General features: G+C 52.0%; 4 protein-coding genes and 1 long non-coding RNA gene across 11 annotated transcripts; 2 read left to right on the top strand and 3 right to left on the bottom strand.

The window, feature by feature from the left end:
- The first annotated feature begins 45932 nt into the window (after positions 1-45932).
- On the top strand, positions 45933-57315 carry CIBAR2 (CBY1 interacting BAR domain containing 2). The gene is given in 9 exon segments (XM_060083190.1): positions 45933-46055; positions 47953-48186; positions 50029-50097; positions 50176-50277; positions 50390-50395; positions 51213-51317; positions 54278-54391; positions 56435-56533; positions 57025-57315. Coding segments are annotated over 9 exon segments (1143 nt in total).
- Positions 57316-61522: 4207 nt separating this feature from the next.
- KIAA0513 (KIAA0513 ortholog) lies at positions 61523-121664 on the bottom strand. Of its 4 annotated transcripts, XM_060084259.1 has the most exons (13): positions 121562-121664; positions 118750-118863; positions 83431-83934; positions 81294-81393; positions 80216-80289; positions 77411-77481; positions 76041-76245; positions 75292-75332; positions 74769-74847; positions 73049-73126; positions 68931-69011; positions 68395-68489; positions 61523-62031 (listed from the first exon to the last, which is right to left on the bottom strand). In XM_060084259.1, exons 3-13 carry the CDS (start codon positions 83763-83765, stop codon positions 61976-61978), a joined length of 1215 nt encoding a protein of 404 aa, XP_059940242.1. In that variant the 5' UTR covers positions 83766-83934; positions 118750-118863; positions 121562-121664; the 3' UTR covers positions 61523-61975. The 4 variants fall into 4 exon arrangements, with proteins under 4 accessions (XP_059940242.1, XP_059940240.1, XP_059940241.1 ...); XM_060084257.1 differs by lacking the exon at positions 118750-118863; XM_060084258.1 differs by lacking the exons at positions 118750-118863; positions 121562-121664 and adding an exon at positions 121455-121533.
- Positions 121665-130195: 8531 nt separating this feature from the next.
- Positions 130196-157447, top strand: ZDHHC7 (zinc finger DHHC-type palmitoyltransferase 7). Of its 4 annotated transcripts, XM_060083052.1 has the most exons (9): positions 130196-130448; positions 142458-142543; positions 143867-143990; positions 145420-145741; positions 152217-152341; positions 153208-153304; positions 153742-153823; positions 154506-154636; positions 155481-157447. In XM_060083052.1, exons 4-9 carry the CDS (start codon positions 145427-145429, stop codon positions 155655-155657), a joined length of 927 nt encoding a protein of 308 aa, XP_059939035.1. In that variant the 5' UTR covers positions 130196-130448; positions 142458-142543; positions 143867-143990; positions 145420-145426; the 3' UTR covers positions 155658-157447. The 4 variants fall into 4 exon arrangements, with proteins under 4 accessions (XP_059939035.1, XP_059939034.1, XP_059939036.1 ...); XM_060083051.1 differs by lacking the exon at positions 143867-143990; XM_060083053.1 differs by lacking the exons at positions 130196-130448; positions 142458-142543 and adding an exon at positions 142578-142767.
- Positions 149743-182185, bottom strand: LOC132479530 (uncharacterized). The gene is made up of 4 exons (XR_009530561.1): positions 181716-182185; positions 176915-177012; positions 164500-164626; positions 149743-150021 (listed from the first exon to the last, which is right to left on the bottom strand). It is a non-coding gene; the product is annotated as an uncharacterized LOC132479530 (long non-coding RNA).
- Positions 182186-208235: 26050 nt separating this feature from the next.
- LOC132480503 (V-type proton ATPase subunit e 1-like) lies at positions 208236-208537 on the bottom strand. Its single transcript, XM_060084752.1, has one exon. It carries the CDS (start codon positions 208535-208537, stop codon positions 208292-208294), a length of 246 nt encoding a protein of 81 aa, XP_059940735.1. The 3' UTR covers positions 208236-208291.
- Positions 208538-220269: the final 11732 nt, after the last annotated feature.

The raw sequence follows: 220269 nt of genomic DNA, 5'->3' as shown, positions 1-220269 counted from the left end.
TGGCTTGTGGCTCTATATTATGTCTGTGAAGTTCTCCCGTTTTTGCACCTAGAGGCACCCGATTCTTTTCCATTGCTATATAGTATTCCACTGATTACTTTACCATAATTTATCCATCCATTCCACTGTTGATTGGCTTTGGGGTAGTTCCCATTTTAGGCTAACATGGACACTGTTTCTCTGAACACTTTCGTCCTTGTCTTTTGTTGAAAACACGTGAGGCGTTTCTGTTGGAGTTGCTGCTGTGGGGTAGGTATATGTTAGATGTCAATATATACCTAAGATATTCGAAACCACATTCATGGTGGCTTGTGGAATTCCCAGGGTTCCTCAGTTCCTGAGCCCGCCTCTGAGCTGCCCACCTATCAGCCTGACCCCGTGGGCCATCTTCCCGCAAGACACCCGCCCCCTGCCTGCCCCAGAAGCCCCCATGCAGCCCACACGGGCCGCAGAGGAAAAGGGCTTGGTGGCTGATATTTTCGCTGGGTTATGGGAGCACGCATGGTTTCTCCACTCTGGCTCTGAAACTGTGTTCCTTTCATAGGCCAGAAATACTTAGGCATGGCTCGCTCTAAAAGGGGAAACACATTTTAAAATTCCAATCTGCCCAGGTCTTAGAATGATTTAGAACATTCCAGCTGTCCAGAGGACAGCACTCACCAGGAACAGTGACTTACAGTCCCCCAGTTCCCACTTTGGGTCCCAACTCCACTCCCTCCTGGGTTCAAAGCGTATTTCTTGAGCTCCTGCCCATCCAGAGGGCTGGGTTAGACGCTGCGCAGGGTCCAAGCAGACAGGCAGCGGGCTGGCTCACTGGGAGGAACGTGGGTTTTAGAAGGAGGCGGTCCCAGACCCTCAGCTAGCCAGGCTCTGTTCTAAGTCCGTGTACATCCTCTCATTTAATCCTTCCAACGGCCCCATGAGATAGAGGCACAGGTAGTATTTCCACATTATAGATGAGGAGACTGGTGCTCAGAGAGGCTATGCTACTTGCCCAAGATCACACAGCTTCTAAGTGACAGAGGTGGAATTCAAACTGTTCAGCACCACGTTGCCTCTGGCTTTCAGCATCTGCATGGAAATCCCAGCCCTGACATTTATTCTCTGCATGGCCTTGGGCAAGCGGCTGAACTTCTGAGCCATGTTTCCTTAGTCCATATGAATGCGGAGAATAACTACCCCTGTCGCCCCTCGTGGCCTCAGGGAGATCAAAACACCCCTGAATGTAGAAGTGCTGAGAACTCAGCAGGTGATGCACGGGGGTCCATTTCTGCACCCCCTCCCCGTAGCTCCCCAAAATGGTTCCCGCCTCCAAGAAGTGTATATTTTTGGAGAGTTGAGGCTGTGGGCCCTGTCCAGCCCACCCCATTTATTTAACAGGTGGAGGGGACGTCCCTGGCAGTCCAGTGGTTAAGCCTCCGTGCTTCAACTGCAGGGGGCACGGGTTCGATCCCTGGTTGGGGAAATAAGATCCCAAATGCCACGTGGTGCAGCCAAAAAATTAAAATAAAAAAAAACCAGGTGGAGGATCCAAGGCCCAGGGTGTAATACATCGTCCGAGGTCACACACAGAGTTTCGAGGGGAACTCTCAGCCTATAACTCTTTCACCCTTTGGAAAATGGGGATTCATGGTTTTGAGACCAAGGTGCCCTCACCCCGTTGTTCAAGAACTGCTTGCTGGGACTTCCCTTGTGGCGCAATAGCTAAGAATCTGCCTGCCGACGCAGGGGATGCAGGTTCGAGTCCCGGTCGGGGAAGATGTCACATGCCACGGAGCAACTAAGCCCACACGCCACAACTACTGAGCCTGCACTCTAAAGCTTGCAGGCCACAACGACTGAGCCTGTAAGCCACAACTACTGAAGCCCACGCGCCTAGAGCCCGAGCTCCACAACAAGAGGAGCCACCGCCATGAGAAGCCTGTGCACCACAATGAAGAGTAGCCCCTGCTCGCCGCAACTAGAGAAAGCCCGCGCGCAGCAACGAAGACCCAATGCAGCCAAAAATAAATAAATAAATAAATAAAATTTATTTTTTTAAAAAAAATCCTTCTTGCTGACCCCATCTCTTCCTCGGGACCCCAAAGCTCAGCCCACGTGGTGAGCAGCTCCACCCTTCAGAGAGAACCAGAGCAAGTGTGATGCTCTGGGCGGCCTCCCAGGGCTCCAGGCTCACCTCCCCTCCCCGAGTTGGGTGGGGGCAGGCATGGAGGCCGGAAGTCAGGCCCGGGTGTCCCATTGCGACTCTGGCCGGGCACCCCGACTCGCCTTCCAGAAAGACTATCTCCCAGCAGGGCCACCCGGGACCCTGCTCGGTCATCAATATTTATCAGACCTGAAAACTGAGCCGCGAAAAACAGCCGAGAACAGGTGCCACGGTGGCGGGCACCCCAGCCCAGGCTGCAGGCGGCTGGGGGCGCTTAGAGGAGGTTGCGGGGGTGGACGAGGCCAGCTGAGCGCGGTGGGGGGGGCCTTCATCTGGGGAAAGAAGATCAAGGAAGTGGCCGCCTCATTAGAAGAAGCTGGAGCTTTCCTCCTGCTGTGGGTGTGCAGGGCCAGAGCCGGGTGAAGAGTGGGGGCACTGCCAGGCCTCCTGGGGTGGAAGCTGGGAGTTGAGGTGGGTTTGGCAGGGCTGCAATGGCCCCCTACCTGCTTCCCGTCTGGGGGCATCTCATATCTGCTCTCCACCCAAGAGCCACGCAGTGTGATCTGTTCAAAAGTGCAAATCTGGTCATGGTCTCCTTCTTGCCGTAAATCCTCAGGCTTCACAACTCTCAGGTGACAGATCGAGCTCCCTGTTTCTGGCCCTGCCCACATCTCCAGGAGACCCCAGGACCTCTGGGCCCCTTGTGCCCCCCTGGTGCCTTGGCCTTCCCAAGGGGCCCCATGCACTCTGCATCTCAGGGCCTTTGCACATGCCGTTTGGATTGATTGGAACTGGAGTCCCTCCCCTCTGTGGCTATTTAATTCCTGCCTGTGCCAGACATAAGCCATTCCTCACCCTTCTGCTCTGCAGGCCAATCCTGCAACCACATTCCTCAGGTCCCCCCAGCCTCTGCCTTCCCCTGGCTTCAGCCAACGGAGGCACTGAAGGGACACCCAAGTGTGAGAGGAGGGAGAAGCCGGGCTTTCGTCCTCTCTCTTCCTCTCCCACCTCCAGCTCTCTCCCCCTTTCCCCTTCTCCATCTCCCCCCCACCGCCCTTTCAGGCAGTGTCTCTAGAAATGGCTCTATTTGCTCTGTGGCTCCCCTGGCAGCCCCAGTAACTGTGTCCTCTCTGTCCATCCAGCCCGGGGTGGGGGGGACAACAGCTTCCTGCAGTTCCTAATCACCTCTATTTGCTCTTTCAACTATGTTACCACTTTTGTAACCAGGTCCCTTTATTTCATTCCCTCTCTGGAGCCACCTGACGCAGGAGCTCTTTCCTGGCTACCATGAGCTCATCCTGTGGTTCCTGCATGAGGATGCAGACCCCACAGGGCCCTCCCTGGCCCCCCAGGCCTGGCTCAGGAAATGCTGGGATATGCTGGGTGATTTCTTTTCCTTCTGGGCACTTATTGCTGTTCGCAATTATGAATTCATGAGTGTGGTTATTCGATTAACATCTGTCTCCTCCCAAATTTGCAAGTTCCATGAGGGTAAGGGCCAGACATCTGTTTCTGCTCCCCACTGTATGTCCAGCACCAGAACCTGGTCTCGTGCCCGGCACCTAGGCACATGCAGCAAACATTTGCTGAATGAATGAACGAACAAACGAACAAGGAGAGGTAGGAGGAACGCATTCAGTCAGAACCACTTATTCTAGATGAGTCTTTTTTCTGTCTTTCATAAGGTTGCTGGATAGACTGCTTGGAGAAACTCTTCATTCATTCTACTACGATTTACTGGGGACTCACTGGGTGCCTGGATGGATACGTGGATGGATGGATACATGGATACGTGGATGGATGGATACGTGGAGAGATGGACCGTAGGAGAGAGGAAGAAAGGATGGGTGGATAAGTACATGAGTGGGAGAGAAGAAGGATTTACTCCTGGAAAAAAAGGAAGGCCGGGAGGGAAGACAGGCAGGCTGAATTAAGACAAAAGACACAACCATCCTTCTGAGAAGCAGCAGAGGGGCGGGAAACGCAGCGCTCACACGGGAACCTTGTGCTGAGTCCCTGAAAGATGCAGGAAGGTCCGGCTCTGAGGAGGGAGCGGGCTGGGAAGGTAGTTTCTGAATGGAGCAGCAACTCCCTCGTGGTCACCAATAGTAATGGCTTTGGGTTGGAGAGCCCGCTTCCTGCCATGGTTTTGAGGCCAACAGGGCATGCCCGGTAGGGTAGCCCTTGGGCTGCCCTGGAGACACAGGGCTCCTGAGTTGGCAGCTCAGGCTGACATGCCCCTGGCAGCAGGGACAGAGGCCAAAATGAGCCCCCGAACACATGTCCAGTAGGAGTTGGACAGCATTTCTCTTCACTCCTGTCCCTGGGACCCAGACAAGCTCAAACTTGACGAGCCCCAGAATCGCCCTGAGCCCCTCGGGCAAGCTGCTGTCCACGGCACTCCAGGGATGTGGGTCCCGAGGCTGGTGGGAGGCCTGGAAATCTGCACTGTTTTAATGACCATCCAGGGATTCTGATGCAGGTGGTTCATGAACCACAGCTTGAAAAACACTGATATTGGTGCCATCTCAAATCGTATCAGGAAAGCACAGGGCGGGAGGCAGGGAGGCAGCGTGTGCTTGAACTTGGCCGCCAAGGATCCGGGTTCCATCCTGACCCGTCCCGGGGGACCCCCTGAGCCTCCGCATCTCCATCTGCCAACTGCACACAACACCAGTGCTTTCCCTCTCCCTGTTGACATAGCATTACGCACAACACACCCGCAGAGAGTGTTACATCCAGCAAATGTAAGCGCGGAACGCATCCACTCAGGAAAAATCGAGTCCACCTCCGCGCCGCAAAGGAATTCCAGAATTCAGAATTCTGTGCGTTTTAGAAACATAAAATGCTACCCAGGCCCAACGTTACCTTATACCTCAGTGGGGTCGGGGGCAGTCCCCTTAACCAAACCCACTGATATTTCTGTACCAAAATATATGAATCTTCATGCTAAGGGCGAGCAATGGAGGCTATAAATAGCCTCATGTCAGTTCAAGGCAGATTTCTGCAGCCAAATGAGTTACAGACAAACTTGGCTTTTCCAGCTTTTATGATTTCGGAACTGCGGATAAGGGATCGATCCCTGTACAAAGATGCGGCCATCCAGAATGATGCTATGAAAAAAAAATCACACACTGGCCACCTCAGTATGGGCTGAGAAGGAAATTCACGCCGTAGTGTGAGCGTAAAAGAAGAATTTTTAAAAATTATACAGGTGTTCATGGAAAAGAGACCAGAACAGTAGGTATGCCTGACACCTGGGGCCACAGATGGTGGGGTTTTTTGCTTTTTGCTTATGGGTACTTTCAAAAGTTTCTACCTTGAACCATGAATATATATTGCTTTGTGATTTTTTTTTTTTTAATAATAGGAATTTCGAAATCTTTCCAAAGATTTGGTGAAATGACCCCTTCGGGGGGCAGCAGTGGGCCAAGGGAGTTGGAGACTTAGGGGCAGCGTGACCATGGCTCGTCTCGGGGTCTTCTCGGAGGGTGGATAAGGCCCCTTGCCTGTCTGCTCAGGGCCTCCCCTCCCCCAGCCGGAGAACCGGGCTCTAAAGGGAACCAGCCTCAGTGGTTCCCCTCTCTGTGAGAGTCCCAGGCCCAGAGCCCCACCGTGGATGCCCCAGGGGCCCAGCACGGAGCAGGGAGGGTGAGTGAGAGGCAAAGGCAGGTGGAGGGAGGGAGGGGCATGGACGGCAGAGGGGCCGCTGGGCGGAGCCGCTGACTCAGAGCCACCCCTCAACAGGTGGCCTGCCATCTGCTCCGGCTCCCTGCCCAGGCCACGTGTCAGGCCCTCTTGAGTTTAACTTTGGCTGCGCACGCGGCCTGAGTTCATACAGCCAGAAAAAGAACTCGCGGAGAGCTGGCCAGGCCGAGGACAGAGCGTGGGTCACTTGTCGCCTGAGAGCAAGGCTAAAAATGACCAGGGACCTTGGAAAGTCCCTGTGCTCAGGCCCTGCCCTGCCTTTCTATTCACTGGGTTCCTGGAGTCTGGCCTAAAAGCTCTTTAGAGCGCCCATCCTTTGCTTGACAAATATCGAAATGCAGGCCTAGAGATGTGAAGGAGGTAGCCTGGGGTCACACAGGTTAACATCCATCAAGTCACTCATTGATTCCCTAACTGTTTATTGCACGGGCTCCCTCCCCGCCAGCTGCAGAGATAAGGCCTTGGGGAGTCTATAAACCCAGCAAGGAGATGCCAAAACTTAAAAACGCAAGAGCTTCCCAGCTCTGCAGCTGACCACCTGAGAGAATTCTTGAAGCTCCCTGAGCCTCAACTTCCTCATCTGTGAAATGGGAGTAATAATAACAGCGCCAAACTCTTAGAACTGAGGGTTGAATCCTTTTCTTCGACTTGAGCCTCACACACTTTTATTCTCACAATGACCTTGTGTGGTCAGTACTATCAGCCTTTTGCAGATGAAGGAAGGGACGTGTCAAGTCATCTGCCACCACGCCCAGGGCAGGCCCGGACTTGGGCCAGGTCACCCGGATCCCCAGCTGCACCCCCGCGCTGGTCCTCCTAGGCCCCCCTCCTTCCTCCTCCCTGAATCCGCCTCCACCCTGAAAGGGAACATGTTGAAACCTGCCCCCAGGGCGGGGCCCAGCTGTCACCCTCCCAGCAGCTGGGACCCTGGTGTGTGGTGACCAGTGCCAGCCTGCAGGCTGAGGCTGGGGAGACACAGCTTCTGACCCATCGGGGGCGGGGAAGGGGGCCCTGGGGCCAGACAGCAGCCGCCGTTACAGCGTGTTCTTCCCCGGGCTAGCCTCTGCTCCCTAACAGGCCCCTTCCTCGGGGTAGCCAGCCCTGCCTGATGCCTTTCCTCCCCTTAGAACCCCAGGGCACGCAGGCCAGGAGTGCTTGCATGGGGGGCAGGAGGCAGGTCCCTCCCCGCGGTGCTCAGGGCCCCAGAGTTGATCCTAAAGGCGTGAAGAAGAAAGCCAGCCAGCTGCAGGGGGCGGGCAGTGGGCGGTCCTGTCCCCGGAAAGGCCTGCCTGCCAGGCCCTGGCCTCCCTGGGCTGCAGGCCTCTTCCCGCCGGCCCAGAGGCGCCAGAGCCGGCCTGGGAAGGAGCCGCGCCAGGTCAGGGCGGGCCTGTCGCTTCCCTCAAGTCCCCGCCCTGAGAAGGGTTTTCTTCCCACTGGAGCCAGAAGCAGGAGAGGACACGGTGATTCCGACCATGCAGAGATGGAAACACCAGAGAGAAAAGACAGAGACAGAGAGACACAGAGAGAGGGAGAAACAGACTCAGAGACAGGTGGAGGGACAGAGAGTCAGAAAGAGACAGAGTCAGGGAGAGAGAGACAAAGTCAGAGACAGAAACAGAGAGGGAGAGACAGAGACACATAGACCGTCAGAGAAAGACAGAGAGAGAGCCACACACAGAGAGACAGAGACAGAAACAGGGAGAGACAGAGACACCGAGAGACAGAGACAGAGATATAACGACAGAGAGACACACACGCCAAGACAGACAGGTACAGAGACAGAGGGCGACAGAGACACAGAGAGCGACACACACACAGCACAAGACCTCATGTGTGGAGAATCACAAAATCAGAGGCAGAGAGAGAGACAGAGAACCGCCCCCGCCCCAGCCGGAGCAGGCCCCCTCCAGCCCGCCGCCTTCATCACCCCCGAATCAGCCGCTTCCTGGGGGAGCCGCTGGAGTGGAGTCTGGGGCCGTCCTTCAGCCTCAGAAGCCGACATCAGTGTCCTACACCCTGACCCAGACTCGCTCAGGGCCGCTGCGTCAGGCAATGAGGGCGCCTGAGCGGTGGACGCGCGCCGGGACCAGCCCCCTGCAGCCCACGCTTGACTGCCGGGTCTGCCCCCGACCCACCTCGAGACACGGGTCCAGCACGGCACCTCTCTGAGCCTCAGTTCCCTCACCTGCAGGGTACAGAGAGGGTGGCTGCAGAGTCTGAAGGAGACCTGGCCTCCGGCCCCAGGGAGGGGGTTATGAGCCCCGCGGCCCTGGGCTTGGGCCCCAAGCGGAGTTGTCTCAGACCTGGGCCCCGCCTCCGTTCAGGGGGAGTCAGGGCCACCCGGTGGGGAGGCCACAGACCTCAGTCAGCCTGCAGCCAGGCTTTCCAGCGGGTCTACCGTGTGCCATGCCCCGGCGGGCTCAAAGGTGCTGCAAACTCAGGGGCCATGCGAGTCAAGGGACCCAGGCTGTGTGGTCCAGAGAACAGGGGCCGGGGGACAGAGGTCGAGAAGAACAGTGGGCACGTGAGGCTGGGACACACAGCTTCTTTTCTCAAACTGCCTGGATGGAGGCACAATTCACATAGTGAAATGCATCCATTTAAGTAAGTGCGGCACATATATACACCTGACTGGCCACCACCCAGACCAAAATGACCAACATTTCCATCACCCCAAAAATCTTCCCTCCTGCCCCTCCCCAGGCTACCCTCCACCCCACCCCTTGAAAACAGCTGATGTGTTCTCTGTGGCAGTAGAGTTGCCTTTTCTAGAATGTTCTAGACTTTTCTAGAATTTCATAGGAACAGAGTCACACAGTGTGCCTGGCAGCTCTCAGCAGGTTTTTGAGGGCCTTCCAAGGAGTGTGCAGGGATCACTCCTCCCTTTCTGCTGATACGTGGTGCTCCATTGTACGAGGACACCAGCTTGTGTGTCCGTCCCCTGTTGATGGACATGTGGGTGGTTTCCAGTGTGGGGTTACTATGAGCAAGCTGCTGTGGATGTCCGTGCAGCTCCTGGTGTGCATGTGGGGTCTTCTTCCTCCTGGATACTGTCTTTGCTGGGTCATAGTCAGGTGCTGACCTTGAGCCAGTAACTGGTTTGGCCCCACTTCCCTTGTCTTTAAAATGGAGATTTTAAAAAGTGGAAATAACCCATATGTCCATCAAGAGATGACTGAATTAATCAAAAGGGGTCCATCCACACAGTGGAGGATTATTCAACCATAAAAAAAGTGAGTTGCTTCCCTGGTGGCGCTGTGGTTAGGAATCCGCCTGCCAGTGCAGGGGACACGGGTTCGAGCCCTGGTCTGGGAAGATACCACATGCCGCGGGGCAACTAAGCCCGTGCGCCACAACTACTGAGCCCATGTGCCACAACTACTGAGCCCGCACGCCTAGAGCCCGTGCTCCACAAGAGAAGCCACCGCAATGAGAAGTCCGCGCACCGCAACGAAGAGTAGCCCCCGCTCGTCGCAACTACAGAAAGCCCACGCACAGCAACAATGACCCAACGCAGCCAAAAATAAATTAAAATAAAATAAATTAATTTTTTAAAAAAAGGAATGAAGTCCTGGCACAGGCTACCACGTGGATGAAAACACCATGCAGAGGGAAAGAAGGCAGACACAAATGAAACCGAGCAGGACCCTGTGTGGCTCCGGGGCACAGAAGCCTTTCTGTGTCCCCCATTTCTTGTTTATAGGAAACAGACTCCAGCCTCCATGACTTTCTCTGAGTCCCAAAGGACAGATTCGAACAGTGGCTAGTCAGGGAAGGGAGGGGCTGCAGAGACAAGGGAGCAGCCGCCAAGAAACAAGAGTGCAGCCTTCGGGCAGGGTCCCGGTTCCCCCACAGGGATGCACATCACAGTATATTTGAACTCTTCTGCAGAACTAAAACCCCCCAACAAATGGAAGAGGTTAGCACTCTTCATTCCAGAGAAGGTCACACAGTTTGATAACTTCAAGAAGCTCATCAGGAAACCACCTGAGGCCCTGCACGCACCCTGATCCTTGTCAGCAACCCTGCCCTTGAACCACTGCTGTACAACTCCTCACCAAATCCCACCCCTGGTTCAGACACACAGTTTTCGAGGCATGAGCCCTGCTGTGTCCTGCTTTGCCTGGCAAAGCGATAAAGCTATTCTTTCGCACTTCACCCCAAACTCTGTCTCTGAGACTTGATTCGGCACTGGTGCACAGAGGCTGAATTTTTGGCCTCACAAAGGGCCACAAAATGTAGGATTACATTTATATGAGATGTCCTGGACAAGTAAATCCAGGGACACAAAGGAGATGAATGGTTGCTTAGGGCTGGGGAGGGGGAATCAGGAGTGGTAGCTAATGGGCAAGGATCTCCTTTTGGGGGTAATGAAAAGGTTCCCAAATTAGGTAGAGGCGAGGATTGCACAACCTTGTGAATGTACTAAATACCACTGAATTATACACTTTAACACAGTTAAATTGGTGAATTTTATGGGATGTGAATTTTGCCTCAATTTTTAAAAGCTGGGGATAATCTGATAATAATGGCGCATCTTTGTAAGATTTCTATGCAGGGTAATGAGATGATACACAGAAGCACTTAGCACAGGGCTGGAACACTGCCTGGCACAGAGTAGGTGCTCAGCACACATTCGTCAATCTCCCCAGTCCCTCAGGCAAAGCCCTGCCAGGAGAACATGATAATGAGCAGGTTCGCAGCTATTCTGTCTTTCACTTCATTATCTTCAAGAAATCTTCAAAACAATCCCCCAGATGGGAATCCTTTAACATTTATTATTATTATTAATCTCCCCATGTTTACAGAGAAGGAAGTCAAGAGAGGTTAAGGAACCCGCCCAGGGTCAACCACCAGCCTGGCCCAAGGTCAGCCACCAGCCGGGGCTGGCCGACATCCGAGCCCACGGGGCCAGGTGAGCACAGGGCATGGTCAGCCAGCCCCGCGCCCCAGGACGCATGTCATGGGGTCTGCATGCAGGGGCAGATGTGCCCTTGGCCATCTTTGCAGAGTGAGGGCTTCTCCCCGAGCCTCAGGCTGGATTTTAACAGATCTGAGGGGAAGGGAGGCCAGCTGTATCCCTGTGAGCCTGCCCTGAGAGCCTGGGCTCTATAGCTCAGCCTCGCTGACCCCTCCCCCTGGCCATCACACCACTCCCTGCCTGACTGTGGGACAGTATCTCCTAGAGGCACCCCCCTACCCTTCTCCCCACCCCACACCAGCCCATTGGCATGCTGCTCCACATCCAGCCTTCCAAAGCTCCACTTTGCTCACGTCACCCCCCTGCCCGCAAACCATCTGTGGCTCCCTAGTGCCCCAGAGAGGCAGTTTGGAAATTGGCAAAAAGGAAGGACTCTGTAGCCAGGGTATCTGGGTTCAAATCATGGCTCCACCACAGACAAATGGAGTGACATCACCAAGTCCTCCACCTTGCCGTGCCTCACTTTCTCCATCTGTAAAATGGAGCAGGGAGGGTGCCTCCTACACCAAGTCATGGGCAGAGTCCATGTGCTGACACCACATGGAGAGTGTTTGGAGCAGTGCCAGCTGGTCATTCTGAGTATTACAAACACTGGGGAGAGAAGCAGTCCATCTTCTTTGTCTGGCCGAGGCCGTGGTGTCCTGGGTCCACCCCGGCCAACATGCACAGCCCCCATCTCGCTGTTCCCATCCAGCCTCGAGAACAGCTGTCCCCATCACTACAATGTCACCTCCCGCCTTCTGCTCCGTGCTCTGCACACCGCAGTGGGGACCACCAAGTTGTGTCAATGGGACAGGAACAGTGGACGCCCACAGAGACCTTGCCACGGCCCCGGGCAGGGCCCCTCTGAAAGGCATACCATGCGTAGACCCATTTCATCATCATCACAACCCTACGAAGTCGGTACTGTTCTATTCCCACTTGACAGATGGGGAAACCAAGGCACAAAGAGGTCAAGGGTCCCCCAGCTGGCACAAGAAGAGGCTGGACTCAAACCCAGGCATCCCGGCTCTGGGGCCCGTGGTCCTAACCACCAGGCTACGCGGCCTCTCTGCAGCATCAACACAGGCCTGGCGCACAGTAGGTGCTCTGGCAACGCAAACGTCCCTCAAGTATGAGTCACGGCTTGTGCTGGTACACAGGTGCACGTGGCAGGGGTCGGGCCGGTGGCAACTCCGGGTGGCTGGTGAGTGTCCCTCGGGGGCCACCCTGCAGGGGCTCCAGGGGTCCCGAGCGGAAAGGCGGCACCCTCTCCGCTCACCAGCTCTCGCCGTAGCCACTGGCCTGCACTTAATCTCCTGCACATCATCTCCTGGTGGTTCGGGGCTTTGGTGGCCCTGGTGTGTGGCTCCCGCCAGGAGCACCAGCCCGTCCACACCCTGGGGCTGTCCCCGGTCAGTGACCTCTGGGTCACTGCCCAGGTCTGTCCATCCCCAGAGCAGGGCCAGGCCGGGTCACAGCCATCCCGGGCCATTCATCAGATGAAGGGACCTTGACAGTGAAAGGGCACTTCTGGCAGAGCAGGGCCTCAGCTGAGCTGCAGGCCTCTGCCCACCCCAAACCCATCCCTGGGCCGAGCCCAGCGGCCCGCACTTCTCCCCTCTGAGGTCCCCTCCCCTGCACGGGACCCCGGTCCCTGCACTGATTCCCCCGCCTCACTTGTTCATTCATTCTCCACACACCCATTAGGCACCTACTCTGTGCCACAATGAGGTACCCGGTGTCTTTGCTGTCATCAGAGTTCTTCTTGGGACATCCTTTACTTTCTCAGCTTATGAGATGGTCCTGGGATGGATTGTTTCAACCCAGGTGCGGCCTGGTAAGCACACACTCCCGTGGCACCGTCTCCCCGGGCTCAGTGCAGGACGCCCATGTGGTCAGCTGCCACTGCAAGTAAATCATCTCCTGTGTGCCAGGCACTGTATCACGCAATTTTTTTAAAAATCTCGTTAATAGCTTAATATGATTTTTTTAATTAATTAATTTATTTATTTATTTTGGCTGCGTTGGGTCTTCATTGCTGCGTGCAGGCTTTCTCTAGTTGCGGCGAGCGGGGCTACTCTTCGTTGCGGTGCGCGGTCTTCCGTAGTTGGGGCTCATGGGCTCTAGAGTGCAGGCTCAGTAGTTGTGGTGCACGGTTTCATTGCTCTGCGGCATGTGGGAACTTCCCGGACCAGGGCTTGAACCCGTGTCCCCTGCATTGGCAGGCGGATTCTTAACCACTGCACCACCAGGGAAGCCCTGTGTCACGCAATTTATAAATGCTTCTCACCCCACCCTTCACCTGCAGAGAGTGCAGCTCAGAGAGGTAGAGTGACCTGTCCCAGGTCACACAGCTTGGCTGGCAACTTGATTTTGGCCCAGGGAGACCCGTACCAGACTTCTGACTTGCAGAACACTAACCGAATAAATCTGTGATGTTTTAAGCCAACATGTTTGTGGTCATTTCTAGCAGCGGCCACAGGAAACTCCTACAGCACCCTGGACGTCCCCTATTGTTGTCAGGGTCCCAGCCACGTCTGTCCTCCTTTTCCCACCCCAACCCAGCCCACGCGGGCCTCGCCTGTCTCTGGGCTGCTGCACACTCACCTCTGCTTCTGCTCACTTTCTTTCCAGGCCTGCCATTGTGAGTCACTTATCACGCCTCTGCATCTCACCTAGCATCTAATTGGAATTTCCTCAAAGGCAGGAAACCTGATTTGGGCGTCTTTGTCTGTCCCATAGCACCCAGCGTGGTGTGGGCTCAGCCAGAGCACACGTGGCCTAACCATGTTTGCAGGTCCAGGGGTCTGCCCTCCCCCGCCTCGCTGCACTCCAGGCAGGCAGCCCAGTTCAGCCCGTCAGCTGAGCCTTTGCCCAAGCAGCTGCTGACTGCTTGTCGCCTCTCGATGCAAAGCTGTCTGTTCTCAGGGCTCAGCATGGTGTGAGAATGTCACCTCTTCCGAGAAGTACTCCCTGACTTCCTATCAGAGGTCTCCCATGTGGCATGCCTTGCAACTGGAAATCATTTCATTTATTGCTTAGCTTTTTTTTCTAGGACCTTCTTGAGGGCAGCACCGTGCCTACACTGAGGAGGGGGATGCACAGAGCCCTCACAGACAGTGAAAACAGACGTCCCTGCTTCCAGCCCAGGCCCTCCTGAAGAGCTGGGTGCCCTCCAGTGAGCCGCGACCCCTTCCTGAGTCTGGGTGTTTCACCTGTAATGGGACAATAACAGCACTGGCCTCCCGGGATGGCGATGGCCAAACAACACGCCCGGGGTGGGGGCCCAGCACAGGCTGGCACATAGTAAGTGCTCAGCTAATGTCAGCTCTCACTTCCCTCCACTGTCCCATGGTGACCCGTGACCCACAGGCCGGGGAGGTGGTTAACTTCCCTGGCAATGGAAATCACGGCCCACAGAAGCCCCGTCCTCCTCCCAGCCTGACCAAGGGCGAGGGGAGACCCACAGCTGTGCGGTGTCACCTCTGGGGAGTGGGACACTTTCTAGGTGAACCCACCTAACTCAGGATCACGCAGCCAGACTTCCAGCCGGCTCTGTTGGGTTTCCCCCATGGCATTCCACTGTGGTCTGTGGGAAGACAGCAGGGTTCAGAAGCTTTTTTTTTTTTTTTTTTTTTTGCGCGGTACGTGGGCCTCTCACTGTTGCGGCCTCTCCCGTTGCGGAGCACAGGCTCCGGACGCGCAGGCTCAGCGGCCATGGCTCACGGGCCCAGCCGCTCCGCGGCATGTGGGATCCTCCCGGACCGGGGCACGAACCCGTGTCCCCTGCATCGGCAGGTGGACTCTCAACCACTGCGCCACCAGGGAAGCCCTCAGAAGCATTTTGTAGGTGGACAGAAACATCTGCATCTGCGCTCAGCTCCACAGTCTCCCGGGAGCATTTCATGTCAGTTTCCCGGTCAGGCTGGGTGTGGATGGGCACAGCGGGGACAAGGTGTTCTAGGCAGAGGGACGGAGGGACCAAAGAGAGCTCCAAGGACGCATCCTCCAGCCACCCTGGGGCAGAAATCAGGTCCTTGACACCCAGCCCAGCCCAGGCCTCACCCCAACCCACAGGGCAGCTTCTCACGGGAACAGTCAGAGGCTGGATCCAGGCCGCAGGGACACACACTGGCCTCGGAAGTGTGGTGACAGGAAACGCAGTGTGGCCTCGGCTGGGTTTGGAGGCTGCGGTGGGCCCGGCTGTGCCGCAGGCACTGTGGCCTCGAGCCATAGATCTTGCCTCCCGGGAGGTGTCAGGTCACGGTGCAGGTGGGAGTCCCCTCACCCCAGCCCGGCAGGGCGGCAGGGTGTCCTCCCACCCCCACTGTCTTCCCTGGATCCCGACACCCATTTACTGAGCCCCTTCTGTGTGGTCAGCGCTGGGTGGACACCGTGGATGAATAAAATTCCGTTGTGGCCAGTGTGTGTCCCTGCCTCAGCCAAGAGCCGGTTGGAGGCCGCGAGTGACAAGATCTGGCCGTCTCGGGGGAGGGTGGGGGAGGGGAGTCAAGGGTGACCTTTCACATCTCACCCCTCCATGTCCCCAGTGCAGCGGGTCGTGTCCCCTGCCTGTGGGAGGTGGGCGTGGGGCTGAGGATGGGGACACAGCCCCCAATAAGGTACCTGACAACCCAGCGGTCATTTCTGCTGAATGCAAAGGGCAGGGGAGCCCATGACGGCCAGCTGGGGTCAGGAGCTGACAGCCCATTCCCACTGTGGCCACTGCAGAGGATGCCGGGAGGTGACCCACACCCAGAGCCAGGAGGCTGGTGGATGGGGCTCTGGAGGCCCCCTTGGCCCCATAAGCAGAGAGCAGCCACTTCCCGTAAGGCCCTCTCCCCAAAGCCCCATAGCAAACATCCCTCCTGGGTCTGACCCTGGCCAGGCAGCCCAGGGCTCTCTGGGGAGGGTTTTCACAAAGACTCATCCAGCCCCTGGGCCGCTACAGGAAGTCCTGGAGGCCAGCATTACAATGCATTGCTTCCGGCCACCGAGGGGACCCCGGGCACAGGAAAGAGGTGCCGGTAGCCCTGGTGCTTTCCCAAGGGACTGGGCCAGGTAGCCCCTGGGAATGCCATGGCCCTGGTTGGGGAGGGGTGGGGGATAGAAAGGCTGCCCTGGGTGAGGGTGACAGGCATTTAAGCCTGTGAGGGACAGTCCTCCTCACGCCCCCTTTCTCATGCTTCTCCTCTGCTCACACAACTTCTGTGGCTCCCCACCGCCTACAGGATCAAGGCTAGACACCGAAGCTCGGCATTCAAGGCTCCCTCAGGCCTCTCCACCAATGGGAGCTTCCTCCCCATCCAGGCTCTGCTCTGACTCCAAACGTCCCAGGCCTGAGTGAGGCCTTCGTCTGGGAGACCGTCATTCCTCACACTGTCTCAGCCCCAATGGTCAGCCCACTTTATTTAGTGCTAAGCGGGATCGATTCTGACGGCTCCTCCAGCTCTAACCTCCTGGGTCCTGGACGCTGCCCCAGACGCTGCCTCACCTGCCTCCAAGGAAGATGAGCACGGCGTGGTCAAGAGAGCCAGACCTGCCTGACCCTGGTCCTGCCTCTGCTGTCCTCTGGTGCCCCGTGGATGAGATGGGAACACCATCTCCCCAAGGGTGGCCCTGTGGCTGGTACCAAAGCTCAGTGCCTGGCGGGTCAGAAGGGATCAGTACATGTTAACCATTGTCACTGTGGTCGGCAGAACACTGGTTCCAAAGATGTCCACGCCCTCATCCCCAAAACCTGTGAATATGCGACCTTGACATAGAAAGGGACTTTGCAGATGTAATCAAAGTGGGATCTTGAGATGGGAGATGACCCTGGGTTCTCCACGGGCCCAATGTCATCACAAGGGTCCTCATAAGAGGGAGGTGGGGGGGTCAGAGTCAGAGAAGGAGATGTGACAACAGAAGCAGAGTCAGAGAGAGAGAGAGATTGTAAGATGACATTGCTGGCTGCCAAGACAGAGGAAGAGGCCATGAGCCAAGGAATGGGGGCGCCTCTAGGAAGTTGGAAAGGCAGAGAAAGCATCTCCTCTAGAGCCTCCAGAACGAACGCAGCCCTGCCCACACCTTCACACTCGGGCTCTGCCCTCCAGAGCTGCAACATTAATAAACCTGTGTTGGCTCAAGCCACTAACTTTGTGGGAATTTGTGACAGCAGCCATAGGAAACTAACACTGTCACATCCCCACTGAAGACCTCATGAGTCCTCAGGGCAATCCTGTGACGAGGCTCAAGCGGTGGGCTCCACATCCGGTGGTCTCTCTGGGCTGTCTGCGCCCCTCCCCCAGCTCCGGGTGGGGTGGGGGTGGGGGGCTCGCTTTGTTCCTGAACTTTTACTGATAAGGCTATTTGCATTTCATTTCATGCGGTCACATTTTGTGTTGTATGGACAACTTGCCACTTAGCCATATTCAACTTCCTCCCTGGCACGCCCCTGCGGTCAGCTAAGCTGGCAACTCCTTGAGGGAGGGATGTGCCCTCCCTGGATCCGTGAAAGTGCCATGGGGTGGGAGTGGGGCCCGACAAACGGGTGCTTCACCCGCCAAGTGGAGATGACTGTCTGCAGTCTCACGACTGTCCTTAGCCCACCTCCCTTTAAAATTACCTGGGAGTTTAAAAACAACTGTTTCCCAGGCTGCACCCTGAATGTATCAAATCAGAATTTCTGGGGAGTGGGGCCCTGGTAAGAGGACCTTTTAAGGTCCCCAAGAGCATCCTGTGTGCTGGCAGGGCTGAGAACCCCTGCCTCCTGGGGCTGGTGCAAGGCTTAAAAGAAGTAACATGAGCTCATCATGGCAGCTAATATTTATTGAGCATTTACTATACACAATGAAGTCCTTCATCTGCATTTGCTTATTTCATCCTCACAGCAACCCCAGGAGGTAGGTACAGTCATCACCCATATTGAACACCTGAGATGGATGATGCACAGAGAGGTCCAATAACTTGCTCGAGGTCCCACAGCTAGTAAGCAGTGGGGCCCGGGCTTCAACCCAGGCACTTCAGTCCACACCCTTAACCAGAGGTACCCCCGTGGGGTGTGGGGATAGGAGAAGGAAGGTTTTATCATTGATACTGTTTAGAATAAAAGGCCGCTCAAAAACTGACCAGCTTATCCTAAATGTCATGCGGAAATGCAAAATTCATCTGGAAAATTCCAGAACAATCTTGAAAAAGAACAAAGTCGGAGGACTGACACTTTCCTGATTTCAAAGCTTTCTACAAACCTATAGTTCTCAAGACTGCGGTTTTGGCATGAGGTCAGACACAGAGATCAATGGAAGAGAACAGGGAGTTCAGAAATAAACCCTCACATTTACTGTCCACTGATTTTCGACAGGAGTGCCAAGACCACTCAGTGGGGGAATACCGTCTTTTCAACAAATGGGGCTTGACGTCCACATGCAAAAGAATGCAGTTGGACCCTTACCTCACACCGTATACTTAAAATGAATCCAAGGCCTACATGTAAGAGCTAAAACTATAAAACTCTTAGAAGAAAACATAGGGGAAAATCTTCATAACCTTGGACTAGGTAATGGTTCTTAGAAACGACACCAAAAGGACAAGCAACAAAAACAACAGGGAAATCGGACTTCATCAAAATTAAAACCTTCTGCACTCCAAAGGAGACCATCCAGAAAGTGAAAAGACAACTCACAGAATGGAAGAAATTATGTGCAAATCACATACCTGATAAGGGATCTGTATCCAGAATGTATAAAGAACGCTTACAATTCAACAGTAAAAAGACACATAACCTAATTTTTAAATGGGCAAAGGATCTGAATAGACAGTTCTCCAAAGAAGATATACAAATGGCCAACAAGCACATGAAAACCTGCTCAACATCATTAGTCATTAGGGGAATGTAAACCAAAACCACAGAGAGATACCACCTCCCACCCCCTAGGATGGTTAGAATCAAAAAGAGAGAAAGAAGTGTTGGTAAGAATGTAGAGAAATTGGAGCCCGCATACATTGCTGATGGGGCAGCTGCTTTGGAAAACAGTTTGGCAGCTCCTCAAAATGTGAAACACAGAGTCACCATACCACCCGTCAATTCCACTCCCAGAGAGAATCGAAAACACCCATCCACACAAAATCTCAGCTACAAATGTTCAGAGCAGCATTATTCATAATAGCCCAAGGTGGAAACAACCCAAATGTCCATCAGTGGGTGAATGGATCAATATATATGGTCTATCCGTACACTGGAATATTATTCAGCCTTAAAAAAGAATGAAATACAACACAGATGAACCTTGACCACATGACAAAGAGTGAAAGAAGCCAGTCACAAAAGACCAGATAGCGCAGCATTCTATCTCCATGAAATGTCCGGAACAGGTAAATTGCTTGAGACAGAAAGAAGATCAGTGGTGGGGCTTCCCCGGTGACGCAGTGGTTAAGAATCCGCCTGCCAATGCAGGGGACACGGGTTCGAGCCCTGGTCCGGGAAGATCCCACATGCCGCGGAGCAGCTAAGCCCGTGCGCCACAACTACTGAGCCTGCACTCTAAGGGCTGTGAGCCACAACTACTGAGCCCATGCACCACAACTACTGAAGCCCGTGCGCCTAGAGCCCGTGCTCCACAACAAGAGAAGCCACCGCAATGAGAAGCCCGTGCACCGCAACGAAGAGTAGCCCCCGCTCGCCGCAACTAGAGAAAGCCCGCGTGCAGCAACGAAGACCCAGTGCAGCCAAAAATAAACTAAATAAAATAACTTTATTTAAAAACAAAAAGAAAGAAAGAAAATCAGTGGTAGCTTAGGGCTGGGGACTTGAGCAAATTGGGGGGTTTGTGGGAATGGAGTTTCTTTTGGGGTTGATAAAAGTGTTCTGGAATTAGGTAGCCGTGATGGTTGCAGAATCTATGAACATACTAAAAACCTTCGAATCGTACACTTTACAGGGGTCAGTTCGGTGGTATGTGGATTACAGCGATACGTCAGTGACGCGGTTACACGTTAAAAAGCAGGTGGACTTTTAGCTGCTTTGCCGTCAAGTTCTCTGCAGACCGCTCCCCCCACCGCCCCATCGTGTGCGCTGCTCCCACGGCCCCGCTCTCAGTCACTACATGCTGTCACCTGCGTGTGACGCCTGGCGCACAGTAGGTGCTCAGAGAGAAAGAACCGGCCTCCTCTCCCCCAGCTCCTCCCCGGGCAGCACTCATGGCCCTGCCGTCTGCCCCACTGATGCCTCTGACACACACCGTCATTCACACGTGTGTCCTTTCACTCCGGTGACCTGTGGGGCCACCCAGATCCGTCCAAGGGGACGCATCCCCACCACCGGCAGTGCTGTCAGCCACACCCAAGGTCAGGCCCTTCCCGGGTGGCCCGGCCTCAGTGACCCCACGACGCTGGTGCATAAAGGCTCGGCCACCTCAGCCCAGCTGGGGACAGCTCCAAGGGCCACCCCAGCTCTGCAGCTCCCAGCGGGGTGGGCCAAGCTGCCCTCCTCCCCCACGGTGCTGACCCAGGGCCTCCCCCCAAACTCTTGCACACTGGCTCCCTCCCAGTGTTGGCCTCATGCTACTGGGGTCTATGGGTGGACATCAGGGATGGTGCTCAACGTCCTGCAGGGCACAGGGCAGCCCCGCCAAAGACGACGAGCCAGCCCTAATGTCCGCCTTCCTGAGCCTGAGAACTTGAGAAGCCCAGACAGTGCAGGGGGGTTAAACTTTCACGTACATATATGTTTACATATATATATACGTTTACATATATATAGATTCTACTTCGCAATAGACTCCCAGGACTGTGGGAATCTCTCCAAGACAAACAACCCTGTTTCTTAAATAAATACACTGTAACGAAACAGAGAGGGAGGGGGAGAGACAGAGACAAAGAGATGGGGAGGAGGGAAAGGGAGACAGAGGCAGAGAGAAAGAAATGGAGGAGAAACCTATGTCTTAAATTAGGAGTTTGGGATTAAGTACACACACTACTATATATAAAATAGATAATCAACAAGGACTACTGTACAGCACAGGGAACGCCACTCAGTATTCTGTAATAACCTCTATGGGAGAAGAATCTGAAAAAGGATGGATATGTGTATGTGTATAACCGAATCACTGTGCTGGACACCTGAAACTAACACAACATTGAAAATCAACTGTACTCCAATATAAAATTAAAATATTTTTAAAAAGAGTCTATATATGGGCTTCTCTGGTGGCGCAGTGGTTGAGAGGACACGGGTTCGTGCCCAGGTCCGGGAAGATCCCACATAACGCGGAGCCGGCTGGGCCCGTAAGCCATGGCCTCTAAGCCTGCGCGTCCGGGGCCTGTGCTCCGCAACGGGAGAGGCCACAACAGTGAGAGGCCCGCGTACCGCAAAAAAAAAAAAAAAAAAAGTCTATATATTAACTCTTCATCGTGTGGACCTTATTTGGATCCTGATGCAAACCCACCCCGGGGTCAGGCAGTGGGTGGTGAGGGGACAGTGTTAAGAATGGAAATAGGGCCTCCCTGGTGGCGCAAGTGGTTGAGAGTCCGCCTGCCGATGCAGGGGATACGGGTTCGTGCCCCGGTCTGGGAGGATCCCATATGCCGCGGAGCGGCTGGGCCCGTGAGTCGTGGCCGCTGAGCCTGCGCGTCCGGAGCCTGTGCTCCGCAACGGGAGAGGCCACAACAGTGAGAGGCCCGCGTACCGCAAAAAAAAAAAAAAAAAAAGAATGGAAATAAACGGTGCACATCTTTGTCCACAAATGGAGAGTCTGAAAAGCGCTTGTTTTCCCCGGGAAAGGCCCACGAGGATGACAGGCCAACACTGAGTTAAATGGGCTCGTTAATGCTGACGTTATAGTTATGGGGAGACAGCGATGAGCCTCGTAAATCCTGGTGGGCCTAATTCCTGTCATCAGTGTTTCTCCTTCCATTCCATCCACTGCGCCAAACACGGCCTTTTATGACCAGGGGGCCAGCTACGTCACAAGCCAGCCTCAACTGCTGCTCCAAAAGCCCCCCACAGGGAAGCACTTAATTGCTTTAAATATTTTAGTTTTTTTGTTTTTCCACTAGGTTATTATGCAATAGGTTTAATGGTCAAACATATTTTACACTTTCCTCTTTTAATTAAAAAAGATCCTGTTCCTAGTACACCCCAAAACAGAACATGATGCCAACACCTGGATCTGGGGCAATGCTCCTTCCAGAGGTCAGAGATGGGGCCAGGTGAGTAGGTAGGCCAACCCCAGGCCACCATAAAGCACCAGACCCAGGAGGAAACACTTAGCCATCAGAACTCCGGGACCCATAAAATGGAAATATCCCCCAAAGCCTAATCTCACCTCTGTCGACTCATCTGTCCCACGGCCAGACAAGAGCAGGGCTGGGACTTGAACTTGGATCTCCCCAACTCCCGAGCCCACCGCGCCACGTGTACCACCTTCCCCCTGAGGCCTGCTGGAGCTCAGCTGCTGGGTGGCCGATTCTCATAGGAAGAAGCAGGAAGAAGCCACTGAGTTAGAACCGCCTCTTCTGGACTTGCCTCCCCTCCCCCAACACCAATGTCACCAGTAGCCACCCGGATGGCTCAAAACCACAAAACTGATGATGACACTGAGCCTTAAACTCTCCCGTGGCCCCAGGGCCCACAGAATAAAGTCTTCCGCCCTCCATGACCTCAGGCCGGTCACAGCCCAGCCCTGCCTGGTTCCCCAGCCTCACCTCCTCACCTGAGAACATTGACCTGCTGGAGTCCCCAAACCTGCAAGCTTCCTCTTATCTCTAGCCCTTTGCACAGGGTGCTCCCACTGCCTGGAACAGCGCTCTCCTGCTGCCCCAACCCCCTTTCTCCTAGCTGTTACTCATCCTTCCATTTTCAGCTGAAACGTCTCCTCCTCCAGGAAGCCCTCCTGATTGTTCCCAGATGGGTCTGGATGCCCATCATGAACAACTCCTGCAGCCCTCAGAGCTGCCTCTATATTTTATGTTTCTTACTCTGTTTTGTAAGTGATTGTTAAATTGGTCCCCTCACTAACTAGGCCCTTACAGGGTGGGGACCCTCTGACTTCCCCAGGTTTACCCTGTTGTTCTCCATCTCCAGGGCACCATCACCTCTGCTCAAATGATTACATTTGACTCCCCCCCACCCCCCGCTCTCTCCACTCTCTGCCTGTCCTCATGCTTTCTTCCACCTGGTAAGTGGTCTTCCCTTCCTAAAAGGTAAGCCAGATCACAATGCTCCCCTGCTTAAGCCCATGGAGTGACTTCCTTCCTGCTCTTAGAACAAAGCCCAAAGTCTTGGCCTCAGCTCACAGTGGCCCAGTTATCAGGCCCCGTCCCCCCAACATCCTCTTGTCCCTCTCCCCTTCCTTCTCCCTCTGTTCAAGCCCTGCCGGCTTCCATTCAGATCCTAGAAGCCACCAAGCTGTTCCTGCCCCAGGGCCTTTGCATGTGCTGTTCCCACTGCCTGGACCATTCCTCCCACTCCTCACAAGACTGGACCCTCTCTTCCTGCCCAGCCCAGGTTGAAGGAGCCGCCGCTCTGAAGCAGGTCAACCAGGGACCCATGGGTTTCGGTGCCTCTATAGGTCCACCTTCCTAATTGTAATTATTTGCGTTTACTTACTTGGCTTTGTCTTATTTCCAACATTTCACTAAAATGAAAGAGGCAGGGATATTCTGTCTTGCACACTCTAATAATGCAGATACCTGGCACATGCCTTGACACCCAGGAGGACTTGGTCAATATTCATGAAACGAATGAACAATAAAAGGGACACAGTGAACGTTCCTGGCCAAGCCTTGGAGCTGGTGAGAGCCTTAGCGACCCTTCAGGGCTTCTCTGAGCTTTGAGGAGACCAGGGACTAGCATCCTCTGGCCCCTGCCCCCCTAAGGCCACCCAGCCTCCCCCGGTGAAGTTTTTCATTTGGGAAGAGTTGACACTTTCAAACAAAATAAACATGTCATAATAAATTTTTAAAACGGCGTAATGTTGGTGGGGGTTTGAGAGGTGGCTGTTGGAGGGAGCCACAGACAGACACACGGACGGATGGATGGATAGATGGATGGACACAGGGCCAGGTAAGCAAGGGGCTGCCTGATGCCCAGCCAGCCAGGCTGGTGGGTTTGTGGCTGCAGCTGGAAGGGCTCCTTAGCACCTCGGTCTAGTTCACGGCTCTGCCGAGGTCTATGCAGCCCTTTCTATACCTGTGTTCACCTCAGAAGCAAGCGTCTGCAACCCACGGACACCAGGAAATCTCTGGGCCTGCGGCTGGAGGCTGAAGGGTCATTTCTCTCCTTTAAAGGCTGAAGGGGAAGGGGGCACAGCACATGATGGAGAGGGGCAGGCAAGGGCACAACCAGCTCCTCCTCTGACCCCGTTATCTTTAAGCAGAAAGACTAGGTTTGTCTAAACTAATGTTATTTGTTCAGGGCCTTGCTTCCTGCTGTTTCAAAGGCGGTTCTTAAAGATGTGCTCTTTGAGTGGGAAGATTCAAAAGTCATTTCAAGGGGAGGAGAGAGGAGGGAAAATGAAGGAGAAAAGAAAGAAAGAAAGAGAGGAAGGGAGGGAGGGAGGAAGAAAGAAAGGAAGGAAGGAAGGAAGGAAAGAAAAGAAAGAAAGAGAAAGAAAGAAAGGAAGGAAAGGAAGGAAGGAAGGAAGGAAAGAAAGAAAAAGAAAGAAAGAAAGGAAGGAAAGGAAGGAAGGAAGGAAGGAAAGAAAGAAAAAGAAAGAAAGAAAGAAAAAAGAAAGAAAGGAAGGAAGGAAAGAAAGGAAGGAAAGAAAGAAAGAAAAAGAAAGAAAGAAGGAAGGAAGGAAAGAAAGAAAGAAGGAAAGTTTAAGGAAGAAAAGCAAAGAGGGGAAAAAAAAAAAGAAAAAAATGCCGGGGGAGAATGAACACCTCAACCCCTAATCAGAGAAACCCCACCACCCAGTCCCGAAGCCGCCCCAGGGGCCCCTTTCTGGACTTGGCAGGCCAGGCTTGCTGGTGGGACCCCACCCTGGGCCCAGGCTGTCCCCTCCCTCCTGGACAAGGCTGGTTACACAACCTCTCTGTGGAATCGGCCCAGGAGGCCGGTCACATGCGGCAGCTTCGTGGGAGGGGCGGGGGAGGGAGGCGCTTCCCAGACCCAGGCTGTCGCCACCGCTCCCCACCCTGCCCCCATGAGCTTGGCCTGGGAGTCAGCTCTTCAGCCCACTGGCTCGGCTGGACTGATGCGAGAGTGTTCCCAGATGTGCGCTGAGGGTAATAAAAAGGCAAACGGTTCCTGTCAGCAGCAGGAAACTCCAGGAGGGCGACCCCCAGCAGCCAGCAGGGCAGATGTTTGCAACGTGTGCTCCGGCGGCAGGGAAGGGAGGCCTGAGGCACCGCGACAGCCGCACAGAGACTGCACAGGGGGTGTCACTGCACCCCTTCTCCTTGGACACGTGGCAGAAGGGGTTGGGGGTCTCCATGCATTCCCCTTGCTGGCCCCGCCTACTTAGCTCCATCCCACCCTGCTTCACCCCACCTTGGACTTCGCCTAAGTGTGGACATCTGGCATTTGGGCTTTCCCCACAGAACTGCACAACTGCGCCCCTGACTTGGGGGAGTGGCTTCTCCCGCCCCAACCCTGAGGTTCTGGGGGCAGGTGCCAATCACAGTATTTTGCTCTTGTCCCTCTGCAACAGGGGGGAACATGTGACCCAGTCCGGGCCAATCACAGTTTCCCATTCTCCTAGCCACTGTGATTGGTGCTAGGATGGGCATGTGACCTAACCAGGACCAATCAAAGCCCTTCGCTGAGACTTTTCTAGGAAGATGGCAGAGGTGGAGGTAAGTGTCATCCTGAGTGAGGACCTTGTGGGAGGTGGAGCTGGAAGGATGTTCAGGTAGCCTGAGCTGCTCCATGGACAAGGAAATGGGGCCCAGACTTGCAGGGAGAGGAGGTGAGCTGCATGACCCACTGACCTTGGGCCCTAGAGCACCAGGAAATCGGAGCGACTGGAAGGATCGGGGGTGCTGCAGCTGTGCAGGGCGGGGAGACCGTCCTGGATGGTACCCGGAGAGGTCTACTTTTGCCTTAAAATGCAGGCTGAGGCCAATTAAACCAAATGGGCCAGGTCAGGCCCTGGCCAAGTGGCTGAGGTGACTTTGGGCAGGGGAGGGGTTAAATCTGGGCAGGCCTGATTGGCCAGATTGGGACAGGAAGTGGGGCCAAACCGAGGGCAGGCCCTGGAGGAAATGGAGAATTCTTTCCCTCAGCCCTCAAACTGACCTTTTGGGATGGCCCAAGGCTTCTTCCTTTTTTTCCTAATGTGTATGAGCACTGAGGAGCCCGCTAATTTCATCTTGCTAGCTTATCTACTCCTCACAACCACCCACGAGGTAGGAACTGTTTTGCTCACTTTCCAGATGAAGAGACTGAGGGTCAGAGTGGCAGTATATCCACCCAGGAACGCAACTGTTAGCAAGTGTCAGCACTGAGGCTCTCCTGCCCACCCCGGGCCAGGGCTCTCTCCTCCGCAGCACAGTGGCTCCCACTGACAGGGCTTCCCTGGGGATCTGGGGGGGCAGACACGGTCCCCATGCCCTGGGGACCCCCACCGGTGGAGCCATGCCTTCTCTCTCATAACCCCCCCAACCCGGCCTTGTGGCTTGAGCGTGGTCCCTGCCTGCCTTCCCCTCTCTTCTCCTTCCAACCCCTCCCACTGTCCGCCCCCTCCTCGCTCTGACAGCCAGGCTCTGAGGAGACATCGGTCCTCCAGGTGAAGGTGGTAAAACACAAACACACACACACACACACGCGCGCACACACACACACCGGGGTCTATCCTGGAGAAACTTCAGAAGGAAGCAACACAACCGCTTCTGGTCTCCCCCATAAGAACACTGTTTGGGCAAAGTGCATCCAACTTCCTGGCCCATTCAGGGTGTTCTGTTGGATGTCACTGGAGCCAGGAACTGGTGGGGACGGGGCGAGGGGAATGTTCTCTCTGCTTCCAGCACAGTCCTGGGCATCTCCACCAGGGGTGAGAATCCCAGACGCAGCCTGGGTGCACGGGCTGAAGTCCTGGGGTGTGCAGGGCAGGTCGGCAGAAGGGTTAGACACTCCCAATTTGGAGGCAGACGTGCTTGGGCTCAAACCTTGACTGCCTCTGATAAACTCAGTGTGGCCTTGTCAAGTCCCTCAAGCTCTCAGAGCCTCAGTTTCCCCACCTGTGAGGTTGGGATAATGACCCCAGCCTATCCAAGGACCGCCGCGCGAGGCCTGAGGGAGCGAGTGTGGAGGGCATCCACACGGTCCCATGACACAGGTGAGCACCGCTGTCTCCAGACCCACCGTCAGCGAGCATGACACAGAGTCAGCTGCACACAGCCAGAGCCAGGGGGACAGCCCAGAAAGGCCGGGGCTGGTGGCAGGCAGAAACTGGAGCAGCAAGGCCAGCGGGGTGGGGGCCGGGAAGAGAAGGGGCGGCCACAGGAAAGCGTGGCCGGAACCCCCGGAGCCAGCAGCTGGAAGGAAGGAGTCGCCAGGTGGGCCCCACCCTCACCAGGCGGCGCTGGGCGGGCAGAAGGCCAGAGCACTTGGCAGGACCGGTCCAGCCTCCGGAGACCCCGGGATGTCCTTCGGGAATGAGGGCCAAGCATTGTCCCTGATTACAAGAGGCTCTGGCCGGCGGCTTTCACACGGCTCACTGTGTCCCGGGGCCTGTGGGAACTGGCTCTCTTCCCTCGGCTCAGTGGGGTTTCAGATTGTAGCCCCTCCATCTGCCACCACCCCTGAGCTCAGTGCCCTGTGGGACGCAGACAAGGGGGTGGGGAGAGGAGTGGACTTAGCTTTCATTCACACAATCATTCATTCAGGCTGCCTTAAGGAGCCCACTGCACGCCAGGCCCTGTGCTAGGACTCAGTGATAAAAGCTGGATCTAATCCTTACACCTCTCTTCCTTCCTTTCTGATTCATCAAGTGCTCTTTGTCATTCGCAGTTAGAAGCTGGGATGGGGCCAAATCGCAAGCCAGCTAAGCCAAGGGAGGAGCCTGGCAGTACCCAGGCTCTGGAAAGACAGCCCCAGGTTCAAATCTGCTCACTCATCAGGGCTGCTGTGTTCGGTTGTTTAGGTTGTGCACTGCACAAGGTGCCATATCCAAGGGGATGCTGTTCACACTGTGAACATCTTTATCATTTAAAAACATTTTTGAATTTTTATGACAGATTTATTGACGTGAGAGGTGGGCTATTTGTGCATCAATTATGCCCATTTTCTGTCAGATGGTGGGAAAGGGACCCGCTATGACAAAACTGGCCTAACACAATTGCCTTAATTATTCCTGATGGTTATGAAAAATTTGAATTCTTCATTAGTTTATGTTCAACAGTTTATAGAGAATGCCTTTACATGTGGCATCCTGTTGTTAAACAGAGAATAGTACAACTTAAGATCATCTACTGGGGAAGAGATGGTTCTTTCTAAGGAGCCGGGGTCAGCCCATCTGCCTCTCTGAGCCACAGTTTCCACATCTGTCTTATGGACCTAATGGCCCGTCCGTTGCGGGGATGTGTGCTGAGGATGCAGGGAAGCCTGCGGTACACAGTAGGTGCTCAGCCAGCGGTACCTGTGGTCATTCTCCCCCGACATGCAGTCCTCGTTTAAACTTTCTCTGCAAAGTGAAGGTACGTTGGTGCCTCAGTTTACACCCCCCTCCCCCAAGCAGCAGAGGCAGCTCTCCCCAGGACCACCGTTGGGGGAGAGTGCTGTGCCTTTACAGCGAGTCCTATTCCTGCCTGGGCTGAAATGCTTGCCCCTGAGTTTCTCCAAATTTGGTCCTGCCCAGACTCCCAAACCTGTTTCCTGTCCCCCGCCCCCGCCGCCGCCCCTCCGTGCTGGCCGCCAGAGGGGCCGCCACTGATGGGGGCCCTCCCCAGAGCCCCCAGAAGCCGCCCAAAGAGGAAATCCTCTTCCTCCCCTTACAGGCTGGAAACTACAGAATGTTTCTTTTGGAATTTTTTGGCTTTCACACTGCAGAATGTTCTAGCCTCATCAGCCACAGGTTCCCCTTCCCTGTTGGCCAGCAGTTCTTCGGCCAAAGATGTGCTTGGACCTTACCGCCCCTTTCCCCACCCCCTTCGCCTATGTTTGTTGCAAGCCAAACAAAATATGCCAAGGAGCCCAGAAGAACCGACCGGAAATGACCCAAACACGCCTACGGCTGATCCTTTCCAAAACTAGAGAGGCCGGGGTAGCAGGAACATGACAGCTGTGTCCCCCAACATGACACAGGGCGGGAGGACGGGGGAAATCTGAAGGGCCAGGTCGGATCCTGCCGTGGCCTTTGAAAAGAAAAATCCACCTCTGCATCCATTTAGCTCCCAGCCCTCCCCTCCTGGCAGCAGAATAATTAAATATTCATGCATTTTCTCCTTTCCCCTAAGAAAGGGATAAGTCAGATTTCTGCACACACACAGAAAAAGTGCCCCAAGGCGAGAAGCTGGAGCCAAATTTCAGTGGAAGACAAAGCCTCCACTTCAATTTACGAATGAAAACACCCTTCACCTTTGCTGCTGTGAATTTCCTAGATACACATGGTCAAGACAATCTGAGAATTATGAGGCTCCAGGACCAATTAGGGCTGTTTGTGTTGACGTAAAGTCTGGGGGAATTTTTTTTCTTCCCCTTGCAAGTATTTATGATACTGACAGATGCAACAGGAAGAAAAAAAAAATCCCCTAACAGGAATAAGGCTTCTGGGGCCATGTGGATGAGGATTCATGGTGAAGAACAGCCCCCGTTTTTTTTTATTTTTTAATTATTTTTTTGAATTTTATTTTTATTTTTATACAGCAGGTTCTTTTTAAAATAGATTTATTTATTTATTTATCTATCTATCTATCTATTTATTTATGGCTGCATTGGGTCTTCGTTGCTGCGTGCAGGCTTTCTCTAGTTGCAGCGAGCGGGGGCTACTCTTCATTGCAGTGCACAGGCTTCTCATTGCGGTGGCTTCTCTCATTGCAGGCCCCGGGCTCTAGGCGCGTGGGCTTCAGTAGTTGTGGCTCGTGGGCTCTAGAGCGCAGGCTCAGTAGTTGTGGCACACGGGCTTAGTTGCTCCGCGGCATGTGGGATCCTCCTGGACCAGGGCTCGAACCTGTGTCCCCTGCATTGGCAGGCGGATTCTTAACCACTGCACCACCAGGGAAGCCCCTAGCCCCTGATTTTGTTTAAGCCACCAGATCTGTGTGTGCTGCCACGTGACGATGGGGACAGAGCTGTCGCCACAGGTACCAACACCCTCCCAGGCACGCTGCACAGAGTAAGTGGTGTAAGCCGCACAACAAACCTAGGGCAAGGTGTTCATCCCATTTTGCAGGTGAGGAAACTGAGGGCCAGAGCAGCCAAGTCGTTTTCTCAAGGTGGCAAGGCCAGGGGTGGGGTGTGAACACAGGCTCTCTCAGTGGCAGAGATGACCCTGCTGTTTGGAATTCAGTCCATTTAGGCCCTACTGTGTGCAAAGCACACTGGGGCAAGAAGAGGTACAGGCGGGGAGCCTACTCCACAGGGGCTAATGGGAGGCAAAGGCCAGCAACCTTGGGACTCCGTCCTGAAACAAGCCTCTTCTGGGCAAGAGGAAAGTCGGGGAGAGGGGAGCAACTTAAGGGGTAAAGGCCCCCACATCAGACTCCATGTCTGACCCGGCCTCCCAGGGAATGCGGACCCCCTCTGCCTCTCGCAAAACTTCCTGGAGAGGGACTGGGCACTGGTGCACATTACTGCACCCAACCATCACTCACATGGGCCTTTATCCAGCACCTACTGTGCACAGAGGCACAGTGTGGTGGTGTGATCTGGTATCCTCCATGCTGGGCCTCGAGCCCTGGACAAGGAAGTGACTGAGCCCTCTGATCTCACTGTCCCATCTGGAAAATGGGCACAAGGAGAGAAGCCCCTGGCAGGGGGTTGTGAGGATTCCGTGAGCCAAGCCAGCACAGGATCCCCGTGGGTTGATGCAGCCAGAGGCCTGAGTTTAATCCTGCCTCTGCCATTCATTGTGTGATCGCAGGCCTGCAACTTACACTCTGCATCTCAGTCTCCTCCTCTGGAAAATGGGATGGTAATAATGACCCCATCGCGGTGCTGCCGTGAAGGTTAAATGTGTTTATAGTTTGTTAGACAGTACGTAGATGTTTTGTGCAGTTTTCTATATATGTGTTATGCTTGGTAATATAAAGATTGCACGTGATGGGGGAATAGGCATTGCACAGAAAATCCCTTAGCACAGTCTGGGCATATAGTAAATGATTAGGAAGTGTGAGCGCTATGTTATTATTATCCTAATTTTTATCCTGTAGGTCAGTGGGAACCATGGAGAGTCTCAGAGTTCGAGGGGCGGGGGTGGAAGCGGAGTCACACTTAGCAAAGTTCTGTTTTAAGCGTCTTAGAAGTAAAGATACAGGAGCCAGGACCACTAGCCCAGGTGGTGCCTTTGTGTGTGTGAGGAAGAGATGCTCCGCTGGGCCACAGAACCCCACGCCAGGGCACGCAGCTTGCTGGACGGAGCCAGGTCTTTGCGCAGAATGAACGACCTGCCCGACAGTCCCCGGCGGCCCCGGGTGAGAGGGAAGACTGGAACGGTTGGCGGAGGGGTGAGGGGGCCTCCACCTCTGAAACTCTTTGCCTCTCGGGCCACTCCCCCCATCTCCACAGCTCGGGCAGCCCACACAGCAGATGGAAAGGCTCCCCAGCTGGCATGTGTGTGGGTGGGTGGAAAGGGGGCGGAGCAGCCACTTCCTGTGCCCCAATCCCAGCTCGCTGGCTCCCTGACCACATTTTTCCACCTCGCTTCTCTCCTTTTAATGCGCTCCTACGTCTTAAGATCTAGATTGTTTTTTGTGAATGGAATGTAACTGTAGAGCTGGAGATGCAAGTCCCGGGAGGCCCTGCAGATGGAGAAGGTCCCCTCTCCATGCGAAAGGCTTCCTGGTGGCCCGGGCAGCCTGCGAGATGGACGGGGCCAGGTGGGGAAGGTCACCGTGCAGGCAAGGCCGCTAAACAGGAGAGGCCAGGACTCCCCCCCTCCCCCCACCACGTGGGGGCCCTACAGCTGTGTTTTCTGGGCTTTGTTCTGATCACACCCCAGGGTAGGACCACCCATGGAGACTCTGACCTCTGCCAGGATGGGGCACCCGGGGGCTGTGGCCTCTTGTACCAGGGGTCTGGTGACTTCCAGGGGCCCATCCTGCAGTCTCAGCCTAGCCCCCAGCACTGAGTAGGACACATTCATTCATTCATTCATTCATTTGTTCAAAAAAATATTAATTACATGCTTACTACGTGCCAAGGAATGCACCAGGCACTGGGTACTGCTATGAGTGGGACGGCTGGGCCCCTGCCCTCATGGACTGATGGGGAAACACAACCAGCATAGGATTGTGAAGCAGAGAGATAAAACAACTTGCATGAGAACAGAGCCAGCTAGGTTGGACCCAGGTCCTGTGACCCCTTGTGCGAGCGTCTAACCACTGCACTTCCTCCAGCGAAGGCCAGCTCTAGGCGTGGAGAGGCCTGGGGTGGTGGAGAACTCCGGCTCCTCCCAGTGGTCAGGCAGGGCCTGCTTTGCAGGAAGGCTCCTGCTGGAGCTGCATCCCTCCCAGCACAGCTGTGAAAGGAGCGGGAATTAGGGGGAATCATAAAATTTCCCAAGGCTCCTGCCTTCATAAACTGAGGGTAACAACTCTCACCCAAGGGTGAATGTGAAGATTAAACAAAGTTCATCGTAGAAAATGAGCTCAGTACGGTTTCTGGTATATCGCAAATGTTCAATGAATGCTGCTTGCACAGTGAACAACCTGCCCCACAGGACCTGGCAGTACCCACTCTGTTCCCTTTCATTAGAAGGCTATATGTACATTTAAGTGGAGAGGGTCCAACAAGGGCTGGCTCTGAAGGACAGAAGGGTCTGAATGGAATTTAGACCTCCGAAGTAAAGCAAAGAGGTGACTGGCTCAGACATCCCTGTGGCTTCTGACATGCCTGCATTTTCTGAGCCCTTACTGTGCTCAAAATGTGCTAGCACCTTCCCAGGACAGCCCAGGCCACAGAAATAACCCCTAGCAAGAAGATCATGAAGAACAGGCCACAGCTCTCTGGCTTGTGAAAGCCTGGAAAGTTTAAAAGGAATGAATATTTTATACACTTTCCAGGACTTGTGTGTGGAGAGATCCTTAAAAGATTGAAAGCGCCCATTTCCCGGCCCTTCTCTCTTTTTTTTTCTTTTTTTTTTTTGCGGTACGCGGGCCTCTCACTGATGTGGCCTCTCCCGTTGCGGAGCACAGGCTCCGGACGCGCAGGCTCAGGGGCCATGGCTCACGGACCCGGCCGCTCCGCAGCATGTGGGATCTTCCTGGACCGAGGCACGAACCCGTGTCCCCTGCATCAGCAGGCAGACTCTCAACCACTGCGCCACCAGGGAAGCCCTCTTTGCTTTTTTTAATGTTGAGCTATAATTCATATACTATAAAATTCACAATTTCAAAGTGTACAATTCAGCAGTCTTTTTAAAAACGTATTCACAAGGGCATATAACCATCAGCACTATGTAATTTCAGAACATTTTCACCACCCCGCAAAGAAACCCTATATCCTTTAGTGTCCACCCCCATTCTCCCTACCCCCCAGCTCTGGCAAACACTAATCTACTTTCTGTCTCTGTGAATTTTCCTATTCTTGACACTTCGTACAAGTGGAGTCACACAATACGTGGGTCTTCTGTAACTGGCTTTTTTCACATAGTAGGATGTTTTCAAGGTTCGTCCATGTCCCAGCCTGTGCTTCATTCCTTTTTATGGCTGAATAACATCCCAGTGCACGGACAGACCACATTTTGTTTATTCATTCATCCACTGGTGGATATTTGGGTCGTTTCCACTTTGAGGCTATTGTGAAGAGCGCTGCTGTGAACAGTTGTGGACACTTTTGTGTGTGTGGGCGTTTCCGTTTGTCTTGGGTAGATACCTAGGAGTGGAATGCCCGAGTCACGTGGTCACTCTATGTTGAACCTTTGGAGGGGCTGCCAGGCTGTCTTCCCAAGCAGCTGCACCGGTTTCCAGTCCCAGCAGCAGTGCATGCTGGTTCTGATTTCTCTGCACCCTCGCCAACACTTGTGACTGTCCGTCTTTCTGATTGTAGCCGTCCCAGTGGGGGTGATGTGGCTTCTCTCTGCTCTCACCTTGCTCGTCCACCAGATCTTCTGAACACAGACTTTACCACCCACGGAACTGCCAAGCTCTTGTTTAAATGGGGGCTCCCTCGGGACTTCCCTGGTGGTCCATTGGGTAAGACTCCGGGCTCCCAATGCAGGGGGCCCGGGTTCGATCCCTGATCAGGGAACTAGATCCCGTATACGTGCTGTAACTAAAGATCCCACGTGCTGCAACTAAGACCCGGCACAGACAAAAAAAAAAATGTTGGGCCCCTGTAAACATTTAAAAAATAAATAAATGGGGGCTCCCTCTGGACTGAGACTCCAGGAACTCAGGGTGCACACCTGTCCCGTCTACTGTGGTCCTCCAGGGCGCAGTCCAGAGCAGCTGCTCGATCACAATCTTGTTGAATGAATGGATGGCTTTATGACCATCCTAAGCAGCCACATGGGAACACAGATCCTGACCGCATACTGCGCTCTGAGTTCTAAAGACCTCTGATCATTCAGAAGCCCAAGGAACCAGACCCAAACTCGCATTCTGTGGAAATTTCCACATTCTCATCAAGTTCTCCTCCGATATCATGTCGTCACTGAAGGCCCCGCCGGGTTGGACGGCGTCCTCCGAGTGACTGTCCTGGGAGGGACCTGGTCTCGGGCCACACACACACACCCCCACCCCTCCGAGTCTGCAGTTCTGCTCCTGGACGGAGCCCATCCCCCATGCCTTGGCCTCCGCGGCGTCCATCCCGGCCAAACGCAGCGGATGTGCGATGCCGCCCTTGTAGGGGAGGAAGCACAGGAGCTCAGCACTTATTGTTTAGAGGAAAAAGTTCTGCAGAGCCCGAGGGAGACGCTGAATTGTGCCTGTGGAATCGGGGAGCCCGAGGGGAGGCCACCCTTCGGTGCCTTGGACAGAGGCGGCTCGGATGCCTTGGTGGAGCCGGAAGTCAGTAGAGTTGACCTTGGCCATCCTCCCACTTTCCTCGCTCACACTCCCCCCGTCCTCCCTGTCCTGAGCCCAGCCAGGTCCCTGCTTCAGGACCGGGGACAAAAGTGACCATCACTTCCGGGCACTCACCCCACGTGAAAGCCTGTCGAAGGGCTGTCTTACTGTCCCCATTTTACAGATGAGGAAAATGAGGCCCCAGGCAGGTCAGACCTGGGCCACAGTCTCAAGACTGGCAGGCGGAGGAGCTGGGATTTGAATCAAGCAGTTTGGCCACCGGGAGCTCAAAAAAGAGGAGCAAAATAGAGACCCTGAGCATTTAGAAGACGTCAGCGTGAGGGGGCAGCTGGCACCTCCTCTGAGGTCACGCGCGTGTGTGTGTGCGTTACAGTATTCGTTCCTTGAATAAAATGCTGTGATAGGGGAACCTCAGTTTTTTGGGCTTTTGAAAAGTGTTTGTCTGGGCCAAATAAAAAGGTGTCTTACCTGCATTTGTTCCCCCCAGATTATTATTTTTGAATTTTCCTGATTGGTGAAATTGGGATCCCTTGTGGAGGGGAGGCACAGGCTTTGGCGCCCGGCTGTGATCTCCTCGGGCACAGGACGCAAACCCTTCCGTGCCTCAGTTTCCTCGTTTGGAGGGCTGGCATAAAGGTGTCCCTGCCACACGTACCAGAGAACTGTATCCCTGGAAGCCACGAGCATCCTTTACCCCCTCTCTCACTGACAGAGGTGGCTCACCTATCTCCCAGGTGAGAATGCCCCTCCCCCTCGAGGCCTGGGGCCCGTGGACACTGGGACAGGCTGGACGGTAAGAAATTCAAGCTGCACACTATTCACAATAGCCAAGACATGGAAATAACCTAAATGTCCATCGACGGATGAATGGATAAAGAAGATGTGGTACACATATACAATGGAATATTACTCAGCCATAAAAAAGAGTGAAAGAATGCCATCTGCAGCAACATGGATGGACCTGGAGATTATCATACTGAGAGAAGTAAGTCAGACAGAGAAACACAAATACCATATGATATCACTTATCTGTGGAATCTCAAATATGGCACAAAAGAATTTCTCTACGAAACAGAAACAGACTCACAGACATAGAGAACAGACTTGTGGTTGCCAAGGGGGAGGGGGGTGGGGGAGGGAGGGAGTCGGAGTTTGGGGTTAGCGATGCAAACTACTATACATAGAATGGATAAACTATGAGGTCCTACTGTATAGCACATGGAACTATATATGATAGCCTGTGATAAACCTAATGGAAAAAAATATGAAAAAGAATGTAGATATATGTATAACTGAACCACTGTATCGTACAGTATAAATTAACACAACATTGTAAATCAACTACACTTCAACAAAATAAATTAAGAAAAAAAAAAGGGGGCTTCCCTGGTGGCGCAGTGGTTGAGAGTCCGCCTGCCGATGCAGGGGACACGGGTTCGTGCCCCGATCCTGGAAGATCCCACATGCCGCGGAGCGGCTGGGCCCGCGAGCCATGGCCGCGGAGCCTGCGCGTCCGGAGCCTGTGCTCCGCAACGGGAGAGGCCACAGCAGTGAGAGGCCCGCGTACAGAAAAAAAAAAGAAAAAAAAAAGAAATTCAAGTTGTAGATCAGAAAGCAGGAAAGGGTCACAATGCCTTGGCCACTCCCACCCTCTGCGAGTGTGTGACACGGACCCAATGGCAGCCCCCAGCTCTTAGACGTCATAGGTTTAGTAATTCTTCTTTTTCCCCAGTTTTGGGAACTGACAGAGGGTTGCCAACTCTTTGTATGGCCAAGAAAGGACAACTTCTAAAGTACCACTTACAACCACTGCCATTTTGCACCACGCAAGAGACACGTTAGCCCCGAAAGCAAAGGAAATCAACGATCTCGGAATTTTGTTTTAATGGGATCAGCCCCACTTTGTGAGTACACTTTTGCGTCTCCCATGTTCCTTCCTGTCTGTTTGCTTTGGACTGTGCAAATGCTTAAGCAGGGCTGCTGTGGCATGTGGTCAGCCTTTGGGGACCCCTGGGCTGGGCCCTGCTGCGGTGGCATCTACCCACAGCCGGTGGCTGTTGTGGAGACGTGGCTGAAAAAAGTCAGGGGCCACTTGGCACTGGTTTCCCACTGGCTGGGGGATGCCCTGATGACTCTATCGTACTGAGGAAGTGGGCCCCAGACTGATGGCCAAAGTCCCTGTAGAATATATAAAAGAGATAACCAACCAGGACCTACTGTAGAGCACAGGGAACACTACTCAGTATTCTGTAATGACCTATATGGGAAAAGAATCTGAAAAAGAAGAATATGTGTATATGTATAACTGAATCACTATGTTGTACACCTGAAACTAACATGCCATTGTAAATCAACTCTACCCCAATAAAATTAAAAACACACACACACACAAAACCCAAAAGTCCCCATAGAGAACTTTCCCCGTCTCAAGGGTGCCCTGAGCTCCCAGGAAGGCTGAGTTGCATGTTAGAAATTCCACTTCACCTGCTGGCTATTGGCTCCCTGGTCTGGCTTCGTTCCGCACTGAATGTCCACTCAGGAAATGCAGGCCTACGCTTCCCTGACGTGGCCTCAGTGCCTAGGAGATCGCTGGGCACAGAGTAGCCACTTAATAAATATTTGTTCAGTAACTGACTGAGTTCAAGTACACCTACTGTCATGGAATATTATATAGCCATTAAAACAAGGTCACAGACTAGCAAACATTAACAGTATTCGAATCTAGATGGTGGGGACACAAACTATGTTGTCCTATTTTTTTCCCACTGCTCTGTATATTTGAAATCTTTCTTAATAAAAAGCTGGAAAAAATAACAAAAATTATACCCATGCAGAGTTTATAAGAAACAACAGGGGCAGACCTGTGATATGTAGAAATTATGAACTCATATAAGTTATTTACTAAAGAGATTGTAAGGAAACGTACCCCAATGCAACTAAGGGATATTTCTGGATGTGGGTTATCAGCTTTTCCCTCCGTACTTTCTACCTGTGTTTCTGGATTTTCTAAAATTAGGGGGAAAAAAGCTTTGTAAAAAATATGAATAAGATGCATCTTAGGGTTTTCTTTTCCCATCGTCCTTCCCTTTCTCTCTTCTCCCGGGGAACTGCTAATTGCTCCTAAATTGTCTTCTCTTTGCCTAGGAGGGAACAAGGCTTTCCTGTTCTGGAAACGTTTGTGCTGCCAGGAGTCCAGCAGATGAGAAAGAATAGAGGAGAGAGGCCCCTTCACGTGGAGCTGGGGCCGGGCTCCCAGGAACCACGGGTTCCTGGGGCAGCGCTGAGCTGTGGGCTGAGGGTTTTTCAGAAAGCTATACCGGGTCAGAGTGCAGGGTGCCCTGGGATGTGGAACTGATCCCCAGGGCAACAGAGATGGGGGGACTCTTGATCCCATCCTCTCATTATACAGATAGGAACATGAGATCCAGAGAGGGGAAGTGACTGCCCAGGTCACATGGCACCCAGCAGCCAAGGTGGACTTGATCCTATGACTGCTGAGCCCTCCTCCCCAGATCCCTCTCCCCATCCTTTAGGGCACTCTCCCAGGAGTGCTTCTGGAGTTTTCTCTGTTCAGTGGACCCAGAGAGCAATCACTCCAACCCCTTCCCGACATTCTGCATCACTGGGTTTCAAAATCACCCCTGAGTTTTCCAAGGGAAACATATTTTGGTTTTGGTTCTTTTCTTCCACTCATTTGAAGAAATCTGAGAGCCCTTTCTAATTGTTTGGTCAAGACTGCAGACAGGCAGTGAGGCACGCCACAAACAAGATCTTGAGCCTGGGGAACCCAAGGCCACCGCTGGCCTGGAGAAAGATGGGACACCAGGCCTGTCCCTGGTGCTTGCTCAGCACATGAGCCCCGAGTTCTTGGAACACAGGGTGGGGTGTTTGCCAAGTTCCCCAGATCCCTGACGTTGGTGTCCTGTTGGGAAAGGCTGGGGCTTTGGTGGCTGTGAGTGCATACTGAGTCCATGCGAAGCTGGTAGCTATGGGCCCTGCCAGAAGTGGGGCCCTGCAGCCTAGACTACAGTTCCTAGCCTCCCTTGCAGCTAGGTGTGGCTGTGTGACTAAGTTCTAGCCAGCAGGACGTGAGTGCAAAGTGATGTACAACTTAAGTAAAGAAAGGGGCATGCTGTTCTTTGCCCCTCCCTTCTTTTTGCTTGCTAGATGGTAGATGTAATGACCAGAGTTCCAGCAGCCATTTTGGAGCATGGGGTGACTCTAGGAATAGGAAGAACAAGATAGGAGAAACTTGGGCCCTGACATCATAGAGCCCCCTGCAGTGAAAAATAAGTTTCCATCTTCTTTCTTTTTTTTTTTTGGCCATGCTGCACAGCTTATGGGATCTTAGTGCCCCGACCAAGGATTGAACCCAGGCCCTCGGCGGTGAAAGCACAGAGTCCTAACCACTAGACCACCAAGGGATTCCCAATTTCCATCTTCTTAAAGCCATGATTATTTGGGGTTTCCTTTGATTTGTGGACCCCCATGAGTCCTCTGGTCCCCCAGGGTTCACACTAGCTCTGTGTCCTCTGCAGCCAGCCCCAGAGAGCAGATGAATGGCCAGGCTTGGAATTAAAAAGGAGTTTCCTGGGGCGGCTGTAACCAAATGACCCCAGACAGAACACGTTTATTAGCTCACGTTTCAGAGCTCGGAGTCGGAGTAGGAGCAGAAGCTGGGGGGGTGAGGGGCAAGCAGGGCGAGACACCCCCAGCCGCACCCCGGACGCTGCCCGTCACGTGAACTTGGACGTTCTGCTTCGCTCTTCACTGCTCTTTTCCAATTTGAGGCCAGGAAGGGTCAGAGAACCTTCCCCATCGCCCCCTCCAGCCTTATCCCCCCCGGCTGGCCTGATGCCCCCAGCGCAGGCCCATCTAGGACAGAGCCATTTCCGGGCCTGGGACCATCCCAACGCTTTCACCGAGCGGGACCCACCGGGGGGCCCTACCCGACCCCTGTCTCCCTGGGGCCTCTCAGCATGTCCCCCAAGCCGGACTCAAGAGTCAGAAGAAACACCGGGCCCGGCAGGGCTGCAAAGCCACTGCTGACTCTGGCGTCTGCAGCAGCCCCAACTGAGTGCCCCTTGCTGAGTTCATGTACCTGCCTGCTGGCTCCATGAAGCCTGTGAAATGCCAGCTCGGTGTGATGTGGCTGCTAAAAAAAAAGCTAATTCAGGGACTTCCCTGGTGACGTAGTGATTAAGAATCCGGGTTCAAGCCCTGGTCCAGGAAGATCCCACACGCTGCGGAGCAACTAAGCCCGTGCGCCACAACTACTGAGCCCACGCGCCCTAGAGCCCGTGCTCCACAACAAAAGGAGCCACCGCAATGAGAAGCCCGCACACCACAACAAGAGTAGCCCCCGCTCGCCGCAACTAGAGAAAACCCACGTGCGGCAACAAAGACCCAATGAAGCCAGGAAAAAACAAAACAAAAACAAAGCTAATTCAATCTTGAGTGGCACTAAAAATGTTCGGGCTTGGATCTGGGAGGGCAGAGCTCCCGGAGCTCGGTGTGGTCAGACCCCACATGGGGATGGGGCCCCTCTGGGCAATGGCAGCCACCCCCATGCTGCCCAGGGCTACTGTGGCCTGACACCAAGGGTCCCTTCCTGGCACCATCTCATTTCCTCCCTGAGGTCACCCTGTGAGGGTGGAAGATGACTGTCCCCACTTCACAGATGAGGAAACTGAGGCTCAGGGGAGTCCTGGCCTGCCCTGAGGCCCAGCTAGGAGGAAGGAGCCTGGACTTGGCCCCTGGGCACAAGCTCCACGAGTCAGGGACCCTTCTGTCTGTGTAGAGAGGTGTCCCCAACAGCAGCCCAGGGCCAGGGGTGGAGGAGACACTTGGCAAACCCCTGGTGGGGGGGGGGGCGGAGGATGACTGAGCCAGATCCTGGGTTCACCAGCAGGTGAGGGGCAAGTGACGAGAGCGGGCAGTGACATCACATGGGGAACGGTGGAGGGAACAGAGCTGGCTATGGAAGACAGTCTCATAAAATGGGACAAGACCACCCACCTCTGAGTCCTCCTGCCCGGCGCCCAGCCCAACGGAGCGACGTTCCCCCAAAGCAACTGGCCCCCCATCCACGAAGACATCAGAATCGTGCCAGCTAAGGACAGCGGGTGACCCTGGACTGGACACTGGAGCAGGAGAAAATTATCTGCTTGCTTATGTACTGAAATGACATTACAGGGACAAGTGTGAAATCTGAATGAAGCCTGTAGATTAGATAAAGAGTGAAAGACTGTGTAACAGTGTGAACCGTCTGGTTTTGAGTTTGTCTGTGGCTGTGAGAGGCTCGTCCTGCTCTTAGGAAATGCACACTGGGTGTTTGGGTTAAAGGGGCATCGGGTCTGCAACTCGCTCTCAAGTGGTTCAGAAAAGAGGGAGGGGGGGAGGGAGGGGGAGAGGGAGAGGGGGAGAGAGAGAGAGAGAGAGAGAGAGAGAGAGAGAGAGAGAGAGGAGAATGATAAGGCAAACTCAGTAAAATGTTAACAGTTGGAGAAACTGGGTGAAGGAGTTCTTGTATTATTTCTGTAGGACAGAAATGATTTCTGTTACAAACAGAAAGTCAGCATCCTGAAAAGAAAAAGCCTGGGGGGGGTGCCCATTTTCAACTCAAGGAGACTAAACAGACTCAGCAGGAATTGCAACGCATCCCGAATCAGCGGAAAAACCAGCCACCAGTGACTTTAGTGGGACGGTTGGGGAAATGCGACCACAGAGACAGTACTGCATGCCGGCCCTGCATCCATGTTTTCTGGGTGTGATGGTCACATGAGGTCTCGCAGGAGAACACAACGAACTTGCTCTCGAGGTGCACGCTGGACTGGGGGCAAAGGGTCAGGATGTCTGCAATGGGCTCTCACGTGGTTCAGCAAAAATACATATAGGAAAGAAAGAGTGCAAGCCATGGGCACTAAACAGGGGTGCGGGTGGGGTGTGCACGGGGTTCGGGTGGGGTGTGCACGGGGTTCAGGCCACTTTTCTCTAAGACACAGACCTGCTTGCCCCTGCAGCCAAGGGTGGTGAAGGGGTCTGGGGTGGGGGAGGGAGGAGGGGAGGAGGAGGGAGGGGAGGGGGAGGGAGGGAGGGGAGGGGAGAGGGGAGGGAGGGGAGGGGGAGAGGGGAAGGAGGGGAGGGGGAGAGGGGAAGGAGGGGGAGGGAGGGGAGGGGAGCGGGGAAGGAGGGGGAGGGGGAGGGGAGAGGGGAAGGAGGGGGAGGGGAGGGAGGGAAGGGGGGAAGGAGGGGGAGGCTCTCTCCCCACCCAGCCCCTGCATCCTCCTCCCTCCCCCTACCCAGCCCCTGCACCCCCCTCTCGCCAGTCTCTTGGCTTTTCTCTCTCTGGCCACAAGATGTCTCCGTGTGGCCCTACTAGAAAGTGGTCTCCGTTCTTTAAAGTTCTTTAAGTTCATGAATGACCCACTGCCCTTTCTCTCCATCCGCTGCTCCTTCTCCCATCTTGCCTGGAGTCATGGGCTTCCTCTGGTGCGTTTCCTGGGGTCACCTCCCACTCTGCCCTCCACGTGGGAATTCCCCATTAGCGGGTCTCTGCTGCCCTCTGGTGGTCGTTGCCTATAACACCGAACTCATACTTCCGGAGCCCCAGAAACCTGAAACGGCTTTGCAGCCTCTCCTAGTCCTACAAGAGGTGGATGCTCCAGGGAAACAGAACCAACTGAATATATGAGGAGATTTAGTTTAAGGAACTGGCTCACGTGATGTGGGGCTGGCAAGTCTGAAATCCACAGGGCGGGCTGGAAACTCAGGCAGAAGCTGAAGCTCCTGGAAACCTCCCTTTTGCTCCTAGGATCTCCCAGTGGTGAAGGGATGACGCCCCGCGCCCCTCCCACCCCGCCACGTCACTGAGGGTCAGGTCCTTTACTTCAAGCCAACTGGCTGCAAGGCCGACCGCATCCCCCAGTGCCTTGCCAGCAACCCACGGGTTCGTGCTGGATGAAACGGTGGGCCCGGCGGAGATGACACAGAAGACTGACCATCGCAGTGCGCTCACTGAAAAGGCTGCATTTTAAAGTGAAATGTCACGTCTCCAGTTAGTGTTGTCCTGCTGATTCCCAACTCCAACTTTTTAAAAATCCCGCATCTGGTAAGAAAAAGCCTATTCTGGCTTCTGAGTGTATGAGTGAACGAGGGTGGGGCTTGGAGCAGGACGGCCCAGAGCTGCCCCGCAGGTATTATTATTGTTGCCGTTGTGACGAGAATGACCTGCATGAAACGTTAATGAAGTTGGAAAGAGACAGAGGGAAGGAGGGAGGGAGAGGAATCATACATAAGGGATGGAGCTGAAGCTTTTCACCAAATGTGCAGGAAGCGAGGGACGCCAGGCCAGGCGTAGCTCACAGCCACATCCCTCCGGTCTCCGCCCCTGCTGTCACGTGGCCCTCTTCCCTGTGTGTCTGCTTCCTCTTTTTACAAGACCCCCGTCGTTGGACCAGAGCCTGTCCTGCTCCAGGATGGCTCAGCTCAGCTAATGACATCTGCAAAGACCCTATTTCTAAATAAGGTCACATTCTGAGGTCCTGGGTGGACGTGCATTTGGGGGAACACTATTCAGTGCAGTGCAACCCCCAAGAGAGACGGAGCCAAGAGCGTGCAAGGGATCTGACCGGTGCCTGGATGGCCGCTCCACACAGAGCTGGGACACAGGAGCCCCTCCCGCGGCCTCATCCAGGAAAGACTTGCACAGCGACTGGCAGAGCCTCAGGGCACCGGTCAGGGCCACCGTGTGGGAAGTCAGGGGAGGTGACATGCCCCAGACAGGAAGAAGCTGAGTTATGTGTATGCATTGCTCAGGGCCCACGGGGAGCACTGAGCTTGTGCAAAGGGACCACGCAGAGATGTGGGGGGAGGGGGCAGGTAACCAGCACAGGACCAGCCACCCCAGAGCTGGCACCACTGTGGGCAGACAGGCCAGGAACTGCCCTGGGGGCTGCCCTGCCATCTCTCTACTGATGCACCAGGGACTTATTTCTCCTAACAACAAGGCAAGGAAAGAGGGCCACGGTCCTATTTTACCAGGGAGAAGACTGCCGCCCAGAGAGGTCAGGTGATTTGCCTAAGGTCACACAGCAGGGCTGGGGGCTGGGATTTTTTTTTTTTTTTTTTTTTTTTTTGCGGTATGCGGGCCTCTCACTGTTGTGGCCTCTCCCGTTGCGGAGCACAGGCTCCGGATGCGCAGGCTCAGCGGCCATGGCTCACGGGCCCAGCCGCTCCGCGGCATATGGGATCCTCCCGGACCGGGGCACGAACCCGCATCCCCTGCATCGGCAGGCGGACTCTCAACCACTGCGCCACCAGGGAGGCCCCCTTGGGGGCTGGGATTTGAACCTGTATTTCGCTGACTCTAAAGTCCTCGCTTTCACGGTGTGGAGAAAAGGGAACCCTCCGACACTGCTGGTGAGAATGTAAGTTGGTGCAGCCACTGTGAAGAACACTATGCAGGTTCCTGAAAACACTGAAAATAGACCTACCATAGGATCCAGCAATCCCACTCCTGGGCATATATCCGGAGAAAACTATAATTTGAAAAGATACATGCACCCCTATGTTCAGCGCAGCACTATTTACAATAGCCAAGACATGGAAGCAACCTAAATGTCCATCAACAGATGAATGGATAAAGAGGATGTGGTGTATATATACATATATACACACAGAATGGAATACTACTCAGCCATTTAAAAAAATGAAATAATGCCATTTGCAGCAACATGGATGGACCTAGAGATTATCATACTAAGTGAAGTAAGTCAAACAGAGAAAAAACAAATATCATATGATATTACTTATATGTGGAATCTGAAAACATGATACAAAGGAACTTATTTACAAAACAGAAACAGACCCACAGGCATAGAAGAGAAACTTACGGTTACCAAAGGGGAAAAGAGGGGAGGGATAAATAAGGAGTATGGGATTAACAGACACACTCCTATATATAAAAGAGATAACTAACAAGGACCCACTGTATAGCAAGGGAACTATATTCAATATCTTGTAATAAACTGTAATGGAAAAGAATCTGAAAAAGAGTGTCTGTGTGGTGTGTGTGTGTGTGTGTGTATATCACCATGCTGTACACCAGAGACTAACACAACGTTGTAAATTAGCTGTATTTCAATAAAAATAAATAATAAATAAAGTCCTCGCTTTCATATACACTTAAAAAAAAACGCTCTTCGTTATAAAGACCTTCAGACATATACAAAGTGAACAGACATGTGCAGCGGGTCCTCCACGGCAACAGTTACCAACATTCTGCTTTTCTACCTTCCCCTCTTCCCACCCGATCTCTTACTGTTGTGGTTGTTAGCTGCATATTTCTTTTCTTTAGGTAAAACGTAGATGCACTGAATTGCACACATCTTACAATTAGCAAAATGTACCGTACTTCAGTTAGCACAATTTTGTATGTGCTGTTCTATTTTCTTCTTTTTGTGTTATCTTTGTTTTCTTGCTTTTCTAGCAATGAGCAGATAGTGTTTATAATAAGGGGGAAAAGACCAGTAAAATGATGATTAACACGTTTAAGATGTCCCCGTGGGCTGGTGCCCTGTCTGTCCCCTCGATTCAGCGACGAGCAGCGATTCACTGTGCTTTTCCGCAAACCCCTCCTGAGTAGCCAAGTCTCCTAGGAGCCTGGGGAAGGCCGGGTGGCCTTCTCGGAGGAGGGGAGGAGGAGCCCCAGCAATACGACCCACGAGCACAGCTGGGCGCAGGGCCAGCAGCCCTAAGTCCGGTCCCCGCACCTCCTGGGGAACCCCAGCGCTGCCGGGTCCACAAGAACCTCCATCTTCACCGGGAGAGTGGGAGCCTCTCGGCGACCCCACCTGGGCCAGCGCAAGGCTGGTTGAGGCCTCCTAATCCGCTCGGGGAGGCTGGCCCGGGGAGAGGTTGCCTTAGTGACCAGCGGAGGCTCCTCCCAGGGTGACTGCGGGTGGCCACGTCGCCTGGTAACCAGGCGGCAGCACCCCTTGAGCCAGGACCATGCAGCTGCACCCAGCCCTGTGTGGCTTCTCCCAGGCCTGTGGGACCCCGGGGGCCCTGTCCTTACTCCCCAGGACCAGGACGGCTGCTGTCTCCAGCCACAGTGAACATCGTTCTCTCCAGGTGAGCAGCCCCACGCTGGCCTGGGCTGGGAGGGAGGGGGTGGCCGGGTTTTCGGGGCCAGACGCACCAAGACTGATGGGGCCGCCTGGACTGCTGGGGGGGGCGGCGCAGTGGTAAGGATGCTCTCCCGCCCACAGCACGCCCACCTGGAGGTCTAGAGACCATGGAGGCTTCCAGAATCTGGCCTCTGCTTCTCCAGCATTTTTGCCCACAGCCCTGGTACGGTAGCTAAATTCACAGGGGCCACCCCAACTTCCCTCACTCATCTCTACCTGGGAAACCCCTCTTCATACCTCAAAACCCCATCAGGCATCACCCCCTCTGTGGAATCGTCCCCGAGCCCACTGCCTGCAGCCTGAATCTACCACTGCCTTCTCAACTTGCCCCTTACCCAGTTGTTTCCACACCTGGCTCCTCTGGGGCCCACAAACTCCAGGGTGCCCCTGGACCACCTGATGGATTTCTTTAAAAATGCAGCCCCCTGGACCTCGCTCACAGGGAGTCTGGCAGAGAGTGGGCTGGGATGCTGCAGGCTTAACTTGTATCCCAGGCAATTCTGATTGAGGGGGTCCAAGGACCCCATGTGGAGGGACAGGGACTGTGGCCAGTTGTGTGACCTGGAACAAGATGCTTCACCTCTCTGGTCTCCGTTTACCTTGTTTGCAGGGTAACACACACGATGCGCACTGCAAACTGTAAAGGGCTGCACCAGTTAGGGTTTGTTAGGAGGACAAAGGGCCCTCCTCTCAGCTTCCAGCTTTAGAGGTGTGATTAGAGGGATGCACAGGTTGGGGGCTTTGGTCCTACAGAGAGGGGATGGAGCAGTGACCACCTGGGTGGGACGAGAGGCAAGGACAGGGTGCAGTGGTGCGAGAGGGAGGCGACTGTCTGAGGCTGTGCCCCCTTTACTGTCTCGGGAAGATGAAATCCAGCGGGTCCTTCACTCACCCTGTATTTTTTCATGGAGCACCTGCGATGGGCAGGCCCCAGGCTAGCAGCACATAAAGATGAGTCAGCAAAAAAAAGAGAAAAAGATGAGTCAGCAAGCTCCCCGCAAGCCCGACCCAGAAAGATGCAGAGGGTGACAGAAAGCAAGCACAACAGGAAGTGACACGTGCTGATAAATGGCACGCCAGGAGGACAAACTCAAGGTTCAGGGCTGGGGGAGGGACCCACGGGCGGAGCCTGGGGTCTTTAGGGCGGTGAGAGTTCTCTGCGACACTGTGATGGTGGAGGCAGGGTACTGAGCACTTGTCAAAATCCACGGAATGCAGGACACCAAGAGGGAGCCCTCATGTAAACGAGGGGCTTCAGTTAATAAGAATGTGTCACTATTGGTTCACCTTTTGTCACAAAGGTCAGGCAGTACAGGGGAGCTGTTGATTGTAGGGAAACCCTGCGGGCCGGGGAGGGGGTACGTAGGAACCCTGTGCACTACCCACTCAGTTTCTCTGTAAACCTAAAACTGGTCCCCCCACCCTGCAAAAAAGTTTATTAATAAAGATTTACGATGTAGAGAAGGGAGAGAATTTCAACAGCTCGGGGAAAAGGTAGAATCTGGGGATTTCAGCAGCTCGGCATGGTTGGAATACAGACCAACTCTGCTGGGAAGATAAAGCCCCTCTAAAGGGCCCCAGGGTGGGAAAGGCCAGGTTAGGAGCCAAGCCCATGTTTGCACTCCTGCCCGGCCACGGACCAGCCCTGTAGACCCTGCTGGTCTCCCGCATCTGCCTTGACAGCCTGACCCGGGGACTTCGGGCATTATCCTGGGGACCGGACGCCTGGCCTGGATTTGCCACCTAGGAGGAGGGTGGTGGGGGGGTGACCCCTGCTTCGCTGTCGTGGCCTGGCTGGGCGTCCCTGCCCAGAACGGCTCCTCAGGCCCCCACCTCCCCAGGGACAGCAGGTGCGGGTGACAGAGGACACAGTGACCAACACTGAGAAGTACTTCGGCCAGTTCTGCTCGCTGCTGGCCGCCTACACCCGCAAGACAGCCCGGCTGCGTGACAAGGCCGACCAACTGGTCAGGCAGCTCATCGACGTCGCCAACACGGAGAACCTGGAGATGCGGGCCGCCCTGAGGAACTTCGCCGAGGACCTGGTCAAAGTGCAGGATTACCGGCAGGCCGAGGTGAGCGAGTGGCCCCAGCGGGCCCATTTCCCGGGGGGATCTGAGAGTCAGAGCTGGCCGGCAGGGTCCACAGTCAGCGGACGCATCTCCTCCAAAGGCGTCCCCAGAGTGAGGATGCTCCCATCACTCCCTCCCCAGGGTCACACCTCAGTTTACAGGACTGAGAGCCTGGAGGCTTGTGGAGGGCAAGGAGGCTGCAGGGAGTTAGGGAAAGAATTAAAAATAAAAGTCCCCATGTGGCGTCTATACAACGGAATACTACTCAGTCATAAACAAGAAGGAAAGAATGCCATCTGCAGCAACATGGACGGACCTAGAGATTATCATACAAGTGAAGTAAGTCAGACAGAGAAAGACAAACACCATATGATATCGCTTCCATGTGGAATCTAACATATGACACAAATGAACTACGAAACAGAAACAGACTCACACACATAGAGAACAGACTTGTGGTTGCCAAGGGGGAGGGAGTATTGGAGAGGGAAGGGTTAGGAGTTTGGGATCGAAAAAACAATAAAATAAAAATAAAACAAAACTCCAGCCAGCCCAGAAAAATCCTCTCTGCGATGGTAGAAAAGAATGGAACAGCTTTTCTATTGAATAAGCGTTAAACCAGAAGGTAGACTGAATAAGTGATGGCAAAGACAGAGAAACCTCACTCCCCGAGAGGACAGGGAAGGGGACAGCACCCTTTGTCACACAGGACTTCCTAATTCCACCTGGCGATTGGGTGGCCACCTGGGCTGGCTAATCATCTTTATCCAAAGAAAACGAAAACCTCATCTCTCTCTGACAAGCAGGTAGGTACAGCTGGGAGCCAGGCACCAAGCAAACTCAGCCTGGAGACACTGTCCTCCCAAAGTTTACAGTTCAGAGATGACTGGGCTTCCCTGGTTGTAAAACCAGCCAGAGGCTTCTTTAGCTTTTAAAAGCTTTATATCCATCTCAAAGGGACAGAGAAAGGATTTACAACTGCATGTTTTCTCAAAGGAATACTGCACAGAAACGGAAGGGATAAGTCCCTTTCCCTTTCGGCACTTGGGAAAATAATTTCTTCTTTAGGTTTGCGTTTACAAGAGCCATAAGCCGTGATGGAGGAGGAGGAGGGGGCTGGGTGGGGACTCCGGCTCCCCTGACCCATCGGGCAAACCAGACTCTCAGGGGACCCCATCCTCCAGGCACCAGCCTCACCTGGGAACCTGTTAGAAAAATGCAGATTCTTGGGCTGCACCCTGGACCTGCTGAGTCAGAACCTCTGGGGTGCTGCCTGGGGATCAGGGTTTTAAGAAGCCCTTGGGGGACTCCTACACCTGTTCTACTGTGACACCCACAGAGTAAGCGCTTAACCCGCACTAGCTTTAACTGGGACCATTGTTACCAGTACTGATATTGTTTATCCTCGTGTCTAGTGTTAGGCTTGGCACACAGGCACTGACTCAGGGGCGTGAGGTGTCCCCCTCGCTGACCCTGCCATGTCCCTGGGGGCTGCACAGAGCAGTCAGCTCTGAATTCCCTGCTAGTCCGTGTTCCAGGTGGATCTGTCAGCATCCCTGGTGAGATCTAAGGCAGTCTGGAGAAATGAAAGAGCGCTGGGTCCCATCCAGTTGCTAAAAAACCGTGGGCGGGTACACTCCTTATACCCACTGTACAGGCCAGGAAACAGGGCTCAGCCAGATGAAATGTGTCGCCCGTGCTCGCAACCCCAAGGTGGGAGGAGGACCCACCGTGCAGCTCCGGACATGCAGATGGCGCTCTGTAAATGCAGGCCAGGGGCCGTGCAGCCCCCCAGCATCTCCCTGGCTCCACCCGCTCTGACTGTGTATGTCCGCGTGCCCCCAGGTCGAGAGGCTGGAGACCAAGGTGGTCAAGCCCCTGAAGCTCTACGGGGTGCAGATAAGGCAGACCCAGGTGAGCAAGGGCACGGCACTGCGGCGTGGGCCACGCAGGGTGCTGGGACTCCAGGCAACCACCCTCCTCCTTCCATAGGCTGAGATCAAGAAATTCAAACACGTCCGGAACAACGAGCTCAAACAACTGGAAAAGCTGGAGAAACTGAGGCAGAAGTCCCCTTCAGAGAGACAGACCATCGTATCCTTCCCGAGGCAGGGGCTGGGGGGCGGTGCAGCCGGGGCCGTACATCACCGTGCCCCCTCCATGGGGGCTGCTGGCTAACCTGAATCCCTAACAGCACCTGTTTCAGTCCCAGGTGAGCATCACAAGTCTGTCTGGGGACGGCAGGCTCGCACGCAGGTAACGAATGGTCTCACAAAACGGCGAGGTGAGCTTGACCTGGGTGGGTGTGTGCAGGGCCCTGGGCTTAGGACAGGAGAGTCAGAGGCTCTGGGAGAGCCAGCCATCGGCTGGGGCTCAGGAGACCTGGGTTCCATCCCATCAGCGATGCTACTCAGAGAGTCAGAGAGACACTCCCCTCCACAGCCTGCTTCCTTGTCAGGGTTGCTCACAGAAGGTGGGTACTTCTAGGTGGGGAAACTGAGAAAAGTGACTTGCCCAAGGTCACACAGAGAGCTAAGGGGCAACCCCCAACTCAGCTCTGCAGGCGTCTGGCTCTGAAATCCAGCTTCGTCACGTGCCAGGCGTGCTCTGGAGTCAGGCCATATAGATGCCGAACAAAGTAACCAATAAGTTAATTACCTAAAAGCGTTCCACATGCGGGAATTAATTATCAGCTAATGTGGAGTACCTGTCATAGCAGTAGTTCAGCTGAGCCCACTCTCATTCTTGCAACAATCCTGCAAAGCAGGCCTTACACCTGTCCCCTGTTTGCAGGCAAGCACACTGAGGCTCAGAGGGGTTCAGTGAGTTGCCTGAGGTCACACAGCTAACAAGAGGGTCTGTCCAAGCAGCAGCTGCCCCTTTCGCTGTGGTCCCACTCGGCCATTCCTTCCACAACCAAATTGGCAAGAGACTCCCACGACGCAGGACAGCTGGCCCAAGGGTGGGGCAAAGGGCCAGAGAATGATCCAGAATGGAGCCCCCATGACACTTTGTATCTCTGGGGCCAGGCGGAGACCAGCGTGCAGAGGGCCTTGGTGGATGCCAGCCGCACCTCCCACCAGCTGGAGGAGACGGTGGATGCCTTCCAGGAACAGAAGCTGAAGGACCTCCGGGTAGGGGTGGTCGGTCCCCGGTCGGAAGTACTCTGGGCTGCCCCGTGGGTGAGCTCGGGTGTGTGTGCACCTGTGTCTGTGTGAGTGCACGTGTGTTCCCTGTGACAGAGTGTGTGTGTGTGAGCTTGTGCCTGCTCGGCTCTCAGAGCCCTGACTCCCAGGACAGTTCATCCTGGCTTCCTCCGGGCCGCGGCGGGTAGAGGCCGGCTGCTCCCCGGGCAGCTGTCTTGCTCAGCTGTCCTGCCCGGAAGCCAGCAGTGGCAGCCGTGCGCTCTCAGCACCCGGCCAAGCTCCCCACCTGCCAGGAGAACTGGGCAGAGTCTGTCCCCCCAGCCCCTGCCTTTCCTCACAGGATCCACAGGACCCTCCTCTTTTCCTCCGCACAGCCCCAGGGGCACAAATCCTTCCTCTCTCCACCCTGACACACCCAGAGCCCCGGGGCCCAGAACCCCAGCTCTTACAACAGGCCTCAGGGAGGCGGGGTCTTTAAGGGCAAGACGGTCACAGAGATCCCTGCACCCACTCTTGCCCCCCTGCCACTTTAATCCATTTTCCAAACTGCAGCCCCAAGCATCTCACAAAAGGCAGCTCTGATTTGTCACTCCTGGGCTTAACACCCTCCTGTGCTTCCCTCATTCCAAGGAGAAAGGCTGAAATCCTCCCCAAGGCTTCAAAGCCCCAGCCCCGCCCTGCAGCCTTCTCTGGGACACACCACTCCAAGCTCAGTGCACCAAGGTCTTTTATACCTCAGGGCCTTTGCACAGGCTGTGTCCTCTACCAGGAGGGCTCTGCCTTTACTCTGCATCGAGTTCACACCGGCTGTCCTTCAGAGAAACTCACCTGGACCCCCAGCCCTGGTCCGACCAACTGTTAACACTCTCTGCTCCGCTCCCTCTGGGGGCAGTTATCCCAGGGGGTGGAGTCATTGTATCTTTAATTCACTCGCGAATCTCACACATGTTGAATACACACCTACTATGTGCCAGGCGCTATGCCTGAGGCTGAGGACACCACAGCCAGCAAAGCAAGGCCCTGTCCTCACAGAGCTGACACCCTTGGGAGAGAGAGTTCACGCAGACCCCGTGATGGTGGAGAGCCGGGGAGAACTCACTGCTCCACGCCACCTCCTATACTGCACGTCGAAGCCACAGAGCAGACCCCCTGCCTGCCACGTCCCCTCCTGGGTCCTGGGCACCAGGTCTAGGGCCTGGCACTCGGTGGGTACTCAGTAAATATTGGGAAAATGAATGAACGAAGCAAGTGAAACAGTGGTAATTACTGCTCACGCACCCACGTTGCAGGCAGAACCTAAAACCCCCAGCTGACCGTTATCAAGCACCTGATGTTTTCGAGGCCGGCGAGAGTCTGCTCTGTCGGCGGCCAACAGAAGCGTGCAGTTTAACACCGGCATCCTTTAAAATCGGGGGAATTCATTTGTAAGAGACGCTTATCCAAACCTCCAAATGTTAAAAGAGATAAAAGCCCAAACTTGAAATAATCATTACCGCTATATCAGTTTTAGGTCACGGTTCTAATGAAATATCTACAAAATAACTCTCTGGCTCCTCTAAAAAGAATGTAAGCCGTGCTTTCAAGCAGCGGTTCACTCACCTGAGCGTGCGTCAGAAATGCCCTGGCGGACTCCTTAAAACGCAGACGGTGGGCCCACCCTGGCGTCCCATCCAATGGGCCTGGGTGGGCCGAAGAATTGGCATCTCTGACAAGCTCCCAGGTGAGGCTGGTGTTGATGAGGGGCCCGCAGGTCCAGAGCCGCGGCACTCAACGAATCTCTCGTAGGGCTTTGTGAACCGGGACCACTCCCGTCCTTCCCGTGCAGACGAATAAACTGAGGCTTGAGAGGAGACGTCATTTACCCGGGGCCACAGGCCGGCAAAGGGCAGGACGAGGCCTGTTGTTGTCACCAGCACTGCCTCCCGGGGGCAGGACGGGAGGAGGCAGGAGGCAGGGATTTCGAGCACAGTCCTTGGCCTCCTCGCCCCTTCCTTCTCCCAGGTAGCCTAGCGGCTTCCTCTGGCCCGCCTCTTCCAGGTGCTCCCCATGTGACCGGAAGAGGTGTGTTTCCAGACTGCAGGCTCCTCCCCCAACAGCAAGCCTGTGTTCTGCTGGGGCCTGCCACGTTGTAGGAGCTTGTGCTGAGCCCAGCACACAGTGGGAGGTTGTGCTGGGCCCTACACACAGTGGGAGGTTGTGCTGGGCCCTACGCATAGTGGGAGCTTGTGCTGGGCCCTAGGCACAGTGGGAGCTTGTGCCGGGCCCAGCACGTAGGAGGGGACTGACACACAATAGGAGCCTGTGCTGGACTTGACACACAACAGGAGTTTCCCCTCAGGTCTGGCACACAGTAGGAGCTTGTGCTGGGCCCAGCACACAGTAGAAGCCCCCACTGGAGCTGGACACGCAGTAGGAGCTCTGTGAGAGCTTACTGAGCCAAGCTGAACCATCTGATCAAGAGAAGCCAACGTTTCCATCACTAATAATGTTTTGACAAGCTGGCTTATCAGGTTGTGGGGCTTCTGGGCCAGTAGCATCCCCTCCCCCTCCCATAAGACCCACTTCCAGCCCGTGGGTGACAGAGGCTGAAAGTTTGTAGCCATCAACCTGACCTCAGAATGAGAGAAGTGCAAGCTGAGTGGAGGAGCCCAGGTTGACAGAGCTGAGAAAAGGATGCCCCTCAGAAAGTCCACAAGCCCTCACACATTTCTGGAACAATCTCTGTGCAAGGCAGCTTTTGAACTATGGGAATGCATTATCTGTTCAACAAAAATAAATTAATTAGAAATAATATATTGAAATTCCACACCTAGGACCTGCCCCGCAAGGACAACTAAGCCCCCGCCCACACACACACACACACACGCCCAATTGGTCCATGTCGAGATGACCCCAGGACAGTCCTTCTGACAGTGTTACTTATGTGATCTGGGCGTCTCTCCCCATAGAAAAAGTTTTTGGACTTTGTGACCATTGAGATGGTCTTCCATGCCAAAGCGGTGGAGGTGTATTCCAGTGCCTTCCAGACCCTGGAGAGCTACGACCTGGAGAGGGATCTGGAGGTGGGTCACAGACATCCCATCTCCTACGTGGGGGGTGGGGCTGAATTGGAGGTTGTTTTTGTCTTTTTTTTTTTTTTTTTTTTGAAGCCTAGTTGATTTACAATGCTGTGCTAATCTCTTCTGTACAGTAAAGTGACTTAGTTTTACACGTACGACATTCTTTTTTTATTTTTATTTTTTTTAATTTTATTTTATTATTATTTTTTTTTCTTTTTGCGGTATGCGGGCCTCTCACTGCTGTGGCCTCTCCCGTTGCGGAGCACAGGCTCCGGACGCGCAGGCCCAGCGGCCATGGCTCACGGGCCCAGCCGCTCCGCGGCATATGGGATCCTCCCAGACCGGGGCACGAACCCGTATCCCCTGCATCGGCAGGCGGACTCCCAACCACTGTGCCACCAGGGAGGCCCACGACATTCTTTTTTTAAAATATTCTTTTCCATTATGGTTTATCCCAGGAGATCCAATATAGTTCCCTGTGCTCTACAGTAGGACCTTGTTGTTTATCCATTCTATATGTAATAGTTTGCCTCCACCGACCCCAAACTCCCAGTCCATCCCTCTCCCTCCCACCCTCCCCCTTGGCAACCACAAGTCTGATGTCTCTGTGAGTCTCTGTTTTGTAGATAGGTTCATTTGTGCCATATTTTAGATTCCACATATAAGTGATATCATATGGTATTTGTCTTTCTCTGTCTTGACTTACTTCACTTAGTATGATACTCTCTAGTTGCATCCATGTTGCTGCAAATGGCATTATTTTGTTTTTTTTTTTATGGCTGAGTTGTTGGTTTTGTCTTGAAAGAAGCAGTTTTTGTTGGCAACATTCTGCAGTTTCTCGAGCTTTGAAGGCTCATTGTAATGAACTCTTTTAAATATCTGCCCCTGGGCACCGAACCAGAGGTGGGGAATTTCCCCAACACTGTCTCTCTGGACCATCAACGTACATCGTCATCACCTGGGTGCTTAAAAACAAATGAATCAACAACAAAAAGCATCTCCAGGCTGATGCCTGCTGTACTTCGGAGGTAGACAAAGTGCTTATTACCCTCACCTGATGTGATTAGGATCTAGAAAAACCCATCTGAGTTATCTATAATGTGCTGTGTCACACCTCGGTGGTCCTTTACTGGGATTATCTTTTGTGGCTCTAGGGTTGGTGGGTTCAGCTGGGCTGTCCTCACTCTGTTCTTTCAGCCAATCCGTAGCTGGGGCCGGAGCTGTTTCCAAGGCTTCCTCGCCCGTGTGTGGTAGATGATGGCTGTCATCTGGGTCCAGGATGGGCCACGTGATTCGCAGAGTTCAGGGCAAAATGAAGACGTGGGCCCTTTGTTCAATAAGTATTAAGAATTCCAAGATGGCAGAGTCCTTCTGAGCTGGGGGCCCTGGGCGACTGCATGAACTGTACCCCAGTGAGGCCCATCCTGTCTGGGTCTGCAGTGGGGTCTGCAGCCTGAATAACTGCTCACGGCCTCTCCATGGGGTGTGGACGTCCTCACACCATGGCAGCTGGTCCAAGAGTGAGCATCAGAGAATTACACTGTGTCACCTTCTGTGACCTAACCTCCGAAGAAACTGAGCACCCTGTGTGCCACATTCTGTTCCTTAGAAGTGCATCATTAAGGCCATATTCAAGGGGAGGAGAATTATAGTCCAGCTCCTGATGGGAGAAGTGTCAAAGAATTTGTGGATGAGCTTTAAAACCGTCATAGGAGGGTCAATGAAGGTTGGCTGGGCTCTGGTGCATTCACTCAACTCTACTTTACTTTGGTTGGAGGGAAGTGTGATCTCTAATCTTCCTGCATGACTGTGGACATGTTACCTTGCCTCTGAGCCTCAGTTTTCCCATCTGTAAAATGGGATGACAATGCCCACTTACCGCTCTGCAGTAGATCATATGGAATAAGAAACAGGAGACTCCTAGGCGGACCTGGTGTAGGTGGGGGTACCTGCAGTTACCTGTGCACTGGCCTTCTTGTCCCACGTCTTTCTTTCCCGGTGGCACCCCTTTCTTTGTTTTCTGACCAGATCCAACCCTCCTGTCAGGATTTTAGAGCCAAGATGCGTGGAGTTTATGGGGGTTATGACGCTCGGCTGCTCACGGACACCACCCTGTCCCCAGCTGTCCCGTGGTTTCTCGCCCAGGTGAGCACTGGGGGTGGGGTGTAACACCTGTGACAAAGTGAAGAGACCAGAGACCAGAGGCCGGCTGAGAACTCGGGTCTGAGAAGGGAGTGCTGCTTGGGGAGTGGGAGGGTGGCCCTGAATCTGACCTGGACCTGCCTGAAGCAGACTCAGGGAACCACAGTGTGGTGAGGGGCATCTCATGCTTTCTGAATAATTCTCTTGAAAGGCAGCGGAGGAAGTATGGTCCCCAGCCAGACTGCCTGGGTCCAAACCCACTGCTCCCAAGCTGTGTGACCTGGGAAATTTCCTTAACCTCTCTGTGCCTTAGATTCCACCTGCAAAGTGGGGCCAATGATAGTAACCCCCTCAAAGGGCTGTGGTATTAGGCGAACACATCTACTTGAAACATTTAGGAAACAGTGCTTGTCACTGTCATTATTATTATTGCTGTTGTTGCTGTGATGATGATGATTTTGTTATTGTCGTTGTTATATATATTTTTTATTTAGAGCACCCAGAGCACCAGATGGAGCCAGAGAAAAGAGGCAGCCAGTGAGGACAACTCTGTCGAGGAGGACCCTGTGGAGGACCTCAGGGGACAGGGGAAGGGGCTCCATCAGTAGGACGAGAACTCCCCAGTCAGGAAAAAGGGGCTGAGGCTGGATGCTCAGAGGCTCTGCCGTGTGCAAGTCCCGTGTCCTCTGAGTCCCGCTTTCCTCATCTGTCTGGCAGGAATCATATCACTCAGCTCACAGGCTGCTCTGGGGATCAAGGTGCCCAGAAGGACACCTGGTACATAGCAGGTGTTCAATAAACGTGCGTGCATCTCACCCTGACTCCTGCTGGGTCTCATTTCCCGTCTTATGACTGGGCTTCGGGGTGTTTAAGCCTGTGTTAACGTGTGTTACCGAACCAAACTCGGGTCCATTTGCCTGCGTGCAGTAAAGCCAATTTACTGACACCGGGTTGTAGTGAAGGAACGGGCAGGATTTATTGCAGGCGCCAAGCAAAGAGTCCAGGCAGCTGGTGTTCAAAAGGTCCCAACTTCCCGATGACTTTCAGGAAAGGTTTTTAAAGACAGGGTGAGGGAGGGAGACTGTGGGGCGCGTTATCAGTTCTTGGACATTTTTCTTTTATTCTTTTTTTGTTTTTTCCAGTTGCACCATGCGACTTGTGGGATCTTAGTTACCCAGTCAGGGATCAAACCCGGGCCCCCTGTAGTTGAAGCGCAGAGTCCTAACCACTGGACCACCAGGGAAGTCCCTTGTGGACATTCTTCTGATTGGCTGGTGGTGAGGTAACTGGGCAGCATCCAGTTAACTTCTTCCACCTGTGGGGTTTCTGTACCTGCAAAACAGCTCAAAGGACATGGCGCAGAGTATTACCCATAGTCCTTGAGGAGGAACTAAAAGTCCTTGGCTTTGTTTAATGACTGAACTCTTATTATTTTGTCTTGCTTGACTATTTTCCTTAGCTTCTGCATTTTCTCATTTCTCTGATTAAATTTATTCTTTGGAACTCGGGGAAGGCCTAGGAGGCTCAAGTTTTTCTACAAACAAGAGGCAGGTGGAGAACATTGGGTGGGTCTGTCCCGGGAAAGCCCCACAGAGTCCTTATTGGTTGCAGGTGAATCATCTCCCAGGGCTGCCCTAACAAAGCACCACACACTGGGGGCTTCAAACCACAGAAATCTATTCTCCCTCAGGCTGGACTCCAAGACCAGGGTGCTGGCAGGACTGGTTCCTTCTGGGGTCTCTGAGGAGAATCTCCGGGTGGTTCCCAGGCCATCCTAGGTGTTCCTTGGCTTGTAGACACATCACCCTGATCTCCGCCTTCATCTTCACATGGCGTTTCCCTGTGTGTGTCTCTGTGTCCAAATTTCCCCTTTTTATAAGGACACCAGTCACGGGATCAGGGGTCCACCCCATTCATCCTAACTAAATATATCTGCAAAGACTCTCTTTCCAAATAAGCTCACATTGTGAGTACTGGGAGTTAGGACTTCAACACATGAGTTTTGGGGACGCAATTCACCCAAACCATAGTGACGTGATGTGCGGGAATGACCTTGGGACCAGGGACACATCACAGAAGTGGAGGAGGGGTGGGGGTCCGCAGGCTCGGCCGCCTGCCCGCCTGGGCCCCCTGGGTGTGCACATTTGGGGAGCAAACTCCTGACGGTGGCTGGGGGCATCTGAGCTCTGGGTCACTCGGCTCTCAGCACACCTCCTGCTGCCTCCTAGAGACCTCTGCCAGGGAGAGGACGTCCTGCAGCCGTTCAGGATAAACGCTATGCTCTGGAGCCAGCTAGCCCCTGATTTCAGTCCCCACTGCGGGTGGGTACCATGATTTCCTCATCAGCAAAGTGGTAAACAAAACCTTCCTCGAGGGTGTGGCGAAAAGGGAACCCTCCTACACTGTTGGAGGGAATGTATTAGAAACTGGTGTAGCCACTACGGAAAACAGTATGGAGGTTCTTTAAAAAATAGTATTTCTGTATAATCCAGCAATCCCACTCCTGGGCATATATCCGGAGAAAACTAATTCAAGAAGATACATGCACCCCAATGTTCTTTGCACACTATTTACAATAGCCAAGGTACGGAAGCAACCTAAATGTCCATTGACAGATGAATGGATAAAGATGTGGTACCTATATACAATGGAATACTACTCAGCCATAAAAAAGAATGAAATAATGTCATTTGCAGCAGCATGGATGGAACTAGAGATTATCACACTAAGTGAAGTAAGTCAGACAGAGAGACAAATATCATATGATATCACTTACGTGTGGAATCTAAAATACACAAATGAACTTATCTACGAAACAGAAATAGACTCACAGACATAGAAAACAAACTTATGGTTTGTTTAACCAAAGGGTTAAAGGGGGTGGCATAAATTAGGAGTATGGGATTAACAGATACACACTGCCATATATAAAATAGATAAACAAGGTCCTACTATATAGCACAGGGGTATCTTGTAATAACATATAATGGAAAAAATATGAAAAAGAATATGGATATGTATAACTGAATCACCTTGCTGTACACCAGAAGCTAACACAACATTGTAAGTTAGCTATATTTCAATAAAAAATTAAATTAAATTAAAAAAAAACCCAAACCTTTCTCATGGGATCATTGCAGGATTAATGTCTTTGCCACAGTGACTTATATTTCCCAAATTCCAGCTCCAAGGCACCTCCTCAGGGAAGTCCACCCTGATTCAACCAGGAAGGACACTCACTCCAAAAATAACTAAAACATTCTATATTTCCTATATAATAATTTATAAAATAACCTTATCATAGATTGTATTATATATCATCACATTTTACAGTATATATTTTGTTATATATATATATATATATATATATTTTTTTTTTTTTTTTTTTTTTTTTGCGGTATGCGGGCCTCTCACTGTTGTGGCCTCTCCCGTCGCGGAGCACAGGCTCCGGATGCGCAGGCCCAGCGGCCATGGCTCACGGGCCCAGCCGCTCCGCGGCATATGGGATCCTCCCAGACCGGGGCACGAACCCGTATCCCCTGCATCGGCAGGCGGACTCTCAACCACTGCGCCACCAGGGAGGCCCTATTTTGTTATATTTTTATACTCTAAGCATATATATGTGTGCACATGCACACACAGACAGACACACACAAATGTACCTTTTTTTAACCTCAGTTGTGTCTGAACCCCACTGATAGTTTCTGAAGGAAAAGGACCTTGCTTCTTCATCTTCTGGTCCTGGAGCCTGGTGGCACCTGGCACATAGTAGGGGCTCATTAAAGGTAAGTGGACGGCACAAGGGGCCTCTCTCCTCCCTCTCTGGCCCCAGCACCCCGAAGAGACCAATTGTTCCCAATTCCAGGGTTGGACATTGGCCAGGAGCTTCCCTGTCTCTCTCTCTGTGCATGGTCGCTTGGGAGTAGGGACAAAATTCCTAGCTCCTCTCTTTGGGGCCCAGGAGGTGGGAGGTGGGGTGAGCAGGGGTGAAAGGAGCATAACTTTTGGGGTCTCTTGCTTTCAGAGTCCCAGGCATTGAGGGCAAACCCACACCACTGGTTCCCAGTGCAACTTGCGCAGGATCTGAGTACAGGAGAAAAGAGAGCACCTGCGGTCATTTCCTGTGACATTAAAAGATGACTTCGTGAGTGAGAGGCTTGTTCCAAATATGGAAAGAGGGAAGATGCTTCTTTAGGGGAGCAGGGGCGTTTGTGGCACTGTGCAGGGGAGGTGGCTGCAGACAGAGGTGCTCGGCACGAATTTAAAGGACAAGAGCGTTACATGATCAGGGTGCCCTGGAAGTCTCAGTACAGTTTTAAGCATCAATAAAGTCAGAAGTAGAAAGGTTACAATTTACAAAGAAACACCATTTGAATGCTTAATTGTTTAAATTTCTTTTATATTTAGTGTCATGAATTTTGAAGAATATGTTTTAAATGGATTCCTATAAAATTTAGAGAGAAGTTTGGTCGTTTTTCTTTTTCCTTAAATGGGCAGGACCCTTCCTACAGGTACAGCTCCCAGGTTGATTTATTTCCTCATCGGGACGAGGAGGAAAGAGATTGGAGTGAGAAGCACGTTTGCATTTCTCGCAGGAACCACCTCGGGTGGGTGATGCTTTCCCTCCCATTATATGGATGAAGAAACTGAGGTTCAAAGAAAAATTTGGCAAAAGGCACGCAGTGGGTTGGTGGGGAGGTAGAACGGGACCCAGGCTTCTTCCCAGGGCCACCCCACCCCGTGTTCTTCAGGGTCCTTGCTGCCTTCCGCTGCTGGACTCTCCTGGCACCAGAGGAAAAGTCAGTTGTGAAGGCTTCTACCACCCGGGCCGGTCCTCCAGGCTGGGTGGGAGAACCAGAGACAGGGCGGTTCGGCCCCCGCCCCACTGAGCATCAGGGCACATACCCCATCTCAGGTGGCCAGGCCAGGGCTGGGGGACCTGCCTGCACCTTCTCCCTGGGAACCATCCCACCCAAGGCCCCTGGAACTGAGTCCACTGCTCCGGGTACCAAGGACACTTCTTCTAGGCCCTGTGCTGGTCCTCAGGCTCACCTCCCAGATCTGTTAGTCTGGAGACTTAGAACATGGCTATTGACCTCTTATAATCAGAAAAAAAGCAAGCCTAACATTTCACAAAATACGTCTGTCAAACCAACTTGTAAGGGATGATGAAGGTGTCCTGTGTGTGTCAGGCAGGGGTGGTAATTGCGATCTACTCACAGCCCCCCGACTCCCAAAAGCAAGAAGTGAGGTGGCTGAGGCTCAAAGGCAAGACCAAGATATCAGCTGGAAGGGCTGGAGGCATCCTGGAGGCCAAGGCCCCTCCGTTCACTAACACACCCCCGGCGGTAACTCAGCGGACTCTCCCTCTGCCCATCGGTTTGGCCATGACACGCACACACGTCTGCACAAGACCCAGCTTCTCAGCCTAAGTGGGGAGAACGTCTATTTGACCCTCGAAAAAGGTGTTTTCTCTGTCGTCACTGAGAAGATTGCAAATTCTGTAAAAAAAAAAAAAAAAAAAAAATGTGCTCACGGACATGTGAAAACAAAAATTCAACAGACTGACTTCTTTTTTTTAAGATAATTTATTTCAGTTTCTGCCTTCTGACAATCTGAGGTGAAATATATAGACGGTTTTTTTTTTTTTTTCACAGGAAACAGCTTTGATTTGATTTTAGCACTGTTCTGAGAGCTCGACCTTGAAACTTTCTCTACCTGAAAACACAGTTTGTAGAACAACGCCTCGTGGGACACGAAACTGCGTAAGTGTACATATAACACACCTGCATCACAGACCCCGACTTCTGGGCCACTAAGGGCAATGCGTGGATATGGCCAAGGCAAATTCAGGTCCGAGACCAACGGGTGGGAGAGAAACAGGGGATGCACGTGGGAGACCCTCCTGAAGCCCCAGAGGCCACAGTTAGAACCATGAAGCTCTCAAGCTGACACGTCTTAAGGGGAGGTACCTGCCATTTGAGTTCGAGCCTTTCCTACTGTTCAAATGATCAGCCCGTCCATCTCAAGGCATCCACGGGAACCTAAGCAAGCCTCCAGCACAGGGACAGATCAGGGCCCACATATGCAGCCTGTGTGTTGGAACAGGGCCTGCTGAGCACTACTTCCCTTTCATTTTCGCGAGTGCGCCATCCAGGACCAAGGTGGGGACAAGCACAGCCCCCCAGGGTCCGAGGGGCGTCACCAGCAGGAGCCCTCCTTCCAGCTCAGCGACCCCGTCGGTGCTGCTCAGGAGGGCGCCGAGCGACAGCGCCCCGGTCTGACCCTGCAGGACAAGCGAGGATGCAGGGTCACCCCTGCCTGCACAGAGGTCCTGCGGGAAGTGACGGGAAGACGGGCAAACCCAGACCGTCCTGACTCACTCTTGGAAATGACGAGGTGTTCCTTCTCCAACAGTAACCAAGAACTCTGGAGCAGGAGCAGTGTCCCCTTGACTCCTGGGGACACAGCCAGGGGGAACGTTCCCCCCGCAACCCTTCACTCATCTCAAGCGCAGACAGACCAGCCAACTCAGGGACACAGGCCAGTGCCAGGACACCGAGGGATAAGGTGGGCCGGCCGGCCGAGGTGCTTGCTGGGGAGGGACTGCAGGGAGATGGTGGCAGGACGAGGCCGGGGGGGCCGGCCACGCGGAGGGTCTTGGCGTTGAGGGTGCTCCTGGGTGGGAACCATCTGGAGAACCCACACAGGCCTGTTCCCGGCCGCCGGGCGACAAGGACGTACTGGGACACGTGACTTGACTAAGGCCTGACTCCAGCCCAGGTCTGAACGTCGCACACCAGCCAGTTAGGGGGTACTCGTCACCGATGCCATTCCCCTGTATGAACTCAGCTTCAAAGGCTTTCCTAGCGAAACTCACCCTCAAGAATCGTAAAAAGGGATCAGTGATTTGCAGGAAGACGGAGAGATGGCTGAGTGGCTGGAACAGTGGTTCAAGGAAACTAAAAGGCCGGGGTGGGTGGGGCGCTGCGAGAAGAACCCCGGGACCGAGGGGCCGTGGGCCCCCAGCCCCGCAGCTCTGCTTGTGGCTGAGGAAGAGAGTGGCCAGGGGGTGACCAGCCTGGGACCGCCCGGCTACTCCCCCTCCCCCGAGGCTGGTGCTGGGCCCTTCCCCGCTTCCCAAGCTCCCTAACTGTTCTGGCAAATGACTCAGGCCCCTGGCTGCCCAGCTGCCGCAGCTGTAGGTGATTTGGCCGTACAGCTGACCTAACCGCACCGACCTGCTGGGGTCCTCCTGGAAAGCCAACTCATCGGGGTGCAGCAACGCCCAGGAAGGTCAGGCTTGTAGCTGCAGCCCTGACTGCTGGTCACGGTCACCTGGGTTCAACAAAACTCCTCGCAAGCCCCTCTGTGGCGTGAACACTGCGCTTCTCACACTGGGAGGCTGCAATACCAAGTACTCTGGGTGAGAAATTAACCCACTTAAAACAGCAGACGGAAAAGCAAGCCTCAAGGCTGCCACCTTCTCTCCACAGCAATGAACTTCACCGTCTAACTGGGCAGGGGGAGGTGAGTACAGGTTCCACTGGTTCCATCTCCCGGGAAGGAGGAAAGAGAAAGGTCAGGCGGCACCTCTGACTCCAGTCCTGGGTCTCTGCCCTAAACCCAGCGTGGGGCTTGCCCGTGACCCTGACCGTCCCGGGTTTCACTGGAGCACAAAACTCGCCAATTGGACTCTCTCCAGCCCTCCTTTTGGCAACTTAAGAGCTCCTAGGTCTGCTTTTTTCCCCTTCTGGCAATAGGAAAATCATGGTCTACTCCCTTTCACTGTACAAAGAACTTACAATATCAGAACTTGGTTCTCCTGCCTTTGATTAAACGCGCGCACACAGTTGATATGATCTGAATACTAGCACAGCCCTTAAACATTTAACAACATTGCTAAAACCGCAACACAGGCTGAAGACGTACAAAGCCACATCTCGACATCATCCTATTTCCAAAGCAGAGTACTTTTTACCTGGGAGAATTAGCTGGTTTTGGCTCATTACAATGCACACAGCCCTGAAGGGCAGACAGCAGGAGACTGAAATGCCACTGCTAACGCAGGCCTTCGAAGCTCCTGGCTTGGGACCCTGAACCTGCCGGGACTGGAAACTCTCCTCGTGGACATGACCCAACGCTTCCTGCCCCGAGCCTAAGGGTCCTGAGTTTATAAGGAGGGCCACCAGAGCTTTCTCCAAAGCCTCCTGTGTGTACGGCGGGGTGAGACTTCTCCACGCTCGGACCTGACGGCCCGCCCTGTGTCTGTCTGCGCTGAGCAGGCCTCGGAGGGAAGACAGTGTCACAGAGAGAGGAAACGTCAGCAAGGCAAGCTGCCGGCTCCTGCTAGGGACGCCGTGCGTCCTCCGGGTGACAGTGGCCAGACACTCCGAGGTGAAATGCTCGGCCAAAGGCAGACGCCACCAGGACACAGCAGGGCAGCCTCAGAGCCACCCCGACATCGGTCACTCCACGAGGCCCACGGTCTCCGGCAGTGTCCCCTCGTGGGGCTGAAAGCGACAGGCAGGACTTCTGGGGTCAGGCTCCACTCTTAGGAGCTAGAGTTACACAAACAAGGGGAGGGGAAAAAACCCAAAGCAACCCTTGCTTCTAGCTTCAACTGCTATTTCAAGAGGACTGTATGGAAAAAAAAGGTCTCAAGATCATCTGGAAGTTAAAGTGCCTGGAAAAGCCCAAAGAAGTCAAAGCTGCATTTCCTTCCAAGGCTGCAGGGGCCCTCCCGCCCCACCCTGGGGGGAGAGAGCCGCCAGCTCCCCAGCAACCCTGGGAAGACCCAGAACCTACTATCTCCCTCCAGAAATCAGACTGGATAGAACGTCCGTACAAAAATCTTCTATGTACAAGGATAAGTCATTTGGGCACCTTAGAATAAAATCTTAACGCATTTCAACTAACCACTAAGAAAGCCAACGACACACAGCCACCGCGGGAGAGTCCTGCGAGGGCACGTGGCCCTGCTCTTACGGGGGGTGGGGGGAGCACAGCACACCCAGGGGTTGTGGTTGAACGTCTCAGGAGGGGCTGCATTATCTTCAGGAGGCACTGGAGGAGGGGCCCACAGTCAGCTGGATGTTATGCAAACTGGCGACACAGATGTGCTTTGTTTAGTGACATGGCCAGAGAGGCTGCCACCACCACACACACACACACACACACACACGCATGCACGCGCGCCATTGCGAAAACAGCAGGGTTTCTGAGGCCCCAGCCCCCCAGGTCTCCTGGAGGAGCAGCTCACGCCGGCGCGCTCGGGTCCTGCCGTGTTTCCCGTCATCTCTCTTACGATCACCTGGATGTGCGTTTCTCGGCTCAACCAATGCACGCTCTGCTCTGGAACATTCCAGGGAGGCATCCCCCACGAGGGGAACCTTGGAGGGCTGGAGGGCTGGGTATCAGGCGTATGTTTGTCATGCTGGAGGAGGTGCAGCAGGCACACGGGACGAAGGATCAAGGCGAGAAGGAGAGAGCCCCGCTGGCCTCGTCAAGGTCAGCGCCCAAGAGCTGGGGCTGGGGCGGGGGAGCCGGGCTCGCCAGGGCAGCTGGGAGGCTGGAGGCCTGCTGGCCAGACTGCGGTCCCTCGGGCTGGTCAGCTGTGCCTGGTACAAACCTGGGGGGAAGAGCCCCGATTCCCGGCACCTGAGACGGCGAGGGGGTGTCTGCAGAGTCTGCAGGAAAGTGGTCCAAGGGCTCGGGTGGCGGAAGGTACAGGCTTCCCCAGGCGGCCGGGGTGGAGGGCCCGACCCTCCGAAGCCCCCGCTACCCAGCCTCACACAGTCACCGCCAGAAGCGGCCTCTGCCACGGTGCCTGTAACACTGACACAGATTCTTTTGTCTTTTTTGAAATAAAGAGCAGCACTGTTTGCTTTCAGAAAGGGCGGTTGTCTTGAAGCTGCTGAAGAAGCTTCTCTTGTCTGTGCTTCATCACGGGACTGATAGCCCCAAGCTACTCCCAGGGAGCAAGGGGCGGAAGCTTCTCCACTCCAGAAGGAAGCTGTTGGCTGAGCGAGAACATCTCAGACGGCCTGACACAGACACCTGAGTGCTACGTGGGTCCAACACAGCCACTTGGAGCCGTGCCGTCTCCCGGCGCCCACACCCCTGACTGTGGCCGGGCCTTCTGCAGCCGGGAAAGCACGTCCTCTGCCCCGGTCTCTCTCCCGTCCTGGAGTAGGGGGTGTCCCTCTCCTCCTGGAGCTTCCTGGGACTCCAGTCCCTGCTGCACGGAGAGGGGACCCGGGAAAGAGCCACACCAGCCATGGACCGACACTCAGAGGCCCCCGCCCCCTCTGCTTGGTCCCGGCTCAGCAGGAACCCCACTGTGGGAGGAACCCAACCCCACCCTGCCAGGGGCCCCCGGTCATCCCTCCTGACTGCCCTGTGTCACTGGCGTGTGCCACCCCACAGCTGCCCTGCCCCACCCTCCCACGGGCGCCCCAGCCTCTCCCGCAGGAGGCTACGATGGACGCCGGCCCATTGTGGACCCAGCATCCTCCCTCCTGCGCCCCCTCGGTCCCACGTCGCAGGTCTGCCACTCGGGGATATGGACAGTCACCTCGGTGCTAGCTGTGTAATCCCAGGGACACTTTGGCACGCAGATGGGGGAGCAGACACAGGCAGAGGGGAGGCAGGGAAAACAGGCAACCAGATTCTTCTAACCGCTCGTTCTAGGGCGGCGTGGGGCGGCTCTGGGTGCAGCCAATGTCATGCGGGGGCGGGGTGTGTGTGTGACAGCCAGCCGTGGGCCCGGGAGGGAGGCGCGCACCCACAGTCCTCCTGGGGGAGCCTCGGGCCACCTCCCGAGGCCTACTCGGCGGCCATCTGCTCGATGTGGTCGCTCAGTAGCTTGTACTGCTCTGGAAGAGAAAACAAGTTATTCCTCGTGAGAGAGACGGCGACACGGACAGGCAGGTCCTTCTCATTCGGGGTGATAACAAAGCAGGCCCTCCCGGGCATGGTGGGTGTGGGCTTCTGAAGGTGTGCCCTTGGCCTGGCAGTGGGCTCCTTGGAACCAGGATGCATCTTCCCATGGCCATGATGCTCCAGAGGGCAGCCCCGCAGGCCCCCAGGAAGCCTGGTGTGGGCGGAAGAACCCTATCCCGGGAGCCAGGCGTGGGTCCTGGAGGCCACGCAGGGGTCACGTGGTGGACGGGACAGTGTTCTTGCCCTGTGATGAGTGGTGGGGCTGGTGACAGCACTTTGAGATTGCCCAGGGGCACCTCCTGAGGCCACCTGTCCTTGGCCCTCATTAACTTGGTCCAGGATGGAGTTTTATTTGTAAACAATATTGATCTGTACCAATCTATGTCTAAGTGGAAGACTTTTCAGGGGACAAGGAGGAAGCATCTTGCAGCACGTGGGATGACGCATAAAGGCCAGCTGTCGATCAGGGAAGCTGACATCAGCAACGTGTCTCCTTCCGTTACAGAAGTTAGAGATGCTGGAAAGACCTCAAGACCCCCGCCGCTCCCCCAAGACCTCCAGCAGCAGTGTCATTCAAGGAGCGAAGGCAGGCCACGTGGTGGCCGTTTAGAAGGAGGGGCAACTCAGGGCCAGAGTCTGCCCATTTTCAAGGTCAGAGTCTGAGCACCAAGTTATATCTTTTCCTGGGCCCTGTCTGTAAGCACTGACCTGGTGGGCCCTGCACCATCCTGCCCCACATGGGCAAGCCCTACCTAGCACAACTGGGTCTCCAAGTGGAAGGAAAAGTGCCCCACGCACGCAGGCGGACAGGAACGTTTCATGTCCCATGTGTAATTACAGCAGGGACCGTCCTCCGAGCGGGTGGGGACTCCAGCATGCGGCGCACTGGCCCCCAAAACCCCGGCCCCGCCGCCACTCACCCTCGTCCAGGTTGCCGATCACCGCCTGCTTCTTCAGAAAGTCGTTGCACAGCTTCTTGTTCAGCCCGAACGCCAGCATGTTGTGCGTGAACGTGCTGGGGGGGGGCGGAACACGGCCGTGAGCTGGCACCCCTCCCGCCTCCAGAGGGGAAGGGAGCCGGGGCCCGACATGCAGCCCACCAGGCCGGGGAATCGACAGAAAGATGTAAAACCAAATCGCCTCATCGGCCAGCCTTGCTCACCATGAAACTGTGTTAGGGGCGGACTGATTAGGAACCGGAGTCAAGGCCAAATGGAGTGAATCGTGTGCTTCTGAGCCGTTTAAGAACGCACAGTGGTGGTGACACTGAGTCAGGGATGTGTGACATCATAAGGGTGGCGCTCCCCCAGCAGAGCCCCCGGGTAGGAGCGTCTCACCCGGAGGCCCCTCCTCACACCGCCCTGCTTGCTCATCTCCTGGGTGACCCGGGGTGGGCGTGGGCCCCGTCCGGGTCACGGGGCGGGGTGGGGGGTGGCAGGCTGGCCCTGGCGCTCACCCCAGCTGCCCGAAGGTGATGTTCTCGTTGAACCGCAGGCTATCGTCCCGCTCCTCCTGGGTCATGTGGCACCACCTCTCTCTGCAAGCACAGGAGGGGCAGTGGAGGGGCTTCAGAGCCCACATCCCTGCCGCTTGGCCCTCCCCTGCTCTGACCCACAGGTGCTGGCCTCCCTGACAGAGAGGGGACACCTCTGCCGAAGGGCTGTTGGCGCTGCTTCTAGGAAGCCTGCCCGAAGGCTGCCCCTCTGCCTGGGGGCCCGAGGCCCACACTCATCAGCTTCTCCTGGCAGAGACAAGGCTCAGGACCCAGAGACAGTGTGCGCTTAGCGGCTGCCCGGAACATTCTCCAGGAGACGAGAACGCTGCCCCCACACCCTTCTCTAAGGCTCCAGGACAACAGAGGCCGAGGCCCATGTCACCGGCGGGGAGGCGCGCCGAGAAGCTGGCGGAGCAGGGGCCAGGAGCCCAGCGAGGAGGCCCTGGGCCCCACGCTGTGTGCAGGCCCGAGGCTCTCCGGCGGGGGTCTGCGGCCTCTGGCCACATGCTGCCCGCCAGGCCGGCCCACCTCCGCCGCTCACTCTGCTTGCAGGCTGCCTCGTAGGGCGCGGGGACGGGCCCGTCAGCGCAGTGAAGACGGCAAAGAGCCTCTAAGCAAAGCTGGGAAACCCAACGAGGAGGGACCACAGCCTGTGTGGCTCCACATGCTCTCCGTGAAGGAGCACACGGCTCAGGGTTCGGGCAGGGAAGGTGCTCTTTTGGGCTCTTTTTGAGCTCGGTGTCCCTGAGTGAGAGCGAACGCCGCCCGGTCCTGCAGGGCGTCAGCCCCTCCCCTTATGGCCGAGCACCCTTGTCCCCAGTGGCCCAGGACCGTAAGCCACTGCACCACTCCACCTCCACCACCCCGGGGCACGGGAGCCGCGTGCGTGGCCACCTGAGAAGTGAGCAGATGCCTATTTCCCCTTAAAAATTACACTCTGGACAAGCAGTCTGACTAAAACAGGGCTGAGAGGAAAAAGACAAAAGAGAAGGGAGAGAAGAGGCAGTATTAGGGGGCGAGGGGTCAGGGCGATGGAGAAGCTGAAAGAAGAGGAACAGAACCAACAATCGACTCTTAACTCCTCTCCCCCCTCCCAGCCCAGGGAGGCCACGGGTGCCGCTGCAGCTGAGGGAGCCACGGGACACCAGGGCGGCACTGTCAGTCTCCCAGTCTCCTCATGCTGACAGGACACCCACGAAGATACCTGGAACATGCTTCCAGGCACTATGCTAATCCCATGCCATGTTCCTTCCCATCCTTCTTCCCTGAGTGGTGACCCTTAGAATGGTCCAGGCACATAAACTCCCACACCACCGCCAGGCTCGCTGGGTACAGGTGCGCAGGTTGTGCACTGCACAACCCCAGACCACGTGGAAGTGGCCCCCTTGCAGTCGTGCAGCACAGCAGCCCTGACCCAGATGAGGAGGTGAGTCTTCTTGCTGTGGCGAGGACTAGAGTTGGGACATTTTATCTGATCTCTGAAGAAACAGGTAGAAGGTCATTTGGGATCAGGGGATGCCTACCAACAAATCAATTCCTTAAAATTGAGTTCAACACCCAATACTGGTCGAGGTCTAATACCACCGGAGGGCAGATCGTGTGTCTAAACTGCCACAGTGGGAATTCGGATGTGCCCAGCAGCTTACAGAACAGGAAGCCTCCTGAAAAGGGGACACTTCTGCCTCTGAGCACAGAGAGGGTGCTGATGGTGCAGTCGGCAGAGTCTGCCAAAGAGGAATCATGCTGGAGGCACAAGGTGGCCCAAGGACCCAGAGCCAACCCCCGGCCCCCAATCTTGGGGTGTCCTGGGGGCCAGATCTGGGATGTGCATGGCCAGACCACATCTGGTCTGGGTGAGGAGGCCTGTGAGGCCCAGAGGCTCACTTCCCCTCGTGGGGCTCAGAGGTCATGATGCTCCAGCCCTGTCGGGCCTCGGCTGTGGTGCTGGCAAGCCTTGCTCCAGGAAGGCTGGTTAATTACACACACACACCCGCCCCCCAGAGAGTCTGTGGGAACTTGGGGGCTTCTTAGGAACGGAGGTAGCTGCCATGCCTAAATGCTCCTTTTAAAGCCACAATAAGGCTGCATTAACAAAAACAAGATTTCTCATAAAACAATAAGCACTAAAAATACATCACTGATTAAAGGAAGCATGCTTTGGGAAATTTCCACCAAATTAAAAAAAAGCACTGAATCAGAAACTATATTTTGAATAGGCAGGCCTTTCACTCTAAAAATATCTTAACCAAGATATCGAACACATATCAAGTTCAAACAATTGAAGTCAGACCCCACCGTGGGCTCTCAGGAAATAGCCTGTTCTAGACCTTTGTCTTCAGGGGACCCCCTCACACACACAGGCCTCACATCACACAGTGGCCAGGGGGAGGAAGCAGCTGTCCTTCCTCCGGGACCCCCCAGACCTGTCAGAGTGGGCAAGGGTCTGCCAGAGCCCGCAGGCCCCTAGGCATGACTGCAGGGACAGGTCCTCTGGCCCGACCTGCGGCTCCTGAGCCCGGCTCAATGACCGAACGGACAACAAGGGAACCCAAGGGTGTGGTTTCAGGGTCCGCTGGGAGGGCCAGAGTGGCCCATGGAGGCTGGACTCGCTCCAGGTCGGAGCTGACCTCCTGGACCTCACTGCCCTCTCCTCTCGGGATGCGCACCGGGCCTCGTGGGGGTCTCGGGGGCCGTGTCTGTCTCCTGACCATTTCGGGGTCTCTATGCTCGGCGAGCTCCCCACTGTCTGTCGCCAGCCTGTCCCAGCACTGGGCCCGCCAGCCGCGAGTCACACCCACGTCTGGTCACACCCCACTCCCCTCCGACCCAGCGGCCCCGGAAGGGCCCCCGCACTGTCCATGGACAGTCACGTGGACACACACCTCTTCTTCTCCTCCTCTCCAGCATCCCCTCTGGAGCGGCAGCAGAAACAGGTAAACAGAGGAACACGTCAAAGTCATGCAAGATATGTGGATGGAAAAGAGAGCAAGCGCGGAAGGAGGGTTATCACAGCGGAGACGGATATGGAGATGGGGTTCCAGGGGGCGGTGGCCCAGGAGTCTGAGAGCAAAGCAACACGAGGATCCCCCTCGCCTACAGGCACCTCCTGCATCTGCGACTCCCAGAAGGGCGGAGAACTCTCTCTCTAGAATCCTGAGGAACATTCCAGCATCGCTTCCTCTCCACGTGCTCCCCTGCCTTCCTGGGACACACAGCCACAGCAGGCCGCCGTGGGGTACAAGGCAGGTCATCCCGATAGGGTTTACTTCCCCCCAAAAAATGTTTTCACTTAAGATCCCCCAAGTGCTCGTGGACTAAAGCCTTTACCAGCAGGCACCTGCCCTCTCCTGCCGGGAGAAAGGTTAAGGGGTCTCCCCAGGGTCAAAGAAGGCGGGGATTCATTTCATCAACGAGGAGAGACTCACACTTCAAAGTCCCATGACTGGAGGGGCCAACAAGGTGACCCAGGCCTGGAAGGCCACTGCCCCTTCCCCGCCCCGCCGCTGCACACAGCAGGCACCAGCCTTAGCTCACCGCCGTGGCCAGAGAGAGCTGAGCACCCGTGCCCAGCCCTCGCCGCCGCCCAGTGCTTAGTGAACCGGGTTACAAAGGGAGTCTTCCGAAGTGGCAAGACTGCCCTCGGGGAAGCTGCAGCCCAGAGGAGTAAGTTGACGGTAGCGACTGCCCTGCCCAGACGTGAGCCCAGCATCCAGGGTCCCGCGGCAGTGGTCTCAGCTCAGGAGTCTGGAGTCTCACAGAGACAGGCAGAGTGGGTCCGAGGGGGCCCTGTGGGCTTCACTCAGTGGGAGTCTGCATTTCTTAGGAGGGTCAGGCCGAGTCATGCCGGAGCCCCGGGGCAGGAAGCGCTCATGCAAGCTGGGCCCCCCCACCCACGAAGCGGTGCGCCCGGGACCCTTCAGGCAGCTTGCAGGGCACCGGGGCCGCAAGGGGTTGAGGAAGAAACACAGACGCATCGACTCAGCCGTTCTGTCCTCCTGCTTCCTCTTCAGAAATGGGGCAATAAAGCCTCGCCCTGGTCCTCTTCCCTGAGGCCAAGAGGGCCCGGACTTGGCTCCTACCTGGTAGTGGGAGACCGCTTTCTCCTCTCACAGTGGACAGCGTCGAAAAAGGCCGCGTTCCAGAACCTCAGCGTGTGCCTGCAAGACAGACAAGGCCCATGTGCCTTTATCTTAAATGGAGCTGGTTCCCCCACCACCCGGCAAAGTGTCCTGAGGGCATCTGTGCGTCTCTCCCAGGACTCAGCCTGGACTCATCGGGTCAAAGGGGAAGCCGCCACCAGCAGGATGTGGGCGAAGGCCATTTCCCCTTCTCTGTCTCTGGCTGAGGCTCCCAACAGGAAGCACAGGCTTTAAAGGAGACCTGCTTCTCTAGAACAGGGTCTAGGAACATAAATGGGAACCCCCGGCAGGGACAGGCCACGTGCAGAGAGCAAACACATTTATAGCGACACACGAGGAAGAAGCATTCTTCCCGAGGATCAGGGTCAGCAAACCTACGGCACGTGGGCCAAGTCCGGCCTGCTCTCTGTGTAAAGCAAGCTTTATGAGATCACAGCCACACCCCTCCACTTACATCCTGTCCATAGCGGCTTTGGCACTACAGCAATGGAGTGCAGTGGTTGCCTGTAAAGCCTAAAACACTCACCACCCGGCTCTGTACAGAAAAGTGGGGCTGAGCCCTGTTGCGGATGACAAGACAGCAGCTGAGCCTAGAGGGGCCCAAGCTACATCACGGACAGTGGGACCGGGGCTGCTGGACTCCTTCTCCCTGCTTCCCCCCGAGGCTGGCCCTGCAGGGCGGGCCCTCCTCACGGAGGCTTCAGGAGAGCTGCAGCCCAGCCCTGGCCGGCTGCGTGCCTCACACACCCCATTCTGCTGCACCAAGTTCTTCCACCGCCGCTAGACTGTGATCCTCGCGGGAGGGGCACGTCTGACACCCTTTGGGTTCCAGGTGCTACTACACCGCCTACTTGTGAGGAAGTAAAAGCCACCGATGGAGAGGCTTCAGAGGGAAGAGAGCGTCCTCAGAGAAAGACAGAGGGCGAGATGTCCCCTGACCACTGGTCTCCCACTGCAACCACGACCGTCACGTGTGTACATTATTGACACATACAGAACAGCTGTACTAGGATATAAGTCACATACTGTAAAATGCACGCTTTTCAAGTACACAATTCAGTGCGTTTTAGTATATTCACGGAATTGTGCAACCATCGCCACTATCCATCTCCGGGACGTTTTCATCACCGCACTCCCGGCTTCCCCCAGCCCCTGGCAGCCACCAATCTGCCCTGTCTCCAGGGCTTTGCCTCCTGGACACGTTGTGTACATACACTACGTGGTCTTTTGTGTCTGGCCTGGGTCGCGTGGCAGAATGTTGTCCAGGTCCACCCACGTCGTGGCAGGTGTGGGCGCCTCATTCCTTTAGGTGGCTGAGTGACAGCCCACATTTCGTGTATCCACCTCTGGGCTCTTACGAATAACACTGTCATGAACATACGTGCACAGGTTTTTTGCTTGAGTACCTGTTTTCAACTCTTTTCAGTATCTACTCAGGAGTAAAACCGCCGGGGTCATGGGCTAAGACTCTGTTTAACTGCTGCCCGACCATCCTCCGCAGTGGCTGCTGCACGGGACAATCCCACCAGCCGTGTACGAGTTTCCCATTTCCCTGCACCCTGGCCCATCTTTTCTCCTTTGGCTCTCCCAGGGGGCGTGAGTGGCCCTCACTTCTGATGGAGACACGGGTGCTGGTGACTCAGGTCGCGGGTGGCCTTACCAGATGGGCTGCTGCTTCAGGTGTGTGTACAGGTAGATCTTCTCCCCTTTCCTCTCCTCCTCTGGGCTGCACACGGTCACTGCGGGAGGGGGAGGGAGACTGAGCGAGGCAGAACCCCCCCAACCCGGCCCGACTCCAGCGACCCTCCTCCCAGCAGGCACCGCATCATCCCACAGGTCACACAAACATGCAGCGGAAACTCCATGGCACCTGCCCTGCGGCCCTCGGGCCTGGCCCTGAGGACTCCTCCCCAGGGAGGGCCCCGGGAACAGCTCCCCCACCGCTGGGGATACTTTCCTTGACTCCCCTGGGATGAGGAGTTGATCCCCAGAGAGGCGGGTTTTCCGTGGAAAGTCAGTAAGCGGTTAGAGGCCAGAGCAGAGTGCAGTATGACAGCGTCCCCTGCTACGGAGGAGCTGGAGCCCTAGGTGTCCGGGGACCTGCGGCTCCCCGTGGGCTGGACTAAGGCCCCGTGGCACTGCTGTGGCACCGCCCGGCCCCGCGAGCACAGGCAGGCACTCACCCGTCTTCCGCGGCTTCTCCTGGGGCTTGTCCTCTTTCTCCCTTGGGGAGAGAAACCATAGCAGTGACAAAACGACCCAAAGAACCCTGTTACGTTGCTGAAATGGGATGATGCCCATAACCAATGTGTAAATCGAAGGTGGTCTCCTCCGAAAACATGTTTGTGAAGTCAACGCCACATGTACCAACTGCCAGTCTTCTAGAACTGAGATGTGCTGTTCAGCCTTCTTTGTGCCATTTTCTCTGAATCCAAGACTGTCCAGACCAGAGGAGGAATAAAGCCAAGTGGCCTGGTTGTAACCGAGCCGTCAGACGGAACGGCGGGGACCACAGGGTGCCCCTTCTTTGTGGAAGTCTCGGCTCCTGCACTGTTCTGAAGCGGCCCCGCCCCCCGTGGGTCCCCGAGTGGCTGTGGGAACACCGCTGCCCTGGGGCATGCGGCTTCTCTCACGGCAGCGGGAGGCGGGGCGCAGGGAGGGAGTGTAACTCCCCTCCTGCCTACTGATAATTTCTGCACACTCCTCTCCAGTCCTAGAAACGTGGGCCCACGGGGAGCATCCCAGCACATCAGCAAACGGGACAGTGTTTGGAAGCCCCAGAAAACTGGAGGGTGGGGAGGCATCTGCCCCCCGGGAGCAGCTCTCAGGCCCCAGTGACGGCCAAGGGTGTGGAGATGCTCCTGTCACTGGGCCAGGGTGGCCTCCTTGTCACACCCACGGTCGGAGAGGGATGCACGCAGGCGACACTCACTCGCTTCTCCTGGCCAGGGGTCCCTTGGGCTTGGTCTCCAGCCCGAAGAAGCCCTTGACGTTCTCCGTCTTGGCCGACGTGTTCTTCAGAAGCCGCTCGGCGATATCCTTCTTCTCCGCTAACCAGCTGTTGGCCGACTTCAAGTAGGAGTCGATGCTCCCGGCCGGCTTCTCCTTGAACTCGGAGGGGAGCAGGTGTGGTTTACCTGGAGGGAGGGGGAGAGAGCAGGGATGAGAGCCAACTGGAACCACGGAGGCCGGGGCCACCTCCCTCCGCCATCGTCAGACACGGCGGCGGTGGGACGCAAGAGGCTCGGGAGGCCCGTGGGCACACGGAGAGCCGGGGCCCCTGCCCTCTCAGGCGGTCGCTGAGCACCTAGTGTGTACCAGTCAGCCAGGTGCCACCAGGGGCTGCAGAGGAAACAGGCAGGGATCCAGCCCCAAAGAAGCACCAAGTCCAGAAGGCGGGGGAGCAGCGCACACAGGGAGAGTATAAGGTACAAAGTGATGGAGGAAGACACAAGAGTCTCTCCTTGTGGAGGGAGGGGGCGTGCGGATTCCAGACGGCCTGGCTGGCACCTGGGCTGGTCCTGAAACAGGGAGGCCATTGGACGTGGGAGAAAAAGAGGCATGTCCCTTCCTACGGCTGTGCACGGACCGAGGCCCAGGCACCCCGCGGGCCGAGATGTCCCGCCCCAGATCAAAGGGCTCCACGCTGAGGCCATCAGAGCAGCTGCTGCAACAGCGCAGAGCAGCAGGGAGAGGGTGGGCTGCCGAGGTGAGGAGAGGACGAAGCTGAGCTGCAGAGGTAGGGGGTGCATCACAAGCGCCAGCCCACTGGTGCTGCGCTGCCCTGGCCCAGCTCCAGCCCACAGGCAAGCCCTCAGCAACCCTCTCCTCAGGGCGGCCTGAATGAGTGCCAGTGGTCACAGCCCAAGGAGCTTAACACGGGGAGCCCCCCAGCTGCCCCCAGCTGCGATTCACCAGGAGGCCCCAGGGCCACGAGCCCGAAAAGCTCAACCCACACTCTGCCCCAGACCCCGGGCTGCTCCAGGTCACCCCCGTCCACAGCTGACCCTGTGTCACATTTGGCCAGAACGTGAGACGCTGTCCTGTGTCTACCCTGCACCGTCCTGCACATGTGTCTACTTTCTCGCGTCCTCCCAGCCAGGACCGTCAGCCTCCTGACCCACGCTGTGGACCGTTCTTCACCTCCCGTTCTAGGGGTCTCCCTCCTCCTTGTTCCCACCCTAACATCAGCTCCCTTTGTGTTCTGGATGCCTCAAAGCTTTGCCTTAAGAAATCCCCACTTGACGTGGCGTTGGAAGGTGACAGGTCTGCCTTCCATGTAAGCTGCACCCCGGGTCTCACCGATGTGATAGTAGGTGAAGCACATGGTCATGAGGTTCTTTGCAGGCCCAAAGTCGTCCATCTGGTGACACCTGAAATGGAAAGGGGGTGACTGGCTGACGGATCCTTCCACCGGATTCTCTCTGCACGTTCCTGAGACAAGACTAGCATGTTCCACAGACACCTCTGAACTAGCACCTCACTCCCCAGACACTCCAGAGGAGAAGCCACAGAAAGAACTCCCCTGGGTCCAGGCACCTGGCCTGGGAGCGGGTCTGATTTGGGGCACTAAGGTGCCCACCACCCATCCGCCTGGCCTCTTTCACTTTCAAGGTGGAATAGCCAGGGACCCACCCCAAGGAGCAGACCCGGAACTGGAGGTCGGGTCTCATGTCTCAGGCTTAAACCGTTGGCCCCCTCCAGCCCCTACTTCTCAGGAATGAGCAGTGACTTAGATGATACCCCCCAGATGTGGGTAGCAGCAGAGTCACCTGGCGGGGGGGGGGCGTGCGAGTGAAGATGTGGATTGCTGGGCCCACCCTGGAGTCTCTGGGTCAGCAGGTCTGGGGCAGGGCCTGAGAATGTGCATTTCTAACAAACTGCCTTGGGAAGCTGATGTTCTGAGGCTCCTGGCCCAGGGACAGCACTCTGAGAATGACTGGGAATACGAATACCTACGTACCCTACACCACTTGCTGAAAATCAAATTAAAGTACTACACGCCAGCACCTTTGCTGTGCAAAAGATGTCCTACAAATATAAAGGATTATATTAATACTTACTATATTATATCACACTTACTATATTGAGAGTATGAGACATACATGGATTCATTCAATTTAGCAAACAAAAAGGGGGGAAACACTTCAAAAAGAGGGTCTGTCTGCCACTAAGAATTTGTACTGTTACAGTGGCAAAAGCTACAGTGATGTCCACTGTTGCACTGTAAATTAGAGAAAAAAATGAGGAATCAGCTAAATGCCCATCAACAGGGCAGGAGCCGAATTAATTATGGTGCGTTCGTACGTTCATGTATTAGAACACCTCACAGCTGTTACAGATGCAGCGCTGAATGCAAATGCACAGTACTGCCTTTTTAGAAAAAATATCTATTTGCTGGCATGTGCATTATTAAGAGTAGTTACCACTGAGAGATGGACCAAAAGTGAGAGAACAGGGTGTGAAAGAACACCTCCTTTCCCTCTTAGGCTTCTGTGCCTCTGCATCCTGTTCCCTCATGCACTTTCCTTTCCTGTTTAGTTTTTCACCTCGGACTAGTGTTACTTAAAGAAAGAAAATCAACAGAAATTATCTAGACAGTGGGATGAGGGCCATTTTTGTTTATCTTTTTAACATAAAAATAACAAATCTAAAAAACTAAATGTCTGTAAGTTCTTTTTTTTTTTTTGCAACCACATAAAAAAAATATATGCTCACAGACAAAGTAATGAAAAGATTCTGTGTTTTGGCAGGGTTGGAACTTGAGGTTAACTACCCCCCCACCCCCCACCTACCAGTTTGCTTATTTAAGGAAAAACTGGAAGAAAAATTGAGAATTAGATAAGCACGTTGCCATGTGGACAGGCACCATCTACACAAAATACAGGTTCCTGAAAATTATGGATGCAAACGTCTGGAGGTCAAAGGGTCTTCAGGGCAGGAAGCCACACTGACCCCCGACCCCCTGGGGCTGCTTTACCAAAGCTCCGGAAGCAAGCAAGCATGGGCCCTTGGCTACCTCAGCAAGGGCCTCTCGTCCCTCCACCCACACTAGCTCCCAGACCCAGATCCCAGCCCCCGCCCCTGGGGAGCACACCCTGAACTTGGGACATTCTGAGCAAGTGCAGGAAAAACAGGGGCTCCTGTGTTTTGGCCATTTTCCTCCAGTACATGCCCCGTGCTCATGGGGGACAGAGAACGCTGGGGAGACACCGAGACAGGGAATTAAAGTCAAGAGAGCAGCTACATTTCTGCTGGGAGAAGGGGAAGGAACAGGAAGGGAGGGGTTTCCAGGCCTGGAAGGACACAAGGGACACAGAGAAGCGGCCACGGCCTAAGCCAGGGGACCGGGACCTGCTCCGAGGCCTCACTGAGGTGATGGAGGGGAAGCAGGCTCAACCGAAGGTCAGATCAGATCAGGGTCAGAGCTTCCCTCCCTGTCCCACGCACTTCCCCCACACCCCATGATCCCCCAGGCAGACAGGGCCGCTCCGGATCACACTGCGGAGGGCGCGTCCGGCTCTGATGCACATCAGGATGTAGGAAGAGGGTCAGGAGTCCTAGAGCCGTGGGCCTCAGGAGGAGGAGCCCCTCAAGGCAGGTGGCCGTCCCCCCCGGCCACACGGAGGTGGGGGGCCCTTCTCCCCAGCCCACGCTGTCCTGGGCGAGAAAAGGCCCCAGTGGTGCCTCATTAGAACTCAGGGCAGCGATGCCATCCTAACATCTCATTAGCGGGCGGTGACCCGGTTTGGAGTACTTCACCACAGGAAATCCAGAGAACCCCAGACCTCAGCTGGAGGAGGGCAGGGCTGCTGTGTAATCACAGCCTGTCCCGGGACCCGCAGGAAGAGACCGGCGGTCCTCTGATCGCTGCTGGCAGGTGGGGACCGCTCACTCCCCGCCGTGAGATACTGGTCACGACTTCCAGCCAATGCTGCCGCCGCGGGGGAGGGGGGTTGGGAGCGGGGGAGGGGGAGCAATTGAGCTGATGATGCAAGCGGCTGGTTCTCACGACTGGGGTCTCCCAGGTGGGGAGGGAGGGAGGGAGGGAGGACAGGGGTCAGGACGGAGGTCAGGACGGAGGCGCTAAGCCGCAGCATCACTTACTCAAATAGGACCACGGCGAAGGACTGCACCAGGCGGTAGAAGGTGGCCTCCGAGACGCACTTGGAGTTGCAGCGCTGTCCGGGAAGAAGGCAGCCGCGTCAGGCGGCCGCTGGCGGAGGTGCACCCAGCTCAGAGGGGCTGCGTGCTCACCCCGCCCAGCATCTCTAAACACAGCTGCGGCAGGAGCCCAGGACAGGCCCTGCTCCCCAGAGACCGGGACCCAGCAGAGGGCTGCCCCCCCGCTCCCCCGACCATCACTCGGGTGTTTCCTGTGTCTCCTTGTGAGACTTTTAAAACTATGAACTTCACGCACTCACCCACGTGTGGGGAAGTACAGAGGGATGGGATGACGACGCCGGCTGTTTGCTGGGTGGGTGACGTATGGGCAGTTTCTCTGTTTTTGCTTATTTGTATTTTCTAATTTTTCTTGGAAGAATAAATTATTTGTGACCAAAAAATACTTTAAAAATGAAGAACTTAATCTACTTTACAGGGAAAAAAATAATACTGGCTGTTTTTAAAACTTACTGTTTATCTGAGCTTACATACATGGCTGTCATTCTCTTGAATATTTTATCTTCACAAAAATGGAATATTGGGCCTCCCTGGTGGCGCAGTGGTTGAGAGTCCGCCTGCCAATGCAGGGGAAACGGGTTCGTGCCCCGGTCTGGGAGGATCCCATATGCCGCGGAGCGGCTGGGCCCGTGAGCCATGGCCGCTGGGCCTGTGCATCCGGAGCCTGTGCTCCGCAGCGGGAGAGGCCACAACAGTGAGAGGCCCGCGTACCGCAAAAAAAAAAAAAAAAAAAAAAAAAAAAAGGAATATTGTAGGTTATTTAATAAAAACATGTGTGGACATAGCCCATGTGCTTGTCTTTAAAAAAATGAACTTTTCTGGAATTTCATGAAGTTGACAGCCCAGCATTCCTTTCTAGTGGGGCACCTTCCACTATTCTAATTAGACTTTATAACATCTCTAGACAAGCTTTACGCTTTTGCCTGTGGGATCGTTTTCCTCAACTCCCTTCTCCAGAGCGGGCGGGCTGCCCCACACCACAGCCCGGCGTCACCCCTCTTACCTGGGCGCTCACGTACCGGGCAAACCATTCCCGGCCTTTTCCGTTCTCACTACTGCAGTACTCTCCGAACTTGGCTTTCTCCTCCTGGTCCAAGTCCTCCCTGGAAAAGAGGGCAAAGGGAAAAGATAGGAAAGCTTTAATCCTCTTCAACAAAAATGGCTACAGTAGGGAAAGAGGAAGGAGAGGAACTCCTAAGTGCAGTCGGCCCTCGGCATCCGCACCACGGAACCCCGACGGTAACTCGCCCCCACCAAGTGCGGATGCTCATCTCAGCCTCCGGGCAACGCCGAGAGGAAACACTTATTATTTCTGTTTCCAGGATGAGAAGCCTGGCTCGGAGGATCACACACAGCTGGGGAGTGGCAGGTGGGAGCCCCATCCAGACCTCCTGGCTCCAAAGCCCACGTGCATTCCCCCGACCTCCTGCCTCAGTGAGGTCTGGGTACTCACAAGGGTTCCATAACTCTCCAAGGGCTTGGTTCTCCAGCTCATCCAACTGCCCCCCATCTTTGCTGCTGAGGTCGGTATGGAGCCACCGACTGGATTCAAGAATTCCTAATGTGCTCAGTCTCAGCAGGACCCACTGAGGCCAAGAAACACAGTGGTCTGACGCCACCTCCAGCCATCAGAAGGAGGGCATGGTTGCTTATTCCTCTGCACTTCTGAAGAGCCGGTCTGCTGACTCTCCATGGCTCTGTGTGAGGGGTGAAGATAGGGGGACCCCAGGCCTGAGGGTCGCCCCCTGCCAGGGTGGACAAAATGCTCACCTGATCTCAAACCACTTCCAATCATCTTTGTGGGGAGGCCAGTACTCTACCGCAAATGTAATGACTAAAAGGGGGAAGCAGCAGGCTGAAAATCCACTGGCTTCTGCAATTTCATTTACTTAAGGTTTTATAGAAAACATCTTGGTCTCATTTATCCCAAATACCAACACCAGATGAAATGTGAGAATTTGCCAGGCGTTTGCAGGGAGTTTTGGAAGGCTCTTAAAGATGCATCCCACTCACTTGTCCACGTTCCATGTTGCCGACTGCCTGTCACAAATCTAGAGTGGCCTTCCTGGCAAATTAGTGAGCTTCTGGGCTTTCTCCCCTTTTCATTAACTGGGTGTACTCGGAGAAAGCTGACTAATTTCAGTGTCAGTCAAACAAAATGAGTAGGAAGCCACATCTACTGCTCTCCCAGGATGCACTCAAAATCAAACACAAAAGCAGTCTGGGGACAGTCAGATATTAGGATCCTAGAACTCTTCCCCCTTCTAACTGCAGAGAAAACTGAGGCACACCTGGAAAAGGTGGAAATCAACCTTGCCAGTTAACAAACGAGGGGCCTAAATCTCAGCAGGAAAGGACATCCTCAGTACGTGGCGTCAACAGGCAGAAATTCTTCTTACGCTTTAACGAAATTGGAAAAGGGTCCCTTCCGCCAGAGCTCCTCAGGCCGCAGTGCATGCAGGTCTAGAGGTCTCGTTGAAATGCAGATTCTGACTCAGTGGGTCAGGTGGGGCTCACGACTCTGCATTTCTCACACACACCCCACCCCTCGACGCTGATGCTGTGGGTCCCAGAGACAATCTGAGGGGCAGGACCTCCGGCATTTCGCGCACCACTGTGAACGATGCAAGACCAGCCGTCAAGGCCTGAGGCCTGAACTGAGTTTGCAGCGGGCTCCCCTTTCTGCTGCTGTGACGGCAACAGCCGTGAGTCAGATTCCCGGCTCCTCGGCCTCCGCTCTCACCCCAGGCCCCACCTGCGCTACAACTGTCACTGCTCCTTGTTTGCACTGTCAAGAGCCACCAACGAGAGGCCAGAAGGAGGCGCGAGGGTGGGTCCCCATCCTAGCAGCTGCTTAAGGCTCAGCTGCCCGAGAGCATCCCAAGGGCCGCGGGTAACTGAAACCTCCTGGCCTTGTACTGCCCCTAAGTCACTGCCAGCTAATAACCACCTCTGAAGGCGCGCCCCTGGGGGCTCACCCGAGGGGCCGCGGGAGCAAAGCCAGGGCCCTGAGCGGAGGGAAGGAGTGGCAGAAGCTCCCCACGGGGGCCTACGTGCACTGGGGTGGGGCGTAGACGCGAGGGGGCCAGCGGCTGGTGAGGCCTGGAGCCCTGGCCGGCGGCGCCCTGCGTGTGGCTTACCCTCCGGAGAAGATCTTCTCCACGTAGCCGCGCATGAACTCCCGGAGCTCCAGCAGCTCCTCATCCTTGGCCGAGTCGGTGCTCTGGTTGGAGGAGAAGGACTCGCTGGAAGAGCAGCGGCGGTACTGGCCCCAGGACGGGTGCGAGGGCGACTCGCCCATGTCGTTCTCGCTGTCGGCCGACTCCGTGGTCTCGCTCTCCGACGCGCCCTCGCCCGGGGAGCTGTCCCCGTCCTGCAGCTTTGGAGACAGCACCTCCAGGGGCGAGGAGGTGGATGGCTTGGCCCCGGCCCCGAAGTCAATCAGCGAGCCCACGGGGACCTCGGGGGCCTCCATGGCTCGGCGGGGTGGAGGGCACTGCCGGCAAGGATGCTGGGCGGGGGCCGGTGAACGAGGTTCCCAGGTACGTCAGCGGGAGCCTGAGGCTGAGCGCATGCGAGCTGCTTGGGGGCCGCTGGCCACCGGGACTGAGCCCTCTGGGGCGGCCCACGGGGCCCTAAGGCATCTGGAATGGAAGCAGAGACACGTCATCATCACCACGAGAGCTTCTCGTCATATAAGGGGAATGAATTAGGGCACGAATGCCCTGTAAGAGGCTCCAAACTTCCAGAATTTGGGCCACCTGTCTGCTGATGTCATCTTCCTACTGCCCACTTACCGTTAAACACCTGCTATATGGTAGGCAAACGATGAACAAACACACACCATCCGTCAGGATTTCTCCAAACTAAGCAAGGAGACCTCGAGGGGGCTGCACCCCCCGGCCCTCTCCAGACTTCGGCCGACCAGACTGAGGCCAGTCAGAACAGAAATCACTGCAGACGGCCGTCTGCCGCTCACTCTTGCTGGGTCACCAACCACTGAAGGTGGTGTCGTCAGGCACATGCTAAGCACACGGGTCTCCAAGGCCCACGTCTCTTCCTTCCTGGGTTCCTTTCTTAGCATTTTCCCACTCAAGACCCAGCACCTTCCTGGATGTTGGATATATGTCCCCTCTCATCATCCCCTTAAACCCTCCCATGGTTTCATTTTTTTCTTTTCTTTTTTAAGCACCTCACCAGACACAAGATCTGCTGGCACATTTTTAAAAATGATTTTCATTGTTTTTTGGCCGCACCGCGCGGCATGCGGGATCTTGGCTCCCCAGCCAGGGACTGAACCCGCGTCCCCTGCAGTGGAAGCGCGGAGTCTTAACCACTGGATGGCCAGGGAAGTCCCTCCCTCTGATGGTTTCTAAGCAGCATTTGCCGTTGGACCCACCTCCTCCTCCCTGCCCCCTCCCTGCACTACGGCCACCCTGAGCAATGGCATCCACCTCTGGTGTCTGTTCCTCCCCCCTTAAGCTGGACGGTCCTCTCCCTTCTCCCCTATCTTCCTCCCTCAGCCCCAACCGGAGTTCTGTTCATCCCTCGAGGCTCGGCTTAGGGCCACCTCTTCTGAGAAGCTTCACTCAAACCCTGTGCAAACTATGTACTGATCCCTGTGTGGCCCACTGGCATTTTACTGACACTCATTTCTAAGTCTGCTTGTTTGATAGGTAGATGTGGGTATTTCTGTTTATCCCACTGAAGTACAATCCCCTGAGGATACCCCATGCCTCAGCCACCTTTGTAGCAACGCGAGTGCCCAGCACAGAGTCCTAACTAAGTGTCCACTGTACGTTTGCTGAATGGATGACCAGATCTGACCGTGAACACGCTCTAAGAGTCGGGAAGTAGATGGTGTAGGCAGAGCTGGGATTAGGATCTTCGCTTCTAAACCAGTCTCCTGCTGGTCAGTTCAGGGGTCACCTGCCAGTTCTGGGGCTCCCTCCCCCATGACGATGGGCAGACAGCTAAGCAGTAAGTCAGAGCCCTCCTGATATAAGAGTCCAACTTGATCCTGGGCAATGTCCCTATCCTCCACCTCTACAGACCCCAAATATCTAGGACAACACCTGGCAGACAGGTGGCTGCCGATACTGTGAAACTAATGCATCTTCTGAGGGTAATTCAATATCAAAGCTGCATTCACTGCCTGTTAAGAGCTTAATGTTCACGAATCGATTACGGGCTCCTCCAAATTCCCCAGCCCAGGATATTTTTAGATGCCCTGAGTCAGAAGGATGGAATGGCTGGCTCCGTGCCACTGGAGTGGCAACGGCCCCTCTTTGGAGAGTCCTACAAAGCCCACCTTGGTCCAAAACAGAGACGCATACACCTCAGCTCAGAAGAACTTTCTGGGCCAGGAGAGCAACAGGGAGTCTTAGGAGCTCAGGTGGCAGCACAGACTAAGGAGTCGTGGGCCAGGGCCAGGGCAGCCCTGGCCCCTTCTCGCTGGCGGGGCCGGTGAGCTGTGGCCTCTGCTCTCTGGGCCAGAGTCCCCGCCAGACACTGAGGTCAGGTTAGATCTCTAAGGTCCTTCTGGCAACCACACTCACGGACTCTCCAAAGAACAGAAAATAACACCTATAATGACTCACCGGATATTAAAAATGGAAAATCACACACTAGGAAAATGTTTGCAGCCACTATGATAGGAAAATTGAGCTAATCATATCTGTATGATAAATTCACCCACATCCAACTAAAAATCTATATTCTAATAGATACACAAACTACTCAAATAGGCATGGCACACAAGAGGAAATATTATTATTAAGTGCTTAGACAATTCTTCAACCCATACTAATAACCACACATATAGATAGGCAAATCAAAATAATTAGGTACCTGCTTATACTACAAAATAAGCAAAAATTTGAAAATTATAACCCAAAAGCAGATGAGACTAAGATAAAACTAATATATTCTCAAACAACCAGCAATAGGGATAAATGAGACTTTAGGAAGCAATGTCTGTAATTCTTATCTTTCTCTCCTCTGATCCAGGAATTCAAGTGCTTGGAATTTATTCTGAGAAAATAATTCTCAACAGTCAAAAACAGTTATGTGGAGAAAAATGCTCGCTACAACATTATTTATAGTCCTGAAAAATAGGGGAAAGAAATCTAAATATAGTAAAGTGGCAAATATATTCTAACAACTTGATGTAATGGTAATCAGTGTATGATGCAATTAGAAAAATGCTCACTTTATAGTTACGTAAACAAATATTCCACAATCAACAAATATTTACTGAATCCTATTGCATGCCAACCTCTTGCTTTGGGTGCTAGAAATACTGAGGTGAATGAATTTTAATTGTACTGTAATTACAATCACGTATACATATGAAAAAGGACTGAAAAAGGAGATAGAAATATATTACGGTGCTGGCACCGAGGTAACCGCCCCTTTTTATTTTATTATCTTTAACAGTGGAATTTACAATCAATAAGAATTCAGAGGAAAAGGAAACAAGTTACTGTATCTGCAACGTTTCAGGTGGTTGGTCTGAAGGGTGGCATCTATTTACCAGAGCAGAACGTGACAGCACAGGAGGGGCAAGATCAGACCCAATTGTTACGGCTATTTCTGGTCCGGCCCAAGGCGCTCTCCCAGCGCCTTTCTAGCTTGGAAATTCGGGGAGTGCATGAGTCATCCTTTCCCAGAAGCCTCCTCTGTGGGCTCAGGAAGGAGCGGACAAGGTGAGGGGCCTGGCCCTGCAGGAGAGGAAGCAAAAGTGACGGGGGGCCCAGTCCTGGGCGCCATGTGGGCAGCGTGGGCTGCAGAGTGCAGGTCCCTCTGCCCGGGATCTCATCTCTCAGCCAACCTTGCTCCCGGAGCTGAGATGCAGGTGAAGTGGCCACTCATGCTAAGGGCCTTGGAAGTGACCCCACCCTCTTTCTCCAGGAAGGAAACATAATTACGGGCCTCCGTCCAGGACAAGGTGACGGTCACTCTCAAGACACCAGGATCACACACCTCACTCGACTACCTGTGCCCTCCCAGCTGCAGAACAGAGAGGAAGTGGGCCCAGTGGGGACTGACTGCACTGTCCCCGAGTAGGGCCAGCCAGCGGCTGCCACTCAGGATCGTGGGCCCAGTGGGATCAGATCTAAAGAGCTTTCTATAAAAGTGCTGAAATCCGCTTCATGAAATCTTTCAACTCTTCAACACTGGCAACTAATTCAAATTTATTTCAAAGCACATCATGGACCAAAGAGAACATGTCTGCAGATTGCACTCAATCCCTCTGCTCTGTCCTGTGTACAAGGAGGTCCCCAGACCCACTGCAGGGCCACAGGCTCTGAGACTCAGGGTTTTAAATCACAGTGGAATCTCTGCAAACAGACAGCGTGGATATTAAAAATGCTTTCTACAGACTTGCAGCCAAACAGACCTTCCTGCAACCGCATCTTTACAATTCACCTCTTAGGCCCTATGGCAGAAGCTTCTACCAATCAAATTAGGCTAAAATTCTAAGTCAGCCCATGTCTCTGAGCGCTGAGAGGGGGCTTCTTCGGACTGGAGGTCAGGGAGGTAGATATCTGAGCTGAGATGGAGGGGGGCCGGGCCAGCCGAGAAGACTCGAGAAGGCTGGAGAAGGTTGTCTTCTGAGCAGAGGGCAGGGGTCTGGGTGGAGGAACAGCCCATACAGAGGCCCTCGGCAGCCATGACTTCGGAAAGTTCAGGAAATGGGAAGGCTGAGGAGGGAGCAGGTTGGCAAGGGGGGCCAGGTGAGACACTAGGGGCCTCGACTGGGTTCTCAGGGTGATGGGCAGGCAGCAGTTTGCAGAAGAGAACGAGCGCAAGGGGGCCAGGGGAGGTGGTCCCGGCTGGTGCATTCGGGGGGAGGTTTCCTGAGCTCCTGCCCCACCTCCCACCCACATCCCCCCCACCACGTGGCCCCAGCTGCGGCAGGAACTCGGAAGGAGATTGCCTTCTGTGGCTGCTGCGCCACATCCCCAGGGGCTTTGCTCAAATCCTGATTTCCCCAGCACCCTGGGCGCCCAGAGTGAGCCCTCCTCCAGCAGGCTGACCTTGGGCAATCCCACAGGTTCCCGGGGCCGGGGGAGGCTCCGGAACCTTCTGGAACTCTGCCTCTGCCATCCGTCTCAGGCAGCTCCCTCTCCTTTACTGTCCCAGAGCCACCAGACGTGCTGCTCCTCCAACCAAAAGAAGAGACGGCAAGCCTCAACGGACCAGCACACACCACACGCTGGCTCCCTCCATCCCCCCCGCCCCTCCTCGCACAGCATCAGAGAATCGAGGCGGGGGTGGGGAAGCAGAAGGTCCCCCCGCACACAGCTAGGAAGTGACGGGGCCCAGAGTCCAAACTCAGGTCAACGCCGAGCCCAGGCTCTCAAGTCACCACGTGGGCCCTGCAGCGGCCTCTCTGATGCTCTCCTGCGGGTCCACCTCCAGAAGCGGAGCTGAGGGTCAGAGGCCTGCACAGCAGTGAGGCTCTGCTGGGGCTGCCGAATCGCCTTCCCCAGTCTGTGCTGTGCACTAGAACAGGAGTCCCCAGCACCCGGGACATGGACCGGTACCGGGCCGCGGCCTGTTAGGAACCGGGCTGCACGTCAGGAGGTGAGCGGCGGGCGGGCGAAGCTTCATCTGCGGCTCCCCATCGCCCCCGCCCCCGGCCCCCAGTCCGTGGAAAAATGGTCTTCCACGAAACTGGTCCCTGGTGCCAAAAAGGCTGCGAACCGTTGGCATAGAAGGCAGGCCCGGGTCACGCCCAACAAACACCTTCCCTGCCACTGGAGCCGAGAACCTGATGTAGTACTTCACACACATCGGTTAGACGGATTCTCCCCAGCACTCAAGTCAAGCTTGTGGAGATTATTTTGTTTTCTTGTCCCTTTATCATAAATGTATCGTTAGAGAAAGATTTGGAAATAGATGAGGGAGAAGAAGCTCCTGGTCCCACCAGGCCAACAAAATCCCGTCTCCATTCTCGTGGATGCCCTTCTGGTCTTGGTCAAAAGGCAAACTCTTTTTTTTTTTTTTTTACCATTTCAACGGCGAGAGAAATTCGGATGTTTGTTTGGCACCTAGCTAGTGGCTGTCCCTCTCGTGACAGCTACAAACCTGCAGGGGACCCCAGGGAAGAGGGCCTTCTCCGGTCTCCTGAGGAGTGTTTTACTTCAAATGGACCTGACGGAAGGTCGACAGGCGGTCTGGGTTTGGCTGCAGGGATGAGGGGAGACAAGTGAACTTGATCGATGATTAGATTACTGTTATCTGTTTCGGTTCAGCTATGAAATGACTTAATAATGCACGGCTTCCAGGAAAACTGTGCCTCACTGGAATAGCTGGAGGAGAGGAGAGGGAGACGAAATAAGGGAGACCTTTCAACCCGCTGCTGCATCCTTCGCCCTGTAGAGACCACTATGGACACGATGGATGGACTGCAAACCTCAAGGTTCTGCAGGGTCCTCCTCCCCTCCTCATGCGCCCGCCTGTGCCCTGGCAGGGTCCCAGCAGCACGGGGTGCAGGTATCACTTCCACACCTCCCCGGCCTGCCACAAACAATCAGCCTCACAGCACACAGGCTCTTCCTGCAGCTCCATCTGCATCTGTTCCCCGGGCACCCCTCCCCCTCTGAGGCCACAGGTCACAGAGAGACCCTGCGGGCTGGCCAGGGAGGCGGGGCTGAGGAGGAGCCCCAGGTGGACCCGCAGCCACAACTGAGGCTTGTGGAAATCCGCTTCCTGTTGCTCAGAACCTCTCCTGCAGCGAGACCATAACAAGGACCTGCATTTGCCTCCTCCAGGGGCTGGTCACAGCGCAGCCCTACAGCTCCTGATGGATAAATCCGCTCAGCGCTTTCTGGCTGGGATAACTGACACTGCCTTGGAATCACGAAGAAATGTGGGGCTATTGGGGGCTATGAGACAATAGTCATTCCAAAGAATGAATACGTGTCAAATAAGAAGTGTCACCATCCTTTCAGATGTCAGTGTGTTCGCGCAACTGTTCAGACGTAGATTTAAGTCCAGTCAATGTGGATCTAGGGCAACCTCAGGCCAGTGGGATCGAAACCCATTATTGCAGTCGGGCAACGAATGTAGTGGAGCTTCCTGGCAGCCAAAGCAAAAATGGGAATTACAGCGGGTCACAAATTCTTTTCATTCTGACAAACTCATCTGTACATGAACTTTATCCAAATACCGAACTTAAAAATCAATTTGTCAAGAAGATCCTCCTATGAAAAGACACTGATTATTACAGTGGAAGTCTCTAACAGGTTCTGTAAAAGATACAGAGATGCTGAAACATACATTTTTTAAATGGTTCTCCAAAAATCTGAAAGCATATGTTACATGCATTTGGAGCAGGTATTTGTCGGCTGGAGCATGCTACTAGGTTAAGGTAAGATCTCCTTGGTGGTGCAGGGATGGAGCGTAACAGACCTGGAGACGTCAGAGTTAATAATATGCCCATGAGGGTCCATCTCCCTCAAACATCAGATGTCCCCCAGGGCTTCTGGCAAGCACCAATCACCACCATTCACGGCAGAATTCTCTGAAGAGCACTTGCGCCAACATTCTGATTTGGTGATCAGAACAGAACTAGAGCTGGAGGGGTGCAGGGAAGGGGCGCCTCCAAAGCCCTGCCTGAGGCACCAGCTCCAGGGGTTTCATCGGGATGAGAGCCCACACTGGTTAAGGAGACGGGAACTGAGCAACTGGTGAGGAATCACAACCCACAGCCTCTGCAGGGTGTCTCTGAGCCATGACCTCTCGTCCTCAAGGAAGGAGAGAGGACGGGTGGGGGAGGGAGAGGGACATATGTAACCTGGTTTCAAAAGGGAAGACAGCAGATGATGAGAGAGAGAGAGAGAGAGAGAGAGAGAGAAAGAGAGAAAGAGAGAGAGAGAGCCACGTCAGGGGACACCCGGGTCAGCAGCAGGATGGCTCTGAGCACCAGGACCGGGAAGCGGGGAGGACCAACGTCAGAGCCTGATGCCAAACTAAGCTCTAGAGCCTCACTCGCACGCGCATGTGTGTGTGTGTGTGTGTGTCTGTGCGCCTTACAGACCCATCAATCAAGGGAATACTGTGGAAACAGCACAAGGGTTTTAGCAAGATACTAGACAAACGCATTACAGCTTCGAGGAGAAAACAGAAAAATGTGGCCTGAATACTGTGTAATTAGGTGGTTTCATCAATACTATATTTCATTATCCTAAAATGCACTTTTTTGGCGTTTTAAGATCTCTGAAGTCAGATGTGCCTTAGCATTGCTCCCAGCCAGGCCCCCTGAGATATAGCTGTCATTGTCCAGAGACAAGAGTGAAGCCTCTTCTATTCTTTAGTTTTAAAAATCAATTCAAAACACATAAACTGTAGTCACATCACTCAAAGTGAATGAATTCCCGCAAAGTGAACTCTCCCCTAAATCCACCACCCACCTCAGGGAACAGAACACGACAAGCCCCCACCTCGTCCCCCTCCCCCCGGGCTCCCCTCCTCCCCAAAGGGAAGTGGACCAGCACCCTGTAGAGGGCATGTTGACGGCAGAGAGGATGGTATGTTACAGAAACCCTGCTGCACTTCAACGGCTCTGAGGCAACTGCAGAAGAACAGGCCTCTGAATGTGAGGAAGTTTTAGAAGTTCTTTAACCAACTTATTTTGCTTATATTTTCCTCTTCATTATGGACGAGAGGGATGCTTCATAATAATCTATGCCCAAGTCAGTCTATAAGGGTTCTTACAAGAAAGACAGAATAAAATTCTAGGGACAAGAGAGCATTAGGTCATAGCTTAAGTGGCAGCCCTGCATCTTAATTCCTTGTGCATAAAAGAGTGGTGAATCTTACAACTGACGGGGTCTTCAACTTGATGAAAGACGGTGGTTGAACCCCTCCCCCGGCGTCAACTTGGAAAGATGTCTCTACCGCTCATGGGCTAAGGACTCCGGCCGGCTCTATGCTACCCCCTCATTAATTACTCAGACTTGAGTGCAGTAACCTGTTGGTGGAGAACGTGGGGAGCCGAAAGCCAGCGGGAAAGTTAACTCAGGGAACGACACAGTCGGGACCCAAAAGATTCCGGCAGACTCAGGGAGGCTGAGTCTAAAAGACGCCCCTGGACGGTGAATGTGGTCATTCGCTGGGCACCAGCCAAGTGCCTTCCACGTGCCAGGCCTGCTGTGGGAGCAAAGAGATGGTGACAGTGTGGCCTCTGTCTCTGAATAACTCATAAATTATTAGCGAGGGAGTCTGACCTCCTGACTCAAAGTTTCACAAGTCCATTGTCGAGAGGCAGCTCGTTCTCGGGCGGCACACGTGCCACACGAGTCAGTGGGTTTGATGCCGACAATAACAACAAACTCGAAACTAGCCTTGGGCTGCCCTGATAGAAGCACCTGACCCAAAAGAGGAGAGACTCACCGCTGCTCCCGCCGGTCAGGCGGCTCCTGGAACATTCTGTCCAACCCCACCCCTTGGAAGGAGTAAGCAGCTCCTCTTAGGGCAGCAAATCTGAGAAAACATGTCTGGGGACCCAGGCCTCGTTGTCCCCAGTCGTTAAGCCTGAAGCAACTCAGCAGGATCCATCGTTTTCGAAAACGTAATAAACTGGCACAAGTATTTCAATTTAATAAATGTTTGGAAGACTTGTAAAAAAGCAGAGAGCATCCCCCAACAGGAAAAGGAAAACAAAGGCCCACTTGATAACTGTGTCACATGAGCAATGGTGAGAAAGTCAAGGGGATTTACTGAGGGGTAAAGTAACTTGGGAAACAAGACAGTGAATTCAGGGACTTCCCTGGCAGGCCCGTGGTTAAGACTCCACGCTTTCAATGTGGGAGGGTCGTGAGTTCAATCCCTGGTTGGGGAACTAAGATCCCACATGCTACGTGGCCACAAAAAAAAAAAAGACAGCGGATTCAAATCTGTGAGGAGTGGCTATGTGACCAAGGGACTAGGTTGTCCTCCATAGCTCCAGAAGGGAGAACAGAGTCCCAGCAAGGGAGCCGTCTCCACCAGCCCTGGGAGTGGTCCCTCAAGAGTCTCCTTTCTAAAAGGGAAGCCGGAAGCAGAAGGTGTTAGCACGCTGTTAGCAGGACACGCTGCTGGACCTCTAGGGTTTCATGCCAATTCCATCCGGAGATAACATTTTATGACACTTATCGCAGGTTTTTCTCCGCTGCAGCTGTTGTAATGGTTATATCCAAGATAACTCTTATTTTATGACCTCCAGGAAAAAGGAAAGGTCTAAAATATTCACAGTTCACAGGAAAAAGAGATAAGGGGCCATCTGCTGGTTCCCGCACACCTGACCTCACTGGGTCCCTATTAAAACCACCACGATGGGCCAGGAACTGTGCAAAGTGTGGGGAAACGGGCCATGGAAGAGACAAGTTCCCTACAGTCTAGTGACTCTGCCTGCCTTGGTTCAGCAACAGTGCAGAAGGCTCCAGAGCAAATCCTTTTTCACCACCACATTGCCCAAATCAGAAGGGTACAGGAATTCAACTAGCCCCAACTGGATTAGGGAGGAAGGAAAGGGATTACAAACCAACAGGTCCTCCCCAGTCTGAGACTTTGAAATTTCTTAGTTTTTCCAAAGTTGCTCGAAGTCTCAAGTCACCTCCCACCTGGGTGTGGATGTACCTTACGCACTTTACTAATGTTTAATTCATCCCAGGTAATTCTTCAATGAATTGACGAGCCCGCTAATTTAAGGCAGCAAGGAGGAATTTGGTGACAGGTGTTTTCCATTAATTCTCACCACTAACTTACTGAGTTGGTTGCATTATAACCAAATGTTCGAATTTACTAGGCACATCCCTCCCTCTGTGAGCAGCTGCACTTCTTTAGTAAAAGAAGGACATAGCTGGTGATTCAGTGACAGCCGGATTTGATCTGGATACAGACGGACTTGGCCTTCCATCCTTTTGGGTAACGTGGCAAAATAACTGCATACTTCCCCCACCCCTGGCACGAAGACAGCCGCACTCCGTCGGATTAGGATAGGCTCCCTAAAAGCTCTGAAACTTGGTCCTTCTCCTAGAACCCAAGGCAGGTGAGGGATGGAACTGAACAACATCCAGTCTCTTTGGTGTTGGTGCTTTGCTCCACTGGACCAACCGGGGCCAAAACGAAGAGCCATGCAAACGGACATCTGTGCCCCCGTGGGAGGGAAGGCTCTGGGCAAACCCTCCTAGATGGGGGACCACCTGGAGACCGCAGTAAGCACTCTGCTTGAAACCCGCTCGTGTCCGTCACCAGTTAGCTGTGACATTGTCATCTCTGGCTGCTGGTCAAGGAGCTCTGCCATCTGGAGCTGCCCACACAGCTCTCCAATGGCCACTTGCAGAGGGGATGCTGCGGTCATTCAAAAGCAACCTCACGTAAGCATGGGTTGTCGGTTTCTGCAAGACAGAACTTCTGCATAATCAAGCTAGTTTCCTCCCTCCCTCCCTCTGACACACACTGGGCCTTTGCTAATGCCCTCTTCATTTCCCTATACACACCACCCACCTCCCTCTGGCTAAATCTCTTGGCACATACAAAACCTGCTCTGCAACATGGAGAAATCTGAAACTTGTGATTGTGTCACACTGGTGCTTTCTCTAGGTCATTTGTGGTCTTTTGAAATCCTCCTGAATGTTGAAACATGTTTAACAATATTTTTTAAGTCTATCTATTTAATTTATCCTAAGGAAATAACCCCCAAAATGGCCCAAAATACCTCTGTGCAGCATGCTTTATAATAGCAAAAAAAGTGAACATAAACTAAACGCTCAACAACAAGAAAGTTATGTCAATTCTGCTACATTAATTCTGGCGCTTCACTGAAATAGGACAGAGAGCAATAATGACAACATGGCATTGTGAAAATACTTACGTTAAATGAAAAAGAAGTGGAAAATGAAAAACCAAGATGTAAGTTTATATTCTCCCTGTAATTACAACTATGTACAAATAATACAGGGCAACGCCACAGCTATCCTGTCTGCCTTACACTGTTGTCATAAGGATCAAATGAACTAATAAAACAAACCAGAAAAAAAGAAGGCAAATGGCTGAAGTACTATACGAATTCTGAATGGTATTCATATCAGGCACTGGAAGAATGCTCAGTACGTGAATCGACAGAGCAATGGGAACGTTAAAGATGAAATCAGTATCAGAGACCCCGGAGAAAACGGCCACTTCCAAAGTTCTGCTTACGATTTTCAGAGGGTTTTTGCTTTCATCTGTGTCAACATGTGTAGATTGAAATTCAGTGACACTTAACGGTATCAGCAGTCCTCTCATTCAGAAAATCTTTTAACAAAGAAAGAGTTATTCTTGCAATAAAGGCTTTGCTTTATTTGAGTGAGAGAGAGAGAGAGAGAGAGGATCTACTTTAAGAGGTTCTTTTTTTTTTTTTTTAATGCTTAATAGATCCTTTCCAGGGAGCAGATTTATTTATTTATTTGGTTGCACCGGGTCTTAGTTGCGGCAGGCAGGCTTCTTAGTTGCGGCATGAATGTGGGATCTAGTTCCTTGACCAGGGCTCGAACCCTGGCCCCCTGCATTGGTAGCGCGGAGTCTTATCCACTGAGTCACCAGGGAAGTCCCCTAAGAGATTAATTCTTTTTTTTTTCTTTCTTTTTTTTTTTTTTTTTGTGGTACACGGACCTCTCACTGTTGTGGCCTCTCCCGTTGCGGAGCACAGGCTCCGGACGCGCAGGCTCAGCGGCCTTGGCTCACGGGCCCAGCCGCTCCGCGGCATGTGGGATCTTCCTGGACCGGGGCATGAACCCGTGTCCCCTGCATCGGCAGGCGGACTCTCAACCACTTGCACCACCAGGGAAGCCTAGAGATTAATTCTTTATCAAGCCCAGGTCAGATTCTGCAGCACGAGGCCATACACATTGGTGACCACCTGGATACAAATCCCCAAATACGCTAGATTAAAGCCTCCTGACTCTCCGAGAGATCTGTCCCTGCTTCTCTATGTACACATTTCCTGACACCCCCAATGGAGAGGAACAAAGCTCATGTGCTTACAGTCAAACCGTTCCCTTCAAGCTGGCAGCCTGAGTGGGTGAGAAGGAACCCCCTTCACACTGAGCAAGGCTAGATACGTAACGATGGGGTGAGGGGAGCTCAAGGAGAGGGCTCCTTCCATCAGCCCTTTACGTGACGCTGCCTATCAGTTACTTCTGTTACCATCTACCTAATCCTTCAACTTTTATTCTTTTATTTTCCTCCTTCTCCACACGAACCACAGCTCTCCTGCATCAGTGACATTCTGACTTCCTCGTGTGTCCGTTTAATCTGGACTTTTTGTTGAACGTCTCTAAAACTCCCGTCTCCTGGCTTCCTTATGGCTCTGAGTGAGATGGAGCGAGCGCACTCCGTCCTGTCTCAACCACTGAGTGTGGCTATAAAACGGGGGCAGAATGGACAGGGCAGCTATTGGAGGACTCCGGAAAGTCAACAGTAGCAGGCCGAGGAGGGAAGATAATCAGAATTTGAAGCACCGCCAACATGGTGGTGATTCTGCCACCTCCCCACTCCAGGACCCCCAGCCTGGACTGGATATAACCCGACATCCAGAAACAGGTATCAGCAGAGCTCCAGAAGGCTGGTCCTGGCTTGGGGATCAGGGAAGCGGTTGCCTAATTCTCAGAGGCAGTGAGCCCAAGCCCAGGGCTTTGCCTTTTTTGTGCTTCTGTCTTCTTGGAGCTCTCACGCCCCAGTCTCCCAGCAAATCCCCAGCAGCAGAGGGGTCCACAAATGCCTAAAACTTTGAGGGATGGAAGCTTCCTTTCCAATTGGAGGAGCTGAAGCAGGTGGAAACCCCACTGAATTTTTCTCTCTTGGTCCTTCTCTTGCTTAGTCACAGATGTGAGCTAAGCCCCAGGAAGAATGTAGCAGAACAGGAGAAATAACACCTCTGCTTTCTGGCTGAAAAACCAAACAGAAGGGGTCCCTGGAACTGGAAAGGACTGGGGAGACTGTGGAACAGGAGAAGCTCAGGAGAACAACCCCATAAAGCGTGTATGAGCCCCCAGGCTCAGTCCTGAGATGAGCATGTGTAGGTAGAATCCTAAACAGCATACTGTGGACTCTGGGTACTGAACTTCAGGAGAGAACACTGCCAAGGTCCCACACTGGCCACAGAGTGATACATAGGGGCACATCTGAAGAGCACCATGAAGACTTTGAACACACAATTGATACTGAAACTCACAGAAGGCTGGTAGGGACTTAGAATCTGAACTCAAATTGGTTGAGTGTCTGCTACAACAAAGATGGCAACATTCTCCATAGGACTTAAACAAGACCAAGAGTCTCATAATGTAATATTCATATACTCAGGATCAATCCAAAATTACTCAACATACAAAGAATGAGGAAAATCCTCAACTCACATGGGAAAGGATAATCAATTGATACCAGTGTCAAGACAACAAAGTATTGGACTTAACTAAGACTTCAAAGTAGTTACTATAAAAAGTACTCCAAGAAGTAAGGAAGAACATTCTTGAAATAAAGGGAAAGATAAAAAGTCTCAGCAAAGAAACAAAAGATATGAAGAAGAATCAAATGAAAATTTTAGAACTAAAAAATACAGTAACTGAATAATTTAAAACCACTGGATAGGCTCAATAGCAGAATGAATATGATAAAAGAAACAGTCGGGCTTCCCTGGTGGTGCAGTGGTTAAGAATCCGCCTGCCAATGCAGGGGACAAAGGTTCAAGCCCTGGTCCGGGAAGATGCCACATGCCATGGAGCAACTAAGCCCATGCGCCATAGCTACTGAGCCTGCACTATAGAGCCCACAAGCCATAACTACTGAGTCCACATGCCACAACTACTGAAGCCCGCACGTATAGAGCCTGTGCTCCACAAAAAGAGAAGCCACCACGAGAAGCCTATGCACCACAACGAAGAGTAGGCCCCGCTCACTGCAACTAGAGAAAGCCCACACACAGCAACGAAGACCCAACTCAGCCAAAAATAAATAAATAAATTTATTTTTAAAAATAATCACTTCTGGGCTTCCCTGGTGGCGCAGTGGTTGAGAGTCCACCTGCCGATGCAGGGGACATGGGTTCGTGTCCCAGTCCGGGAAGATCCCACATGCCGCGGAGTGGCTGGGCCCGTGAGTCATGGCCACTGAGCCTGCGCATCCAGAGCCTGTGCTCCGCAACGGGAGAGGCCACAACAGTGAGAGGTCCACATACCGCAAAAAAAAAAAAAAAAAAAAAAAAAATCACTTCTTTATAAAAAAAAAAAAAGGAAAGAGTCAGTGAACATGAAGACAGATCAATAAAAATGATCTCATCTGAAAAACAGGGAGAAAAAGGGTTTTAAAAAAGTGAGCAGAGGGGCTTCCCTGGTGGCACAGTGGTTAAGAGTCCTCCTGCCGATGCAGGGGACACGGGTTCGTGCCCTGGTCCGGGAAGATCCCACATGCCGCGGAGCGGCTGGGCTCGTGAGCCATGGCCGCTGGGCCTGCGCGTCCGGAGCCTGTGCTCCGCAGCGGGAGAGGCCACAGCGGTGAGAGGCCCGTGTATCGCAAAAAAAAAAAAAAAAAAAGTGAGCAGAGCCTTGGGGAATTGTGGACAAAATTAAAGGATGTAACGTTTGTGTCATCAGAGTCCCAGAAGGAGAGGAGAAAGAAGATGGTGCAAAAAATATATTTGAGGAAATAATGACTGAAACTTCCCAAATTTAGCAAAGGACATAAACCAACAGATTTTGGCAGCTCAGTGAATACAAAAAAGATAAATCCAAAAAATCCACACACACATACATCATAATGAAACTGCTGAAAACTAAAGACAAAGAACAAATCTTGAAAGCAACCAGAGAAAAATGCATTACTCAGAGGAGAATAAGGATTCAAGTGACTGTAGATTTTTCAACAAAAACTGTGGCACCCAGAAGGAAGTGGGAAAAAAAAAAAACACTTTTTAAGTGCTGAAAGAAAAGAATTGCCAGTCTAGAGTTCTAGATGTGCCCCAAAAAATCTTTGTGGAATGAGGGTGAAAACTTTCTCAAGAGAATTTGCTGCCAGTGTATGTGCTCTATAAGAAGTTATAAAGAAACTTCCTTAGATAGAAGAGAAATAATACCAGAGGAAGTGGAACATCAGAAATGAAGGAAGACCAAATGAAAAAAATCTGGGTAAATATAATGGACTATCCTCCTCCTCTTGAGTTCTTTTTTTTTTTTTTGCTGTACGCGGGCCTCTCACTGCTGTGGCCTCTCCCGTTGCGGAGCACAGGCTCCGGACACACAGGCTCCTTGAGTTCTTTAAAGTATGTTTGACAGCTGAAAGCAAAAATTATAGAGACTTCCTTGGAGGTCCAGTGGTTAGGGCTCTGTGCTTTCACTGTAGGGGGCACGGGTTCAACCCCTGGTCAACGAACTAAGATCCCACAAGTCACGCAGAATACATATGAAAACTACAACATACAGGGAAGAGAATAAAGGGACCTGTGATGGTTAGTTTTCTACTTTCACCTGAAGTGGTAAAATACTGATTCTAAGTAGACTGTGAAAAATTAAGTGTGCATATTGTAATCCCTAGAGCAAATACACACACACACACACACACACACACACAAGCTATACATAAAGAACACAATAGATAAATTAAAATGGAATGCTAAAACACATTCCAATAATCCTGAAGAATACAGGAAAATAGACAGAGAGGGGGAAAAAGAGGAAACAATTAGAAAACAAAAAAACAGAATGTAGACCTAAATCCAAACATATTGATAATTATATTAAATGTAAATTGTGTAAACACACCAATTAGGGATTTCCGTGGTGTCCAGTGGTACAGAATCCACCTTCCAATGCAGGGGATGTGGGTTCGATCCCTGGTTGGGGAACTAAGATCCCACATGCCGTGGGGCAACTAAGCCTTCACCACAACTACTGAGCCCGTGCGCCTCAACTAGAGAGTGCACGTGCCACAACTAAGACCCGAGCAGCCAAAAATAAATAAATAAATTAAATAAATATTAAAAAAAAAAAACCCACACACCAATTAAATGACAGAGATGACCAGAATGGATAAAAACACATGACCTAACTATATTCTGTCTACAAGAAACTCACATCAAATATAGTTATATTGGTAGATTAACAATAAAAGGGTAGAAAAAAGATATACCATGCAAACACTAATCAAAAGAAAGCTGAAATGCTCTATTAGTAACAAACTATACATCAGAACTAAGAGAATTACTAGAAATAAAAAGGAACATTACATATGATAAAAGTTTCAATTCGTTAAGAAGATATAATAATCCTAAATACATATGTACCTAACAACAGAGTCCCAAAATACATGAAGCAAAAACTGCCAAAACTGAGAGAAGGAGACAAATCCACAATTTAAAGTAGAAGACTTTAAAAACTCCTCTCTTAGTGATCTGTAGAGCGAGCAGACAGAAAATCAGCATGGATGCAGGAGGGCGGATAAGTAACCTCATCCAGCCGGATATAACTGACATATATAGAACATGCCACCAAAAATCAGCAGAATAAACATTCTTTTCAAGCGCACGTGCAATATTCACCAAGATATCATGGACTATAAAACAAACTTTAGTAAATTTAAAACAATTGAAATCACACAAAGTATGTTCTCTGACCATAATGGAATTAGACTAGAAACTGATAAGAAGTATAACAGGAAAATCTCCAAACATTTGGAAATTAAACAGCATACTTCTACATAATCCATTGGTCAAAAAGGAAGTCTCGAGGAAAGTCAGAAAACATACTGAACTGAATGAAAGTGAAAATACAGTATATTTAAACCTGTTAAGTGCAGCTAAATCATGCTTAGAGAGATATTTATAGCACAAAATGCTTACATTAGAAAAAGAGAAAGGTATCAAATCAATAATTTAAGCTTCTACCTTAAAGACTAGAAAAAAGGGGCAAAATAACCCAAAAAGAAGAAATAAGGAAATAATGAAGAGCAGAAATCAATGATGTTGAAAAAGAGAGACCAATAAAGCCAAAAACTTCTTTGAGATCACTAAACTTGATAAACCTCTAACAAGATAGATCAATGAAAAAAGAAGACACAAATGACGAATATCAGGAAGGAAAGAGGGGGTTATCACCAGAGATCCTGCAGACATTCAAAGGATGATAAGGGCAAACTACAAACAACTCTACATACACAAAGCCGACAAGTTAGATTAAATGGACCAATTCCCTGAATATCACAAACTACCTTAACTCACCTAAGATGAAACAGATAACCTAAGTAGTCCCATAACTATGAAAGAAATTAAACTGATAGTTTAAAACCTTTCAGAAAAGAAAACTCCAGGTCCAGATGGTTTCAATGGCAAAGTCAACCAAACATTTAAAGAAGAAACAACATCAAGTCTACACAATCTCTTCTTGGAAATTCAACATTTTCCATTTCATTTTATGAAGCCAGTATCACTCTCCACCAAATCAGACAAAGACAGTACAAGAAAGTGACAAACCAATATCCTTCATGAACATACGTGCAAGTCAAATACAGCATCATATGAAAAGAATTTAATACATCATAACCAAGTGGAGTTTATCCTGGGGATATAATGAAAAAAATCAAACAATGTAATCCACTGTGTTAATGGTCTGAAGAAGAAAAATCATATGATCATACCAACTGAAGCAATAGCAACAAAAAAGCATGTGACGAAACTCAATCTCCATTTATGATAAAAATTCTTAGCAAACGAAGAATAGAAGGGAACTTCTTCAGTCTGATAAAGGGCATTTATAAAAACTCTGGGACTTCCCTGGTGGCGCAGTGGTTAAGAATCCGCCTGCAGTGCAGGGGACACGGGTTTGAGCCCTGGTCTGGGAAGATCCCACATGCCGCGGAGCAACTAAGCCCGTGCGCCACAACTATTGAGCCTGCGCTCTAGAGCCCGCAAGCCACAACTACTGAAGCCTACGTGCCCAGAGCCCGTGCTCTGCAACAAGAGAATCCACCACAGTGAAGAGTAGCCCACACTCGCTGCAACTAGAGAAAGCCCGCACGCAGCAACGAAGACCCAATGCAGCCAAAAACAAACAAACAAACAAAACTCTGTATCTAACATTACACTTAATGGTGAAAGACTGAATGCTTTCCCTGTAAGACTGGGAACAAGGCAAGAATATCCACTCTTACCATTCCTATTCCACACAGTATGGGAAGTTCCATCTAGTGCAATAAGGCAAGGGAAAGATATTAAAAGGCATTGGGAAAAAATACTGGAAAAAAGAGAATAAACCTGTCTCCATTCACAGATGACATCTTGTCTAAGTAGAAAATCCCAAGGAATCTTTCCTTAAAAAGTCCTAGAACTGATAGGTGACTTTAACAACGTTGTAAGGTACAAGGTTAACACAAAAATTCAATCGTATTTCTTTTTTTTTTTGGTACGCGGGCCTCTCACTGCTGTGGCCCCTCCCGTTGAGGAGCACAGGCTCCAGACGCGCAGGCTCAGCAGCCATGGCTCACGGGCCCAGCCCCTGCATCGGCAGGCGGACTCTCAACCACTGCGCCACCAGGGAAGCCCCAATCGTATTTCTATACACTAGCAATGAACATTTGGAAATTGAAGTTAAAAACTGAGCAGCATTTCCAATAACTTGAAAAAGTGACTACTTAGGCAAAAATCTAACAAAACATGTACAGTGTTTGTGTGCTAAAGAATCCAAAACACTGATGAAAGAAACCACAGATGACTTTAATAAAGAAAATAACTATCGTGTTCAAGGACTGTTAAGACTCAACACGGTAAAGATGTCAAGTCTCCCCAGACTGATCTACAGGTTTCACACAATTCCTATCCCAGCAGGATTTTTTGGTAGATATAAACAAACCTATTCTAAAATGTATATAGAAAGACAAAGGAACTAGAATACATAAAACAACTGTGAAAGAGAAAAACAGAGTTGGAGGAATCACACTTTCTGGTTTTAATCATACTTACTATAATAGCTATGGTAGTCAAGACAGTGCCATGGAGGTGGGTGGCAGACACACAGATCAATGAAACAGGATGGAATCCAGAAACAGCCCCACACAAGTACAGCCAAACTGATTTTTGACAAAGATCCAAAAGCAGTTCAATGGAGCAAGGACAGTCATTTCAACAACAAATGGTGTTGAAACAACTGGACATCCATGAACAAAGAAATAAATAAACAGAAAAACCTTGACCTAACCCTCACACCTTCTAAGAAATTAACTCAAATGGATCCCAGACCAAATGTAAAACAAAACTATAAAACTTTTAGAATAAAACAAGGTGAAGAGTTCTTAGACACTATGACACTGAAAGCACTATCCAGAGAAGAAAAAGGTGATATACTGGACTTCACAAAAATTAAAAACTTTTGCTCTGTGAAAACCACAATTAAAAGAATGAAAAGACAACTTATAGACTAGGAGAAAATATTTGCAAATCACATATCCAGCAAAGGACTTGTATTCAGAAAACAGAAGGAACTCTCAAAACCTAACAGTAAGAAAACAAAGAAACCGGGCTTCCCTGGTGGCGCAGTGGTTGAGAGTCCGCCTGCCGATGCAGGGGACACGGGTTCTTGCCCTGGTCCGGGAAGATCCCACATGCCACGGAGCGGCTGCGTCCATGAGCCATGGCTGCTGAGCCTGTGCGTCTGGAGCCTGTGCTCCGCAATGGGAGAGGCCACAGCAGTGAGAGGCCCGCGTACCGCAAAAAAAAAAAAAAGAAAAGAAAACAAAGAAGCCAACCTAACAATGGAAAAAGAACAGACACTTCACCAGAGATGAAACGGATGGTGAACAAGTAGATGAAAAGGTGTTCAACATTATTAGCCACGAGGGAAACGCAAATTAAAACCATGATGAGCCACAACTACACACCTGCTAAAATGGCGAAACTTAAAAAATACTGGTCATATCAAGTGTTGACAAGGATGCTGAGCAACTGGAACTCTGTGTTGCTGGTGGGGATGCAAAATGGTTTGGCAGCTCTTTTTGTTTGTTGTTTTTTTTTAAAAAAAAACCTTCAATTTTAGGATAGTTTTAGATTTACAGAAAAGTAACAGAGATAGTACAGACCTCCCATATACCCCACATCAAGTTTCCCCTACTGTTAACATCTTATATTAATTAGGTCTATTTGTCATTATTCGTGAACTGCTATTCATCCATTCTCATTAACTAAAGTCTGTACTGTATCCGTGTTTCCTCAGTCTTTTCCTGATGCCCTTTTTCTGTTCCAGGATCCCACATGACACTATCATCCTGTCTTCTCAGACTCCTTTCACTTATGACAGTTTCTCAGACTTTCTTTGTTTTTGGTAACTTTGACAACTTTGAGTATTTGTCGGGTATTTTGCAGAATGTGCCTGAGTGGGGATTTGTCTGGTATTTTTCTCAGGGTTAGACTGGGGTTATGGGGTTTGGGGAGGAAGACCACAGAGGTAAAGTGCCATTTTCACCACATCATTTCAAAGTCACATACCATCAACTTGACTTCTCACCGTTGACCCTGATCACCAGGCTGAGGTCATATTTACCAGGCTTCCCCACTGTAAAGTGCTCTTTTGTTAATCTCCCCTTCCAAACTGTGCTCTTGGGAAGGAGGTCACTTCACGCAGCACCCCCTTAAGGAGTAGGGAGTTATGCTCCAAGTCCTTCAGGGTAGAGGATCTACACACATCATTTGGAATTCTTCTGCATGGGAGATGTGGGGAGTTTCTTATAAAGTTAAGCATATACTTAACCACATAACCCAGCAACACCTAGATATGTCAAGACGAATGAAAACTTAGGTTCACACAAAATTCTGTACACAAATGTTTCTAGCAACTCTATTCATAATGGCCCCAAATGGAGAACAAGCCACATGTCCTCCTATGGGTGAATGACTAAACAAACTCTGTTGTACCCACACTAGAGCCTACCTCTCAGCAATGAAATCCTACCACACGTAACACCTCAGGGAACCTCAAATGCGTGATGCTGAGTGAAAGACGGTCCTCAGAAGTTCACCTAAGGCAAGACTCCATTTATAAGATGTGCTCCAAAACAAGGGGGTGCGGGTTGCCAGGAGTTAGGGATGGGGTGCAACAAGGGGGAACCCAAGGGAGATGTGGGGTTGATGAAGAAAATGTTTTGCCTCCTAATTGAATTTGTGGTTACACAAATCTATACGTATTTTAAATTTCACAGAAATGTACTCTAAAAAAAAGGCGAATTTTACTATGTGTTAATTAAAAAAACAAAAAAAGAGGTGGAAGCAGCCAGCCAAGTGCCAAAAACAAGGGCTAAGTAAATAGTAGTTCCCTTTTCTTATAAAAAGCGGGGCCCTAGAGACCCCAGACTCCTCAGCTGCATGGCTGACATTCCCTTATCATCCAGCCTAGCGCGTGTTCTCGATTTCTTGGTTCAGTGGCTACCTGTGTCCGCATGCCTCCCAGGTGTCCATTTGGAACCACACACCCTTCCTGACAAACAGGTTCTGCACCCGAATCCCTAGAGAACGTGAGCAACCAAACCGGTCCTTTCAATCTCCGTGCAGGCTGACCTTAAAGGAGGGCACCTCCTTACACGTGGGCTGTCCTTCCTCTGCAGGTAGACAGGGTCAGACACGTGAGAAAAGAGGTGGAGAACGGGGGGAGTCCTCGATCCCAGAGTCTCTCGTTTTTCTGTGGTTTTTCATCCTTTGTCTGCATGGAGGAAGGGGTCAGGCAGGTAGAAGCTACTCTGGATCAAGTCAGTTTTGTTTTAAAACTGAACAGGTAAGAAACCGCTGGCAGAATAGCCTCGTGTAACAGGTGTGGCTGCACAGTGAAGACACATGGTAAGAAAGGTTTAATGAGAGAAAATCTCACAGAAATGCTTCCTACTGGAAGACCAAAGTCACGACAGTCAAGTTAAAAGACGCGATAGTGTCAGCACACGGGCCCGCTCGCTGCCCCAGGGCTGCACACGGCCCCCCACCGCCGGCCCACATCACCCTTCCGACCCCTACTGCAGGTGGATGCCACTGGAAGATGCGCCTCACCCACTGGGGGTCCAGCCACGGGCCCCAGAGAGGTACAAAAGCCCAAGCTGGACTTAAGGATCAAGGTCAGGAACCCAGAGGAGCTCCATTAAGCCTCGTGAGCTGACCACAGGTCTGACGTCGATGCAGCCTGCGGGGCCTGAAGGACAGGCCCCCTCCACACACGCACAGGGCAGGACTCGGTCCCCTCTCTGCGGTGACAATGACTTAGGATCCCTGAATCTTTGAAGTGGGACTCAATTTCAAGAGCCCCCGTACCACACTGTTAAAACACAGTCATGGGCCCTCCGCCGAAGTATCAAATACAAGCACTCTCTCCCCAGGGAACGTGCTCACTTTGCAGTAAGACAGCCCCTTGCCGCTCTGGGAAGAGCTGGGTGGCAGCCCGGGCCTCCTCTCCACCCACTCCTTCCTGCCAAGGAAACGTCCAGGAACGCGTCTGTCTGTTGCAGACCACGCCCATGACTGGGGAGGAACACCTCCCTTTTTAAGGGAAGCGCTGCCTTTTGGCGGTGGCAGGAGACAGGCTGATTCCAGAGCTGCTGGGAGAGCTGGGGTCTCACTCTTCTGCACCACGGACAGTAAATGCAGTCGAAGCTCCCCCTTGGGGCCTGTTTCTGAGTCACCTCCCTGCAAGCCTGGACTGGGTGACACAGGAGCCCACCACCTCCCCTTCCTGGGGACCCGTGGCCCCTGAGGTGCATTCTGGGCCCGGGGTCACCTCCTTCCTCCGAGCTCACGCTGTGGACCCAGCTTCCTCGCTACTGACTGGACAAAGGCGCTGAGCTGCAGAGACCTCGTCGAGTGTCCACGAGGAGAAGAGACAAGCCTTCTTTCTGAGCCACTGTGGTTTTTAGGAAACAGAGATGGGGAAACGTTCACGCCTTTCTAAAGGCATGAAGGTCCCTGTAAGGTATTTCAGGCAATTTAACACACGTCAGTCATACAGGGCAGATTGGGGAGGAGGCCACACTCTCTGTGCTGGGCCACAGCCTGACCCAAACCTCTGCTGGCCGTCGGCCCGTCTTTCCGCCCAAGGCCCAGGGCTCAGGAGAACCAGGGGCGATGGCTCTGGCTGCCCTGCTGGGATGAGACAGGATGCCTGCTTCCAGGCTGCCACCTCCACGGCCGTTTTGCTTGTTCTTTCGTCGAGTGATTTACCCCCAATTCCCCACTTGCCGCCCCCTTATTGAGCAAATTTGAGTATATTCCTAAAATCCCATTCCAGACTCTTCGTGTTCACATAAGAGATCCCACGTGCCTTTGGCCTCAGAATCCCCCGAAACATGACATGGAGGAAAGTGTCATCTCATCAAGGGCCTCTGACCAGACCGTACTTGCTAGGTTGCTCCAATGACCAGAGAGACAGACGGACAGACAGAGGCAGAAAGAGAGTGAGAGAGACAGAGACAGCAAAAGAGACACAGAGAGGGAGACGGGGGTGGGGTGAGGGTGGGTTTCACCGCTGGATCTAATGACAGAGTATTATCACTTCTATAGAGTGGTCTGAGATGTGAGATGAGTCTTTCACCAAACCTTTTAAAGAGTTTTATACCAGCCGTGAGAGAAGCTATACACAATCACATTTCGCTAAAAATTTTCTCCCCCTGGCAAATTTTAATTTGAATAAAAGGATGGCATTTCCAGACATCTCAAAAGAGTCACTGCTCCCACCACCTCTCGCACATTCACCTGAGACCTCCTGCCGCACCTGAATCCTGCTGTGGTTCCCGGTGTGACGTTCTCTCTAGAAGGTCAAAGCCACTGACTTGGACTGTTCTTTTCCATAATGCATTACAATTATTTAGTACTTCTTGATAACTGCAACCAGTACTCATTGTATGCTCACAACACACCAGGCCCTAAGCTAAGTGCTCTGTGCTGAGAACCTGATTTAATTCTCCTGTAACACAGAAGCTAGGTTATTATTATCCCTATTTTACGGCTGAAGAAACTTTAAGGCTTAGAAAAGCTGTCTAAAGAGCTTTTTAGATAGATATTTTTAAGTAGCTGTCTAAAGCCATAGAGCTAAATACGAGAGTCTAGATAAGCCCCAGCAGAGTCTGAGTCCACAGCCTTGCTGTAGGGCAAGTAGGTAACTGTGCTCATTTGGGGTACAGATAAGGACGCTCCACAGAGCCCTCAAGGACTGGAGTGGATTAAGCCTCCCTCACCAATCCCTACCGGAGAAGACAATCTACAGGTCTTCCTGTTTGGGAGTGATACAGGCAATGTCTGATTTAGCAATCTGACATTTATTCCAAAGCATTTAAAGAAGTTTTCTAATTCCTATTTTAGTAGAGACAGGCAAACAAGGAGGGTTTAGCACTTTTCACCCACAAATGCTAGGCTTTCATATTAATTACTCAGGGCCTTCAGGGGGAAAAAACTGAACGATTTTAAAATAATAATAAAAGAATTGGGAATTCCCTGGCGGTCCAGTGGTTAGGACTCCGAGTTTCCAATGCAGGGAGCACGGGTTCGATCCCTGGTGAGGGAACTAAGATCCTGTCAGCCGCGTGGCACAGTCGAGAAAAAAAAAGAGAAAAAAGAATAAAGGAGAGGCTTCCCTGATGGCGCAGTGTTTAAGAATCTGCCGGCCGAAGATACTGTTGGTGAGGAAAAGGGAAACCAACAGCCCTAACCCAATTCATCCACTCCTTTCCCCCGCTTGCTCATTCTTCTTTTGCTTCTTGTTTGCAGATCCACAGTTGAGACCCTGTGCTCTGTACGTCAAAGTCACACTTGGATCACTGTTTCCGATGTCTCCACCCTTCGGTCACAGGACAGCAGCCTACCGGGCCTTCGGGGTCTCAAATAAAAAAGCGAGGGGCTTCCCTGGTGGCGCAGTGGTTGAGAGTCTGCCTGCCGATGTAGGGGACATGGATTCGTGCCCCAGTCTGGGAAGATCCCACATGCCGTGGAGCGGCTGGGCCTGTAAGCCATGGCCACTGAGCCTGCGCGTCCGGAGCCTGTGCTCCACAACAGGAGAGGCCACAACAGTGAGAGGCCCGCGTACCGCAAAAAAAAAAAAAAAAAAGCAGCGAGGTCTTCTATAGGTTCTTCTTCAGCAAGTCTCTCTGTCTGAGGTTCTTAGAATTGTGTAGAAAGATGGTCTCCATAAAGGATTAGAAAACTATCTTTTACGAAGACATTAATATATACGTGAGTGTAATTAAAATGCCTTTTTGGTGTAATATTGTTAATGATTGGCATGCAGAGGAAAGAACAATCCCTGAGTGTCAGTTACTGTGAAAGAGGCATATTTTCAGTTGTTGCTTTGTTGGGCACTTGCACCTAAATCCATTTGCTGGATGTAATTCGAGGTGCTCAGAGCCCAAGGAGTTGAAGGAAGCGGTCAGTGTCCATCCGTGAGACCCATGCTATTTTTATGCTGATGGCTTTTTCACCCTCTGTTTACAGTGTTAACTGACAGATTCCACAGATGGTCATTAATTCAGAGACATCATTATCCTACCATGTCAGTTTTAATGAATACTTGGATGAAAGTTAATATAGTGATGAAAAACTAAATGCAGGAATTCATTGCTAGGGACGGTTGGTTTACGACATTTTGCAGCAGGGATGTTGACACATGCAGAGTGAAAACTTTGTACTGAAGAATTCAACTGTTGAACAAATTTCTTGGGTTTTGTTGTTGATGCAGTGATGAAAATGTGTATCAAAGTCCTTAATGTGATTCCTGGACTATCAGGTTACGTAACATCCACCATTGATGAAACAGCATTATTCTAATAGCATGCAGATGTTAACAGGTTACATTTTGTAATTAAAGAAACTGTGGAATTTAATTGTTATTCTTGAAGGAGTTGAACTCAAAATAGTTTTGTTTACAGCTTTGTTGCAGTAGGTAATAGTCTATCCACGTCTCTGCATTTAACATAGAAAATGACTAACCCAGTAATTCAGGGAGTTAAAACTAAAAACAAGTGACATTTCGCAGCAAATGCTGTTTTGAGTCTTTGACTCCTGCCATTCCATATAATTAAGCGGCATTGTTCTGATGACTGCAGCATGTCATACAATCTGATACTGCAGATTCTGCTCAAAGTAATCTGCTAATTTACTACATATGTGTACTAAGCAGGTTATATTTATCTGAATAAAGAGTCTTATTTGAAATTGTTCATTAAACTTGTTAAGCCTATAGGATTTCCATTGGAAAGTGTTTTTGCTTGGACATCTGTTCAAAAAGTAACTAAAGGATCTTCATGAGAAGTGTGTATATTCATCTGTTTTAGTTTTGTAGATTGAGAGAGCTATTGATCTGGTATCAGGATGACCACTACCCATCTTTTCACAGCCTGTCTGACTACAGGTGTTTTGTCTTATTTTTTGACATCCTTCCTTGTATTAACAGTCTAGGGAGTGTGGGGATATGATATAAATACACAGTTATATAAACCTGAGAATATGCTGCAATCTCTAGTTCCTTTGGATACCTTAGAAGTAATATGTTTGTTGGAGGCACTTGTGCTATTCGTTTAATGTTTTGATTTTACAATTTTTGGTATATTCTCATTAGTCTTAGCTCTAGAGTTCAAGCTCTTACTGGGCAGTAGTTGCTGTCTATCTGATGTGCAATTTGGCATCTAATAAATGATTTTTTATGATGGTGACAAAAAAAAAAAAAAGAATCCGCCTGCCAAGGCAGGGAACACGGGTTCGAGCCCTGGTCCGGGAAAATCCCACATGCCACGGAGCAACTAAGCCCGTGCACCACAACGACTGAGCCCACGAGCCACAACGACTGAGCCCGCGTGACACAACTACCGAAGCCCGCGCGCCTAGAGCCTGTGCTCCGCAACAAGAGAAGCCACCACAGTGAGAAGCCCGTGCACCACAACGAAGAGTAGCCCCCGCTCGCCACAACTAGAGAAAGTCCGCACGCAGCAACAAAGACCCAACACAGCCAAAAATGAAATAAATAAATGAAATAAATAGAATAAATTAATTTAAAAAAGAGAAGAAGAAAGGAGATGTTTGCAAAGGAGCGGGAACAAAACCATCATGCACTACGTAATTCTAGATTTTGTTTTACTCGAATAAAACCCCAAGATGTCAGGCTTGGATGAGACTTCAGATTTCCAGAAGACGGTGGCGGCTGGCAGACAGACAAGAAAGGGATGGGGCGGCAGACAAGAAGCTCAGGGGAAAGGCACAGACTCATGGAAGCTGCCCTAAGATGGGAAAAGGAGACCCAGGGCAGCGAAGGGACGGGGGATGGCGTGTCAGCAAAGCTGCACAGCGGTACACACAGAGCTGCGTCTGGAACCCACACTTTCCGCCCACAATGTCGCCAGCTGACTAAAACAGAGACCCAGGGACAATGCAGGGCCACTACTACCCCGAGACTGGTTTGTCATCTCTGCTCAGTGCCGAGTCCTGCAACTTCACCATCCAAGGCCAAGAACAGAGCCGCTGCCGCACTTCTCGGATGGAGGCCGTACCAGCGTGACGTAAGGTGTTATCTTGTAGCGTTCAGGTCATTCGTGCGACAGACATTTTATTAAGCCCCTACCATGTCCTGTGAATTGTGATTAAGTCCTGGGGATACAAAGATGAAGAGGATATGGGCCTTCCTTTACCAAACACAATCTAAGAAGACACAGACATAAGTAAATGATTATAGCAACGGGACAAGTGCTGTAATTCCAGGCTGCAGACATGCATGGAAGCCCAGAAGCAGGAGACTTTGATGCTGCCTGGGGAGACTTAGACTGCACTGCTTGGGTCAAATCTGGTAGGAGCCTGCCAGTCAGACAAGGGGAGACATTGCAGGAGAAAACAGCACGAAGCAGCGGGCGAGGGGTAGTGGGAACCACCCGACACACACACAACTGTTCAGACTTGTTCAGAACTAGTCGGAGGACTGGCAAAGATAAAAAATATTGCCAAGCCTAGCACAACTCTATATTTGCAAGTATTCCCCCAAACCTTAAAATCAAAACATATATAATCAATCCCTTTTCTACCCACAATACTATGAGAGCTGCATTCTCTTATTTTGGGGGGCCTTAACATTGAACAAGAATTGAAATATATGTAATTTTGCACTCCAGTCCTGCTTCTGAGTACAAATACGTGTTTCTTTGTTTGTTTGAAAGCGTAGTTGGCAGATGTTTATTTCAACGTAGGTGAAAAGAGATGGGTTTCCGCTGCTGCTTTGCTTCAAAGCTTTCCAAACGGCTTCCAAGGGCTTAAAGTGCATTGATCCATGGTTCTCGAGGCGCGGGCTTCTCCACATGTCTTCTCTGCAGAATTCTAATTCATGCCGTAAACGTGGAGCTGATTTTCTTTCATCTCAAGGGCTTTAGCTGGAGGCAGCTCCCGTTTGGGCTATCCTTTTAGGAAAATAAATGATAAGTAGGGGCCAGTTTACATGAAAGAGAGACAAGGGAATGCGTAGAACCTGTCAAGTTTCTGGAGACTAATAACCTCCCTGACGTTACCAGAGGCAATTCAGAAACGCAGCCAATGTGGAGCCGTGCTGATCTACAGCAGGGCTTCCAACAGTGGCTCCATCAACACGCAGGCTGGATAATTCTTGGTAGTGGGGTCTGTCCCGTGTGCCAAACTGTAGCATGGTTAGAAGCATCCCTTGCCTCCACCCACTGGATGCCAGAAGCAAGCCCCAGTCGTGACAACCAAAAGGTCCCTAGATGTTGTCCCCAGTTGAAATCCCTGATCTAGATTAACTCTCAGCAGTAACACCAGGGTCTCAATCCTGTTAACTGCTTCCTTTTGAAAATCCTTCTCTCGTTAGTATCACTGTCGCTCCCCCCAAAAAAGCCCAATAAAGAATAATCATGATGGGCCTTTGACAATACACAAGTCCCGATATGAAATAGTTAGGGACCTACAAGAAGCAGGGAACCTTGTGCATGCAATGCCCCTGACTGAAGAGGCTCCAAATGGCACTAACTACTGAGTTGCCTCTGGGACATGAAGAGGATGGAGGTGAGGCTCATTTTCTCGGTCATGTGTTTATCTGATCACTCAATAAACATTCTTGAGCATCACAGGGTGCCAGGTGCTGGGCCACGTGGACAAGGCAAACAAAAGTCCGGGCCTCCAGGAGCGTGTGCTCAAGTCAGAGAACAGAGGTAAACAGACAGCATCATGGTCTGTCCTAAGTGCCGTGAGTGAAGCACAAGCAGGTTAGAGCTGCAGCCACTGTCCCCATGTGGTCACTGAGTCAGGGAATGTGGCTCATTCAAACTGAGACGTGCCAACCGCGCAGATCCCAGACTTAGCACAGAAAGAGAATGTACGCTGTCTTAACAATTTTTATGTTGATTAGATATGTCAATGATAATATTCTGGATATCTTGGATTAAATAAAATCTACTAGCAAAATTAACTGGGCCTGTTTCCTTTACTTGTTTCGTGTGGCTGCTAGAAGCTGAAGCCCATGCATGTGGCTCAGCCTGAGAGACCTCCACCACCTGCATCCTCGGCCCCAGGAAATGACAAGTTTACGGGCTCTGCGGTGGGAGTGAACTTGGTCCAGCTGAGATTGGCAGAGCTGCAGGCCGTGCACTAGGCAGGGGCTTGGGAGCCACGTTAAGGAGTCGGGATTTCATCCCAGGAACAACGGGAGAGCGCTGGAGGGTTTGCACCAGGGGAACGCCACAGTCTGTTTTCGATTTTGCAAAGATGCTGCACTCGGGCGGCCGTGCAGAGAGGCGACAGGCACGGAGGCGAGGACACAGCAGGACCACCAGGCGGGAGGGCTCAACCTAGCGGGACCCCTCGGGTTTCAGCCCCTCGATGTGACCTGAGAGGTGAGGCCTTTGCCACAGGGCACAGGATTCTTGTTAATTCCCCTCACGTTAGATTTTGATTATGTAGACGACCTCTTTCATCCTCCTCACTTTCTTCTTTCAGATAAGTGAAATTTTTTCCTTTTTCTTTTTCTTTTTGGCCTCACCGCACGGCATGCAGGATCTTAGTTCCCCGACCAAGGGTGGCCCTGAAGTTGTTCATCACCCACACGGAGCCGCGGGGTTCTAAGAGTGATCCTGCTGCTTCAAGAGCTTCAGCATAATCTACCCCCTCCTAGAGCGGAGAGGGGACCGACCAGCTTTCCTCCGTGGACCGGTTTCCTATTCCTGTACACCACCACACGAATTAAGTGGGGAGGGGTCTTACGTTTTCACTGTTCTGATCTCACTTAATTCTTTTACTTCATTCTTGGTATTTACTGTTAACGCACAGTTCAGGTCCGTTTTCTTCTCTGGCAGGGATTTTCCCCCCACTTTTCTCGGGCCCTATTTTTTTTTTTTTTGAGGTACACGGGCCTCTCACTGTTGTGGCCTCTCCCGTTGCGGAGCACAGGCTCCGGACGCGCAGGCTCAGCGGCCACGGCTCACAGGCCCAGCCGCTCCGCGGCATGTGGGATCTTCCCGGACCGGGGCACGAACCCGTGTCCCCTGCATCGGCAGGCGGACTCCCAACCACTGCGCCACCAGGGAAGCCCCTTGGGCCCTATTTTTGACCTTAGCCTCCCTGCTTTACCCCCAAAGCCTCTCGCTGAAGGATGTCAGCTGCACAGCAGCCCTCCAAGCTCATTTACTCTGGTATTTTCCCTTTGCTCTGCTGATCCTAGAGTCTCCTTTTTCCCCAGCTCATTGGTCATTTTTGCTACTGGTGAATCATCTTCTCTGACTCATGCCAGGCTGTGATGCAAAGGCCTCAGAGCACACCTGTCTGTGAAAGGCTGTCCCTGAGAAACACGGCCTGCACCCAGGCACAAGCTTGCGCATGTGGATTTGGTAAACGGGAGAAAAAAATAATCCCCATTTCTCTCTCTCTTTTTTTCCCCTCCGAATTTACCATTTCTTTCAGCTTTTGTTGGAGATTATCCCTACGGTGGGATGAGTCTTGGTCATTCATTTTGCATCTTTTTTTTTTCAGTCTTAACTGAATTTGTTACAATATTGCTTCTGTTTTGTTTTGGTTGTTTGGACATGAGGCATGTGGGATCTCAGCTCCCCAACCAGGGATCGAACCCACACCTCCTGCATTGGAAGGCGAAGACTTAGCCACTGAACCGCCAGGGAAGCCCCATCATTTTGCATCTTTAGAGGCAGGAGAACATTTCTTGAATGAGCCCAGAAAGCCTGAGGGATGACAGATTTTCCTTCTGTGAGGTTCCTCCTCTGGAGCACAACATGGAGTGTCACCCGTGTGCCACACTGGGATCACGCTGCCTTTTGAGAGCTATGAAGATACCACCAAACTCTGGGGAGATGACATGTACACGCAGCTTTGGTACCTGGACTGAACCTGCCTGGAGCTGCGAGCCAGCTCTGCCCTTACAAGCAGATGTGACAGAGGCACATCGTTCCGCTTCTCTGTGCCTCAGCTTTCTCACCTGTGAAACGGGGAGGGGAACAGCAGCTCCCCCAACAGTGTTCTTGTGAGGGTTAGTGCCAACCCCCAGAGAGTACCCGGCACAGCAAATCTGAGCTGGGAAGACACCATCTCGATGCCCTGGGGAAACACACCATCAACTGCCCCTCCCTGCTTCCTTCCCTGAGTCTCTGTACTCACCTCTTCATCAGGGCTAACCCTGAAGTTCAAGGAACCTGATCTAAAAAGCGCCCCATAAATACAAGCTCTCTCCCCACACTCTTCCCTGAAAGCCCCCCATTTTACCGTTACAGACTCCTTTCTTCTAAGCACCTCCCGTCTAAATATAAAGCTCTTGGCTGAGGTGCTGTCATTAGCTCTTAGCACCCGGGAACAGACCAGCCTCTCAGGTGCCCACAGCAAGGGGTCTGAAAAGGCCGGAGGAACGGAAAGCAGGGATGGGAGCACAGTCCGTGCGGTGGGGCGGGCTGGAGGTGATGCTTGAGGACAGTAAAGGACAGCAAGGTCTCTGCGAGGAGACAGAAGAAACTGGTGGAGATGGTGCCGCTGGGGAACAGACTGGGAAGCTGGGGGAGGGCAGGGGAAGCAGTGACAGAAACCACTTTTCACTGGACATCTTTCTGTATTTTTTGAGTTTTGTACCATCTGCATGTATGACCCAGCCAACAAAAAATGAAATGAGGGGGGCGCGGATATCGGGTATTTGGGTGAGACAGACCCAGAAACAAAAAGGTCTCTGAAGGCGAAGGGACAAGGCGCCTCGGCTCTTTTGCTGGCAGCCTGCCCTGCTCTCACCGCCCCCACCCCCCCGGGCCCCAATCAGCAAAGTCTCTCTACGAACTCCTGCATGGCTCATCTTTAGAACATCAGCAATACTTGTTCAGGGTCAAAATCTGAGACACCGAAACTCAGAGTTCTCCAGACCTTACTTAAAAGCCCCTCAGAATCACTGGAAAAGCCCAACAAAGGAAAAACGTGACTTCTCTGACGTTGTGGCCTCCGGCTTTGACCAGCTGTGTGAGGTCTGACCTGGGAACATCGTGTCCAGCTGCACCGCTTATCTCACTGTCACTGAGCCACTCCTCTACCACAAGGACGACGGGGTAAAGCAGAAGCCGAGGGAGGAGATCATCCCTCCAGGGCCCCTGAAGAGCCGTTGGAGAAACCCGCATCCTAACCTGGGCCGGAGCCATGAGAAAGGCCTGGCCACTGGCGGATGGGGGAGGGGAGGAGAGGCCACGGGCTCTGCAATCAGTGAGGAGGTGGGTTGGGTCCTGCACGACCTCGGGCAAGTCACTCAGACCCTCCCTCCCCTCACCTGGGCCACACACAGATCACAAGCTGTTAGTTGCGAGTTGTAAGGATTACAAACGCTTTGGGCACAAACATCCAAAACCACGTCCTTAGCCTGAAAAATAACCCAGCCCCTCCTGCCAGTTTTTCCCTTTAAAAGGTCAATGGATCTCGAAGTTAGAAGGTGTTATGCATTGAATTGAACAATCAAAAGAGACGTTGAGTCTGAAGCACTGGAACCTGTTAATGGGACGTTATTTGGAAACAGGGTCTTTGCAGATGTAATTAGTTAAGATAAAGTCATTATGGAATAGGGTGGGCCCCAAAGCCCATTTGACTGGTGTCCTTACAAGAAGAGAGAAGACAGAGAGAGACACACAGAGGGAAGATAATGTGAAAACACACACACACACACACACACACACACGCACACACACATGCACGTGCAGAGAAGGCCATGTGACCACAGAGGCAGGAGTAGGAGTCATGCAGCTGCAAGCTGAGGAACAGAAAGGATGGCTGGAAACCCCCAGAGGCTGGGAGGGGGCCCCAAACGGACACTCCCTCTGAGCCCCCAAGAAGGAACCAACCCTGCTGACACCTTGATTTTGGATGTCTTGTTTCCAGATCCGTAAGAGAATATCTATTGCTTTAAGCCCCCCAGTCTGTGGTACTTTGTTATAGCAGACCTAGGAGACTCATACAGAAAAGGATCTGGTTTTACTGTCTATCTAATGCTTGAATTCTCTTGCCCGATGGTCAGCTAGCCAGCCTATGGATGACTGTCTCTAGTAAAAGAAGACTAATTTAGTATCTACCAATGCAGCAACCCCTCCCATCTTTGAAAAGATCTGTCGTAAAAATCATTCACTCAACAAATATTCATTGAGCACCTACTACGTGCCAGGCAGGCACTGTTTGGAGCACTGCTGATACAACGGTAAAATGGGGAGCAGGCAATAAAAGCACTTACAAATAAGGCCAGTTCTGATGTTTTGAAGAAAGTAAAACACCGTAACACGAGTGAGTGGGTTGGGGACCGGGATGAAATTATTTATATTGTTAGGGAAGGTCCCACTAAGCATGGGATACTGGACCGGTGACCTGAATGACAAGGAGTCAGCCACGGAGAATATGGCCGGAGGAACAGCCAGTGCAAGGACCTGGGACAGAGCAAGCTAGACCTGGTCAAGGCACAGGAAGAAAGAGGGGCTTCTGTGAGACAGTGAGAGAGGGTTAACTGAGGAAGCTGGAGAAACAAGGAAGGCCAGTCAGTCCTTGTACAGTGGACCCAGGTGAGAAGTTTGCATCTGACCCCACGACTACTGAGAAGTCACTGGGGAGAGCCATGATTTGATTCTTAGTTTTTAAAAGATCACTCTGACACCAAAAAGTTCTTATAACTGAAGGCTTTTTAAGTATAACTTTTGTCCTTTCATTCTTGGGATCTTGGACCTCCACAGAACAAGTCTAATAAATGACAGTCCTGAATCTTGACTCCCAAGATTTCCAGGCTTACCAGCTCTCGTTCATTCCCCACTGTAGCAATTTCCAGTAAATATGCTTGATGTTTTTTTCTATGTCCTTCACTAAATGTGAAGCCCAGAAGAGAACTCGATATTCTAAGCATGAAGTAGAAGAGAACTTTCACCTTTGTCATTCCAGATCTACATGTCCACTGATGTGCCCCAAGACTGCCTTGGTTTTAATTCTGTTTTGTACCACTGACCTGTTGAAACGCATCTCAGATAACCTCCTCTGGTGTCCTTTTTCAGATCTAGATGCTCAGATTGAGAAAACAGGATTCAAACTCATTCTTCCCTAATGAGAACAGCTGTGCCCTCTTTAAAAAAAAAAAAAGTGTCACTATAACGCGAACAATGCCATGCATAAAAAACTGGATAAAATAAACAAAAGTACTGGGTCAACTCCTCAGGTTTCACAACCACTGCATTTTTCTTCCGGGTGGAGGACAAGAAAAATGATTATGGCAAGTTGCTCTAGAATTGCTTTGGTCTCTTGCATCACATGGCTGAAGACACCTAGACTATTAGGAAACACTGAGTGCTTGGGCAAAAGACACTCCCTGCAATCATACCTCCCACTAGATTTCTCAAAGACTTCAACAAATCTGAGTAGGCGCAGACTCCCAAGCCTGGGATAGAGGGAAGTGGTGAAGAGAATCCACACCTGCGAGCCAAGCCGACTTAGCAGGTGGGGCAAGCAGTGGGAGAGAAGGATGCTGGGAAAGCCCTAGGGCCCTGGGGTGTGTGTGTCATCTGTCCTCATCCTTCCCACATCCCACTCGGCAGAGTGGTGATGGGCCATTGCATCTGGTGTCAGATGGCTAGGGTTAACACTCTGCTTTGCCCCCTAGCAGCTAAGGGACCTTGAGCAAGTCACCTGGCCTCAGTTTCCTCATCTGTGACATTTGTGAAGATCAATTAAGATTCTGTGTGAAAGACGTTTGCAACTGACTGTCTTGTAAAAGTGAGGGGTTATCACTGGCAATAAGCATTTTTACCCCTCCCTTTGCGTGTCATGAGGGTTGACTTTTCCTGACGTTTTCTCTTCCCAGGCTGCTTCTGATGGTTCTTTTAACCAGATTATTTTCTTTTTTGAGGGAGGATGGGGAGGCACGTAGCATGACTCATCCCACCCTAAACCCTTCCTAAAGACTATCCTAAAAGAAGTGCCCTCAGAGCCATTTGGGGTCACCCCAAAGCAATTTACCTTCAAAGAACCAAAGCTATAGTCATGCAAAAAGAAGCACATCTAATACCTGTGGATACCCTCCACTCTCTGGAAATCCAAAGCAACTTATTTAAGGTTTGTGATTTACTCAGGTCACCGAGTAGCTTTTCACTGGCCTTAGTTGTTATGTTCTTAAGTAATATGAACTATCTTCACATTAACTCACACAGGCCATACAAAAGACAAACACTGCAACAAAACAAAACAAAACAAAACACGGGAATGTACTCCAGAACCAAATGAGAAGTTAATCTGCTGCTCGCTGAAGTGTCTATGCCTGAGTCCTTGGCCATCTTCATTTCTTTAACGGAAAAAGAGAATCTCATGAGTCAACTTTCTCATTGTGAGCTGATCTCAATAGCCGGTCGCCCTGTGTTTCAAATGCGTAAGCAGTCCTATTTCTGCACAAGGTGGAAATAAAAACCAGTGACAGGGGCCTCCCTGGTGGCGCAGTGGTTGAGAGTCCGCCTGCCGATGCAGGGGAAACGGGTTCGTGCCCCGGTCTGGGAAGATCCCACATGCCACGGAGCGGCTGGGCCCGTGAGCCATGGCCGCTGGGCCTGTGCGTCCGGAGCCTGTGCTCCGCAACGGGAGAGGCCACAACAGTGAGAGGCCCGCGTACCACAAAAAAAAAAAAAAAAAAAAAAAAAAAACCAGTGACAGCCCAAGGGAGAGATGGAACAATGGGAGAACATACACTTCCAAACAGAACCGTGAAAAAGATGGGAAGAAGCGCTCACGTGTAATACAACTGGATTTCTTTTTCTTTACTTAATTCGGTGTTAAGCATCTTGGCTGCCCTGGTTTAGGGTGAGGGAGGGGGTGCCTCTAAGCAAATGAGCCCCAAACCTTAGCATTAGGTGACAATGGTCTGGAGGGCGGCCTGGCTACAGCAGCCTGGTCCCTGACAGCTGTTGGCTTGCCTCCAAACGCTGACTCGCCTCAGGGACAGCCTGCATGTCAAGCACCTCACCTGTGCCAGCTCAGAGGTGAGTTCCCGCCCAGTCTGCAGGCTGGCACCCTGGCCTCACACTTAGGCAGAGTCACGGGAGCTGGCTGGTGCCCACTGCCAAGTCCTCTTCCTCTTCCCAAATGCAATCAACGTACAACCCAGGGAAGCCCAGACCCCACCAAGGGGCAACTCGCACCCAGCTCCAGAAGGACCGCATCCTGTCCTTTCCAAGACCCCGGACGCGGGTGCAGGCCACCCTGAACCAGCTGTTCCAAACAGCCTCTAACACTGTGTCGGTAGTGCTGGCCCCTCTGCAAAGCTCCTCCTGCTTCCTGAGCGTGGGGAGGAGGGGGCCCTGGGAAGGCACAAGCTGAGCCCTTTTTCCTTGTCCCCCATGCCGCCGCCCCCAGCTGCCACCCCAGGAGCAGAGGGACAGAAAACTTAAAATCCAACACACAGCACAACTTGGCAACTGTCTTTCCCATCCCGGTCCCACGCACCCCTCCCCAGCACGCCCTTCCAGGAGTCGAGGCAGGGCGGGGGGCGGGGGGGAACCGGCTCCATCCCTAAGCCACCTGGCGACACCGTCAGCCACCGGGGAGCGGGGACACCTTGTCCAGCCCCCCCCTCAGGTATCGCACTGCTCCTCACACGGTGGGCTCCTGCCCCGCCTTCCCATTTCCTGCAGAAACCCCAGAGGCCCTCGACCCCACCCCACGGTCCCTCACCCGCCGGTCCCTGGGCGCTCCAGCTGTCGCCCCTCGGAGAGCCCCCTCGCCGCCGGGAGAACCCGGCACGCCCTCCCCTCTCGGCCGCTGGCAGGGTCCCCTCTCACCGCGGCGAGGGCCGGCCGACCGGCCGGGCAGACGGGGAGCGAGCGGGCGCCGTCGGGCTCGGGAATGCGGCCACTGCGCCGGCCCCAGAGCCGGGTCCTTCTGAGGCGCCGGCCCGCGCGAGCTGTCAGTCAGCTGGCCGCGCCCGCCCCCGCGCCCGCCCCCGCGCCCGCCCTCTCCCGGCCCCCCCCGCCCCGTCTGCGCAGGCGCGGAGCGGCCCGGGAGTGGCGTCACGTGACGGGGCGGTGCAGCTGTCGGCGCCCGGCCCTACGGAGGGTTTCGGTCCACGTCCCGCGTCGCTCGGGCCTGGGGTCGCCCCTCGGCGGAGAGGCCTCCTCCTGCGGCCCTGGGAGCACGCTCGGGGACTTCCCGTGGTTCGCTCTAACAGAGGGTCCCGGGAACCCCGTTTGCTGGATCTGCTCAAAACTAGGGTGTTCTCCCAGGCGGGGCAGAGCTGGGTGGGCGCAGGCCGCTCTGCAAACAAATGAGTGGGTGATTTGGTGATTTTGGAGGGGGGAGCCCCGGCAGGGAGCCAGAAAGTAGGGCCTGATTCTGGTTGCTTCCCCGCCGTGGTGTCCGCACCTTTAAAACAAGGATGTCCTTTGCCATTTCCTCCTGGCCTATTTCAGAGTTAGGGTGACGTCTTGACATTAAAGAGCATACTTGTGAAACAAGTCAAGCAAGAATGTATGGAATAGAAGGGCAATTTGAGGCCGATTGATTTTTTGAAATGGGGCTTCTTAAAGCTGATGGATCCCACCTTCTGCTCCGAAACGTCTAGGCCAATCAGCATCTTTTCACCAGATACAATAAACACAATTTTCAGGCTGTCGGGTTTGGGTTTCTTCCACGTCTCTTCAATCCAAACAAACCAACCAAAACCACAAAAGGTAAAAAATAAAAGTATCTCCTACGGGAGCTTTTTCAGTTCTAGAGCAAGTACAGAAATGTAAACTGACACCCCCTCCCAATAATTTTGCGGTTATGGCAAACTTGGTTCCAGCACCTAGCAAAACAGTGTGTGGGCTCTGATGCCTCAAATTCTCTAAAGACATTTCCAGAGCTACACTGCAGAGCTACAGTGCTCCTTCTGGGGGTTGGCTGTATGACATAATAAAACTCTACCTTTAAATGAATGCCCTGGTATCTGAACGAGGGCAGACTGTCAATTTCAGAAAACTGGGGGTTCTCCGAAGTCCTAGCAGTTAGGCAGAAGGAACTAAAGATCTGCCATGTAGGAGAAAAGATGACATATGGATTGATGATCAAGTGTCTTTCCTGTGCCCCAAGCATGGAGCTACTGATCTCTGGGAAGGTGGCCTATTGAACTTAAAAGACTTTCTGGGAGGGAGGACTTCCCTGGCAGTCCAGTGATTAAGACTCCCTTCCCCACTGCAGGGGGCATGGGTTCGATTCCTGGTTGGGGAACTAAGATCTTGCATGCCTGTGTGGTGTGGCCAAAAAGTTAAGAAAAAAAAAAAAATTGTTGGGGGAAGTTAAAGGGACCAATGTGGAGGACGAAGCTGGGAGCTGTGGTTCCACAAGGATTATGGGGCCTTCAGCACCACAGGTCCATTCCAGATTTGCTTGACCAGCTCAGTGTAGCCATCATGTGCAAGAAACCAGATCTCTGGGTGTTTTAAGCTTGGTATGAATTCAGGAAGGGAAGGAGTGGAAGGTGGCGTTCATTCCCTTATGTGGCCACTACAGATTGGTGGGCATGCCATTGGTCCCTGTGAGTTTCTGCCCTGCGTCCAGCAGAATACAAGCCCATCAGGAAGACTTTAAGGGATGGAGGAGGGTCATATCTGTGGCCAGAGGAAGTCCTTCCTTGGTTCAGTGAGTGAACCCAGAACCAGGCATGGGCTCTTGCAGCCTTGTTCTGACTCTGGAGATACCAACTGTTCAAGGAAATTGGAAAATGAGTTCATTCAGGGTCGGATTCCATTTGGGGGAAATGTCATTTCTCCTCAAGAGATTCACATGGACCTTATCTCTCCATACCACATAAAAGATATTCTGTACTTGCCAGAAAGTTGGAGAGAGGCAGATGATATGGCCATTTTATTAAAAAAAAAGGGGGGGAGAGTGAGTTCTATAAACCACAGACCAGTGAACTTGACATTGGGCCTGGGAAGCATTCAGGCCAGATAACTCATGAAAAACATCTGTGACCCCTCAGAAGAGGAAGCACTGATGTCAAAGACCAAGTCATGCTGGCTTAACCATGAGATTTCAAGCTACGAAATCTATAGACTCGTAATTCAAGGAAATATGATAGAAGTAGTGTATTTGGACCTGGAAGGCATATTTACCAAAATTCTTTCAGTAATGAGTGACAGAAATCCCGGCAAACTGTTTTTTCAAAAACTGAAAAGTTCTGGGGTTGGCCCAGCAGGATCCAGGGGCCAAGTGATGTCATCAGAACTTGGTCTCTCTCACCTTCTTGACTGCTTCCCTCTGAGCTGGGCTTCACTCTCAGACCAGGTTCTTTTTATAGAGTGGTCTTCAGCAGCAACAGGCTTATGTTCTCTCAAGTTAGCAGCCACTGTGGAAAAAAAGAATTTTCTCCTTCAGTATTTCCAGCAAACGTCTCAGGATTTGGTCTGAATGGACCAGCAGCACTCATGTGCTCATGCCCTTAAACCAACCGCTGAGGCCAGGTTTTGGGGATCAGCCCCACCTAACTACTGGGTGGAGAGGAAGGGAAGGGTGGGTGCCCATGGGAAACTGAGGTGCTCTTGCCAGAAGAAGAGGGGTGGATTCGAGGCAGGCAAGGGAAAGCAACAGGGACTTCCTTGGTGGCGCAGTGGTTAAGAATCCGCCTGCCAATGCAGGAGACAGGGGTTCGAGCCCTGGTCCGGAAAGATCCCACATGCGGCGGAGCAACTAAGCCCGTGCGCCACAACTACTGAGCCTGTATGCCACAATTACTGAAGCCCGCGCACCTAGAGCCCGTGCTCCACAACAAGAGAAGCCACCGCAACGAGAAGCCCGCGCACTGCAACGAAGAGTCGTCCCCACTCGCTGCAACTAGAGAAAGCCTGCGCACAGCAACGAAGACCCAACGCAGCCAAAAATAAATAAATAAATTTATGAAAAAAAAAAAAAAGGGGAAAGCAACAGATACCTGGAACCAAGCATTTGCTAAGATATCTTGTGATATTGTATAACGGGCATGAAAAAACGGTGGGAGAAGTAGTATATTCATTTGATGGGTGAATCAATATTCAAAATACTTTGATTAGAGGATGAATCCAAAAAAGAACTATACAGGATAAAGCAGGCAATGTGGCTTGTCCACTTTTTTTATCTGTTTAATTCATCTCTGAGCTCCGCAACAGGTAGGAACTTTGGTTTTGCTCACCCCCGTGTCTGCAGCACTTAACATGGTTCTGAGAGTAGACCATTAAATATTTGTTGAATGAACCAATATAGGTTTAAGATAAGGATCTGGGGGGTGGAGGTGGAGGAAAAGAAGAGAACTGAGTTACTGGAGCCAGAGCACAAACGGGCAGGGACTTGCTTCCAGGCAACTTGGTGAATCAGGTCCTGGTAGGAGGAGCTGGGGACCACATCCCAGGTGAGCCCTCAGGACTTGGTATAGAGCTGCTATGTAGAGCGCATGGCCTCCGGCTCCTTAGAGAGTGAGAACGTTATGGTATGAAGAGCAGGATCTTCAGAGCTGCACAGAAGGAGGTCCGCAGGCTAGCTGTGCTCGGCTTCTTTGGGGCGGTCACTTAACTCTGAGCCCGTTTTCTCAGCTGTGCAAAGAGATCGTACCAGTTTCACAGACATGCGGATGAGAGAGTCTATGAGGCAGCACACCCCTTAAACTCGCTGGGCCTGTTTGTCTGAAAAAGGGGCCAACCATGGCATGTTCATTCATTCGTTCAATGCATATTTATTGAGTCGCTGCATTTTGACAGCGAACGAGACCAACAAAATCCCTGCCTTTCACGAGGCTTGCGTTGCAGTGAGGGATAAACAACGGGATAACTAAGTGACAGAGGATGTTAGCTGACGTGTGACCAGGAGCAAAGCAGGGAGGGGGAAGTGAACTGTTGCAGGAATGGGAGAGAGGGAGAATTTTTCAGTGGGGTGCCGGGGAGGAAGATGTGCTCCGAGTCAAGTCCTGAAGGGCATGAGAGAGCCCGCTTGGGACATCCAGGGGACACAGAGCCCCAAGCACAGGCCTGCTGCCCCAGCAGCCTTGACCCGCAGCTGGAGGTGAGGTGGCCCAGTGAAAAGGAATTCAGGAACGTATCATACCACTTCGGGTTTTTGGACTTCCTGGGCCTTGTTCAACACCACGGGTTGTGGAGTTTCAACCTTCTGGCTTCCTGATGCATTCAACATCACGATCTCAGGGGAAAAAATAAGAAACCACCCAAACTCCCTTCTGAAGAAATTTCTGATTTTCCACTGTACAACCGTTGGCAGTCTCTCTCTCTCTTTCTCCCACTGTTTACTTAAAGTACAGCATACAAATCATAGATGTACGTGGCTGAATGTTTACCAGGTGAACACTCATACAATCAGCACCCAGATCAAGAAATAGAATATAACTAGCACCTTAGCATCCCCACCTCAGTGGTCACCACTGCCCTGCCCTGTCTTCCTACACCAAAGATCAGTTTTGCCCAAGTTGGAGCTTTTTATTAATAAAATTATATAGTATGTACTCTTTCATGTCTTGCTTCTTTTATTCAACATCCTATTTGTGAGATTTATTTGTATTGTTGTATGTAGTGTGTACTTTCATTCTGTACAGTATTTCACTGTAAACGTATACCACGATTCATTCATTCTCGCCCCAAACTACAAACAACCTAAACATCCATGAACCACCCTGTACTGTGTATTGTGGGAACATTCTAGCACAAGTCTTTTGGTCCACCTTCAGCAGATACTCCTAACAGTTGCCCTGGGTGGTTTAATAATCACATTCCTACCCCCAGCAGTGAAGCGTATGGAAGTCCTAGTCTTTCTACATGTTTGCCAGCACTTGTTTTTTCACGTTGGCCATTCTAGTGGGTGTGTGAATACGATTTCATTGTGGTTTAAGTTTGCATTTCCCTGATGACTAATGAAAATGAGCATTTTTTCATGTTTTGGATATTCTTTTGTGAAGTACCTGTGTTTTGCCAATTGTTCTATTGGGTTGTCTCATTTATTTTTAATTTTTATGTATTTAAAAATGGATCCATGGTTTACAAGCTTAATAAGTTACAGATCTATTCCTTGTATATTTTTCCAGGGATATTCTGTGTACATATATATATCCCCCAAATCTTCTTTTTCACACAAATACCGTTTTACACATGGACTTAATATACCTCAAAGGCCACTGCACACCACAGCATTCCATTTGTATGTATAACATACTTTATTTAATGTACTGATGGCATACAGGGCGATGCAGTTTTTTGCTTCTACAAACATCCTACTGTAAATACTGAAGTGCAAACATCTTTGTGTACATGGGTGAGTCTATCTGTAGGATAAATTCCTGAGTGGGACTGCTGGGTCAAAGGGTACTTACTTAGATTTTTGTGATTCACATTGCTATCTTGCTCTGCAAAGAGCTGAATAAATTGACAATAGCACCAATTTGGGCTGCCTTGCCAACAGAGAATCACCAAACTTTCATCTTTGCCAACTCACTAGGTGAAAAATGGGGTCTCCTGGTACTTTAAATTTGCATTCATTCCTTTTACTTTGAATGAGGCTGCGGATCTTTCCACATGGTTGAACAGAGGCTCCACTTTAAAAGAACTATTTCCTGGGATGAGTGGTTAGCTGGAAACTAGCTCCTGATGGGTAAACAGAACTAATCCTGAAGATGGGATGTTTCCCATCCCTGCAAGGGCCTCCAATGTTAGGTTTTTGGTTCTATGGGCCTTATGAAATCAAGGTGAGGCAAAAAAACTGTGTTGAACCACAGTCTCAGAACAGGAAGCAACCTTAGAAATCGTCTGAGCTCATATTTTAGAGATTAAAAAAAAAAAAAGCTGAGGTTTGGAGAGGGGAAATGACTTGCAGAAGACCACATATCAAGTCTGTTGAGAAAGAGATGAAAATCCTTGAAAGAGTTGAATTGTTTTTGTCAGCTGCTGTCATCTCTGTTAAATATTTTAACGAATGATTTTACTGTGCTATTTCCTGTAGTAACAATGCAATTTTAAAGTTACAATAAACAAGCCTATACAAGACTATACAGAGAAGAATTATGAGTCTTTTTGTGAAAGACTTTGAAATGGGTCAAAAAAAATTATTGGGTGCCTTCAATGGACAACTAGGTGTTGTCATGCACACCCTTGGGTTATGTGGTTCTATGGATTTTTTTCTTTGCTTTAAGCTATTTATAACTCTATAGGTTTTGGAGAATCGAAAGCAATCCAAGTGATTCTGTTACCAAGGCTGTTGCCCCAGAATCATATCCCTGACCCTCCCTCGAATGGAAACCAATTATTCTTATCTAAGTTTCAGGAGGAAGATGCAAAGAGAAAAAAAATAAGAACTGGTTAGAACCAACCAGGCCCAAGATGGCCGAAGATTTGACTTCCAGTAGACCTTGAGCCTTATTATACTCTGACTTTAATATATTAGCATATGTTAAATGACACACCCACCAGGGCCAGGAAGTTGACGACTGCCATGACAACAACCAGAAAAGCCCACATAAGGACTGAAAAGGAGACTTGCAACAGTTCAAGGTCCAAACCACACCCCTGTTCTCCAGTAAGTCAAGAATATTCCTCCCACTCCTTCCAATTCCCTCCTTTTTACCTCGACCTGCCAATATATTTAGTGGCTCCACCTGAATTGGGTGGAGAAGTTGATTTGCGAACTAGATTCCCCCTTTCCATTCTTTGGCCACTAAATACAGCTGGTACTGTTCCAGTGTCGGCACTGGTTTCATCATAGTCTGTGCGAATCTGATCGGAAAAAGACAAGAGGTCTCGGCTGGGGCTAGGACCCCGGTGCAGGTCAAGTTGACCAACCTGGTAACAATTTTTGTCCACCGATATCAGACATACAAATGAATCTTGTCTGGTAGAAGTTCAGTTGACTTCCCCATTGTCAGAAGCCAGAAGAAGCAGCCAGTTTTGGCTCTATGAAGCAAATTCATTGCAGCATTCCTGACTGCATACATGTGCCTGCCTTTTGGATTCATCTCTGAACCACATGTATCATCTTACCTACTTCCTCATGAATTAGTGAGTTAAATTAAATCTTTGACATGTGTTTATATTTGTATGACAGTCATGATTTAAGCTTTTTTTTTTTTTTAAAGAGACTCTTTTGGGGGGAGGGATAAATTAGGAGGTTGGGATTAATATACACACTACTATATATAAAATAGATAACCAACAAGGACCTACTGTATAGCACAAGGAACTATACTCAATATTTTGTAATAACCTATAAGGGAAAAGAATCTGAAAAAGAATAGATACATATGTATATATATGTATAACTGAGTCACTGTGCTGTACACCTGAAACTAACACGATACTGTAAATCAACTATACTTCAATTTTAAAAAAAGATACTCTTAACTTGCTCATAGCAAGTATATCTTAAGCATAGCAGGCACTTGTTGTCTTGATGTTCTCCAAAGACAATCATCCTTTCTTTCAGCCTATGCAAAAAGAAATGACCACGGATTGGACGCCTACCCCACTTTTCTTCCTTGTGGGAATAAACAGACCAGGAGGTAGGAGGCTCAGTGAGGGCTGACTGAATGTATAGCCCCTCTGTGAATGCAGAGGTATAGTAACAAAATTTTAAGCTTTTAAAGTTCAAATTTTGATGATTAACGCACACCTTACTTCCAAAAGCTTGGCTGGATAAGCGTTCCTGGGAGTAAGAACGGTACATTGTGAAAAGGTGGCTGGCAGGCAGTGAGAGTCTGATAGATCCCGCAGCTGCAATTACTGTTTCTAATCAATCTTACAAGCTAGTGGGTACTTAAAGAGTTTAATAACAAACACTGAGCGCCTACTTCCCAGCCCTGCGGAAATTGTCCCAAATATTGTAGTAAATACCACCCCCACCCGAAAAAAACCCCAAACAAAACCCAACTACGTTTCCACCTTCAAAAAACTTAGGACTTAGCATCTGGAAGGAATCGCTGGGATGCCATGGTTTCCAGGTCGCTCAGAGGGGAACCAGAGGCTCAGCGAATCAGGAACCGCGCACCCAACGGCGCTTCCCCTACTCCCCACGTGCTTTCTGGCTCCGTCGTTCCCACTCGCGCTTCTCCATTAACCCGTGTTCCGTCCTCGCACGCCGTACAGGTCACACCTAACGCTGGCTCGGAAGGGCCACCGCGGGCTCAGTAAACCCGGGCAAGAACTCCTCCCCGAGTCAAAAAGCCTAACCGCGCGGCTTGGACCTTGCGGTAGCACGTAGCCCTCATCCTTTCTCTTCCGGACCTCAGTTTGGATGGATCCCTTTATTTTAGAGAGGGGACCTTGCGACTAAGAGCCGCCTTTCTCTCGGAACTGTCAGTCTTTAAGACCCTCTGTCCCAGAGGGATCCCGGCCGCTGAGTCCCAGCAAACCACCTCAAGCACCCATTCTCCGCTGCCGGGAGCGGCGCGACCGGAACTGCGCAAACGCGGCGCCGCTGACCACGCGGGGTTCACTTCCGGGGGTCGTGCCGCCAAGCTCTCCAGGTTGGGCTCTGTCTCTCGTGTCCGCTCGGAGGCCGCCTCGCTCCGACCGGCCCGGCAGGACAGAGCCGAGCCGCGGGGCCCCCTCCGGCCCGGCCATGAGTGCGGCCGCATGATGCGTCCCTGCCTCGGCCGCTGCAGTCGCCGCCGCCGCCGCCGCAGGCCGGGAGGAGCCGCAGCGCCGGGCGACCCCGCCCGGGCCTCGGGTGAGTGCGGTGGGCCGGGGCGGGCACCTCGCGCCCGGGTCTCCCGGCCACTCCAGGCCCCCGTCCGCCAGCCCCGAGCCCCCTGCTCCCTTTCCTCCACCCCACCCCGCACCTACGACCTTCCCGAGTTCCTCGGGGCACCTCTGTGCCAGCCAGCGCTTGACTTCTCTTCCAGGTGTCTCCTTGTCACTCCTTAGTTCATCTTTCGGGGTAGGGCCCGAATTGCAGCCCCAGCTTTTTGCCTGACCTTGGGTGTGACACTCAAGTCTCCGAGCCACGGTTTTCTCCTTTAATAACTGATAACGGGGTTGTCGTTGGAGTCAGAAGAGTGGCAGCAATAAGCCCTGTGTAAGCTGTAGGGAGTAGTTTATAGGCATGCATCACAGTGGGCTTCCTCTAACGTCGCCCATGGCTTCTCGAGTGAATGCTCCAGTTCTTGCCTCCCGTGTAAGTTTTAATTTTTCTTTTTTATTCTTTGCCCACCTTCTTATCTTCCGTTCCCCTGCCAGTGGTCTTTGGGGGATTGCCTGCCAGGGCACCTGGGACAGTCAGGTCAGCCTTCAGGGCAATTTGCATCTTTTCTTCCTGTCGCCGAGGCTCATCTCTCCTGAGGAGTCATTGCTGCTGAAACTAAGTCTCGTTTCGCTGTTGGATGGACACACTTTATTGGCTTATGGGCAACCAGATTTTTTGGGGGGGGGGTTAAGAACTGTTGATGTAGCTTCTTTGCAGCTTCTCTTACTGACCAGGTGGTGTAAAGGGCTGTCCAAGCAATGCTCCAGTGTTTAACGTTTGCAGTCTGCTTAGTGTCTGTACATAGCGTACGTAGGTTCATCTGTTTCACCACTGATGTCTCAAGTGGTCTAGAAATCTGGGCCAATGTATATTTCTTCCTAGACTCTTCACCTTAAAGATGATGAATTTAATCTGTTGATACTTCCACAAACTTTATTTGCTTAAAGTCACCTTTTCAAAAGTCAGATTTCATCTTTTTGATACTGTCTTAAGGTTTACTTATCTGAAGTCACCTTTTTAGAAAGTCACCTTGGGGACTTCCCTGGTGGCCCGGTGGTTAAGAATCCGCCTGCCAATGCAGGGGACACGGGTTCAAGCCCTGGTCTGGGCAGATCCCACATGCCACGGGGCAACTAAGCCCTTGGGCCACAACTACTGAGCCTGCTCTCCAGAGCCCACAAGCCACACCTACTGAGCCTGCATGCCACAACAACTGAAGCCCACACGCCTAGAGCCCGTGCTCCGCAACAAGAGAAGTCACCGCAGTGAGAAGCCCGCGCACCACAACGAAGTGTAGCCCCCGCTCGCCGCAGCTAGAGAAAGCCCACACCCTAAATTTGCTTCTTAGGAAGTCAGAATACTTTTTTTAAAAAATATTTATTTAGGGCCTCCCTGGTGGCGCGGTGGTTGGGAGTCCGCCTGCCGATGCAGGGGATACGGGTTCGTGCCCCGGTCTGGGAGGATCCCATATGCCGCGGAGCGGCTGGGCCCGTGAGCCATGGCCGCTGGGCCTGCGCGTCCGGAGTCTGTGCTCCGCAACGGGAGAGGCCACAACAGTGAGAGGCCCGCATACCGCAAAAAAGAAAAAAAGAAAAAAAAAAAAAAAAAAAAAAAAAAGAAAAATATTTATTTATTTTGGCTGCGCTGGGTCTTAGTTGCGTCATGTGGGATCTTCATTGCAGCATGCAAACTTAGTTGTGGCATGCGAGCTCTTCGTTGCGGCATGTGGGATCTAGTTCCCTGACCAGGGATCAAACCCAAGCCCCTTGCATTGGGGACGCGTAGTCTTAGCCATTGGACCACCAGGGAAGCCCCAGAATACATGATTAAAGAGAAAGGCTCTTGGGATATTTGAAAAACGGAATGGAACAGACGTCTTAAATTGCACCTCTTGAAGATTCTGGTAAATAGAAGGGTCGAGTGACTGACATTATTTGGATTGTGTGCTTTCAGAAGTGAGGCTGGTAGGTGGGCTTTTAAGTTGTGAGGTGGAGGAGCATGAGACTATTTGATAGTGATTTCCTAAATCATAAATCAACAACTGGGATTCTTTATGTACACATCTCATGTCAAAGCAAAGTGGGTAGAGATGTATACAGAAGTTTTTTTTTTTTTTTTTTTAACCAATGACTCACAGCCTGCCTCGATTACAATGAGTAAATTGGGAATTTTCAGCCTTGCTAATCAATGCACTATGAAAGCAGAAATCCTCTTCTAGAAAGGACAAATATTAGCACGAATAGAATGACCCTCTCAGCGACAGAAAGTACTGAAAGGCACTTTGTGTAAGAACAGTCTCGAGCCAGTCAAAAGTCTGGACATGCTTTTACATTCTCACTGAAACTGTTACCTGCAAGGCTTGGACCCTTTGGTGACATAAATCACATAATCTTTGTTAATTTGAGGAAATGGAACGAGCAGTAAGTTCACATAAGAAGTTAATGCTTGGGATGAATTGAGAAGTAGTTTTCCTGATGATTCCAGAATTTCCCTGCTCCAATCCATGCTGAGCAACTCTACAAGATAGTTTTCTTAAAGCAGCTTTTTGGGGGTATGTTTCTTAAAAGCAGTGTTTTAATTATAGAGGTAATACATGCTTGTTTCGTTAAAAAAAAAAAAAAGTTCGAACACTAGAGCAGGGCATAAAGTATAGAGTCTAAACTCTCACTCTTGCTCCTTTTTGTCCCCAAAGCCAGTTTCCAGGGTCAGGTTAACAACTTGTGTGTGACCCTTCAGCTGTAGCACCCAAGAAGAGTTTGGGCCACCTGCAGAGTTGGTCAACTACAGAGTTGAGAGGGCACAGTCCACACAAGACCACTGTCACTTCTGACACCAGTTGCAAGTCTGGGGGTTCCCCAAGCCACCCTCAGGTTCGATTACTAGCTAGAAGGCCTCACAGAACTCACTGAAGGCTGTTGTGCTCAGAGTTATGGTGTATTAAAATCAGCCAAGTGAAGCGGCTCTTAGGACAGAATCTGGGGCTGTACCAAACATGGAGCTGCCACTGTCCTCTCCCCAAGGAGTTGGAACGTGGCACGTAACTGGTGTTGACACGAGACACTGAGCACTGGGTATTGCCAGCCAGGGATGCTCACCTGAGCCTTGGTGTTTGGAGTCTTTATTGGGCTTCTATGACACGGGCATAAATGATTGATTGATTGACCGCCCACAGGGTTGATCTCAGTTTCCAGGTTAACTGATACTGCGTGACCCAGAGCCCCACCCTAAATCATGTTGTTGGTCTTTCTGGTGTGGCCAGTCCCCACCCTAAATCAGATTGTCAGCCCAGACCTTCTTTTGAGCATATGGTTAAATTCTTTACTACACAGCATCCTTCCTTCATTCATGGTACCTTCCTTAAAAATATACTTTTTAAAAAGAGATGCAGACTCATAGCTATAGGAGAACAAACCAGTGGTTACCAGTGGGGAGAGGGAAGGGGAGGGGCAAGATAGGGGTAGGGGATTAACAGGTACAAACCATCATTAATAAACATGCTACAAGGATCTATTGTAAAACTCAGGGAATATAGCCAATTTATTTATTTATTTTTTTAAAAATTTATTTGCTTGGTTGCACCGGGTCTCAGTTGCGGCAGGTGGGCTCCTTAGTTGCAGCTCGTTGGCTCTTTAGTTGCAGCATGTGGGCTCCTCAGTTGTGGCAGGCAGGCTCCTTAGTTGTGGCTCCAGGGCTCCTTGGTTGCAGCATAAATGGAATATAACCTTTAAAAATTGTGAATGTCGTACACCTGAAACATATATTGTAAATCAACTATACCTCACTTAAAATTGTATGTATATGTGTATATATATTATATATATACACACACTTTTTTTGCTTTACCATTGACAAAGGACTCTCCCTTATAGATCACGGAGCAGAGGCTGCTGGGAGAGTTCTCTCCACTTTGACTCCATTCCAGCTGAGACATCTCTGAATGCCCATCGGTCTTTTTCTTCCCCTTGCCTCTGAGGAGGGGGAAACGCCTCCTTTGCAGTTTAACATGTGTCCGTACCTCGGTCTGCCTGTTAGGGGACGGCATTTAGTCACTTACTCTCACTTGCCTGTGATTTTTTTTCTCTTTCACTCACTTCTTTGCCTCTATCTACAGATGTATTCTTGTCTTGTTTACTACTTCATTCTATTCTTGAAAAACCTCTAGTAGAATTTTAATAATTGTCTAATAAATGCAGGCTCTTCATGGGGCCAAGATAATGCCTCATATTGGTACAGCACCTCATAGTTTTGAACACACTCACCCTGCAGTGGTTTGTACATAGTGGGTGCGTGGTAAATAGGCAGAGAGCGAGACTCTTCTAATTGGAGGAAACAGCGGGAGCAGAAGCACAGAGGTGTGGACAGGCCCGGCAGGGGAACCAGGATGAACGCTGCGTGCAAGAGCCTGGAAGGGCAGGGGAGCCAGATCCAGTGGCGCCTTGAATGCCATGGTCCCAAGGTTTGGCGCCTCTGTTGGTTAGGGTTCTACAGAGGTACAGCCAGAGGTGAGGGTGCCTAAGCTTGGGTTGTGGGACAGGTGGGAAGGGAAGGGTCAGAGCTGTAAGCAGGAAGCGTGGGCGGCATGTAGGAATGCGGGAAGAGGAGGCCTTGTGTCCAGAGGTTAAGAGGTGCTTAGTAAGTACTGGCTGTGTGAGGAGTGTTACCAGGAAATGGAAGGAGAGGCCGGCTCCGTGTTAAGCTGCTGGTTTGGGTCATTCTGGGACAGGGCGCAGTGTGTTTGCTGAGCCAGTAAGAAGCAGGGGCAAGCAGGGTAGAGAAGCTTCCAGTGTCTCCTGAGACAGGCTCGTACAGGATTTCTGGTCGGAACGTTTTGAATGCTTAGCGGTCCATACTTCCCAGATTCAGTGTCCACGTTACGGAACGCCTTTTCTGAAACCAAGTGCTCAGGGAGGTGGCATGTTTTCGTGGAAGAGCGTGGGCTTTGGAGTCAGAACAGCCCCGACTCCATGCTTTGCTGGCCGTGAACTTGGGCAGGTATGGCAGCTCGAAGGTGCAATTTCCTCATCCCTCAGCGAGCACCTCGTTTTCGGGGTAGTGGCGGGGTTCACCGTCACGATATATACAAAGGTCCTGACACACGGCAGGTGTTCAGTAACTGGCCTGTCCTTTCACATTCCAGTATCTTACATTGTCGTTAACTTGCATCTGAGAGCTGGGTTCATGGTGAGCGGGTCAGACGTGGTCAGACGCGCCTCGTGTTGCAGGTTTGGGCAAGTCTGATGTTACAAAAGTTCACTTCCTATTAAACAAAGAAACCCCATTTAGGAAGATAAGGAAAGAGGCGGGGATTCACCAGCTTGGTTCAGGCTCAGCTTTTCCCTGGGACGGGACACTTGAAGGATTTAGGGACTCTGGGGTTCTTTTTGTCTCTGGCTTTGGAATTCTTGAGGGTTTAGTTACCATGTCAGGATTCTTAAAAATAGCTCCTCCATTTGACTTTCAGGCTGTGGCTCTGGTATGGGGATAAAGGTGGAGGCTTTGGCATTTGTGTACACGTGCCTTTGAGGCTGCCTCGTGCAGCCTGTGTGCTCCAAGTGACACACCCAGCAAAAGCCCCGCCAGCGTGGGTCTCTCTCCTTCCTCCCCTCCTCCCTCTCCCCCCTTAACCCGTCTACGTTTCTCCCCCCTCAGCTCCCCGGACCGTCTGACCCCATCCCACCCCACCCCACCCCAGGCCTCCCACTTTGACCCTCTTTCTTACTCCTTTCCAGTTCCTGTGGGGTTTGTTTTTGCTTTTCCTTCTCTCACTCAACAAGTGTTTGCAGAGTTCGGGGTGTGCCGGGGATATTACGAGAACATTCTATTGAGGTGATGACGGAGGAACGAGACAGCCCGGGTGGGAGGGGAGGTAAGAGGTGAGGTCCACAGGCCCCAGGCCCGGTAGGGCTGTGTAGCCACAGGGTGGCCTTTGGGTTTTATTCTAACCACAAAGGCAGCGATTGGCTGGTTTTAATAGGTAAGGGAGTGGCAGGATCCGACTTATATCTGTAAAAACTGGGCCTGGGTGCTGATTGGGGAGTGGGTTAGTGGGTGCACAGAGGCAGTGAGTGTGGAAACGGAGCACTGGTTTGTGCTGCCCGGGCGGGGCAGCCTTGATCTGGGTCGATGTTGGAGGTCCAGCCCACAGGACCTGGGTTAGGTGTGGGGAGGTTGGGAAAAGAGTGGAATGAAGGGTGTGTCCTGGTTTTTGACCTTGGCACCTAGATGGTGGTGCCATTTATAGAGACGAGAAGGTACGGTCAGAACGGTGTGGGTGGGGGGAGGGCTTTCTGCTTTGACCCTACCGTGGAGGTGTTGAGTAATGGATTGGAGACACCCAGTAACGCAGCATTACTCATTTGGCAGTTTCCCACATGCATCTTTTCAAACTACATGGAGCTGAGATCCTGTGAGATTATTTAGACTGCATGTGGCTAAAGAGGACAACCCAGGACCCAGCCCAGGCACCACCACATTGCGATGTCTGTGGAGGAGAAGGACCTGGCAGGGGGCTGAAGAGGGGCTGCCGGGATGGGGAAAAGCCCGGTGCCATCCCCTCCCCACCCCCCACCGCGAGATTGGCTTTCCTCTCCCAGGGCCTCGGCTCCCTGTGTGTTTCTCAGTTTGCCCTGTTTTGTTTTAGTATGAAAGACCTTTCTGGAAAGGTTACATAAGTTTACTGTTCACAGTGTAGACAGTGTGCCAGCATGCTATTGAGACTTGGCTTTTGTTCACTTAATATTCCATTGGTTTTTTCCCTTAAAGGTTAATATTCTGTTCTTCAGATTCAGTAATTCGAGAAGAAAATACTGGTTCATATGGCATGCATCACTGATCTGGTTTGAAAGCACAAACTAAGTCTTTCATGACTGCAGATTGATGGAAGGAACATGTAAGAACATAATTGCAGTGGCAGTGAACGCACTGGAGCCAAGGCACTGGGGCAGGCTGGCTGAATGCTCCATTCTTTTTTTTTTTTTTTTTTTTTGTGGTACACGGGCCTCTCACTGCTGGGGCCCCTCCCGTTGCCGAGCACAGGCTCCGGACACGCAGGCTCAGCGGCCATGGCTCACGGGCCCAGCTGCTCCGCGGCACGTGGGATCCTCCCGGACCGGGGCACGAACCCGCGTCCCCTGCATCGGCAGGCGGACTCTCAACTACTGCGCCACCAGGGAAGCCCTCTTTTTCCTTTTGTTCTACCTGGTTACCTGGAGGTTTTCTTGCCCTTTCGGGAGTTTGAGGTCTCCTGCCTGCGCTCAGGAGCTGCTCTGTGGGAGTTGTCCACGTGCAGATGTGTGTTCAGCGTTTTTGTGGCAGGAGGTGAGCTCCTCATCCTACTCCTCCGCCATCTTGGTCCCATCCTCTAATTTTATTTATTATTATTGTTTTACTAATAAAGATATTTAGTGGAACAGTATAAAGGGTTTTATATAAAATGAAAACAAGGTATCACATCAATTAAATACTTGGACAAAGCAATCATTTGTTACACAAATTAAAATTCGTTGCAGAAGCCACGTTAATTCTGTCTGTTGGGAGCCAGTGAGGATGAAGTCAGCTTACACGATAAATAGAATTCTGTCTTGTTGAAAGGTTCATCGTAGCTTTATTTGTTTTTAATTAATTTATTTATTTTTGGCTGCAATGGGTCTTTGTTGCTGCACTCAGGCTTTCTCTAGTGGCAGAGAGCGGGGGGCTACTGTTTGCTGCAGTGCACGGGCTTCTCACCGTGGTGGCTTCTCTTGTTGTGGAGAGCGGGCTCTAGAGCACAGGCTCAGTAGTTGTGGCACACGGGCTTAGTTGCTCCGTGGCATGTGGGATCTTACCAGACTGGGGCTCGAACCCGTGTCTCCTGCATTGGCAGGCGGATTCCCAACCACTGCACCACCAGGGAAGCCCCGTTGTAGCTTTAAATGAGATAATACGTAAGAGGGGAAATTGAAAATTGTTTTTTCCTTCCAGCTACATATGTCCTTCACTTAACCACATTTAAACAAATTTGCTTCTTTAATTTTCTCACCACCCGGTCTGCAAGCTCTTGGCTCTTTACCGAAACTGCTGGGAAAAGGTCGCGGCCCCCTTGGTGTGCTGCCTGCTCCAGCCAGCCTTCCTGCTCCCAACCCCTGCTCGTCCCCTTCAGGCCCCGCTGCTCCCCTGCTGGCCCTGCCTCTGTCAGCTCTGCTCTGGGGCATGGCAGCCGCCTCCCGTCTTCCTCCTTCCATCCTAATCTTAGTTTGTCACCAGTTATCTTTCTAAAACATTTGTCTGTTGACCGAAGTTCCAGCCTCCCTTTGCAGCAGAATGACGTACAGAATTTCAGGCTGCCTAGCTCGGCCTTCAGAGTGCTTTGTGCGGGGCCCCGGCCCCCCCTTCCCTGCCTTCCCGCCCTCCCTCGCGCTGAGCCCGGGGCCCTGCAGCCCGCGGGTTCCCCTTCCAGCCTCTGTGCCTCCCGCGCTGTCCTCTCCTGTGCGGATCTTGCCTGTCCTGGGGGCCCACTCCTGCTGTCGTCCTAACTGACACTTCTCTGGTTCCTCTGGACGGGATAAGCGATTGTCATCTCTCTCCCTCATTGCCTTCTGCCTGCCACTGAGGATAACACCGAGCACATCCTTCACCAGGCTGGTCCCTGCCTCTCTCTCCCATGAGCCCTCGTGGGCTGAGGGCCTGTTCCAGGTCACGCATCGTTGGGCCTCACGTGGAGTCTGCAGCTTGGAGGCCCCGCCCCCACGTTTGAATGCAGCACATCTCACTGCCTGTGTTTGCCTCACATGCTGCTACTGTGCCTGAAGCAGAGATGTGCTTATTCCTGGTTCTTGTAGGTCAGCAGTGGGCGTATGAATAGTAAAACAGTGATGAGTTTACGCAGTGTTTTAACGTACACGTGAATACCAGACTCTAGGGTAGACATTTCCTTTTATTGCAACAGTGAAAATCATTGGATCTTCATTCTTTTTTGTAGCAACTGATCACCAAAGTATATTGATGTCTTTTGTTTACTTGTTTTCAGTTTGTTTATCAGAAATGCACTTTCTGTTTATAGACACGGGGAAAAAAGTGAGGGGAAGAGTTTAAGACACTTGCCCGAAGATGCTGTTAAAAGTAAACTGTGACAGGGTCTGGCTCGGAAGGCCAGGGAGAGAACGGTTTCAGCAGCACTTAGAACTTGGCGGTTACTACACCCTTTTACACCTGCACGTGTACCTATGCTGGTTATTTTTTCTCCCGTTCATTTTTTAATTGAGGCATAGTTAACGTACAGTGAAATGTACCATTTTAAGTGTATAATTTTAACAGCTCATTGAATTTGGTTTGACAGTGCGTGTGCCTGTGTAGCCTGCTGCCCTGTCAACTCAGAAAGTTACCTTGGGCTCTCCGTCATTCCCTCTTGTGCTCCAACCCCGTTCTGATTTCTTTCAAAATAAATTAGCTTCGCCTGGTTCAGAGTGCCATGGAGATGGACTCCTACTGTACATATTCTTTGTCTGTTTTTTTCACTTAGCATGATGTTTTGAGGTATATCCACATCGTTGCATGTATCCGTAATCCCGCCACCTCGTTTTCTTATGCCCTCGTATGAATATACTATGGTTTGTTTATTCATCTCCTGGTGAGGGATGTTTGGGTTGTTCTGGTTTGGTGACTGTAATGAATGAAGCAGCCGTGAACAGTTCTGTACATGTTTTGTGTTCATATTCACCTAGAGGTAAATACCTAGAAGTGGAATTGCCGAGTCACAGGGCGGGTGTTGGTTTAACTCTGAGAAAGTGCCAGACCGCTTTCCGAAGTGGTTGCCATTTTGGTTATTTTTTAAAATTTATAAAAGTAACTGGGGATTTGGTCTCATTGTAGAGATTCTGCTGTAGACCTGAGGACTGCGATGGGCAGTCCTGCGTTTTGCAAAGCCGGTTTTCTTTTAAAAGAGCGCTAACATAAGCTCATTCGAGGATATTCAAAATGAATGTGAATGAAAAGTTGAAAGTATTACTAGGCATAATTACGCATTACTGGTTCAGCATGTTACTTGGCATTTAAAGCTGTTGGCTACTGCATAGATATTTGAATAAAGTTACTATATATATATATATATATATATATATATATATATATATGCCATATTTTAAAAGTCACCTCCGTTAGTTTTAACAGCTTGCGGTTCACGGCCGCATTTGTTACTGAAAAGTTCAGAGGGGACTCAGAGCCACAGATAGGCTAGGGAAGCTTTGGTGTGCAGGGTGGCGGTGACGGGTGCGGGGAGGCTGTCCAGGCCCTTGTGGAGGGAGGACGGGTCCTGAGGAGACTTGTAGGGTCGGGTGGGCAGGGGAGCCTGACAGCAGAGCCGGGCCCGGCGGAGGGGGCACTCCCGGTCAGGAAGCAGCGAGCAGCCCCCAGTTACTGGGAGGAGACCAGGGGAGCTCACCCTGCCCACCCCTCGACCCCCCAGTCCCCTCACCCTCTTCCACGCCAGCCCTCTGGTGTCCTAGTCAGGGGTCTTGGTTTCAGAAAACAGACACCAACTGAGGGTTTGCTGAGGGAAACATGTTACGTTGGAAGGATATCAGATGCAAAGAGAGCGGACAGGCTGCGAGGCACACGGGGCCGCCGGCCTGGCTGGCAGCGGAGCTGTGCAGAGGAAGGACGTCTCGTTTGGGGGAGCCTTTGCCAGACCTGTTGTTTGGAAGATGGACCTCCTGGATTGCTCCTCTGATTTCATTTTATTTCCTCTCCTAAGGTCTTTGTCTTTGTCTTCTTTTTGTTTGTTTTTTACTGGATTTACAGTAGTTGATTTAGAATGTTGTGTTAGCTTTAGGTGTACAGCAGTTTTATATATATATCTCTTCTTTTCCAGATTCTTTCCCAGTGTACGTTATTATAAGGTATCGACTGTAGTTCCCTGTGCTATACAGGAGGTCCCTGTCGGCTGTTTTCTGTGCAGTGGTGTGTATATGTTAATCCCAAACTCCAGGTGTATCCTTCCCTCCTTCCCCTTTGTTGTTTAGTTCTCCTTTCTGGGAAATTTCCCCATTCTCTCTTCCAATCCTGTCTGTAAGATTAAAAAATTCTACCATCATATTTTTATTTTTCAATAACTAGGAAGTTCTCAGAATGTTCCTCTTTGTCTCACAGATGCAGTCTCTTAATTCACCTTAAGTTTTCTTCTCTGTGCATTATGCCTGCTCTGAATTCCTGTTTTTCTCTTTTCTTTCTGGGGCTCTTTCATGAGACCGGTGTGAGCTTTTCTCCAGAACATCTGTTGGCTCTTGGTTCATATTTAAGATGAGATGCACCAGGAGCGTCTGCTTGGAGCGTCTGTGTCCATGGTCCTTTGTCCTCTGGTGGCCCTGGTCTTAGGGAAACCTGGCAGCAATCTGACCTCTCTGGGAGGGGGACACCCTGCATCTTGGTGTCTTCCGGCCTCTTTTCTTGGGCCAGATGAGTGCTTCTAGGGAGGCTACGTCTGCGTGCCCACCCAGTGGGAGATGCTGCCAGACTGGGACGCTCCTCAGTCATTCCACCCACTCCTTCGTGCACCGTGCCCCCTCCCCCGGGGCACCTTCCCCCAGCAGGGCCTGGTGCACCTCTCACCTCTTTCTCTCGTCTTTTCTGTAATTCCTCTGCTGTGGCTGGTGAATGGTGAACAGTTGTTGCCTGTTGAAATGCAGGTTGACCAGATTTGGTCTGGATTATCCCTGGGGCTCTTTCTCAGGGATTTTGGCTTAGAGATTTGTATTTAAAACCAGGGCTAAAGTAACAAGAGGGTAAAATGGACAGGTTTAAAATAAATTACTTAATTTTCAGGATTGTCAATCAGTTTACTAGTAACGAAAAGCTAGAGGAGTCGTGATTTCATAGTTAAAGATAGTTCTGAATAACGGAACTTCAGGTGTGAGGCGTCACATTGGTTATGTGTGCTCCAAAAATTAATCATGCACTAAGAAATAGTATGCACTTTGGTCATAAAATAAGTAACTTTTCTAATCAGATTTTATTATCTTTCAGATCCTATCACATAGGACAGTATGCACCTTAAGATCCTGAAGAAAAGGCACAAAATGTTCAAGTAATGTCTAAAAATAGTTTGTGAGGTAAGTGATTATTTATTTAGGTCTCTAATCACTGTTTCCTCTCTTAACAGCTGACACTAACTTGCACACCTTTGAAAAGGCACATACGGGCAGTTCAGATGGTTGATGGTGACAAGTAGATCTTTTTCTTCACGTATTGTCTTTGGTTTGCTGACCACCTACGCTAAAAGGAGAGTGGTCCCTGGAGGAAGATTCCATAAAGGGAATTGATCAGTTATTAGCAGGTATTACAAGATGAGGGGAGTTCTCAAATGTAAACCACTGGAAGGTTTTGCTTGAGTGGTCGTCCCTTAAATAATGGAGGTCCGCAGTGTTGCTCTTAGTGTTCTGGGAAACGGGGCTTGATTTAACACGAGGATGAACAGCTCGGGTTCCGGAGTGTAGACTGAATCCCATTAAACTGGACATTAAAGTAGAAACACCGTCGGTCAGTGCACAGCGCTCTCAGGTTTTTTTCAGACGTGATCTCGCAGAGTATTCAGTCACCAGCGGTGGTATCAGCGCAGAGTGAGGCTGTGCCCTAGTCCTGGCTTCGCATCGCCAGTTGCCGTGCCATTTGCTCGTGTGTTCCCAGCATTTCCAGATGAGTTGAGTGTAAAGGAATTGTTTCTTCATTTCCTCCCCTCCCTTCCTGTTGCATTAATGAAGCGTAAGTGCTGTGACTCAGCGGAAGGGGCCTGCACTTGATGACAGATAACTGAGTGTGTTCAGCCTAACCTCGCTGTGTTCATCGACTGCTTTCTTGCAAATGAAGTGACTTTTGGGTATCAGATTGTTTTCCCTTTGCCTTCTCGTGGATTTTACAAATTCAGCTCTGAAGCACACAGGCGTGATGCCTCAGCATCCTAACGTGCTTCTGGGAATGTCCCTTCCCGCCCACTGGGGTTGGTATGTGTGCGGTCACCCTTCCTCACAAATAGAGCTGCCATCTGCGCCCCCGGGGGAGGCCTGCGGCTGCCATCACCAGCGCCTCAGCCGGGAAGGTTAATCGGGACTGGGTCAGGCGTCCAGAAGACTCAGGTCCTGATTTCTAGGCAGAACTCGGGCTGCACAAGTGTGCTCTGACAAAAAGCTAGCCTGTCTCTGGACACGTGGCCCCGCAGCGATGGCTCACTGCCCAGCAGGAGGGCACCCGTTTCTCATAGAAAGCGTCTTACCTGAGGAGTAGCCATAGAGCAGAGGGATTCTGGTCAGAGGAATTTTTCAGCTTAAGGCTTTGATGAACATTTATGATTCACTAAAAAACTTCTGTGGCCATCACTAGGCCACTCTCTGGATCTGAGACGGGGACCAATTCACGTTGTTGCGTCTGCCTGTAAACAGATGCGCACTTGCCGTGAGCCCAGGGGCGTGCGGGCACCCGACGGGGAGCCCGGAGAGAAGACCCAGGCCTTTCCCACGAGGGCTCACAGCCAGCCCGGGGCTGAGACACAGACGCCCTCTCAAGGTAGGGAGTGCTGAGCGCACTGCCCGTGGAGCTGCTGAGCCGGGCCTCCTCCCAGAGAGTCTCAGCCCCCTGACGGCATCAGGCTTTGCAGTGGTGTAGACAGGACCACGCTCCAGCACCCTCTCCAGATAGCCGTGTCTGATGTTCAGAGTCCCTTTGCAAAGTGCTCTTCAGAGGCAGGAGGACTGCCTCTGCAGGATGACTTGCTTGGCAGAGAGAAGCTTCGGGCGCTGCAGGGCGGGTGGCCTCTGCAGAGGGAGGGGGCTCGGCAGAGGCCTCGGCAGGAAGGCAACCGTCGGGTCCAGTATGTGCTGGCTGAAGCGGCTGGTTCGGGGCTACCCAAATTCTTATCTTCAGTTTCTTCATTTCAGTAATTTTAAAACTATTTTTGTCTGATCTAAGAGCAGACTGCGGGGAACAATTTCATTTCTGTCTTGTACTAGTCAGTATCTTTGTATCAAGAGGGAATTCTGCAAAATATTTGCAGAAGGAACTCTCATCAGCAAATTCATTCATTCAGTAAATGTTTTCATCATTACCATGCTCTAGTTACAGTTAAGGAAGAAAGTAATGCCAAGATTCCAAAGTGGATGCTGTGAATCAGTTGTAGCAGACCCGACCCCAGGAGCATTCTTATCCCTCCTCCCCCCCAACCACGTTGGGGGGACCACAGTCGCTTGCTCTGTGCTTGTTTGAAAGAAGCCGCGCCTGAGTGGAGAAAGCCCTCGGGTCGTTTGATAAAGTGCTATCAGTGTTTTTCCATCCCCTGCACGAACAACAAGGCCAAATGAACTGACTCTGTTTCCCTTTCTTTATTTATCATGAGTATTACTACTCATATCAAACACTGATGAGAGGAGGTTATAGGTTTGAAGAAGCAGCAAAATGTTTGCCAGGAAAAGTGTAAGTTTTCCTTTAGTTTCTGATCCTGCGTGTTCTCGGGTATTAGGAAATACGGGAGAGTTGTCGAAAGAACAGATAAGTGAAGGAAACGGTTAAAAGCCTGAAAGAGGAAGGGCGTTCTAGAAACAGCACAGAGTTAAAGAAGACGGCCTCAAAAACATGGTCGCACGTTGTCACAGTCAGAACGAGGGAGAAGTGAGAGTGAAGAACTCAGTGCAACAGGGAAGAGGTCAGGCGAGACCCGTGGGCTCTGTGGTCGTGGGCCGGGGTGGAGACGAGCAGTGGAAGAGCCCCTTGTCTGTCAGCCTCTCCTCAGCCGCTGGCACGTGTGCGCTGCGGGCCGTCGGGCCTTGGCACCGTGGATGGGGCCGTGGTACCCCAGGCCTCGTCTCCCCCGGGCTTGGAGCCTGGGTGCCAAGGGTGTCTAGCTCCTACCCCGTGTCGTCCTCGTGCAGTGTGGCTGGGGCCAGTGCAGGTGACCGAGTGTCCCCCGGAGCCTCACCAGCTGTGTCCCACGCCCCTCCAGGGAAGCCATGCCGTCATCAGGACACCGGCTCCGGGATGTCGAACACCATCCTCTCCTGACCGAAAATGACAACTACGACGACTCTTCCTCCTCTTCATCCGAGGCCGACGGGGCAGACAGGGTCTGGTTCATCCGCGACGGCTGTGGCATGATCTGTGCTGTCGTGACGTGGCTGCTGGTCGTGTACGCGGACTTCGTGGTGACGTTCGTCATGCTGCTGCCTTCCAGAGACTTCTGGTACTCCGTGGTCAATGGAGTCGTTTTCAACTGCCTGGCGGTGCTTGCCCTGTCCTCTCACTTGAGGACCATGCTCACCGACCCCGTGAGTACCCGCCCTCTTGCTGGGGCTTTCGGCCGGGTCTGGGCTGGGGAGGCGCCAGCGGCACCGGGCGGTGGGCCTCGTGCTCCGTGGCCTCGGGGTTCACGAGTTCCTGGATACAGGCTGGTGGCGTTGTTCGTGGCTTCGCTGGAGAGAACCCAGCGCCCAGAGAGAGGTGATGTCACGGTATATTCGTGGAAGACATTCCACTGAGCTGTTTATTCAGATGAAGAAAGTGTACTGAATAATGCCTGAAATCCTTTCTAGTTTATTTTTAAATATGTATTTACTTATTTGGCTGTGCTGGGTCTTAGTTGCTTGCTGCACGTGGGATCTTTATTGCTGCTTGCAGGATCTTCGTTGCGGCCTGCGGGATCTTCTTAGTTGCGCCATGCGGGATCTTTAGTTGTGACATGCGGTATCTTTAGTTGTGGCATGTGGGATCTAGCTCCCTGACCAGGGATCAAACCCACGCCCCCTGCATTGGGAGCATGGAGCCTTAGCCACTGGACCGCCAGGGAAGTCCCCCTTTCTAGTTTAAATACTTTTGTTTCTCTGAAGTATGGACTGAAAGCTGAGTGATGTGGCATCTAGGTTTCACCGCTTTACGAATCTTTCCAGTTGTCTTTTGATCACACGCAACTTAATTTAACTTCTTTGGGCTAGAGGTTAGCTGTTATCTTTAAGTTCGCTGTAGGAAGAGCCCTGGTAGTGTCAGCCATCTTCCTGCATGTTGAAAACGGGGCTGGGTCCATCATTTGTAGGCGTTTCGGCGAGGAGGCCACCACATCGGTGCCCAGGTGCCGGGCTGCAGTGTGCCCGGCCGGGCCGGGGGAGGGAGGGCTACCCGGCCGGGCCCCTCTCGTCACGGTGCTTGTGTCTTCTGACCAGTGTAGGCCTCCCTCCCCCCGTGGTCCCACTCCTGCTACAGCCCCGCTCCCGGGGGCAGAGGCCTCACAGCTCTCCAGGAAGCCCCGCGAGCCAGGGGTCGGGGAGCAGGTGTGTGCAGCGCGCAGCCTCTGCTTCCAGCGGGCGTGTTCGCTTCACTTGTTTCGCTGCCGAGAAGCTGGATGGAAGTGCTGAGGGCCGGAGTGTGAGGTGGGGGAGGGTGTGAGTCCTGGATGCAAGCATTTTTAAATTGAAATTTAATTCACATTCCGCAAAATTCACCCTTTTGCAGTGTATAGTTCGATGATATTCATGTATTCACATCACCGCAGTCACTTTAGACATTTTCATCACCCAAAAAAGAAACCCTGCACCCCTTAGCCGTCACTGCCCCAACCCCCCAGGTCCCCCAGCGCCAGGTAACCGCTGATGTACTTTTTGTCTCTGGATTGGCCTGTTCTGGACAGATCACATAGATGGAATCACACAAGGATACGTGGCCTTGACGTCTGGCTTCCTTCATCGGCGCGAGGTTTCTAGGGCTCATCCACACCGTGCACTGTCAGTGCTTCGTTCCTTTTCGCGGCTGAAGACTGTTCCACTGTGTGGATGGGCCACGTTTTGTTTATAGCCATCATCCGTTGGTGGCCATCAGGGTTCTTCCCACTTTCTGGCTGTTATGGACAATTCTGCCATGAACATTTGTGGACCGGGTTTGTGTGGAGCTATGTTTCATTTCTCTTGGGTAGAGAGACCCAGGAGTGGAAGTACCGTGTCATATGTTCACGCTACGTTGAACTGCTGAGGGTGGTTTTTCATGGCGGCTGCAGTGCGTTAGAGTCCCCCCCTGCAGCGTATGGGTTCCTGCTTCTCCACCTCCTCGGGTGACTGTTCATGTGTTTGGTGAGAGCCATCCTGATGGCTGTGAGGTGATACCTCATTGTATTTTTTTTTTTTTTTTTTTTTTTTTTTTTTTGGCGGTACGCGGGCCTCTCACTGCTGTGGCCTCTCCCGTTGCAGAGCACAGGTTCCGGACGCGCAGGCTCAGCGGCCATGGCTCACGGGCCCAGCCGCTCTGCGGCATGTGGGATCTTCCCGGACCGGGACACGAACCCGCGTCCCCTGCATCGGCAGGCGGACTCTCAACCACTGCGCCACCAGGGAAGCCCCCTCATTGTATTTTGATTTGCATTTCCCTGATGACTAATGATTCTGGGCTTTTCGGCCATTTGTAGGTCTTTGGAGAACTGTCCATTCAAGTCCTCCGTCTTGACATCTAGATGTCACTGTTTCCGCCATGCCATGTGTCAGCACTCCAGTGGCAAGTTACAGAAACCACCCGGAGCCAGTGTGAATAGAACCGAGGGCACCCTGCGGGGTATCAGGAGCCCAGGGCAGGGGTGCGTCTGGCCACGGGCAGGCATTGGGACTGGGGTGGGGAAGCTCTCGGGAAGGAGGCAGGGGAGAGGCCGACCGAGCCCCCAGGCACCCCCGTCCTTCCCGGCATCCTGGCCCTCTGCCGCCTAGTGAAGACGGTGGCCCCTCACACCAGAGGGGATTGGGAGCGTTGGGTTCTAGACGCACAGTGTGGGGGAGACTGCGTGGCCAGCGGGGTCGGGTGTCCGCTCCGTCCTCTCATCGGGGCGGCTGCCTTCTCCTCTCTGTGGATCACCTTCAACACGGGGTCCAGTCTGGGCTGAACAAGAGCCGTCACGCCCCCCGGGGTGAGGCCAGTCCTCTGCTGGACGTCCTTTTACTAAGCCACTAGGAACAGTCAATCTTTGCTAGGATTGGCTCTGGCTTGGGTTGTTTCTTGAGAAGTTATTGGTACTTTGAGGGGGAGCAGAAAGGAAGATGGGGTGTCTGACATCGGATGGATCAGGGAGCTGATCGATCACAAGGCAGCAAGCTCACCTCTGGAAGTGAGTCTCAGTGTTCAGAAGCATGAAATTGTGCAAGGCCACCCGCTGCCCCGCACCCAGAGCCTGCTGTCCTCTGTCCCCAGCCTTGTTGTACAAGCATCAGCCTGATCAGCAGATGTGTGCCGAGGGCCCTCTAAGGAGCCTTTGTGCTGGGAGCCGTTGGTCCCGTTCCGGGTGCCCTGGGACACCTTTGGGTGTTCATTAACCTGCCAGCACCTTGCGGAGGCGGGTGTAGATCACGTCAGAAGGTGAGACCCACAGCTGGCAAGAGGCAAGGCTGAGGTCTGAACAGTTATGTTGCCAAAGCCCTTGCTTTTTTGTTAACTTCTTACAGACATTTCATTGTACACAGAAGTGGAGAGAAGAGGGTCGTGAACCCTGCTCATCACCTCGTGGTCCCTCTCGAGTCAGCGATATCCTCGCCTACTCCCTTTCTTTCCCTCTCCAGAATATTTGGAAGTACATCTCAGACATTATAAAACTTATTTGTAAATAACTGTATCTTTAAAAAGGGCTCTTTTAAAAAAATATAAATTTATTTATTTATTTATTTTTGGCTGCATTACGTCTTCGTTGCTGTGCGCGAGCTTTCTCTAGTTGCGGTGAGCAGGGGCTACTCTTCGTTGCGGTGTGCGGGCTTCTCGTGGTGGTGGCTTCTCTTGTTGCAGCGCGCGGGCTCAGTTGCTCCACGGCATGTGGGATCTTCCCGGACCAGGGCTCGACCCCTGCACCGGCAAGGCGGATTCTTAACCACTGCGCCACCAGGGAAGTCCCAAAAGGGCTCTTCTTTATAAAAGCATGGCTACAACGCCAGTGGCTCGTGTGGAGAGGTTGAAGAATTCCTTACTATGTCCAGTGAGAGGCCACGTCTCCTCAGTCGTCTCAGTCCTTTTATATTTTGTTTGAATCAGGATCCAAATAAGATCTATCCTTTGTGACTAGTTGACGTGTCTCATTTTTCACCTCGGTGGTCCCCTCTTGTTCCTTGGGATTTTTTACATTGAAGAAACACGGTCCTTTGTCATGTGGCTTTCCTTCCACTCTGGGGTTTTCAGCTTATATCCCCGTACGCGGTTTAACACGCTCCTCGTCCCGTGCTGCCCATGGATTAATAGGTAGATCTAGAGGAAGCGCCACGCTCCTGTGCCCCTAGATCAGGTCCTGGGGATCCAGAATGCATGACAGGGAGGGAACCAGGGGGTCAAGATGGAAAGATATGGGGGGGGGAAGTGTGCTTTGCAAATCATAACTTCCCTGGATATATGTATGCCGTGGTTGGGACCACTCTTCCTAAGAGCGGGCACCTGGTTTCCTGCTCCAGGGCGGGTCAGAGGTGGGTGGGTGCGGGTGTGAGAGGTCGGGCGCTAGCAGCAGCAGCAGTGAATGGAAAGGCTGTCAGGAGGACGCTCTGCCAAGGGGAGCCGTCTGGGCCGTACCGGCGTAGGAGGCGTGGCTATGGCAGGGATCACAGTCCTGGTGAGACACAGATGAAACACGCAAGTTGCGTCTTAGGAAAAACATGCCCTGAAAATGGTTCGAAGGCGAACGCGAGCTTGAGGAACGTGCCTCAGCTGTTCGGAAGGTTTCTTTGATGGAGCGAAGAGGGGCCCACTGGTGCCGAGGAAGCGGGCGCTCCTCTGGTGTGACCTGGTGAGCGGCCCCGGGCCCGCCCTTCTGCTCCGTGTCTGGCCTGCGAGATCTCGGAGTACGGAATCGAAGCGTAGATCGCCAGCCGCGGGGACCTGGGTGAGTCACCGGGAGGCACTGTGGGAGACAGGGGCTGCCTGCCCAGGGCTCTGAGCCGCAAAAAGGGCCAGAAAGTGCCTTGCCTTCATCTCCCCGCGGGCTGGTTGTGACGTGTTATCTGCCACCTGTCCTGTGAGCAGTCGCAGCAGCGCTCTCTAACCAGCGGGCGGCGTGGGGTGCCGTGCTCCGCAGAAGTGTGTCAGGTCACGTGTTTTACTGTGGAAGCAGTGTGTGTGTGGCTAAACCTGGTCCGTTCCGTCGTCTTATGAAACGTGTGACCCGAGCTGTCACCAGGAGCGGCCGTACAACGTGGGAGCTGCTGAAGTCAGAACAGTGTCACGGGGCCGGCGGTAGGCGTGGGGTGGGCTGGGGTCCTGGCTTGGTTGAGGGACCAGAAAGACTCCAGAGGGTGTTGGGAAAATTGAGTAAAATGCTGGACCTGACCTTCTGAGGTAAATTCTCAAAAATGAGCCTTTAAACCCTGAACACTTTTTACACTGTAGATGGAGACAGGTGGTGTGTTAAGGCCAGGATCTTGACCACAGTAGCTTCCCTGTGTTAAGATGGGGGACTGACCAGTGCCCATGTGGAGGGCAGTCAGCTGCAGGGGAGGGTCGGACAGTGAACCGTCCCATTTTCCTGTGCTGCCCCCCGAACCCGGGGCACCTTGTGGGGCCCTCACTCCTGCTGGTGACAGGGCCGCCCGTCCGGCTCCCCGGGGGCCTTGGAGCCAGTGATCCTGGGTCTCCACACGCGCCTGCTGGGCTTTGCAGACGTGGGTGTCGGCCCTGGCCCTGCAGAGGTTGGCTCGGGCTCCCGTGCAGCCGGGCAGTGGGCTTTAAGGAGCTCCAGCGCAGCTCCTGCTGCCAGCAGTGTGCCTGCCGTCTCCCCGTGCCCTCCTGTCACTGCGCCCCCGTCGCCCCGTGCCCTCCTGTCACTGCGCCCCCGTCTCCCCGTGCCCTCCTGCCACTGCGCCCCCGTCTCCCCGTGCCCTCCTGCCACTGCGCCCCCGTCTCCCGGTGCCCTCCTGTCACTGCGCCCCCGTCTCCCCGTGCCCTCCTGTCACTGCACCCCTGCTCTGCTGCTCCCTCCCAGTGGGGCTCCTTCTCCGGAAACGTGCATTTCTGTGTGAAGGACAGGCTCCGTGGGGCACAGAAACGGGGTCCTGGCCTTGTTCCCAGTCCACAGGCCATGGTGCCCAGAATGATCTTCCAAACGTGATTTCCACTGCCTGTCTCCACTGCCCAAAGAACAGTTCCTCCCCATTTGCAGCCTACTCCGGCCCACTGCCCTGCACTCGGGCCCACTGCCATCCCGTGTACGGGGCTCTCCGGCTCTGGCTCCCATTTCCAGATTCCTCATCCCTCTCAAGCTCCCCTGGTGCTCAGGGCTCCTGCAGAGACACTTTTACAGCCCCGCTGCTCCTGCCCCTGGGGCCTGGGGGAGGGGGTGGCTTGGGGCTTGTGTGTGACCGCTCCTGATTAGGTTGGCAACTTTAAACACACAAGATAAAGTCCTTTTTGAGATTGCTTTGTTCAGCGCTCCCCTGCTGCAGCTGATAGGAAACCTGTGCTTATCAGGGGAACCCTGCCCAGGAGGTGTGCCCTGGGGCTGGAGTGGCTTCGCAAACACACCTCACCTCTGGCACGTCCTGCATGAAGTTTGAAAAACCCAGGTGATTCGCCTTATGAAGGATGACGCACTCTATATTTTGAATTCATTTTAAAGCATATGTTATTATTTTTCATGAAAAATAAAACTTCTGGTCCTGAGTAATAGTTATTTTTCATATTAATATAAGTGGCAACTACAGCATTATAAATTATATCATGATATATAACACCCCAGACTAGTTCCTAAATTGACTGATGTTTTTTAACCTTCCTTCCCCCCAGCTAAAATACATTGTTATTAAACCATAGGGGGCAGTACCCAAAGGGAACGCTACTAAAGAACACATGGAGAGTTTGCAGCTGAAGCCTGGAGAAGTCATCTACAAGTGCCCCAAGTGCTGCTGCATCAAGCCCGAGCGTGCCCACCACTGCAGGTATGGCGGCCCTCCCCCAGGGGAACCCGAGTGCCCGTCACTGCAGGGACCCCTTCCCCAGGGTGACCCGAGCACCCACTATTGAAGGGACACCTTTGCCAGGGCATCCAGAGCACCCAGCACTGCAGGGACCCCTGATCTGCGGCAGCCAGTGCCTCCACCAGTGCTGGGACCCCTGCCCCGGGGAAGCCCGTGTGCCCGTGACTGGAGGGGCCCCTTCCCTGGCGCAGCCAGAGCCCGCGCTGAAGAATTTCTTCCCCGGGGCAGTCTGTTCACCCACACCCACCCTTACAGGGACCCCTTTCCTTAGGCAACCCGAGCACCCAGCACTGAGGGACCCTTTCCTCAGGGTAGCCAGAGAACCGAGCACTGCTGGACTCCCTGCCCCCGGGAAGCCTGAGTACCCACCACTGGAGGGACCCTTTCCCCAGTAGCCGTAGACCCACCACTGCTGTAACCCTTACTTGGGGCTGAGCCCCCCACTACTGCAGGCTCCGCTTCCCCAGGGCAGACACCCTTCGTGGTGCAGTCCAAGTGCCCACCACTGGAGGGAGCCCTGCCCCGGTGCAGCCAGAGAACCCAGTGCTGCTGGGACCCCTTCCCCAGGCAGTGTGAACGCCCACCACTGGATGGAACCCTTTGCAGGTGCAGCCTGAGCCCAGCCCCTGCAGGGACCCCTTCCGCAGGGCATCCCGAGCACCCACCACTGGAGGGAAACTTGCCCAGGTGCAGCCTGAGCTCCAGCCCCTGCAGGGACCCCTTCCCAGGGCAGGAGGCCCCCTGGGTGGCTTCTTCCCAGTGCTGTCTTCCTTGGGTGGTGTTTCCTCAGAGCGTGGAATAGTGAAAATCTAACTGCTCCTTTTCAGTATTTGCAAAAGATGTATTCGGAAGATGGATCATCACTGCCCCTGGGTGAACAACTGTGTCGGAGAAAAGAACCAGAGGTTCTTCGTGCTCTTCACTGTGAGTAAAGATGCTCACGTAGCGAGTGACTTGTATTAAGTTCTTTATCTGCGCCCTGACCTGGAGCGAGCAAGTCTCTTCTGACGTCAGACCTGCAGCCTCTTCTCTGGGACCCAAAGCACACCTTGTGCTGTCACTGGTAGGAAGTAGCACACCAGATGAGTGTGCGCTGCTCGTGTTATTCTACATGTTTCACTGTGATTTAATTCCCTCCCAGATACCTTGAACCACAGTTGTTCATAGGCTCTTGAAGTGGTGGAACGTATTTCCCCACTGTGGATTTCTGTCCTTGGTCCAGCGTGGTCCTGGCGAGGCGGATGTCACCTGCTGCTGTTATTGCTTCCCTCACTCATTTTCACTGACACGTGAGATCAGGAGTAAACGTACGGTTCAGCGGCCTTTCGTCCTCGCGTGGGCTAACGGGTGTCTCCCCGCAGATGTACATCGCGCTGGCGTCCGTGCACGCGCTCGTGCTCTGCGGGCTGCAGTTCGTCGCCTGCGTCCGAGGGCAGTGGACTGGTAAGCGCAGGCGTGGGCCGCTCTGCACGTGCGCTGTGGGGGGGAGGGGAGGCAGGGGGAGAAGGGATCCTCCAGTTGCGAAGGAAATCCTCTCGGTTATTTTAGGAGTTAATTGAGCTTAAGAAAAGAGTATGGGACAGTTCTCACACTGCCATTTTGCTATAATGAAGCCATGGACATACACTTGGTCTTCCTTAGTCAGCTAATAGTTTCTGCACCTTGCAGATTTTTGAGACCGGGTGAGAATGCGTATTGTTCCCAGCAGGCCTGTGTGTGCCCTGGCTGGTCAACCGTGCGTGGCTGAGTCCAAGTCGCCCCGCGAGTGTAGCCAGGCAGGTGCGAGTGGGCGGCCCTGGACTTGGGTGTGCGCCTCGAGCGAGGCCTGCTTACAGGTGTAGGCACACACGACTCTCATCTTTTCTGGCTTTAGCTGTATTTTAGTACGCAGTGCACGAATACAGTCTCAGTAGAAACTTGGGGTAACGCAGAACCTTCCGAATCTGCCGACCAGGAAGTGCCGGTGTGGATTCTTACCTGGCAGGGCTGCCTTCCGCCTCCATGGGCGCCGGCCCGAGGGCGGCACGGAGGGGGCTCTTCCGTGAGCCGAACCCCTCCAGCCTGTGGCCTGGGATGCTCGCCGCGCCCTGATGTGCAGTCACAGCCGGCCTCCTCTTGTCCACAGAGTGCAGTGGTTTTTCACCTCCGGTCACTGTGATCCTGCTGGTCTTCCTGTGCCTTGAAGGTCTGCTGTTTTTCACTTTCACCGCAGTCATGTTCGGCACCCAGATCTACTCCATCTGCAGCGATGAAACGGTACAAGCTCCTCCTCCCCCGCCGTACACTCCTGCCCCGCCGTATGCGCCTCCCCTGCCGCGTCTGCCAGGCCTTGGTGCGGCCCGAGGTGGCGGGCAGCGCTGCTGGGGACAGCAGGGGCCCGCGTGTTGCCTGGGAGGTGGGCGGGGCAGCCCCGAGGGGCCGCGACGGCGTTGCCGCACGTGCCCCCCTCACTGCGTGCAGCTCGCGTTTCAAGCGTACCTGTGATTTGAGAGTCCACGGAGCCAGGCAGGGAGAGCCGGCGCCCCTTGGCTGCTGCAGGAAGTTGGTCGCCTTCATGTCTTTGAACTGAAGGCCCAGAGGAGGCGCTTGATAAATATTTGTAATATAAGATGTGGAGGGCTTCCCTGGTGGCGCAGTGGTTGAGAGTCCACCTGCTGATGCAAGGGACACGGGTTCATGCCTCAGTCTGGGAAGATCCCACATGCCGCGGAGCGGCTGGGCCCGTGAGCCATGGCCGCTGAGCCTGTGCGTCCGGAGCCTGTGCTCCGCAACGGGAGAGGCCACAACAGTGAGAGGCCCGCGTACCGCAAAAAAAAAAAAAAAAAAAAAGATGTGGAGAAAAAGATCAATCCCTGGCCCGGAGGAGTGGCTCCCCCTTTGCCTCTGGCGCTGCCTAGGCTGTCCACCCCGCTGGTGGCTGCAGCCTGGCTGCACTCGGGGGGCCGCGGGGCTGGTGCCAGGAGAGCCCCCACTGCTGACCCCGACGCCTCGCTCCCACGTGCGGAGGGAGAGACGTGTGAGTCTGGTGGCGCTCGCCTGACCCGTACCTGCTGAGGGTTTTCCTGGCGCTGCCGCCCACTTGCTTTTCTTTCTCCCCCAGGAGATTGAGAGGCTGAAGAGTGAGAAGCCGACGTGGGAGCGGAGGCTGCGGTGGGAAGGGATGAAGTCTGTCTTTGGGGGTCCCCCCTCGCTGCTGTGGATGAACCCCTTCGTCGGCTTCCGATTCAGGCGACTGCAGACGAGACCTAGGAAAGGGGGCCCCGAGTTCTCGGTGTGAGGCTCTCTCATCGTGCTGGGACTTGTTCACGGACTTTATTTATTTGGGGTCGGAAAGGGTATCAGCAGCTCATCTGTGACCAGTAGGGCAAGTGGAGACCAGTTGCTTGCAGCAAGCAGAGTTTTATATGTTTACGGTCACAGATGGCGGAGTTCCCACACTAACTGGGTGGCGCTCTGATCTGTGTCACCGTCCAGTAACAAAGGGATGTGGCTGCACGAAGAAGCCAAATGTCATTATCTTCCTGCACAGTTAGGAGTTCTGTTAACATACTTGGCATTTTTTAAGAAGTTTCGTGGGTTGTTACACGGGTTATTAAAATCCTGTGTACTGAGCTGCTTTACTCACTCATGAATAAAATGAGCCAAGCCAGTGACCAGGAATTCTGCGGCTGGTGGCTTCGGGGAGCTCCTGCTGGCCCCGTGGTTCCCGAGGGCCCACCTCGGTCCAGGAGGGGACTGGATGCAGGAGCCGCAGGCGCTGCACGGAGCAGCAGGGCTGCAGTTTCACTCCCCACCCGGGGCTGGTGGGCCCTGACCCTGTGGGCAAGTCCACGCGTGTCTGTGTGTGTGTGTGTGCACGTGTGTTTTAAAGTGGGCTGTGTTGTTCAGGCAACATAACACGTTATGGGTGTGTGCCACAGACAAGCTATTTTTTAGAAACCGACGTTTCAGGGAAGAGGGGAGAGCTGCGCGGGGTCCCCCCTCCCGTGGGGTTTACTATGAATGTATTGCATATTGGAGAATATCTCAATCCAAAGAACAATCATTCCTGTGTGGTCTTCTGTTGCCCTCCTGTTTTAATTTTTTAAAAAAAATCTTGAGTGCGTGAGAGGGCTTTGGCACTGACCTGTTTGGTTCCGGCCAAATGAACAGCGTGTAAACGGCCCCTCCGTGAGAGGAGAGCAGCGTCTGTGGCGGCCTGGCACCTGCAGCCTGATGCTCGCGCAGCTGGCCTGCAGGGGGCGCGCGCGGCCCTGACGAGGTGAGGGGGCCGCGAGGCAGGAGCCCCTGGGCCCCGTGGGCCTCGCTTGCAGACAGTACTCAGGATGGCGACAGCTTGTTTGATTTTTCAGTTTTTACCTTTTTGGGGTATCATTTTGTTTCTTTACCCACGTCACAAGCGATAAAATAGGACCCTTGGTGCAGAGCTTAAAATTATGCCAGAAAGCAAACAGCTCCCCTCCCTGGGGACTCGCCTTAAACTTACCTGGTTTGTCGGTGTTTCGCGGGACTGAGGAGGAAGCCATCTCTGACAAGGTCTGGGGGGGTCCCCTGAGCCCACGTCCCACGCTGAGAAGAGTGGGCGTCTCCCTCCTGGTCTCCACGCCTCTCTGCTCATCTGTGAGCTGTTGTGCTTTCGTTTGCGTTAACCCGTCCCCTGTCCTGATCAGGGTTTCTACCACTGCCGGCGCAGAACCACAAAGGGCCTACTGGACAGCAGCCTAGCTGAGTAAGCAAGCTGTGGGATGGGTGTGAAATGGACTCAGGCACTGCAGGAAGTGGGCTGTGACGGGGGGCGCTGAGTCGCAGCCAGAGGACTAACAGAACAGGAGACATGGGTTTCCCCGAGATCTTCTGCAGTATCTGTCATCTGGGTTGAGCGTGTGTACTGGGCTTCAATGTGAGGCTTTTCATATGTATATCCTGGTTATCAATAAAAACAATTATCAAAGTGGTTGAATCCTGTGAGACTTGGCAAATATGTGCAAATCAAGTATACTTGACTTTTCAACCTCTTCTTTCAATGTAACTTTTTTAAGAAATAAAGCCACCAGTTGACATCCTCCAGCCGTTTGTTCAGTGGCGCGGTTCTTGGTGGGTCGTTGGCGTGTTTCCGTGCTCGGCTCTGACACCTGCACCCGGGCCGCTGCGGTCCCCACTGCTGCTTCCAGAGCCCCATCATCGCCGGGGACAAGTGAGCCGCTCTCCCAAAGGTCGCCGTCTCCACATTTAAATTTTACTTCCAGTCGACGCAACTGATCTCACTTAGCTTTGTCCTAAACATCCCATTTTTTTAGTGCACTTGGAAATAAAAATTTTAAAGATCACTCTCTTCCATCCAGCATCTCAGGTGCCCACAACTTCATTCAACAGTGTGTCTACTAGTACTTGCACTCAAGGGAGGGACCCAGAGAGGCGAAGCAAGGGTGGCCACCGCGTAGGGGAGCACTGGCCGGGCTTGCGGGCACGTCCCCGAGCACGCTGCTGCGCCGGCGGCTACCCTCAGGCTTGTGTTTGTGGCTCTGCAGAATTGTGTCGCGTTTTGTGTTTTTCCTGTTGGGATGTTTTATAGGCTCATCTCAGATGACGTCTGCATTAAAATGGAAAATGAAAAGATGACCCAACTAGGAAGGTGGCTGAATCCTGTCTTCCATTAGGAGATTTGGGTTTGGCTGCTCAAGCAGAGAAGTATCCTGAAGGAGAGGCGGCCTGGGAAAAGCCCAGGAACAGTGGGCGGGGTGCCCGTAAAATCCCTGTTGATCCCAGAGTAGCACTCTGGAGCCTTCAGTGACAGGTCAGCTGCCCACAGTGTTGACTGAGGATCCAGTATGAAACCGGATTGCTCCTTACACAGGACACAGGGAAGCTGCGGCCAACTGCAGGTGTGCAGCTGGGTCAGGGAGCGCTCCCCGAGCCGGGTGCTTATCTTTACGGAAGGAATGGCTCTGCCCCAGGACTGATGGGAGGCGTGGAAATTACGGGGTCTCTGTGCACTTTGGAGACCCCACTGCGGCCTCCCAGCTTTGCTGCCGAGAGGGTCCGGGAACTTCCGGTTCCTGTCTCAGACAACCTGCCTTTTTTTTTTTAACTCAGGAAGCCTTCACTATCTTCTTTTTAGTCCTTGGTTCCTCAAAGTCAACAGTCCTCTGCCTTGATGCCTTGTGCTAATGCTTGGTGGACCCTTTCCACCTGAGACACGTGCTCATTGGTTCTGGCAAAAGTGCTGTGTTCCAGGGGCTTCCCGGGTGGCGCAGTGGTTAAGAATCCGCCTGCCAAATGCAGGGGACACAGGTTCGAGCCCTGGTCCGGGAAGATCCCACATGCCGCGGAGCAACTAAAACTACTAGTTGTGGAGCACAACTACTGAGCCTGAGCTCTAGAGCCCGCGAGCCACAACTACTGAAGCCCACATGCCTAGAGCCCGTGCTCCACAACAAGAGAAGCCACCACAATGAGAAGCCCGCGCACCACAAAGAAAAGTAGCCTCCGCTCGCCGCAACTAGAGAAAGCCCATGCGCAGCAACGAAGACCCAACACAGCCAATAATAACAAAAACAACAAAAAAAAATACTGCCGTGTTCCATCTTTGGGAGTTTCACCCTCTCCAGTTTCTTATTTTTCTGACTTTTACACATTTGGCTGCCTAGACTCTCCTCTGTTTTCCTCTCATTGTCTCCTCTGTTTTCTGGAAAATATACCTAACTTTGTCTTCTATCTCTTCTATTGGATATTTTATTCAGGCTGTTATAGTCTTAATTTCCAAGAGTTTTTTAAAAGACTACTTTTTTAAGAGCAGTTTTAGGTGCACAGTATAATTGAGAGGAAGATAGAGTTCCCACATACCCGCTGTCCCCACACACGCACAGCCTCCCCACACTCATCGTCTCCGCCAGATGGTGCACTTGTCACTGATGAACCTACACTGACACGTCATCACCACCCAGAGTCCACAGTTACATTAGGTTCACTCTTGGTGGTGTACATTCCATGGGTTTGGACAAGTGTCTGATGCCGTGTATCCACCATTATGGCAGCACTCCAAGTATTTTCAATGCCCTAGAAATCTTATGTGCTCTGCCTACCTATCCCTCCACTCCCTTGCCCACACTGGCAACCACTGATCTTTTTACTGTCTTCATAGTTTTGCCTTTTTTCACAATCTCATAGAGTTGGAACCATAAAGTAGCCTTTTCAGATTGGCTTCTTTCACACAGTAATATGCCTTTAAGGTTCCTCCGTGTCTTTTCACGGCTTGACAGGGCATTTCTCTTTAGTGCTGAATAGTATTCTGCTCTCTGGCTATGCCACAGTTTATCCATTCGTCCACCTAAGGGCATCATGCTTGCCTCCAAGTTTTCGCAATGATGAGTAAAGCTGCCATAAACATCCATGCATAGGTTGTATGGACACTTTTCAATCCCTGTGTGCTATGCTAGGAGTTTCAGGCCTCTTGTTTAAGTCTGACCCACTTGGAGTTGATGTGTTTTATGTGCAGTGTAAGGTAAGGGTCCAGTCTCTGTGGTGTAAGATATGTGGATGTCTAGTTTTCTAAAAATCACTTGCTGAAGAGACTGTCCTTTCCCCGTCGTGCAACACTGGCACCCTTGTTGAAGACCAGTTGACCGTACACACGTGGTTTTATTTCTGGGCTCTGTATTCTGTTCCATTGGTCTATATGTTTGTCTTCATGCCAGTACCATACTGCTTTGATTACAAGAGCTTTGTGATATATTTTGAATCTAGAAAGTGTGAGGCCTCTAGCTTTGTTCTTTCTCAAGAGTGATTTGGCTCTTTGTGATCTTTTGTGGTTCCATATGAATTTTAGAGTTTTCTCTATTTCTGTAAAAAAATACTGTTGGGATTTTGATAGGGATTGTGCTGAATCTGCAGATATATTTGGGTAGTATGGACATTTTCACAATATTAAGTCTTCCGATCCAGAAACATGGATGTCTTTCCATTTGTTTGTTTCTTAATTTCTTTGATCAGCATTCTGTAGTTTTCAGTATACAAGTCTTTTACCTCCTTAGTTAAGTTTATTCCTAAGTATTTTATTCTTTTTGGTGCCATTGTAAATAGGATTATTTTCCTAATTTCCTTCAGGTAGTTTGTGGTTAGGGTATAGAAATGCAACTGATTTTTGCATGTTGATTTTGTATTCTGCAACTTTACCGAATTTATTAGTTTTAGCAGTTTTTTGGTGGCATCTTTAGAGTTTGCAACATTACGTTGTCTGCCAGTGGGAACAATTTTATTTCTTCCTTTCCAATTTGAATGCCTTTTACTTCTTTTTCTTGCCTAACTGCTCTGGCTAGGACTTCCAGTACTATGTTAAATAGAAGAGGTGAGAGCGGGCATCCTTGCCTTGTTTCTGGTTTAGAGGAAAAGCTTTCAGTTTTTCACTATTGAGTATGATATTAATTGTGGGCTTTTTATATATAGCCTTTATTACGTTGAGTTACTTTCCTTCTATTCCTAGCTTGTTGAGAGTTTTTATCATGAAAGGGGGTTGAATTTTGTCAAATGCTTTTTTTTTTGCTTCTATAGAGGCGATCATATCTTTTATCTTTTATTCAGTTAATATGGTGTATCACATTGATTGATTTTTGTTTGTTGAAACATCCTTGCATTCCAAATATAAATCCCACTTGGTCATGGCATACGATTCTTTTAATGTGCTGTTGGATTCAGTTTGTTGGTGTTTTGTTTTATGGAGGATTTTTGCATCCATGTTCATCAGGGATATTGGCCTGTAGTTTTTTCTTGTGGTGTCGTTGGCTTTGGTATCAGGGTAATGCTGGCCTCATAAAATCAGTTTGGAAGTGTTTCCACCTTTTCAGTTTTTTGAAAGAGTTTGAGAAGGAATGGCATTAATTCTTCCTTAAATGTTTGGTGGAATTTACCAGTGAAGCCATCTATTCGTGGACTTTACTTTGTTGGGAGATTTTTGATCACTGTCTCAATCTCTGTACTAGTTATATGTCTGTGCAGACTTAATAAAACTAGAGATGAAAAACCAGACACTATAACCGATGCCAGAGGAAGAAGAATGGTCACAAGAGACCACTACGAACAATTACGGGCCGGCAAACTGGATAACCCAGAAGAAGAGGATCAATTCCTAGAATCAGAAACCTACCAAGACTAAATCCTGAAGAAATAGCACACCACTTGAAAACGCCAGCCAAGGTGAGTGCTGTGGTGGGTCTGGTAGAGAGTTAATGGTCGGCATCACTGCTCTGGGGGTTGCAAATGCAAGCATTCGTGGCACATACTTTGTTTTGAGGAATTTTGGGGGGAGGTACTTGAGACCTCAAATTGATAAAGAAGCAATGTTCAAACCAAATGAAACGTTTGGGGTTTAATTATGCTGCTTCTTTTATTGCATCTCCTTGTTTTGATTGTCATCCTTGAGGACATGGTGTGGAAACGAGTCAAGAAGGGAGAAATGAAGGCTCCTACCCAGCCCTAGGCCAAGGGCGACGAGCTGCTCCAGACCATGTGGACCTCCCAGAGCTTTAAAGGTGGCGCCACAGGAATGGTGACCTGGTTGCAGGTCACATGGTCACCACACGTTTTCCAAGTAACACAAACACAGCAACTCCAGGTAAGACTAAACAGCTGCAGGAATCAGCGATGACGTCATTTAATTCCAACTCATGAAACTTGGTGTTGCCACCGTTATGCCGTCTCCCTTCCTGTGGCGTCAGCCCAGCGTTCCTAAAAATATCCGGCCCGTTTTTTGGTCATCTCCTCTCTCCACCCAGGTGGGCAACAGACACTTGGCTCTATGGTTGTGATTATTTTTCCAGTGCTGGAACATCCCAAAGAAGCACGACTTGGAAGGCTGAGTGGAGATGAGCTGGGAGCAAGCACTTACATTTACTTGGGTCCCTAAAGCCCCCAGGTTCTTCTCAGGAGTCGTTTACACACGAGAACCCACAGAAGTGAACGCCCTGCAAGGCCTTCTTCTCGTGAGGACATCACTGTGTTGTCCAAATACATCCAACATTTTACACACTGACACTTTAATGGACATACAAATTCCCTGCATCCGAGTAAACTTTAGATTCTGATTCAGCAGGTCCTGGGTGTGGCCTGAGACTCTGCATTTCTAACCAACTCCTGGTGGTGCTGTTGCTGCTGGTCCGTGGCCCACACTTCGAGTAGCAAAGTCTAGATGTCAGCCAACATGGGAAGCGTTAATTACCCTATGGTAGCTGCGCAAAGCATTAACCATTTGGCAACGTTGAAACGTATTTCGCTTGTGTGAGTGAAGAGGACAATCCTCGCTTACATGCCTATGTCAGGATGACACGCACGGGCACACACGCACGTCTGTATAAAGTCGAAACAGGAGGGGAACAGAGAGCAAGGAGGGCATTTGGATTTGCTGAGGTGACCAGCCTTTCAGAAAATCTCAATGTTTAAGTCCTCATAGGTTTGTAGAATAAACAGTGTTTTTGAGTACATGACCCAGAAAAGAAGGCTACTGAGTTGAGCCGCTTGCCGTCTACTTTAAAAGGGTGTTTAGAGCCTCCTCATTCCGAGGCCTGCCTAGGGCTTAACGAGACAAGCCTGGACGGTGACACGGCTCATATGGGCTGAAGGCAGAAAAAGGCAGATTATTTACGCAGGAAATGCGTCAGTGAGTGGGGGGTGGTCCCTTCAGCGGTGTCACGTGGGAGGGGAGAGGCGCAGTCCTGCAGAGCTGGCGTCCCGGCTGCTGCTGGGGTTTGGTGAGACCTGCGGCAGCGCAGGGCAGTCCTCGCAGACCTGCCGCCCTGCAGTGACCCTGGCTGCTTCCCAGCCGCCCCGAGGAAGGGGCCACCCAGCTCTGAAGCCACTTCCCCTAAGTGGCAGGCCTGTCTTAAGGCCCGGAGACATCATCAGATCAGTGCGGAGGTGGCCGGGGCCCACTTTGAAGCGGACATGGTCCTTTGGGTACACAAGCTCTGGCTCATTCGAGACACAGTGTTATCCTGAGTCCACAGGCACACCGGCGCACCAGCCCTGAAATCCTCTCCCGAGCAGGCGCCCGGCGTGGGACAGCCAAGCTTGACGTGCCATCTAGCTACAGGTCAACAGGCCCATGGGCACCAGGAAACTGAGGCTCACAGGCAGCAACCAGCCCTCTGACAAACCAGCACCGTCCCCAGGCTGGTAGAACTTGGTAGAACTTGCTTGAGTTCCAAGAAAAGCTCCAAGTACAAGGTTAAAGAATAGTAATGATCACCAGGACACAGTTTTGACGATTCCGGTTTCCAAAATGCCTTCCTATACATGATCTGATTGCATTTTCCCTACGACCTTCAGGCAGATAACAGTATACCCATTTTATAGACCAAAAAACCTGAGTTTCATCAAGGTTACAGGATGTGCCCAGGTTCTCACAGGTAGGGAGAAAGGAGGGATTTCCCCACGGACGCTTTGGCTAGAATAAAAGCACATTTTTCTAACCTAGATCCTTCTCTGTTTTTATTTTTTAAAGTAAAAACAGTAAAAAGTAATAGCTTCTTGAATTAACAGAGAAGTCGAGAACAATAAAGCCTTCACCGAGGTTTATTCGATAATATTTTCAGTTCAGGGTTTGAACCGCAAAGTATATGCCAGATGAACTTCACCCTTGTCTGCAGGCTGATCCACGCCTCCCTCAGACTTAAGCAATACCTGTCGATTTCCCGGAGCTGCGCCTGCGCCCGCGCCGGAAGCTTGTGTGTTGTGCTCAGCATGTATGCAGGTGCCAGGCCCAATTGGGAACTTGTGGGCTTCCTCTGATATTCAGACTCTGCTTTCTAAGTGTCTGGGATGTGTGTCCCACAGCATCACATTCCCTGGCTCAGGATATAAACTCGTTTGATCTTTTCCCTATGAGCTTTAATGCAAATCCAGGCGCGATGGAGATAGGTTAATAACAGGGACATACCCACCACAGTCTCCATCACCACCTGGAAGAGGAGAGAGGGAAGGGACCCAGGCGACGACAGGGAGAGGCTGCTCAGGGGTCCACGGGTGGTGCACAGTGAGTGTTCTATGTTGAACATTACTAACGCTATTTAATAACAATGACAATATTATTAATGATAATAATGTGAGAAGCTGGCTGACTTCCAACTCACCTGCTCATCCAGAAGCAGCTCACAGAACTCCAGGAAGACCCATTTCTGCTGCTTCATGTACTCACGTCACCGATGGTGGCCACACCTTGGTGGCCAGGTCCCAGGTGGCACGGGGCTGGGGACGATGCTGAAAGGAGAAGAGAAAGGGGTTAGTCTCAGCCTGGCATCTGCCTAATGTCCACCAGAGGGCGCCATGGGATAGCAAATGCGTGGGCACTGCACACTGCTCAGGCCACAGAAAAATTCCTACAACATTGGTGCATCCGGCCGGCCGGTCCACAAATATTTACTGAACACCTACTGTGTGCTGGTGAGGCCTCTGCCCTCAGTAAACACAAATATAAGAAATTAAACGTATAATTATATGCTGTGATTCGTGCTATAAAAGAACAGAGCAGCAGAGAGAGGGAGCATTAGCGAGAGTATCACAGAGAAAGAAGAATCAGGGAGGGCCCCTGGGGGAGGGAAGGGCTGTGCAAAGGCCCTGGGGCAGGGAAAGGCTTGGCAATGAACTCAGAATTGGAGCTGGTTAAAATCAGAGAACACTGGGGTTGGAAGAGCTGGTGAAGCTCACGTGTCAGCCTACCGGGCTCAGAGAAGATGCTGAGGGGTTAACACATGTGCACAGACACAAAGGTCATCGGCTGGGTGGGGCAGGGGCTCATCTGAAGCAGATTTCTCAAAGATGGGCTGACTGTCTCCCCCAAAGCCCAGAAGCAAAGCAAACGGACTTCTCAAGATCAGGAATTTCAAAGACATTTCCCTCTCGGGTGGATTGTTAGGGAGGGGTCCTTGGTGGGAGCAGGGGTTGCATCTGCTGTGGATAGCCACCCCAATGGGATGCAGGGGTGCGGGTTTAAGTGGCCAGGGAGGGGGGTCTGCACATGGCCTTTCTCTGGCCTCGGCCTTGCCATCTGGGGACGGTTGCTCACCGGTGGCCTTGCAGGCTCGCTGGCAGACACAAGACCCTGCTCAGCGCCCCAGAAATCTCGGTGACCAGGTGGCCTCCGTGAGGGTTACTCTGAGGGCAGGTCTGGTTTTCAGCCTAAGTGGCTGTGAGATACCACTGAAAGAGCCAGACAGGCTACAATGTCCATCCCTGCCACCTCCCAGCTGTGTGACCTGGGGCAAGCACCTTCACCTCTCTGGGCCTCAGCTTCCTCATCTTTAAAACAATGCAACAACAGTTCCTGCCTTGTGAAGCCTTTGGGAGGATTAGAAAGAAGGAACCATACAGGGCTGACCGGGACGGTTGGTACACAGTAGGCACTCCAGAAACGGTAGCAACTATGACAGGCTGGTCCGAGGAAGGGCTTTGCAGCCAAACCCGACGTGCAGCAGGCAGTCAGACTCCTCGTCCGTCTTGTTTGCCCTTTCTTGGTTTTTTTGGATTAACATGGAGTCCTCAGTTAAGATGATCTTGCAGGGTTGTTTTTTTTTAACCAAATAAAACCGTAACCAACTAAACGAAACCAAGTCCATTTATAACAAAGTCCCACCAGAGCAAACATTTGCAATCTCTCCAGAAAGCATTTTATCCATGGCAGGGAGGCCTGGGGGATTTTAAGAGGCTGCAGCTCGTGTCTTTGAAAACCACCAGCGTCTTCAGTTTGTCTGGGACTCTCTCCCCACTGGGGGTACTTTTCCATCTGCCCTCCTGTTTCCCAGCAAAGCCCGAGGCCTGTGGGCAGCCGTCAAGGCACTCTGGACCAAGGGTGGATGCTCTTGGGCAGAGGCCACAGACTGGTGGCCGTGACCTGGAACCAGCCCCCATGGGTGGGTCAAATACCCACAGTCAGTTGCTCCCATCTGCAAAACAGGAGGTTTCACCTAGAAATGCAGATTCATGGCTGCCTGGACCCCATTCTTCCCTGGCCAGCTGCCTGGGGCCCAGGGCGGCCGTCCTCACATGCACAGTCATCGGGACAACGTCTGAATTCTTTTAAAAGAATTTATGGGGGCAAAATTCACATAACATAAAACTTACCATTTTAAGGCATAACGCTCCCAGACTTCAGACAATACTGCAAAGCTACAGTAATAAAAACAGCATGGTATTGGCACAAAAACAGACATATGGATCAATGGAACAGAATAGAGAGCCCAGAAATAAGCCCACACACCAATGGTCAATTAATCTTCGACAAAGGAGGCAAGAATATACAATGGGAAAACGACAGTCTCTTCAGCAAGTGGTGCTGGAAAAGCGGGACAGCTGCACGTAAATCAATGAAGCTGGAACACACCCTCACACCATACACAAAAATAAACTCAAAATGGCTTAAAGACCTAAATGTAGGAGAGGACAACCATAGAACTCCTAGAAGAGCATAGAGGCAAGACATTCTCTGACATAAATCATACCACTGTTCTCTTAGGTCAGTCCCCCAAGGCAACAGAAGTAAAAGCGAAAATAAACAAATGGGACTTAAACAAACTTACAAGCTTTTGCACAGCGAAGGAAACCATAAGCAAAATGAAAAGAGAACCTATAGAATGGGAGAAAATGTTTGCAAATGATATGACCAACAAGGGCTTAATTTCCAAAATATACAAACAGCTCATACAACTCAACAACAAAAAAAGAACCCAACTGAAAATGGGCAGAAGACCTAAATAGACATTTCTGCAAAGAAGACATACAGGTGGCCAACAGGCACATGAAAAGATGCTCAATGTCGCTAATTATTAGAGAAATGCAAATCAAAACTACAATGAGGTACCACCTCACACCCATCAGAATGGCCATCATTAAAAAGTCTACAAATAATAAATGCTGGAGAGGGTGTGGAGAAGAGGGAACCCTCCTGCACTGTTATTGGGAATGTAAACTGGTACAGTCACAATGGAAAACAATATGGAGGTTCCTTAAAAACTAAAAATAGAGCTACCATGTGATCCAGCAATTCCACTCCTGGGCATATGTCCAGACAAAACTGTAATTCAAAAAGATACATGCATCCTTATGATCATAGCAGCACTATTCACAATCGCCAAGATGTGGAAACAACCGAAATGTCCATTGACAGATGAATGGATAAAGAAGATGTGGTACATATATACAATGGAATACTACTCAGCCATAAAAAAACAGTGAAATAATGCCATTTGCAGCAACATGGATGCAACTAGAGATTATCATACTAAATGAGGTAAGTCAGAAAGAGAAAGACGACTACCATATGATATCACTTATATGTGGAATCTAAAATATGGCACAAGTGAACATATCTCTGAAACAGAAACAGACTCTCAGACATACAGAACAGACTTGTGGTTGCCAAGGGGGAGGGGACTGTGGGAGCTTGGGGTGAGCAGCTATGTCTTTGCACAGAGGATGGGTAAACAACAAGGTCCTATTGTAGAGCACAGGCAACTATATTCAATATCCTATGATAGACCAGAATGGAAAAGAATATGAAAAATAATATATATGTATAACTGAATCACTTTGCTGTGCAGCAGAAATTAACACAACACTGTAAATCAACTATACTTCAATAAAAAAAAAAAAAGGGCTTCCCTGGTGGCGCAGTGGTTGAGAGTCCGCCTGCCGATGCAGGGGACACGGGTTCGTGCCCCAGTCCGGGAAGATCCCACATGCTGCAGAGCGGCTGGGCCCGTGAGCCACGGCCGCTGAGCCTGCGCGTACGGAGCCTGTGCTCCGCAACGGGAGAGACCACGGCAGTGAGAGGCCCGCGTACCGCAAAAAAAAAAAAAAACAAAAAAAACAACTGACCATTTTAAAGTAGACAATCCAGTGGCATTTGGTACCTTCACAGTGTTGTGTAACCACTACCTCTGTTTAGCTCCAAAGCATTTCCATCATCCCCCAAAAAGCCCCAGACCCAACATCACTCACTCCCCCTTCCGCAGCCCCCAGCGACCATTCACGTACTCTGTCTCTATGGATTTGCCTGTTCTGGACACTGCTTGTGGACGGACTCACACGCTGTGCCTGGCTTCCTTCACTCAGCATGTCTTTGGGGCTCATGCGTGGCGGAGCGGGTCACGGCTGAGTGACACCCCATCTCATGTTTGCACACATATGACAAGCCTCCACCTCAATGCCACGCAGCAGCCCCATCGGGGCGGGCCCTCACCCCAGCCCTGCTCGCCCGCTCTGGGCCTGTCCCCTCTCCCCCCGGCCCTGCTGGCTTTCTGCAACCCCGTGGGCTCCTCAGATGAGCAGCAAACATCCTCCCAGGAGCAGGGTTTCAGGTGGGTGAGAGACTTGCCAGTCCGTGTCCTGGGCGTCCCGTACGTGTACTCACACACACACGTGCACACGTATGTAGCATAACGGCCCCATCCTGCAGTGTGGCACTCTGCTGTTTTTCACTGAACGATGTATCTTGGAGGTTGTTTCAACCAGAGGAAGCACCACCTCCTCTCGTCCTCAGCCACACGCTACTCCACCACACGGCTCTCCGATACCGAACGGGCTGCGGGCCCCTGGCTCTGATCCCCATGCGGGGACAGCCCTGCCAGCACTCCCGCACCCAGCCTGGCCATGCCCTGGCCCCGTGCAGCCTGGAAAGGGAGGTCTGAGACATCCTCGCCACTTTCCTGGCCTCAAATCTCCCAGGGCCAACACTTGATGTACCCTCGTTTTCCCAACACCTGACTTGGCATTCGTACTCTGTAGACATGGTATAGATGCTTGTTAATCACACAGATGGAAAAATGGACGACTACTTTTCACACACTGTTTAAGGCCTGACTCCGTCACCACCGCCTCCAGGGAGCCTTCCCTGGTCACCCCAGGCTGGGTTAGGCCCCCCTTTAAGCCCACAGGCCCTGTACTCTCATCAAAGCAATTACACCCACTGGGCGAGACTGTCAGCGACCACCCCGGCAGCTACTATTCTTCGGGTATCACCAGGAGTTGGCGGGACGCCCAGCACAGAGTGGTGAACAGACAGCCGGCGGATGCCTGGTGCACAGAGAGGGAATGCACGGAGGAGGCCCACAGCTAAGCGTGCCCAGCAGGTTCAGTTTCCTCCGAGCCCTGTGCCGTGAGGGGGCAGGTATCATCACGACCACTTCGCGGATGAGGAGGGTGAGGCTTGTAGAGGCTCAGCATCCTACGTGAGGCCACCCAGCTCCTAATAAGGGGGCCGGCTGAGCCCAGGCTGACCCCACCTCTCCAGCTCTCCCCAGCCCCGAACCTTGCTCCACCCTCCCGTCAGGGCCGGACCGGACACACGGGAGCAAACCCCGCTCTGGATCTTAGGGAACAGGATATGGTTCAGGGCAAGGCTCAGGTGGGGCTTGGCACCCGGCGCTCTCAGGACCCCAGCAGGAGGGTGAGGATGGTGGCGGAGGGAGAGGCGACCCTCGGTGGAGTTCTGTTTGAACACACGCTGTGTAAGCAACGGGGCCCTCTGACAATGGGGGGAAGAGGCTGGAGAAAGAGGCAGCCGCTGAAGATGACCTCCCACCCGCCCCGACCTCCCACGCCTGCCTCTCCCAAGGCTGGGCCGCCATGCTGGTCTGGCCCCAAAACTCGGGTTAGAACTTGCCCCCCTCACCTGTCTTTCGGGAGACTCAGAGGAAGAAAAGAACGTGTTCACTACAGGGAAGGCTCCGAAAACGTTACAAAGCCTCAGTTACGGGAGAAGTGCTGGCAGCAGGGGAGCCGGCGTCAGCACACGCGGACACATGTACAGCTCGGGGCCCCGTCAGGTACAGAGCACTTTGTCTGTGCCCACTCGGCTCCCTCCCACCCCGCTTCCCGAAGAGAGTCCTGTCTTCCTTAGACCGGTTCCACGTTGTAGGCAGAGTCGGGAGTAGGTGGAGGAAAACAGGACCCACAGAGGCCAGAGAACAGAGGGGAGGATCCTCCCTTTCTTGTGGAGAATCTGGATTCTAGGGGAGGCCATGAGAAAACAAGCAAAACTGGAGAGAGGAAGCTCATTTCCATGACAAAAGCAAAGTGGAGGGGGCAAAGGGCAAAAGTGAGAGCTGACCTTTGGGGGGGACTGGGGGGCTGCGGGGGTCCCGGAGTTGCCGCGGGATGGATGCAAGACACGCGGGGCGGGCAGAGGGAGCAGGATGTTAAGAAACACAACTGTGGGCTGAGGAGTGGATTCCCCTTGACGTTTGAGAGAAAGGCAAGGGGGAATCCAAATTCCTTCCTAATCCATTTTGGTGGCTCGACTACACCTCTCTGTGACGCTCTCTGGATTGGGCCACCTGGAACCCCAGCTCGTATTAGGGTTCCATATGCAAAGCCCATCTCGTAACGAGGAAATGATTTAATCCCCATCAAACTCAGAGAGGTTGGGGCTGTCGTTATCCCACATCAAAGATAAGGAAACTGAGATGCAAAAAGCTCATGTGAGCTGCCCAAGGTCACGGAGCTAGAAAGGGGCCAGGTCAGGACAAACCCTCGGGTGTTCCTGACTTCAAATCCCAACTTCTTTTCTCTCTCCCACTCTGCTCCGGGGAAGGATCCTATGACACTGAATCTTCTCTTTTTCAGAGTTTAATATTTCAGGCCAAATCTGAGTGTGGTTTGCTGTTTCCTCCAAAAATTTGGCCTGACCTCAGGGCACCACTGCCCAGTCATTGGCAAGAGCCCTCTGCTGGCAGCGATGGGCTGGTGGGCAGGCTGCTCTGGGCATGACTCGGTAGAAACTCAGATAACTCAATAAAAGCTCTATTTACCTTTCTGGTCAAAACACACAGGACAATTTCTAGATGTCAAATAGGATAATGGCCAGTGCCGGCACAGATGGGAGACGGGTACCGCTGGTCTGCGTTAGTGGGAGTTTAAATCTGTACAACCTTCTGGAGAGCAGTCTGGCACTATGAATCCCATGTCTTAAAAATGCAAAGCCTTTGACCCAGCAAGTCCACTTCTAGGAACACAGCCCAAGGAAATAGTCTTACACACTACACTGTTCTCATTCCCACAGTGACCGACCTCAGACTGAGCTCCTACGGGGTCAGTGGCGCTCACATCTGAGTGCTTAACTAGAGCTGGTTAACTAGAGCGGCTGTTCTTCCCCAGACTCGTTTTGCTTCCCCACAACTGCAGGAGCATTTTGGCTATATTTAAAATGACTATCTAATCATGCATACAATTTTCTACTTATTTCATGGCTTGTCTTCCAATTCCAAAAGCAACAGAACTTTCAGCCTGGAGGGGATGTCAGGAATTTTCTAGTCCAACATTTCCCAAAGTGGGTCCCATGGGAGGTGAAAGGGTAGTTGCAACTGGATGCTTGCATGATGGGATAAGCTCGGGAAAATGGAACACGTGCTTCCTTGCAGAATTTCTCAGAGCCTTTGCTAGATGATGAGCATTGCAATCTCCACAAGGCAGACAGAGGAGGCGGTATTAGTCTCCTGTGGCTGTTATAACAAATGGCCACAAACTGGGTGGCGTCAAACAACAGAAGTATATTGTCTCACGGTTTTGGAGACCAGAAGTCTGAAATCAAGGTGTCAGGGGGGCCAGGCTCCATCTGAAGGCTCTCAGGGAGGATCCTTCCTTGTCTCTTCTGGCTTCTGATGGCCTCAGGTGTCCTTGGCCTGTGGATGCATTCCTCCCCCCTGCACCTTTGTCTTCACACACGTGTCTTCCCTCTGTGTCTGTGCCTAAATCCCCCTCTTCTTATAAAGACCCTGGTCATTAGATGAGGGCTCCTTTAGGCTGATCTCATTTAAACTTGGTGACATCTGCAAAGACCCTATTTCCAAACAACGCCACGTTCACAGGTCCAGGCAGATGTGAACTTGGCGGGGGGGATGCTATTCACCGCAGTATAGGTGGAAAGACCTCGGGGGCTTCTGAGAGGGGAGGCCCAGGAGCAGACGGAAGTCAAGTTCTCCAAGCAGCCCTCGGCCTGCTGTGTTGGGACAGACCATGCGGGGTGAGGGCAGGCTCACAGGGACACCGAGCACAGCGGGGATACCACAGCACAGTCCAGGCGAGAAGAGACGGCGGCCTGGACCAGGCAGAGGCAGTGCAGGTGGGGAGAAGCAGCTGGCCTTGGACTTCCCTTTGAAGGTGAGCCAGTAAAAGGCGAAGTAAAAGGCGACCCAGCATTTGGGTGTGAGATGTGAGACAATGAGGCCTCGAGGGTGACCTCTGGGTTTTAGCCAGAGACACCGGAACAGTGGAGTTGCCATCAGTGCAAAGAGCCGACTAGTTACTGGACACAGTTCCAGGCAGAGCGATGTGGACTAGGACAGAGGAACTGGTCCTCCAGTGGAGCGTGGACCTAAATACAGAGCTGACCCCGCGCCACCCCACGACCGTCAGTCCTCTTTTGAGTCCAGGAGAAAGGCCACTGGGGCCTGTGTACACTGGCCTCAATTCAGTCACTCCCGATGCCCCTGCTCCAGGGGCCCTGCGCTCCACTCACACCCGTCTCTCTGTGCATCCACTGCCTGTCAACGCGGGGGCCACAAATCTTGGGCCCTCCCGCGTTGACACGGGGCCCTCCCGGCAACTGGGCTGTCCTAGGGAGGACTGGGCTGGCCCTTCCCAGGGTGGGGGGTGCCACCAGCAGACAACAGGGGCTGCACAGGGCAGGAGAGGTCCCTTGGGTGGGGACTCCTGTGGCTTTCGGTGACTGCGTCTCTGGCTGGGCTGACCAGCTGGGCTCAGCGAATCCTGCGGGAACAACCTCAGGCCTGGAGCCCGCTGCTGTTTCGTCGGGGCCAAGGGCGGTTCACGCTCATGAAAAAGGGTCTTGCTGACCAGGCTGAAGGCACTCGCCAGCCGCCACGCCACAGGGCCACTTCTCAAGCTCGCCACAAAGCAGGTTAGAGAGCCACAGTCCACAGTCCTAATTTGAGCTCTGAGATGTCTGTGGACCTCTCCCTTCTGCCGGGAATTCAAAGGACTTGGTCCAACATCCGGGCGAAAAGGAGGCTGGCCCAAATTCCAGGCAACTGCCTGGTCTGGGCAGCAGCAGATGTGGCTGTGAACTGCTGAGGAATTTCTCGGGCGAGGAATAGAGCCCTCAGAGCCTCAGTTTTCCTGTCTGTAAAATGGGATCTCGCTCCCGTGTGTGCTGGGCCGGGATGGCTCTGTGACTTTCAGGCTCTGCTCTGTGGAGAAGCCTGAACGAGGGTGGGAGGGAGGGGACTCTGAGCGCTGCTTCCTCTGCCTATCCCTTCCTGCCTCAGCCAGAACAACTCTGGTTGGTCTTCCAAGTAAAAGTTCACTTGAAATTAAATCCTGGGACTTCCCTGGTGGCGCAGTGGTTAAGAATCCGTCTGCCAATGCAGGGAACACAGGTTCGTTCCCTGGTCCACAAAGATCCCACATGCCGTGGAGCAACTAAGCCCGTGCGCCACAACTACTGAGCCTGCGCGCCTAGAGCCCATGCTCTGCAACAAGGGAAGCCACTGCAATGAGAAGCCCGTGCACCGCAAAGAAGAGCAGCCCCCTCTCACGGCAACTAGAGAAAGCCCACGCGCAGCAGTGAAGACCCAATGCAGCCAAAAATAAATAAATAAAAATTAAATATATATATATCTTGAAGTAAGAGATGTGCAAAACCCACTGACCAGCACTTCAGGATCTCGTGGGTCTGATGTCCAGTCTAGGGCTCCTTGGGCTGTGGTCAGAGGGAGCTGGGGCACAGCTGGGGCCTGGCTCTGTCCATCTCCCTTTCCAGCCCTTGGAGAGCTGTGCTCCTCTTATGTCAGTCACGTGATGCTGGGTGAGCTGCCAATCACAGGGCCCCACCCCCTGAGTGGACATGTGATTCAGGCCTGGCCAATCATAGAACTCCTCCCCCCCCCCCGGCCAAGTGATAAGTCCAAGGCTTAGCCATGTGACTGAGGCTGGCCAATAAAAGTCCTTCCCTGGAGCATCTATATTCTGAAACAGGAAGAGAGATGCTCTCCCTTCTCTTTTTTCATCAAGCTGGAGGACCTAAGCCTGAGGATACCAGCACTGTGTTTGTCACTGCTGGGAGAAAACCTGTTTACTCTCAGAGAAAATGAGGTCCCCACAGAGACCCCAAGATGGGGAGAGATGGAGATAGCATGAGATCTCATGGCACTGAAGTACCTGGTTACAGCCTTCAAGGCTCCCAGAGTGGCCTGTGATTGGGAGCCTCTTCTGGTTTGAGTTTCTGTCACTGACAAATACTGGAGTCCTGTCCAATCCAGAATCAATGGGGAAGGTCAAGAAAGCTCACTTGGCAGCAAAGTTCCCAGAGGGGACCTTTAAGCTTCTCGAGGCTAAGTGTAACTAAGAACTTTGCTTTTTATTTACTTATGTATTTAGCGGTGTCCTTCCCTTGAGAAACCAAATACAGTTTGCACCACGCAGACAGCACTTGAGACCGGCTTAAGGGATGGAGAGAGGGGAGGCAGGAGGAGCAGGCGTGGGGCTGGTCCAGTTTTAAAGGAACCTGACAACTGGCCAAGAGCTAGGCATGCTCCAACCCTCTTGATGGCAGGAAGACCCCAAGGGTTTAGGTGCTCCTCCGAAAACACACACAGGGCATTTCAAGCAGGACCTGACCCAGAACCAGCTCTCTTAACTCCAGAGCCCATGTCACCAGACTTTTGAATTTCATAGAAATTCAGAAAACTTTTTTTAAAAATTAATTTATTTATTTATTTTTGGCTGCGTTGGGTCTTCGTTGCTGCACATGGGCTTTCTCTAGTTGCGGCGAGCAGGGGCTACTCTTTCTTGCAGTGCGCGGCCTTCTCATTGCAGTGCCTTCTCTTGTTGCGGAGCACGGGCTCTAGGCACACGGGCTTCAGTAGTTGTGGCACGTGGGCCCAGTAGTTGTGGCTCGCGGGCTCAGTAGTTGTGGCGCACGGACTTAGTTGCTCCGTGGCATGTGGGATCTTCCCGGACCAGGGCTCGAACCCATGTTCCCTGCATTGGCAGACGGATTCTTAACCACTGTGCCATCAGGGAAGTCCCAGAAAAGTCTTTTGAGAACAAAAGGATCAGTAAAGTTCAACAGCCATCTCTGGCTAGCATCCCTTCGTAAAATGATAACCCCCAACAATGGAGGAAGGACATAAGCTGTGAGTAAAGGCCAGGCCTCGCGTTTGGATATGTTCAGTTTGGAGGGACACTAGGTGATTTCTTCATGTTTCTTCAAAGCAATGACTACTGGGAAATGGGCAAGAGCAGGCAGTGGGTGTGTGAGTGTCCTGGGGCTGCCGTAACAAAGCGCCACAAACTAGGGGCTCTTAAAACAGCAGAAATGTGTAGTTCTGGAGCCCTGAAGTCTAAAATCAAGGTGTCAGCAGGGCTGAGCTCTCTCTGAGGGCTCTAGGGACGATTCCGTGGCTTGTAGAAGAAGCACTCCAATCTCTGCCTTCATCGTCACATGGCTTTCTCCCTGTGTGTCTGTGTCTAAATTCCCCTCTTCTTATAAGGACACCAGGCATTAGATTAGGGCCACCCTAATCCAGTACGAACCCATCTTAACTTGATGACATCTGCAAAGACCCTATTTCTAAATATAAGGTCACACTCACAGATTCTGGGGGTTAGGACTCGAACAGATCTTTCTAAGGGATACAACTCAAGCTGGCTGAGCGGGCCAGCATTATGGGGCACCCCACCCCCAAGGTCCTTCCCATGCTGACAGCAAAGTGTGAGAAAGACGGATCGGAGGCACGATGCCCTCCCAGATTTGGGAGAAGGGTTGGACTGCCAGGGACAGCTGGGGACCCCTGGGCTGTCCCACCTTCCCTCACATTTCCCTTCCAAGGAGTAACTGTCTGGAGGTCAGCCAGGTGCCCGCTGGCAAAGGCAGGCCAGGACACAGACCTTTAGATCCCGGCCAGGGCTGGACCACAACCTGGGGACCTTCCTGGGGAAGAAGGCCAGGAAGAGCCTCAGCCCTAAGCCAGGAAACCGGCCCCGCCAAGGGGGCAGATTCACAGCAGAGGGAAATTCACACTTTGGCCTTTTGGATGGCAGGAGGGCTTGACTTTGCTGTGAGGGCCCCTGTGTGCCCTCCCAGGACGCATGTAGAGACACAGCAGCAGCCACCAGCCTGGCCTGACCTCAGTCCTCTGGACGGGGACCAGAGTTTGCTCACAGGCTGCCTGGAGACTGAGACTGCAAGGGAACTTGAGTCAACCGAAACTACACGCTGCCCAGAGAGGGGCGGTAACCAGCCTGAGGTCACACAGCAATCATTCAGAGCCAATGTGAGAGACCTGTCTCCCAGGTCTGCCGGTGAGAGCCTTTTACCCACCATGATGGCCTCTATCAGGGGAGGTTTTTGCCCTTGGGAACGAGGGTTGATTTTGTAATGGTTTTATAGAGCAGTCAAGAGGAAAATATCACCCACTTCACAGCCAGACCTGCTGGACACCTGATGTTTGGGAAAAGGAAAGAGAGAAGTAACACTGACTAAACACCTACTGTGCACCACATGCTTCAAGCTCACATTCCTGCCCATCTTACCTGTGAGCAGCGCAAGGCCCAGGGCAGCTGGAGTCGGCCAAGGGTTCCCATTCCCTCTCAGGATGTCAGTTCACCTCGCTGAGCCTCAGTTTACTCACCTGTAAAATGGGATCACAAGCTCAGCATCACAGATGGTCACTAGGATTAGGGATCCCATCCCAGGAATGGGCACACAGTAGGTGCTCAAGAAAGGCAACATTCGCTAATTATTAGAGAAGTGCAAATCAAAACTACAATTATTTCTCACACCAGTCAGAATGGCCACCATTAGAAAGTCTACAAATAACAAATACTGGAGAGGATGTGGAGAAAAGGGAACCCTCCCACACTGTTGGTGGGAATGTAAGTTGGTGCAGCCACTATGGAGAACAGTATGGAGCTTCCTTAAAAAATTAAAAATAGAGTTACTGTATGATCCAGCAATCCCACTCCTGGGCATACATCCAGAGAAAACTATAACTCAAAAAGATACCTGCACCCCAACGTTCACAGCAGCACTATTTACGATAGCCAAGACATGGAAACAACCTAAACATGCACCAACAGATGAATGGATAAAGAAGATGTGGTACGTATATACAGTGGAATACTACTCAGCCATAAAAAGTAATGAAATAATGCCATTTGCAGCAACAGGGATGGACCTGGAGATTATCATACTAAGTGAGGTAAGTCAGACAGAGAAAGACAAATACCATATGATATCACTTATCTGTGGAATCTAAAATATGACACGAATGAACTTATCTACAAAACAGAAACAGACTTGTGGTTGCCAAGGGGGTGCAGAGGGATGGAGTGGGAGTTTGGGGTTAGCAGATGCAAACTATTATACAGAGAACGGATAAACAACAAGGTCCCACTATATAGCACAGGGAACTACATTCAATATCCTGTGATAAACCACAATGGAAAAGACTATGAAAAAGAATACCTGTAGATGTATAACTGAATCACTTTTCTGTACAGCAGAAAATAACATAACATTGTAAATCAACTATACGTTAATCAATTTTAAAAAAAGAAGAAAGGTGATGTTTGGATTTTCTACCGCTGCTGCAATACATTTCCACAGACTTTGCAGCTTCAACAACACACGCTCATCAACTTCCATCTGGAGGTCGGAAATTCAACACGGGGCTCACTGGGCTAAACCAAGGTTATCAGTGGTGCTGCCTGAGGTTCTAGGGGGCAAGCTATTCCTTGCCCTTTCAGCTTCTAGCAGTGGCCCCTAGTCCTTGGCTCACGGCCCCCTTCTCCATCTTCAAAGCCAGCGACACTGCACCTCTGAACCTGCTCCACTGCCTCCTCTTTCTCTGACCACAGCTGGGAAAGGGTCTCTGATTTCAAGGACTCATGCGATTCCACTGGACCGACCCAGATCACCCAGGATCATCTCCCCATCACAAGGTCCTCAACTCAAGCACGCCTGCAAAGTGCCTTCTGCCATGTCAGGTCACGTACACAGCGATTCCGGGAATTAGGCTGGGGTGGGGGCAGGCAGCGGGCATTACTCTGCCAACCACGGGTGAGCTGAGCTGAATTTCATAAAGCAAGGGATGCCCGGGCTGGTCTCAGCAGTTCTTTTTGGAAGAAGAGGATTCCACTAAAACCTGCTCCCTCGAGGGCCGTTTCCCATCCCTGCTGTTTTTGACTCTTTTCAAAGAGGCTCTGTCTAGCCAAGGAGACAGGCTCAGGGCTGCCAAACCTTTGCTTCAAAATAAACCCTACTAGGAAATTTCCATGGGACCAGGCCCTTTTCTCCCCCCTCTCCCCAGAGACCTGCCTAGAATCCCAAACCAAGCGGGACGTCTTATAGCAAGACCATCAGACTCCAAGCTCTCCTAAGAAGGAGGTTTTCGTTGTCGGTTGGGTGTTCTTCTTTTGTTTGTTTGCTCTCCCCTGTCAAACTAAATAGCACTGGGCATACTGTTACGCAGGCAGTGAACTGGGTTAGGACATCACCCTCGACTTAGGAAAGGGTTTTATAGTTGTCATCCTCAAAAGGACCTAATCTGTCCCCCCATCCAGCTTACATTCTCCAGGGTCCCTCCTCGTGGGCTTCAAAGAGCGCTCAGCTATTTCACAAGCTCTGCACATTTACAGCGAGTGTATTTTATGCCGACAGTGAGGCCAGCACGTAAATCCCACTTGCCTAACACCCAGCATCTTGTGATTTTATTTGATTCACCCGGGGAAGTCACTATTTACCACGGGCTCAGCGTCAGGTGTTTTGCACGGGAAGGTGTGCACTTGTTTTGGATTTCAGGCAGGTTCACAGGGACAGACGTCATCTCATGAATTCCCCCAGCAGTGTCCTCACTTTCCTGGTGAGGAGAAAGGGTGAGACAGCGAGGGGCCTTGGTTGCGGTCATGCAGCCGATAAGCAGCAGGGCTGGGTTTGAAGCTGGGTCCTCTGACTTCAGATCATCCCAATTTACTGTGGCCACACTCATCCTCCCTTGTGATACTGTGACAGAAAAAGAATGTAGATTTGGTCCTAAAACCTGTGTACTTTGCTGATGGGGAGATAGGGGTGTCCTTGGTTATTCGTAACAAGCCCCTCTCCACCACACCTGACTTTATGCTAACGAGGTGACTCTTGGTGGCTCCCAGAGAGCTTCAGCACGGGGGCCAGTTGCTGGAGGCACCAATCATGTGATTAGAGCACTGGAACTTGCAGCTCCATCCCCGACCTCCAGGGAGGCGAGTGGGGCATCACCACTCACATGAGGTTATCGGCCACGCCTATATAATGGAACCTCCATGAAAACGCTTCTGGGTTGGTGAACGCACCCACGTGTCGAGAGGGTGTGCACCCCAAGCTCCATGGGGACAGAAGCTCCTACACTTGGGACCCTTCCAGACCTCTCACTACGTACCTCTTCGTCTGGTTATTCATCTGTATCCTTTACAATAAATGTAAAGGATTTACATTTACAATAAAAGTGAACGTAAGGAAAGTATTTCCCTGAGTTCTATGAGCCATTATAGCAAATTATTGAAGCTGAGGAGGGGGTTGTGGGATTCCTTGATTTGTTGCCAAGTCAGAGAGAAGGGTGGGTGAGCTGGGGACCCACCACTTGCGCCTGGCATCTGAAGTGGGGGCAGTCTTGCGGGGCTGAGCCCTTAACCACAGGGTCTGCTCTCACTCTGGGTGGTTAGCATCAGAATCGAGTTAAGTTGTAGGACACCCAGCTGGCGTCCACAGAGAACTGGAGAATTGCTTGGTGTGGAATATCTACGTGTTTGGCGTCAGAAGTGTTACGAGCAAAAAACAGATCTTAGTAGTAACTATATTCATTCATGTATCAATTCATTCCATGTTTAGCAAGTTCGTTGAGTCAACTTTGCACCGCGCTAAGTGATGAGCAAGACAGGCACATCCCTACCCTTCCCGAACGCGCCGACAAGGGAAGAACCACCTCTAGATCAGTGTCCCTCCACCCGCTACGCCCAGGACTGTGTAACTTATCAACAGAAACAGCAGAGGGTCTGATTCAATTGGTGTGTGGTGGGGCCATCACACCGGTAATTAAAATTTTTCTTTTAAATTTAGTTATGCAGTGGGCTGAATAAGGGCCCCCAAAGAGATCAGGTCCGAATCCCTGGGACCCATCAATGTTACCTTATATGGCAAAGACTTTGCAGATGTAACTAAGGATCCTGAGATGGGAAAGTTATCCTGGATTATCTGGTGGGTTGAGATGCAATCACATGTATCCTTATAAGGGACGCAGAGGGAGATTACATAACCACAGAGCACATGGCAGTGTGTCAGCAGAAGCTGGGAGAGCCACGCGGCCACCAGAAGCTGGAGGAGATAAAGAAGGCCCCTCCCCTAGAGCCTCCAGAGAGAGCACAGCCCTGCAACACCTGATTTCACACTTCCGGTTTCTGGAACTGTGAGAGAATACACTCTTGTTTCTTTAAATCACCAAGGTTTGGTAATTTATTACAGCTGTCACAGGAAGCGAATACAAGGCATGAGTTATATGTGCAAATCTTAAGTGCACGGCACGATGAATTGTTATATCCGCACACACCACGTGTCAACAGGAAGATCAAGACAGAACATTCCCAGCGTCCCAGGTTTCCAGTCACTACCCTCCCCAGAAATATCCACTCTCCCCACCTCTATCACGAGAGACCGGTTTTGCCTGTTCTTGAACTTCATATACAAGGGATCATACGACATGTACTCTTGTGTGAGGCTTCCTTTGCTCAACTTAATAGCAGTGCAATTCATGCCTGTTGTTGGGTTTTTTTTTCTTTCTTGGTATTATTCCACTATGTGAATATATATATGATTTGTTCATCTAGTCTCCTATGGATGGACATCTGGGCTGTTCCCAGCCATCAGCTATTAATAATACACCGACAGGAACACAGTCCTACAGTCTTTTGTAGACGTGCCTCATTTATCTCAGGCCCATACCTAGGAGTGGACGTGCGGGGTCTGGATTGGTAATTGTCTGTAGCTTCCAGATGATTCAAATGTGTAATCAGGTGTGAGAACCACTCTCCAGGCCAATGGTTCTCGACTGGCAACAGTTTTGCCCCCCAGGGTACATTTGGCAAGGTCTGGAGACACTTTTGGTTGTCACAACTCAGAGCTGTGCTAAGAGTGTCTTGGGGAGAGAGGTCGGGGCAGCTGGTAAACCTCCTGCAGTACATGGGGCACCCCCTACCCAGCGCACACACACACACACAAAGGAATTATCCAGCTCCCATGGTGGGACCTGAGAGGGGGAAACTCGACCGTAGCCAGAACTCGCGACCCCACACATGAATAACCCACCTGCACGTAAGCTGCAGCTCGCAGGGCCTGGCCCCGCTTGGAGGGATGGGACCGGCTGACGGTGCTGAGGCGCCGAGGCTTGGCTGCTCTGGGTGAGCCCTGGAGACAGGGCAGGCCGCCCTGTTGAGAACGGGGAGCTAACCTCAGCTGTGGGCCTTTAGCTGAAGCTCCGAGTCATCTTCCTGCCCCACGGGTGCCAGTGTGGACTTCTGACATCATGCCTCGCTCAGTGCTCTCTTCCTGGATCTGTTGACTCCAGGGACACATAAAGCCCCAGAGGACGGGGACCATGTCTTAGCCAGTCCTCCGATTCTGTGTAGCGAGCACTGAAGTGAGGTTGCCGCGTGGGACACGGGAACAAAGTTCCAAAGGGCAGCCTTCCCCCAGCTCTGTCTACAGGAGGACGTTTAACGGCGTCGCACAGGCAATCTCACGGGGCCCGTGTGTGACGGAGACCGGCTGGCTGTTCACCCCCCGCAACCACTTCCTCTTCCTCCAGGGCACACAGCCGGACTGGTATTTCCCGGCGTCCCTTGCCGGCAGGCGAGGTCACGTGACTGAATTCTGGCCAATGGGATTCACGTGGAAGTCATGTGCTCCTCTAAAAACCTCCCACACCTGCTCCTTCCTGCCCTGTCCCTTCCCACCAGCTGGAAGCAAAAGGCTTCTGGGGGCCGGCAGAGAGTTCCCTGCCTTCGGTTGCTAAATTGCCTTGTGGAAAAGCCAGCCCCTTAACACCTGCTCTCCATTATCGAGAGGAAAACAAACTTCAATTGCATGTAAAGGCATTGAAATGTGGAGACTTGCTTGTTAGGGCAGCTAGCATACCCTTAACTAGTAAACTATGTTTCTGCCAACTGGCGGGGGGCGGGGGTTGAGTTTCAGCTCCACTCCAGGTTACGAAGGGATTCCTCCCCGCAAAAAGGACTTAAAATGCAGAATGTGGAAGAGGGTGCTGAGTCTGCAGAAAAAGCACAGCTGCCAAGGAGACCACTGAATGACGTGTAACTCGGAAGCTGGGGGAGCTGGGGCATGGGGCAGGCATTGCTCAACCTGTGCGGTGGGGCTGTTGAAATGTACGGGTGAGCAAAAATGAGTGATCGTTCTTTGCTCTCATTTAAAATATATGTACATGATATTTAGTTTATTAATTTACACATTCATATTTAAAATCATATTAGAGACTTCCTTAGGAATATGGCTATTTTCTCCTCTCCCATTTCACGGACTCCTTCTATTCAAACGGTCCTCGGGCTTTCACAGCAGGGCTCCGTCATCCCTTAGAGCCAGCTGCTGTTCTCTCACTCGCATTCCGATATCTGAGTTGGGGGACTCTCTGAATCCAGATGTTACTCTGACCGCTCCCCAGCTTCACTGCTCCGTGATCCTCGATCAGGGTCCCTGTGGTCCTTCCAGTGGTGACCCCCGCCCCCCGTGAGCTCACCAACCTGCCCCCTCAGCCCTATTCCACATTCCCCACTGGGGCACACGGAACTTCTCAAACCCCCGCATGCCACTCACAAGCCATGGGAAGCAGGGGTCTTCTCTCGGGCCCCAGTCTCCACCGTTTCTATTCTATCGTTCGGGGCCATTTGGGAAGCGGTGCTGGGCTGTGGGGTCCTGGGCCTCTTTGCCTTCAAATCCCCTCCTGGCCCTTTCCTTCCTCTGTCCAGTTTCTCAGCCATTCCATCACCTGCATCAATTCCCTGCATTCAGTACCCTCCACTGAAATGCCCAGGAGGGTGTCTGCTTCCTGGGCTGGACCTTGATTGCTGCGTGGGCCCACAATGAGGCTCTCTGCCATGGGCCACCTTTCCAGGCCCACCGGGGAGCAGGGAAAGGCTGCATGGAGCCTCCGTCTCCCCAGCAGAGGGCTGCAGCCAGTCTGTCTCTCCCACTGGCCCTGCCCCCCAGCTCTTCCTCTCCATGTGCTTTTCTCTTCCCTCAGCTGCCTCTTGCATCCTCCCGGCTCTGATTCACACCGAGGTCAGTCCTCCATGCGTGACTCTTCATGGGACACGGTCCAGCAATGGGAATTCCAGGAATATTTACTCATGCTTGAAAGCCCGGCTTTCAAGACCACTGTCTGACCAAGGATTAAAAAGAAAACTCAATTATTTTCCTGCTCAAAGCTGCATGTTTATACCTTTGTAGTCATTCTCCTCCGCCCTGAGCAACAAGCCACATTTCGTGGCCCTGTTGTGATAGCAGAAGGGGTGCTGATGGGTGCACCCCACAAGAAAATTACTGGGCTATTTCAAAATCTTCTTCCCCTACAGAAGTAAAGCCAGTAGCCGGCAAGGATCAGAGCATATTCATGGGAGCACAACTTTTGTAAAAATTGGTGGATCCGTGGTTGCTGCTCTGTGCCTGGTCCTCTGGAAGGGCAGATACTGGCGACTGGGAAGGGAAACTGGGTTCCGGGGCCAGAGGGAGACTTGAGGGCACTTTGGAATGGTCACACTTTCCGAAAACGAAGGAGGAAAAACATCTCTCCCTTTCCACAAAGTTCAGTTGGCTCAATCGCCCTGTCTGAAAATAAAGAAGAAAAGCAGCTGATAAACGTCTCCAGCTTCAGGCTGTCCTTTGAGGAAGAACCCAAGCCATGACTCATCACTCGCCTGTGATAAGCATTTGCAGTTTCAGGCAGAAACAGGCCACAAGCATGCAAGGGAGGGTGGGGGCAGCGGCCACAGGATCCCCTGCTTCTGGCTGGTTGGGGTTTATCTGCCTTCGGTAATACGGGAGATTTGAGTGGCCATCATTCCATTGGCCCTCGTTTGCGGGGGGGGGGGGTGTCTGTCCGAACACTCACAAGCACACACCCATGTGAGGTCTGAGATTACCCAGGATGGGAACGGGAAGGTAATCAGGGTCCCTCCCGTCCTGTCTGAAGTCAGACCCAGACCAGGCACCCGCTGGAGAAAACGCAGGCCAGCCAGACCTTTCGCTGTCTGGGTCTGCTCCACGCAGCCCTGGCATGTCCGTCTGGTGTCTCCTGGACAGCATGGCTTGGTGGCATGCCATTTGGGAGGCTGGCCCCTGTGAGCTGTGTCCACCAGCATTAATGGGGCGGGCAGTCTCAGAAGGATTGCATCTCCACAGCCTGCGGGGAAGGCTTAGAACCAAGCCCAGGACAAGCGCTGGCCGAGAGCACTGCGGACGCCAGTCCTCACACAACCACCAGAGGGCGCTGTCCAGCTCCCACCCCATCCCAACCCCCGACCCCACTCCCCTTCTGAAAACCCCATGGCTCTTAGGATACAAGCCAGCTTCATAAACCCGCTTACAAGGCCGTGAGTGATCTGGCCGCTGACCTTTCCAACTTCATCTCCATCTCCATGCTCTGTGCTCCACCAGTGATGGCTTTCTTCCAGCTCCTGGAGAGGACACTTCCTGCATCCACAGGGCTTTTGCAATCACTCTGCCCGCTTCTCAGAGGCTCCCCCATTCATCTTCACCTACAGAACCCTTGTCATCGTCTTTTACGTTTTATCTTAAGCATCAGCTCAGCCGCAGAGGGAGGTCTTCCAACACCCCCAATGAGGTTATGTGGCCGTGTTTGGTGCCCTGGTGTCTTGCACTTCTTGGTAGCCCTGGCCATAGATGCAATTAAATCATTAATTCTGTCGTGGTTCGTTCACCGTCTGTCTCCCCAGCTAGACCGTCAGTGCGTGAGTTCCCGTGTCCCCTGCTGCCCCCCAGGCCCACGCGACGCCCATACTGCAGTGATAGTAGACGTTAGTGCCGGTCTCCGAATATCTTTGGACCTCATTCCTCCGGGCACCTGGTACGATTGCGTTTTCCGCCCCCTCGTGGTGGGGACACGTTACTGCCTAGGTGAGAGCCTTTAATCGCCAATGTGACCCCTGCCACAAAGTTGAGACAGCGGCTGCTCCCTTAGCTGGGGTCCCTCAGTCCCTATGACGATGAGAACTCCCCTGCCCCCTGTGACCATGTCCCATGTCCCATGGAGAAGGACCACTCCTGCCATCTGTCACCTGTGACCCACCACCTGCTTGTCACATAGAAATATCTCAAACACACACACATACCCCCCCGACACACTCAGAAACACACGAGCATGGACATTCCTACCACCTAGAACAGTGCCCGGTACACAGTCGGTGCTCAACAAATATCTATTTAGTAAAAGAACAAATCATTTAATGAATAAATTACTAAATCAATTAAGTGCTCACTATGCTATAGGTGCTGGAGGAAATCCCCAAACACACAGTGTCTGGGGTCAGAGTCCCCACATCACACCCCTGAGGTGAGGCTTTGCACGCAGGCGATACGGAAGTGCTCCTGGGATGGCCGCCTGGGAGTCGGACAGGACAGGATGAAGCAAGGGTGCGATTTCAGGCCCAGTCCCGGCCTCAGCCTGATGCAGAATTATCTGCAACATGCAGGAATCACGCGTGATACACACGGAAATGCTGCAGGAGGGAAAAACATCTTAACGAGTTTGCCCTGAATACGGAAGGCGAAGGGAAGGGGAATTACCCGGCCGCCTCTGCCAGCATCAGCCAGGGCCCCAGGGGCCTCAGTTTCCCCCTTTATAAATGCACGATGACCCAGGGTCTGGCCTGCTAGGCCTGCTGTTAGCCTCAACCAGGGGGCTCATACTGTCAGCTGTGACCATCAACCATCAATCCGCTCGGGCACCCGAGGCTGCCCTAGTACAGCTTCTTTCTGGTTGGCGTGGGGGCCTGTGCACAGCACGAGATTAACCACATCCCCTTCTGACCGAGGCGAGGTGGCATTAAAGTATGATGGAGACGAAGTGCCAGCTTCTGGCCAAGCCCATCCTCTGCTCCTGCCCCGCCAGTCCCACCCCAGATCTGCCCTGCAGCCCAGCCTCACGGCTCTGCTTCTGGTAAATGAGAGGTGAGGGCCAGCCGCGGGCAGGAAATGGCTTACAGATGGTAGGTGAGCCAAAGGCAGCTAAAAAATGAGCCAGATCGGGGGTCATTTAAAGGCTCAGTACGTTGAAAGCCCTGAGCTGGCCTGGCCCAGCCCAGCCACAGCTGAGCAAGCAACAGGCAGGCAGGAAACAGTGGGCTTTTTCAGGCTGGACAACAGTCTTTTTAAGTGGAAATGTCCATCGGCTTTGAGAAGAAGACTCAGTCCTTGGAGAGAGGCCAGGGCTTTCTTTCCCTGACCAACAGCCTCGGCTGCGCACGAGCTGCCCCAACGGGGAGACCCGCTCCTACGTGGCGTTAGGAACTCGGGGGGCCTTCAGGAGACCCCCAAAAGGAGCGGAAGAGGCTTTGGCCTAGGAGGAGGTGCGATTCCTTCCTTCTCTCCCTCCCCATGAGCCAGTGAATGGATAAACCAAGGGTGGTCTGTCCTGATAGTGGGATATGATTAGGTCATAAAAGAGAATGAAGCGCTGACACAGCTACAACATGAATGAACCTCGAAAACCTTACATATGCCAAGGGAGAGAAGCCAGACACCACAGGTCACGTATCGTGTGACTTGATTGATATGGAACATCCAGAAGAGACAAACCCATAGACGCAGAAAGTAGGCTGATGGCTGCCAGGAGCTGAGGGAGATGGGAAGAGGGAGAAACTGCCTCACGGGTGCGGGGTTTTACTCTGGGGCGAGGGGAAGGTTCTGGAACCGGATGGAGGTGGTGCTTTACAACACTGAATGCGCTGAATGCCACTGAAGTGATCACTTTAAAAGCGTTCATTTTATGTAATTTCACCTCAAGAAAGTATTTTAAAACCGAAACGAAACCCACCAGAGTGGGCAAGACTGAACTCCAACGAGACCAGCTGGAGCTGCCCATCAGAGGAGGAGGGATGTGGGCAGAGGAGGGGTGGGGGGCACTCGGGACGTGCGGAGATTTCGGAAGGGCGGCATCCCCTGAATGCAGGAAAAGGATGAGATGCCCCGGTTTCTGCAGGACCGGGTTGATGGTGGGAATCGCCAGCGTCTGCAGCACAAAGGCCCCTGGAAGCTTCTGGAAGAAGAGCGATGAGCCGTCTGTGTGTTGAGTTCGTGGTGCCTGGGGCCCTCCCGGGGTCAGGGAGGGGGGCTGCTCATGGGAGCATCTTCCACCAAGTGAGTCAGAGGGAGGGCTGCTAACATCTACCTGGAAGGACAGGCCACGTGTCCTGTTTTCCGGAACCAGCTCTCCCTCCCCACCCCGCTTCCGGGCTGAGCCCCGAGGTCAGAGTGGCTGCCGTCAGCTCAGTGGGCGGCAGACGGGGGATGCGTCTGGGCCGGGTGGGGTCGTAGAGCCTGGGGCTTCCTGTGGCTGGCAGTGGCGCTGTGCTCGTGTCAAAGGCACGGCCAGGATCCTCCCAGCTCAGCCAACCTTCCCTCGGGTTCACTGGATTTGCCTCCAGCCATCTCTCTTTTGGGGCAGAATCTGGCCATTTGGGCATTAGGAGCCCCTCCTATCCTGATCGGGGCAGAAACACCGGAGGGCCCACATCAAGATCCCCGGGGATCGCCGCATGCTCCGTCGGCCAGGCTGGGGGCCCCCGGTCTCCCGAGGGTCAGGAGGGGAACTGATCCTGCTGTTTATAAACCTCGGAAAGCCAAACAGTCCCTCCAGAAGCCAGGCTGGGTTCATGGACATCTGGAAGCTGTTAGCCTACTTCCCAGTCTCCGCCGATGCCCTTGGCGGTGGGAACGCTGTCCTCGGGATGCAGAAGTGGGCCCGAGGAGAGGCCGTCCCCGCAGGAGAGGGGACAGGGGCCAGAGCATGGTGGGAACGTCACGCTTGGTGGCCGGAGGGTCAGCTGAGGAGGCAGATCGGTCCTGTCTGATGTGCAGACAGACATGGAGAGGATGGGCAGCTGTTCCGGAACCTTCCATGTGGTGCACCAGGCCTCACCTTAGGCCTTCTCCCCAGACCCCGGGCTTCATTTCCTCGTACGCCCCTAGCCTTCCCCACTAGGGGGGGCCTTCCCTGGGCTGTGGCCTTTGTCTGGATGCTCATCAGGCCCCTTCCCTCCCCACCTCCCCACACCCCTCAGACCTCATGGAAACATTCCCTGTCTCCCTAAACTGGGATGGAGCCCATTATAGGCTCTTGGAGCCCCTGGTTCAACAATGAATCACAGGTCTGTCTCCTGGTTGTCGGCCCAGGCAGGCAGGGGTGTGTCTGGCTGCTCACGTCTGTCCACGCCTTGTACACGGTGGAAACTCAGGAAAGGATTTGCTGAATAAACGGATGGATCACTGGAAACCCCTGATAAAGGGTTTTTCTCGACTCCATTTGGTTTCTCCTATTGTAAACATGTTCAGAGACATGTGGCTGACAGATTTCCTAACTTTTCTTGTACTTATGATGTTTTGAGGGAAAAGGAAGTAGGAACAAGAAGAAGCTACGTGTCAATGTTGAAGCGACGGAAAGTTGCAGGGGCACACCCTTCACAGCCTTCAGCTCCTCTTAAACCTTCAGAGGCTCGCACCCTGCGTGGGCAGAGCTGCCCTGTGGACTGGGTCCGGGAGGTGGGGGCGGGGTGGAGGGCTGAAGGGTCCTGCAGCATTCCAAAGAACTCTTTCCTGAGGTCTTGGGTTCCCACCTGTGCTCTGGGAACTGTGGTACAGGATTCCGCATGCCCAGGTTTTCTTCAAGACAGCCGGGGTTGAAAACAGGGGTGTGCATCAAAATGCAGATACCTGGGCTTTGCCAATTCAGGAGGTCTGGTGTGGGACCCTCAACGTGGAGGGCCTTGAGGAGCTCGGGTTGATGGCATGGCCTGTTGCCTCTCTAGGGAGGGTCCCCAAATCTGGAGCCCAGGGAGAGGGTACTTCCATGAACTACAACTCATTTGGACATCACCTCCCCTCCCCCACCTTGGTGAGTTTGCGGGAATGAAGATAATCGGGGACCAGGGTGGCCCTGGTTAGCATTTAGATAAGCAGAATGGTCTGACTCATCAGCAGCCTCTCCGAAAGCCAGGTCTGGAAAATTTATGCAAGGGGAAAAAAAAATGGAAACAAACATGAAAAGAGAGGGGAAAAATGTTTTTTAAAGAGGCTGGAACTAATTTGGGGGTTAAACCCAGCTGCCCACACAGATTCATTTCAGCTTTTCCAGTGTTATCCTATACGATTTAGTTCCTGCTAAAGCATTTGACCACTATCGTGTAAACGGTTTCAATTTATCCTGGAAAGGCATCTTTTCCTGCTTTGGGGAGGTCCGACCAGGCCCCAGCTAAATCGGAACAACCACCACCAGTTTTGATTTGGAAAAAACAAAACCCACAAAAAAAACAGAAGAGTAAAATAAATGCTGAGTCCAGAAGGAATCTTCAGACAACCCGAAATGAGTCACCCAGGGCACCTCTGGCCCTTGGAAAGATCTAGGTTTGAGTCCTGCTATGTGTCCTTGGGCAAATTACTTAACCTTTCTGAGCCCTGCTTTCCTCATCTATACAATGGGGACGTAGTTGGACCACCTCACAGGGAGGTTGTGAGCATGGCCCATCATAAACACCTAAAAATGGTAGCCATTACTATTCTTATAAAACGGAAACACTGTGAACAGTAAAGGACTTTTTCTCCCTATGCATAAGATAGGAGTTCATACTGCTAAGTCTCCATAGGGAACTGATAGCTCCAGGATTCCAGTTTTGGACAGGAAGGTCACTTGTTATGGAGGAAGCAGGTGAGGTTCAAGAAAGGCCAAGGGATTCCTTTGTTCAAGGCTCACAGTCAGCTAAAGGCAGGGTTGTCTCCTGAATCTAAGAGTCCTTTCATCTGAAAGAAAAGGGACCCTCCTTTTGAAAGAAATGGTTTGCCAACCCCTCACCTGAGTCATTCTTTCATCACCATGACCAAAGGAAAATCTTAAGTCAATGCTGTGAAGCCAGTTAGAGGAAAAAAGCTTTCCATGAACTGATACGGAAGCAGGATGGAATTCAGGTGCTGGGAAAGGGGCTTCCGGAAATGAGTGAGAGAGGGTTTCTTGTGTGTGCCGGGGTCCGGGGCAGTCTGGAAGGGGGCTTGGATTTTGCCGTGAGTGTGTGGATGGGGGTTGCAGGAGGGCAGGGCGGCTCGCCACCTTGCACAGCTCGAGAGCAGCCACCATTCTGTGGGTTGCGATGTGAGGGGAACCCCCTGACTTTGGCCCAGGAAGTCTACACTGGCCCACAGCTGCCGGCTGGACCAAGGGCCCTGCAGGTCAGAGCACAGGGAAGGATTACTGCCATCCGGTAAGTTCATCAGCACATCTGGGCTCCCCGTGGAAAGAGGAAGAGAGAGGCCAGGGGCTGGAGGCCAAGGCAATGATTCAAGGTCAGCACTGGCAGAGCCAAGTGAGGGAGAGAAGGAACAAGTGCAGGCCGGGGCCAGCAACCCCACGCAGCCCCTGGGTTCCCACCAAGCCGGCAGCAGGCCAGGGTCAGCACAGGGATGCTGACCGGGCCTTGGGGAGCCCAGGGGTTCCAGGCAGTGACCCAGGCTGCGGCCGAGGACACAGACCATTCATTCTTGCCTGTGACCTTGGCCGCCTCCTGTCGGGAGGGGCAGCTGACGGGTCGGCAGGGGAGGAGGCCACGGCAGGGCAGCTGCGATGACCTAAGAGTCTGGGAGGTACCCTGTGTTTTGGCCTTTCAGCTGTGATGTCCACTCTGACTCAAAGCCAGGCTTAGCACAGGCCGGAGGTGCCTCAGGATGGGGACACCCCCGCAAATTCCAAGAACCTTGCATGCAAGTCAGGGCAACTACAGCTCCACCCCATATTCTAATGAATATCTATGAAGCCCCTCTGCCTTGTGTTTTACATTGAGTTCTCTGAACGCAGAGCCTGAGACAAGGATTTGGTACAAATAGCACGTTGGGGAGGTGCTCCCAGGAAGCACAAGTGAGGAGGTGCCGGAGGGAGGCGGGCAGGGGAAAGATGATAAAGAGAGCGGTCCTGAGAGGGCAGCCTGCTGGGGACCCCACGACTTGGGGCGTGGTGCTGAGTTGTCCCATGGGAGGGGCAGGACCTGGGGTTTATATACCATCCTCGTCCTTCCTTGCTTGGGGGCTGCTCCCTGGACGTTAACTCCTCTACAAGGTGACCACCTGCCCCGGTCTGCCTGGGACTGAGGGTTTTCTGGGCTCTGGGGCTTTCAGTGCTAAAGCCAGACACGAGTGGGTCACCCTACTCTCTGGCCCTTCTGGGGACCCCTGCTACACCCCGAGCTTGCTCCTGTGGCCAGAGAAAGCCCTTGGTTAGGGCACTGCAGGTAAGAAGCTGTTGGCATGAATCACGATGGCGAGTTCAGAGGGGACAAGGGCAGAGGACATCAAGCATTATCTGCTCCACCAGGCCAGTCACCCCCATAAATCTATGACTGCCACACCTCCCCACATCCTTCCTGCTGTCTTCCCTTACCCACCAGCCACAACACGCGAACCAGCCACGACGTTCTGCAAACCCACCCGGCACCTCTGACCTCAGGGCCTTTGCACTGGCTGCTCCCTTTGCCTGGAAATCTTTTCCCCAGACACACCCATAGTAAAATGTAACCTCCATGAAGGAAGTTTGTTAGGTACGATCAGTGCAGTATTCCTACTGCACAGAACAGTGCCTGGCACTTAGTAAACACCTATCCACTAATAAATGAACAAAAATGATCTAAAACAACATGAAGTAGAATGAATGGTCTCAAATGCACCTGGAGATGAGACTCCAGGCCTTTCCACCCATGGAGATCGCTTCCTCCAAAGGAAATTGGGGAAATGTCGTATAGACGCCCGAGAGACAGAGGGGGTTCCTGATACTTGTCTTTGGCTGCCACCCCTGCTGCCTTGTGCCCTGTGAGCCCCCAGCAATTCCCACAGTTGTCATCAGAGGAGGCATGGCCCAGAACCAGGACTTAATTACTTCTTCTCTTTAGAAAATTAGTCTATGCAGAACCCCATCACATAAAACCAAAAATGTGGTTTTGCTTTCATTAAAGCAAGGGTGAGGGATCTAGGCCCTTGGACAACCCTAGGGATTCAGGGGACAGCTTGACATCCACTCACCTGGAGTGGGAGGGGTCTCAGCACGGACATGTACAAAATCTGAAGAGCTGAGACCAGAGCTTTGCAAACAGCAGCTGCACACCCATCAGCTGCGGGTCGTGTTAAATGCAGAGTCTGACGCATAAGGTTTGGGTTGGAGCCAGGGCCTCTGCATTTCTAACAAGCTCCCAGGTGATGCTGAGGCCGCTGGTCCATGGCCAGGGCTTTGAGCCTGCACATTTGGGAAAGTCTCCCCTCTCTGCCCAAGATAGGAAGAATGTAATAACCTTGCCTGCAGCTTCTACCAGCTCAGCAGGGGTGAGGTCTAGGAGAGAGGTGGCGGAGCCCTTGGCGTCCTCAGCAGTGGGCAGAACAAAGCAGCCTCTCAGATAAACAGGCCCATGGGTCTGAGTCAGGGTACCGTGTATGCTGCTGTGACAAAGAGGCCCCCTGATATGCTGGCTTAAACAATATAAGATATTTGTCTCACAGTCCAGAGGGAGGTGACCGCTAGGAGGGCAGTTTTGTGAGCTTCAACACATAGTTTTTATCTCTGGATCCAAAGTGGTTGCTCCAGCCCCTGCCATCATGTCTACATCCCAGAGAGTGGGAAGAGGGAAGAGGCAAAGGGAGCCCATGCCCATTCTTTTGAAGGGTGCAGTCCAGCAGTGGCACATAATGCTTCTGCTCCCATTCTGTTGGCCACACAGAGCCATGCGATCATTTCTAGCTGCAGAGGAGGCTGGGAAATGAACAGTCTTAAGCCCAGTGAAGGCTGAGGCGTTCTACCGTTAAAGGAAGAAAGGGGATGGATATTGGTGACATCTATAGGAAGAGAAGTTGTTACATTAAAACCCTAGACTTGGAAGTTGTGTGGATGATATTCCAACAGCCTCATGAGGCAGAGGCTGCCTGCCCCAACTATGTGCGTACAGAGTGTGTGGTCAGTGGAACAGTGGCCCCCAAAGATGTGCATGCTCCAATCCCCAGAACCTGTGACTGTGTGACCTTATACGACAAAGGGGACTTTGCAGATGTGATTAAGGACCTGGAGATGGGGAGATTATCTTGGGTTATCCCATGGGCCCAATGTCATCACAAGGGTCCTCATAAGAGTGAAGCAGGAGGGTCTGAGTCAGAGAAAGGAGATGTGAGGACAGAAGCAGAGGCTGGAGGAGGGGGCCACGAGCCAAGGGATGCGGGCGCCTCTCGAAGCTGGAAAAGGCCTGGAAACAGATTCCCCCCCACGCTGGAGTGTCCAGAAAGAGAAGCCCTGCCCACACCCTGATTTTTACCTGTAAGACTCATTTCAGACTTCCGGCCTCCAGAACGGTTAAGAGAATACATTTACATGGTTTTAATTAAGGTGTTGGGTCTGCGACAGTTTGCTAACAGCAGCCGTAGGAGACTGTGCTAGGGAGAAACAGCCCTGCAGCTCAGCTGGGTCCTTCTGGTTTGTGTCCACAGAGCCCGGGGCTCTTTATTGCTCCCGAAGGCCCTGCTCTTAGACCAGGCCTTCAGTGGCCTCAAGAGGCCTCTTTTCGGAGCCATCCTCTACCTCTTTTTGGAGCCATCCTCAACCAAGCACAGATTTAACTTCCGCTGCCCAATGACAATCATATGTAACCTGGATAAATCCCGGGCCCCATGGGGCCCAGCAAGTCCTCAAAGAACCCGTCAGCCTCTGCCTCGTAACTACCAGGGAACTTAGAGAGAGCATTCGAGGGCATCCAATCCAGCGGTCACTGCAATAGCGCTAGATACCCCTTTTCCTTCCTCCCTGTTCTCTAACAGAGTGGCTGGTCTCACTGAGCCCCCCAGGCCAGGCTCCGTCTCCCCAACTCCCAGTGTCCGCTCTCATCCAGGCCTCAGCAAGCCCAGCGTCTGGCGGGACCACAGCTCCTGGCCCCCACTCACTGAGGAGCCCTCTATCCTGACTCCAAAACCAGTTCGCTTGTACTCTGCCTGTTCCTTGAGGATTCCTGATGATTTCTACAAATAAGCAACCTTTTTACAAATAAGTGATATTCACCGAGGGTTTCCTGTGTGCTGGGCACTCTGCCCAACACTCGCTGGCCTACATGACCTTTAAACTTCATGACCATCCTTCAGAATAAGAGTGGTTGTTATTACGCACCCCTCGCCCCTGCTGCAGGAAGGAAATGGGTGGAGAGGTCCGGTGCTTTGCCAAGGTCACCTTACTGGGAGGCAGAGGGGGGGGCGCTGGGCCCCGGCCTGGCCGGGCACAGTCTCCAGCCGCTCCACCACCTGCAGAGGACCATGTCCTCCGCCAGCCGGAACAGCTTGTCCATGTTTGCTTCCAGAAGGGTGGCCCTCGGGGTGCCCTAAGGCCACGGCTCTCCTTCCCGATGGGAAGAGAAACGGCGCTGGCACTGGGGGTCGGCAGCTGGGCGGGGGGCAGAGGGACTCCGGGGCCGGGAGTGATGACTCAGCACGCACACAGCCCGGCCCAAAGGACGGTTCTTCTCTGCCAGAGGACACGTGACCTCTTGCTCTGGCCGGGCCGGGAGGCTTTGCCGAAACAGCATCCTTTCAAGGAGCCGTACGGGCCACAGAGGGGCCGTGGACGGCACCACCCTCGCCCTCTCCCACCGTCTTGGAAACCTGGGAGAAGCTGAGGAGGAGGAGCCCAGAGACTCCGTTTCTCATCTGTAAAATGGAGCAATAGCCTGTTCCCTGTGCCCAGGTGCCGGGGAAGACGCAGTGAGATCGTGGAAGAGGAAGTATTTTGGAAACTCACTCACTCCCTTAAACACTTCAGTAGAAAGCCTGTGACAGGCTAGGCTGGGGAACGGGACATGCAAGGGGGACCGTCCCGTAAGCCCTGCCCTCCAGGTGTTGTCAGTGTGGCCAAGAAGCAAACAGGCCACCAGACCATCACAGATGGGCCTAGGAACCTGAGAGTGCCAGGACATTCTAGAAGGTTCCAACATCAGGAGGGGAGCTGCAGCTGGAAGGATGAGCGGGCAGTTAGCAGTCTGACTCTGGGGAAAGAGCAGTCCTGGAGGAAGCTCCTCAAATGACCAGTGAGGATCCGAGGCCCGGGAGGGAGTGACTGTCCAAGGGCACAGAGCTGGCACCTGGTGGAACCTTCCCACGACAGCCTGTGCAAAGGCCCTGGGGTGTGGGGGACTTAGGAGAAGTGACACGTTTGTACTGGGGGTAGGGGCAGGCTCTGAGACCTTAGGGCCACCCCCAGCCCTGAAACTGAAGTCGTGAGACGGTGATGGGAAGGTGTGGGGTGATCTGAGCTGGAGGGGAGACTGTGGACAGGATCCTTCAGTCCCCGTGGGAAGCACACGTGCCAGGAGCCCCATCCATTCCCTGGTGACTCTCCTCCTCCAGAGTGGGGTGGGGGGAGACTTTCTGGCTGGGGATGTGGGACTCTGCTTGGCCCTATCCTTCTGGACAAACATTTGGAGCAGGGTGGGGACATTTCCTCCTGGAGATAAGGCCAGGGCAGGCCTCCCGGGCAGCTGCCTGCAAGGACAGCTGTAGACACAGAGCCTGGCTCCCTGGGCCTGGAGATGCTGCAATTTTTCTGCTGATAATTTAGCCCCAAGCCCCCAAAGATCTTAGGGGCTTAACCCACCTCAGGGACTGTATGATGTTTTCAGACAAAATCCAGCTGGAAAGTCTGTAGCCTTAAAAAAAAAACAACAACCCACAATTTGATGGGCTGCTCTACTTTGCTGTGTTATGAAGGGCTGACCTTGAAGGAGGGGCTGCAGGACAGAGCCCTAACTTGGAGATGAAATTGAACTCAGGTACCTTTTCTAAACTTTTTTGCTGAGGGGTCAATTTGGGAAAAAATCAAAATGTTCACAGGTCACTCTTTCCCTCCCCGCCCCTCATTAACAATAAAAAAAAATAGCTTTAGGGCGTCTCATGGGGAAAACGTGGGTTTTTTTAAAGGAGCTCTTTTTGGGATATAATTCACAGGCCACACGATTCACCCTTTTAAAGTACACAATTGGGTAGGTTTTAGCATATTCAGAGTCTTGCAACCATCAGTACAATGACTTCTAGAATATTCCATCACCCCTAAAAGAATCCCTGTACTCTTAGCCATCCCCTCCGATCCCCCCACCCCCATCCCAGCCCCAGCAACCATTAATCTGCTCTCTGTCTCTATGGATTTTCTTCTGGACGTTGCGTATACATGGAATCCTACAAGCTGTGCTCTTCCGTGTCTGGCTTCTTTCACCCGAGCATAATGTTTTCAGGGTTCATCCACGTTGCAGCCTGTGTCCGTGCTTCATCCCTTTTTATGGCCAATATACTATTCCATTTTGTGGAGGACCACGTTTTGCTTATCCACACATCCGTTGATGGACATTTGGGTTGTTTCCACTTTTTGGATGCTGTGAATAGTGCTGCTACGCACGTTCGTGTGCAAGTTTTTGTGTGTACCTAAGTTTTCGTTTCTCTTGGGTGCATAAGTAGAATGGCTGGATCATACAGTAACTCTATAACTTTCTGAGGAGCAGCCAGACTGACTGGGAAACCATAGAGTTTTACAACAACTTAAACGACCCATTTATTGAAAATTCACAAACACTTGTTGAGCACTTACTCTGGCCAGAGTGTCACATGAATTATCATACTTCGTCCCCAGGACAAGCTTATATGGTGTGTACTATTGTCGTCCCCATTGTCTAGGGCAGGAGCTGGGGATCAGAGAGGTTGCATCACTGAATAGGGTGGCCCAGCTTCAGAGCAGGGATTTGAACCCAGGTAGGGGGTTCCCCTCCTTCCTGAACACCCGTGATGGGCAGCCTCTAGTGTCAGGAAAAGGACCGGGCTTCCTTTTTAGCTGTAGACATTCTCATTTTGGAGAACTGACAACCCGAAGACCACTTTCTAATTCCTCCTGGGAATGGATTAGGGACTGGGTCACGATGCTGTGTGACCCTAGCTGACTCATTCGTTCTTCACATTAACCACCCACCTGGCCCAGCTCGGGCCGAGTCCTGCCGGGCTGGATCCCTGCTCCAAACCAACTTCCTTGCAGCAAACTGCACCAAACTGGGCTTTTCTTCCTCAGAGCAGTATTGACACGTGACTGAACACGAACCAGTGTTACCATCTTGCCTGCTACATTGAAAGCAGTGGTTCTCAACCCTGAGCCGATCAGAATGCCCTGGAGGGATGTTAAAACCCAAACTGCCTAAACAACCTAAGTGTCCATCCACAGATGAATGGATAAAGAAGATGTAGGTATCCACAATGGAATACTACTCGGCCATGACAAAGGACAGAATAATGCCATTTGCAGCAACACGCATGGACCTAGAGATGATCATACAAAGTGAAAGAAGTCAGCAAGAGAAAGACAAATAGCATAGGATATCACTTATATGTGGAATCTAAAATAGGACACAGGGAATTCCCTGGTGGTCCAGCAATTAAGAATCTACACTCCCAATGCAGGGGGCCCGGGTCTGATCCCTGGTCAGGGAACTAGAGCCCGCATGCCGCAACTAAAGATCCTGCATGCTGCAACTAAAAAAAAAAAAAAAAGACACAAATGAACTTATCTATGAAACAGACACAGATATAGAGAAAACACTTGTGGTTGCCAAGGGGGAGGGGGTATGGGGGAGGGACGAATTGGGAATTTGGGATTAGCAGATACAAACGACTATATATAGAATGGATAGGGCTTCCCAGGTGGCGCAGTGGTTAAGAATCCACCTGCCAACGCAGGGGACACAGGTTCGAGCCCTGGTCCGGGAAGATCCCACATGCTGCAGAGCAACTAAGCCCGTGCACCACAACTACCGAGCCTGCACTCTAGAGCCCACGAGCCACAACGACTGAGCCCGTGTGCCACAATTTCTGAAGCCCATGCACCTGGAGCCTGTGCTCCAAAAGAGAAGACACTGCAATTAGAAGCCCGCGCACTGCAACAAAGAGTAGCCCCTGCTCGCCTCAACTAGAGAAAGCCTGTGCGCAGCAACAAAGACCCAACCCTGCCAAAAATAAATAAATAAAATAAAATAAAAATGAATAAAATCTATCTTTAAAAAAAAAAGAATGGATAAACAAGATCCTACTGTAGAGCACAGGGAACTATATTCAATATCCTATGATAAACCACAATCGGAAAGAATAATGAAAAAGAACATATATATGTGTAACTGAATCACTTTGCCATACAGTAGAAATTAACACAACATTGTAAATCAGCTATATGTCAATAAAATAAATAAATAAATAAAACAAAAACAAATTGCTGGGCCTACCCTCAGAGAGTCTGATGCTGTGGGTCTGGGGTGGGACCTGAGAGTCTGCATTTCCAGCGAGCTTCCAGGCGAGGCTGACTCTGCTGGTCTGAGGCAACAGGAACTCAGCAGTATTAGGGCTGGTCCGTATGACTTGAATAAGGTGTAAAGTGCTTCTTTCTCTAGCTGGGCAAAACTGCATGTGAGGCATGAGGTTCCTGATTCATTTGGGACCATTCTGGACCTCCACCTGGGGGATGCTTGGAGAGAATGTGGATTCAATTGGAAGGAGGAAGAGGGGCTGCCTAGACGGGGTGGGCAGGAGTTTCACAACTTCTCAAAGTACCAATTCAGACCCCTCCCTTTGTATTTGTAAATTGATCCCTGGTGCTGTGCTGCCCCCTAGTGGTGGGCAATTCTGTACCGCCTCCTTTGGGAGGTGCCCCTTGATCGCTGACTGTAGGTGGGGGGGTGCCTGCTCCCCCGACCCCAAGGCCAGGGTCCTGGTACTTGCTCTTTCTTGGGAACTGATCTGCTGTCAGTCGTTTACACTTTAGTAAGAGTCAGTTCAAGTCCTTGAGCTCCGTTCCAGGGGAGACTGCCACTTAAATCCCAAAGCTTATGCTGGAGGACAGGAAGGATTCCCCACTGGCTTCAAGTTTCACGCACCAGAGAATAAAGGGAAGGGTCCTTCCAAGAACCTTGGAGAGCAGCTGCCTCCTCTGACCTGGGAAGGTGGGAGAACCTGGCCGAGGCCCTGCTTCCCAGCTCTGGGCACTCCAACCTGGAAGGGCGGGTGTGCATTTTACATCTGCCCTGTGAGACGCTCACCTCTGATTCTGGGCACTTGCCCTGAGCTTAGCATGATTGCTGCATCTTACAGCAGCCCTCCAAGGTCACGGCTACTAGCGGGGGCTCAGACAGGCTCAGAGGCTTGCTACCTTCATAACCGGAAAGCGAAGTGAGTGTCTGGAAGACACCTGAGTGGGCAGGCCAGTGGGGGGTTGGCCCTGGAACTCTATGGACCTGGAACTCAGGGAGGCAAAAGCTGAAGGGGGATGTAGGGTGACCTGCACGTTACTGGCACTTAAAGCTTTTCAGGGAGGGTGGGTCCAAGGGGGAGGGAAGAGGCCCAGGGTCAAGCGTCAGAGGGGAAGGAAAGGAGCTGGCAGGAGACGCCAGGAGGGAGGGGAACAGGGCGGGGGGAGAGGACTGTAGTTGTTGACAGGCAGATGCCAGCTGGAAGTGTGCGGTCTCAGAAAAATCTGTCGTTTGATCAGCCACTTTGCTGGCTGCAGGGCAAAGCCTGAGTGCTTTGAAGAGGGGCCAGGGACCCAGCCTGCGGCTCTGTTCCTGGGGTGGAACTGAACTCAGGCACCTTCCGCGTCCTTTTGCTTGAAGGCCAATTTGGAGGGATGCGGCCACAAGCCAAAGAAAGTCTGGGGCCACCAGCAGCTGGAAGGATCTTCCCCTAGAGCCTTCCGAGGGAGGTGACCCTGCCAACACCTTGATTTTTGGACTTCTGGCCTCCAGACTGGGAAAATATATATCCAGGTTTCTTTTGTTTTTTATTTTAATTTATTTATTTATTTTTGGCTGTGTTGGGTCTTCGTTGCTGCGTGCGGGCTTTCTCTAGTTGCAGCGAGCGGGGGCCACTCTTCACTGCGGTGCGCAGGCTTCTCATTGCAGTGGCTTCTCGTTGTGGAGCACGGGTCCTAGGCACACGGGCCTCAGTAGTTGTGGCACACAGGCTCAGCAGTTGTGGCTTGCGGGCTGTAGAGAGCAGGCTCAGTAGTTGTGGTGCACGGGCTTAGATGCTCTGCGGCATGCGGGATCTTCCTGGACCAGGGCTCGAACCCATGCCCCCTGCAGTGGCGGCGGATTCTTAACCACTGCACCACCAGGGAAGCCCCATGTCTGTTGTTTTAAGTCACTCAGTTTAGGTACTTTGTTATGGCAGCCCTAGAAAACTAATATAATAAATACTGAAATATCTGTAAACATATATAGATATAAAATAGATAGCCTCCCTTGCCTACATGTATCATATATTGTACAAAATGAGAGTATACCGGCTGTGTCAGTGTTTTTCAAAGTGTGGTCCGAGGAACCCCTGCATTGCCCGGGGACCTCATCAAAAATGAAGATTCCCCGGACCCCTCCCAGACCTACAGGACAAGGCTCTCTGGGTGCGGCCCCCAAATGGGCATTTTAAGCCAGCTTTCCAGGTGATTCTGAAGGACCCGGAGGCCTGGAACTCCAGTGGTCCCTGCATGTAGCCGTGAGGGTTACTTGAGGGCAGGTGGGAGGAGATTCATCCCTGAGGGCCCCGGAAAGCATCCGAGCAGAACAAGAGGGACAAGCACAGACTGTTCTGCTGAGGGGAGTTGGCTGGCGGGCCTTCCTCGAGGCTGGTGTGTGCTGGGCCCAGATGTTCGGGGTCACAGGGACCCAGCTCTTCCCCCTTGCAGCTGCCTGTGGGAGGAGCCAGGAGCACAAAGGCTGCTTGACACGCTCCCTCTGCACGCCTGGCCTTCCCAGACACTTCGGCAGCTGCTCCATGTCAGGCTCCTCCAGGAATTCCAGGGCCCAGGAAAGAGGCCGGGGCTGACATCCCAGAAGCAGCTGGTGGGATGGGCCACAGGCCCAACTGGAAGTTTCCGGGCCTCAGGGAACACTTATGTAACCAGTTCAGAGGGGACGTGTGGACGGTGGATTAGCTCGGGGGCTGAGGACAAAGGGGCACCCCACACGCTTCGCCGAGGGTCAGGGCAGCCCCTCCCATCCAGTCCGTGTAACGAGGATCATCCCTTATCCTCAAGTGGGAGCCAGGGAACCCGGGAGAAGCCCTTAGCCCAGCCCTGGGAAGAGACTGTCCTTTATCCCGCATGACCCCCGCGTGCTCCACGCTGCCGGGGGAGAAAGGGCAGATGCACACGTGTAAGCTCTCCTTGTGCTTCGTCACTCACAGCTGGGCTTGGCACGCGGTAGGCGTTCACTAGAGTTTGCTGAGTGAATGCATGGACGCGTGGACCAGGTTTCTGCCTAGGAAGTGGAATCTGGGCCGAGCAGGGCTTCTCAGAGTGGGCTGCCCGGCCAGCAGCATCAGCATCCCCTGAGCACTTAGTAGAAATGCTGGTTCCTAGGCCCCGCCCAGACCTCTTGAATCAGAAACCCGATGGGTGGGTGACAAGCTATATAACCTTTGGGGGTCCTGTTGCCTCCCCGAGGGAGAGAACTACTGTGTAGCGTGGTGACGGTCAACCCTGGCTGAGTGCTCACATCACCTCGGAAGCCTACAGCACAAAACCAGCACCAGGCTCCCTGCAGGCTGGCGGATCAGCGTCCCGGCACGGGGCTGGGGCTTAGCTGCGTCCCGTGATTCTCCTGGGCAGCCGGATTGCGAACACACACCAGGCCTGGGAAGTGACATGGGTTTGGGTTCAAATCCTGACCCTGCCTCTTAGCAGCTGGGAGACTTTGGGGAAATCAGTTTCTTCATCTACAAACAGAGGACAGTAGTAGCAGGACCTTTCTCACAGGTGCCATGGAGAGTAAGGTGTTCATTTCTGTCTCGTGCTCCCAGCAGCGTCTGGGACAGAGCGACTAGTAAGTGGGAGTTGCTATTACTGGTAGTAGTACTATTACCATTCTTACTATTCCTCCTCCTAGTATTACTACTACTACTACTACTACCATGATTATGATCACTGCTATTACTGCTGCTATTATTACTCATGCCATCACTATTATTACTATTACTACGATCATTATCACTGTTATGACTATTGTTACTATTGCTACCAGTATTAATACTATTATCACTGTTATGATTACCACTGCTATTACTATCATTACTATCATTATCATTGCTACTATTAATACTATTACCATTATTACTATGATTAGTAGTACATTGCTATTGCTACAGCTTCTATTATTACTGCTGTTAGTATTATTACTATTAGTATTATTGCTACTATGGCTATTACTACTGCTGCTACTATTTTGTCAAGGCAGAAGAACTCTGTCCTCCAAAATTCTTCAAGGAGGGACAATCACCTCTCCTGCAGGCTGAGTTCTGGACTCTTGGATCAGGAACAAACTAAAAGTCCAACCCTTTGCAGAACCAAAGGGGTCAAGGTCTTCCCGGGCCTCCAGTGCTACAGCACCTGGCTGCACCCACCATGGTGGGGGAAAGCCCTCTGGCAATCACTGACTGGAGGCCGCAGAGGCCTGGAGCACGGCCTCCTTCCCCTGCATTTGCATTTGGGGGGTTCATCTCCCTGGAATGGGGGCCGCGATCTTCCCCAGACGGTCGGCAGGGTCCCCCTGGGCCAGACTCAGTCCTTCAGGCTCAGGTTTTAAAATGTTTCAACCTTTTGCCCTTCCTGAGCAAACAGATGGGATTTATGGGGGAGGCTGCTTCCCAGTGGCTCTTCCCCACCCACATCCTATCTTCTCAGGGTCAGACGTGAAACAAAACAGTGCACCTCTCCACGCTTTTGAAGCCAGGGAAGGGAACACCTCATTTTTCTAGAAAGACCCAAGTACTGCAGGAAGATGTCAAAAGCACTTGGAGCTGTGGCGTGCTTTGCACGTTTCTTTGGGAGAGAAAGGGAGAAAATGTGACACTGAACTCAAAAAAGAAAATTCTTTTGGAATTCAGAATACAATCCACACACCTGGATTTAACAAATGGAGCAAAAATTTCTTGCAGAGAGTGAGGACAGAGCCTGGCTGGCAGCTCCTGGTGGAAGTGGGTGAGGTTAAACTATGGAGTCCCAACTATGGGACTTTTCTCTCCCTGCTCTGAGCAGCCAGACTTACTCTGGGAAAAACTGAAAAACTACCTCCATCAGAGGCAAGGATTGTCCTAGAATTGATTGAATGCATATCGATTTTCACTTGTGGTTTTCCCTAATTATTGTATTAGTACATGGTCATTAGCGATCATTTGGGAAACAGAAAAAAGTAGAAAGAGGAGAATCCTGTGTTCAGAGAGAACCTCTGTTGATCTTTGGTGAATTTCCTTTCAGTCTTTTTTTGGTACATTTTAAAACAACGATATTGTACTGCAGATTATGTTTTGTATTTTTAAATTTACCACAACAAAGATTTTTCTTTCCCCCTCCCACCTGAGTTACCTGGCCAGGCAGACACCACCTGGACCAGCTTCTCTAAGCCAGTCACCTGGAGGTGACTGTGACCCTGCCTTCTCCCTCTGCCCAAAGCCCATGAACCCCCAAGTCCTGTCAAGGTGGCCCCCTCAGTATCTCTCAGCCCACCCACTTCTCTCCATCCCCTCGGCCACGCCGCCCAGAAGTGGAGGGAAGCACTTTAGAAATATTTGGCTGTGAGCCTCTCACCAGGGCTGGGCTAAGGTCTCCTCCCGGGTTCCCTGGCTCCCACTCTGACCTCCAACCATCCATTCTCCACACTGTAGCCAGAACACGCTTTCAAAATGCAAATGTGATCATGTCCCCCACCCTGATTAAAACCTCAATTGCTGTAGCCCACTGCTCCTAGGATAAAGACTGGATTCCTCCTCCAGGAAGCCTCCCTGACTGCACACATGAGCACACCCACTTCATGGCACCACACGCCCCCGACTGCCATTCTCGAGGGTGTTGGCGGGTCCACCGCCCAGCATCCCTGAACCACAGCACCTTTGGGAACCCCCCCATCGGCAGTGCTCAGCCAAGAGCAAGCACTCCGAGAACGCATCTGTGGATGAATGAGCGCCATCCATAAACAGTGTGGGAGCAGCATTATTATTCACATCGCGATTTCTTAAGTCTTGCCTTCTTGCTGAAAGTTGGGATACGTGATCGCGCAGTGTGGTGCATCTCTACACAGCCACAAAATTTTGGCATTGCCATCTTAAACGCTGAGGGTGGTGTGATCACTCCAATTTCATCTGGTTCTTAGTCTATAGACTTTCTGGGGAAATAGCTCGGCAAAAAAGTGGAGACTAGAGACAGTGGTCCCTGAAAACCCTGTTAGTTACCTGCATCCTTGCCTCCCAGGCATGGAAGGAGCAGCCCCAACCTGGGATGTCCCCTCTCCTGGGGTCAGGAGATGCAGTTGTGCTGTGACCATTATACTAATCACTGAAGACCACTGTCAAAGAGGGAGCCAGCCGCCTGGGGCCATTCTTTTTTTTTTTTGCGGTACGCGGGCCTCTCACTGTTGTGGCCTCTCCCGTTGCAGAGCACAGGCTCCGGATGCGCAGGCTCAGGGGCCATGGCTCACGGGCCCAGCCGCTCTGCGGCATGTGGGATCTTCCCGGACCGGGGCACGAACCCGTGTCCCCTGCATCGGCAAGCGAACTCTCAACCACTGCGCCATCAGGGAAGCCCCGCCTGGGGCCATTCTGAAAGGCAGCTGCCCAGGTGAGCTGAAGCCACAGGTCCAGCCCAAACAAAACAACTGTTGGAATCTTCCCAGGGGCCAGCTTCTGAACTGTCTCTCCTCGACTATACTTTGGGGTTAGGTCCCCAAGCCCCTGGGACCAGTGCAGCAATGACACAGGAAGAGGTTACTGAGGTGAAAAGTGGACCCTGAGGTTTGCTGGGACCCATCCCTGCTGACACTTTAGGGTTTTCCTAAGGTTCCCTAAGGTTTGCCATCACTGTTCTTTTGGTTAAAATAATAATTCTCTTCCAAAGGGGCAGGTGGTGAGGTTTGTGACTCTTGCTTTTGGCAAAGAAACAAGGGGAAAAACAAACCCACACAGTCTGGAAGGAAAGGAGCTGGCCAAAGAGTGAGATTTGGACCTAGTTCCTTAGCATCTGGGCCACGAATGGAGAAAATGAAGTGTTTCAGCCTCAAAATCATCGTCATTCTGATCAACATCGCCGCCGTCATCATAAAGTGTGTCCAGCCCTGAGCCAAGGCTGTGGGCACTATTACCGTCTGTATTTTAGGGACAAGAAAGTGGAGGTTTAGACTCAAGATGTCAGGGCTTCTAAGTGGCAGGGCTGGGCCTGCCCCGCACGCAGATGCCTTACCTGGGCATCCTTGTCTGCGGTGTCTGCTCCCCAGACGTCCAGGCAGCTCCAGCAGGTAGAAGGCTGAGAAGTTGAAAGATCAGGTTGAGTGGGGACCTTGGGCCCAATTTTCCCACTGGTGTGATCACTCCAATTTCATTATCAGGGGGAAGAAATCTGGCTCTTAGTCTATAGAATTTCTGGGGAAATAGCTCAGCAAAAAGTAGACACTAGAGACAGTGGTTCCTGAAAACCCTGTTAGTTATCTGCACCCTTGGCTCCCGGGGATGGAAGGGGTGGCCCCAACCCCGGATGTCCCCTCTCTGGGAGTGGGTTCTGGTCTCCCCATAGATGTCACCCCTCTTGCTCATAGGAGGGTGTAGCAGTGTTCCAGTGTGGACCCCAAGGCCACCACGTCCTAGCCACAGCACCTCAGGCAAGTTAATTACACGCCTGGAGCCTCAGTTTTCCCACCTATAAAATGGGCTCAGGGTACCTAACTCACAGATTTGCCAGGAAGCATTTTGCCCCCTCTCCTCCTCTGGGCCTTGGTGTAAATTATTTCCACCTGGAAGCCTTTCCGCTCCCATCCTGCTCGGGACAAGTAGGTTCCCGGAGCACCTCTCCTTGGACCCTCCTCACCCTTGAAATTCCTGTCCTGTGTTTGATGCTTCCCTGAGGGCGAGGGCGGGGGCAGGGTCTGTCTTGTTGACCCTGGAACCACCAGGGTCAGCTCCAGTGCCTGGCACACAGTGGGTGCTTTTGGCATCTCTGGAGCTGGGTGGGAGAGGCGAGGATGTCCGGGGCAGCCGGGGCCTCTCAAACAATCCGAGCAATGGGCCGCCCACCAGAACGTGGTCACCTGCAGCAGCCACTGGGGGACTGAGAGGGCACAGGTGTGTTTCAGTGTCGGTGGATGTCGAGAATCTGAAAGACAGGTGCCGGGCTGCGCTGTGACATCAGATTTGGGGCTACTTCCTTTTTTTTGGTTGTTATTTTCTGTAACTTTTTATTTTGGTATAATTACAACAGAAAAGTTGCAATAATAAAGGGGATTCCCATGTACCTTCACACAGATTCATTTACATTTTGCCCCATTCTTTCTCTATATGTTTTCATGTAAATATAATATATACGTAAGTTGCAAACATCAGCCACTTTTCTCCCTAAACAATCTGGTGTGTGGTTCCTAAGAACATGACTTTCTAAATACAATAAAATGACCCAAATCAGGAAATTTAACATCTTACCAGAGTATAATACAGCCGAACCTCAGAGATATCGCTGGCTCGATTCCAGACCACTGCAATAAAGCAAATATTGCAATAAATCACCTGAATTTTTTGGTTTCCCAGTGCATATGAAAGTTATGTTTATATTATACTGTAGTCTGTTAAGTGTGCAATTACATTAAGTCTGAAAAAACAACGTACATGCCTTAATTTAAAAATACTGCATTGCTAGAACATTCTAACCATCATCCGCACCTTCAGCGAGTCGTCCTCTTTTTTGCTGGTGGAGGGCCCTGCCTGCGTGTTGATGGCCGCTGAATGATCAGGGTGGTGGCTACTGAAGGATGGCATGGCTGCGGCAATTTCTTTCTTTCTTTTTTTTTTTAGAGAGCAGAAAAATAATTTATTCCAAAGGAGGGCAGAAATAAGAAATTCATCCTGAAAATATACTTTTGTGTAACTCTGGGGAGACAGATTTTCCCTCTGAACATGTTCTACTGACTGCCCCACTGGAATCTTATTGTCGTATAACAGTTTTTTTTTTTTTTTTTTTTTTTGCGGTACGCGGGCCTCTCAGTGTTGTGGCCTCTCCTGTTGCGGAGCACAGGCTCTGGACGCGCAGGCTCAGCGGCCGTGGCTCACGGGCCCAGCCACTCCGCAGCATGTGGGATCTTCCCGGACCGGGGCACGAACCCGTGTCCCCTGTATCGGCAGGTGGACTCTCAACCACTGCGCCACCAGGGAAACCCATGTAACAGTTTTTAAACACTTCATGGATTCTCATGTTGTGAGCAGGCAGAGCCGTGTTCAAATCCACAGTTTCCAAGGAGAGAGTAATGCTATTTCTCAGAAGAACAGCATTTCTATCTCGGAAGAACACATCAACATTTTATAGAGGCGGCACAGTCTAGAGTCAACAGGCACATCATTCATCAAAGTGCAGAAAGGGCGACAGGAAAAAATACTGCATTGCAGAATAAGATACTCCAACGTGGTGGGAACGTTTAAGGCAGCTGACGGCCAAAGTGGGCGAGTCAAGGAAGGTGGCCTGGGTCTGGAGGTGACTTCGCATCTAGAGGAGTTCTCTTCGTGACCTCAATGACTGAGCACTGGTGAACAGGTCTTCTTCCTCAAGGCCAATGATGCTTGAGGTACCAGATGGTTTCATTGTTCAACTGGGGTCCAAAGACAGGGTTGAGTTGGGCCAGAATTGCAATCAGCCAAAAGAGGTAGCCGCAAATGGAACAGGTCACCAACGTGGTGATGGTAACTCCCCGGCTGGGACCCTTAGGGATGAACCAGGGCACCAGGAAACCGACGAAGTCCCAGAACACGCTCGTCACGACGAGAGGCACGGTGCAGCCGGCATATGCCATGGCTGCTGCGGGAGGTGCCGGCCCTGACCCGCCGCCTCCCTCGCGGCAATTTCTTTTTTTTAATTTTTTAATTAATTCATTCATTTATTTATTGGCTGCGTTGGGTCTTCGTTGCTGTGCGCAGGCTTTCTCTAGTTGCCGCCAGCGGGGCTACTCTTCTTTGCAGTGCGTGGGCTTCTCATTGCGGTGTCTTCTCTTATTGTGGAGCATGGGCTCTAGGTGCGCGGGCTTGAGTAGTTGCGGCGCATGGGCTCAGTAGTTGCGGCTCATGGGCTCTAGAGCGCAGGCTCAGTAGTTGTGGCGCACGGGCTTAGTTGCCCCGCGGCATGTGGGATCTTCCCGGACCAGGGTGTCCCCTGTACTGGCAGGCGGACTCTCAACCACTGCGCCACCAGGGAAGTCCCGCGGCAATTTCTTAAAATAAGAGGTCAGGGGCTTCCCTGGTGGCGCAGTGGTTGAGAGTCCGCCTGCCAATGCAGGACACACGGGTTCGAGCCCTGGTCTGGGAAGATCCCACATGCCACGCTCCGTGGCCACGCTCAGCTGGCCCCGTGAGCCACAGTTACTGAGCCTGCGCGTCTGGAGCCTGTGCTCCGCAGCAAGAGAGGCCACGGTGGTGACAGGCCCCCGCTTGCCGCACCTAGAGAAAGCCCTCGCACAGAAACGAAGGCCCAACACAGCCGTAAAAAAAAAAAAAAAAAAAGAGGTCAGGTTTGCCGCATCGATTGACTTTCGTGAACAATTTCTCTGTAGCATGTAGTGCTGTGTGATAGCATTTGATCCACAGTAGAACTTCTTTCAAAATTGGAGTCAGTCTTCCCAAACCCTGCTTTATCAACTAAGTTGATATAATATTCTAAATCCTTGGGACATGCCGGGCGGTCCAGTGGTTAGGACTCCGCGCTTCCACTGCAGGGGGCGCAGGTTCCATCCTTGGTTGGGGAACTAAGATCCTGCATGCCGCGTGGCGTGGCCAAAAAAAAAAAAAAAAATCTAAATCCTTTGTTGTCATTTCAACAATCTTCACAGCATCTTCGCCTGGAGTAGATTCCATCTCGAGAAACCACTTTCTTTGCTCATCTATAAGAAGCAACTCCTCATCCGTTCAAGTTTTATCAGGAGATTACATCAATTCAGTCACGTCTTCAGGCTCTACTTTTTTTTTTTAAACGTTATTTCCAGTGCACTTTTGTTTTCTTAATTAATTTATTTATTCTTGGCTGCCTTGCGTCTTCATTGCTGAGCACGGGCTTTCTCTAGTTGTGGCAAGCAGCGGCTACTCTTCGTTGTGGTGCGCGGGCTTCTCATTGCAGGGGCTTCTCTTGTGGAGCACGGGCTCTAGGCGTGCGGACTTCAGTAGTTGTGGCACGTGGGCTCAGTAGCTGTGGCTCGCAGGCTCTAGAGCGCAGGCTCAGTAGTTGTGGAGTGCGGACTTGGTTGCTCCGTGGCATGTGGGATCTTCCCGGACCAGGGCTCGAACCTGTGTCCCCTGAACTGGCAGGCGGATTCTTAGCCACTGTGCCACCAGGGAAGCCCCCAGGCTCCACTTCTAATTCTAGTTCTCTTGCTGTTTCCACCACATCTGCAGTGCCTTCCTCCACTAAATCCTGAACCCCTGAAAGCTGTCCATGAGGGCTGGAATCGACTTCTTCCAAACTCCTGTGTATGTCAATATTTGGACCTCTTCTCATGAACCATGAATGTTCTTTTTTTTTTTTTTTTTTTTTTAAGAAGATGTTGGGGGTAGGAGTTTTTATTTATTTATTTATTTATTTTTGCTGTGTTGCATCTTCGTTTCTGTGCGAGGGCTTTCTCTAGTTGTGGCAAGCTCTTCATCGCGGTGCGCGGGCCTCTCACTATCGCGGCCTCTTGTTGCGGAGCATAGGCTCCAGACACGCAGGCTCAGTAGTCGTGGCTCACGGGCCCAGTTGCTCCGCGGCATGTGGGATCCTCCCAGACCAGGGCTCGAACCCGTGTCCCCTGCATTAGCAGGCAGACTCTCAACCACTGTGCCACCAGGGAAGCCCCCTACCATGAATGTTCTTAATGGCTGTTTCCCCTACAGGGATCATCTCTTGTTCGGTGCAGCCACCTTCACGATGACCTGAGCCACAGCTTCTGGAGGACTTGCTGCAGCTTCCCCCTCAGCGCCTGCGGCTCCACCTGGCACTTTCGTGCTGCGGAGGCGGCTTCTGTCCTTCAACCTCATGAACCGACGTTTGTTTCAGACTTTCCTCCTGCAGCTCCCTCCCCTCTCTCAGCCTCCGTAGAACTGGAGACAGCTGGGGCCTTGCTCCGGACTAGGCTGTAGCTTCAGGGAACGTGGCTGGTTGGATCTTCTATCCAGACCACTCAGACTTTCTCCATATCAGCAGTCAGCCTGTTTCACCTTCTTACCATCCGTGTGTTCACTGGAGCAGCACTTTAATTTCCTTCAGGAACCTTCTTTTGCATTCACAACTTGGCTGACAGTTTGGCAAGAGAGGCCTCGATTTTGGTCTGTCTTGGCTTTTAACAAGCCTTCCTCACTAAGCTTCATCGTTTCTAGCTTTTGCTTTAAAGTGAGAGACGTACGACTCTTCCTGAAACACTGAGAGGCTATCGCAGGGTTATTAATTGGCCTAATTTCAATATTGTTGGGTCTGGGAATAGGGAGGCCCGAGGAGAGGGAGAGAGGGCGGAACGGCTGGTCTATGGATTGGTCAGAACACACATGATATTTATGGATTAAGTCCGCCTTCTAATATGGGTGTGGTTTGTGGTGCCCCCAAGCAATTACAAGAGTCACATTAAGATCACTGATCACAGATCACCATAACAAATATAACAACAATGGAAAAGTTGGAAACATTGTGAGAATTACCAAAATATGACACAGAAACAGGAAGTGAGCAAATGCTGTTGGAAAAATGGCACTGATAGACTTGCTAGACACAGGGTCGCCACAAACCAGCAATTTGTAAAAAACAGTATCCACGAAGCGCAGTCAAGTGAAGTGAACTAAACCAAGGTTGGCCTGTACTATTAGGGCATCGTAGTATATTTCGTGTACTCTAACCTGTCACAATACTACTGTGTAACCCACAGCTCACTCTCAAGGTCATCCCAGCGAAGCCTCTAAGAAGCCTTTATTTCCGGGGTCCAGGACGCACTTGTGTGTAGTTACCCCGTTCCTTTGTCCCCTCCGATTTGGGATGGTTTCCTGGACTGTCTTTCTTTCTTGACTTGCTTTTAAGAGTGTCCTTCTGGGACTTCCCTGGTGGCACAGTGGTTAAGAATCCACCTGCTGGGCCTCCCTGGTGGCGCAGTGGTTGAGAGTCCGCCTGCCGATGCAGGGGATACGGGTTCGTGCCCCGGTCTGGGAGGATCCCACATGCCGCGGAGCGGCTGGGCCCGTGAGCCATGGCCGCTGGGCCTGCGCGTCCGGAGCCTGTGCTCCGCAACGGGAGAGGCCACAACAGTGAGAGGCCCGCATACCGCAAAAAGAAAAAAAAAAAAAAAGAATCCACCTGCCAACGCAGGGGACTCAGATTCGAGCCCTGGTCCGGGAAGATGCCACGTGCCACGGACCAGCTAAGCCCGTGCACCACAACCACTGAGCCCGTGTGCCACAACTACTGAGCCCGCATGCCTAGAGCCCGTGTTCCACGAGAAGCCAATGCAATGAGAAGCCCACGCACCGCAATGAACAGTAGCCTCCGCTCGCCGCAACTAGAGAAAGCCTGCATGCAGCAACGAAGACCCAATGCAGCCAAAAATAAATATAAATAAATGAATAAATTTATAACAACAAGAAGGAGAGTGCCCTTCTTGTTTTGACGCATGAGTTGGGAACTCTGAAAGCCATGTGGGGCCAAGTTTGGAGAATTAAGTGTGTTATGAAACTGATGCCCACCTTTCTGGTCACATCCTGTCACGTGGCCCTGAAATGTGGCTGTGAGCGACCCTGGGTCAGGGACTCCCCGAGGGTGGCGTGGCCTAGCGGTCAGGAACAGGCAGTTTAACCCCACTGCTCGGGCTCAAATCCTGACTCTGTTCCTTCCAGCCTGTGTGACCTTGGGTAAGTCACCTACCCTCTCTGTGCCTCAGTTTCCTCATCTGTGAAATGGAGATAATACTGGTAGCTACCACACGAGGCTGTTTTGAGGACTGATAAGTTAATATTTGTAAAAAGCTGAGAACAGTGCCTGGCTCGGGTGAAATGGGGAGGATTTTTGGAATATATGGTGGCTGTCTGGTGTCAACCATACAATCTTAAAGATGCAGTGTGTGTCACATTAATTCTGGGTACAGTGGCTCGGTCTTATGAAAGTATTCGTGCTCCCCGCTATTCCTTTACCCTGGACTCTCCCTTTACACACAGACACACACACACACACACGAGGAAACACAAGACCTTCTTTTCTCCGTTGATTTTCTAAGCCCAGAACACCAGGCGGGAAGGACATTTAAACTGTCACCTGAGGCTCCCAGCCTCCAATCCACTGCCTTCCGAGACTCTGGCTGGAAAAGGATTGGTCGCCACTCCCCAGACAACTCACCGGGAGAATTCTTCCTCTTCACTGTTTTCACTATTTTAGCTAGAATCACTGAACGAGGCGGGCAGGGTGAACGTGGGGAAGGGGGCCTTGCAGAAACAAGTCCTCTTCTCGTAGGGCAGAGGAAGCAGCCTGTGGATCCAGCTCACAGGCTTCCTGCACAGGGAAATCAAATTCTCCCCCTTCCAACCGTGTGGGCTCGGTTTACAACCACACACATCCTCACCTACAGCCCAGGGCTCCTGACACCGGAAAACAGGGCCAGGCTCCCATGGGCTTCTGCTGGTCTAGTCTGGTCAGTTTCATGTTCATTCATTCACTCATTTGTTCATCCACGTGTTGCTGGTATGAGCACTTTTTGTTGCTCAGCTATTTTTATAACCATTCACTTATTATTGTGATACAATCAGACACATTTGCAGGGCTTCCTTTGTTATTCATCAGCCTTTAGTAAATAGTCCAGGTGTTGTTTTAAACACCTTACACACACTATCTCTCTATGAGATAGGTACTATTATTGGGCCCCTTGTACAGATAAGGAAATGGAAGCACAGAGAGGTTAAGGAACTTGCCCAAGATCACACAGCTAGAAGGGACCCCGCAGGGACTCTAACCCGGGGGCTCCTCATACTTTAGTTATACTCCCTTGCTTGATGATACCAGAGATGAAAAAGATTTTTGAGATGGTGAGAGAAGCTAATGGTCACGTGGTTTGAGGACGAAGCCCAGCTCAGGCCTATCAGCTGTGGGACAAGTGTCCAAGGCGGGTGGGTCTCCCACTGGGGCTCAGAGAGGGACCTCAAAGACCGCCTACACTCAGCAAGTGGAGTGGACCTGGGATCCAGCGCAGGTTTGCGGTTCTGGCTGTGCACCTGGGTGCTGTGTGCCCCGGCGTAGCAGCCACGGTCCCAGAGGGGCAGCTGGGTCTACGGGACGGCTTGGCCAGCATGTGGTGCTGCCTCTGGCCTGCATGACTGTGGCCCAATGGTTTAACTCGGGCCTCTGACAAGTGGGCATAATATCAATTCTTACGTCATGGGGCTGACGTGAAGACAAGATAAAGCATTTCAGCATGCTCATCTCAACAAGGAGGAGGAAAGAGGGCCCTTCACTTTGACATTGCAAGCCAAGGGAAAGCTCAGGAAAGGCGGGAGTGGAGGGGGTGGCAGTGTGGTTTGAATTAAGCTGTTTATGTGCACCCTCGTCCAGTGACAAATGGCTGTAGTGACGGAGCAGCGTGGTTTCAATTTTCCATCTGGGATCAGACGTCTCGTGGCTCTGCCAGCCTTGTCCGGAAGTGGGTAGGTCGTCCTAGCAGCCCTGGGAAGGGGGGAAGGTGGGTCTTGATCCTCCTGTCTGCTCCAGGCCTGGCCTGCCTGCGCCACCAGACCAGCCCGGGGGCGGGGGGGAAGACAGTGCTCACTGACCTCACCTAGGCCTCTCTGGGACTTGCTGTCCTCGCTGCTGTGTCCACACGCACCCCTGCGTGACAAGGCCATCTTATTTGGGGGGCAAAACCGTGTTAGCCCAGGTCCACGCCCATCAGTAGAGATGCTTCATCTCAATCCACCCATGGGCCAGGGCTGGTGCTTCTAGGCCAGCCCAGCAGGGAGGGTCGGGCCATATCGGCAGCCGGAAGGGCAGGCTGGGCTTCTGGTCATTTCCGTCTTGATTTCCGTAGTCCCACAGAGTGCAAGGGCTCACCACAGGCAACTCAAGCTGGAAAGAAGCTCGTGATGAAGGCAGGTCTGGGATTGAGCTCAGGGGACAGATAGGCCTGGGTGGGACCCGTGGCCTGGGGGCCTGGGCAAGGTGCTCGGCTGCGCTGGGCCTCGGTTTCCCCACCTGTAAATGGGGTATTGGTGGGGTGTGCCAAGGAATAAATAGGGGATGCCTGTGAGGTGCGGTGAATTTTCCAGCCACCCGCTCCTGTGAGGAAACTTGACCTTTAGATCTCAAGTCCCCCCCCTCCCCCCCAACTAATGAACTTGGTAGAATAAAACTGGTCATTCAGGGAAAGGCATCCTGGGTTTCCTTGTTGTTTCAAGTTTAAATCAGTTCATTCAGAAGGCCCTCCTTCCCCCCTTCTCCTTGAGGTGGCTTTTAATGGCCTTTGAAAACAGAAGTCAGAGCCCAGCCCTCCATGGCCCTGGACCCACCTGTGGGCCCCATTCCCCTGGAGTCAAACCCCAGTCCTTCCCACAGCCCGAAGGCTGTCCCCAGTCTGTCCTTGGCTCTCGCCGCCCCTGCCCGTGCCCTCCCTCCCTGTGGCCTCCGCTGGGCCCTTGGACCAGGCACGCGCTCTCCCCAGCACCTTGGGGCTCGCCGCGCCCTCCACCTGCAACTCTCCGCCCTCTGATGCCACTGCGCTCCTCCCTCCCCTCCATCCCCCTTTCCAAAGGTCACCTTCTCAGGGACCTGACCTCACCTTCCTGACCACTCAGTGTAAAATACCAACAGCCCCAGCCTCGGCACTCCCTGCTCCCTTCCTCGTTCTTTGATCTTTACAGCACTTCTCACCAACTGACACAGAACGTGTGTAACTTGTTTTGTTTCATGCCTGCCTCCCCCACATGAAGGTAAGCTCCATGTGGGAGCAGACACACTTGTATCTATTGTTTTTTTTCATCTGTAGTGTCTCTAGGACCCAGACAGTGCCCAACACACAGTAGGTGTTCAATAAATGTCAGATGGATGGAGGGAGGGAGGAATGGATGGATGGATGGATGGGTGGGTGGATGGATGGATGGATGGATGGATGGATGGATGGGTGGATGGATGGGTGGATGGATGGATGGATAGATGGATGGATGGGTGGATGGATGGATGGGTGGATGGATGGATGGATGGGTGGATGGTAGATGATGGATGATGGATGGATGGATGGATGGACGAATGGATGGATGGGTGGATGGATGCACAGATGGATGGGTAGATGGTAGATGATGGATGATGGATGGATGGACAGATGAATGGATGGGTGGGTGGGTGGGTAGATGGTAGATGGTGGATGTTGGATGGATAGGTGGGTAGATGGATGGGTGGATGGGTAGATGGGTGGATGGTAGATGATGGATGATGGAGGGGTGGGTGGGTGGCTGTCTTCAGGCTGCAGGCTGGGGAATCCTGCAAGTTCTGGAAGGAAGTGGGGCACAAGTCCCTTCTACTCTCCAGTTTCCTGGAACTGACCTGGGGGTTTCCTCCCTTTGTCCCCACCTGACTCCAGCACAATGAGAGGCAGGCACAGGTGGCCCTTCACAGCACCCTGTACTTATTTAAGCAAAAAAGGGACTTGTTACAAGAACACTGTGGTTCCCACAGAATATCAAGGAGGGCTGGAGGACCAGGCAGGAGGGTTCTGCAGCCAGAAATGACACCCAGAATCACTCCACAGAATGGTCTGGTGGGACCTACCTGTGGGTGGCTGCCATACAGCCCGCCGGGGTGGGAGTCCAGACTCTCCTGTTATCTCATGTCTAGGGTTGCCAGATGAAACAGAGGTGAGCCAGTTCACTTTGAACCGCACAAAAACAACAGTATTCTAGTAAAGGTATGTTCCATACAATATTTTAATGTTATTATTATTATTTTACTTTGTCTAAATCTGGTACCCCTACCTGCTATCCCTGAAGTCCCACTGCTCCCCCGAGAAAAGTCTCTGGACACCAGCTTCCTTGCACCAGGGGCTCCCAATTGGAAGTTATAGAAACACGTCCCATGCATACACCCTAGCTGCAAGGGATTCTGGGAAAGCAAGTGTCTCCAAGTTTCTAAAGCACGAGGTGGGCTCAGCCTCCTGGGGTTGGGGAGCCCCTCAGACCATGGCCAGCAGCTGGGTTTAGGCTGCTGCTCTCCCATTATCTGCAGAGGCTGGGCAGGGTGAAGAACCAGATTCTCCCCAAATCTGTTGTGTGGTCCATGAGATGTGGCTTTTGAGATCCGAGCATCCTTTTCCTCAACCTATTTTCTCCACCAGAGAGTTTCACGCATCTATTTAGATACAGTCTCCACCAAAAGGAAGTAGGGCTCCTTGGAGAAATGACTGATTCCAGGACTAGAGCAAGGAAAGTACAAAGGGAGCCAGGAACACGCTGTGCCAGAAAAGCTGAGCCCAAACTGATGGGCTGTGTGAAAAGGACATGCGCCAGCTGGAAGGGGTTCCCGCCGCTCGAATCTGGGATGATTTGAGCATCAAAAAAACAAACCAAAAAAACAAAAAAAACCCAACATTGTAATGCACTGCATAAAATAAGAATTAATGAGTCCACAACAATATATGCCTGTGTGTATATATATGTGTATATAACATGCGTGTATATATATTGTATATAACATGTATATTCCAAGTAATACACTTGGAATATACGTTTATAAACTACAATGTGTGTGTGAATAAGTAAACGAATACGGGAGAAGGGAAACCTCTTCCTTAGAGGAAAAGTGCCAACTGATAAATGTGGAAGGTGTAGCATAATTAGAGCAGTTACCATTTGACAGCCATCATAAAATACTTGTTTCAGGGAAGAGGCACCACGAGAGGGTAAAACTGGTGACTGACGGTTTTCTGGGGACAGGGTATTTACATAGTTCCAATGTATCTCTCTGCAAGATAATTATCTATTACCAAAAAATATAGGAACTTCACAGTGGAAAAATCTGGCAGACACCACCTTAATCAAGATCTCAAAATTGACATCAGAGCCCACAGCAAATAGACATATGCCTTTGGTAAGAGGCATTGAGAAGCTTACAATGTCACTTCTGTGAGATTCCCTCCACAAATGTGTCATCTGAATCTCATAAGGAAGAAACATAAGACAAACTTGATTTGAGGAATGCTCCACAAAATATTTGGTCAGTCATCTTTTAAAAAATGTCAACATCATAAAAGAACATAAAATGAGGAGTTGTCCAGATTTAAGGACACTAATAAGACATGAAAACCGAATGTGATTCATTATCTGAGATCTTCTTTTGCCATAATGGACATTCCTGAGACAATCAGCAAAATCTGAATAAGGTCTGTAGATTAGATCACATAATGCATCCATGTTAACTTCCCTGATGCAGATAATTATACCAGGTGTTGTAAGAAAAATGTCTCCTTCCTCAGAAGAGAATGTCCTTGTTCTTAGGAAATACTGAAGTATTTAGAGATAAAGTGGGTCTCATGTCTGCAACTCCCTCTTAAATAGAAAAGAAAAAAGGCAAAGAAGATGATCAAGGAAATGCAGTAAATGTTCATATCTGAGGAAGCTGCATGAAGGGTCGAGGGGAATTCTTTGGAGCATCTGTGTGGCTTTTCTGCAAGTCTGAAATGACGTCAAAAGAAAAAAATTTAAAAACCAGAAATCTGTCTAGCAAATCTAAAGCTAAATAAAATGCACCTGTTTGTTCCTGCTGCTCTGCTGTGGTCTCCCTTCCCTGAGGACAGCAGGGGTTGCTGCCTGAAGGCTCAGGGCAGGGTTTTAGATGGAAAAAAACGCCAGGAATGCACAACGTATTTGTTAAAATGATGGTATACAACTAACATGTATACAGCACTTATTACGTACCAGGCTTCCAAATGTTTTTTAAAAACTGTACTAACTTCTTTGAATCTCCTAACAACCATACAAAGTAGCTGCTATTACAGCACTACTCACAATAGCCAAGACATGGAAACAACCTAAATGTAAACAGATGAATGGATAAAGATGTGGTACATATATACAACGGAATACTACTCAGCCATAAAAAAACCATAATGCCATTTGCAGCAACATGGGTGGACCTAGAGATTATCATATAAGTGAAGTCAGACAGAGAAAAACAAATACCATATGATATCACTTATATGTGGAATCTAAAATATGACCCAAACGAACTTATCTACGAAACACAAACAGACTCACAGACATAGAGAACAGACTCGTGGTTGCCAAGGTGGGGGGGGAGTGGGGGAGGGATGGAGTGGGAGTTTGGGATGATCAGATGCCAACCATTATATAGAGAATGCATAAACAACAAGGTCCTACTGTAGAGCACAGGGAAATATATTCAATATCCTGTAATAAACCATAATGGAAAAGACTATGAAAAAATATATATATGTGTATGACTGAGTCACTTTGCTGTACAGCAGAAATTAACACAACACTGTAAATCCACTATACTTCCATAAAATAAATTAAAAAAAAAAACAAAGTAGCTGCTATTATTGTTCCCATTTTATATATGAGGAAACTGATGCACAGAGAGGTTGAGTAACCCATCCAAGGTTTCACAGAGTATAAGTAGTAGAGCTGGGATTTGAACCCAGGCCCACTGGCTCCAGATTCTTTTCCCACCCCTCAAAAGTGTCATATTGGGAAGATTTAAAGATTCAAACTATGAGGGGCTGAAAAGGGAAAATGGGACAGGGCACAGACTGGAGACTGGAGCTACATCACTCACTCATTCCCAGAGTGCTGCCCCAACAGTGAGCTACAGAGGGGCTGGGGCAAAGACCCCAAAGAGTGAATGGTGGCAAATCCAAGTGTCCAGGGAGATAAGCTATCACGTGGACAACCAGCTACCACTGCTCAGCCTGCAGGACTGGTGTCTACCTGTTAGACTGGGTTGAACAGTATCCCACTCAAATTCATGCCTTCCTGGGACCTCAGAATGTGACCTTGTTTTGAACTGGGATCTTTGCCGATGTAATTAGTTAAGGATCTTGAGATGGCCATGTAAGCTGGGGCAGGGTGACTGGAGTGATGCGGTCATAAGCCAAGGGATGCCTGGGGCCCCAGAAGCTGGAAGAGGCAGGAAGGACCCTCCCCTGGAATCTTCAGAGAGCGCGTGGCCCTGCCCACACCTTGATTTCAGACTTCTGGCTTCCAGAACTGTGAAAGAGTACATTGCTGTTGTTTAAGTCACGGGACTTGTGGTCATTTGTTACAGCAGCTCTAAGGAACTACACCTGTGGAAGTTCACAAGTGAGCTGCACCTTAACTACCCAAGGTCCCTTCTCGCATTCTTCTTCATAGGACCCGCTTTACAGTTGGATTTGCAATGTGCTCAGGAAAAAATACGCATCTCTCCCAACTTCCTTGCAGCTAGGAATGGCTGTGGGACCCAATTCTGACCAACAAGTTGTCAGTGGAAATTTACCGGCTGCGACTTCTGGGAAAGCTATGCTTCCATTGTTTTTCTGGGTGCGTCAGACTTGGG

This window comes from Mesoplodon densirostris, chromosome 19 (assembly GCF_025265405.1).
Source record: "Mesoplodon densirostris isolate mMesDen1 chromosome 19, mMesDen1 primary haplotype, whole genome shotgun sequence".
In the NCBI taxonomy this organism is placed as follows: domain Eukaryota; kingdom Metazoa; phylum Chordata; class Mammalia; order Artiodactyla; family Ziphiidae; genus Mesoplodon; species Mesoplodon densirostris.
Note: the sequence above shows the minus strand (reverse complement) of the source record. Positions and strands in the feature narration are given on the sequence as shown.

Excerpts from the sequence above, each read along its gene's own strand:
- KIAA0513 (XM_060084259.1), bottom strand. The coding sequence starts at position 83,765 with ATGGAGGCCCCCGAGGTCCCCGTGGGCTCGCTGATTGACTTCGGGGCC. Across the intron at positions 77,482-80,215 it reads TTCGCCGTGGTCCTATTTGA|GTGTCACCAGATGGACGACT; the intron begins GTAAGTGATGCT and ends TTTCCATTTCAG. Across the intron at positions 69,012-73,048 it reads AAGCGGTCTCCCACTACCAG|AGAGAGGTGGTGCCACATGA; the intron begins GTAGGAGCCAAG and ends CTGTGCTTGCAG.
- ZDHHC7 (XM_060083051.1), top strand. The coding sequence starts at position 145,427 with ATGCCGTCATCAGGACACCGGCTCCGGGATGTCGAACACCATCCTCTC. Across the intron at positions 145,742-152,216 it reads GGACCATGCTCACCGACCCC|GGGGCAGTACCCAAAGGGAA; the intron begins GTGAGTACCCGC and ends ATTAAACCATAG. Across the intron at positions 152,342-153,207 it reads GAGCGTGCCCACCACTGCAG|TATTTGCAAAAGATGTATTC; the intron begins GTATGGCGGCCC and ends GCTCCTTTTCAG.
- LOC132480503 (XM_060084752.1), bottom strand. The coding sequence starts at position 208,537 with ATGGCATATGCCGGCTGCACCGTGCCTCTCGTCGTGACGAGCGTGTTC.